The 279,601-nt window shown below is 57.7% G+C and overlaps 2 protein-coding genes, 1 long non-coding RNA gene and 1 other non-coding gene across 4 annotated transcripts; 3 read left to right on the top strand and 1 right to left on the bottom strand.

The window, feature by feature from the left end:
* Positions 1 to 10,090: 10,090 nt before the first annotated feature.
* On the top strand, positions 10,091 to 10,678 carry LOC131279536 (uncharacterized). The gene is made up of 2 exons (XR_009186961.2): positions 10,091 to 10,317; positions 10,443 to 10,678. It is a non-coding gene; the product is annotated as an uncharacterized lncRNA (long non-coding RNA).
* A 75,961-nt stretch (positions 10,679 to 86,639) lies between these two features.
* On the top strand, positions 86,640 to 240,220 carry COL5A1 (collagen type V alpha 1 chain). Its single transcript, XM_058302640.2, is given in 67 exon segments — positions 86,640 to 87,122; positions 125,664 to 125,831; positions 131,824 to 132,037; positions 132,900 to 133,062; positions 147,534 to 147,665; positions 148,880 to 149,017; positions 149,404 to 149,643; positions 150,503 to 150,523; positions 150,525 to 150,671; positions 151,099 to 151,155; positions 155,219 to 155,260; positions 155,415 to 155,477; positions 159,395 to 159,469; positions 161,021 to 161,113; positions 162,449 to 162,505; positions 163,408 to 163,461; positions 163,809 to 163,862; positions 166,223 to 166,276; positions 166,813 to 166,866; positions 168,107 to 168,160; positions 170,482 to 170,526; positions 172,636 to 172,689; positions 173,388 to 173,432; positions 174,026 to 174,079; positions 174,293 to 174,337; positions 175,240 to 175,293; positions 178,936 to 178,980; positions 181,018 to 181,071; positions 183,718 to 183,762; positions 186,312 to 186,365; positions 188,459 to 188,566; positions 189,680 to 189,733; positions 192,039 to 192,092; positions 197,654 to 197,698; positions 197,807 to 197,860; positions 198,677 to 198,721; positions 199,125 to 199,178; positions 200,454 to 200,507; positions 203,069 to 203,122; positions 204,021 to 204,128; positions 205,443 to 205,532; positions 205,610 to 205,663; positions 206,862 to 206,969; positions 209,867 to 209,974; positions 210,721 to 210,774; positions 211,119 to 211,172; positions 211,268 to 211,375; positions 212,356 to 212,409; positions 212,485 to 212,592; positions 213,516 to 213,569; positions 214,314 to 214,421; positions 215,044 to 215,097; positions 215,369 to 215,422; positions 216,238 to 216,291; positions 216,697 to 216,750; positions 218,501 to 218,608; positions 218,727 to 218,780; positions 218,874 to 218,927; positions 219,751 to 219,858; positions 221,332 to 221,385; positions 222,164 to 222,199; positions 222,482 to 222,535; positions 223,752 to 224,007; positions 225,519 to 225,631; positions 228,648 to 228,716; positions 232,240 to 232,473; positions 238,042 to 240,220. Coding segments are annotated over 67 exon segments (5,523 nt in total). The 5' UTR covers positions 86,640 to 87,007; the 3' UTR covers positions 238,189 to 240,220.
* Positions 240,221 to 246,434: 6,214 nt separating this feature from the next.
* On the top strand, positions 246,435 to 252,445 carry LOC101440794 (ficolin-2). Its single transcript, XM_004467335.5, has 9 exons — positions 246,435 to 246,560; positions 246,651 to 246,764; positions 248,030 to 248,083; positions 248,363 to 248,398; positions 249,459 to 249,491; positions 249,866 to 249,993; positions 250,457 to 250,586; positions 251,311 to 251,445; positions 251,956 to 252,445. The coding sequence occupies exons 1-9, from the start codon at positions 246,494 to 246,496 to the stop codon at positions 252,201 to 252,203; spliced, it is 945 nt and encodes a 314-aa protein (XP_004467392.4). The 5' UTR covers positions 246,435 to 246,493; the 3' UTR covers positions 252,204 to 252,445.
* Positions 252,446 to 256,709: 4,264 nt separating this feature from the next.
* Positions 256,710 to 256,871, bottom strand: LOC111766286 (U1 spliceosomal RNA). Its single transcript, XR_002798371.1, has one exon. It is a non-coding gene; the product is annotated as a U1 spliceosomal RNA (small nuclear RNA).
* Positions 256,872 to 279,601: the final 22,730 nt, after the last annotated feature.

Genomic DNA, 279,601 nt, shown 5'->3' with positions numbered 1-279,601 from the left:
ACGCACAGTGTGGCCACGGTGGACTGGGACCCTGCTGGCAGCGGTCTCCTCATCCGTGGCCTGGTGGGTACACGTCTGCTCCTCCTTTCCCAGAGGGGCCCCCAGGGCTGGGGTGGGCCTTCCTCTGGGTGAGGGTCCTCGATGCAGTGCCTCTCTGGGCGCGCGGACACGGCGGGGAGGACGGCCCCGTCGTCAGGGGAGCGAGTCTGGCTTCGGTGGACGCCCCGACCAGACCCTGAGGTCGGGGATGGCCGGGTGACGTGCTCCAGGAGAAGGGTGCCCAGGAAAGGGCCCAGCGACCCCAGCGTCCCGCTCGGGGCCGAGGCCATCACTTCCCAGGCTCTGCCCCTTGCCCGGGTGAGCTCCAGGCCGCCCTCGAGGAGCCGCTGCTTCGGTGGAGACCCCCCAGCTCAGCTGCGGGACAAGCCCCTGTTGACCTTCTGGTTCAGCTGGAGGGAAAATCATCCTTGAGTCTCAGCCAAGGGTGTGGGGGACGTGGCGGCCGGGAGCGGCTCCAGAGCAGCGGAGAGGCGCGGACCCCTCCCAGCCCGCAGGACTTGCTGCGATCGCTTCCCGGAAGTGGCTGAGTGGGGCCGGTCGCCTCGGGGAGCCGAGCTCTGTGCAGGCAACAAGGGTCCAGGGGCGCCCCTGGTCGTGGGCTGCCTGGTCCGCAGCCGGAGGGCCCGCGGTCCAGGGGGGCCGTCCACGGACAGGCTCAGCAGCGCCCCAGGAGCTCGGGCACGAAGGCGCCAGGCCAGGACCCCGCGGCCCCGGGACAGCGCCCGTGGGCTGTGGACACGCTCGCCCCGAGTCTGCCCGCCGGTGCCGGCCGCCCCCGCTTGCTGAGTGTGCACTGAGAGCCGCCCACCCCTCAGCCTGCTGCACCTCGTCCAGATGAACCGTGAACCAGGGCACGTGCCCGCCAGGACGGTAAAAGTGCCGGTGGCCGCTCGCGGCCATTGCCACGGGCCGGACACTGGGCCACTCGCCCCTCGGTGACCCATGCGAAGGTGAGCCGGCCCCTGCTTGCGGCCGGGGTACGTCTGGTGTACGCCAGCCTCTGTGTTGAGGAGCGGGAATTCCTCCCAGGTCGATGGCCCTGGCCTCGAGGGCAGCCTGTACCCCACGCCTGGAGCAACGTTGAAGACGGCAGAGTTTTCCCCTTTCCGAGTGACCGGGCGCTAAGCATTCCCCTGAGGGCATCTTGGCCACTTCTGTAAAAACAAGAGAATGCACGCTGGCGGAATCCCTCGTTTTGACTTTGAAGGGCGTGTGCATCGTAACCGTGGGCCGATGTGATAAACCTCCACGAGACACAGGCTGGCTCCCACCTTAGCAACCCAGATGGCCTTTGCTTTCACACCCTGGCAATGCCAGGACTGGAAAGGTTTTCCAGTTTTGTCTGAATAGTAGGTAAAAAAACAATTCGAGTCGGGTTGTGCATCTTTTTATATAATTGCAGTCTACTTGTTTTCTTTCCTTGCGATGGTCTGCCTTTTTCGTCTTATTGATTTGTACAAGCTCTTGGTATATTAAGGAATTAAAGTCTTGGTCTATCCTGTAGCAATTTTTTTTTCAGATCACATACACATACACACACATAATTCATATATGCACTCAAACATTGCATATGTTGATATATGTATATTTATATACACACACATACGTTTGTGTGCATGTATGTGCTACACAGAACCTTCACATTTATGTAATCCAATCTATCATAAGAGGTTCCCATAGAACCCACTCCCCACCCCATCATTTTGGTAAATTGTATTTTTTTGAAGATATATACATCAAACACACAAAAATATTACATTAAAAACATAAGAGGTTCCCGTATACCCCCACTCCTCCCACATCAACAGCCTCCCTCATCACTGTGGCACATGCATCACACTCGCTGAACACATTTTGGGGCACTGCTGCCCCATATAGATAATAGTTTACCCTGTAGTTCACACTCTCCCCCAGTTCATTCAGTGGGTTATGGCAGGATATGTAATGTTCAGCATCTGTCCCTGCAATATCATTTAGGACAACTCCAAGTCCTGAAAATGCCCCCACATCACATCTCTTCTTCCCTCTGCCTGCCCTCAGCAACTACTGAGGCCACTTTCTCCACCTCAATGCTACAGTTTCTTCCATTACTAGTCACAGTAGTTTTATAGTAGAATATCAGTAAGTCCACTCTAATCCATATTCTGTTCTTTCATTCTGTGGACCCTTTCTTTTCTGTACTGCCCACAGAGCTCACCCGACTCCAAGGCTGCACTGTAAAGCCACAATTCTTCCCTCCTTTTTAAAGGCTCCTTTCATCACACTTAAAACTCTCCTGGAATTTGCTTTGGTGCAAAGAGGGAGTATGACTTCCGTTACCCCTTAAGCTTCCCCTCCCCCAAATTACTAGCCACGTGTCCGGCCAGTTTGTAGGGACCCCTGGCTTCTCCCCCCACCTTGTCCCTCCGAAGCCCCTGCGCGTCCTGGGTGTGGGCAGGTAGCTCTGGCCAGTCCCCTCCGCGTGCTGGAAGCTCCGCCGCTGTAGGAAGCTGTGTGAAGTGCTACTCAGTCCACTTCACTGTCGTAACAGGGTTTTCCAGACTATCTCACGAATTAATTCTTCAGTTTGAACTAAATCATTTTGTCAAGACTCCACCCCTCCACCGCAGTGAGCACTACTGGTATTTTAATCAGTGGGACTGAATCGAATCAGCAGATCATTTTAGGAAGAAATGACACTTGCATTAATGAACATCTTTGTTCCCATGTGGTAGAGTTTTAGAGTTGTCTTCATGTAGCTCCTGCACGTTTCTTCTTAAATATACCCGGTTATTTTAAGCTTTTTATCATTTTGTAAGTGGGGTCCACCTCTCTCTTTCTGGGTTCTTGCTGGCTTTTGCCTCTTCCTGGGAGAGCTGGACATTCATTTTGCAAGCGGGGCCCTGGGCACCTCTTCCGGCTTGGTCCTTCACGGTTTTCAAAGCGCCCCCTGCATTTGCACCTGGATTTCCCACCCTCCTGCAAAGGGTGGTACTTGGGGTTGGGGGAGGGGTGGGACGCCAGTGCCCTGGATGACTCAGCTGAGCGGGGAGCACAGCGGGGGTCCCTCATCTTTGAACCCGAGACCAGTGTTCCCATGTCACATTAATAAAGGAACAGGGAAAGTGGACGGAAGGAAAGGCACGCACTGCCCCGGCAGCTGCAGGGAGGCCGGGCGTGTAATCAGCACAGCCCTCTAATACCCAAGACTCGCCCCCAGCTCGCTGCAGTCAGCCTGAAAATACCAGGGGCGTGAGTCACGGATGGGCGCTGCTCGTCCCTGACGGTGGGGGGCGGGGCTGGGAGAGCAAAGGGACGGCACTGTGCCCCCCCAGCCCCCAGCACGGGCCTCGTGGGGGGGCGCAGGACCTTCCACCCCTGGGCTTCTCGGATGGGGAGCTCCTGGGAGCACCCCGCCTGACGCGGTGGGGCTGGCCGGCCCCAGCGTCCAGTGATGGGCCTCTCCCCCGTGCACGCCCCCCAGCGCTGCCTCCTGCTCTCTGGCCCCCTCGTCCCCAGGAGGACACCCCCAGGCTGCTTCCCACGGTTCTCAGAACGGGCTCTCCTGGCAGATGTTCTCAGCTGGACGAGGCAGGCTTTCACCTGGGAACAGCTCCGAGCCAGTTCTCGTCTTGTAGGAGAAGGCTTTGGTGTGACTGCGGGGCTGAGGATGCGTGAGCCACTGCCACGCCCCGCGACCTGGACGGCTCGCATTCAGCAAGAGAAACCAGGCACGAAATTCGGGGAGCGAGGGTGCAAAGGCTGACTCCCAGAGGGCCGGAAGGCTGGGGAGGAGAGAAGAGAGTGATGAATGGTGGAGGGCATTTGGGCAGCCAGTCCCACTTGGTGTCTTGCCTGAGTGCTGGCTGCTGTGTGTGTACTTGGAGATAATTCCCTGAGGGGGCTGCTCTGGCAGTTTGGGCCGCTTTCTGTAAGGGTGCGATGCAGCCTGTTTTCGAAAGTTTCAAAAAAATGTCAATGTGCATTTTACTTAAATCCCTTTTTCCAAGTCATAAATTCTAAGCTGGAGAACATCTGGATTTCCAGGGCTCAGGAAATTGCAGGCCACGTTTGGAATAACAACGACCCGACTGTCATGTCCATCAGAGATGGAAACCAAGAGAGAAAACCGTTCTCCAATGGTTGGCCCAACGGCAGGGCCATTTCTGTTCCTTGAAAAGCCCCAAAAGATTATTTTTAGCATCTGAAACTCATCGTTCCCCTCCTGAATGTGAACTTCATGTTGCAGGGAAACGAGCATGAGTGTTTTTCCTGCAGGGAGCCAAAGCTTAGCTGAAGTCGTAAAGAAATGCATGCAGCCTCACCCGGAGAGAAGAAACGCTCATCATTCAGTCTGGGCTGAAATTTCGTTCTGACCATCGAGTGGCATGGTGGTTTGGCCTGATTACAGAGCCGGGACCACAGCTGGCCCAGGCGAATGTCCCTCCCGACTCAGGGAGGCTTTCAGGTGGGCAGGCCCCACGGCCGGAGCCCTGGGGACCCTCCTCCGGACAGTGGCCCCTCTGCTGGGCAACCTGGGCCGTCTCCGGTTGCAGGGAGAGCAGTGGAGCCTCATTCATCATATCCCCCAACTACGGGGAAGAGATTTGGTTGACAGGGAAAACTGCAACGTGTGCGCCTTCTGGTGGGTTCTGCATTCTTTCCCAGTGAAGTATAGTGTCTGGAAAACCAGAATATATGGTCAGCATTCTTCCTATAAACAGAGCAATTGTACATTGTGAAAGGGGGTTGCCGTGGTTACCCTTCCCCCATCCATACGGCTCCAGCGTGCTGCCTACGTGGCACTGGGCGGTTCAGTGACGGGCCTGACATGTGGCTTCCTTCTCCATTTCCATCCCAGGCCAAGTAGGACTGCGGCTGCTTCTGATGTGACAGCAGGCCTTGGCATTTCCTTAGCCACATGAAATCGTATGTGTGAGTGCAGGATACGAAAGAGGCTGAAATGGGGGTGTTCAAGTGGTGCCTGGGGGCATGGGACCAGGAGCCTGGCTGCATGCCCCCCGCCTCTCAACCTACACCCCCAGTGAAGCTCCTGAGGTTCTTGGTGGACCCCTTAGGGCTTCAGAGAGTACAGTTTGGAAACTACCAAATTGTTCAGTTCTTCGTGGAGGATCTCTTTCTCCCTTCCTTGGTGTGACAATGTAGAAAATTCATCTCCAGCCTGTGTAAATCCAGGCTTACCTGACTTTGCATTTGAGATTCATTCCAGCATGCAAGTCACCCAAAGTGTGTACACAGGATTCTTTCCTTATTGCTTTTCAGTAGAATCTCAGATGTTTTCCTAAAGGAGCAGAAGTTTGGCTCCAAGCCATCTGGAAAATCCCAGGCAAGAATTTCGTTCTCACTCCGAGAAGCAGTTTGCCTTCTTCCAACGCAAGTTTATGTGCAGGTAATTCTTCCTTCAAATGGAGTCAATGAACAGTCAATCCCCATGACTTTTCTGTGCAACTAATTAAAAACATACTCACTGCTGATCAAAATATGTTACACAGACAAGCCTTCCATTCACTGGGAATGAGCTATGACTGTGGAACTTTAGAAGGGTAGAAGTCCTACACTTGGGCCATGCTCTTGGTACTCGACTGGCCCCAATCATTGGACAAAGGGCCCTGCGAACTTGCAGAGAGAGGCCTAATCAAATGTCCCAGGGTCCCTCTGGATATAGCACCGCTAATGTGGGATTGGGTTCTTGCTACTGAGGTGTGTTAAAACAGGATCTCTGGAAGCAGAAGTGGAGGTGGAGATTTATATACTGATGGCTTAACGGGAAGTACTTTGGGGAAGAGCTAAAAGGGGGCAAAGGGAGAAGCTGAGCTGAGACGCCGTCATAACAGGGAGCTTAGTCCATCCCGTGGGGAGATCTAGTGTTGGGATGGCCTTTGGGTGTCCCACATCCAGGTAAAGGTGTCGAGTCTGAATTCCCATGCAATTTGTCATCCATGTGGGCTGGCCCTGGGTGGAGGCATGGCCTTGAACAGTGCCAGAGAGAAACTCAGCTGTGAGCCATCGGTAGACCATGCTCCAGGCAGGGGGCAAGAGAACCTTGATCTTGAAAGGTGCTCTGAGTAGCACACCACCGCCTCCACTACAGTCCACCCCTCATGTCGCTCATGTGCACTTACTTCCTCAGGTGTGCCCACCCTATCTGAGAAAACGGCTCCTCTAGGATTTGTTGCCTGGGGAAACTTCAAAGAATAGCTTATGCCGCCCCACTGCAGCTGGTCTCACGTCTCTCCCCTCTTTAGGTTCCTTCCACCCTTCCACCCTTGGCCGCTGGACTAGGCTCAAGTCTGGCGAGTGGCCCAGACCCTCACTCCTGAAGGGCCAGCACTGCTGAGTGCTCTTTCTGCTCACTGTACCATCAAGGGTCATTAAGGGAGTCAGCAGGTGGATTCCTACCTGCCCCATCTTGTAAGAGAAGCCCTCCTCTTGCTGGAGCTTGGGGCCAACGGCCAGTAGTCACCCCTGCTAGAACGGCCATGTGGTTTTAGCCTCTGGGCATGAGGAGTGGTGGGAGGCAGTCACAGAGGGAAGTTCAATGGGACTCTTATTGGGACCTGGTGAAAGCACTTCTCTCTGGAACCTTGACTTGTAGGATCACAGGGCCTAGAGTTATGGGGAAAGGAGGGACAGCTCCCCTGGCCAGCCTTTAGGAATGATAGAAGTGGTACTGGCCTGTCTTCTGCCCCTGGTTCCTGGGCCCATGTGGTCAACCTGTTGTGGACACAGCCCCTTCTACTGTCATTGATCTAGGGTGTATGCTGTCCTGGAGGAGGGCCCATTCTCCCAAGGTCTCATTTCCAAGCTGGTGCCTCAGCTGTACCTTCAGAAGGTCCAGTCATCGCTCCATCAGGTCAGAAGCTTCTGGGTGTGTGGCACATGGAGGGACCAGGGAATCCAGTGGTGGATGGAGCCGGCACATCCTGGTTTGTGGGAGCTGATTGAACACACATCTCCTCATCTCCATACCCAGTGATGTCATGTTTGGGGCTTAAAATCTGCCAAGGTGGAAGTTATTTACACTGGAAATTGGCAAATGCTACAAAGTAGGGTCCTGGCCTCACTCTCAGGGACATCTTATTGGTTGCTTGACATTGGCCAAGGGTGTATTTACAACATTTCCATATACAAAGCAGGGAAGTTGTTTGCCCCCTTGCCCCCACCCACCAGAATGCCGGTTGTAAAGCATTTACCAGCACAGTGCTGGATGAATGTCATGGTCATGTGCCCATAGCAGCTCTTCCTGTGCTGAGCAGGAGTGTGTGTGTGTATTGTGCATACATGTATGTGTATGTGTGAATGTATGCGTATGTGTCTGTTCACATATGCACCTGTGTCTACCTGTGTGTGCATGTTTGCGTGTGTGAGAATGTGTGTTTGTGCATACACGTACATCACTGCATTCACCCTCAACACAACCCCGTACTCTAGTCATGTCCACTTTACTCATGAGACACTCAGGTGTTAAAAGGGCAGTTAATTTCTCAAAGTAATGCGGTAAGGGTGTGGTGGAGTCAAGAATCGAACCCAGGCATTCCTGCTCGAGCACCCACCTTCTCAAATCCTCACTGATTCTGCGTGTGCCCTGTTGTCTCCCTCTGGCGTAATCAGGTTCTGTTGCTTGAACCCCAACCCCCTGACTACAGGTGTCCACAGAAGCTACTCTCCACAATCCCTCATCTTCTGGCAATTTGTTTTTGGCCTCTTAGGGAGTATTTGGGAAATACGAAGCATTAGACCTTCTTCTTGGTTCTGCCTTGCTCAGGTGACCGGAAGTCAGGAAACCCCCGTTTCTGCTTGGGATTTCCTCCAGGCCAGGGGTTGCCGTTCCACGCCAGCCCAGGGCTGGGGGTGGCGCAGGGACCTGTGCAGGGAACGGGGTCCCCATCTAGAACCATTCCCTTTGGGGAAAGTTTCCCTCCAGAGACCTTGAGGGTGGTTTGGGGGGAGGAAATCAGCTCCGCTTTGGACGGAAGCTACAGGAAATGGGCAGCATACACTTGGAGAGCCGGGACCATGGAAATAATTTTCAAAATGTCATCTGACTTTTGATAGTTTTTTTCAAAAGCACTGGGTGGCGGGGGGAGATTTTATTGAACTTCCTTACCCCTATTTCAGTGCACAAATTGTTTGGTTTGGAACTCCACACTGGATGGCAGGGGTCGGTGGGCACTGCCAGTCGGGGGCCTCTGCACGTGTGTGGGCTTCTCCTGGTCTTCGGGAACCCTCTGGCTCTCCCTTGGGGGCTCACGGAGGACCCCCCCGAGCTGGCCTTCAGAGGCGTGTCCCACTGCATTTCTGGCTGAGAGATTTCTTTTGCATCTCGCTGCTTACCAGGCGTTTGGAATATTCATTAAACTGCCAGGCCAAGTTGTTAATTCTTTTCCCACCATTATGAAAGAAGGTTTCTGTCTGATGACAATGATTCTCCTTGTGAGTCATGGGCCCTCCTCTCTTGGGGGCAGAATGCTGTCCTGGCCAAGGGACCCCCTCCTCCTCTGCTTCTGCAACCCGCCTGCTCTCCTGCATCTGCTCGACCCTCGGAGCTGCCCCTTGCGTCCCACATTTGTCTTTACTTTCTCTTCCGGGCCAGGCTCCATGCAGAAGTGGGCTTTTGGAGATGGCCTTGCTCTAGCCCCTGCTGTAGGGGTCAAAGGGCGGAGGGCAAGGAGCTGGGCATGGACGCACCCCATACCTCAAAGCAAAAGCCAGAGGCAGTCCCTGTCAGCGGGGGGCCCCTCTCCCATCCCTGGGGATCTCCTCTGCACACCCTATCCCCCAGATGTGTCGGGTGCAGCGATCCGAGGGGTGAGTGTCTCCTCGGAACTAGCCTGGCTTCTTGCCCTGCCACTTGCTGGTTGCACACGTCTTGGGATCTCCACCCCCAAATGATGGGTGCCTTCAGTCCCTTCCTCCATAGCACTGGCACCCACATCGTCACAGCAACGCTGGCACCTGGACTGTCTCCCTGGCTGTGTTTCGAGTCATCGTCAAGAGCAGATGTCCCTGGCACTGCCCAGGGCTGGAGCTCCGAGCCTGCAGGAGGGGAATGGGGTCTAGCCCCACCCAGCGAGGCACAAGGGAGGAGGGGGGCAGGACTTGGGAGGTGGCAGTGACCTGGGGGTGGCCCAGGGCAGCCCTCTCTGTCCAGACTGGCTCTGCCTTGTTAAGATGCCTCCCGCTGTCCCCTGGAACTCAGCCTTCCGTCTCTTAGCCTTGCTGGCGTTCTGGACCACTGTGGCTATCTGAGGCAAGTCCCGCCCCTCCTGTGCTCCAGCTTCAGCTAAATCGTAGAGAGTTGGACCAAATCAGGGATGGCAAAGAGAATTTGTTCCTTGTCGATCCTGATCCATTACTACTGGTGGCCTTAGGGCTACATTGAGAAGGATTCTGAGGCAGAGTCTCAATTCCACAAAGGAGAACAAGATTGATTAGCAATGTCTGTCATGGGACCGAGAAGGGAGAGGGCGAGATACATGCCTGTTTTGGGCCGTGCTTGGACTAATGATGCTTAATCACCACCGTCTGTGGACATTTCCACTTTCACTCCAATTTCCTTACCCTAACAGCTCTATTACGAAGACACATTGATGGTCTTCATTTGAGAGTTGAGGAAACCAAGATTTAGAGGAGTGACATGACTTTCTCCAGGCCTCAGCCTTCAGTGGCAGAATTGGTTTTCAAATGGCGCATGAGGTTAGTTAGAACTGGGAGTCCCATGCTCAGCGGCTCCATCCATCTGGGGGAAACAGAAGGTTGAGTCACTGAACTTTTGGGTCTTAGCTCCTCCTCAACCCCGTCACCCCAAGCGGAGATTCCAGGGGTCCCAGGAGCCCATCTGCAGAAGCTGCCATGGGGAGGTAAGGCATCCTATCGGGAGAGCGTGTTTGACTTCTGCCTGGAAGGAGACAAGGGATGAAGGCTCCAGAATGCCTGCCACTGCTCGGCCACCAACCCCCAAAGCCTCTCTCTGTTGCATCAGCCTTCCTAGGTCCCGCCCGGCAACTGCTGCCAGCAAGCCAGGATCACATCTGGGGCAAATGCGTACATCCCTAGCAGTCCTTTGAAATGAAAATGTAAACAGCCTCTGGTCTGACAGGATCACTCTCTTGTGGAGTTACCACTCTATCGACACAGATTCATCAAGCCGAGACACCTTCAAGTGGATCTGGAGCTTTCTTTTTCGTACATGCTGTCCTTTACTGCACAGAAGTTTTGTCTGATTCATTCCTCAATCCTCACAAATCTTGGCACGGGGTAGGTATGCAGAAAAATGATTCTGATGGTTGATTTATTTTCCCTCGTAGTAGGAGCCGAAGCCATGGTAAAACAACCTAACAACAAAGCTGATAAAGGATGTAATTTAGTCTCTTAATTGACAGGGTGGTGAATCCTGTCTTGTTCTTCATTCTGGGGAGTCCAGTCTCCCATGGAAAATGGACCAAAGATGGGCCATTCAACCAGCAGCCCCTGCCAGGCTGGGGTCTCCCTGCCCCCTACCCTCTACACCAAACCTGCTGGAGACCCGACCTCTCCTCCTGACTCTGCCCCAGCAGAGAAGGGCTCTAAATCAGCCGGCCTTCGGGGATGATTAAATAAAGCACTTTATTAACATTGAGTCACAGTCTAAAAATGTGCTCACAGCGTAGTTGTGGCCACTGAGCCTGGCCCGGCGGGACCAGCCCCGAGACTCAGCCGGGCCTCTCCACGTGGGGCTTCCCTTTCCACGCACTGCCGCCGGTGCCTTCCTGCCGACCTGCGCAGTGGCCCTCCTGACGGAGGCTCAGCGTCTCCCCCTCCGTCTGATTTTCCTTCCCAGCCTTTAGCCTGGGGGCTTTGGCCCGAGATACTGGAGTAGAGGGGGACCAAAGGAGGACACATCTGGAGAGGAATCAGTGTTCAGAGGAGAAAGGAAATTGCTCTTAGATGAATGAAATGGCAAGAGAAGGCGGAGGGCTGGATGCCCAAGGTCAATGAAGGAGGCGAGGCCTGCTTGCCCATGGTCAATGGAGGGAGGAGGCCTGGACGTCCAAGGTCAATGGAGGGGTCGAGGCCTGGATGCCCAAGGTCAATGGAGGGAGGAGGCCTGGATGTCCAAGGTCAATGGAGGGAGGAGGCCTGGATGTCCAAGGTCAATGGAAGGGCCGAGGCCTGGATGCCCAAGGTCAATGGGGGGGTCGAGACTTGCTGTCCAAAGTCAATGAAGGGGTCGAGGCCTGGGTGCCCAGGGTCAATGGAGGGAAGAGACTTGGATGTTCAAGGTCAGTGGAGGGGAGAGGACTCGCTGTTCAAGGTCAATGGAGGGGTCAAGGCCTCGATGCCAAGGTCAATGGAGGGAGGAGGCCTGGATGCCCAAGGTCAATGGAAGGGCCAAGGCCTGGATGCCCAAGGTCAATGGGGGAGAAGGCCTGGATGCCCAAGGTCAATGGAGAGGTCAAGGTCTGGATATCCAAAGTAATGGAGGGAGGAGGCCTGGATGTCCAAGGTCAATGGAGGGGAGAACTGGGGTAGGGCTGGAAGCTCTACCCCAAAACTCCCCACTCAGCCACGCAGTGCCTTGATCCTCAAACATGGGGGAAACAAATGCCCATTTGCTGGGAGGGGTGTCCCTCCTTCCCCCCTCCCTGGGAATCAGCTTCGTCCTCCAGGGGTTGGCCAAGGTGGACGCCATCAGCAAGTCTCCCCACGGGCTGTGCAGCATGGACCCATCCTCCCAGGTCACATCAGCCCCTTGCGATGACCTATAAGCAGCCCCGTTTGCCCGACTGAGTCCCGGCTGCACACCCAGCCCCACTGCGAGCCTCCCTGTGGTCTTTAGCTCCCTGATGCTATCCCATGAGCTGATGGGCAACTGAGGGCCTGCTCCCGCCTGCCCCCGTGTCCATCTGTCTGCCCGTGGAGCCCGCTCTTCCTCAGGGCCGGTGGCACCGCAAGCTCAAGGTCACCGTTGGAAAGGTGGGTCTGTGCTTCAGAAGTGCAGTTCCATGGCCTAACTTTGCCAAGCACCCTGACCAAGGACATGTCCCCCTCAGTTGGGCCAGCCTCCTGGAGCTTTTCTTTCAGGCAAGCAGGCCGGCCAATGGCTGGGAGTGGCCGAGAGGTATCCCTGAGGCCGCTGGGACATGTTGGCGGAGAGGAGGGCAGGGAGAGCTCTGCGGTCAGTGGTCGTACACCCAGTAGTTGGCCGGGGCCCCCAGCTTGGCCTGCGGGCAGGGCGTGGCCACAGAAGGACTAGTGGCCAGCTGCACGTGCAAGAGGCGTTTCTTGAGTGCCCGCCGCACTCCGGCCCGTGCTGGCCGCTGACCCAGGACGAGGGTCGGGCCTGGCAAGGGCTGGCTCCCCTCCACCCTTTCCTTCCTGTCCACAAACTCACGGCGAGCCGGGGCAGTGGAGGAAGGAGCGTGCGTGGGTTCTCAGCCAGTGCCCGGACAGCCACGGCAGCCCGGGGGGCGCGAGGGACGAGTGGACAGCCAGGTCTGTGTGTCGCACTTCCCTACCCTTGACCCAGAGACTCTGGGCCCCTTTAAGACCTTGGCGCAACCCGCAGAGTCCCAGCTCCGCCAGATGCAGTCAAGTCCTTGAGGGAATTTCCTATGCCGCTCTCGGAAGGTTCTAGGTCTTCACTGAGAAATGTGCCTGCAGCAAACACATCTCACGACATTGACCGTGACGAGGATGTCCCTGCGGGCACTCGCTCCACAAGTTAGCCTGCTGACCAGGTCTCTCTCTTTACACCTCCTTACCCGAGGGGAGGGGCTGTGGAAAGGAGGCCATGGACCTGCTCAGGGGTTCGGCGAAGCTGGGGGCACGGGGCGCCTGAGCCTGACCCTGAGCGGGGACACAGAGCCAGGTGAGCCCCGCAGGCCCTGCAGAGCTGCGGGAAGGTGGCGAGGCCGCGCTGACCGGGGCCCCAGGGGGCGAATGCAGCGCGGGAGGGGGTGGGTGCGGGACGCGGGCTTTTGGGAGTGGCTGGGGCACAAAGAGAGGGAGGGTCAGTGGTGGAGATGCTCGTCTAGGGTGCGAGATGAGTTCTGAGAAGGGATGGGGGGTCCAAGCCCAGCCCCTGCCCTGGGCCCAGAGGAGGCGGTGGGGGAGGACGGGGGCTTGGAGGGGTGCTCAAGCCTTCCTTGCCTCCTCTGCAGGCGCCGGGACCTAGAGGAGACCGGGTTCCCTGGCCGCCTGCCCCCTAGCTGCAGGCTCGGGCAGGCCCCCGCCCCTGGTTTCTGGGCCAGCCGTGGGGACCCTCCCTGGGCTGAGCCGGCTGGACACCCCCATGCCCAGCCTCCTGCACCTGTGTCTCCAGGCTCTGGCCTTGGGGACCCGCGGGATGGGGTCCCAGCCCACCGTGGGCCCAGTGGACCTTCCTGGGCTCTGCCAGGACAGCAGAAGAGAGCTCGGCTCGGCCAGAAGCCAGGTGACCTCTGTCTTCCGAGGACAGGCTGCAGCTGCGGAAAGTGCCCTCTGGGGTCTGGATCAAAAGCTCGCCTGCGAAGGGCGCGCGCTCGGGCTCGGGGCATCTGGAAACCAGACGGGGAGCGGGCTGAGCTCATCCTCGCACAGGGCCAGCAGCCCTCCCCGAGGCGGCCCGGGCCAGCTGGGCCGGGCTGGAGCCCAGGGCGGGGCCCCGTCACCCAGAGGAGCCCCCCGGGGAGGGTGGTCCATAGGGGCCTGAGTGGGTCAGAGCAGCCCTGACGACAGGGTGGGGGTCCAGCGGCCACGACAGGGTCCTTCACCAGGACTCGGGGTCGTGGCTGCTTTGAATGCAAGAAAACTCAGAGACGCCAGGGCAGGTGCCCGGGCAGGTTGGAGGGAGAGCTGGGCGAGGCCAGAGGGAGGCCGGAGCTGGAAGTCCGGAGGCCTTGCAACCCGGCTCACCGCCACTAGGCTGTGCTGCCATGGGCAGCTCGCCTGCCCTCTCCGGGCCCTGTTTTCCGTACTGATGAATCCGCGGTGCCGCTTGGTGGCCATTGTCTGTGCAGAGGCTTCTTTCTAGGCCAGCATCTGTGACTGCACAGAAGAAGGGCCGGGTGAGGGACGTGGCTTGTCGGTGGGTAAATGCTTTGGAAGGCTTTGAAGGAAATAGTTGGAGCATCCCAAGAATTTTCTCTCTTAACCGCAGAACCAGTCGGGATGGGCAGGACATTCTGAAACCCTTTGATTCCTCACTCACCACGTTCTAGAAGGAAGGCGCTCGGAGCCAGCTAGGGCTGCAGCTGAAACCTGACCCTTTTGCTCTCAGATGGGGATACTGAGGTCCACAGGGGCGGGGACTGGCCCGGGGTCCCCGAGCGCCATTGGGCGGCTCCGATATCACGGCGCGAGTGGCCCGGTCCTGGCCGAACCCGGCCGCCCTCTCTGCGCACCCCGGGGGTGTGCTCCTCCCCCAAAGGGCTCGCGGCCTCTTAGGGCGACGTGGAAGTCCGCGCAGACTGCGGCCAGCCGGGAGCCCGGTGGGAGCGTGGACCGTGTTCCCAGCCCGTGCCGGGAGCTTGTGGGGCTCAGGAGCAGGCCCGGCCGGGTCCTACCCCCCACCTGCAAGAGTAGGTGGCCTCACGCAGTTGGGGGCCACGGGCAGAGGTGGGGCAGGGGCTCCAGGGCGCCCAGCCTGGGAGGGGCAGGGGCATGGCCGAGCAGCAGCCGCCACCCGCCGGAGCACTGGCCGCCCCAGGGCCACTCTGAGTCCCGCCGAGGCTGGGCAGCTCTCACCATCCCATTTTATAGACACGGAGACCCAGGAGGGGCCGGCACTGCCGTCCCGAGGTTTGCCCGGCCGGGCAGGGGCAGAGCAGCTTGGAGTCTCCGTCTGTCGGCTGAGCTCCACGCCCCGGGGTGGGGAGCGGACTCCTGCCTCCCATTCGGGGCGCTGGCCGGCTGACGTGCCAAGGAGCCGGCTGGGAGATCAGGGCCATGAGTCAGGAGCCGGGAGCAGTCGGGCAAGCGGAGCTGGGGCTCGGGCTCGGCACCCACCAGAAAGCATGGGCTGGGGGCAGGGCGCCCACCGACGAGGCCTGGGGCGCACATTGCGAGGGGAGATCCATCGGCGAGGTTGGGTGGGAGCCGGGTGCGCGGCCGAGGCGCCTGACCGTGACTTCTTTGCGTGCTGCATCCCCCGCCCAGATGGCCCAGCTGTGTCTATACATCGTGTGCAACGGGGCCTGCAAGGACGCAGAGCCTTCCAAGAATTCGGGGGCTCGGGAGCCCCCCAGGGTGAGAATGTTCTAATAGGGCAGGAAGCGAGCGGGAGGGGCTGCTCACGCACTTGATTAAGAGGTCCCCGCGGCCCAGCCGTCTGCTTTCTGGAAGAAGCGCTCAGCTTGCAGATGTGTGCTGCAGAGCGGCCAGGGCCGACGGCCTGGGGCAGCCCGGAGGCCCACGGGTAGACTCTTCCCCGCCTCCTAATGCCCGAGGCCAGGCTGGCCCCCAGCTCAGCCGCCGTATGCAGTCGGGCCCCTGGCGCCTGAGGTCTGTTTCGCCCCGGCGAGCGAGTTGCCGTTTTCCCGGGTGTGGGAGATTCAGGTCTCCATGTGCTGCATGAGGTCATGCGAGAGAAGGCCGGAGACACTTGGCTCAAGCCCTTGCAACGTGGCTTCTTGGCCCGAGCCGGCATGTCCTCCCGGCCTGGCCTCGCGGGCGGTGGGAAGTTAGCAAAACCCGCGCAGGGAGGCTTGGGGCCCGGGGGTGATGTCAGAGTGCGGGGCCTACGACCGCGGGCAGCCCTGCAGTCCCTCAGCTCTATGAGGAGGGGTGACGACTGTTCCCGCAGGGGCTGACCACCCTGGGAAGGAGCTGCTGTCCCGCTGATGTCCACGCTCGCCGGCTGCAGTGAGGGTGCTGGAGGGAGCAGCCTCCCACGTCTGCCCGGAGCCCAGCGTGGCCGCAGGGAGGCCCGAGGCATGGGGCTGCAGTCTGGGGTCAGGTCCTCAGTGACGGAGGGGCAGGCTGAGCTCAAAGAGAAAAAGCCTCCGGCGAGCACGTCCCCAAGCGCCTGGACTTGACCTGGTGATGGAGCAGAGCCGTGGGGGCTGGCGGCCAGTGCAGGCGGCATTGGCACGGCTGTGACCTCGGTAATAAGAGCAGGTGCTTATTTCGCAGGAATGGCCCAGCAGGCACTGTTGTAAGTGCATGTTCTGTTTTACCTCGGGGACTCCTCACACAGACCTACTACCAGGGACTTCTGTTGTCTTCGTTTTGCATCTGGAGAAACTGAGGCACAGCTACCAAATGGCAGAGACAGGTTGAACCCAGGCGCTGCCTTCGTGGGCTCTTACCCTCCCTACCCCACGGGCTCACCTCCCTGGGCTGCGGCGGCCCTCGGGATTTGGTCCACGAGGAAGATCAGATACTATGTTTGTTTGTTTTGCTTCAGGTACATTTTAGAAGTTTCTTTTCTTTCCTTTTTTTTTTTTTTTTTTTGCATATAGATGTCCAAATGTTCCAGGACCAATTGTTGAAAAGACATTGCATTCTCTGTGGAATTGTCTTAGTCATGTCAAAATTCAGTTCCAAGAGCACACACACTCACGAAATATAAATCTAACAAAATACACGCAGGGTCTATACGAAGAACATGTTCAAAACATTGGTGAAGGAGGGAAGCGGATTTGGTTCAACTGATGGAGCATCTGCCTACCACACGGGAGGTCCAGGGTTCAAACCCAGGGCCTCCTGACCCATGTGGTGAGCTGGCCCATGCACAGTGCTGATGCAGGCAAGGAGTGCTGTGTCACACAAGGGTGTCCCCCACGTAAGTGAGCCTCATGCCCCATAAGGAGAGCTGCCCCACGTGAAGAAAAGTGCAGCCTGCCCAGGAGTGGCGCCGCACACATGGAGAGCTCACGCAGCAAGATGATGCAACAAAAAGAGACACAGATTCCTGGTGCTGCCAACAAGAATACAAGCGGACAGAGAAGAACACACAGAGAATGGACACAGAGAGCAGACAACTGGTGGGGGAGAAGGGGAGAGAAGTAAATAAAAAATAAGTCTTTAAAAAACAAACACTGGTGAAGGAAATCAAAGAAAATCTAAATATATGAAAAGGAAAGATGAGTCACAAACTGAAAATCTGCAAATTGCATATTTGAAAAAGGACTTGTATCTAGAGTATATTAAGAACTCATAAAACTCAACAATAAGAAAACATACAACCGAATAAAAAATGGGCAAAACATCTGAATAGACATTTCACCGAGAAGATAGAGGGATGGCAAATGAGCGCGTGAAATGACGCTCAGCGTCACTTGCCACTAGGGAATTGCAAATCGAAACAATCATGAGGCACCAGTATGTACCTATGAGAATGACTAAAGCTAAAACTAAAAGGAAAACAAAAGACACGTCCAAACCTGGTGAGGAAATGGTGCAGCAGGGACTCTCACTGCTGGGGAGAATGTAAAATGGAACAGCCACTTTGGAAGACAGTCTGGAGGCTTCTTATAAAGTTAAACCAAGACTTACCATGCAAGCCAGAATCATAATCTTAGGAAGCTAAACTTGGAAGCTTACGTTCACACCAAAAAACTGTGCCTGAATTCCTATAGTACCAAAAGCTGGCAGCCATCGTGATGCCCTCCAATAGGTCAACACACCAGCCATGCGCCACCCATTCAATGAAATTTCATTCAATGATAAAAAAGAAATGAGCTCTTGATGCACACGGGCGAATCTCAAATGCGTTTTTCTAAGTGAAAGAAGCCAAACCAAAGAGGTTGCACATAGTATGACTCCATTTCTGTGACATTCTGGAAAATCTAAGCTATAGGGATGGAAAAGAGATCAGTGACCGTCAGGATTTGGGGCCAGGAGCGTGTTTGACCAGAGGAAGCACGGGGGACTTTGACAGTGGTGAAATGCACCTGCAGGGCACTGTCACGGGCACGATGTCCTTGTGCACTTGGCAAGGCCCTTAGAACTTCACAGCACAGAGCGGGAACCTGAATGATGCAAACTTAGAAACATCAACCAGGAGGTCAAGGGGTCCCTGGGGGAAGGCCAGCTGTGACAGGGGAATCCGACTGTATCACACAGGGATGACAACTTCTCTGAAAAGGGGTGGGGGAGGGCACCCATCTAAGTACCTCCAGAACACCTCGTTTTGCCTGGAGGCGGTTCGAGTGATGGCTAAGGCGCTGTGTGTGAATGCTGGACTAGTTGGCATGCATGTACGCCGTGCGAGTAGGGCCTGACGGTTCTGAAACTGCCGTACGCAGATGCTGGGATTGAACGTGTCGATCAGGCGCAGAACCGTGGTGGCTAGTGGAACCAGGGCTCCCGCCGTTGGAGAGGGAGGTACAGAGAAGCAAGGGCAGGTGGCCAGGGGGAGCCACGCAGCCACGGAGTCAAGCTGCAGACGTGGGGGAGCCCATGTTCAGCTAATGGACAGATAAATAATTACAGATACACGCGTCCGCGTGGGTTAGAAGACCGGCCTTTGTCTCCTGTTCCATCAGCTGAGAGGACCTAGAAGCAGCAGGCAGTGCCAGCAGCCCGTTCTTGGTTTCCCACACGGTGCTCCAGTAAAAGGAGTCAGGGTTCCTTGCAGAAATGGGTGTTTCTAGAACTGGGGAAGGAACTACGCAGGATGAGCCTGGGGCATCTCGTAGCACCCGGAAGTAAGGAGGTGATAAGAGACAAGAGGATGGAGGCCCACCAAAGAGACACAGGAGCCACACCGAAAAACGCCGAGGCCAAAGGTGGGACGAGTTGAGCAACAAAATACGTAGCGCAGTTTTGGATTATAACCCAGAGGGTAAAATAAATAGCCGAGTCCATACTGACAAAAATAAAAATGATCGAATGAATTAACAAATTGGGAGAAGAGGTAAATTGTCCCATGCAGAAGAATACCAAATAATTAGCTGCTCCCCCCCCCGCCCCCGCCCCGCCTCGTCAGTGCGGCTGTGCTTAGTGACGTCCAAAGAGGAGAGCATGCGGTATGGAAAGGGGACAAGAATTACTCTACCGTGGAGAAGCCTGGAAAATACCCCCTCGGCCAGGCGAGCGAGGCCAGCACGTGAGTGATAAGTCCTGTGCTAGCAGGAGCTGGACGGGGCGTGATGAGAAGGGCGCTGTCCCTCTGCAGCCCACCTCCCCAAAGCCGACATCCCAGTCTAACCACGGGAAAGCAATCAGACAGATCCCTAAGGGGGATGCCCCACAAAATCCCTGGCCTGTGCTCTTCAAAATTGCCAAGGTCATCACAAAAAGGAAACCTGCGAGACCGTCGCTGCCCAGAGCCGGTTAAGGAGATTTAGCGACTGCGTATGACGCGCTGTCCTGGGTGAGATTCTGAAACAGAAACAACATGCAAAGTCCAAACAAGGAGCGGAGTTTAGTTAATACCACCACGACCCTGTCTCTTCTGTACCAGGGTCGGCTGCTTGCATGGTGCCTCCCGGGAGCAGGCTCCAGAGCCACCACTTATTATTAGCTCTGTGACCTTGGGTAATTACTTACCTCTAAAGTGCTTCCTAGGGAAGCGGACATGGTCCAAATGATAGAGCGTCTGCCATATGGAGGGTCCAGGGTTCGATACCCAGGGCCTCCTGACCCGTGTGGTGAGCTGGCCCACGCGCAGTGTTGCTGCACGCAAGGAGTGCCGTGCCATGCAGGGGTGCCCCCTTGTAGGGGTGCCCCACGTGCAAGGAGAGTACCCTGCAAGGAGAGCCACCCTGCATGAAAAAAGCTCAGTGTGCCCAGGAGCGGTGCCGCATGCATGGAGAGCTGACGCAGCAAGATGACAGCAGAAAGGAGGTGCAGTTTCCAGGTGCCACCTGACAATGCAAGCGGACACAGAAGAACACACGGTGAATGGACACAGAAAGCAGACAACTGGGGCGGGGAGAGAGGAGAGAAATAAATAAATAAATAAAATAAATTTTAAAAATAAAGTGCTTCCTAGATGGGGGGTGGGGTGTTACTGAGCATGTTTAGCCATTAACTGCGCCGCTGGACATAGAGCACAATGAGATGTCAACATCTCTCTCCAATTGGGTGAAAACGCAATATGAGCTGTGGTCAAGGATGCAAAGCAACAGGGGCCCTTGAACTCTGCTGGCAGGAGTGGAAATTTGAAAGTGGCCCCACCTCCTCCAGGAAAGCTGAAGGTACACCTGCCTGGAGACCCAGCGTCCACACCTGGGAGCACACCTGTGTTCAGGTGTATCAGGAGTACTTTAGGAGGGGCTCATCCCAGCTCCTCCAGACCTAAATGTCCATCTAGAAAAAATACTTAAGCAAGGTGTGGTGTGTTCATGCAATGAAATGCTGAAGAGGAAAAAAGCAATCCTCGAATAAACTTAATTCCATGAAACAACATGGACAAACCTAAAAACATAATTTGGAGGTGGAAAAAACAGCCAGACATGAGAGACTACTTACTGTGTGATTCCATTTATATAACATTTAAAGGCAGCCAAACTCAACTATGTCGTTAGGGTGGCATAATTAGATAGTAAAGCTAGAAAGACAAAGAAGGAAGCAATTTTCATGGAAGTCAGAGTGGTGGTTATCTCTAGAGGGAAGGAGTGGGTGGAGCGTGGGGTCCCCCGGGAGGTATCTGGGGTGTGGGCAGTGGTCTGCTTCCAGTCCTGGGTGACATATATATGGACGTTTGCTTTAAAATAACTTATATATACTCTTTTTTCCATGGTGTTTGGTAATTAAAATGATCCTTAAAATTAAGATACAGGGGAGAGATGACCCAATCTAAGCACTTTTTCCATAGAAAAAAATGTCCCAGAAAATAAATTAAAGGAGGTCCCTGGTGTCTTTTTTCAGGAAAAAAAACATGTGGTAGAAAGAGCATGATCTGGGAAGCAGATATGGCTCAAGTGATGGGACCTCCGCCTACCATATGGGAGGACTCGGGTTTGATCCCTGGGGCCTCCTGGTGAAAAAGAAGAGAAAGCATGCCTGCAAAGCAAGCCAGTGCCTGCATGGTAAGCCAAGTGCCCGCGCGGCGAGCCAAGTGCCCGCGCGGCGAGCCAAGTGCCCGCGCGGCGAGCCAAGTGCCCGTGTGGCGAGGCAAGTGCCCGCGCGGCGAGCCAAGTGCCCGCGCGGCGTGCCAAGTGCCCATGTGGCGAGGCAAGTGCCCATGTGAGTGCCCGCGTGGCAAGCCGAGTGCTCCCATGATGAGCCAAGTGCCCATGTGAGTGCCTGCGTGGTGAGCCAAGTGCCCGCGTGGCAAGCCGAGCGCCTGTGTGGTGAGCTGAGCAACTGCACAAGTGCCCGCGTGGTGAGTCGAGTGCTCACGTTGTGAGCCAAGTGCTTGCATGGTGAGCCAGTGCCCACATGGCAGGCTGAGTGCCCGCACAGCAAGCCAAGTGCCCGCGCCGTGAGCCAGCACTCATACAAGCGAGTCATGCGCTAGACGATGATGCAACAAAAGAGAGATGAAGTCAAGGGGAAATGCAGCAGAGACCAGGAACTGAGGCGGTGCAATTGCCAGGGACCCTCTCTCCACATCAGAGGTGCCCAGGATTAAATCCCGGTGAGTCCTAGAGGAAAAAGATGAGAAGACAAGACAGAAAGAGAAATAGATACTGAAGATTACACAGCGAATGGACACAGACAGCAAAAACAGAGGGGTGGGGGAGGGGGAGGGGAAGAAAAAAAAAAAGAAAGAGCATGATCTTTGGAACCTGACAGAAGTGGGTTTAAGCCCTGATGCTGCTACTTGCTAGATGTAAGGCTTTAGGCAAGGCATTGAATTCCCCAAATCTCAGTTTACTGATCCATAAAATGGAACAACGGTATGTGTTTTGTAAGGTAACTGAAGTATTGCACCTTATACAATGCCTGGCACAGATACCTTAATAAATGGCACCGATCATCTCTGTTGACAGTGTGACAAATGGATGTGATAGCTGGTCTCCAAGACATCCACCCTCTGTTCTTCCTTCTTGTACACTGATGCCACTGCCCTTTGGAGAGGTGGGTTGATCTCCTTGCCCTTGAGCCTGGGCTGGCCCTGGAATATGTGGACTCATGAAACATGGCAGAGTGATACCCAGGAGCTTCTGAGCACAGGCCTTCCCAGAACCGGAAGCTTCCTCTTACTTTCCTGGAGAACGACCCCTCTGGAACCCAGCAGCCATGCCGCGAGGAAGCCCAAGCAGCCGTGTGGCTAGAGGTCTCCATCCGAGCACCCCAGCTGGGCTCTGGGGGTTGACTGGCACCCACTGCCTTCTGGTGGTCCCAGTACCTCGGCTGTCCCCTCATGAAGCGGGAGCAGCACCCGGCCAGCCCACCACATCCTGAGAACTCCCCCATGGCTGTTGCTTTAAGCCTCTGTGCGTTGGGGTGTTTTGTTGTGTTTTACTGCACAGCAATAGAAAACTGAAGCAGTGTCCATGAGACCCCTGTTTCAGATCTGTGTCCATCCAGATGGCTTGAAGTGGGATCCACTTATAAACGTGTTAGCATTATCAGGACGTGCAACATATCAACTCCAGCAGCTGTTCAAAAACACTGCTTGGCCAACTCCTTTGGGTCTTGCTCCCTGCCTGGGGGGCTTTTCCTGGATTATGGGTTCTGAGAGCAGAACTGTGTTTTCCAGCCTCTCCACCAGGGAGGTTGGTGGCCTCCTCTCTTCACTTTTTCCTCCTCCTGGGAAGAGCAGCTCTGCTCTTGAGCAGCCTGGAGATGCGAGCCTCTGGCTCCTTGTCGAGTCTTCATTTTATCTGTTCTTCTAAGATGGGTCTTTGCTGAAGGTAAGATCAGAAAGATTCCCAGGGCGTCAGCACCTGCCCTCGGCTTCCGTGACTCTGAAGCCAGGCCACAGGGAAGAAGGGGTGCCTGAGTGCCCCAAGTGCAAGAGTTCCACAATCAGGGGCCTCTGCGTGGCTGGAGAAGGGGCACTGAGGACCAAAGCGGGGGGACCAAAGCAGGAAATGTGCTGCCAAGAATGGCGTGCTCTCATTGAACTGTGAGTTTAATAAGGATCTGCTGGGCATGGGCTCTCGGCTGGGCCCTGAAGCAGCCCTGGGGGCAGCTTGGAAGTCCAGCCCCACAGCTCCCTGCAGAGTGTGCCCTCCCTGGAGGAGCTCAGACGAGCCCCGGAGTCGTAGGTTGAGGAAGCGCTTGCTCCAGGTCTAGGAAGGTTGGAGGAGGAACCCACCCCTGCCCCAGAGCCTCTCCTTAGGGCCATGACCAACTAGGGTGTTCCTTCTACCAGCCCTTGGCAGCCTACGACTGGGGCCACCACCAGCCAAATTCCACTTCACATGTGAAGTCTGGCCCAATGTCATGAAAATTGGGACCGTCTTTCCAGAAAGAATTTGTTGTATCTTCCAAAACTTACTGTTCTTATCCAATGGTGGTTTGGAGCTTCAGGTACCCCAGGAAAGCACGTTCTTAAACCGAATCCATTCCTGCAGGTGTGACCCGCTCTAAGGAGAGCCTTGAGATGAGGCCGCTGCAGGTACATCGTGGCCCGCCTCCAGCAGGAACAGGTCTTGGTCCTGTTGTTGGAGTCCTGAGAGAAGGAATGACATTCCAGCAGAGAGAGTGAAAGTCACAGGAAGCAAGAAGCTACATCAACTGGAACTTGGAAGAGAAGGGAAAGACCAGGACACACGGCCACGTGCTTTGCTCCGTGACAGAGGAGCCAAGGATTTCTGTCAGCCCGCCCCAAAGCTACAGTCTTTGGGGAGAAAGTGTCACCTTGATGTTGTCTCGATTTGGACATTTTCCTAGCCTCAAAACCATGAGCAAATAAAAACCTATTGTTAAGCCAAACCATTTCATGGTATATGCTTGAGCAGCCTAGGAAACAAAAACATCCCATATGACCTGGCAAGGCCACTGCTAGGGCATCATCTATCTATATCCTCATACTTGTAGGCCAAAGTCCATGCATGGAAATGTCCATTGCATCATCCTTTATAATGGAAAACTTGAAATCTATCTGAGCACTGACTAACAGGGAACTGCATAAATGATTTTTGATGTGTCTCCAGAATGTAATTGTAAGTGGCTGGAAAAACTAATGAAGTGGGACCCTAGGTCCATGGGTAGGGTTGTTCATTAACCCAAAGATGGCCAATGTCCTCACTTAATCTCTCCATTAAGTCCAATCAAATCTCAATAAGGTTTGTGTGTGTTTTTAAGATACTTAAGAAGCTGATTCTACTGAGCCTCCTCTTGACATAGAGGTGCAATGGACACAACCAATCCAATGTCCACATAGAAAAGGTGGCATTGGATTGGGAAAAGTGGACATGGTGGCTGATGGGTATGGGGAAAGGCAGGAAGAGATGAGAGATGGAGGCGTCTTTGGGACATGGAGCTGCCCTGGATGGTGCTTCAGGGGCAATCACCGGACATTGTAAATCCTCACAGGGCCCACTAGATGGAATGGGGGAGAGTATGGGCCATGATGTGGACCATTGACCATGAGGTGCAGAGGTGCCCAAAGAGGTACTTATCAAATGCAATGGATGTGTCATGATGATGGGAATGAGTGTTGCTGGGGGGGAGAGGTGGGGTGGGGGTGTTGGGGTTGAATGGGACCTCATATATATATTTTTTTAATGTAATATTATTACAAAGTCAATTAAAAAAAAAGTGAAAAAAAAAAAGAAGCTGATTCTAAAATGTGTGTTGTTGAGCAAGAGCCAGAGGATAACCAAAATGATGTTGAAGAAGACTAAGGTGGCATGACTTGCACTTTAAATAATCAATTCTCACAAGGCCACAACCTAGAAGATACAGTGCAGTGGTGAGAGGGGAGGGGGTCAATGGACCAGAGCAACCCCATCACGCCGGGAGACTCGCTATGTGAGGGGAGCATGGCGACCCTAGGAGAACACAGAGGAACAAATGGAGTGAGGGCACTTGATTAGCAGTATGGAACAAAAGCAAGGTTTGGTTTCTCCATCACGTCATTCACAAAAGGTTTATTCCAGGTGGATTAGCAACCTAGAGGTGATGAGCTTAACCTTAACATTTCTAGAAGAGAAGAAAAAAGATTATCTTTACAACCTCAAGGTAAGGAAAACTTTCTTAAACAAGGGACAGAAAGGACACACTAACAAAGAGAAGGTTGATCAATTCATTTATATTAAAATTAAAAACCTCTGAATCAAAAAAAAACCAAACCATAAGCAACAAGGAAAGGCAAGCATACAACTATAGTAGAGATTTTCAACATATATATAATAATGGATCAATATCCAGAATGCTTCAATAATTTTAATAAATCAATAAGATAAATACCCTTCCTAAAAAAAAAGCATTAAAAATGGACAAAAGATATAACCAGGAAATTCATAGTGGAGGAAATAAAAATGGATAAAATAATCCCCTGAGAAGGAGCTCAGTGAGCTTTGGTTGTATGAGGTTGTAGCAGTTTGGTATTGCTTATGAATTCTAAAAATAGATATAGGATTATGTTAGTAAATTGGTCTGTTCATCTGGGCATGTTATATGGTATTGGATTCAAAGGTTTAGCTCTTACTTGATTAAATTATGACTAGGACTTTGATTGGGCCATGTTAGTAGGATTTCTCATTTCTCATAGAGAAAATGACATGGCAGTGGAGACAGTTGGAGTTCTAATGCTGGAGCCCTGGGAAGTAAAATCACAGAGAAGCAGATACATGAGAAAAGAGAGAAAGCTCCATTAAACACCGCAGAGGCCCTGGGAAGAGAGACGAGCCATTCGCATGATAGTTTACAGATGGCTTTGTGGGCCCTGGGAAAGAGATGAGACTTATTCCAGCCTACAGCTGATATTGGAAGAAGCTGGGACCATGGGGCCTTAAGAGGAAGAGGAAGGCTGAACCCTTGTCTGATGTTGGCAGCCATCTTGATCCAACACATGGCAACAGACTTTGGTGAGGGAAATAACTTAGGCTTTATGGCCTGGTAGCTGTAAGCTTCTACCCCAAATAAATACCCTTTATAAAAGCCAGCCCATTTCTGGTATTTTGCATCAGCACCCCTTTGACTGACTAATACAGAATTTAGTACTGGAGAATTGGGTTGTGCTTTTGCAAACCAAAATGTTGGAAGAGTTTTATAAACAGGTAAGGGGTATTTTTTGGAGGAATTGTGAGATGCTTGGTAGAAAAGACCTACAGTTCTTTGAAGAAACTGTTGAGAGGAATATGAACTCTAAAAAGACTTCTTATGAGACTTTAGAAGTAAATGATGAAACAATTATTGGAATATGGATGAAAGGCAATCCATGTTTTAAAATTGCAGATAATTTAGCAAGAATAACTCCTGGTGTTTTATGGAAGGCAGAATTTGAAATTGGTGAGCCTAGGCATTTAGCTGAATAACTTTCCAAAGTAAACTCAGAGAATATGCCTTGGCTTCTCCTTACAGTTTATAGTAAAATGTTAGATTAGAGAAAAGCTGAGGACTGAACTGTCAGGAACAAAGAAAACAGAAACTGGTTCTGGAAATTCTAAGCCTCTGGAAATCAAGCTTCCAGATGATAGTGCTCCATTTGAGGACTTAACTAAACTTGGAACTTGTAAATCAGGGTTGAGGATGCAGTTATCTCAGAAAGACTTGTGAAAAGTCTTATTGTCTGATGGCTTGGACCCCTGCTTCTTGCATGCTAAACCAACAAGCTTTTTGAGAAACTGTATGAACAAAACAGCTATCAGCTTGGACTAAAAGGGACATGGAAAGGAGAGATTGAAGAAGAAACAGCTTTAAGAGGAAAACCATGGAAGCTGAGATCTGGAATTAAGACATAGCCTTGGGCCAAGAGATGAACTCCACCCATGTGAACACAGAGGGTGAGTTTGCCCTGGCAGTTGAAGAGGGTGGATGTTCCTACCCAATGTTCAGGGAGAGTTTTGCCACCTCAGGATACAGAGAGGGTGGAGCACATTCCTCAATGATCAGGGAGGTAAAGGCCACCACTCCACAGGTCTGAGAGGGGTGGACCTGTCCCCCATGGATTAGGAAAGGCCAGGTGGTCAACTTGTTGCTCTGTGAGAGTTGAGCCTGCATGCCAAAGGTTAGGGAGGATGTTGTCTTCACGTCACTGTACTAAGGGGTTTAAGACTCTAACCCAAGGATTGGGTAAAGTGAAGCAATCACCCCAATGCTCTTGGAGGGTGAGGTCTAGAGCTTAGTCGACACCCAGATGCTTGATGAGGGTGAAACCAAGTAAATGGCCATTGGGCAAGCCTGTGAAAAAGGTGGGTTCTCATGGGGCCCCAGGGAGAAGAAACCATCATCTTAAGAATGACTCTCAGAGTTTGATATCTAATGAAATATGTCCTGCAAGTTTAATGAACTGTAGAGGACCCCTAACTCATGTTTCCCTCCCAATTTCTCCGTATGGTAATGAAAATGTTTATTCTTTGTCTGTCCATATGTGTAATGGAAGCAGATAAATGGTTTTGTAATTTCAGAGGTCTATAGCCAGACGGGCTTTGCCTCAAGACAACTATTCCTTTAAACTGATTGTGATATGATTCTGTATTTAGCATTATACTAATTTAAGGGTTTTTTTTTTTTTTACTATTGTAATGTCTTCTTGAATTCAGAGGGTGGAGTCTAGCACTTTGATTTTGTTTATGAATTCCAAAAATAGATACTGGAATATGTTTGTAAACTTGCCTGCCCCTCTGCGCTTATTAGATTATATTGGATTCAGAGGTTCCACTTTTACTTGATTAAACAATGATTCAGGCTTTGATTGGACTATGTCAGTAGGATGTTGCATCCCTACCCCCTTGGTGGGTGGGGACTCACAGAGAAAAGACATGGAAAAGGACAGCATTGGGAGTTTTGATGCTGAAGCCCAGGAAGCAAGCACACAGAGGAGCAGAGAGAAAGCTTGATTAGACAAGGCAGAGGGCCCGGGAAGAGAGAAGAGCCATTTGACTGATAGTCTACAGCTAGAGGTAGCAGAGCAGCTGAGCCTGGAAAGAGGAAAGCCCAGGGAAGAGAAGAACCCAGGAAGCCTGAACCCTTGGCAGACATCAGCAGCCATCTTCCTCCAACATGTGGCAACAGTCTTTGGTGAGGGAAGAAACTTACGCTTCATGGCCTGATAACTGTAAGCTTCTGCCCTGAAGAGATCACCTTTATAAAAGCCAACAGAATTCTGGTGTTTTGCACCAGCACCCCTTTGGCTGAAGTATTGTCCAATCCTCCTATGCTGTGGTAGGGAAAGGAAATGGTGCAACTCCCTTGGAAAACAGTTGAGCAGTTCCTCAAACGAGACAGAGAGCTACCATGTGGCCCAGCCATTCCACTTCTGTCTATCTCCAAGAGAAGTGAAAAAGTGTCCACACAAAAAGTGGTACAAGTGTGTTTATAGCCACTTTTTTCCTAATAGCCCCAAAACGGAAAGAACCCAAGTCCATCAATGGATGAATGGATAAAGAAAATGTGGTCAATCTGTACAAAGGAATGAAGTCTTGATACATGCCTTGAAAACATGATGCTCTGTGAAAAAGCTGGTCACAAAGTCCACATATTATATGACTCCATATATGCAAGTCCAGAACAGGGAAACCTAAAAAGACAGAAAGTAACTAGTGGTTGGTGAGGGTTTTGGAGGGGGTAGTGGTGCGGAGAGAGGGGGTGATTGCTAGTTTTAGAATCAACTGTGGTTGCACAATTCTGCGAATGTTCTAGAAATCACTGAACTGTATACTTTAAAAGCGTGAATTATATCTCAATGAAGCTGTTTTTTTGGGAAAACAACTAAACAATAAAAACTAAAAGTACATAGCCTACCTGCTGCTGTATAGCCTGCTCCCAGTTCCACAACTAAGCATACACCTAGAGAAACTCTCTCACATGTAAACAGGAAGACATGCAGGAGAATACTTGTGGTGCAGTGTCCGTGATCATGAAGAACCAGAATCAACCTCCAGGCAGATCGCCAAGAAAGGGAATAAATGCAGCATGCTGGCCACCTGATGGGATACTCTAGCAGTGACCCTCAAAGAGCCAGAGCTCTGCATATCCATGTGAATGGGTAACACTAAGGATTGGGTTTTAAAAAGCTTCAGACAATACATAGGTATACTTGTAAACTTCAAAAGCCGTGGACGACTGTGGGTAGATCCTGCCTCAGTGGGTCCCATGGTCCATTCTTTTTTTTTAAATTCTTTTTCTTAAATCAAATTTTTTTTTTAAAGATTTATTTATTTATTTAATTCCCCCCCCCTCCCCTGGTTGTCTGTTCTTGGTGTCCATTTGCTGCGTCTTGTTTCTTTGTCCGCTTCTGTTGTCGTCAGCGGCACGGGAAGTGTGGGCAGCGCCATTCCTGGGCAGGCTGCTCTTTCTTTTCACGCTGGGCGGCTTTCCTCACGGGCGCACTCCTTGCGTGTGGGGCTCCCCCACGCGGGGGACACCCCTGCGTGGCAGGGCACTCCTTGCGCGCATCAGCACTGCGCATGGGCCAGCTCCACACGGGTCAAGGAGGCCCGGGGTTTGAACCGCGGACCTCCCATATGGTAGACGGACGCCCTAACCACTGGGCCAAAGTCCGTTTCCCTCATGGTCCATTCTTGGTTTCCTCCTCGTCTTCATGGAAAGGGGAGCTCTGGAGCATGGCACAGCCTGGGAGGCTTTGAGCCCCTCATCAGCCGTGTCAGGCCAGCTCTAGCTTCTCCTGCCTTTCTTCTAGGCTTTGCCCAATCTGTGTGTGTATTCTGGCCCTTTCTCACTTGGAAGCCATTGGAAATTAAAGAGAGGTCTGATCAGGGCCAGGGAAGTGCCAAGTGTTGCCTGCCAGCCCAGAGAACATGTATTTTCTTTACAGTGATAATCACTTTGTCTGAAAAGAAAATTACAAGCCTGTCAGATTTTTAAATTCTGAATTAATTTAAAAGAGAAGTTAGAGAAAATAGACTTTAAGCCCCATGTGTTTCAGTTATTATTTCTGTGAAACACCAGCCAAGACTTGGTGGTATAAAGCATCAGCATCGTGTGCTCATGGATTCCGAGTCTGGATTTGGACAGGGCACAGAGGGCCTGGCTGGTCTCTGCCTCACTGTATCTGGAACCACAGACGGGACAACTAGACACTGGGGGGTGGCTGAACAGTGGGAGCTGGAATAATTTGGAGACATCTTCACTCAGATATTGGGAGGTTGGTGCTGGCTGAAAATTGGATCTCAGGTGGGGCTGCTGACCAAAGTTTCATGAACTAGGAACAACGTACATTAGGATTGCAAAGTGTTAACAGGATGGTATATGGGGAAAATGCACCTAATGCAAACTGTGGGCAGCTGAAAGGGCAGTGAAATGCACTTAATGCATTTAACTGTGGTTAAAAGTAGTATCTTAATATTCTTTCATCAGTTGTAAAGAAGGTGCTAGCCCAATTCTGTGTCAATAATGGGGCGGTATAAGGTGTCCAAGGCAGCCTTATTCTAGCCCTGGGGGAGGGCAAGCCAGCCGGAGAGAGAGACCAACAGCCTCTGCCCGCTGAGTCACGGCCCCAGGGGTTCTGCGACGTGTGGAGTGGCAGGAGCTGGCCATGTCCTTGGAGCCAGGGTGGGCCACCGTCCCCCGCAGGTCCATGAAGGAATGAAAGAAGCGAGGCCAACGCCCCACCTTGTCCATAAATCTCCCTGCCCCAGGACTGGCCCTTATTCTGAGATGATGTCCTTTCTAATGTTAGGAGGGTGATGTCTTTTATTAAAAGCTTTACATTTTTCATGTATATATTCAGCTAAATTGTAATTAAAATTATTCATCAAATACAATGTAAATTTCATCTAAATATTATTACGAAATGGTTATAAAAAGTTGGCAATTCTCGGTCGCTGCCTGAATGTTTGTTTTTTTTTTTAATTATTTTACCGACGGCTACAGGCCCCAAACCCTGCAGGCCCTGAGCAGCCCCGTGGTGCCGACACCTGCCGTGTGTTGCAGAAGTGAGGGCCATGAGGCTGGAGAGGGGCAGGAGCTCCGCCAAGGCCGCGCAGGATGGTGGGCGTCTGCCTGCCCGGCCTCGTTCGCCCCTACTCCCGCCTGCACCCTCCGAGCTGGTGGGGCCACGAGCTCCCAGGGGGTGAGGGGCAGCCCCCTGGGTGGCTCTCGGGCTGGCTGCACCTGGTCCGTCAGGAGAGGGACGCCGGGCAGTGCGTGCAGCACTGAAGCCTCACCACGGCCCTGCTCCCACCGCGCCCCCCGGGTTCTGCGGGCTCACGTCCTTGAGCCGTCGCCACCGAGGGGCACGCGGAGGGGCTGGCTGGGCAGGGTGGGGGTGGGCCCCTGCCGACCTGCATAACGAGGAGAGGGCCCGCCCGAATTGCCCGGGGTTCTGAACAAGTGGATGCGTCAAGCACAGTTTTGGGGTGCACGTTGGTCACTGGGAAAAGTTGTCTCCTGAGGCTGTTTAAAGGACCAGATGTACTGCAGGGGATGAATTTGTTTTCTGCTTCCCCTTAAAGAGCCAGGAGAGCATTTTGAGAGCTTGTCAAACGTTTTCTCAGACTTTTCAAAACCACGATGATGGAAGAGGTTGCTGATGTGCGAGGAGTGGGGTGAGGGGGGCGGGGGTTATATGGGGACCTCATATTTTTTAAATGTAACATTTAAAAGAAAATAAAGAAAAAGAAAAAAAAACTGGCCTGGCAGCAGGGCTGGTGGTGCCAGTTTGCACTGCTGATGCCGGAATGGATTGTCAAGAAAGGGCCTCCAGGTCTGCAAAATCAGAGTTAGTGTGGCCCAGATGAGAGCGTGCCTGCGGTTTTTTGTGCTGTTTTGCTCTAAAGAATGGGGACCCTGGGGCATGAAAATTGCAGGCAGGCTCTGGGGTGAGGATCCTTCCTCTGCCCGGCTTGGACCATGGGAGAATCACTTCAGTGCCCCAAACCCGCGTCCTCTCCTGCGGCCTGGGGGGCTGGCCTGCGGTACAGCTGCCGTGGATGAGTGTGGCACTCCTGCAGCGCAGCAGGATGCCCAGCTTGTACCAGGCACTCAGGAAGTGGCTGCCGCCGCCGCCGCGCTGACCTGTCTTGCTCGCCTGGCACGCCCGGCTGGTTGGGAGGCGCTAATGCGCGGATCTCCAGCTCCTCGGAGGCTCCCGTGCGCCCCCCGCCACACCTGCGCAGGTGGAGCTGCTTCAGGTGCTCTGCTCCCAGGCCCGTGCTCGAGGCCTGCCCCACGAGGCCGCAAGGCCGCCCTCTGCTCGCCGTCTCCAGCCTCCTTCGCATGTTTCGTGGCCCAGCCTGGGGGTCAGGCTCGGTCTCCCCTCCGACAGCTCCTGGGTCAGTCTCACTGCGCTGCCACCGAGGGGTCAGCAGGGCCGGTCCTTCCGGAGCATTCCGCGCTGGTGGCCTCCCTCCTTCCTCGCAGCGCTGCGTTCCCCCCTTCCCTTCTTCAGAGCAGTCTCCCTGCCTCCCACTCACCTGGATGGTCCAGGAGACGCTCCAGACCCTGAACTGAGTCCCCGCCCGGCCTGGGGATGGGCTGTCCCTCAGCTGGCCACCCCCCCTTCCCGCCTGCAGGATGCTGCCAGGCGCAGTGGGTCCCTCAGGCACCCTACCCCTGTGCTCTGGGTGAGGGCGTGGGCCTCGGGGCGGCCCCCGGGAAGCCCAGCTCCCCTCCCGCTCGCCTGGTCCATGGGTGCACCCTGTGAACTCCTCTCGGCTCAGGTGCAGCGCGCACAAGGCGCCCCTCGGCCACGCAGCAGCGCCCCCTCCCCTGCTCCTGCTCCCCCAGTGCCGTTGTGCTGGTGGGGACACATGTAGAGACATGCCTTGCCCGCTGCACTCCATGCTCCCTGGACCGGTGGCCTCAGGGTGGACCTCCAGGCGTGAGATGGGGTGGACGGTGGATAAGGATGTGTGGGTGGCATGGAACTGGCAGGGTTCCCTAGCAGTGGGCTTGGGTGTCTGTGTTGAGGCAGCTGCCAGAAGCTGAAGAGATGAACCCTACAGCCACCCCCTGGGAGTGAGACAAACTCCAGAGACTCTGCATAAACTTGAGGGGCCGGGAGGGGTTCGGGGGTTGACCAGCAGCCCCGCTGTCTGCTCCGGGCCTGAGCAGCCAGTGCTGCAGGGCTGTGGCCCTGGAGCTCCTGCTGCTGATCAGAGGGAGCTGTCCCTGTGCCCCGAGCCTTCCACAAGGGTCCTTTTCTATTCATACAGTGGGGGGACCAGTGAGCACCCATTGGGTGAGGTAGGAGTCTGGGGGCACCAGTGAGCACCACTGGGTAAGGGTTCTGGGCTGGAGCCCCAGGGGCCCCAGTGGGCACCTAGTGGATGAGGGTCCCAGGCTGGGGACCCCAGTTAGCACCACTGGGTGAGGGTCCTGGGCTGGGGACACCAGTGAGCACCCACTGGGTGAGGGTCCCAGATTAGATGCTGGGGGCACTGTGAGCACTACTGGGTGAGGGTCCTATGCTGGGAGCCCCAGTGAGCACCCACTGGGTGAGGGTACTAGGCTGGAGGCTGGGGGCACTGTGAGCACCACTGGGTGAGGGTCCAGGACTGGGGGCATCCATGAGCATGACTGGGTGAGGGTCTGGGGCTGAGACCTGGGGTACCAGTGAGCACCCACAGGGTGCTGGTGCCCCCAGCAGGCCCAGCCGCTTCTCCCTCATCAGGGCGCATTCTCTCTCCTGGGGTTGCTAATCTTGCCTTTGCCACCAGCGGGCTCAGCCAGTCCCCCCTCTGCTTCCTCACTGCTCAGCTGGCCCTGGGCCCTGCCCTCGTGTTGTCACGTGAGATGAGCGACGCACTGGGGCCGTCGTGCTGGGGCCTTGCAGCCCTTGTGGTCTCTGCCAGCCATGGATCCTTTGGCGTTCTCCTCTTCCCTCCCTTAGGCTCTGGACCTCTCTTCCCGCCTCATCTCCCCTCTCCTCTCCCTCTTCCCCTCCTCTCCCAAGGTGGTTCCCTGGCGTGGCAGACCCTCCCACCAAAGCAGGGAACGTATGAGGGACGGGGCTGCCCCAGCCTGGCTCCCCTCGCCCTGGAGTCGCTCTCGCCGTCAGTCCGTCAAGCCATTGAATCACTTCTGGTGCTGTTTGCCTTGGCCTGTGCAGGGCCTGCAGCTTCAGCGCCTTGGCCAACATAAACCTGCCCTGGCCACAGGAATTCCAGATGCAGCCTGCCCTGAGGGGCCACACGGGGATGCAGGCAGCACTCTCTGAAATGCCAAAGCAGCAATTAACCAGATGTTTCCACCAGCACCACGCCCCCACCTCGTGGAGGGCTGAGGTCTCCCAGGAGAGCCCTGATGGGGTAGCTGACCCCACCGTGCACAGTGGGCTCTGCTCATTGCTTCAACACAGGTGGACAGAGCTTGTCCCAGGCCTTGGGGAGACAATGGTGAGTGAGGCTAGGCCCGAGCTCATAGTTCTGAGGTTGCAAAAACGTTCAATTCAAGGCATCCTCAGAGACGGTGTCTCTGCCAAAGTTGACTTCTGGCAGGCCTGGACTCCTGCCACGAGGCAAGACACAGTGGCAGCACCTTCTGGTCTCGGTCTCTGCCTTCTCCTACAGGCCCACCTTCTTAGTACTACGGAGGCCTCTATCTGTGCCTCTGTGTTCTGCTGCTTTCAGCCTGCAGGACTCTCTCAGCCTCTCTGGGTTTCTCTGTTTCTGCCTCTTTTTCTGTCTGTGGCTTTTTCTCTCCCATTTATAAAGGGCTCCAGCAAGAGGACCAAGACCCACCCTGGGTCATACCTCACTGAAGCCATCCAATCAAAGGCTCCCAACTGAATCTAGTCCAAAGGGCCCCACACCCACAGGAATGGATTTTCTTTAAGAATATGTTCTTTTCTGGGATCTGAAAAAAGCTTCAAACTGTCACAGAACTCAACAGAAATCCAGCTATCAATGAAGAGAGGGAAAGACAGTTTGCAGAGTCCCAGTCCTAGCATCACAGAACAAAATATAGGAAAATGAAAGAACAGAAGAATAACAGGCAAATAATTAAATGCATATAGAAAAATAATCCAAATAAAAGTAAAACATTTTCAGGCTGGATAAAAGAACCAAACTCAATTCTATGTTGCTAATAAGAGATATATCTATGTATAAAGGATATGCAAGGTTGAAAGTAAAACAATTAAAAAAGATATACCATGCAAACGCTAACTATAAGAAAGCTACTGTAGCTGCACTAATATCAGATAAAGTAAGCTTAAAATAAAGAAGCATTGTCAGATAGTAAGCGGATTATTACGTGGTGATAAAAGGATCAATCCCTACTAGGAAGACATAATAATTCTAAGCTTGAATGTACCTACTAAGATGCCTTCAAAAACATATAGCAAAAATCGACAAAATGAAAATGAAAAATAGAAAAATTGGTGATCCATAGTGGGAGATTTGAATACATCCCTCCCAGTAACTTATTCAGAACAGTAGACAAAAAATCAGTATGGACAGAGATGCTTTGAAAAACAGTTTATAAGTATGACTTTATTGACATATATAGCACTACACTCAACAACTGCAAAATCACACCCTTTTGTACTTGCATCATTTAACAAAATTGGCAGTAGGCTGGGTCATAAACCATTTTTCAACAAAATTGTAAGTTTTGAAGTAACACAGAATATATCCCTCATCTAGTGGAATTAAGCTAGAAATGAATAAAAGGTATCTAGAGAATCTGCAAATAATTAGAAATTAATCAAAACACTTCTAAAAATCCTGGGCAAAAGAAGAAATTAAAATGGACATTGAAAAACATCTTGAATGGAATATGAATGATAATATGACATATTATCAATTCTGGGGTGCAGCTAAAGCTGTGAATAGAGGAAAATTTATAGTCTTAAAATGTACATTTGAGAAAAAGAAAAAAAGTTGAAAATCAATGATTTACATGTCTATCTCAAGAAGCTGGAGAAGTAGCTTCATTTAAACCCAAGGAAAAAAGAAGAAAGGAAATAAGAAAAACAACAGCAGAAATCAATGGAAAAAAATGTATACTATAACAAAGAATGAGAAAGTTAAATATTGATCCTTTGAAAAGACTATTAAAAATGATAAACTTATGACTGGACTGATCAAGAAAAAAAGAGAGAATGCACAAATTTCCAATATCAGAAAGGAAAAAGGGGACATCACTACAGGTCCTACAGGCTTCAAAAATAAGATGAAAGAATATTATGAATAATTTAATGCCAATAATTTAAAAAATTTAGGTGAAATGCACAAATTCTTAAAAATATACCACTTACTAAAAGACATACAAAAAACAACGGAAGAACCCAAATTCAGCATAACTAGTAAATAAAGTAAATCCTTAATTAAAATCCTTCAAAAAAGAAAAGTTGAAACCTACAGCTTAACTAGTTAATCCTACCAAATATTTTTGGAAGGGGAATGCCAAACAAACTCTTCCCAAGAATAGAAAGGAGAGAATATCCTCAACATCATTTATGAGACCAAAATTAACTTGCTACCAAATCTGATAGAGACATTATATGAAAGGAAAAAGATGTAAGTATTCTAAGCAAAATATTAACAACTTTAATCTGGTGAAATAGCACAAGGATAATACATCTCTAACCAGGAGAAGTATTACAAGAGCACAAGTGGGTTTATCTTTCAAACATCAAGAAGTCAGATTCACTGCATTTAACAGGATAAAGGAGAAAAAAAAATCTAGAAATAGAAGGGGACTTCCTTAACCTGAAAAGAGGATTTACAAAAACAAAATCTGACAAAACAACAGCAATGGCAAAAACCTGCAGCACATATCTCATTTGGCGGTGAAGACTGAAATTCTCCTAAGATTGAGACTGTCACTACATCTTTCTATCTTGTTCTGGGAGTCCTAGAGGTGATAAGTGCAAAACAAATGACCTGAGGATAAGAAAGGAAGAATTAAATATATTGCTTCACAGACTATGTGATCGTGTACATAGAAAGGTCAAAAGTATAGATAGTTAAACTATGAGGATGAGTTACTGAATTCAGCATGGTCACTGAATATAATGTCAAGATTAAAATATCTGTTGTGTTTCTATACACCATACAGACATTTAAAACTACAAAATTTAAAAGGTGACATTTATAATAGTATCAAAGAAATCAAGTTTTCTAAGAATGTATCTTAGGTGTCTTCAAAGTAAAATAGAAAATATTATTGAGAAATTAAAGACCCAAATAAATGGAAGGATATATCGTGTTCATGAATGGAAGACTCAATTATATGAAGATGTCAATTCATTCCCAACATGATCTAGTTAGAATGGACTTGGAATAAAAATCCCAGCATATGTTTTTGTGGAATTTTACAAGCCAATTCTAAAATTTATTTGGAAATGCGAAGGGCCAAGAATAGCCAAGACAATCTTGAAGAAAAAGAAGCAAAATATTACTCTACCATATGCCTTATCAGAGAGCTAAAGTAAGACCATGTGATATTTTTTCAAGAATAGTAAATGGGCCAGTAGGGTGAAATAGAGTACAGAAACAGACCCACACAGATGTGATCGTTTGACTTATGATACGGTAATTCTGAAGAGCAGTGGGGAAAGGACTTTTTCTTCTTTTTTTAGTAAATGGTGTTGAATCCTGTTGGCACACATATGGAAAAAGGAAAAGGGAAAGGAACTTAAACTCTAAATCACACCCTACCCCAAACATCGTTTCAGGTGGTTTGTGGCATTAGCTGTGAAAAGGAAAACAATGAGAGCACAGAGGGGTAGAAGGTTCTAGACCTCGTTGAATACCCGTCAATGGCTCCCATTGCTTGCACATCCCACAGGTCCCTCTGGGCAGATAGTACTGGCATGCTCTTGGAGAGGAGAGGAGTGGGCACCGGGGAGGGCCATTCCATGGCCATCAGGGTTCCAGAGTGGCAGGGGGGGCGGGCTGCCAGGCCAGGGGCAGTGCCTCCACTGCTCGGTGCTCTTGGGCAGGTGCTCAGCTGTCCTCACGGCTCTTCCGGCCCAGGGCTGCCTGGATTGTCCTGCACGCGGGAACCCCATGTCCACGCGGGACCCCCCTTCAAGGTTTGTGTGTGAGCTGGCCGTGGAGCAGTGGAGTGGAGCAGTGGAGGCCAGCAGGATGCCTGATATGGAGGAAGAGGGCCACGGGTGGGGCAGGCGGGCAGTGCCTCTCCCCCAGTGCACCCAGTGCACTGTGCCCCACTTTCTGCTGAAGGAAAACGGGGACCCTGGAGCCTCATGCCCTGAGGTCCAGGGACTGTGGCCCTGCTCCCAGCATGGCCTGCCCGGAATGCAGGAGCCCCTCCAAGAGGTGAGGGGTGAGGTGGTCCAGACACAGTTACACGCCATGTGCAGGGCCCTTGAGGTCTGGGAAGGGTCTCCCCTGGAGGGACCTGAAGGTGACTGTGGAGCAAGGGCGGCACTTGGCATCTCAGAGCCGCAGGTGCCCAAGCCTGCATGTGTGTGTCTGTACCTTCGGCATCTTCTGGGAAAGCGGGCCACGGTGTGCATCATTTCCTCCAAGGGCCCCCCGTCCTAGCTCAGGCCAAGTACCCCAGTTTGAGAGTCAAGCTCTCCCTTTCCCAGATGAGCTGAGCTGCAGGCTGTCCCCCGAGGCATTGCCATGCAGTCAGGGATTCCTGGAGACAAGGAGGGGCCAGATGGAAGGTAGACTTGGCAAGGGGACTGCGTGGAGGCTTCTGGAAGTCCCTCCTGCTTTACAGTGGCTGCACTTCCTCCCCTCTGCTTGTAACATACCAACCTGCCTGAAAACAGAATTCCCAGCCCAAAGCACCCCGAGCCTCCCAGTTTCCTCGCAGGGCTTCAGCAAGGGAGGTCAGCCGTTGTCTCGTTCCGGGGGATGTTTTCCTTGCTGAAAATAAATCGTGCGAATGTTCTTAAGCATGCGTCTTGGACACGGAGGTGGTGGGCCCAGAGCCCAGCCCTTTCCAAGAAAAGCAGATGGCTGGAACGGGAGCTGCCCATGGGGGCTGGGGAGGGGGACCCCAGGACCTTCCCCGCTGGCCTCTCTCTGAGCTGGATCTGGTTTGGAGAATGAATTTGCAGCTGGCTGCCTGGTCCTCGGTGCAGTTTCTGTGAAAAGGCAGAGCGACAAAGCCTCACTTTGCTGGTGGGCCCAAGGTCGAGTCAGTGGCACCTGAGTTAAACTTCGCAGGGAGGCCCCTGCTCTCCATCGCCGCTGTCATTAGCAGGTGGCATCAGCTATTGGTTGCCACAGCAGATCGCCTGAAACTCAGTGGCTCAGAACCCTGCGCATTTATTTAACTTCCATCTCCACAGGTCTCCGGGGCTGCTCTCCGCAAGCCCCGAGCCCCTCACCTTCCGTCCTGCCTCCCATCCATGGTGGTGACGTCCGTCCCTTTCTGTCCAGGTTCCCTCTGACTTCTGCTCCTCCTGCAGCCTGCTCTGCTGTCTTTCTTTTGCTTATCAAGGACTCTAGTCATCCAGGTTAAGCACACCCTGATTCGGTGGGGCCATGTCTGACCAAGATAGCATCTTCAAGAGACTCTACAACGTGGCTCAAGTCCAAGAACAGCCTACGCTGGGGCTTGCAATTCGCTCTGCCGCAGACAGAAGGGGTAGGTGTGAGTGTGTAGGAGGAGCCCGGAGGGCTCCCCAAGGACCCGGATGCCGGACACCCGGCCGCGCTCAGCCCCTCCCCGTGAGAGCCAGGGCTTCGCGCCTCTCCTCCCACGCCCACAGGGCTACCCGCCTGCCCTGTGCCTTCCTGGGCATCCTGAAGGCCTCAGCTGAGATGTCACCCACCCCTACGACCACCATCCTGCCAGGTGTGACCAGGCTCCCACTAGGGACTCCCTGGGTCCCCCGAGACCCATCCTCTCCCCCGTATACTGTGAGCATCTTGAAGCTGGCGCCCTGTCTACTGGGGACCTCGAACACCTGGCCAAGGGCTCAGAAATATCCCTTATGGGAAGGATCAAAGGACCGAGTGAGGCTGGGGTAGAGCACGCCCATCGTGTTGGGTTTCTCTCCAAGAGGGCACGTGCTGACAAGCAGCTCCCCTGCGCGGCAATGGAAAAGGTGAGGGGTGGGTGGGGAGACTGCTGGAAGGGTCAGGAGGAGAAACGAAGCCTTGCCCAGGATGGAGGGCCGCAGCATTGAAACAGCCAAATCGAACGGAAAGGCAAGGCTCAAGGTCACCGCAAGGACATGTGTGGGATGGGGCCCCAATGCCGTGTGGCTCCGGGAGCACGTGGAAACCAACCCTGGTATTCTGACAGCACTGCCCCCCTCTCCCCATGCTGCTGGTGGGAAACCGAAGTCAGGGAGTGTCCCCCTAGATGTGTGCACCCTGATGCTCATCGTGGAAGCACCCCAAATATCCACCAGCAAAATGTGGTCTATACGTGCGATGGGATAATCTTCACCCATAGGAAGAAATGACGCTCTGACCCGACCCGCCACCTGGAGGGCCTTGACGACATCGTGGGAGTGAAAGAAGCCAGACCCAAGGGACAGTGTTGCGGGGTCCCGCTTACGTGGAATAACTAAAACATGCACCCTTCGGTGTATCCCAAGGGGTTGTATTGGTGTCCCAGAGACAAAGACGAGTACAGTTGCCACGCGTGGTGGTGGAGAATGGGGAGTTAATGCAGGATGGGTGCAGGGGTGCTCCTTGGGCTGGTGGAGAAGTTAGGCCACAGATGGTGGAGAGGATAGCGCACCACTGTGAGTGCGATCACGGCCGTTCCACTGCGCGCTTGGGAGTGGCAGAGAAGGGAAACTTTATGTTAAGCATACGTTAGCACAATTTAAGAGAGAGAGAGGCTCTAAAGAGACGAGAACAATCAAACGCACAAGATCCTGGCTTTGACAATGGAGGGGAAAAATGTGCAAAAGAGCATTATTGGAACAACTGGAAGAAAAAATTGACTTATGGACAGTAATCTTCATATCCAAGTTACAGTTCTTGAACCTGATAACTGCACTTAAGGCAGCTGCAAAAGGGAACATCCTTGTTCTAAGGAAATGCATGTGGGAGTATTCAGTGTCCAGGGAGCATAATGTACACAAAAGGGAGAGAGAGGGAGAGGAAGGGAGGGAGGGAGGGAGGGAGAAGGAGAGAGAGAATCTAACAAATGTGCTAATTTGTTGGTACTAGTTGGTAAATCTGGGTGTTTGGGTGGGGGATGTTGGAGTTTTCAGTAATGTCTTATAACTCTCCTCTAAGTTTGAAATTATTTCAAAAGGAAAAAAAAGTCTTGGCACCGACTTCCGAGAGGACCCCAGCGTGCCTTATGTAAAGTGGCGGGCGGGGGGGACGCTTCGTGCCTCTGTGAGACTTGGCCCCGTGACCTGTTGGCAAGACCACAGCTGGCTGGGCCGCCCCGATCAAAGCCAGCCTCTGCGAAATTTCTTCTCTGACTGTCAGAGTTGAGCTCTCTCTAAAGCGGGGGCTTTGGAAAGAATTTCGTTTTATTAGCATCATATGCAAAATATCAGTTTCAGGGTGTGTCTCCCAGGGACCAGAGGAGCCGAAGGTCTGGAGATGTTTATGGCCTCGCTCTGCGTTCCTGAACTGGGGGTGTCGGGGTCGGAGGGCGGGGGCGGGGGGGGGGGGAGTGATAAGAAAGCAGCCTGCGCTTTCTTAGATGAGGCAGCCTCTGGGAGACTTTCCACGGACTGGACACCCAGGCTGGAAGGGCCAGCCTTCCCGGTGCTACGGAGGAGGAAACTGAGGCTGCGCAGGGCGAGGGCCGACAGGGTACCTCCTGGACGGGAGCCCACGTTGGGGGTGGGAGGGGAGGGCAGGTCTGTCCCCCCAGGGGACACGGGGCCAGGTCTGGACATTTTCAGTTGTCACAACTCGGGGGCGGGGTTGCTACTGGCCCTGGCGGGTGGAGGCCAGGGTTGCAGCTACACACCCCGCAATGCCCAGGGCGGGCTGGCCATGGAGAAGGGCCCCGCATGGAGGCAGGGCTGCGGTGGAGAAGCCCTTTGCAGTGCTACAGGCTCGGTGGCCTTCACCTTTCCATGTCCCCACAAGCCATCAGAATAAACAACTGTTAAGGGTGCAGCTCAGAGGCACAATGCAAATACTTTACCTAATACTTTCTGCCTCATGGAGTCCCTGCGACGATTGCGTGACGTCACCCCAGTTTAGAGCCAGGTCAGGGGGTCGAGTCTCGTTGAGGTGGTGGAACCAGGTCTGCCTGACTTCGGCCTCTGCTCTCAGCCTTCTGGAAAATCTGCAGGTGGGATGGAGCTCAATGGGAAGAATTCATTTCCCACGACCCACGGCGGCAAACAAGGCTGGGCAGGGGGCAGCGCGGTGGCCACGGGTTTCGCGGCGCTGTTTCTGAGCTGGATGCGCCACCTGCTCTTCAGGTGCGGGAGGCTCAGTGACCCTGGGTGGTGACATGAGCCAGCGTGCTGTGCTGTCTCATGGACCCCACTTGGTTGACACTCCTAACACAGGGTGATTGGGGGCCCCGTGTTTCCAGCTGCCCTGACCTCCCTAATTCTGCAGCCGGTCCTGCCAGGTGGGCGAGTTTCCTCCTGTACTTGGCACTTGCACAGCAGAGAGGGCACCTCCTCATCAGCTTTGCTCGAGGCCAGAGTGCTGAGCAGATTATAGGGTCACAGGCTGAGCCAGGCAGGGAGTCCGATGGTGGTGTCCCCTACAGAGACCCCAGACGCTCACCTGGCTCCTTGGAGACCTTTTGCCCTCGAGGGACAGCTGGGGGCAGGTTGGGCATCAGGACCTCAGGCCCCAGGTCTGCCCCTGGGCACCCCTCCTGGGTTTCCACCTGCTGCCACCCCAAGCCTGGGTGGGCGCTCAGCCTCAGAGCTGGTGTCCCCCATGCTGCACAGGCCAGACTGCAGACATTTGGGGCACCGGGGCCCCTGGGTGGCTGCTGCATGCTGACACTGCCCTCACGGCCCATTTCCTCCCCTGGGCATGGATGTTGGTTTCTGGAGGCTCCAGTGGGTAAAGCTCAATAAAGGGGCTTCTCCCACACTTGGGGAGGAAGCCCCAGGACCGGCCTCCAAGTTGGCATGGGTCCCCTTGTTTGGGCATGGTCCTTCCCCTCTGAGCAATCACCATCTAAAACGCTCCAACCTCAGTTCCTCTTCTCTTCTTTTCTTGTTGCAGAAGCTGTAGTTTATGCCCTGTTGCTAACACCTGGCATTGGTTCTGTTCCTTCACCATGTGAAAGAATGGTTTCCTGAAGGTGCTCAAGGCAATGGTTTCCACCAGGTTTCCCTGTTTGGGATGTACAGTCCTGAGTTTGGGGCTTTTTGTGTGTGTGTGTTTTGAATAATTTTATTTTTTAAAATATATTTGTTATATATTTTTAAAGGTACATAGATCTTACAAAACATGTTCAAAATATAAGAGGATCCCATATACCCTTACTCCCCAATCCCCCCCACTCCTCCCACATCGCCAAATTCTTTCCTCATCGTGGCACATTCATTGCATTTGATGAGTGCATCTTGGAGCACTGCTGCACAGCATGGACCATAGTTTACATTATTGTTCACACTCTCCCCCGGTCCATTCAGTGGGTTATGGCAGCATATATGATGTCCTGCATCTGTCCCTGCAATATCATTCAGGACAACTCCAAGTCCCGAAAATGCCCTCATATCACACCTCTTCTTCCCTCTCCCTGCCCTCAGCAACTCCCATGGCCACTGTCTCCATATCAGTGATACAATTTCTTCCTTTACTAGTCACAATAGTTCTATAGTAGAATACCAGTAAGTCCACTCTAATCCATATTTTATTCCTCCATCCTGAGGACCCTGGGATGGTGATGCCTACTCCACTTCTTAATTTGAGAGGGGGCTTAGATCCCACATGGCTGATAGATAGAATTCTCCTGCTTGTAATTGTAGACTATCTCAGTTCCCTGGTGTGGTGGTTGACCATCCCCACCTCCCTGATAGCTGACATGGGCATGTCCAACAAACCAGAGAGTAAGTGCTGCAACTCTGCTGAGACTCAGGGCCTAGTCAGCACACAGTCAGTCCAGAGATTCAAGTCTCCTGAGCCTTCACCAACCCCAGCACCAACCACAGGTTCAGTAAAAGTGACAGAAGAGGCCTGTGTAGAGAGGTCACATCTGAGTCCAACTCTATCACACTTAAGAGGACAAATTCCAAAGTAGGGCCTACTGGGAAGGCACTGAACTCCAGAGCCACTGTCATGACCATAGGACCTAGGTGTCTCTGCAGCCCTCAAGAGCACCAGTACTTGAGATTATATCTACTTTGGCTGTCTCTGAGGTTCTGCTGAGATGTGCATAAGTGAGACCCCTCTGATGACCTCCTGACTCACTTTGAAGTCTCTTAGCCATATAAACTCATTTGTCTTTACTTTTTATCCCTTTTATTCAAGGTCTTTTTCTAGTTGCATCACCAGCTGGTGCCTGGTAGAAATCCCTCGGCACCAGGGAGGCTCATCCCTGGGAGTCATGTCCCACACTGGGGGGAAGGTAATGATTTACATGCTGAGTTTGGCTTAGAGAGTGGTCACATTTAAGCAACATGGAGGCTCTCAGGAGGTAACTCTTAGGCACCCTGCAGCTCTAGGCCTAGTTGAAATTTCCAGCACATAGGCTCCTAAGCATAGTCATCAGTATCAAGGACCCATCATTGGACCATCCTTCTTCACTGGCCTTTGTCCTTGCACGTGGGGAATTGTTGCTATTTCATTGGGTGATGTGACAGAGTTCCCCTGGCTAGGAACTCAGCACTCCCTCAGTTGTCATGTGAAACTCTGCCCCTTATGTCAATACCAACAAACATATGAACATATCTACATACCCTATATGCAGGCCCTGGAGAACTCTCTCCCACCCATGCATCTGCCATCAATGACACCCCCATCAGTGCTCCTCCCCTACCATAGTTGAACCCCTCTGTGATTCAAAACTTCTTAAAAAATGAAGTCTAATATATTGCTGAATTCAATTAATAGGAAAATGAAATAGTAATGATAGGTTTAAAGAATAGAAATAGAATACATAATAATTTAGAAAAATTAAAATAAAGTAAAAAATAAATTGATGTCTTAAAAAATTGAAAAATATCATAAAAATTTTTTTGATGGTTTGCCATTCATCACTGTAATAGGTGTTGCCCTGTATGTACAGTGACTAGGTGATCTCTTCCATTTCTTCCTCAGCGTCTACATTCCTTTCTTTTTTCATTTGTCTTCAAAAAAGTTTTAGATCACAGTAAAGTCACATATACAATATAGGGGACTCCCATACACCCAACATCAAACCTTTTTCCACCTTCCCCAGTGATGATCTTTTCACATGTGAATGTTACATTTGCTGCAACTGATATACAGAAATTGAAACAGCACTACCAACCATGGTTCCATTATGGCTTACATTATGGTTTACATTTTAGACTGTATACTTTCATAAATTTTTGGTTACATTATGGTTTACATTTTAGGCTATACATATTTTTGAGTTTCTGATGTAGTTTAACATGGCCTGTAGCCATCATTGAAGGATCATGTAGAACACCTCCATTGCCCCCCTGTTGCCCTCTCTTCCAACTATTCTATTCCTCTCACCCCGTCCCCTCAGGTCACACAGTGACAACCATGCTTCACTGCTTGAAGGACAAGACTGCTAGATACTTGCAACAATGCTGAGGGCTTAACACACTAGTTTGTCCTCCCCAATTGTGAGCCACCCATGTTCTTTACAGACATGCTCCTCTCTGTTTGAGAATATCAGACCTCCCCAGGATGGGGGTATAACACCTTCCTGCTCATTGTACGGGTCTCCACCCACTGATATAACACACTGTGACATGATGAGCACTCACACACTCCCTAGGAGTCTACCCCATGTGCACCCTTTGCCAGATGTCCCCCATCAAACACTTTAAACCAGTAACCCTTTCTTATTATATTTTCTAAAGAGTTTTCTCAACATTACAGTTTCTCAACATTATAGTTTCAACCACATACCAAACAATCTCTCATGTTCACCTGACCCCCCCCAACCATCCCCCCAATTCCATGGACCATCTGACCCATCCTCCCAACCCTAGCCCCCCTCAAACCTGCAAAGCCCAACCCAATAGTATCCCTATGCCCCTATCTTCTCTCTTCACTGCACAACTACTTATGCCCACTTTATCATAGATTCCACCCATGTAGGCATCAGCTCAAAACTTTCCTCTAATCGGGAACACATGGCCCAGTCCAATGAACAAATTAAAAACTAGGAAGTGGAACAGAACATTGAACAACTTATCAAAGCTCTCCAAAAAATATCATGGACCAACTTAATGAAGTGAAGGAAGAGATTGAGAATATTAAGAAAACAGTTGGAGAGCATACTGAAGAAACTGTAAACATACACAAAAAGATAACAGATATGATGGGGATGAATGGCACAATTCAAGAAATCAAAGATACACTCTCAGCAAATAACAGCAGATTTGAAGAAGCAGAGGAAAGAATTAGTGATGTGGAAGACAGTACATCTGAAATCAAACAGATTGTAGAATTGATAGATAAAAAGATAGAAAAAACCCAGCAGAGACTGAGGGATTTGAATGACAACACAAAATCCACAAGCATACACGTTATAGGCATCCAAAAAGGAGAAGAGAAGGGAAAGGGGGCAGAAGGGGTATTGGAGGGAATAATGACTGAAAACTTCCCAAACCTGTTGAAGGAGATGGACGTACATGTCCAGGAAGTGCAATGCACCCCAAACAGTATAAAACCCAACAGGCCTACCCCTAGACATATACTCATCAAATTATCCAATCCTCAAGGCAAAGAGAAAATACTGAAGGCAGCAAGAAAAAAGAGAACCATACACATACAAGGGAAGCTCAATAAGATTAAGTGCTGATTTCTCATCTGAAACCATGGAGGCAAGAAGGCAGTGGTATGACATAGTCAAGGTACTAAAAGAAAAAAATTTCCAGCCAAGAATACTCTATCCAGTAAAGTTGGCATTCAAAAATGATGGAGAGTTCAAAATATTCTTGCCCTTCAAGAAATATTCTGTAGGAGGAAAGAAGAAAACAGGAGCAACAGAGTTGGAGGAGAGTTGAGAAAATACAAAAAGAGAAATAAAAAGACAAAAAGGGAAATAAAAACATGAAATACACAACCAAAGAAAATATGGCTAATGTAAATAATTCCTTGGGAATAATAGTACTGAATGTTAATGGATTAAACTCACCTGTCAAGAGACACAGACTGGCAGAATGGAGAAGGAAATATGCCCCATCTGTAGGCTGTCTACAAGAAACTCACTTTAGACCCAGGGATTCAAAGAAGTTGAAAGTGAGCAGCTGGAAAACAATCTTACAAGCAAACAATAATCAAAAAAAGGGGCAGGGGTAACTATACTGTTATTGGACAAAATAGACTTTAAATGCAAAACTATTTTGAGAGACACAGATGGACACTACATATTAGTAAAAGGGGTCATCTTTCAAGAAGAAAAAACAATCATAAACATTTATGCACTGCAAAATACATGAGGCAAACACTGGAAAAACTCAGTGGAAGAAGAGATGCCTCTTCAATTATAGTGGGAGACTTTAAGATGCCATTATCACCATGAGACAGAACATCTCGATGGAGGATCAATAAAGAAACAGAGATTTTGAATAATATGTTAGAGGATCCGGACCTAATAGACACATATAGAAACCATACCCAAATACAGCAGGATATACGTTCTTCTCAAGCACACATGGATCATTCTCCAAGATAGACCACATGCTAAGCCACAGAGAAAGTCTCAATGGATTCAGAAAGATTGAAATCATACAAAATGATTTCTCTGACCACAGTGGAATGAAGCTGGAACTCTGCAAGGAAGGGCCAGAGACCCAGATGAGTTTTGGGTTTTGATTTTTATTCTGGTAACACAGACAACCTGAAATGTCCCCTTTTAGCCACATTGGAATATTAATTCAGTGGGGCTGGTTCTGCACACACAGCTGAGCTGCTATGACCACTGTCCTTTCTTGCTCTTCTTGGCTTCTTGGGGGACCCCAAGCCTCGGTTCTCAGGGTGGAACCCCAGTCTCAACCCCTTTGCCGGTCGATCTCTTTTCATGAACGGCTCCCGCTTTCTGGGCCTCGGTTTCCAATTCTGCACAACAGGGCCAAAGGCAAAATGCTCCCCCAGCTGCCCCCTCCTACGACTGCTCTTGGGGCGTTCAGGGAGCCGAGCTTGCCGGCCAGGGCACACCCGAGCCGCGGAAAGTTCCTGCATGGCATTGCATCGAGGCTCCCTCTCTCTGCTGCCAGGTATCCTTTGCCCACTCTTGGGGTACCAGGTGACAGGGTAGGGGTGACCAATGGGGAGACAGAGAAGCAGTCGACGATTCTGCACAGAGAGAAAGCGTTGGGAACAGGGAGCCTGCGCTGTGCTGGGAGGCAGGGGCCAGCGGGAGGGAGCAGTGGGAGAGAGCAGGCCAGTGGGCAGGGCAGGGGAAGGAGCCTCTGGGCAGGTTTCAGGAACGCAGAGGGTCAGCCGAGCCGGAGCAGGCAGCGCCACCACCCTGCTCGTCCTGGGAGCCATGGAAAGCCACTGAAGAGGACTTGCAGGGCCCAGGCCTGGGTGTAGGAGGTATCCAGGGTGCAAACTTCAAGGGGGCGGTCACTCTCTGGTCGGGCAAGTGCCCAAGCTTGGGGCGGGGACTCCAGGAAGGTGGCTCTGGGTGTTGGGACAAGGGGGGCCGCGCGGTAGCCACATCTAGAGCGGGGGGGCCAGACAGCGCTGGATGCTGGAAGCCTGGGCCCAGAGCTAACAAGGCAGCAGAGCAGGTGGCCGTGAGTGCGCGGGCTGGGAGCTCTGGAGGGGAAGGAGTGGGTTCGGGGTGGAGTCGACGAGGGGGACGGTAGAGGCAAGGATGGCCCTGGACGCTGGCTTGGCAGTGGAGGGTGCTTCACGGAGACAGAGAACATGAAAGAAGTCGACAGACGTGGACTATGGGGTGCAGTGATGCTCAGAGATGAACTTACCAGGTGCAATGGATGTGTCATGATGATGGGAGAGAGTGTTGCTGTGGGGGGAGTGGGGGGCGGGGGCGGTGGGGTTGAATGGGACCTCATATTTTTCATAATGTAATTAAAAAAAAATTTTTTTTTTAAATAAAATAAAGTAGAATTAACACCAAAAAAAAAAAAAAAAAGTTGGGGCGCCGATCAGGCCGGCAGGGGCGTCTGAGTGGAGGGCCGGGGCGGCCTCCCCTGCTCAGGAGTGGGGGAGCTGGGGGCCGCAGCGGGTACAGCCCGGGGGGCTGCACTGGGGAAAGCAGAAGATGGCCCCAGACCGGGCCTGAGGGACACACACGTCTGGGTGCTGGGGAGGATGACCTCACAGGGAGATCGCAGGGAGGGGAGACACGCCCCCTGGGGCCCAGAGAGGGAGGTTTCAGGGCAGGGAGTGGCCAGCTGTCTGAGCAGGCGGCCAGAGAAGCGGATGTGGTCCTCCTTGGCCCCTCCCTCCCCCGGCTCCCCCGACCTGGCTCTAGCTCCTTAATAAGCTGGACGACCCCCCACGTCCACGGCCGGGACACGCTGCCCTTTCCTGCACCCCCATCTCCTCCCAGCTCCTCCCACCTCCTGCCTAAAACCTGCCGGGAGCCCAGACAGTTACCAGCTCTTTCCTATTTTTTCACTTCGTCTTTTGGCCAAAAAATGCCCCAGGCTAATGAAGAAATCTATTTACAGTAGCCAGGCTCAGTCTGGGGCTTTCTGGAAGGGATTAGCCCCAGGAGCCTTTCTGAGCCTCCTTCTCCCCCCGTGGAGTGCGCGGGCCACGGGCAACGCGCTGGCCTGGGTCCCCGGGGGGCTCTGGACGCCCGGCCCGCTTGCCTCGAGCCTCCCCCGTCCCGGGCCGCGGGCCACCGACAGGCCGCAGGGCTGGGCCACGGGCTCCAGATTGCAGGGTGCCCGCCTGGCACGGCCTGGCCCTTTAATTGTGCCCCGCGGCCCGGCCACCACTGCGCTCTGAGAGCAAGTTATTTTTATCCGTTCCTCTGGGCAGGCGCGTCTGGCGCTGCTCCTGGGTCCTAGGCCGCCTGCCCTAGAAGGTTCTTAACTAAAGCAGGACTTGCTCCTTCAGAAGCTCATTCATCCCGGGGCCGTGGGCACAAGTTTCCCGGCCTCTGTCGTGACGGGCCTCCCCGCCCCCACCCCCAGGTTTCTGGAGGTTTGACCGCCGGCCGAGGCCTGCCCGGCCCCTCCGGCCCCCGTGGACGTGGGTGCCGAGCGGGAGCCACGTCTGCTGTGACTCACCGGGCGGACATCCGCCGAGCCTCGCGGCCCCCTCTGGAGGCCCCCCTGGGCTCCCGGGCTCGGCCTCTCCTGTGCAAGGCCAGGTCCAGGCTCAGCCTCTCCCAGGGGACCAGCTCCGGGTGCCACGTGTGCAGGGCATGGCCCCTCCTGAACAGTGGGGAGCACACCCAGGCCCACCTCAACAGCCTGCCGGGGTCTCAGGGGTTCCCGGGAAGGGAGGCGGTTTCTGGGGGTCCGGGCATGTTCTGGGGGCTGTCCGTTCTCTAACGAGGTCGCACCCCGACCATCGCCCTCTACTTTTATCCTCTGGAGACACCCCCTGGAGAGGCTGCCCACCCAGCTGCAGGGAGAAGGACCATCGACAGAGAGCAGGTGGGCAGGGAGGAGCTGGGAGCCCCAGAGAAGGTCCTTGTCCCCCCACCTCGGAGGTCCCCAGGGCGTGCAAACCCTTGGTCCCCTCCACCCTGCAGGCCGCCCTGCTCTCCTCACCGACTCGTGCACGGCGTCCTTAGCCTGCAGCCTGAGTGGAGGCGGCCCCCGCGTCTCCCCGTCGAAGCTCCTTGGCTCAGTCAGGCCGAGCTCGTCTGGACCTGCCTCCCCCCACACCCAGGCCTCCCCCACCCCTGCCTCGACCTCCACCCCCTTAGCTCCCCGGAGGGTCTCCGGAAGTTGCCTTCATACCTGGAGGGCCTCCCCCTATCCCCACCAGCAAGGCGAACGCCTTCTCCCACCCAAGCATCTCCGTTAGGGGCCCTCGCTGACCCCGGCCCTGGCGAGGCGGGGGCTCCTCTGCAGCTCTGCGGATCTGCCCGTGACCAGCTGCTCCTCTCGGCCCCGTCCTGGCCTCCCAGCACAGCCGCAGCCCCGGGGCCCTCGGCTTGCGCCTTCCCCGCCCCTAGGCCCTGTGTCCCGACCATCGGGGGATGGGCGCCCCTTCTCCCCATGCCCCCACACCCGCGCCTGCAGCCCTGTATCTGCTCTGTGCCAACCTTCTCCACCCCTCGTCGTCGCCCATGGAACTTTCTGCTAGACTGTCGGCTGGTTCACGGCGGAGCTGAAGCCCCACTTCCCCCCACCCATGCCCAGAGACGAGTGGGCACGCAGAGGGCTGGGAGCAGCACAGCCAAACGGTGTCACCACCCTCCTGTCCCCCCCCACGGGGCCGGAGGTGTCCCCAAGGCAGGCCTGGGACCCGTCTTCCTGCCCCTCTCCTTCCCTCCCCCTTCCTCCTTCCCCTCTCCCTCCTTCTCTCTCTTCCCCTCTCTCCCCCTTTCTCCCCCGCTTGCTCTCCCCTTCCTGCCTTCCAGAACTTACCACAGAGCTTAGCATGTGAAGTAAGCCCATAAATACTTGTGGAATGAATGACTCCTTAAGGCAGCCTGAAGGAGGGGCTTGGGCACACGTTCAGCAAACGGAGAAGCAGCTCAGCACCCCCCACCCCCCGACGAGGTCCCAGGGTCTGCCTGAGAAGGGTGGGCAAGGCGAGGGTCCTGCAGCTCCCCCGCGGGAGCCGCCCGCGCCCGGCGGCTAAGGGATGATTTCCCGGGGGGTTTCAGGTGCCGGTGGCCCCCTGGCTGCCTGGGTGCCTGCGTGGGGGCTGCCGGGGCAGACCGCACCTTGCTGGGTCCTCCCACTGAGGAGCGGCTGGTGCAGAGTGCGGGCTCCTTCCAGAGGAGGTGGGCAGGGGGCCCCGAGCCCAGGAGAGGCCCCAGCCGCCGTTTACCTCCAATGGCCCAGAGACAGGGCACCAGGAAGATGCGGGAGAGGTGTCAGGCTGCCTGGGGACTTGGCTGCACAGCAGGGACGGGAGGACCACCCAGGAGCCACCACCTGCTTCCCTGCGAGGGTGTCGACGCCCCAGACCGCACCTGCCCTGCAAATGCTCCCCTGGGAAGAGCTCCGCCCCCTGGCACCGCGCTCTGCTGAGGAGCCAGGGTGAGCGTCGCCGCTGCCCAGGCCCCCCAGCCGTGCCCCCCCCGCCCTGCTCCAGCAGCTCCGCCCTCTCGGGCTGCCCTGGCTCTGGCCCCCGCTCTCAGCAGACGGGGTGGGGGCCTGGGCGAGCACGGGGCATTGGAGCCAGATGCGGCTGGAGTTTTGAATTCTGGTGTCCTGCATGTGGCCTTGACGCAGACCCCCAGTCCTGCCCGCCTGTGACATGAGGACGGCCAGCCCCACCAATGGCTTGGGGTGAGGACGCCATGGGGCAGGGGCCTGAGCGCAGGTCCGCAGGCAGGGGCGTGCTCCGAGGCTCCGGCGCCCTGCTGCAGCCTCTCCACAGGTTTAACAGTCCACCTCATACCTTGGCTAGGGGTCCCACCGGCAGACGGAAAACCCCAAATGCAGGACCCAGAGTGACAGTGCTGGCGACCGAGGATTGCTGGGTACAGCTGCCCAGGTTGTGCACTGCACAACTCCAGGGCATCTGTCCAAGCTCCACGATGGGACCGTGGCCCCCAGAGGTGTGCAGTGGCAGCGTGGCCCTGCTGAGTCTTGCCTCATTCCCACCTGGGAGGTCCTGGCAGCCATGGGTGGGTATGAGCCACCCCCCAAGCTCCCCCCAGAGGGCTTGTGCATCTCGGCCCCAGCGTCTGCAAGAAAACCACACACTTGCTTGGCGGCTCTTTTCCCTTTATCCATGAATGTATGTCCAAGTGGCTACTATTTCAAGGAAAAGTTCTAGACTGGGAATCTGGAAACCGGATGGAATCTGAGGTTCGGGTAAGTTGCTCCCCACGTGTGCCTCAGTTTCCCCATCTGTGACAGTTGGGGTAGGCTGGATACTTTCCTGTGTTCTGTGGCTTTGGGGCAGCCGAGGTCAATCATCCCGCTGTGCAGCGCCACGTGCGCTGCACTGTTCTCCGCCGTAGCCGCAGGCCTTTGAGCCTCCCAGGAGACGACCCCTTCCTGCCCACCCTCCTGAGGGGTCTCCATCTGACTTCGGATACGTGAGCCCCCCTCTTTCCCTGTCCTCATTTTGCTAGGAGGAGAGGAGTTCTGCGACTTATTCGCACCTTCGCGCGAAATCTGCGGCGCCCTTCCGTCCCTCTTCCCTCCTATTAAAATGTTTCTGCCTTGAAAACCTACTCCAAAAACTGCGATGGAAGGGAAGATCTGCTCTTCTAGTGTGCGGTCTCCCCTACCCCGGCCTCCCCGTACCCCCCAACGAGGACCCCCCACACCTACCCTTGCAGCCCCCGATGCTGCATAGCAGTGAGGATGTGGGGAGGTCGCTGGCCAGAGAAAGCCCCGTTCTGCTCGGCCGCGGCAGGACGCACGTGGGCTCTGCTTCTGGCCCCACTAGGCCCCCGCCGAGACGGAGCTGCCGGCGCGTTTGGCGTGGGGAGCCCCGCGGAGGGAGCGCTCCGTCAGAGCCACTGCGTCTCAGGAAGCCGGTGACCCACCGCGGCGCCAGCTGGCAGACGCGGGAGGAAAGCAGCCCAAACATGCAGACCTGGACGCGGGAGCCATCCTGTCCGTGCCCAGACGGTGGCTCGGGCAGTCTGCAATTGCCATCAGCCCCGGTGTCCAGCCAGCCTGGCCAGCCTGTTCTCCAGAGCGTCTGGGCAAGGCGGCTCTGGCCGCTGCTGCCAGGCCCGCCTTCTGGGAGCAGGAGTTCTCGGGAACTCCAGTTCCAAGGGCTGGGAGTTTTGGGGTTTGGGGTGGCCTATCTTAGGGTACAGGGTAAAACCTCCAGAGGCTCCTTTGCTCACAGTTCTCATGTGAAAGAGGGTGTCATTCTTTTCTAAACCCGGGGAGCTCTCCGGACGTCATCCAAGCTGGCCGCTGGGATTCCAGGTCACGCGTGCTGACCTGAGAGGTCCGTCTCCCGGCGCCACGGATTCCCCAGCTCCCGCCGAAGTGGACCATCTGCCCGCGGGGACCCCGGCGGCCGGGGAACGGAACCTGGAGTGGCACGGGCTTCCCTGGGCCTCGCTGCTGGGTGTCGGGGTGCCTGTGTCCCCTCCGTGACTCTGGGGTCGAGTGTGGTGGACCTGCGCGCCCCGCACTGCTGTCCGTCTCCCTCGGCGCCTGGGCATGGGCGGTACAACTTCCTCCTCCCTGGAAGCCAAGCGTGGCTGCATGACTCGCTCAAGCAAAGGAAACACGAGTGGAAACGACACATCTCGCCTATGAGCAGAAGCCATCATTCCCCGGCCAGGGCAGAGGACGGCGCCTCCACAGCCTGGGTCATTACGTGGAGGGTCGTGGAGCCTCCCATGTCCTCACCGACCCACCAAGTTCATGGAGCAGGAGTGAGAAATACTGCTTTGTTGGTTTGAGCCTGCTGAGAAGTCGAGGGCTGTTTGTTTCTCAGTCAAACTGAACCTGCGCTGACAGATACAGAAAGGAAATAGCCTCTTAGTAAATGAGAGAAGGGAGGCTTAGAAAGGTGAAGTGACCCCTCAAGGTCACAGACCTGTTTGATGGCAGAACAAAGTCAGAGTCTAGGTCTGACCCGGCCCTGGGATTTGACACATTGCATGTCCCTGGGAGCCAAGGAAGAGCTGTAGGATTTGCTAGACATTACTTGTGGGAAACACTAGAGCCCCCCCGCTTTTTATGGTTCCTGTCTTTAAGGGATTAAACAATACATAAATAAATCCGGTCTCAAGGCTTCTCTGTAATAGGAAGTGGAACAACATCCAAGAGACTTTGAAGGGCAAAGGTTGTGACCCCGAAATCCCGTCCCCAGGCGAGCGTCACCCTAGCGAGGGCAGCGGGAGAGACTTCTCGCATGGGCAGCACGTCCTTCTAGAGCACTGCCCTCCTTGTGCAAGACGCGAGACGCTCACCCAGGGGAGGTCACGGTGGGAGAGGGCGGAGGGAGTGGCAAATTGGTTCCATGTGAATTCTTATCTTTTTGGTCATAAAAGTGAAACATTGTATAGATAGCTTTAGAAGGCCCCTGGGGAGGAAACCCTAGAGATGCAAATGTCTAGAGTAAGTGCAGTGGCAGTGGAGAGCGTTTGTGTGGTTTACTGTTACGTGGCCCAGGGGGTCCTTTTTCCTATTTGGGCCTCAGTTTCTCTGTTTATAAATCTCATCTCACGGGGGCTACCTTAGCCCCCAGCATCACTGGGACACCCTCGGGCTCTGATAACGAGACCCCGGTCCGGGCATCCCCCCAACATTCTGAAAGTGTGTTGGGGCGGGGCTCGCGGCGGGGCTTGGGGGTGCTTGCTTGGGCAGGAGTTTTATTCTGGGAATGATAGGTTGAGGCTCCTTAGAGAATTGTCCAGCCGCGGGCTGACGGCTTTATCTGCAGTTGGAGGGGGTTAAAGGCTGAATCCAGATTTCCGGGAATGCTGGCTGGTGACTAAGCCAGATCCTTAGCTCACACCCCACCCCCTTGCACAGGGGTGCCCCAGATGGGGAAGCTCCAAAGAGCAGCCCCCGCCGCATCGCCGGCAGGCTCTGGTCGGCCCCGCCACCACAACCCGGGAGGCCCCAGGCCTCAGTCTGCTTTGATTCTGCAACTTTTTCCAAACCCTAAGCATGATTCACACCCCAAAGCAACGAGCGGAATTTCTGCAAAGGAGAGCCCGGCCCCTCTGTGCTTCTGAGAGCTCCCCGCTTCCTACCTTGGGGGCAGCCTGGAAAGGAAACCGCGAGCACCCTCACCACGCTCTTCCCGGAGGAAGCGGGGCCGTTTCGAGGAGGAAGAAATGACAAATTGCCTGCATAACACTCAGCATTTAATCTGGCTCCTTTTATGTCGGACTGATTTTATTTGACAAGCCCAGGAATTATCTGAAACCACAGGACAAGTCACAGTCCATAATTTTGCCATTTACTGACAAAGGCCATGGACAGTCTCTTCTTCCCATCGGTGCCCTTTTCTTCTTAAGAAAGCAAACGCAGGCTCAGAGTGTCGGTGAGATGGATCCTTCCCTTACCCTGTGCCATTGATGCCATCGCCGCGTCTCCCAAACAAGGCAGCCCCTTGTCAGCGCTCAGAGGTAGCGCCGCGTCCCAGCAAGGCTGGTGAAGAATGAATAACTCTCGTATGGCTGATAGCGCTTTCTCTTCTCCAGGATGATGAAAACATGTCGCTCTCCTCCCCTGCCTTTTATCTGGCTTTCAGGACGATCGTGGGGTGCAGGACGATCGTGGGGTGCATTGCCACTGCCCGAGAACATGATGGGAGACAAAGGCCATGGACAGGCTGTCCAGGGGAGCGACAGGGCAGCCCTTGCGCGGCCACAGTGAGCCTTGCTTTCTGCTGCTGACTGTGGCGAGCCACGGGGAGAGGGGCCAGTGGGCATCGTCACCAGGGGGGACGTGATGGGGGACTCATGCCCGTGCGAACGCAGCGTGGCTGGGACTCGCCATGTGTGGAGGCAGAGAGAAGAGAGTAGTAGCTTCACCCTGGCAGGTGTGGGTGGGTGCCACTGGGTGATAAAGGTGGTTGCCCCCAAGCTAAACCCCTTCAGGTTAGACTCTGAGCCAGGTTTGTTTTTATACCCCTAGCCTGGTCTTGAGATGCAGTAGACACTAAATAGGTCTTTAGATGAATGAACAGATGAAGGAGAAAGAGGAAGGGGGGAGGGGAGGAAGGAGGGAGGGGTGGAAGAAAGGAAGGGAGGAGAAGAGAGGAAGAGGGAGAAAGGAAAGAAATTTTTCAATGGAAATGTAATTTCTCTCTCTCTCTCTCCATAGCTCCTTTGCCTCATAACTTCTCTTCTTAGCTTTTCCAAGCTCTCATTCCAGGTCCTGGTCCCCTTGGATCATCTTGATACCAGTTCTGGGTCTGGGCTGAGGCAACGGGACTCTCACGTGCAATTAGCAAGGGCAGGTGCACAGCACTTCACAGTTGCAGAGCACTTGCAAATGCCAGCATCTTCTTTGGACCTCGTGGTAGCCCTATGAAGCAGGGCTTTTCATAACCTATTTCATCAGACATCCTGTTATAGAAAAAGTTTAGCTCAATTGTCCAAGAGCTCAACTCTAAGAGCTAGAGGTTGGATTAGGTTTGTCTTGGAATTCAAATTCCATTCATTCATCTCAATCTCAATTTCATTCACTAGCTCAATCTTTCTCTCTCTCTCTCTCTTTCTGTTACACTCATACAAAAACCTAAATTGGGATTCTTTGTTGGCACATGGTATAATACCCAACAAATACTGGTTGACTGGATCATCATATCACACCTGCAGATGAAACACCATTTTTATCAGTTTGCCTTTCATTGCTGGCATTTTCCATACCTCTAAATAGTCCTCAAGGCCTGAGTTCTCATGTTTGTTTCACCACTTGTTATATTCTTTGGATACACCATAATCTATTTAACCACTTTCTATTATTGATTTCATGGCTGTTTACATTTTGCTAATAATCAATGTTATAATACCATTACATGGCCTGGGGTATTCTTGAGATATAGTTCTACAAGGGGAATTGCTAGGTCAATGTGATGGAATATTTTTTATAGCTCTTGATACATAATGCCAAAATGTCCTCCAGAAATCTCAATTCAATTTCTGCTCTTTCCTCAGAACAAGAGATATCCATTCACCCCATCCTCACTAATACTGAGTATTAGGATTTAAAAAATCTGGGTGAGTTTGGAAGTATTCTTTTTACTGTGCATTTCCTTCATTACTAGAGGACTTGAACATTTATTTAGAAAGTTTCCACAGATTTCCTATTTATCCTTTCTAACTTTTGGTTTATTGATTTATACCAGTTCTTTAAAGGTGAGAAATACACATTTTTGTCTCTCATATAGTCTCTACATATTGATCCCAGTTTCCCTTTTTCTTTTTACCTTTGTTCTCCATGTTCTTTCACTAATAAAATTTTAAATACATTTTAACCTTAGGTTATGCCACAAATTTACACTACTTGGTGGTTAAAAAAGCCTCAACCCACGGATTTAGTTTAGAGTGCTCATGGGTCGGTAGCGCCTCAAGGCTCTTACTGAGTGGAAATCCTCTCTGGAGAAACTCACTTTTAAATTGGGGCTCCAATTTTAACCCCAAAGTAAACCCACTTCAAGGAACTTAAGTTTTCCTTCAAAATGTGGGGTGCATGGGAACCTCTTATATTTTTTTAATGTAATATTTTTTTGTGATCTATGTATCATTTTAAAAAAGGCTATTAATTTTTTTAAATAAAAAAATAGCATTACACACATGAAAGTGGTCCTATAAGCAAGACCCAAATGGAAAACAACAAATAGCACCTAGAAGAATCCGACCTGTAGGCTTCAAATATTGGAAGCATTAGGCGAGAATATATATGGAAAATAATATGGGGTGGGGTGAGGGGGGTGGGGGTATATAGGGACCTCATATTTTTTTAATGTAATATTTAAAAAAATGAATTTAAAAAAATGACCAAGTAGACTTGAAAAAAACCCAAAATATGAAAGCCAAAAATGAAAAACATTAAGAGGAAATTAAAAATTCAATGGATGGGTTTAATCACAGATTAGACACAACTAAGGAAAAAAGCAATGAAATGGGAAACAGAACTGTACAAATTACACTGAATGAGGCACAGAGAAGAAAAGAACAGAGAATATAAAAGATAGATAAAGAACTGTAGTAATAGAATGATAAGGTTTAACTTACACCTAATCAGATGGAGAAGAGGTAAAATTTGATGAAATAATGACCAAGAATTTCCAAGAACTGGTAAGCTACCTTAATATTCATATTCATAAACCCTATAAATTCTAAAGCACAAGAAATAAAAATGACTCCTTATCTAGTGGCATAAGAATGAAACTGCAGAACCCCAAGGATGAAGGCTTATTAAAAGCAGCCAGAGAGAAAACTCAATTTTTCTTCAAAGGAATGGCAACTAGACTGACACCTGACTTCTCAACATCAGCACTAGAACTGGGAGGGAATGGGATCTCATCTTAATTTTGTTGGAAGACAATAATCTCCTACCTAAAATTACTGTACCCAAAAGAAATATCTTTCAAGAATAATGACAAAATTAACACATTTTTAGACAAATAAAAATGTGTTCCTATCAACAAATTTTCCCTAAGGACAATTCTAAAGGATGTATGGCAGGCAGAATGAAAGAAATCTCAGATGGCATATCTGAAATGAAAGAAGAAACAATGACCAAAGAAAGTGGTAAAGATGTGTGCAAGCATAAATGATAAAAAGACCTATAGAATTTGACACATTTTACAAATGACAATAATATGAAAGTTGTGGGGAGTGGTTGGTTAGAGTGATTTAAACCTCTGTTGCTGGGGGAGTATAGCAAATATACAGATTAACTTTGATTTTTCTTAAGTTCAGTGTATAATTTAAATCTCTTCTAAGGTGATCACTAAAAAAGAAGAAATACTGTGCATAAATTTCAAATTAGCGATGGTAAAAATTGGAATGAGAAAACACAATCAATCCAAAGGATGAAGAAAAGAGAAGGAAAAGAAAGAAAAGAGGCAAGAAAAATAACAGTTCAAAAATAAATGATAGAAACAAATCCTTATATCAGTGACTAAAATGAATGTACACAGACCAAAAACTCCATTAGAAGAGAAAAATTTCCAAATTATATGTTTTAAAACTCCAGTGATAAGCTGTCTAAAAGTGATTTATCTAAAACATAAGAATATAGAGAGATTAAAGGTAAAAGTATGACTTTGGATGGATTGTGCAAGGCACGAAACTATGTAACACAGTGAGCCATGTGGTGGTGATGGACTGTGAGTAACAGAACAAAAATGGGAGTGTTTTCTCATGAACTGTAACAAAGGTACAATACTAATACATGGTGTTATTAATACTAATAGGGAGGGTATAGAAAAATATACCAAATGTAAGCTATGGACCATAGCTAGCAGTAATATTTGGATGATGAGTTTTCTTAATCTGTAACAAATGTTCCACAACAATGGAATGTGATGATGGAGGCATGATGAATGGGAATTCTGTACATTATACATAATTGTTTTATAAACTCACTTCTCTGATAAAAAAAGTAAAAGTATGAAAGTTAATAGATGAAATGCATACTAATGAAAAAGTGTCATAGATAGAATAGTATCAGATAAGCAGACTTTAAGTTGAAAAACTCTACTAGAATCATTTCTCCCAAAATTTAGAACTTCAAATCAGTTTAACTCCATTTATCTACTTCACACCCTTTGTGCTATTTTTGTCAAATATTTTGGTTTACCTGCATTATAACACCAAGAAGATGCTATTATTGTAGTTGTCTTAAATAATCAACGTTTATTGCTATTTACCAAAACTTTGACCTTTTGGAGCCCTGCTTATGGCTTCCTGAAGCTTCGTGATTCCATTTGGGATTACTTTCCTTCACCCTGAAGAACTCTCTTTAATATTTCTTGTGCATGTATGCTAATGAAATGAGAGAATTCTTTTTATTCTTTGGAAACATCTTTATTTCATTTTAATTTTGTGAAAGCTATTTTCACTCAGTATGGCGTTCTATAGTGACACTTTTTCTCTCCTGTAAGCACTTTAAAGAAGTCAATCCATTGTTTTTTGATTTATATAGTTTTGTGGAAAAGTCAGTCATCAGTCTTACTTTTGCTTCTTTGAAGAGAATGTATCTTTTCTTCCTCCACCCCCACCACTGTTTTGTTAAAGATTTTACCTTTGATTTTCAGCGTTCTGACTGGAATGTGCTTAATAGACTGTAATACATCAGGGATACATATCTCAGACCTAAAGTATCCATTATATTGTCAAGCTGGTAAGGAAAGAAAAATAGACTAATAACAAGATTTTTATAGAAATTTATAAGTTGGTTCTAAAATTTATATGGAAATCCAAAGGAATTAGACTAAAGAGGCAAAATAATTTTAAAGAAGAAGAAAATATTAGAGAATTTACACTACCAGATTTCAAGACTTATTATAAAGCTATAATCCTTAGGATGGTATGATTCCAGTGTAAGAATAGACAAAGAGGTAAGTGAAACAAAATATAAGAGTCCAGAGGAAGACCCACGCAAAGGCACCAATTTAACTCAGTGGGGAAAATGAAAGTCATTTCAATAAGTGGAGTTGAAGCAAATGGCTATTGGTATAAAAAACAAAACAAAACAAAACAAAAACTTCTTGACTCCTATTTCACTCCATGAGCAAAAATTAATTTGAGATGGATCGTAAACCTAACTGTGAAAGCTAAACTATGCAACTTCAAAAAGTAATGATTTTTGACAAGTGTGCTAACTACATGCATTGGGGGAAGAAGAGTATCTTCAGCAAATGGTGTTAGAAAAACTGTATATCCACCAGCAGAAGAATGAAGTTAGACTCCCACCTCACACTAGATATGAAAACCAACTCAAAATTGAACAAGGACCTACAAGTAAGAGTTAAAACTCTAAAACTCTTGGAAGACCACATAGGGACAAATCTTTATGACCTGGGATTAGGCAATGGATTCTTAGATATGACCCCCAAAACCCAAGCAAACAAGAAACAATAGTTAAATTTGATTTCATAAAAATTAAAAACATTTGTACATTGAAGGAAATTTTCAAGAAAACGAAAAAACAATCTACAGAACTGGAGAAAATAATTTCAAACCATATATCAGAGAAAGGTTTAACATCCAGAGTACCTAAAGAACTCCTACAATTCAACAACAAAAGTCCCAACAACCTCATTTTTTAAATGAACAAAGGACTTGCATAGAATTTCTCCAAAGAAAAATGGCCAATAAATACGTGAAAAGAGGCTCAACATCATTAGCCTTTAGGGAAACGCAAATTAAAACCTCGATGAGACACCACTTCACACTCACAAGGTTGGCTAGTATTAAAAGAACGGCAAATAAATGTTGGAGAGCATGCAGAGAAATTAGTACTCTAGTGCATTGCTGGTGGGAATGTAAAATGTGCAGCCACTGCTGAAAGCAATATGGCAGTTCCTCACAAAGTTAAATGCAGAATTACAACTTGTCCTGGCAATCCTACCTCTAGGTATATGCTCAAAGAGAGTGAAAAAGGGTTGCAAACAGATACTCTATTCCAGCATTTGCAGTGGCATTATTCACAGTAGTCAAGGGGTGGAAACAACCAAACTGACAATAAATAAAGGAATGGATAAACAAAATGTGGTACATACACACAGTGGACTATGACTTGACCATAAGAAAGAGGTTCTGAGCCCTGCTGCAACAGGGAAGAACTTGGAAGCATTATGCCCAGTGCAATAAGCAAGGCACATAATGATTAAAAACTGTAGGTATCACTTACAAGAGATGACTCGAAATAACAAATTCACAGAGATGGGAAGCACATTAGAAGTTAATGGGGGAAGCAGGCATGGGGTATGGAAGGAAAGGTAAGTGTTTCTTTGAAAAAATTTAAAAAACGAAAGTAATGTTGGAGAATATCTTCATGAATTTGGAGTAAGCAAAGATACTTAAGCAAGATACAATATGTACTACTGTAAAAGGAATGATTGGATTTAGTAAAAAATGTAAGCTCTGGCTATTAAAAAATAATATAATAAAGTGTAAAAGCAATTGACATTAGGAGAAAAATATTTGCAATGTATATATCTGCAAAGAATATATAAAGAACGCCTACAACTTACTACTAAAATGACTAGGAGCCCAATTTTTAAAAATGGACAAAAGACATAACAAAACTTCATTATAATAGATACCTGAATGGTCAATAAGTACATGGAAAGAAGCTCAACATCACAAGTTATCAGGGAAAGACATTTTTCAACCTTAACAAGATTCAGGCACACACATCCAGAATGGCTAAACTTACAAAGACCCAGCAATTATTCCTAGGTGACTATCCAAAAGAAAAAAAACATAAATCCCCAAAAGGACATGTGCAAAATCTTTATGGAAATTTTATTCACAGCATTCCCAAACTGGAAGCAAACTCAAAATTCATCAAAGGAGAAGCAAATTGTGGTATGTTCATACAAGGTAATAATTTTCAGCAATGAAAAGGGCAAATTACTGATACAAGGGCAGTGTGGATGAATCGCAAACATTTTTCTGACCAAAAGATGTCAGGCACAAAAGTCCATTTATCTAAGTCCATTTATCTAAATTTCAAGAACAGTTAAAACTAATGCACAGTGATGAAATTCAGAATAGTGGTTACCCCTGGGTGTGGCTAGTGCCTGGACTGGGTGTGACAGAACCATCTGCCCTTTGCAGATTTGATCTAGATGTGTTATGAGGGTGCAAAAGCAGAAAATGCACTGATAGGTACACTCAGGTTTGTGCATTTTACCTTATTTTAATACACATTACTAAAATGCTGTTAAATGTTACCACTAATAACAACACTTAAAATAGAAAATACTTAGAAATAGATCTAATAAATTATGTATAAGATCTTCTGTAGAGAAAATTGTGAAGTTTGTTAAGAGTCTTTAAAGAAAATCTAAATAAATGAAGGGGTACCATTTTTGAGAATGGTAAATTCTCATAAGATATCAATTCTTCCCAAATTCATCTTTAAGTCAATGCAGTTTCAAAACACTCCAAAGTGTGTGTGTGCAACTTGAAAAGCTGCATATTTAAATATTATATAGAAGATCAAAGGATCACAGATAAAGACTCTCCAGTAAAAGAGCAACATTGTGGTAGAATGTGACTTTCTAGATACCAAGGATTATTATAAAAAGGAAGTAATTAAGTGCTGCAATGTTGCCGGCATAAACAATAGAACAGAGTAGAGACCTCACAACCTGTGGGTGTCTGGAAAGTGGATTTATGATGGACAGAGCATTGTGGGGAGAGAGGAAAGAAGGAACTTCTAAATACATTGTTCAAGAGAGATTGGTCGTCCTCACCAACAAATGAAATCAATTGACTCCCCCACCTCACACTATTTAGAAAAATTAATTATAGGTTGGCTAAAGGCCTAAATTGAAAGATGCGATTGCACAACTCTTAAGAAGATCATCTACAACAATATGATTATAACTTAGAGATTGTTTTCCTTGTGAGTACCACAAGGGACAAGACAGATTTAATGGACTGCATTCAAATGAAGAACTTGCATTCATTAAGCAGAAGACAGAGCGAGATGACAAGCCTCAAACTAGAAAATAATAATGGCAACCCAAGTAGCCGCCCCCCCAAAATATTAGTGTCCAGTATTTAAAAACAGCTTCTATAAATCCATAAAAAGGCAAAGATGTATAGAAAAAATGGTTAGAAGTACTCCACAAAAGAGGAAAAGTGAATGGTCAATAAATAGATAAAAAAGGAAACACAACTCGAAACGTTATTTCACACACACCATACTGCTAAAATGTATTCCTTTTTAAAATTCCACATGGCAAGGATGTGAAACAACAGGCATTTTTCCAATGGCTGTTTGGGATAAAAATGGGTTCCACCACTTTGGAAAACAGTCGGCACTATCAGGTATCTGCCAAAGCCACTTTCAGGCGTGGGCCAAAAGAAAGGCTTGCCGATTGGCTCGAGCACGCGCGCTCAAGAGCTCGCGGCAGGGCCGTTGGCAGCGACAGGAGACGCCAAACCACTCAGAGTCCGTGAGGAGTGGCGTGCACACAAAGACTCTAGGGTCTTCCGGTAATGGAACGGCACAAGAGTCAACGTAAATGGCCCAAGTGACAGTCAGCCAACTAGGGGACTCTCAGAAATAAAATGCTGAGCAAGAAATGCCAGTGGACGAGAAACACCCAGAGTGCAATTCCATTCATATACACTTTCAAACACGTCCCACTCCAGGCAGACAGAGACAGCAACGTGGGGTGCAGCTGTCCGAGCCCTCAGGCCACGATGGCCCAAGAATCCAGGGGCGGGAGTGGGCAGGGCCACACAGGCCCACGTTTGTTTGTTGTAGCTCTTTGTTGTACTTTACAATTTTTTAATCGACTATTTGATGACAACATTTTATTTTTTTAATTTACAGAGATAAACCAATCTCCTCCCTTTCCTGGTTGGATAAGCATGCTGCTGATTTGATTGCCTAGCCCCCCCCCCCTTTTTTTTTTTGCCTCTTTTTTTTTTTGTCTTTATTTTTTTAATATTACATTAAAAAAATATGAGGTCCCCATATACCCCCCACTGCCCTCACCCCACTCCTCCCCCCATAGCAACAATCTCGTCCATCATCATGAGACATTCATTGCATTGCCTACCCTTTTAATTCAGGATTTTTCTAAGTTATAAGCGAGGGACGTTGCAGAGCTCATGAGGCAGTGCTGGTAGAAATGATGGTGCTACTTCCTAGCCGTGGGAATTCAGGCACGTAATTGGGCTTCTCTGCACCTCAGTTACCCCTCTGTAGAGTGGGGATCATTATCCAGTACAGTGCTTAAACCGTGTCTGGCTCTGAGAAGCACGCCTATCTTAATTTTTATTTTGAATTTGTTGGTTTTTTATATTACTACACTTTTTGGCTTGTTTTGCTCTGCTTCTTTCCCCTGATGAATAGATTTATGCTTTAGAACAGTTTTAGACTGACAGAAAAATTGAATAGATGGGCCAGAGGTTCCATTCCCCCTTCTGTGAACAGTTTTCTGTTCTTAGCATCTTGCCTCAGTGTGGCATTTGTTATAATCCGTGGGCCGATATGGATACAGTGTTACTAACCAAAATCCACAGCTTTCCTTCAAGTTCACTCTTTGTGTTGCACAGTTTTAAGGGTTCTGAAAAGCGCACCATGTCTTGTATCTATCGACTCTTACAAGGTCACACAGAAGAGTCTCCTGCCCTAAAACTCCCCTGCGTGCACCTGCTTGCCTCTGTGCCCTGAGGCCTGGACTCCACTGATCTTCTCACTCTGAGAGTTTCACCTTCTCCACAGATTCATATAGTTGGAATTGTACAGTTTGTAGCCTTTTCAGACTGGCTGCTTTCACGTGGCAACAGGTATTTAGGTTTCCTCCATGTCTTTTTTGTGGCTTGATAGCTCATTCTTTTTTATTGCTGAATAATATGTCACTCAGTTTCATCCTTCTAGCCTCAGAAGGCCATCCCGCTTGCTTCTAGTTTTCGCAGGTTGCGGTGCAGACATAAGGTTTCCCCTCATTTGGGTAAATACCTGAAAGACTGCTGGAACCCACAGTAGTATTTTCTTCAGCTTTGTAAGAAGCTGCCAAACTGCCCTCCAAAGTGGCTGCTGCCCCATTTTATATTTTCAGCGGCGATGATGAGAGTTCCAGCTGCTCCTCGTCCTCACCTGCATTTGGTGTTGTCCGTTTCGCTGTATTTCAGCCACTCTAACAGGCATGCACCAGTCCCTCGTCATTGCTTTAATTTGTAATTCCCTCGTGACGCATGTTGTGGCACATCTTTTCATAGGCTTATTTGCCATCGCTACAGCTTTCTCGGTGAGGTGTCCGTGCAGCTCTTTTGCTCAGTTTTAGACGGGGTTGCATGTTTCCTTCTTGCAGAGCTGTAAGAAGTCTTTGTTTATTTTGGATACAAGTTCTTTATCAGATATTTTGCAAATGTTATTGGATATTTTGCAGATGTTTTGCAAATATTTCTCTCACTCTGTGGGGTTTTTTTTTCATTCCCTTAATGGGTTTTGACATAAGGATTACATGATCACATAAAATGAATTGGAAAACTTTCACTCCTTTTCTGGTCTGGGAACACTTATATAGCTTGGGAGCAAATAATTTTGGAATAATGTAATAGAATTCTAACTAATCCTAGGACATTTGACAGAACTCTGCCGTGACTCTGGCCTGGCTGGGAGCTCTCTTTCCCCCCTCCCTCCCTCCCGCCCTCCTTCCTTCCTTCCAGGTGTCGCTCACACGCATTCTCGCCCTTCACTTTCTTCCTATTTCTTAGACTCCAAGCTTTTCAAACCACCCCGTTTTAGCAGGCACTGTTACTTGCCTCCCCAAATTCTCTTTCTCCTCGGCCACTCTTCTTGGGAGTTCACCCTCTTGCAGTCCGGCCAGGGGCTCCCGGAGCTGCCGCTGAGCAGGAGACCTCCAGGAGCGAGCTCTGTGGCAAAGCCCAGGAGGGCACCTCCATCAGGCACGAGGACCCTGGGGGACGTGAGACCCCACGAGACGGGCTCCAGAAAGCCTCGCCCTTAGGGCGGTCAGTCCAGGCATGGAAAGAAAGAGGAACTGGCTGGCCCACCAGCAGCTGCCCCCATTGGCCAAAATGTCCCCGGGCAGGGAAGCAGATCTGGCTCAATTGACAGAGTGTCCACCTACCACACGGGAAGTCCAGGGTTCAAATCCAGGGCCTCCTTGACCCGTGTGGAGCTGGCCCATGCGCAGTGCTGATGCGCACAAGGAGTGCCATGCCATGCAGGGGTGTCCTCCGCATAGGGGAGCCCCATGTGCAAGGAGTGTGCCCCGTAAGGAGAGCCACCCAGTGCAAAAGAAAGTGCAGCCTGCCCAGGAATGGCGCCGCACACACGGAGAGCTGACACAGCAAGATGAGACACAGATTCCCAGTGCCACTGACAAGAATACAAGCGGACGCTAAAAAACACACAGTGCATGGACACAGAGAGCAGGCAACTGGGGGGAGAGGGGCAGAGAAATAAATGAAAAATAAATCTTAAAAAAAAAAGTCCCCGGCAGCACCTACTCTGTTTTCTTGCAGGTGGCACGTGTGGGCACCGGGCAGGATCTGGCAGCATCCCCCGGGGTGGCACCGACAGGGAAGGGAGGTGGGAGGTGGGAGGGACACGGCATGCACATGACGGTCCAGGGCCGAGCCCACCTGGGTGAGCCCCCCAGTGTCCACAGACAGCTGGCTCCTCCGCGGGCTCTGCCCCCGCAGCGCCTCCCCCCGTGCCTGTGACAGTGTGGGCAGGGCCGTGAGGGAGCTGTGCAGGCGCGGGGTGCGGGGAGACATTGTCCTCTTCAGCCTGGGACGCTGGAGCTCAGGCCCGGAGGCCAGGGACTGTCATCTCCCAACCCTGCGGAACCCAGGCGCAGAGGTGCCAGCGTGCTGCCGAGTCAACCAGCCCGGGGGCCTCTTGACCGTAGCACCCCCTTGTCCCGTTAACTCCCCTGATCGGGGCTATGAGCTGGCATTCGGTGACCTACAGACAAAGCCCACTATTTGGCCAAACAGTGCTCCTTTTCCTGCAGCCCCCCGACAGAGTGCCCCCCGGTACCCGGCCGCTTCCTTCCGCCGACTTCCTCAGCACCCGAAGCCCAGGCCTGGCCTGACCTGCCGTCCAGGCTCCTTCCCCGCCGAGAGCTCCTCTCCAGGTCCCGGCTGCTGGATCTGGGTGCGGGGACGTGGAAGGGGACAGATCCCCCGCCCCCACCTCCGTGGAGTCCCCAGGAACGGCTGAGCTCGGGGTGGGGCGTCGGCAAAGCCCCTCTCCCCTCTCCCCGCATGCCTCAAGCCGTTGCCTGCTCTCCTGGCCAACTTGCAACCCTGCGCTTTTATGACTTCCTGCGCCCTGCACAAGTGGATTTCCTTGAAGAGGGACGCCAAGGCTCGCTCCCCTCGCTGATGCTGAAACCATCTGCTGGAAGTCTGATTGCCAGCGCGGAACCCTCCCTGGCCTCGCTCAGCCATCCTCGCGGTCTCCTGCCAGGGAAAGGATTTGATGTGTCCGTTTCCTGGCGGCCGTCGGCACTTGTTCTCCTCGGGCTCGTTCATTTCCCTTCCGTGGAACTCTTGGACGTGCCTCTTCTGCTGACCCTCCCGGTGACCCAGGGGGGACTCAGGGGCTGCGTGAACTCCCACGGGGACCAGGCCTCCTCAGGCGCCTCGTTCAGCTCGGGGCAAGAGAGGCCACTCTCGAGTTCCCTGTGCGGTCAGGAGGGCCTGGGAGTGTGTCCTGGGCCTGGAAGGGTGCCTGGGTCCCTAGAGAAGGTGCAAAACGATGACCTGGAGGAGGCAGAGATCCCGGAGGAGGTGAGGCCAGCCCGGAACAGCCGTCTCTGTCTTCTGGGGCTGCTGGGACAGAGGCCAGCAGCAGGGACTGATCGACTCTGGAACTGACGGGGGCTCAAGCTCCAGCATCACGGTGTCGGCAAGGCCGCGCTTTCTCCAAAGCCTTCCGCTGCTGGCCGGAACCCCGGGGGGCCATCCGTCACAGCCATCTGCCTCCTTGGCTTCTCCTTCTGTGTCCAACCTCCTTTGTTTGTTTTTTAAAGACTTATTTACTTATTTATCGCCCCCCCACCCCAGTCCGCTTTCTGTGTCCATTCGCCGTGTGTTCTCCTGTGTCCGCTTGTCTTCTCTTTAGGCGGCACCAGGAACCGGCCCTGGGACCCTCTGGAGTGGGAGAGAGGTGCTCAGTCTCTTGCACCACCTCAGCTCCCTGGTCTGCTGCGTCTCATGTTATCTCTCTTCCGTGTCTCTTTTCATTGCGTCATCTTGCTGCGCCAGCTCGCTGCGCCGGCCAGCTCGCCTTCACCAGGAGGCCCTGGGACTCGAACCCTGGACCTCCCATATGGTAGACGGGAGCCCAATTGCTTGAGCCACATCCGCTTCCCAATTTCCTTTGTTTGTAAGGACTTTGGCCACGGTGGAGTTGGGTTGGCCTCTAACTGACAGCATGCCCTTCCCTAGGTCCTGGTCGCCCCAGGTGCCCGCCCTCGAGACCCAGCCGAGGGCTTGAACAGGTCTTGTTAGGGGTCAGAGGTCGGCGTCCTGCAGCTCCTCCTTCCTCCGTGCCCCTGCCCCGCGGCGCGGCCGTACCTTCCATTGGCTGGAACCCCAGCCTGCCTGAGCCCTGGTCTTGGCAGGGATGCCCCGGGGGCACCCCGCTCACCCCTTGGCCGTGTGGCTTTAACGACAGCTGACCGTGGGTGTCTCCTCAGCCAGGTGGGGCGCTCCTCACAGGTGCAGCTGGGAATTCCCAGGCTCTGGGACAGGCTGGGTCGAGGTCAGAGAGGACGTGGGTGCTCCCATCCTACAAAGACGGGGACCGCCGAGAGGGAGGAGGCGACGGCTTGCTGGCTCCCTTGCCGCCTGGGATTCCTTGCCGCTTCCATTCACCGCCAAAGCCCGGGGCCAGCGCATGAGGGGATGTGGCGGCCTCCGAATCCCCCCAGGCCACAGAGGGCTGGGCTGGAGAGAGTCTGCCCAGGTGAGGCCCCACCTGCCCACCACTGCTCCTGGTAAGGGGATGACTATCCACCATGCCCGGCCTCATCAAGGACTTGCCCTTGACTGCATCGGCCGGCGACGTTGTCTTTGAAGCACAGTTCATCTAGTCCAATCCCCGCTTAGTGGAGGGAACCAGGAACCAGGGCAGCTGGCCAACGTGCAGGAGACTGGATGACAGCAGGCCCGACTTCCAGTTCCGGAAAATGGTGCCCCCCCCTGCTGCCTTCCCACAGCGCCCCCGTGCTCGCTGGGACACTGCGTCTCCGTGAGCTCAGCGCCTTGAGGGTGCACGGCCAGCACCTCAGACACCGGGGAGGGGCTCTGTGGCCAGGCGGATGCCGGCGGGACTGATGGACAGATGGGCTGGCTCTCTCGGCCCCTGGGCCCTGGTGGCGGCCTGCTTGCCGGCACACCCGCCTCTCCCGGCAAAGCCAGGCAGCGCGGGGACGCAGAGCCTGCGCCTTGTCCTGAGCAGGGCACGCCGCCAGAACGGGGTCTGGCCGTGTGGCCTCGGCGCGAGCCTCTGGGCCGGGTCTCCAGCAGCTGAGCTCTCCGCGGCGGCCGTTCCGCCCTCTCCGGAGCTGCCGGGCCCTGCCGCCCACACGCCGAGCCCCGCCCGGCCCTCAGCCTACGTGTCCTGCCCTCTGACGGCGCGCGGGACAGCTGCTTCCCGGAGACCCTGACGGCCATGCCACCTCAGCAAGCCCAGACGGAGAGTCCGGCAATTTTGGTTCTTGGCTCTCTCTCCACTGACCTCCAAGTACGGGTTTGGAAGGCGAGATTTATGGATGGGAGTGGAGTTGCCATCCTGGGAAGCTACGGGCGGAGCTCTACACGGGGGGGCGGGGGAGCAATCCCTTCTGGGCTAAGGGCGACTCAGGGCAGTGCTGTGCTCGAAGGCAGAGCGTGCGGCTGCTGGGACCGCCCCGGCCCTCCCCCGAGCCCCTGACGCTGGAACCACCTTTCCTCTCTCCTGCTAAGCCACCTGCTTGTGCCTGACGAGCTGCCCTTGTGGAGTGGGACTGACCCACCCATTGATCCAGCTCTTTCTGGCGAATGTCAGCCCCTTCCCACCCCTTGCCAGACCCGCAGCGTGCTCTCTCCTGCTTCAAGTGGGTCCTGGGATAGAAGCAGATGGGTCTGAACCCCCTTTCCAGGACTGGGGCATGTGACCTGGGAGAGGCGGCGGCAGGGCCAGGTGCATCGGGGACAGCTGTGCAGGGTGCCACTTTCTGGTTCGTGGCTCTGGACATACCTGCTGCCTCGGTGGTAAACGGAGGGGCCTGGGCTCAAGTGGGGGTGAGCAAATGCTGGCTGCCAGGTCAAACCCAGCCTGCCACCAGTTTTTGTGCCGCCCTTGTGCTAAGAAAGGTTTTCCCACGTTTAGATGGTTAAAAAAGAAGAATATCTCATGACATATAAAAACACATAAAACTCAAATCTCGGTGTCCTCCAATAAAATTTTACTGGAACACAGCTGTGCCCGTTCATTTACTTACCCACGGCTGTTTTCAAGCTGCCAGGGCAGGGGGACTGGTGACGACAGAGCCTGCTGGGACTGCAGAGCTGAAAAGATTTCCTAGCTGGCCCTTTAAGAGAGGTTTCCGACTCTTCTAGATCCAGGGTGCCCACTGTTCTAGACCAAGCCACGATCTCATGGGCATCTCAGAGATGGCCGTTCAGCCCAGACAAGACTCGGGGGCCGGGCATGCACCTCCTGTGCCAGGCTTCAGGGGCTGGGGCCTGCCAGAAAGTCCAGCCAAGGAGCCCCCCAAAATCCACGGGTGCCTGCCTGGTAACTTCTGGGCCCTTTGGCTCCAGAACAGGGGCTCTCGACGGGGACATTTGGCAGTGTCTGCAGACATTTCTGTTACAACAACATGGAGGAGGCTCCCTTGGCACCTACCAGGCAGAGGCAGGGAGGCCGCTTATACCTGGCACTGCACAGGGCGGCCTCATCTTAGTGTCCTGCAGAAGCCGTGATGAAGAGCCACAGACCTGGCAGCTTGAAGCAGCAGAAAGGGTTGCCTCACGGTCCTGGAGGCCAGAGGTGGGAAACCAGGCGCGGGCAGGGCCCGCGGGGAGACTGCGCTCCTCTGTCTCTGCCGCCTCCCTCGTCAGGGGCCTGCTCCCCGGGGCGCTCTCTGTGTCCACATTTCTCCTTCTGCGAAGGACGTGGGTCAGCCTGGACCAGCGCCCACCCCCTCCAGGTCGGCTCGTCCTCACTCATCATGCCTTCCACCATCCTACGTCCAACTAAGGCCGCGGGCACGGAGCAGGGTGAGGACCGGGCACCTTCCAGCCCAGAACGCCCTCCAGGGCAACAGATCACCCAGCCCCAGATGTCCACAGCCCGACCCTAAGGGACATGGGCCCTGTGTGTGACCATCGGCCCAGATCCCAGCCTGCCTCGGAAGCAGCTCCTGCCACGCTGACCCCTCGTGGGTCCCTGGGCTCACCACACACTCTTGTGCCAAGAAGACCCTTGACTTGGCAATTTGAATTCCTCTGCGCCCTGAAGACTCAGCTTGGGCCTCCCTTCCTCTGTAAAGCCTCCCCCTTCCCGCCCTCCCTTCCTCCCGCCTCCTCCCCTCCTTGTTTCTTCCCAGAGAATCCATCTCAGCCTCCTCTGGGCACACACCACCTTGCACGCACTCCTAAAACGGGGCTCCTCAACCCACGCTAGAGTGAGAGTTGACACGTGTCGTGGCTGCCACACTTAGCTCTGCAAAGGCGGGGGCTCGCCTTGCTGCACCCTGAGGCTCCAGAGCTCGGCGTCGGAGCTGGCCCGGAGCTGCTCCGCAGATATCCGATGACTGAATGGAAACACAGAGCAAGCTGAGATCATATGGAATAAGCATATGATTGTGTGAAAGAGGCTGGCGCTGGGCGGGAGACCGCCGAGGGCTCGAGTCAATTAGGGAAAGTTCCTTGGGTGCAGCTGGCCAGACTTGGAGGGGAGGGCAGGGCAGCCCCGGGCAGCGGGCAGGCTTTCCAGGCTGGAGAGCGGCGGTGGCAGCCCACACAGCTGACCGGCTTTCGGAGCCCTCTTCTGGGTCCCACTGATGAATTTTCCAGAATTCAGTGCAAACACTGAGCGGACAGAAACAAGCGTCGGTTACATAGAGACCAAGGGCTTGGCTGGGGCCAACTGTGCAAGATTCATTTTCAAGAACCTGAGTCCTTGGTTCCCTTGCCAGTTCTCTTTCCATGTGAAAGTCATTTCCATTACAACTTTTTAGAGGGCTGAGGATATTTTTCGGTGGACAGGGCTCACCCATGGGCTCTGGGATGTTCTGTGTTTCTAAGCCACTGGTTTTAATGATGACATATCAGCTTCCAGCATGCCAGGTTCCCAGAGCTCAGCAAACTGTAGTTTGGGGAGGCCAAAGGAGCCAAAGCTGTGTGCCCCTTTCCCACCCAGCAAGCCCTGGCATTTTAGAGTTACAACTGTTGATGGGAAGGAGAGTGGTCTTGGGGCAAAAGGCCCCTAAGCAGGCAAGTTGTTCACTAGCTAGAGGGTCTTGGCATATTTTTAGGCCTCGGTTTCCTCATCTATAAAGAATGTGCCTGTTAGTTCAATATTCCTCATCAGAATCATCTGGCAGCTTCTTCTTTGTTCAGGTCCTGGGCTCTGGGCTCTGGGCTCCTCTGAAGTAGAAGGGCCAGGGCTGCAGCCCAGGAGGCTGACTGGGTCCTGCTGAGGTCCGAGACAAGCACTGACCACTGGAAGCCCGTGTGGATGGGAACATGCTTTGCGGGGCCTGTCCAGTTGGTACTCACCAGCCACGGGTGGCCAGTGGGCACTTGAGATGTAGCTAGTGCACAGAGGAGCTCAACTTCCAACTTGATTAACTATAACAAATGTGGAATGGCTATTTAAATAGACATGTGGGGCTAGTGGTACCATATCAGGTTGCAGGATCCTTGCTCTGGTTAAGCCCATGTCTCAGGCAGCTGAAGAAGTTTCTGGAATAAAGTTTACCTCTTAGACAAAGCTACAACTATTAAAAGGAGAGCGGCTGAGACTTGCTGCGCACACTCTCCACCTGGCACGGGAGAAGCACACGGTGAGGGGTCCCATTTCAGCCTCACCAGAACCCAGGGAAGAGAAACCTGGAGCTGCGAGGGCTAAGTCGGTTGTTCAAAGTCACACAAATGGCCAGAACTGGCACGCAGTTGTCTGTCCGTCTCTCTGACCATTCGAGCAGATTTCCCCTGCAATATAGGGAGAGAGCAGTCAGCTCTAACTTATGTCTGGGTCTCCATGTTCTATCAGAGAGATTCTTTCTTCAAAATGTTAAAAAAAAAAAAAAGTCTTCAAGCTCTGTAAAAAAAAACAAAAAATGGGACCTCAAAATCCATTGGCCATCTGGTCTACCTCCACCAGCATCAATGCATACAGGGGCAGTGCAGAAGCCGGGCCCACAGAGGCCACCACACTGCCTGAGAAAGGCCTGCACTGTGCAAGTTTTCTCTCATCAGAGGCCTGACCTTCTGGCATGCTACTCCAGCGTGGCTGCCTTGACCCCATCCCTGGGGGCGGCGCTGACCTGAGCCAGCAGCCGGGGGCAGGGGTCCACCCACTCACCAGCTGGCCCCCAGGGAGCTGGGCTGAGGTATGTCCGGGGACTGCCCCATGCCCCAGCCATTGAGAACAGTCTTTCCCTGGGGGGGTGGGGAGCTGTCTCGGTCCCTCCAGCCACCCCCAGCCTGCACTATTGCTCATCGGCCGAGGGTGATTGAGACTTTCCTGTTGACTGACTCACTGGCTGGAAGGCTCCGGTGGACGAGGCCGTAGCTTTCCCAGAGCAGAACGTCTCATGTCAAAAGTAGGCTAGCCCCATGGAATGGCAATGAATGGCCCCACTGGCCCTGCCCTGCGGCCTACACCCTCCCATAGACCGAGCTGCCTCGCAAACTCAGCTACGTGAGCATCTGAACGTCAACCTACACTTGTCTTCTCAACCAGCCACCTGGTTTTCCCCAACTCCAACCCAACTGGGTAGCCTGACCTCGGCAATGAAGGTGCTGGAGTGCAATGGGTGGAAAGGAAAGTGTGGACAGGGGCTGGGAAGACTCGGTTCAGTCTCCAGCTTGGATGATTCCCTGTGCTCTCGAAGCTTCAGTGTTTCATCTGGGAACAGCGATGTGGGCACCCATGCACCAGAATTGTTGCAAGAATCAAATACGATTTGAGGGGGATCCACTTTATAATAGCACCATGTCCAGCAGGGACCAGGCGCTCGAGTCACGCGAGTTTACAATTTGTAGGGTAAGAATCATTTTTGAACTTGGAAAGTAGTCATTCTATGTGGGGAAAAAAAAAGCCTGGACCAGTGGCCGGGAGCCTGGTGTCCTCATCTCGGCTGCGCTGCAAATGAGCGCTTCAGTTAGGGGCCAGCCTTGGCCGCCGTGCGCCTTCTGGATGCTCCTCGTGAATTTCTCGTGAAGTACAAAAGAAGGCTGTGCCAAAAGTGTTGTACAAACTGTGCACAGCAGGCAAACCCAAGGAAATATTTATAGTCCTTGGCTAGTACCCATCCTTGTTGGTGAAAGGAACTCGAGATGGATTTTCAGGCAAATGCAATCACTGTTCCCCCCCCAAAAAACTTAGCCAATCTGGTTTTTAATTAATTATTAAGTTTTAAACTTGTTTAAGAAGTAAACAAAACGAAACAAAGCAGCAAGTTTTGTATCCAGGAAATCAAGTTGCTGGTCTGAATGAAAGCCGCTAGCTGGACTGCCGGTGTGTGCAGCCCAGACCGCCGTGGGCAGGAGATGTGCCGCCTGCTTGGAAAGGCTCGCTCTCACGTGAAGTCGCAGTCAGGGGGCTGGGATGAAGCCTTCCCTCTCGGTGCTTCCTGAGAGTGGACGCGGCTGTGCTCACGTGGGACACAGCTCACCTCTGCGAGCCCGTCTGGCTTGGCGGCTCCCGGATCAGATGCAGTGAGGAGCCTGCCGGTGGTGACCACGTATTGAACCCTTGCTGCAGGCTGACGAGCCATGCATGCTCGCATTCCGTGTGTCCCTGGCAGGGTGACAAACGCCGGAGGAGTTGGGCACAGTGGGCGCTGGCCATGAAGGGGCTTTGCTCACAGTGAAGGGGCGCCCGGTGCTCGGACAGTGAGCCGAGTTTTGAGGGTCCCCGTGACAGCAGAACCACGCTCAGGCCTGGGAAGAGCCTTGGGGCTCTAGGGCACAACTGTTTCCCAAGCATCCACCAGCGGTGCGTCGCTCCTCTGGGCCCCTGTGGAAGAATTCCTTTCCCATATGCCAGTGCTTCAGATATCTGAAGACAGCTGTTGAGGAAAGCCAGCTTCTTGGGAAAGCAGATGCCTGCCCGGCGGGAAATCCGGGCCTTAAAAGTGGATGACAGGAAGATGCTGCTCCACGTCCTGTCCCGAGGGCTGACACATGGCTGAAAAATGTCAGGGAGGGATGAAGGCTCCCACCTGGCCTCCAGAAGGCTAGAACAAGGCCGGAGGCAGGGCTAGGCTGAAACCGGGGGTGCTGGGAAATGTCCAACAGCCTTTGCCAATTGCCGGGGTGTCAATCTCCCGCCGTGGCTGATTTTGAGTTAGAGCTGGGAAGTCACTGAAGTGGAGCCGGGAGAAGGGGCTCAGGGTCCCCTGTGGCCCCCTGCCCTGGACATCTCTTAACGCCGGGCAGGTGGACAGGCCTCCGGTGAAGCAGCGGGTCAGGGTCAAGATCAGGGCTCCGGGGTCCCCTGGGCTAAAGGAGGTGGGAGGAGCCGAGGGGCCTGGTGCCTGGGAGGGGACAAGGGACTCCCACCGGTTCTGGGCCTGTGAGAGCTCCGAGTGTCTGCGGCTGGCCGGCCAGGTCAGAAAGGAGCACCCAGCCCGGAGCCGCCTGGCCTTCTTCACCCATGTTAGCGAACGCGATCCGGTGCTTTCCGTATGCGGGCGCTGGTGGGAGGGTGGGCCGTGCCTCATTTGCTCCTCAGTACAACCCTATGGGGCCCCCCACTTCACAGATGAGGAAACCGAGGCCTCGAGAGGCCAAGGAGCTTGCCCAGGTGTGCGACCAGCTCGCAGGAAGCACGTCTGCTGTTTGCATGCTGGGGAAAGGGTCCCTGGGTCTGTGCCCAGAGAAGTAAGGCGATGGGGACGGTGGCGGTGTTGGGGGCACAGGCAAGTCATGGTGGCCTGTGGGGAGGGGCGAATGGCCCGGAGAGAGGAGGAATCGGCCCTGCCTTCTCCCTGGCATACTCTCCCTCCTTCCCTCCCTCTCCCTCTCTCCTCCCTCCTCTGTCTTCCTCCCTCCTTCCTCCCTCCATCCCTCTGCCCCTCCCTCCAGCCGTCCCTCCACCCTCTCCATCCCTCCTCCCTCCTTCCCTCCTTCTTTCATCCCCTCCCTCCTTCCATTCCTTCCTCTGTCCTCCCTCCCTCCATCCCTCCCTCCTTCCGTCCCTCCACCCCTCCACCCTCCCTCCCTCCCTCCATCCCTCCGCTCTCCTTCCCTCCATCCCTCCCTCCCTTCCTCTTTCCCTCCCTCCCCCCTCCTCCCTCCCTCCCTCTATCCCTCTGCTCTCCCTCCATCCCTCCCTCCCCCCTCCTCCCTCCCTCCCTCTATCCCTCTGCTCTCCCTCCATCCCTCCCTCCCCCCTCCTCCCTCCCTCCCTCTATCCCTCTGCTCTCCCTCCATCCCTCCCTCCCCCCTTCATCCCTCCCTCCCTCTTTCCCTCTGCTCTCCCTCCATCCCTCCCTCCCCCCTCCATCCCTCCCTCCCCTCTTTCCCTCTGCTCTCCCTCCATCCCTCCCTCCCTCTTTCCCTCTGCTCTCCCTCCATCCCTCCCTCCCCCCTCCATCCCTCCCTCCCTCTTTCCCTCTGCTCTCCCTCCATCCCTCCACCCCTCCTGTCCAGAACCTCCCCAGCTGCCCTGTGGGTGGGAAGCCCGGCCTGCTGCTGCTGAGACCTGCAGGAGTGGAAAATCTGCAACCGCGGTTCTGCTGGTTCCCATTAAAACAAATCTCCTTGTTGACAAAAATGAAGGGAACCGAGCCTCCTCGAGCATTTACTGCCTGTGAGTCGCTTTCCTTCTCTGACCAGGAGCTGGATCCTTGTATTCCAGACTGGCACCGGCCCACAGGCTTCCAAGGGGCAGGATTCCTAATTGGGAAGGGGCTTCGCGTGGGCACCGGGGCGGGGGGGAGCTGCGGGGTGGGGGGGGAGCTGCCGGGGCGGGGGGGGGAGCTGCCGGGGTGGGGGGGGAGCTGCCGGGGCGGGGGGCCGGGTAGCTGCCGGGCTCGGGTCTCACTGATGCTGCGCCGTGTTCTGTTCCATTCGCCTTGGCACGGGGCTTGGATTTTCCTCGGCAGAGAGGTAGGCCGTGGACGCCATGCGGGTGGTCACAGCAGGCGCTGGCAAGCTCGGGCAGCACAGCCGGCCCTGCCTGTGCCCCGGCCGGTTGGCAGGGCTGAGGTCCAGCAGGTGGGCCGTCACGCCCGGAGCCACACCTGGGACGGCCATGCAGGGAGCAGAGCAGGCGGCCACAGCTAATGGGGAGAGGGCCTGGGGAAGTGGGGAGCTGGGGCGCCCTAACAACAAGGGGAAATCTGGCCGCCTCTCGCATCTTTGTGCTTTGGGCCTCTAGATGGGGAAGGAGGGACCCACCTTGCATGGTGGAGGCATTTCCTGGGCGGCTTAAAATAACCAAAAGGTATCTTGCAGTTCTGGCAGGCAGAAGTCCCAAATCCAGGGGTCAGCAGGGTCCTCGGTTGACGGAGGCTCTGGGGAGACTCTGCCTGGCCTCTTGGGGTGTTCGGGGGCCCCGTGGACTCCTTGGCTGGGGTTGCATCGCCGCAATCTCTCCCTGTCTTCAAAGCTCACCTTCTCCTTCCTGCCCCCTATAAAGACACTTGCCCTTGGATTTAGGGGCCACACAGGCAATCCCAGATGTTCTGAACGTCTGTGAATTAATCACATCTACAAAGGCTATTTTCCCAAATAGGGCACCATCCCCAGGTTCCAGGGATGAGGACATGGACTTGCCTTTGGGGACCCACCACTGAACCCCCAAACATGGTACACGGTAGGGCATCTATCCCACTTACAGGAGCTTCCCTTCATAGGACTTTGCACAACTTTGGGTAAAAAGTCATTTCTTGAAGCTGTTTCATGGGAAGGGCTGGCACTGGTGACAATACTGCTAGCACCTGGTGACAGGTGAACTTGCCCTTGGAGCATGACGATGTGGGCTGCTGCTCTCACCCTAAGATGGAGAAATTTGCCACACCCATCTCGACTCTGCCCTGACTGAATCCCGCCCTGAGCCCCCTCAGCGCGGCCTCACGTGGTCGCCCGCGCCTGGAGACGCACAGTCGTGTGGCGGGCTCCCCCTATGCTGATGGGCTCGGTCAGGTGGCCCAGCAGCCATGCCCCCCGGTCCCAGCACGTCGACTCTCCTGAAAGACCACGGCTCACCTCCAACCCCTCCCCACCGGCCCCAGGTCCCAGCGGAATATCCGGATTCTCATTTCATTGAGAGTGAAAGCAGCTGGACCCCTGTATGATTTTATGCATGTTTGTTTTGTAAGTTCACAACTTTTACTATACACTTATTGTTTATGTACGTTCATGTATGAATGATATACTTAATAAAGTTTTTTTAAAAAATAAAAATTAAATTAAATTAAAAAAAGAAAGCAGCCGGAAGAGAGTTTCCACACCGCCCCTTGCCCACGCCCACCCCCCGTGTCCCTGCCCTAAGTACCCGCCTTGCTGTTGTCAGCGATGAGCCGGCCGTGCATGCTTCCTGCAGGGAGGGTAGCTGGCCCGCTGGCTTTCCTGCACCTTGGGGATCCCAGGGGCAGCACCCACCCCGCTGCAGGGGTCCCCCTGAACTCCATGGCTGGAGTTGCTTCTGCAGCTGAGAATGCTCCAGCCTGCCAGCCGCTGCCCCAGACGGCAAACATTGGCCAGAGCTCCTGGCACCGTGCCAGGCCCCCCTGTGGATGGGGTGCAGTCTGGGGCTTGGCTGGCAGGCATGCCGCCTCCCCAGGGGGCCTGTGTCCCCAGCTGCGAGGGTGGTTTCCCTCCCCCGTATCTTCTTCTGGGTGCACCCCATTGGTCAAGCAAGGGGAGGGGTGCCCTGTTACAGGGACAGGCCAGCTATGGGTCAGGGCTCAGGTGGCCAGCCCTGCCCACCCCAGGCCTGACCCTCAGGGGACATTAGGGCTGCACCTGGACCTCCCCAAGGGAGACGGAACCCTGAGGAGCTTGAAATAATGGAACTTCACTCTGCAGCTCTGGAGGCCAGAGCCGGAGACCCCGGGGCCGGCAGAGCCGTGCTCCCTCCACAGGTCCCGGGGCTCTCTCCTGGCCCCTTGGGTCCTGGCTGCCCCTCTCCAAGCCTGTGCTGCCCCATGCGGCCTTCTCCCCTGCTTCTAAACCACCTCCTCCCTCCCTCCCAGGAGGTTTCTGTGGGTTGTTCACAGTGCCCCCAGTACTCCAGCTCCTCCTCAACTCAGGAGCCTCAACTCGATCCCAGCAGTGTAGACCCTTTTAACAGATATGGTCACAGGTGCCAGTTCTGGGGCCTCTGGGGGTTGTGGCCTGCCCTCCACAGCCCGGCCCCAGCCTCAGCGCCTCACCCCACACCCCAGCACCCCAGCAGGCCCTGACCACCAGAGGCTGCTCTTTCTGAAAGGCAAGGGAAAGTGCTGGAGTCCCAGGATGGACGAGCTTGGGCTGGAGCCCAGAGCCCCTGCTTGGGAACTTGAGGGCCACGGGACCCCCTTGCCGCTGCTGAGCTCGGATGCTTGCTCGCCTGTGGAACGGGGACGGGCTTGGTGTCTCCGGCGTTCGAGCCTGCAAGAAGGCTGCGTGTGCCACATGCTGAAGCTGCTGCCCTCCCCTCGGGTCGCATGTGTGGCGGCTCCGTGCAGGGAATGGGCTCAGAGGCTCCGAGCAACCCTGGAATTCATCTTCCAAGTTGGACTCCAGTTTGGGAGATGCACGTTTAATTCTCTATTCCTTTCTACTTCCTCTGATGGGAGAAATCTAATCTGGGAGAGATTTCCACTGAAAACATTAGTTTAATGCTATAAATGAAAACAAACACAACCAGAGGCTACTGGAAAAAACAGCCATCTCCGGACGGTGCTGGGCACACCCGGGCAGTGCTCTGGCCTGCGGGGTGAAGCTGGGCTCCCCTCTCCTCATCCTGGCTGTGGACTTGCTGGGGGGGCGGCACTCCAGGATGCGGGGAGCTGTGCCTTTGGCACCCTGCTCCCAGCTGTGTGGCCGCTACGCTTTGCCCCCTGGTCCAAACCAGGGCAGTCCTGGCCCGCAGCGTCTCCTCCGTGAGGTGGGAGGGGAGGCCTGCTTCGTATGCCCAGGCCTGCGGGGCTTAACTGGGACCCCCAAGACGTGCCCAGCCCTGACTCCTGTCTCACTTGGAAAGAGGATCTTTGCAGGTGGGATAAGGAGCTTGGGATGAGCTCATCTCATCTAATTTGGGATTAGTCAAATCTAATCTAATCAAGGCGTCCTTAGGAGAGACTGGGGGGAAAGACATGCCGAGAAGAGGAGTGGCCACGTGGAGGCAGGGGCAGGGCTTGGAAGGACGAGCCACGGGGCGCCTGGGGCCTCTGGGGCTGGAGGAGGCTCCCCGAGCCTGTCCTCCCCCATTTGATGGCCTGTGACGTGCCCATTGGCTCAACCTTGGTGTGGAGGCCAGGTCGTGCCGCTGTCACGAAGGGGTGAGGGCGAGTAGCTGTGGGTGGGAAGACGGGAGAGAAGACCCCGGCGGGCTCGGGGCCCGGGGGGCGGGGCCGTGCTCTCCGCTGGCCTTGGGCACCCTGCGCGCTGCCCTCCACTCTTCTCCCGTGTGGATTGGAGGCTTGTCAGCATCTGAGGAGGATCTGGTGGCAGCGCTGGGCAAGCGGCCAGGTGGGGATGCCCAGCAGCTGCAGTCCCCCGAGGACCCCAAGCCCGCCCCTCCAGGGGTGTCGGCACACCAGGGCACAGAATGCCGGGGGCGGATAAAAGCCCCTATTGTTCCCGAAGACAGAGCGCCTCCATCCCTGGGTTTTTCCAAAGGGCCCCCGGGCTGCGGTGGCCTGGGGAAGCCCGGTGCCCCAGGAGCTGCCCATGGCCCGCTGGCCGGCCCACCACCCCACGTAGCCCTCCTCTGTTTTGGCTGCCACAGTCTGCAGAACGCTTTGAAGTCAGGTGACTCAGGACACGTTTATCCCTAGGCCGTGAAAGTGGAGGCTTTCCCGGGTGGCTGTATACGGATGACCCTGGGGTTGAAAGGGTGCCCCCCGCCCCTAGTTTGGAGGGACCCTTCCGCTGGCTCTGCAGAGGAGCAGTGGCCCCGAGGTGCTGAGAGAGGCTCAGCCCGTGGGGGGCGGTGGCCAAGCCCACTGGTCCAACGCAAGGCCTGCAGGCAGCGTGGGGGCAGCGGGGCTCCCGGAGAGGAGCAGTGGAATGGGTGCTGACGTCCGCTCCTGCTCGCGGAAGGCAGGGTGGCCAGGTCTTCCGGAAGGTCAGGGCTCCAGGCTGGCTCTGGGCATCCTCGCTCTTTAACCTTGAGCAGGTAGCTTCTCCTCTCCACCTCACCCCTCCTACGTCAAAGGGCTGTTGCTGGGACTGAGTGAAACAATGCATGGAAAGGGGGTGACGTCCTGCAGGGGGGTCCCAGGCCTGGGGGGCCCCGAGGGAGGAAGGACGTGGGGCTCCAGGGAGCCCAAACGGGCCCGTCTGCTCGTCTAGCTGCACAAAGACCCCGAGGGCAGTGTCCTTACCCCCACTTGCCTGAGAGCAAAACTGAGCCTTGGAGAGGAGAGCCCTCTTGCCCAAGGTTACAGGGCTGGTGGCTGGTGCTCCTGGGATCCTGGCGGAAGCCTGGGTGACCCCGGGTTTGGCCCCGTCCTGGGTGCCAGGTGTGGGATGCAAGTGTGCGGCCTCCTTGTCGGGTGGCTTAGGGAGCTCAGCCCCTGCCGGCAGTTCAGTGCTCTGCTGAGCGCAGCTCACCATCCCTCCTGGGCCCATCCACGGCCACGAGCTCTCTGAGAGCAGATGGACCCCTGTCCTCAGGGGCCCCTGGAAGAGGGGCCAAGTGGGTCCCGGCGCTTCCACCATGGGGCTGAGCGCTCCTGCCTAGCAGGAAGGGAAGGAGAGAACACGGTGGCCCCTCAAGGACGTCACCATCATTTATTCAGCTGGACACTGACTCTGGGGGCTGGCGTGACCCCACAGGATGAGTGTTGAGTCATCAACTCGACAAGAGGGGCAGTACTTGCTTGTCATGGGTACTCTTTCAAGGACCCCAAGTTAGCAGCTTAAAAAAAACCCTAGGAAGTCACATGGAGCCTTGGGAGAAGGCAGGCAACTGGATCGCAGGTGCACAGCATGGGGTGCACCTGGCCGGGGCCACCCTGCCGCGCACCCTGGGAGACACAGCGAGGGTGGTGGCGTTTGCGGTTGGATGGGGTGGGGCAGAGCACAGTTCACAGGCAGCCCCTTCTGGGACCAAGTGTCACGAAGCATCGAAGCATCGTTGTCCCTGCAGAGGTGGTTGGCTGGGAGCCAGGATCCGCTGCCAGAGACGACGAAAGCCACCTGCAGACAAGCGGCCCTGCCCTCTGAGGCGGGGGAGATGCGGCTGAAGGTGAGACCTTCGTGAGGGACCCTGGTGTGTCTGCCTGGCCGCAGACCCCCTGTGCTTCATGTGGGGCTGGGTGGAAGGCTGTTGTGCGATCCCGGCCAGGTGGGCCACATGCTTCCCAGCAGAAGTCACGTGTTCCGTCCATATGACAGAGACGCAAGCTGCGGGTGTGTGGGCAACCGAGACACTGGGTTCAAAGTCGATACTTTGGGCAAGTCCCTGACCCTCCATGCTCCCCAAGTTCCTCATCCATAAAGGGGACACAGGATTGTCACCTGCCCTGCTGCCATGAGAACCAATGTCTGTGCGAAGGGGCAGTGTGAGGTCAAGGCAAGCCGCTTGCAGCACCTCCAGGGCCAGTTGGAATCCCACAGTCCTCGTCGTTCCGTGGTTCTCCAACAACCCTGGGCTGACGGTTCTGGCTGCCCGGTTCTAGGGCTTTCCCCGCCTGGCTGTCTCGCCTTAGCAATGAGCCCTGAGCCTCTGCCTTCCCAGGTTGCTGAGCAGTCTATGCTGGGTGACCTTGGAAAGGCCACTTGACTTTCACCTCTCAAAGGACCAGCTGTCCACTCAGGCAAAGCTGGGCTGCGAGTTACACGTGTTCCAAGCCAGCTCCTGAAGGGCACGGGCTGGGGCGGCTGCAAGACCAAAGACCATGCCTGGCACAGTGTCAGACCTAAGCTTTATTTACGGGGACTCACGGGCAGGTGAGTGTCTCCAAAGGCTGCGGTTCAGAGAGTGAGGATAGGCAAGAGGGGCAACATAAAAGGTCTCAGAGCAAAGACATTCACGACAGTTCCTCCCAGGGTACATGAAGCACCCAATGGGCTGGCGCAGTCACTGCAGGAAGGAACTGTACAGCTTGGAGAAAAGGACAGTCCACGACACCATCAATACATTGTTTCCTGTGCGGAGCTCTGCTGCACTTGAACTTGTGTCCTGGGGCAGCAGGCTGCGTGCTGCCGGCTGCATTTCCCTTAGGGAGGGGGAGCCAGGCTCTGACCCTCACTGGACCCCCACACGGGTGCCCCCAAGGGCTGGCTGACAGCAGCAATGCACACAGGTAAGGGCAGGAAAAGGGAAGGACAGAAGTCCCAAATCTGGGACTGGACAGCCGGCTCTGTCTCCTGATAACCATATCTCCTGAGCACGGCGAGTCTGGGTAGGACAGGGAGAGGACCCAGCGGAGAAGCGGGGTCCCAGGGCGTGGGGGTGGGGTGGGGGTGAGGGTGGTGGGCAGGTGGAGGTCACACTGCAGGGCTAAACGGGACAGGGGCAGGGGGCTCAGGGGCAGTCACGTGGCGCTTGTCTCCCATTAAGGTGGGAGGGAGAGTAGAAGCGCAGCAGCTCCAAACGTCTGGCGGCGCTGGCTGAACCAACGCACCCATACCTGCACACGTACATGGAACACATGCACACGTATGTCCTTTTCCTGATCACACGTGATTTATCCTCACTGTAAAACAATTCAAAATCAAACAAATATTTAAAAAACCCAGGAATTGCATTTGTTTTACTTAACATGTCTCAAGTCCCCCCTGTGTCCGGCTTTGGAGCCCCTTCTCTTTCTGTGCAATAGCTGAGCTCAGGCAGAGGCTCCGCGCCAGGGCTGTGAGCTCACACAATCAGGCCCCATCATCATCGGATGAGCACTCGTGACCCACCACCCAACCCAGCCCGGGAGGACCCCAGCCTGGGACTTCCCTGGAGGGCTGCCTGCCTGTCCCACACCTCCGGTGCCAGAATGACAGTGAGTTAGAGCTAGAGCGCACTCGGGGAATTTCACAGGCAGGCTGGAGATGTAACTGGAGAAGGGGAGCGAGCTGGAGTCCTGGCCAGATGGTTCAAAGGGGCTGGTCTGGAAAGCCATCTTCCTTCACTTTGATTCTTTCTCTTTCTACCCACAAGCCCTGCTAGAAAGGACGAGAGTGCCTGCTCCAGCAGGCTGGGAAGGCCCCCGCCCACCCGAACCCAGAGCCTCAGGGCTTGAAGAAAAGAAGGTGGAAAAAGCAGGGCCTGCCAGCTCTTCGCCAGGGGAGGGAATTCCTCACTCCCTCCTCACCCCTGTCACTTCCTAAGGGGAACTGCTTTGCCTTCCTTTTGGCTATGGAGGGGAGGTGAAGATGGGGACCCAAACTCTGCCCCATCAGTACCCAGATGTGCCAACTTCCAGCACCTTTTGGGGCCTCTGGGAAGGTCAGAGCCTAACTCGGACCCACTCCCCCTCCCCCTCTGGCCTTAGCGGGAAGGTGGAGGGGGTCTCCTCCTCCTGCCTAGTCTGTCCTCCAGCCTGGGGGGTCCGGATCCAGCCGTACTCAAAGTTCAGTCCCCGCCCAGCCAACAGCTGCCGACTTCTCCACGTTGGAGAAAGTTAGGCGAGTGTCTTTTCTGAAGCCAAAGCGCCGAGGCTTCGGGGCCTCCACCCCGGAGCTCGAGGAGGTGTGGGCACCTGGGGTGGGCGCGGGGCCGGGTGGGCCGCGAAGCCCCGGGGCCGCGCTCCTCACCCGCCCGCGCGCCGGGAGGAAGGAGCTGGGCGCCACCCCCGCGCGCCCGCGTCCCGCCCCGGGCCGGCCCCTTCCTCGCCGCGCCTCGCTCGCTCGCCCCACCCCCGCGGCCCGCGGCGCCCAGTGGGAGGCGGGGGCCGGCCTGGCCGAGCGCGGAGCCGGGCTCTGATTCGCTGCGGGCGCCGGGGAGCGACGGGCGCTCGGGGTGCCTTCCAGGGAAGAGGGAGGGAGGAGAAGGGGGAAAAGTGCACGGCGCCCCGGGCCAGCCCCGCACTCCCCGTCCCCGCGGCTGGCGCAGGACCTCACCCGAGCGCAGCGCCCACGAGCAGCGGGTCGCGGGGCGGCGGCGGCCAGGAGGCGGCCAGGAGGGGCTGGCGGCGGCGGAGGCGGCGAGGGCAGGCGAGCCGATCGGGGGTCCCGGCCGCCCCGCGGGCCAAGCGCGAGCCCACCCCCCCACCCCCCGCCCGAGGGCGAGCGCGCCACCCGACCCCTGGCGAATAGCCCCGCCACAAAGGAGAGGGCCGGCGACGGGCCGCCCATGACTTCCTAAAGTTGTGCGGTCGCCGCTGAGTCCGCTGCCCCGGCCGTGCCCCGCGCCCGCCTGCGTCCTCCCCGCGTCCCCGTGCGCCCCGACCCGCGTCCCGCCAGCATGGACGTCCACACCCGCTGGAAAGCGCGCCCGCTGCGCCCCGGCGCCCCGCTGCCGCCCCCACCGCTGCTGCTGCTGCTGCTGCTGCTGTGGGCGCCGCCTCCGAGCCGCGCAGGTAAGGGCGCCCTGGGCGCGGGGGGCGCGGAGCCGGGCGCGGGCGGCGGGCCGGGGGTCGCGCGGCTGTCATGTCCCGGGCGCCTCGGCCGCGCCTGCGGGCTTTCCTCCCGTGGCTTCTGGAATGCACGGGCACGGCTCCGAAGGCCATTTGTTGGGGGCTCCTGAGGGGGAGACCCTCCGGCACTGTCCCCGCTGTCGCGCCACCGCCCCTCCCCAAACGGACCGGCCCGTGGGACTGTCGAGCGAGCCGGGGGCTGCGGGTGGGATCAGCCCGAGAGGTCGCCAACGAGGCGGGCAAACTTTTGTCCCCAAGCCTCTGCGTCCTGCCTGCACATCACCGGCGCCCAGCTCGGCGCCCACAGCCCCCCCGGGAGAACTTCCTCTCCCGAAAACCGGGGAGGGACGCCCCCTAGAGTCGCAGGCGGCCAGTTCCGGCTGCGACTCCTCTGGGGCGCTGGGGCGAGCCACCGAGCTCGAGCCCCCCGCCCTGGGCTTCCCCTGCCCTCCCCCTGCAGGCTGGAGCCTGGCCTGGCTCCCGGCTGTCCCCGGGGCCCGTTCTGGCCTGCCTGGCCACCTAAGTGTCCCGTGGCAGTGGGGACTAGTCCTGCTCCCCATCCCACCCCCAAAACCTCCTGACTGCCCCTGGAAGGCAGTTTTCCTAGGGTTTCCCTCCCAGAGGTGGGATTTGTAGAGCAAAGCTGGGGGGTCCTGGAGTCTGTCTGGGGGGGGGGGCTACGGCACAGCTGTGGGGTTCCGCTGTAGGCGCCCTGCCCTAAGGGGAGCCCTGCTTCCGGGGCGGTCCCTGCGGCCCCGGGACTGAGCCTATCCCTGACGAGGTCCTTTCGGGTCCTGCTTCCCGACAAGGCTTCGTGCCGGGAAGCATCGCCTACCAGGGCTAGCTGTGGGAGGGGTCCCCGGCGGGTCCTCTGGCTCCCCACCCCACTGACGGGGAGTCCATGGAGACCCAGAGCAGGCTGGCCAAGGTCGCAGAGAGGGACGGGCAGAAGGCTGGGTGGGGGGCTCAGTCGGCCACCCCCGGTGAGAAGAGATGGGGTCCCGTCCCCCCGCTCCTCTCCTTGCACTTCTGTGGTCCGAAGACACTTGGGAAGAGTCGCCTCCCATGTCCCCCTTGCCGATTAAGCGTCTGCCTCTTTCTTCCTGGGGCAGTCAGCGCTCAGGGGCTGAGGAGGGCCAGCAGCGGCAGGGTGGGGGGCTGCAGGGGCTCTGGGGACCCGTGACCCGGGACACATTGGCTTTCTGTTTCTCTGGGCAGGGCTAAGGGTCCCTTGAAGGCGCTGGGCAAGACAGGCCCCCAGACGGGCCATGGTGGGGGGAGGTGATCAGGGGACCCTGCCGTCACCCGGGGACTCAGGTCAGCCCCAGGAACTCAGGATGGGGGTCTCGCTCCCACTCCACCGCCCACCCATGCCCCCCACCCCATGACCATCTTCCTCTCTTGCTGATTCCCTGTACTTGTTCGCTTTGGGGTGCACCTGGAAGCAGAAGAGCAGGGGTGGCCCGAGGGGTTGTCAGGGTGGCGGCTGTAGGCATGGACATTTTGCTTTTGTCCCAGCAGACTTTTAGAAGTACATGAAGCAGCTGCCTCTCTGGGTGGGCTTTACAAACCCACCCCCCTCCCAGGGTGGGTCCCCATTTGGAGTCATCTTCTGTGCGAGGCCGGAGGAGGTGGCCGTCCACTCCGTGGGGGGAGGGGGGAGTGTCCAGCAAGTGCCTTTTCTTTTCTCCATCTTGGGCTTTGCCCGATGTTTGCCGAATGTTCTCGGAGTTTCTCTCTTTCCTACCTTCTTCTTGGCCAACTGTGTGAAGGAATGAAAAGTAAGATTTCATTTGGGGCCCTTTAACCTTGTACCCGGGAAGGGGGGGGGTATGCGAAATGAAACATGACCCCAATATTTGGAAATTGAGGTCATCTCCTTGTGGTGCCATTGGTGGATACCAGTCATGTGACCGCTTTTTGCAATAATTTGTGGGAAGAGTCGGCCAAGTTTTGTAGGATCTGACAAGTATCAAATGGTTAAATTTCCTCTGACTCAGTGAGGTTGGCTGGAAACACGTCCTTTCCAGCCGCCTTCGCCCGCTCCCCCCACCCCCAATAAAAGAACAGACAGTGGGAGGAGGCCAAGTTCATTCCCAAAGGAAGCGCGAGACTCTCTCCTCTGGTCCAGGATTCAGCGGCTGCAGGGGTCGGAGCTGCGACCTGCCCGGGCCTGCGACCCTCGGCAGTGACCGACTCAGGGTCTCTCCCTGGGGCCGAAGCTCCCCGTTCCTTCTCTGTTGCTCGCTTCGGGGCTGCTCCCGGGGTGCTGGCAGAGGCAGCCCCCTTACCCCACCCTGCAGATGTTTCTGGACTCTGTCCACGGCCACGCCCTGGCCGGAGCCCCTGACGCCTGAAGCCGCAGCCAGCCCGCTCCCGCCAGCCTCCTCCCCGGCATCCAGGCGGGCCCTTGGATGCCCGTGCAGGGTCTGGGGCCGGGGCGTCCCCAGTCGCAGGGCTGTGGGGACGGTCGGTGGCACACGGTAACCGTCATTCCCTTGCTGGCCCTGGCCAGCCCCCGAGCCCAGTGCTGCGTCCACCCCGTCGCCCGGGACCCCTCCCCACAGGCCAGCCCGGGGAGGGGGGCTGGCGGGGAGGCCAGGGAACGGGGAGCTTCTGCCCCCTGCCTGGCAGGGCCCCTTCCGGCCCCCTTCAACTTGAGCTTGGCCTTCTCCCTTCACATCTGTCTCAGCCCTCCCCGGGAGAGGCCCCGGCCCACAGCGGCCCTCGGAGGGAGGGAGGTGTGCCACTGGGCCAAGCCCGGGCTTGAACTCCTCTCCCCTCGTCCCCTTCCTCCTTTCTCTGCCTTCCCTTTTCTGAGATGGGAATGTCTTCCAGAAGGACCTGCAGTTGCCAACAGGCCTCCTCCTCAGGCTTGGCTTCTTTTTATTATTTATTTATTTATTTATTTTTGTCTTTATTTTTTTAATATTACATTAAAAAAATATGAGGTCCCCCTATACCCCCCCACCCCCCTCACCCCACTCCTTCCCCCATAACAACAACCTCCTCCATCATCATGAGACATTCACTGCACTTGGTGAATACATCTCTGAGCACCGCTGCACCTCATGGTCAATGGTCCACACCATAGCCCACACTCTCCCCCAGTCCACCCAGTGGGCCATGGGAGGACACACAATGTCCGGTAACTGTCCCTGCAGCACCACCCAGGACAACTCCAAGTCCCGAAAACGCCTCCACATCTCATCTCTTCCTCCCACTCCCTACCCCCAGCAGCCACCATGGCCACTTTCTCCACACCAAGGCCACATTTTCTTCGATTACTCATCACAGTACTTCATGAATAGAATATCAGTAAGTCCACTCTCATCCATACTCTATTCCTCCACCCTGTGGACCCTGGGATGGTTGTGTCCACTCCACAGCTATGTCAAGAGGGGGCTTAGATTGCACGTGGATGCTGGGTACAATCCTCCTGCTTTCAGCTGTAGGCGCTCTTGTCTCCCTGGGGTGGTGGTTGACACACTGCTTTACCCTCGTGACCAGGTGACCAGTCTGCACCCTGAGGCTTTTGCATCTGTGGCCCCCCCTCCCCGGCCTGCCTGGAGATCCTAGAAGACAGAGGGGAAGGAGACCTCGTGATGGGGCAGCAGATGGGTCATTTTACCATGGGCCGGAGGGAGATGCTGAGCATCCCTTAAAACAAGCCGGGGGGTTAACTCCACGGGGGCCAACCCGGGAAGCTTCCGGCAGGAGGCGGCTTCACCCCGGCCTTTTCCTACTTCTCTTCCCCTTTGCTGATTATAGAAGTGCTGCTGGGCTGCAGGCTCTGCCCTCCTCCGCCTCTGGCTTTAATCTTTCCCTTGGGTCCTGGCGGAAGCTCCCAAGTCTGCTGCCCCGTCCCCCGAGGCCGCCGCCCCGGGCTGGAAAGCCCCTCCCGCCCGTGGCTGGCAGCCCCCCAGCTTCACGCTCACCCCTGGAGGCCCTGCGGCAGAGGTGCCTGAGCACCGGGAGGTGCAGGGAGCTCTGCCCAGGGCGGGGCGCCTCCGGACCTGCCTGCTGCCTGCCCTGGCCCCCTCCCGCTCTGGTTCCGGAGGGAAGAGGAGTGCCTTTAACCGTTTTTCCAGCCCCTGCACCCCCGTGGGCTCCTTTGCACACTCATACCTGTCACCCAGTCCTCGGGACCTGTCCTTGGTCCAAAGGGAGGCTGGGGGTGGGCGTGGGGGGAGCAGGGGGCCTGCAGCCTGCCCAGCCCTGTAGGCGATTGACAGAGGGGGCCAGTGCTGGCTCGGGATGTGGGGTCCCCTGCTGATGGTTTCGGGGGCCAGTGCTGGCTCGGGATGTGGGGTCCCCTGCTGATGGTTTCGGGGGACAGTGCTGGCTCGGGATGTGGGGTCCCCTGCTGATGGTTTCGGGGGACAGTGCTGGCTCGGGATGTGGGGTCCCCTGCTGATGGTTTTGGGGGACAGTGCTGGCTCGGGATGTGGGGTCCCCTGCTGATGGTTTCGGGGGACAGTGCTGGCTCAGGATGTGGGGTCCCCTGGTGATGGTTTCGGGGGATAGTGCTGGCTTGGGGTGTGGGGTCCCCTGGTGATGGTTTTGGGGGACAGTGCTGGCTCGGGGTGTGGGGTCCCCTGCTGATGGTTTTGGGAGACAGTGCTGGCTCGGGGTGTGGGGTCCCCTGCTGATAGTTTTGGGTACTTGCGCTGGGTGATGGCAGTGATGGTGGAGTCGACGGGGCCACATTGGACCTTCCTCGGCAATCAGATGGTCACATCCCGGGCCGCGTGGGCTGTTGAGGGGCCCGTGGGAACTGAGCTCTTGCCTCTAAGAGGCGCCTGGGGTTGGAGGTTTGGCATGGCTGGGACAAGTCCTCGTGCCTCAGTTTCCCCCTCCAGAAAACAGGGAGCGTCGCCTTACTTGCTCTGAGGGGCACAGAGTCTGAGACAGGGCCTGCCAACGGCTTCGAGCAGCCCAGCACGCCGTGAGCTCCCAGGAAACGGGGCCGCGCTTCCAGCCCCTGTGGAGGGTGGTTCCGCGAAGGCCCAGGCCTCTGTGGTTGTATTTCAGGGGAAGCGAAGCGTCCTGAGTGCCGGCGTCTCCTTCTCGAGCCACAGACGTGGAGGAGGGTGCGTGATGCTGGGCTGGCGCGCAGGGGCGTGCGCATGTGTGTGTCACACCCAGGAGTGGGTGCGGGGGGGGGGGGGGCTTCTGGGGCCCGCTGGTTGGTTGGTGCTGGTGGACTGCGCCGGAGGGGGCGGGTCTCGGCTGCATGAGGAGGCACGGTCGCTGGCCGAGCAGTGCCGCCCCCAGCGGCCCCCAGCGGCCCCCAGTCCAGGCCGGCCGTCCTCTTCCTCGGCTCAGATCCTTGCTGGCGTGGTGGCTGTTCTTTTATAAGCGCCTCCGGGTTGTGGCCTGGGGGACAGAGGCCACGCGTGTGCAGAGGTCTTAAAGCTCTGTCGAAGGGTTGTGTACGAGTGTGTGCAGGCTTGTGTGTGTGTGTGTGCTGGGCCATGTGCACGGGATGCAGGTGCCCAGGTGTGCACTGCGGCAGTGTGCGTGTGACGTGTGCGTGTTTCTGTGTGTCCATGTGTCAGTGTGTTCGATGTAACTGTGTGTGTGGGTGTATGTATGTGCATGCGTGTTCCTGTGATATATGTGCATGTTTTTGTGTGTGTACCTGCCGGTGTGTGTGCGCTGTATTTGTGGGTGGATAAGCGTATGAGTGTGCGCGTGATATAACACATGTTTGGAGTGTCTCTATGTGTACCTGTGTGCAGGTGATATGTCTGTTTTTGTGTCAGTGTGTGTGATGCGTCTGTAGGGTCTGTGCATGCAAGTGCGTGTGATGTGTGTGTGTCAGTGTGTGTGAAGCATTGTGTGTCTGTGGGGTCTCTGTGTGCGAGTGTGTGTCAATGTGCATGATGTATGTGTGTGTCTGTAGGGCCTGTGTGTGTGTGATGTGTGTGTGTGTCAATGTGTGTGATGCATGTGTGTGTGTGTCTGTAGGGTCTGTGTGTGTGAGTGTGATGTGTGTGTGTCAGTGTGCGTGACACACGTGTGTGTGTGTGCTGGGTGGCAGAGGAGGGAGTGAATTGGCCCTGGAGCCCACAGAGCTGCAGTCCTGATGAACACACACACCACACACACACTCACACACAGACCCTACACACACACGTGTGCGTTGCACGCACTGAGCCTGTGGGCCCTGCCGGGGGCAGCTGTCCGATGACGGGGGGAGGCTTTCTCCTCGCGGGAGGGCGAGGCCGCGTGGAAGCTTCCGCCTCCTGTGCTTCCAGCCCCCGTCCACAGCTCACCTGGTGGCCGCCCTTTGCCAGATGCTGATTTTAACCCCTCTGGCCTGGCTCCCGGGGCTCTCGAAGCCTGAAGGCAGAGTGCCTTGGCCCTTCTCAGAGACGGGGTGTGGCTGATGGGGAAGGGAAGGTGGCCCGGGCTGGGTAGCCTGGGTTCAAATCCTGGCCCCGGCTCTTGCCAGCTGTGCCTGTAACCTCCCCGTGCCTCAGTTTCCCCATCTATCACCTGGGACGAAGGTTGTGACTACCAGTGGTTTTTGTGCAGACTTGATGTGCCACCTCCGCTGTCACTCTTCCGGGCTGCAGTCTTGGGCTGGGGTGCCGTACGAGTCACCCCCTCTCTCACCTGTAAACGCTGGCGCCTGCCTCACAGGGTCAGCTAAGCCAAAGAGGTTCCACAGGCGACCCGTGAGCTGATCAGATCACTCGCTGCCCTTCCGAGATTCCTAGGGCAGGGCAGGTTCAGCCACCCCCCCTTTTACGAGAAAGAATTGGGGTGCAGAGACGTGCAAAGACCCGCCCTTGTCCCCCCTCAAGGTCTCGGACCCACCCATCCGCAGCATGACCCCGGTTGGGTGGGTGATGGGGGAAGGGGCAGTGCCTGGAGGCGCCAGGTCAGGGTGGGCACAGCCGTTTCCGGTGCCACTGGAGGAAAGAGTGCAGGCCGAGTGAACGCAGGTGGGCTGCCGGGGTGGGCTGCCTGGGGTCAGAGGCCCTGGTGTCCTCGGCTGTGACGGAAGTGGTCCTTTTCTGGGGACGTTTCCAACCGAGGCTCTAGTGTCCCCTTAGCAGCAAGGGCAACACCCCCCGCTGACACAGACTGCAGAGGCGCAACCACTGTCTGACCCACTTTGCTCAAATTTAATTCAGTGGAGCCCCGGGGGCGGCGCCCCGCCTGCTTGCCCAGAAGTCTCTGTCCAGGACACCTTCGTTTTCCATCTCCTAGATCCATGCTCTTTGAGGGAAAGTGGTTCTTTCGTCTTTTTCTTTCCTACCAGCGCCGCGGCAAGTAGGGACGCTCGCGTCCCAAAAGGGCGTCACGGCCCGCGGATGGAGCGGGGGCGTTTGGAAAGAAAAACTCTGCCCCTTCGCTCGGAAATACAGATGTCCCAGTGAGAAGGAAGAGCAGGCATTTTAACCTAAGTGGGCAATAGGAAGTGGTTGTTGTCCACGCCACCCACGGGCTAGCTGGAAGGTGACACGGGGCAGGGACAGAGAGCCTGACTTCAGAGGCACCTCGCTTCCTGGGCTGGGGTGCCGTGCGAGTCACCCCCTCTCTCACCTGCAAACGCTGGCACCTGCCTCACAGGGTCAGCTAAGCTGCCTGGGTATGGGCAGGCCGATGTGTGCAGAGACCCTGGGTGGGAGTGGTTTTGTGTGAGCAGCATTGACGGACCCCTAGCTCGAGTCAGACCAGGGCCTGGGATGGAGGGTGCACAGGTGAGCACAGGTGAGTTGTACCTGCCCTGCAGGAGCTTCCGTGCAGTGGGAGAGTTGAGCATGTGCGATTTACCTAGCGAGGGGTTCTTTGGTCAAGCGAGTAGGAGGTGGTTAAACATTCTGCAGCCCATGTGGCCTGGTGCCTGGCCAGCCCGAATGGGGCACCTGCCAACCAGAGCCTGGCCAGTGGTCCCTGGGCGCACACTTGGTGGCCTGCCGGTTGGCACGTTGACGGATGCAGATGGCCCTCTCGGGCCTGTGCTCTCCTGCAGCTCCTGTTCACGTATGTGCCAGGTCCTGCCAACACGTCTTCTCCGTGGAGCATGTGTGACCCTCCCACCTGCCCACCACGCCAGGTGGCCCTGTTCTGTAGATGTGCGCTGGAGGCCCAAGAAGCACCAGTGGCACAAGGGAATGAAGGCCAGCCTCCCGCCTCCCGGTGGTAGCACCCTACCCCCATTTTTTTAATTTGCAAACTCAGGTGCGGTCGGGGTGTGAGCGTGCGCAGGAGCTGTTGCCTGCTCTGGACGATGCCCACAGCAGCCAGGGTGGCTGAGCTTCATTCAGCAGGAGATCCTTGACCCCAAATGAGGGTGAAGCCCGTGCTGGCTCTGACCTGTAAAGAGACCCACCAGGGAGTCCGGTGGGCTCACCTTTCCTGGTCATAGTTCTGTCTTGTGAAGTGTCACAGTCTCCGTCTTGGGAGGACAGTGGCATGACGTCTGCTGACTGGGCACGTGGGCCCCTGTCCCATGGGGTCTGTTCCCAGAGCCCGTTGTGGCCATGTGCCCAAGAATCCTGCACGATGGGAGGTGGCCGTCGGCAGGTGAGATGGACAGGGCTGGGGGAGGGTCTCCTCGGCCCCTCCAGGGCAGTGGTCTGGTCTGAGGCTGCTGAAGCAGTGTTTGCGAGGGGCCCTTTGCCCGGGGGGTGTTTTTATTGTGGTGAAATACGTATAACACGACAATCATTTTGCCCACTTGTAAGTGGACAGTGAATGACATTGAGTGTGATGATTTTAAAAGTGATTTTCTCTAGGGCACTATTGCTAATGTCATTTAGGTTTATAGTGTAACGTGCCTGGAAGCTGGTGAGCTCTCAGGTGGCACCTGAGAACATAGTTAAGTGTCCTTGGCGCGGTGGTGGCAGCATTCAGGCATGGCGGGCTAGCCACGGAGCACGTGCAGAGCCCCTGCTGGGTGGGGTGACATGGTGCTGTGGGCGGGACCTTGGCAGCGGGCGGATGTGGGTGGGAGGGTGACAGCCCCCTGCAGGCCCGTGTTTCTCAGTCTCAGGACACTTCTCCTTCACTTACTGCCGGGCGTCTCAAACTCCAGCGCTTTTGCCACGGGACATTTCATTTCTCAACTGGTGGGGTGGACGGGTCCTCCTGGCAGCTGTAGTGGGCACCAGGTGGTTTGGTTTGCTCACGCTGCTCAGGCAGACCCCATGGGATGGGTTGGCTTTTAGAAGCAGGGGGTTATTGCTTCACAAGCTTACAGTTTCCAGGCATCGTCAGGTGAGGCTTTCTCCCCAGAGGCTGGCTGCCTGCCACCCTGGGCTCCTCTGCCCCGTGGGAAGGCCCGGGACGGCACCTGCTGGTCTCTCCTGTGTCTTCCGGGTTTCCTTGCTTTCAGCTTCCTGCTTCCATGGCTTTCTCTCTCTCTCTCTCTCCATATTCCTCCCTTTATAAAGCACTCCAGCAAGAGGATTCAGACCCACCTGGGCCACGCCTTAGCTGAAGCAGCCTCATCTAAAGGTCCTGGTGGTTATCGGCTCACACCCTCAGGATTGGATTAGCTTTAAGAGCTGATTTTGTGGGGTCTATCCAGCTTCAAGCCACACCGGGGAGGCTGCTGAACACCCCACAATGCTCAGACAGCCCCCCACGACAAAGGATGCTCTGGTCCCAAAAGGCAATGGTGCCAGTTTTTAGGGCCCCCGGGGCAGAGGAAGAAGGGATCAGGATTTGTGGCAGCCTTCCCCCCTCCACCCGTGGCCTTGGAATAACAATCGCTGAGCTCCTCGGGGGTCTCTTCAGACTCTCTTAGTTAATACACCTCCTGGAGGGGTTTCTGCCTCGGCTGGGTCTCGGGTTCCCGTGACAACTCCGTGCTGGGTGCCTGTCTGTGCGCTGGGTGTGACGCCCAGGGCTGCCCCACGCGGGCGCGTGCATTCACAGTGAGTGGGGGGCTCTCACTGCCTGGGGGTGCGTCACCTTTCCTAGGGAGTGGTCCAGACTCTTGGGGAAGGGGTTTGGGGGCCTCGCCGGGGGCTCTCAAAGCCGGCTCCCTGGCCGCTGGCCTTGGAGGAACCGAGGAGGAAACTGAGGCACAGGCTGGTGAGGAGGGGGTCCCGATCCCAGGGTCTGGCGTGGCCGTGTTGGCCTGTGAGGGGTGGACGAGGAGACGTCCTGCCATGGTCCCAGGCCTTGAAGCCCCTCCTCGGGGGGCAGTCCCCAACCTGCAAGGGTTTTCTCCTCCACCGTCCCTCCTGTCCAGGGTGGGCTGTGATGACTGTCACCTGTCAGAGCCGCTGGCGACAGGGAGCTCACCCCTTTTGGGCGGTGGGTGCCTGAGTGGGAAAGAGTGGTGTGCAGGGGTGGAAACTGGGCCACCAGCCGCCACGCCACGGCAAGGAGGGACGCAGCCCCAGAGGACACACCCTCTTCTCTCCCTTCCACGCCCTCCCCCGACTCTTTAGCACTGCTCTCTAGAACCTTCCACGATGGGGAGGAGGAGCGAGATGGAGGCAGTGCACGCCGGGCCTGCGCAGGGCCTCTGGGCCCGGGGGATCGGCCTGTCCTCACGCGCCCTGCAGCTCCAGGCCCCCCCGCCCCGTGTGGACAGCCTCTCTCCGCCCTCTCCCTGGCCAGGCCCCTGGATTACAAACAGCTGCCTGGCCCTGGAGTGGGCTCCATGGGCACTGGGGAGGGCTCTTGTCCAGGCCCTCGCCGGTGGGCGCCAGAACACACATGGGGGGCGCGAGTGGGAGCCCGCGTTCCTCCTCCTCCCTGGCCGGTGCCTGCACCCTAGAGACAGGGCGGTCTCTGGGCCTGGAGGCTGGGGGGACAGCCGTAGCCAAACTCTGGGGTCTAGGCGCTCCCCAAAGCCCTGCCCGAGGCTGATAACTGAAATGGATTAAAGAGGAAAGCGATGAGGGTTTGCCTGAAGATTTCTCTGGTTCTTTTTTCTTCCCTTCCCTCCGTTCCCTTCTCCTCCCCTCCCCTCCCCTCCCCTCCCCTCCCCTCCCTTCCCCTCCCAGCCTTTCTGCTCTTCGCCCCTCCCCTCCCCTCCCCTCCCCTCCCCTCCCCTCTCTTTCCCTTCCCTCCCCGCCTTTCTGCTCTTCTCCACTCCCCTCCTTTCCTATTTAACCTTATTCTAAGAGCCTCATACGTCATTTTGTTCTCTGGGCATCTTTCTGAGGTGAGGGGTACCACCCCCATTTTGCAGGTGAGAAAACAGAGGCCCACAGGCACCTCTGCTGGGATGGTGGCAGCCCCTCGGGAACATGCCGCTGCTTAGAGCACGGACCCTGGGGCAGAGGCAGCCTCAAAGCCGGGGGGCTCGGTCCCACGCGGCCACGGCCGCGCCCCCCTTTCCTCTGGGATCTTCCTCCTGGCAGTGGGGCTTCGTCCCCCACCTCCCTCCCGTCCATCTGTGTCTCTGGCCCGGGTGGGTGCTGGGTGCTGGGTGCCTGGATTTCAGGAGGCAGCCGTGCCCTTTGGCTCCTGTCCTTGGGCTCCCACTTTCCCATGCCCCTGCAGCCCCGGGCTCCACAGTGTCCTCCTCGGACGTCTGAGATGAAATCTGGGGGATTAGATCAGAGCCCTGCATTCGGCCGCGTCGGGTGTTTGTTTAAGGGGCCGGCGGCCCCAGGTCTGAGTCATGTTTTCCATTTTAGTGGGAAGGAAGGAGCGATAGGAGAGGATTATAGCAGGTAGGTCCTGCCTGCTTAGTATCAGTGGACACGCAATGAGAGGGGCACCCCTCTCTTTGGAACCCCTGCCGGCAAGCCAAATGTGAGAGATAAGGGTGGGAAGCGACTATGGTCATGGCAGAAGGGGTTCACTGCCATGACAGATGGCCCTTCTTTGGAGCTGGTGTTTCTGCATGATGGAAATGGACTCAGAGGGGATCTCTTTTCACAAGACTTGCATGCTACTTTATTGGAATTGCAGTTGGTGCTGAGTTTAAGATATATGTAGGGGATTTGAATCTCTGGACTGATAATATGACACCCAGGCCCAGAGCCTCAACAGACTTCAGCTCCTACACTTTGACTTATTGGACTTACTCCACTCAGCTAACATGGAGTTGAAGAAGGTCAACCACCACAACATGGAGCCTAGAGTGTCTACAACTGGAAGCGGGAGGAGTGCATCCAGTACCCATGTGGAATCTAAGCCCTCACTTGACATAGGTGTGCAATGGACACAACCAATCCAATGTCCACAGAGGAAATGTGGAATGGGTGTGGGAACGGTAGCCATGGGGGCTGCTGGGTGTGGGGAACGGGAGGAAGAGATGAGATGTGGAGGCGTTTTCGGGACGTGGAGTTGTCCTGGATAGTGCTTCACGGACAATTACGGGACACTGTAGATCCCCCCAGGGCCCACTGGATGGAACGTGAGAGAGTCTGGGCTATGATGTGGACCATTGACTATGGGGTGCAGTGATGCTCAGAGATGAACTTACCAGGTGCAATGGATGTATCACGATGATGGGAGAGAGTGTTGCTGTGGGGGGAGTGGGGGGCGGGGGCGGTGGGGTTGAATGGGACCTCATATATATTTTTTAATGTAATTAAAAAATAATAATAATAAATAAATATTAAAAAAAAGGGTGGGAAGCGGGAAGCGGCTCCCCCTCCGCGGGCAGGATGGGGGTGGACAGTCCATCAGCTGTTAAAGCGTCAAGCCGGTGCAGCCCAGCCCTGACCTCAGCTGGACCACACCACGGAGCACATCTTTAAACCATCAGGATGTCAGAACAGAAAAATAAACGCCCGAGAGAAGCAGGGCCTGGAGGCTTGATTCCTGAGCCTGCCCTTTGTCTTACTAGCAAGAGGCCTGTGATGTGTCCAAGAGGCCAGCGAGAGCCCTCGGGCGTGCCAAGGGCACGGCCCAAGGAGGTTTCCCCTTGGTTTCCCCTCAAAATGAAGCGCGTGTTTTAGAGAATTGCCAAATTTCTCAGAAATATTGCACGCCCCGTACAGATGCTGTTGGGCCATGGGAGAGTTAGAAAATTTCAGTATGTTTGAAACCAAGGGAATGGAGCTCGACCTGCCTATGTGGCCCGAGTCCTTGTCTGCGGGTCACCTCAGAAGGCAGAATTCACGGTAATCACTGGGAAAGCAAGACCCTAGTTTGCTGTAAGGTCCTGAAGCCTCAAATTTAAGTCAGGTGTGTGACCAGAGACCAAATGTGCCAGTGTGGTTCTCCTAGAGGCCAAGGCCGGTATTGCAACCCAGCTCTACTAGACCATGTGAAAAGCTGGGCTTCCCTGGGGCTGCTGGACGACAACAGTCGCATGGCGCAACCTCGGCTAAGTCATCCTCTGTCTGTGCCTCGGTTTCTTCCCCAGTGAAATGGAGCTGATAGTGTCTCCCTCACAGCTCTGTGGCGAGAGTCAATTGAGGCTCAATTCAGAGCTCCTCAAAAGCACCGCAGGTGCCTGCAGTGGAGAGGAGCTCGGTTTGCAGTGGCTGGTGGAGTGGAGTGCTCTGAAATTGTGGGGCTGTTGTGGCCCCGGCTGTGCCCGTTCTGAGCTGGCTTTCCAAAGCAGGGTGAGCAGAGATGAGGAGGCTCTGGGCTTTTCTGGGGACAGTGGAGGACACTGGGAGGAGGTCTCCATTCCTCATGCGTGCATCTCACCATCTGGCAGTGTTGGGCGGTGCTGCGTTTGATGCCCACAGAGAGGCTGGAGGAAGGAAGAAGCTGAAGATTTTCCCAGTGTCCCTTGGGGCGTTTGGTCAGGGTGGTGAGGAGGGAACGCCTTCCCTTGGTGTTGGCCCAAGGAAACTGGGCTCAGGGAGCCACTGGCTTTTCCCATGTCACCGGGCTCAGTGATGGGCAGCCATGCTTCACGGAGCAATTTTAACCATCCCAGATCTCTCAGGGCACCCCGAGGCTCACTGCCAGTTTGAGGCAGGGTGTGTGTGTGTGTGTGTGTGTGTGGTAGATGTGTATACAAGCAGGCATGAGCACTGTCTCCCTGGAGATCCCAGTCCCAAGGGCACATGGCTGACACCAACCTTTTGAGCACCTCTGACTTTTTGGGCCATGACAACCCCACGAGGTTGGCACTGTTCTCGCCCCTGTGGGCAAGGACCTGAGGGTTTGCCCCGGTGCCTCAGCCAGCAGGAGCAGCCCTGAGATTTGAGCGGGGTTCTCTGCAGCTCCAGCACCTTCTTTTGCAGATCTTCGCCCCCCGCCCCCCCTCCATCATCTTTATAGTTTCCCTAGTTGTCATCCTGCTCCTTCTTAGCTGTCATCTTTCTAGGTGAATCTTCCTAGGTCCTTTTAATTCTAGGATCAATCATCTTCCCTTTAAATACTTCCCCAAACCTTTCGGGCTTTCAGCCATGTTTTGGGAATTCTTTAAGTCCTGTCAGCTCCTGCCCATTCTTCTTCCAAATACTTCCCCATTATTGAGCTTTTCCCTTGGGCTGCTGCTTTTCTCCAAGACTTCCAGTTGGGTGATGGGGTCACTCGTGATGCCCCAACGATGCCCACTTTCAGTTTTCCTTCCTGGGTGGCGGCTCTTCCACGCCCGCCTCTTGGTTTCCACGATCCAGCCCTCGCTCTGCTGACTCGAAGCCCAGGGGAAAGCAGTGGGCTCCAGGCACTTCTCTGTAAACTTCGATGCCTGATCAATATCTTGGCAAAAAAAAAAAAAAAGAAAAATCCCTGGAAGAGGGGTAGTCTGTCTCTTCCAGTCACTTATTATTTTTCTGCTCTGATTTCTCCAGTGGTGTAAGCAACTCTGCACAGTTGCACCCCAGAGTCGTGCTGGCATCTGTGTTGCCCCGAGCCATCGTCTCTGGGATGTGTCAGGCTGAATGTTTGGCACATTTTTCTCTGATGACTCAGCTGGTTTCTCTCCAGCTTTGCTCCTCCTTTCTTTCCACCCTCACTTTCCAGACGCCCAAAAGGGCTGCAAAGCGGGGTTCTCGGGCCTGCAGGGCTAGCTTGGCAGGCGAACTCCTCTCCGAGAGCCCTGCCTGACACCTAACTGGGGTGCGGTGCTCGCTGCCCCAGGACTTTTGAACCTTTCCAACTGGGGCATTTCTTGGAGCTGGGAGGCTGCAGGCCAGAAGCGGGGGCGGAGCGAGAGAGCAGCTCAGCTGGAAGAGCTGCTTGGTAGAATTCCTCCGCCCTGGCGTCGGCGCAGCCCGGGCCCCCTCCTCTGCTGGTCTTGTTGCTTTCACAGCTTTGAAATGGGGGAACGGGGTGGGGGCTGCCAAGTCGGCTGGGGTGAGCTAACTCCCAGGAACCGCTCTGGTTTGGGAAACGGCGCCCCGAATCTATCGCTAATCATCTTTGTTGGGCCCCCAATTTTGCACCAAAGTCTCTAACTCTAAAACCTGGAGCTGTTCCCGTTCGAAGAACCTCGGTCTGTCTCGTGAAGTGAACCTCGTAAAGGTTTTCAGTGCACCTACTGTGTGCCCTGTTAGGCTCAGTTGTTGGAAATGTAATAAAAATGCAGCGTTGAAATGAAACACGACAGCTGTCTTTGTGGAACGGGCGGTGTTTCAAGCAGTGTACGCGGCTTGGCTCCTAGAATCTCGTTCCACGTTTACTGGGCGCCCACGCTCCGCCCGCCGCTCTGCTCCCAGCTGGATCCAGCCCCTGCCTCGGAAGGCCCGTTTCTGGCCCCGCGGAGGGCCCTGCCCCGCCAGGATCAGTGTGAGGCCTTGGAACTACGGGTTCCCCCTCCTGCAGCCCCAGTGGGCCCCGGATTGTCCCAAACCTCAGCTCCCTGTGGGTGAGCGAGAGCAGGCCATCCGAGGGTCCTGGACGCCAAGGTCAATCGGTTGGGGGCTGTGGCAATGTCCATGCAGGCCCCTGCCCGGTGCTGGGGTCCTCTCCACGAAGACTCTGGATGGGGCACGGCGGATTCGGGGAGGCGGTGCGCAGCTGGGCTGTGGAGCCCGAGGGGCCGGGGAGGCCTGCCTGGAGTTGGGGGGTGAGCTCCGGCTCCCCCGGTGTCCGGGGAAACTTGTGTAGACGCTCAGTTGAGGCGAGATGCTCGGCCCAGGGGGCGTGCGAGGAGGCGGCCCCCAGCCAGGGCCCTATTGGGGTGTGACTCTGCAGCAGTACCTGCTGAGCCCCCAGGGAGGCCACGGCCCCATGGGGGGCGGGAGGGACAGACACATCCTTTGAAAGGGAGGCTGGGGGGAACCCCCCAGGGGTAGGGGACATAGCAGTTGCTCCCTGGCTTTGAAAGCATGGCCCATGTAGGAATTTCAGGTTTGCTAAAGGCGGCCGTTCGTCTTGACTGGGAAAGGATGGATTAGCCATTGAGTTGGCTGCAACAACGAAGAAGCCATCTGGGAAAAAGAAGTTGGACCCCTGCCTTGCTCTTGCCCCAAAATGGATTGCAGATGGACCAAGTATTTGAACTTTAAAAATGAAACCATAAAACGACTAGAAGAAAACACGGAGGCTGGGTTTTAAAATCTCGGGCTGAGAAGGCCATTTAAAGCATGACACAATCCCCGGAAATAATAAAACAAAACCTTTGACTCCATAAAGTCAAGATTTTCTGTCAGGCTAACATGAAACCCTAAAGCCAACCAGTCACCGTAAGAAAAGCATCCGCAAAACATACGACAGAAAAGGGGCCGAGCTGCTTGTAATATGCAAGAATCCGTACCAGCCGATGACAAAGGCCTGCGACGAGACAGAAAAATGGACAGAGGCCACAAATAGCTCTCAGGGAGAATAATGCAAATAATGGTTACTTAACCTGGGAGAAGATGCGGCACCTGGCAGGATGGAATGCAGATGGCACACCTGGGGTCACCATTTCTCACCTGGCCAGAGGGGCCAAGGACACGCGTGTGGGAGCCATGCAGCTGGCAAGCGTGCCTGGGCAGGTGTTCTCTTCTGCCCTGCTGGGGGAGGCACCTGGCAGGGCCGGCCAGGAGGTTATAACGCATGTGCTCTTTGACCTGGGTTCTCCTTCCAGGATTGTGTACTGCGGATACACTCAGCCGTGTGCAGAGATGATACACGGGGCCGTTGGGGAGCCCCGGTTAGGACACTGGATGGAACGTGGGAGAGTGTGGGCTATGATGTGGACCATTGACTATGGGGTGCAGTGATGCTCAGAGATGTACTTACCAGGTGCAATGGATGTATCACGATGATGGGAGAGAGTGTTGCTGTGGGGGGAGTGGGGGGTGGGGGGGTGGGGTTGAATGGGACCTCATATTTTTTGAATGTAATATTTAAAAACAAACAAACAAAAAAGATCGAGCAACAAATATCCCTCCAGAGGGCTCCATTTGGCTGCATTCTTGAGCGTCCGTGGAATAGAAGAGAGTCCAGCAGGTCCAAAGAGGTGGCTTTACACTTCCTGAAATAGATCAATCTCCAAGATATAATAGGAACAGAAAAGACATGTGCGGGATGCTCCTCAGAGACTGGAGTCAGCTCTATGAAAAGAAGCGCGACACACAAACCTGGGCTTGAGTGATCCCAGGTCGTGCGGCAGGATGCACAAGAAGCGGGGCTAGGGGCCGTCGCTGGAGCGGGCGGCAGCGTGCGTGGGGACGCGATGCTCCCTTGCAGCTCTTGACTTGTGTCCTTGCCTTGTCCAAACGGGTGGGTGGCTGGGCGGTAGGCCGGCGTGCAGGTGGTGAGAGGGCAGAGGCTGAAGGAAGTACACCCGGGCTGGGCCGGGCTGGGTGCCTTCCTGGCTGGCAGGCAGCTGCCTTTGCTTGTCAATTAACAATCTGTGGTCCTAAATGACAAGCAGGGGACGGGGCTGGCCGTGCCCAGGTCCCCCGCTGATTGCCCATGTGCTTTGAAAGCAGGAGCACAGAGATTTTCAGAACTGATATTGTCCTCAGCACCCGAATGCACTCATTTACAGGTGGGAGAACCGAGGCCGGGACGTCCCTCACCTCACGTCATGGAGCAGGTTGGGGGCGGGGAAACTGGAACCCGGTGCCCTGGAGGATGGACTCCGGCCTCGGGAGAGCCCATCTGGGGAAGACCTCTCTTCCGGTGGGACTCCAGGTGCTGTGGGTGCCTGGCAGGGTTCCGGGGGTTTTGCCCTTGGGGGCACACAGGTCAAGCTGGCCAGGGCCAGTGGCAGCCCGAGGCTCCCTGTACCCCCCTCCCCCCGAGATGGCCAAGGGCCCTTGGCCTCTCCTGCTCTGTCTACGGGCATGTTTGTCCTTTCTCTCCTGTGGTCTCCCCTCCTTTGGGGTACCTGGAGGGAGGGGGTGGCCAGCCTCTCACCTCCTGCTCTGGTGGTGGGCATGGAGGTGTGGGCTGGGCTGGAGGCGACTTTGGGTGGCTTTGTAGCCTCCCTTGGACTCAGTTGCCCCATCTGTGCCGTGGGCTAAGATTCTGTTTGTTTTTTTTTAATTAATTAATTTTTTAAAATGTTACATTCAAAAAATATGAGGTCCCCATATACCCCCCACCCCCCTCACCCCACTCCTCCCATAACCACAACCTCCTCCATCATCATGGGACATTCTTGCACTTGGTGAATACATCTCTGAGCACCGCTGCACCTCATGGTCAATGGTCCACATTACAGTTTACACTCTCCCTCAGTCCACCCAGTGGGCCATGGGAGGACGTCAGTTCATTTTTATTCTCCTTTCATGGTGTATGTGTCAATTACCTTCGCAAGACACCCCGAAACTGCCGGAGGGCACCGGTGGCAGTGAAGCGAGGGGAGATAATGCGGTTGTGCCGGGACCCAGCTCCGAGGGCGTTCTCTGCTCTAGCCCTTGAAGGAGGTGCTGCCGACAGGGTCAGTTTAGGACGGAAGAGCAGAGGCTGAGGGAGGTGGGGGGTGCCAGAGCCACGTGGCTGAGCACCGAGCGTCCTGAACGCTCGTTGGGGCGATGAATGCGCTCCTTTAGCAGCATCATGCCTCTGCCGGCTCTGGACGCAGACTGTTAGCCAGCTAAAGGGGCGCTGATGCAGAATTCCAGAAACTGGTTGGTTTTCATAAAGGGTATTTATTGGGGTAGGAGCTTACCGATACCAGGCTGTAAGCATAAGTTACTTCCCTCCCCAAAGTCTATTTCCACGTGTTGGAGCAAGATGGCTGCAGACGGTTGCGAGGGTTCAGGCTTCCTGGGTCCTGCTTCTTCCTGGGCTCAGGGTTCCTCTCTTCCTGGGGCTGGCTTCCCTTTCCTCTGTGAGCTTACTTCCCCAGGCTCCAGCTTAAGGCTTCAGCATCAAACTCCACTATCAAAAACCCTCCAGTCTGTCCTTTGCCAAGCCTTTTATCTGTGAGTCTCCCCCAGCAAGGGGCGGGGACCGGGTGGGGACTCCACGCCCTAATGATAACTCAGTCACGCCCAGGTACAGATCAGATTACAAACATAATCCAATGTTTCTTTTTGGAGTTCATCAATTATATCAAACTGCTACACAGACCATGCTGGGAGGCTGCTCGGCTGGCCCTGGGCATTGGGAACAGGGGCTCTGCAAACGTATGGGAATAGGAGCTCTGCAAATGTTTGCACCAGGACCTTCCCTGGGCACTGTGAGAGGGAATGAACAGGCCACGCATGAGATGGCTTTTACGTGGGAAGCTTCCAGCACCCGAGCTGGTGCCCAGAGATCAGTGGTGGTGGTGGGGGGTGGCCCCGTGACCTCCAAACGAGCGAGCATGCGCCAGCTGACGGCGCTGCGGCACCCCTGACCCTGCTTCGGCTCCTTGGGCTCCCTCACCACACCCCGGGGCTGCTGACCGTCCTGATGCAGTAGCTGGGTCGGCCTAGCCTTTATTTCTAGGCGCCATCGTGGGACCTGTCCCTTTGCATCGTCTCCGGCGACAGGGACCTTCTCAGCCTCCCTTGCCGGCTGATTCTCTGCACAGAGGTGCCCCACCTCCTGAAAATCCAGCCCAGATGCCATGCTTTGAGGTCCCTCACCTGGGGGAGCCCAGGTGTTGACAGCCAGGGAACGAGGTGGTGAGACTGCCTGGCCCCAGGGGAGGGGCCTGTGGGGCCTAGGAACGAGAGTGGCAGATGCTTCTGTCCTAGAGAAGAAGTGGAAGTCCCTGCCCTATCCCTCTGTGCCTCCTTTCTAGAAGTTCCCAGCTGGAATGTTAATTTTCCCCTTTAACTGCAGCCACTTTCCTTCCTACCAGAGGAACACAAGCTGGTCTGCTCTGTTGGGACACGGAGCTGGGAGGGGGTGGGGGGAAGTTGAGGGCCATCCATTCATTTCTTTATTTATTGAACAGCATGTGGATGGACTCAGTACGTTCAGTTCACCATAGAACCAGATGCTGGAAACAAAAGGATGGATGGGGTCCCTGCCTGCCACGTGCTGCAGCCCGGTGGGATCGGACCATCCCAGGCACATGTGACGGGTCAGTTGGGTTGCACCATGTGAAATGGCTGTTTTGTGGGCCAAAAACGGTCAGATGTTTTCCATGTCACATGGTTCATTCTGATACCCTAAGAGTCAGCATGGATGGGGGTCACTGATCCAGCATGGGGGTTCAGGAAATCTCTCTCAGAGGTAGCTTTGTCTGAGTTGAGATCTGGATGGTAAGTAAGGGTCTGCCAGCTTGGGAGTTCGGAGAATGGGGATTTCTGGCAGAGGGAACAGAATGCCCTAAGCTCTGGCTGGACATGACCTTGACCTTTCAGAGAGGGGTGTGGTGTGGCAGAAGAGCCAGAGGGGCCAGGGCTGAAGCCTTGGGCACCTTTAATTCAGTTTAAATTGGGAAAGGTGTATTGTCATTTTCATTCAGACAGCCATCCATCCGGGCACCCACCCATTCACCCATACCATCAATTCATTCATCCACCTCTCTATCCATCTGTCCATCCATCCTCCATCCGTGACACCCACCCATTCATCTACCCATGTATTCATCTACACATTCACCCAACCATCTACCACCCACCCATTCAACTCTCCATCCTATCCACCCCCACCCACCTACTCATCCACGTCCACTATTCATCTATCCATCGTCCATCCTCTATCCCACAACACATACACCCATTCCTTTACCAGTCCATCCATCCATTCGTTTACCCATCCACCCATCCATCTATCCACCTATCCATCTATCTTCCATCCACCTACTAATCCATCCACCTGCCCCTCCATCCAACTCTCTACCCACCTCCCATCCTTTCTTCTTTCACAGGACTGGGCTGCCCCCTCTGCCACACCAGTTTGCATTATTGCTTTGCGTTAGGATGGTATTTGATTGCCCAGACTTCTGCTTTCTACACCAGAGCTCCTGAGGGCAAGAGATGACTGATTCACTTCAGTTTCCGCAATGCTTGGCATCGTGCCAGACACAACTAGATTCTCAAATACGTTTGTTGGTTTCAACTGAGGAGGAAATATAAATCTAATTGCAACAGCAGTAGATGTAAAATCTGAAAAGTAAGAGGGGCTGACTGCTTGGGAGCCGGAGAGAAGGGAGCCACTGGGGTAGCAGGGGAAATGAGAGGCAAACTGGGGCTTTCAGGAGAACTAGGACGTGGGCACTGGGGAGAAGCACGGAAAGCACTGCAGCTGGCAGTAATACACGAGAGGAATGCCGCCTTTGGAACTGGAGGTGGGGGGTCCACATGTTCTCCAATATTTGGTTGTAGATTCAGAGATTTTACTAATTCTCCGAATACCTTTGGTAGATTTTCCTTTTTTTTTTTTCACTAGAAAAATGAAGCATACTCATTATAGAACATTTGGAAAGTATCACAATGCTTTTTTCTTTTCCTTTTCCTTCACCTTTTTTTTTTTTCCTTTATGTGGTTGAGCTCATGCGTGAGTTGTGTCCTTCCTTGAGGCCCAGACATTTCCCCAAGTCACCAAAAACTCTTTGTAAATATTGTAATGGTTGTCTTACATTCCATTGTTTTGCTTGTATTGTAATTTGCTTAACTGTTTCTCTCATATTGGATTTGGGTTGTTTCCAGTTGTTTGCTGTTATAAATAACACTTGGATGAACATCTTCCTGATAAATCCTTTCTGCCTCTCTAATGATTTCCTTAGAGCAGATTCTTAGACGGTGACTCACTGAGTCAAATCATAGGAACATGTAATTCCAGCAGAATTACATCCCAGCCAATAATGAGCAAGCATTGCCCTACCTGCCTGGCAGCGTCATCAGGTGCTGGGCCCAGGAGGGCCCTGTGCCCTAGACCTGGCTCTCTCTACCCCATTATCAGCCAGCTCCTTCCCCCTTTCTGCTCTGAAGGAGGCCACAGGGAGCTGTTATTTAATGCTTACGACCTGGTTCAGCCATTTACTGGGCCTGTGATACCTTCCTGGTCCCTTGGGCTTAGGTGAGGTCCACTTTCCTCCCCTGAAGGATGGGGCAGGAATTCTTATTTTGTAGGGTTTTTAACAGCAATGGTACCTCACATGGATTCAGAACGGTACATGCCTCCTTCCATTTGGTCAGAAAACATAAGGGAACGCTCTAGAACCTATTAACATTCATTAGATGCTAGTGACCACCTCTGTACTTCCTGTCCTTTCCTTGGCAACCTGTGCATTTGCTGCGTCCCTGGGTGGACAAGGCAGCTCCTATGAGCAGGTGCCAAGGAGTGGACTGATCCCAGGTTCCCGCTGATGCCAGGGTCTTCTCCCCACCAACGTGGTCACGTAGAATGCATGTGCTTAGGGTCTACCTTGGAGCAGTAGTGGGAGAGGGGTGGAGGGAGGTAGGGTCTGGAGGGCTACAGAGGTAGGTGGGTGAGAGCGCTGGCCTGGTCTGGGGGTGGAGGTGGGGATTTGGAAGCCTGCCTGATTCGTCTGGCAGTAGGATGGATTCTTGTTGATGAATTTTCCAGTAGTAATGATGGGCTCCATTTAAGGCCACATACTCTTGGTCTCCATCCACGTCCAGGAGGTGGGCCGAAGTTGCTGAGCCTACAGATGTGAAACCTAAAGAGCCTGTAGCTACTCCACCCTGGGATAGCCCTTGTGCCTTTGTTAGTCCTGGGCTCTAGAGACTGAGCTAACCCACTGTGTGTGGGGTCCAGGGAATTCAGCAGGGTTTAGTGGTGTAGACTCATGGGCGATGACTCTGGAATTTGGTTTTGAGTCCTGCCACCAATTTGTGCTGGGCTAATTCCTATGGTCCTTGGACAATTATGTGTTCGCTTAGTGTCCACGTAGCCAGTTTTGAGTCATAGTGTAGAGTATTTTGCAAACTTGCATAGCTCTAGTAATTGAAAAATGCCTTCTGGTCCTGGGGGACATCTTGTAAAATATTCCTCCAAAGGTCAGAGTGACTCAGGACAGAGTTCTTGTACTTGAATCACATAACTGAACGGAATGATTTCAGAACTGAATAAATAGAACTGACAGAACGCCGTTAGGATCCTTTCATAGTCTGTGTTCTAAAAGCAGCTCTCTTTGCGTCTGGAGGAGGAACCAGTCATTTTGGAGGGTGGGGTGGGAAGGGGTTGATTGTACAGAGGCTTTGATTTTGTGAAAGCAGATTTATTCCTCTTAACTTCCTCTCTCGGATTGTTTGCTTTGAAACATTTAATAAGTGTCAAAACCATCCCCAGTGGTCAAGTTCTTTTGGTTTCTAAAGCTGTCTTTTCTAACGTGAATGTAAGGGCAAATTCCAGCCAACGCCAGTGCTGGGGCAGGAATGATGGGCCGACAGAGACGTTTGCCTTTTGTCCGCATTTCAGCCCAAAAGGGCAAGGGTGAGCTGGACTCTGGCCTTACCAAGGGCCTGGGGAGGACTGGTGGGGCTGGTGACCCCTGCAGATATCAGGCTCCTGGGAGATGCAGACATTCCTGAGGAAATGCAAACACGGTGTTGCTTTATCAAGGCCAGTTAAAAATGGCCCTTCAGCAAGGCAGAGAGCAAAAGGGCTGTGTCTGTCTTGCACTGGACTTCCATAGGTAAACACAGAGAGGATGGTTATTTAATTGTCTAATGTCATTTCCTGCTGGACATTCACTGGCATTTATTCTTCCATTAATTTTTTATAATAAAGTCAATCTATGAACAGCATAGAAATATCATGAAAAGGAAAAAAAATCAACCATAATCCTTACTTGTTTAAACTATGACGATGATGATGATGATGATGAAGAAGAAGAAGAGAAGATGATGATGATGATGGATGTTGGTTTCTATTAAGGGTAGCCAAATAAATTACTAAATGACCATTTTGATGTATTTATTTTCTGGTATTTGCTCTACATCTGTCTTTATAAAATTGGGATTGCATGTTGATTTTTAACAGTTTTAAACTTAAAATATGATGAGCAAATCTCAGTGTTTACCTAGGAGTAAAAGGGAACTTCCTAAGTTTGGTGAAGGGTATCTAGGTAAAACCACAGCTGGCAGCGTACCTAATGGTGAGTGGCTGAAACCTTTCCCATACAATCAAGAACAAGACAAGGATGTCGGCTTTCATGATGACATTGCACTGGAGGTCCTAGCCTGTGTAATAAGGTAAGAAAAAGAAATAAAAACCATCTTGATTGGAAAGGAAGATGTATAACTGCCTTTATTTGCATAGCACTTGATTATCTTTGTAGAAAATTCTAAGGGATCTACAAAAAGCTTTTAGAACTAACATGTAAGTTTGTAATAAACATGGGATACAGAGTCAATATGGAAAACTTAGTTGTGTTTCTATACAGTAGCAGTGAACACTTGGAAATTGAAATTTGAAAAAATAGTACAATACCACAAAATCAGGAAATAGTTAGGGATGTATTTAAAAATAATTGTATAATATCTGTTCAATGAAAACTACCAAAGATGCTTGGAGAAATTAAAGAAATCCCAAGAATGGAGAGGTATATCATTTTCATGGAGCAGAAGACTCACTAACATATCATTTTCCCTCAACTTTATCTATAGATTCAATGCAAAGCCCATTAAAACCCCAGCAGGATTTTTTTGTTGTTGTTGTTCAAAACTGACAAATCAATTCTAAAATTTTTATGGAAACACAAAGGACTTAAAATAACCAAAACAATTTGGAAAAAGAACATTGTAGAGCTCACATTATATGACTTCAGGACTTACTCTAATGCTGCAGTAATTAAGGCATTATAGCATTGATAAAAAGAGAGACATGGAACAGAATGGAGACTCTAGAAATAGACTTAAATATGTAGAATCATTTGATCTTCAATAAAAGTGCTAAGTTACTTCAATGGTGAAAGAATAGTCTTTATCAACACATGAGGCTGGAACCACTGGAAATACATTTGCAAATAAATGAATCTTGGACCTTATCTCAAATGATATACAGAAATTAGTGTAGGATGGATCCTGGACCCAAATATAAGATTTAAAACCTTAAATGATAAAAAAGAAAAAAAAAAATTTGACCTTAGGTTAGGGAAAGATTTCTTGGTATGATAAAATTAAAAAGTGGGTAAATCAGATTTCATCACATTAAAACCTTCTGCTCTTCAAAAGACATTGGGATACAATATTTGCAAAACATACCTGAGAAGGGACTTATATTTAGGATACATAAAGGGCTATTACAACTCAACAATAAGAAGGCAAACAATGCAATTTGGAAATGGGCAAAAGATTTGAATGGGCGTTTCACCAAGGAATATATAGGAACGGCCAATATGCACATGAAAAACTTCAGTCATCCGGGAAATATGAATTCAAGCCACACCCACGCACACAGGTGTGGGTGAGGATGTGGAGACTTTCTCACACGTTTTGGTGGTGATGCAGAATGGCTCAGCAGCCACTTGGGAAAAGCCTGGCGGGTCCTTAGAAAAGTAACTGTCTACTTCCCAGAGACCTCGTCAAATCCACTCCTAGATATTCATTGTGGTACATCCATATGATGGAATAACACTGAGCAATGAAAAGGTACCAACTAGGAATACGTGATGCAAAGGCATGATGCTGAGCGAAAGGAGCAGCTGTGACATTCAAGATAAGGCAAAACTACTGGACAGAAAAGAGCTGTCGTTGCTGGGCAGGGGCTGGGACGAGGGGCTCGGGGGAGCTTGCTGAGACGCTGGAAATGCTCTGTGTCTTGATGGCAGCGGTGGTGCCAGGACTTTACATTGGCCGAAATGCATCCAATTGCGTCCTTAAAAAGAGTGAGTTTTATTGTATGTAAATCATACCCTGATAACGGAATAAGCAAACAAAAAAATGCCACAAACATTTCCCACCTGATTAGCTCTTTTTAAAGGCTATGGATTAGCAACTTCCTAGGCTATGGATGGACTAGGTTGGAACATTTCGCTTCTGTCCAGGCGGTGGCTCGAGTCTTGGCTTGAGGATGTGTGCTTTTCTCTGATTTCCTTGTTGGGGGCAGATTCCCACCTGTGGGTGACGGGTAGCGATGTTTCCCAGACATGTGGTACCAAGTGCCAAGTTGGTCCCTAGAAAAGTATCAGTTTAAGCTCCCATCTGTCCTGCATGAGGATAGCTTTTTGTTTACATCCTTGCAAAACTTTGTTGCTTTAGAAAAGATCTTTTGCCAACCTTGTAGGAGACACTAGACTCTTGCTTTAATTTGCCTTTTTTTAAAAACTACAAGTGATGGTGGACATTATTTGTCTGCTCTGCTCCCTCCTTTTAGTTGTTTTTTTTGTTTTTTGTTTTATATCCTGTGGTATTTCCATTACAAATACCTTCCCAGTTTACTGTTTTCTTTTAGTTGCAGTTACTTATTGCTGCGTAGTAACCACCCCCAAACAGTAGCAGTCTTTGAAGTTGCCTGTGAATCTGCATTTGGCACAGGGCTTGGTGGGGGCCAGCAGGTAGGTTCAGGTCAGGCGGCTTGACAGGAGCTGCAGAATCCACTTCTAAGATGGTTCCCACGTGGCTGGCAGGGTGGTCCTGGCTGTCGATCGGGGCCTGGAGCCCCTCTGGGCGCAGCTTGGGCTTCCTTGCAGATGGGGTCTGGGGTGAAGAGGGGGTGCTCCAGGAGAACAGGGAGCAGGGCCCCTGTGCTCCCCAAGTCCTGGCTCGCAGACTGGCGCAGTGTCGCGTCTTTCCTCTTCTTGTGGGTCAGTCGTCATCGAGACCACCTTGACGTGAGTGGAGAGTTCATGGCCACTACCCCTCGATGGCAGGTCATATTAAGGAATTTGGGACCATTTTCAAACTGTCTCATTTTCAAATTTTGTCTCGGTCTTTTTCTTTTCTCATTAATAATATTGGGCAAGTTTTATGTGGCAGTGCCCTGATGGATTTGTTAGGAAGTAAAGGCATATGGGGGGCTAAGCAGACGCCCCCCTTCACCAGCCCACCAGATCCACCCCCTCCCCGGAAGTCGGCTTCTGAGCTATGCCATTGGGAGAAGTGCGGGCTTCTCTGTGCGTGCACCTGCATCCTGTGTGTGCAGTGGAGTGACGTCTTCTACTTACGCTAACGTACGTATGGCCTTTCTGATGGCGCGGTTTCACCGAGTGCTGGGTCTTGGCCATCTCTGCCCACCAGGCCACCTGCTCAGCCCCGTCCTTTCCAACCTCCACAGCGTGTTCCATGGACGCAGCCGTAGTTGGGTGGAGGGCAGCGGCCTTGCCCACCCACCAGCATCCCGCAGGCTCCTGCCCAGCGGCGGAGCTGCCGGGCACACGCGTACCCTCCGGTCGAGACACCGCACAGCTGTCCTGAAAAAGTCCTCTTCCCGACCTTTGTCTCCGACCTGCAGAGCGCAGGATTTCCTTTGTCAGCTCATTTGTTCATACATTCATTCCTTCACCTTTCTGAGCATCTCCTGGCCCCTCTGCTAGCGTGGCCCTGGCTGGCCTGCGGGCTCTTCTGGAAGCGGGCAGGGGGCTAGGAGTGTGCCTTGGCCAGGTGTGCCGGTCCCAGCCCGGGAGCAAACTGGCTCCATGCCCCGCCTCCAGAATCAGGGCTGCGGTTACCTTTGAGGGAAGGAGATGAGCCCGTGGGCTCCCTGCCACCTGGCCGGCTGCCCGCCCTCAGTGCGCACCATCTTTGGCCGTTGGCTGGAGGCCAGTTCGGGTGCTGCTCTGCTGACAGTCCTTTAGGGACGCCGGGCTGGGTGGACCGGGGGGTTAGCGAGAGCTGTTGGAAAGCAGCCATGACCAAGAAAGGAAAGTGGGCTCCGTAGACGCCACGTGGAGCTGGCCACGGGCCTCTGGTCTTGGGCATGGGCAGGAGGCCCCTCCTGACTGGGAGCGCTCCCCCCATTCTCCGTGGAGGCTTTGCCCTGGCCCGGGGTTCCCTGCTGTGTGGGCGACCCTGGGCCCAGAGTTCGCCTCGGTGACGGGAGACACCCCTGCTGCTCCTTCAGTCCCTCGGTGTCCACGTCTTCCTCTCCCATCTCTAAGGCTCGGCCCAAGTCCCCCTCTCCCGGAATCCTTCCCCTGTGGCCCTGCCTCATGAACCTGACTCTCTAGCCAATCCTTGCTGCCGCCGTGACTTCCTTCCGAGTAACGATAGGTGTGTGTCGAGCGGTATCTTTTCATCTGGGGTGCTGGGCCTTCAGGTGGGCGGTGGTGGCCAGTGCACCTGTCTGAGCCTCTGGAGGGTGCCTGGCCAGTGCCTGGCCACAGCGTGTGAAGGGAAATGGAGGTGCCAGGTTCCTGGACCTGCAGGTCAGCCTCAACGAGGGATGGAAGGTGGCGGGCACAGCCTGGAAGCCAGGGTCGGGCCAGGCCTGCTGCTGCACCTGGGGTATGGGGAGAACGCCCCGCTGCCCCTCCCACGGTCATGACCTGTTCAGGTGTAGAGTGGCCACCTGCCCCCACCCCCAGGCTGAAATGTCCCCCTAAGCCTCCACCAAGGTGCCAGGCCAGGGCTCCTCAGAGCTCTGGACCTTCCAGCCAGGAAAGAAGGGAGACCAGCAGCCAGGGCGGGGAGGAGAGCACGCCGTCCAGCAGTGCTTCCCAGCAGCACTGCCCAGCCCCGGCCTAGGAGTTAGGATGCAGCCTGCTGGCACCTGTCCCCGGACCTCGGTGGTACTGGGTGCTGGGCGTCCCCCTCTGGGGCCTGCCCTGAGCTGCCTCGCTTTCCAGCAGGGCTTGGGGTACGCCCAGACGTGGTGCGCACGCTGTGGGTTAGTCCTTCCTCATGGGCCTTCCCGGAAGGTGCCGGCCCAGCGGTGGCTTTGCCTTCTCGGGGTGTGGGTGCCATGGGAATATGACTTACCGCCTCTCCCACGCCTTTCCCTCTGGTCTGAGAGGAAGAGCGAGGCCCCCAGGGTGGGGAAGTGGTCACCCAAATCTTTGAGAAATTGGCCTATCTACTGAGTTTTTAAGATAACAGCATTCACTCACTCATTCATTTACTCATCAACCCATCCAACCTTTCAAGCATCCACAAGATTATTCTTCAGCCAGCAGTCCTTTCTTTCACCCTTCTACTGATGAGCAGTCCTGCTATCCGTCCTTCTTTCCTCCCTCCCTCTCTCCCTCCCTCCCTCCCACTTTCTCCCTTTCTCCATTCCACCCATCTAGCCACCCATCCACCCACCCACCAGTCCTCCTTCCATCCTTCCATCCCACTCTCCTTTCTTCCATTCCTTCCAAGCACGTGTCTGTGTGTTTATACGTGGACCGGCCTCTGTGGTCATTACTCAACGAGGGTTTACTCGGCGCCCACGTGGCAGTTTGCAGAGGCAGGAGGACTTCTCCAGGACGCTCTCTCGGCTGAGGCTCGGAAGGCTCTTGGGGCTCTGGAACGCAAGACAAGGGAGCCCCCTTCTGTCCACTTGCTCCTCCGGGAGTCTGGGTGTTGAGATTTCCCGAAGTCCCTGCACCTTAGGTGTTGGAGATCTTCCCCCAAGGCCGCTGGCGTCTCATGAGAGGATCCCGCTGTGCCCCGGAGCGTCCTTCCCTCGGGCCGCGTCACTGCTTCGGCACACTGCGCTAGTCGCGCCCTGAAAAGAGGACGTTCCGGCAGCAGTGTGGTGGCCTTGTAGGGACAATCCCAGCGTCTCCTTTGCTTCTTGGTGTAGAGGACAGAGCCAAGACTTCGGGGCCCAACAGACAGTGGATGGACTGGCAGTGGGACTTTGGACCTCGGGGAGTTCCCTAGCGCTCTCCAGCCCAGTGTCCCCTTCCAGAGTGAAGGTGCCACTCTGTGGTCTGTCCTGACAAATGTGGCAGGTGGGATTGTCTGGCCTAGAGGTGGAGACGGCCACGTGGGGGTCCACGGGCTTGGAGGGGCAGGGCGGTGGCAGAAGACACAGACTGAGCCGCACAACCCCAGGGGGCGCTGCTCTCCTGGGCCGTGCTGGAGCCCTGCCATTATCATGGGTGAGCCGGGGCCTCCCGGGACATCCGACGGGGGCAAAGGGAGTGGGGCGTGGGGGTGGGCTTTGGGTGTCAGGAGAAGGAGTTGGCAGTGGATGGCCGATGAAGCCGTTGAAGATGTGAAGGGATGAGGGGGCGTGCTAGGGACCCAGGGCACCTTGACTTTCCCACGTGCCAGTGAACCTGGTGGCCTGCCCCGAGCTCGGATGCACCCGGGCTCTGGTCTCTGCCCCGCAGGCGGCTTTGGGGATGGGCGCAGGGTGGAGGGACGGGGTGGTCGCAGCCCCTGAGGACAGGTGGGAGGCAGGTGGGGCCCTTGGGCCATGTCCCCCCTCCCCCATCCTGCGGCTTTGTGTCTAGAGTTTGGTCACTGAAGAGGAGTTTCCAGTGGAGAATCCAAAGTGGCCTTTGTGCTTTTCAACCCGTGAGTCGGCCTGCGGAGCAGGCTGCACGCTTCGAGGGTGGACGGTGGGGCGCCCTCGGCCCTAGGGAGGCCCCTCCATGGCCCCCCACCCCCATTGCATCGGCCCGGCCCTTAGGAGCTTCCAGGAGGCGCGTGCAGGGCGCTGTGGAGGACGGTGGTCACGGCAGGGCCTTGCCGGAGGTGGAGGAAAGCTCGGGCTTCTGGAGCAAGGACTTGGGGGTGTCCCCAGTCGCCGGGTGCTGGGCAGGCCCTGAAGTGCCCGGCGCGGTGGCAGTGGCCGATGCTGCACAGGTAATGTGCACAGACAACTCTGTGTCTGTGATTCTAGAACAGCAATTTTTTTTTCTCGCTATTGTTTTTTTAAATGTTACATTTAAAAAATATATGAGGTCCCCATATACCCTCCACTCCCCTCACCCCACTCTTCCCACATCAACAACTTCTTTCATCATTGTGGCACATTCATTACATTTGGTGAATACATTTTGGAGCCCTGCTGCACCACATGGATAGTGGTTTACACTGTAGTTTACACTCTCCCCCAGGCCACCCAGTGGGACATGGCAGGACATACAATGTCCAGCCTCTCCAAGTCCTGAAAATGTCCCACATCACATCTCCTCTTCCCTCTCCCTCTGCCCTCAGCAGCCACCATGGCCACTTTCTCCACATCAATGTACAGTTTCTTCCATTACTAGTCACAGTAGTTCCATAGTAGAATATCAGTAAGTCCACTTTAATCCATACTCTGTTCCTCCATCCTGTGGACCTGGGATGGTGATGTCCCCTCCACCTCTGTATCGAGAGGGGGCTTAGATCCCCATGGACGACGGATTTGACGAGCAGCACAGGTGCAGTGTCTTGGGGAGGGAATGATGCACACTTGGGTTTAGGGGCCCCTTCGTTAGCTTGATCGCTCGAGCCGAGCGGAATGACGCTTGGGAATGTCGGGGGGCTGAACCAGAGGCTGAGGATGGCTCAGTCCCAGCCCTGACCACCCCACCTGGCTGGGGGTCTTGGGGCCCCCCTCAATTTCATGTTCTCTCTCCGAGTAAAAGGTGTTAATCTCCGTGCTTTTTACAGCCCCCCCTCGCGCTGACTTTCGACAGCTCTATCCCGGGAGCTCTGAAGGGGCCCAGAGCTCCGTGGTTATTTAGGGAGCTCTTAAATTTTCTCTTGGAGATAAAGATGTTGATTCTGGAGTGTGCAGAGACTCCTCTCAGTCCATCTGTCTGTCCCTCCACTCCCACCCCAGCTGGCTCATTCGAGCGCGTCTGTCTTGCGGCTTTGCCTGGCAGTGCGTGGACCTCGCAGGGTCCAGTCCTGCCTCGGCCTGCAGAGCCCGGTGCTGCCCGTCTGGGGCCCTGGCCTGTGGGCGGCCGGGCCATGGGGTTCCTGCGGGAACTGGAACGCCGTTGCGTTTTGGCTGGGCGTCCCGGGACTCCCAGGGGTGCCAAGGCTCCCCCGAGGGGCGCGGCCTCGTACCTGCAGGGGACAGGTCGGGACCCGCGGCTCACCCCAGGGGCGCTGCCTGGAGCGCAGGATCTTGAGCACTTGGCGCCTGTGTTCCAAGAAGCCCAGGGCCGACCCCGGGCAGGCGGAGGCCGCACCTTCGCACCGTCTCAGAGGGCAGAGGAGATATCCTTAGACCCCCCCATCCTTCTCAAAGGCCCTCGTGGAGAAAGAAGGCCCCGGAACCTTGGACATCTGGCAGCTCGGCCAAATGGCCCCAGCAGCCCTCCTGGTCAGAACGAGGCAGTGGACGGCTCTGGTCGCGGGGGACCCCAGGACTGGTGGGTGTGGGATGGGGGAATGGAGAACCTGGGTGCACTGTGGATTCCGAGGCCCGGCCGGCTCCCCTTCACCTTTGCTGGCAGGACAGGGCGGGCTCTGGTCGATCACGGTTTCCTAACCTGAGCCTGCAGGACGGGAGGGAAATAGCCAAACGCCTCAGGTAGGACCTTCGAGGCCATCGTCACTGCTGAGCAAGCGTTCACAAGGAGATGTGGCCTATTTAGGGAAAAAAGGAGAATCTTGTGAGTGAGAGACCCCGGGCGAGCCCCAGCAGTGCCTCTTGCAGGAGGTGTGCCCATCTCGGTCCTGAAACCTCACGTTCTCCACCCGCACGGAGATGGCAGCGCCTGCCTGGCTCGTGGCTTGGTGTGGCTGCGGGCGCCAAGCCCATTGCTTCCCCTGCAGCCACGCAGCCTTCCAAAGGGAACAGGGGCTGTTCTTATGAGCAGAAGTGCCAACACGAGTCAAGCTGCTCTTATTCGCCCTGTCCGCCCTAGGTGAGAGCTGTGGTTCGGTCGTTCTGTCACTCAGCAAACGCGGCTGAGCACCTACTACGTGCCTGCTACCGTGCCGGCCTGGGGCTCTGGGCGTGCCCGGGGGTCGAAGCCCCAGCCTGGCTCCTGTGAGGGCAGCCTGGGTCCAGCAGGCCGGCCTTGCTTTCTGGCGGCCCGTCCTCCTCGGAGGCCTCCTTCCCACCCCGACCCCCACCCCAGGCCCCGGAGGGGAGGGGGCACAAGGAGGAACGCTGAGGTCAGCACTTGGCACGGGGCCGCGCAAGTGTTTCCACTCCCCGGGGCTGGCAGGATGGTGGTGGCGCTGAGCGCGAGGTGGGGGCAGCACCGGGCTGGAAGCTTCCAGACTCCAATCCGTCGCCGTCCCCTTTGTAGCTCAAGATGATGGCCCCAGGCTCCTCTGCGCTCCCCGCGCCCCGCCCCGTGCTGAGAGCAGGCTGTCGTCTGTTTGAGCCCTGACCGGGAGAAGCGCGCCCTCCCGAGGGTTCCAACCCAGAGCAGAGGGCTGCTGAGCCCGGGACGCACCCTCAAGCCGGGGTGCAGCCCCCCGCCCTCGCTGCAAACCCCCTCTTTTGCCTCTGGTGCCAGCTGATGAGCAGGAAGCAGTTTAAATCCCTGTTGCCAGCAGCTGTGTCATTCCATCTGTGCGCCCCAGTGCTGGGGACACGGGCCCACCCCCAAGAGCGCTCCTTGTCGTGGGGGAGAGAGGGGCGTGCTGTGCTGGGTGGTGGGCGCAGAGAAGCTGCTGGTCCTTCCGGCTGCTCCGTCGTGCTCAGGCCCTGGGTGGAGCTGGGTGCCACGTCCTCGCGGCTCGTCGACTTGGCTCTAGGCCCGCCCTCTCTGGTTGCATGTGCTAGGTCACTCCCACAGCTGGTGGCCTGGGTCGCAAGTGCTCTGGGCCTTCTGGATGGACGCTTCAGCAGCTGGTGACCTGCCAGCTGTGAAACGAGGAGGCCGGGCCGGCCGGGCGTGCTGCGGAGCTCAGCCGTTCCGGCCGTGGCTCTGGAGGGGCGCGGGGCAGTTGACTTTAAAAGGAGACTGAAGCTCCTGATGGGGGCGGGGCCACCCTTGTGGAGAGTGGAGACACTGCCATTGTAAATTCTGTCTCTGGCGCTTCTGCCTCCTGATTTGTGCCATTTACCTACTTTTGCTCATCCAGCCATCCATCCATCCATCCATCCACCCACCCATCCACCTATTCATTCATTTGTCTATCCAGCCATCCAGCCATTCACCCACTCACCTACCCACCCATCCATCCACCTATCCATTGTCCACCCATCTACTCATCCATCATCCATCCATCTACCCACTCATCCATTCACCCACTTACCCACCCATCCATCATCCATCTACCTATCTATCCAACCATCTCTCCATTACCTATCATCTAGCATCCATCTATCCATCCATCATCCATCTACCCATCTATCCATCCATCCATTCATCCATCCATCCACCTATTCATTTATCATTTGTCCATCTGCCCATCCATCCATCCTATTCTTTTCTCTGTGACCTCTGCTGGCACACTTGTATTTCTCTTCAGGGTCTTTGTGCTGCCCCTTGTGATGCATGGCACCCAGAGCTTCCAACCACATGTCTCCAGATTCTTCCTCAGTCGCCTCCATTCTTCCTTAAGCTGACGTCTCCTGCACCCCTCTCCTTTAGGGGTCTGCAAACGTAACACCTGTTTACACGTGCATTAAACGGGCCTCGAGGCTGTTGGGGCTTTGACCAGTGTTTCCACCGGCGGCACAAGTGGGTAGAGGCAGAGTCAGCTTTTCCAGCTCCGGCCAGGGTCCCTCCTGGGTGCGTTTAAGGACAAGGTCTTTTCGAAGCTGTGCTCGGGGTTCTGACTTGTGGGAGATGGAGCAAAGCCTCCCTATCCTGTCCAGGCGGGAATGGGAGGGGCCGTGTGCTGGGACTTCCCCTTCTCGGGAATTGGTCAGGAGGCTCAGTGGGCATGGCAGCCAGCAAGCTGTGCTCTGGCTAGTGGAGGAGAGAGGGGTTTAAGGCAGGGGATTACCCAGAAAGGGCTGGGGTCATGAGGCCCACACCCCGTTACTGCTTTTGGGGTCACACCACCACTGTGGGTGCAGCCAGCTCTCCATATGGGCCGCGGCAGATGCCGCCAGGTCCCCACATGTGGCTGCACGTGCGGGCGTGGGCAGCGCGGGAAGGGCACGCCACCTCCCTTCCCGTGCCCGGTTCCAGGCTGATGGTCTGACCTGCCTGTGGAGCCCACGAGGGCCTGGGGAGGTCGTCCTTAGCTCTCCACCCTGTGGAACCAGACGCCGCGTTGGAAGGAGGTGGGCTGCAGGCTGGGGCACCCCTGGGTGCGCTTCAGTTCCCGCACGGCGGCCGTCATGGCTGGTCCAAGTCACATGGGCACTGCACGGGAGCAGCAAAGCCCCTGCCCCCTAGGTTGTGGGAGACGCCTCCCTGGACCAGTGCACAGCTCTCGAGAACCTATGCGCCATCACGGTACATGGAGCGGCCACTCCTGCCAGCGCTGAGGTCACACCTGTCATCGCCACGTGACTGGGGCCCGGGCGTATCCGAGGCAACCGGTGCGAATGTCCTCTCCGCTCAGCCCTGAATGAGGAAGAGACTGGCCTGGGAGCTCAAGTTAGCTGAGCGCCCATCAGTTGCTCCGACTGGTCAGTGCTTGCCCGTCTGTTTCTCCACCTTCTCGTGCTGGCCTCAGAGGAGACGTGCCAGCATCTTCTCCTTAGGAGGTGGTGACGCTGGGTTCCAAACGTGCAGCCGTCTGCCCCAAAGCCAGCGCTGTTTCCACGGCAGCGCTTGCATCAGTGGAGGAACCGTGGCCCTGTGTTCTCTAGACATTTCTGCAAAAGCAGAGGGCTGCAGTGTCCAGGAAGGAGCTCACACGATTCCTGTGCTGCCAGATGCCTCTTGGGCCTGCCTCACACCTACTTTAAACTAAAACATGTTTTTAGCTCTGGCACAGGAGGTCCCTGGCTGTGAGCAGGTGGCACTGGGCCTGGGAAAGGTCTGGTGGCTTTTTCCACTCGTTGCAGCAGAGGCCTGTAAACCTGTCCACAGGCTCCTGGAAAACAGCTCTCCCCTTTAGCAATCGAGAAAACAGCTCCCCGAGCCCGAGTGTGGGAAGAGTGGCGCGGGCCCGTTTGGACGTGCGTCCAGGAACCCCCAGGCGTGGTCCTTGATCCCTTCCCCTGGCCACTGCCAGGCTTGGAACTGAGTCCCAGAGATGAGCCAGAGCTCGGCACTGGGTCCTCCACGGCAGGTGAGCAGTGGCTGGCGTGGGCCGTCCGTTCCTGCCGGTGGCACCCAGGCCCGGGGCTCGGCCCCGCCGGCCTCCTCGGACGCCTGTGCTGACGTTACCCCCGGTGCCAGGTAGAGAAACGTCCGGCAAGGGCTTTGCGGGGGCCGGGGACTGGGGGTGGGAGAGCACTTCGGGAGCCAAGTGCTTCCGAGGTGCCACGGAGGTGGACGGCGTGCGCCACGCCACGGGGTGGCTTGGGCCCTGGGCAGGCCCCGAGAGCCCCTCAGGGAGACCCAGAGAGGCCACAAGAGGCCACGACTTGGCAGGCAGGTGGGGGCGAGCCCCCTGGCCCTGGCGTCCCATATCCCCCGGCTCGCCCTGCCTTCTGCCCTTCCTGGTGCTTTCCACTCCTCGCCCTCCCCCGGTGCCTCTGGCCTCTGATGGAATTGGCAGACGGGCTGCTGCACAGCCCAGCTGGGGAAACAGTTCTGCCGCCGTGGGGAGCCTTGGACCTGGGGGATCGCCCGCCCAGAGAGCTGGACTGGGGGACGTGTGCGGCTAGGGAGAGGAGCCGCTGGCTCTCCCCCTGCCCCAGCAGCCCTGGCCTCCCCGCGCCCCTGCCTGCCCTCCCGCGTCTCGCCTGGGCGGTCCTGTTGTGAACCTTTGCTGAGGTTCCGGGTGGGGCTGCTGGCCGCGGTCCGGCTGCGCGACTCCTCGGGTGCCGGCCAGGGAGACACCAGCCTTGGCAGTTCTTTCGCGTCTCCAGTTTTTCCACCCTTGTCAAAAAAGTGGCATTTTCCTCTTGAGTGAGTCCTGGACATGTAACAGCACCAACCTGAACTGAATATTTAAGGAGGGCCAGTGAGCCACGGGGTAAGCCTGTGTTAGTGCTGCCACTGCACCAGGGCACTGGCGTGGTTAGCAGGGGGTGTCAGAAGGAAACTGGCCCAAGTGTAAAGGTGAATTTGTTACTCATGGAGAAGCCCCTTCAGGCACAGCTTGATCCAGGTGCTCAGTGTGCCCAGAGTCTGTTTCTCTCCATCATGGACTCTCCTTCTCTGTGTGTCGGCCTCACTCACAGACATGTGCTCCTGGCCCTAGCAGAGTCCCAGATCCGCGTCTTTTCCTCCTGGACCCCAGAGCAGAGAAGTTTCCTTATCCAAAGGGAAAAGCCCCAGGATGGAATTGCGTTGGCCTGGCCTGGTCGCATGCCATTTTCGACCGTGCTGTGCTCTGAGTGGCCAGGCAGAGCTCCCGTGCCCGTGGTCCCGTGGCAGGGCGTGGCCAGCCCCACCCGCGCCCACGTGGGCAGGCGGACGCTGGCCGCCAGGCTCCCAAAACCCGCAGGGTGGGCCAGCGACAGCTTGCTCTGTCCCTCCGACACGCAGTGTGGGTTTCTCTTCTGCCCAGCCTTGGCCTCCCGGGGGCCACCTGCTTGTAAGCCGAGCTGAACTTGCCACGTGAAAAACCAACTTGTTTGGGGCAGCCCATGGCTCCCAAATCTTGTGGTCAATGCAACAGGAGGTCTGGGCCATTGGCAGACGCAGCCGTGTTCCGTGCGTTTGTAAATTCCAGGGCTTGGGTCGGTGCCGCCGTCCTCTGAGGAGTCCCCGGCAAAGCCAAGCCCCGATGGTGTTCCAGGAACTTTCCAGGGGGGTGCAGGGCCCTCCTCCGGGGCCCTCGGCTCCACACCTGTGCATTGGTTTTGGGGAAAACTGGAAGGTGCTTATCTGCTGGAAACCTTTGCGGGAAGCTTAGGCTTTGATAGGATAAGGATGAGGGATAAAGCATGCCAGTGGCTTCCCCTTTTGTTCTCCTTCGCCGTGACTCAGGGTGCGCGAATGCCCCAGAAATCACTTAGCGGATTTCACGCGCATCCCCAGCTCGTAAGGTTTATGAAGATGACCCTATCGCCGCGGACTCTTGTAGCCCTTTAGGTTCTGTTTTGGGGCATCTTTTCCCCCAGAAAAGATGGCTAAGGGGAAGAGCTGGTGGGCTGTGGAGCTGGCGCCTCCTCCGGGGCAGTGGTGGAGGGCTTCAGCGTGAACAGGTGAACCAGGTGAGAGCCCGAGGCAGAGCAAGCAGGACTGTTCCGGCGAGGGGCTCCTTCCAGCAGTGGGGCGCTGACGGGGGCTGCTCTGGAGCCTTTGGTTTGGATGTCTCTGCTGTAGGATACGCCTGTCTCCGCTCGGCCCGTGGTGACTGAGCTGTGTCCTCAGCATCTTCTGAGGGTCAGAGGTCCGTGGTGGTGGCCGTGGTGTGGGTGGCAGGCAGTTCCCCGTTCATCTAAGGCCCTCTGGGCTGCTCCTTCCCTCTCCGCGGCTCATCTCACACCTCCCGTTTCTCATTTCAGCTCAGCCAGCAGATCTCCTGAAGGTTCTAGATTTTCACAACTTGCCTGATGGGATAACGAAGACGACAGGTTTCTGTGCCGCTCGACGTTCTTCCAAAGGCCCAGATGTTGCTTACAGAGTCACCAAAGATGCGCAGCTCAGCGCGCCCACCAAGCAGCTGTACCCTGGTAAGGGACGTGTGTCTATCACCTGGGGTGGGGTTGGGTGGGGGCTGCCGCCTCCGGCTGGGGCGCTGGGCCCGAAGCCCGGGCGGTGGGAGCCTCGCTCTCAGTGTGCCGGGCAGCCCTCCTCGGAGCCCCGTTTGATCTCAGCATAGTGCAGACACTTCCCAGCAGCCCCCGCGACACGCCCCGGGGGTGGGTGTGTGGGCCTCGCCCATCCGGTGGCTGATCCGGGAAGGTGCATCTCCAGCTCAGGTGGACCACCAGGATTCTGACGGTGGAAAGGAGATGGATGGCGGGCAGGTGATTCTGAGAAGCTCAGGGGCGTGGGCAAGGAAGCCCTTCCAGACAGAAGCTTAATTGAGGGCAGTGAGAGGAAGAGGCCCATAAATCAAAGATCTCGACTCCCTGCGAGAGGGTGAGAGGCCTTTAATGAGAATCAATAGCCAGGCGCTGGGCGTCCGCTGTTCATTATCCACCCGGAGCGTGCGGGAGGCCGCGGGAGCTGCTCAGACGCACAGCGGAGCTGCCCTGTTACCTGGCCTTGGGTCAGTGCAGGACACCCCCGCCCCTCAAGTCACTTAAACCCCCTGGGCCTATCTGGACATGCGTCAATGAGGCCAGTAAGCCAGCGATCGATGACCCGTCCCCCTTCCTTGGGGGCTTGTGGCTGAAACGAGCTCCTCGTTCTGATTCCTAAGATTAGAAGGGAGCCAGGGGGCCTTGGGCAGGTAAACTCACCTGCTGTTTCTTTATTAGAGGAAGCCTGTGCACCAGCTTTTAGTGAGCAGCCTGTGACCCAGCTAGAGCCCACGGGGTGGCCACTGGACAGGTTGTGGCTACTACCCCCGCGGCCCCACTGGGTCCCCCAAGGACACGCTCTCCTGTCACCTGCGCTCTGCTTCCTCTGACCCTTTTGCCCCTAACTCCGTGCCGGTTTTCTCAGCCTCCCTTTGAGTCAGGCGTGACATTTAAGAGTTGGCGGGGGCGACCGCGTCGGTTTTCTCCCGGGGCCACCTGGCTTGGCGCGCTCGCTCAGGTCCCTTGGTCCCCGCCTCGTGGCTCTGCGAAGATGGGTGAGGCAGCCGAGGGCCCTTTGTGCATCGAGGTCTCTTCAAGAGCCCCCTTGTTGCGGCCTCGTCGCAGGGTGGACTGCGGCCACCCAGCCTGGGGATGTCGCTGTCTCGGTTCTGTGGCACATCGAGAGCCACGTGACAGTCTTTCCTCACACCCCACTGTGGGGAGGTCATTCTCCCTTGCATCTGGTGGCATGCTTCTTGACATTTAGGGGCGACCACACCTTCTAGAACCACCTACTGGGCAGTCGTTTGCATGTTTGCTCAGAGTTGGCCTGCTTTTCTGCCCCGTGGCTCTCAAGAAACTTGAGGGCTGGGGCTTGAGAGGGTCTGCCCGGGATCTCCTTGACTCTGCGCTTACTCTAGAAGGTCCTCTGAGTAACACGTGCATAACATTGTCACACTCGAAGGACGTGTTTGGGGAAAAAGGGGCCCTCCCTCGAGGCGATCCACGGTCAGTTAGTTGACGATGACTGCCCCCGTCATCCAATTCACCAGCACAGCAGATTTACCAGAATTTGTGCTTTATACCTTCTGCCCTCTTGGAGTTTCTTGAGGGGGGAAATGTTGGAGGGTCTCAGGCGTGCAGGCTCATTTCTAGGAAATCTAGTGCGACCCCTTGAAGAGTAAGATAAGGGATTTTTCAAGCATGGGAGTATTTTTTCCCAACCTCTCAAATTAGTGACTGATGAGACGCTCAAAAAAGTAGCTCCTGCTCTTCCAGGGCCTTCTGCTAATTAGCTCAGCCTAGTAGAGTGGGGCTACCTGTAACGAGTGCCTCGCTGGTGACAAGGAAAACTGGAGCAGCTTTGGAAGTATTTGGGAATTTCTGCAGGTTCCAAAGTGTTGACTCAGGAAAAACTATTAAAGGAACGTTCTCCTAGAGGCATGTCACAGGGTGCCGCATTCCTCAGAGCTGATGGAACGGCACGGCTTCCCTGCCCCTCTGTCTCGTCACCTCTCTTTAGTGCTTTGCTTCTCCTCTGGACCCCTCTCAGGGGTGGCCTTAAAGGTCCACTCTAAGTTTTCCGAGAGGAGAGCACTCGGGGCGTGCAGCTTGAACCACGCAAGGGGCCACGGGGTGCTTCTGCAGAAGCGAGATGGCCCGAGAGCAGCCGCTGTGCAGGATCAGCTGAGTGCAGGGGGAGGGGTGTCCTGTGTGTGGTGTGAGCCCAGAAGCCCGGCCTGCTTGAGTGCTGCAGGGGAGAGGGCTGTGGTCAGCGTGGCCGGAGCCCAGCCTGGGCCGTGGTGACATGAGCTGGTCAGGGACACCTGTGCCCATCTCTTGGGGGGCTGCCCAAGCCCAGGGGGCCGAGTCTTTCCCTAGGGGCCACCTGGAGATGGCCTTGCAGACCAAGGACGTCTGGGTCACTGTTGAGTGCCCAGTGGCCTAATGTGCGCAGGGGCACGAGGTCATGGCCTGGACGTGGCCCTCTTCCTCCCAGGCCAAGCTGACCCACGTCCCTCAGCAGCTGCACGGGGGGCACCTGCGATCTAGGGGGGAAATAGCCGACGCACGTTCCAGCCTCCTCTACGGGGCAGATGCTGCTCCAGGGCTGGAGGTGCGTCGCTGAGCCACCCCCTCCTCCCCCGAGGAGGTGCAGGTGAGCCGCGCTGCTGTCTCCACCACCGTCAGGCGGGACCTCACCTGCGCTCCACCTGAGACCACGAGACTGTTCAACCCCGCTCAGGCCCCAAGACTCGGGGTCCTGAGCGCGAGCTGTGGACTCGAAGCCACGGCTCTCCGGATGGCCTTGGGGGGCGCGATCGGCGCACGGGGGGCCGGAAGGCTTGGAGGGGGCTGTGCGGGCCAGAGCAGGCCTGTGAGACGGGGCGTGCTGGGTGCAGCCCGGGGAGGCGGGGGCTGGCTTGCCGCGGGGGTCCCTGCTCTTTGCCTGCTGTGGGGAAGTCGTGTCTAGGTTGGACTGGCCTGAGAACCCCTGAGTAGCACAGGGGCCACCGTTTCCCAGGATGCAGCTGGCACGTCCCGCGGACCCCGTGCCTGCCCCGAAGGTCCTGAGGGCGCCAGGCTGACTCAGACAGCTCAGGCTGGAGGAGGCGAGGGCCGCCTGGAGCGTGGCGGCCCGAGCGTGGCGACATCCCCGCTGGGTCTCTCCGGGGACCCCTGCAGCTGGCATGCAGGCCCACCCCGAGTCTCTGCTCCTTCCCCTCTTCTCCCCACCGAGGCCCTTTCTGCTCGAGCTCCCTCCGGTAGTCTGCTTCTCAACGCCCCCATCCCCTTGCCAGCACCTCCTTTTATTGCCCCAGGCTTGCCCGTCCCAGCGGCATCCAGGAATCAGCCTCGAGCTGGCCCTTCATGGCTGTGTCCAGAGCCCGACAAGCCTTTGCCTGGGACATCCCAGGCCTCGTGACCGTCTATCACACGGACGAGTCGAATGATCCGTCGGGCTGCCCGGCACCTGAGCCCTTGACTTCGTAGGATTCCGTTTGAACACAAGTGCATTTATTAAGCTCCTACTGTATACCTAACACGCTCTAGGGCTTTGGGCCTCAGCCTAAGCCAAAAGGAGATGATCTAAGGAAGCAACCGGGCCCCTTGCCGAGCCCACCCACAGTTGTGGCTTTTCTCCGAGAAATAAACTATGAAGTGTTCAACACAGACTGCCCTCCCCGACTGCCCAGACAGAGCTGTGTCAGCGCCCCTCTTCCTGTCGGTGACAAGAACGGGCCATCTCTACAGTGACAGTAAATCCATTGTTGTTTTGCCAGGAGATAGATTAATGTTTAGCATAATTTATCCTTTTAGGTTATCTGAGCTGAGAAAATTTGTTGCCATAGAGATTTTAAAAATTGAGAAACAGCCTTTTAATGAGCTGCTGGCAAGAGCTGACGGTTATCGGCCCCAAGCCGCGCATCACGGGAAGGCGAATGCTCTCGTTGCCCGTTTTTTTCATTATTTGGGGCAGAGTGATGACTGGAAGTGACGCGTTGTCTTGGGGTGGGGCGGGCGACGGGTGACCCTGAGCTCGGGACCACTGAGTCAGCGACTCGAACCCAAGCTGCACTGTCCACCCTGGCGTGGACGGTGGCCTTGGAGATGCTAGAGGTCAGAGGCACCCCCGCCCGAGGCCACCAGTGTCCGCTCCCTCGCAGGGACCCCGTGGGACCACTGAGAGCTGCTGGCCTTGCCAGCCGGGGTGTACCCCTGCAGGCTGCCACAGGGGTCCCCACGGAGGCCGTGACCTCTGACATTCCCTCCCTCGTCCCTGCACTTGAGGGACAGTGTGAAGCTGGGTGAGAATGGTGCCTCGGTTCATCCTTTCCCAAACGGCTCCCGTCCGGGGGTGCACGGGCAGCCCGAGAGGTTCTCCCTGTCAAACCAGCCTTTCCTCCCCCGGCTGCCGTCACCCGCCATTGGAGCGGCCCCCCAGGGGTGGAGTGCGGGGGCTTTGGGCCAGGGACCCCTGTGGCCCAGGGTGCAGAGCACATCAGACGCCCCAGATGCCCGGGCGCCGGCCCCCGGGCCGGGAACCCCTGCTTTGCCAGCCAGCACGCTGCGGGAGGGCTTTGGGACCCCCGGCTGGGTTTCCCAGCCTGCCCATGTCATGGCCTCGGGACCACATGCTTGCTTTGGGCTGGCGGGCTTGGCTGTCGGAAGCAGGGGTCCCTCTCTTTCCTCGGGCCCTGGGACCTCTCCCCTTGCTGGTCCTGCAGGGGACGGAAGGTGGCCACGAGAATTTCCCCTCTCCCCATCGGCAGTCTCAGCCCGCCCACGGGTCTGATGGCCTTTGACGTCCCCTTCACCCCGACGTGGCGCCTCCCAACTGTCCCTGCTCCAACAGTTGCCAGCAGGAGAGGCTGCTCTGTGGTTCCATCAGCAGAGGGCACTCACGGACAGCGTCCTCAGTGGAAGCCAGCCCCAGAACCTAGCTCTGCACCCACGAAGGGCGAGCGGCTCCTTGGGTCCATCTGGTTGACCTTGATACAATCTAATGGAGGGGACTGTCCGATGAGGGCTGGTTTTCTGACTCGTGCCCCTGAGCCCGATGGCGGCCCCTGCCACTAGCCAGCCGAGGCGGCCGGGGCAGCAGCGCTGTGGCTCTGGCTTGCAGTCAGTCTGTCCTTATCGACCCCGCTCTGGGCTGCCGCTCCTGGCTGGTTCTGAGAAACACATTGGCTTGGCCTGAGCGCTTCTGGCTGACTCAACTGCGCATCGATTAGCTGCGTGCTCTCAGCAGCGCCCGGCTCTCGGCAGAATTGCAAATTGCAGGTGGCGGAGAATTGCTGACTTCACCCTCAAGATCGATACAGGAGGAGGGGTCCAGTCCCCCTGTCACGGCCGTGGACCAGGGGCCAGCATGTTGAGAAGGCTGGGGCAGCTTAGGGCGGGCTTGGCGCGCTGGGTGGGGCCGGCTCGGGACTGGCCTGTGCTGTAAGAGACGTTCTCTCCCACCCACATAACAGAACTGGTGGCACTGAAACCTTTTGGTGTCCTACTTCTTCTTTTCTGCATGTAACCAAGGAAATGTCAAAAATATATAGTTCTGGTAATGGTCCCACACCTGTTCCAACCCCACTTCCCACCCTTTATCCCCTCAGTGCATGTTGAATGAGACACATTGTGCTAGATTTAGGCACTATGGGAGATGCAATGATGCATCGATAGCAGGTAGCTCACATTCCGGAAGGTTCTACTTGGGATTTGTACACAGCTGTGTGGAGGAGAGGAACTGAGAAGAGGGTGCTGGGGTGCCCAGACAGAAGGATCAGTCGGGTTTCCTAGAGCCAAGCCTTGAAGGAGCAGGCGGGGCGCGAGGCAGCAGGGAAGGGCAGATGTGCAGCAGTGCCCCGTGCCCATCGTGTGCCGCGAACGCCGCCAGGCCCGGGTTGGCTCTCGGCAGAGCCGAGGGCCGGGCCCGTCGGAGGCGCCGGGGCCCGCTCACCTCCGTCCTCTGTTGCAGCGTCGGCGTTCCCCGAGGACTTCTCCATTCTCACCACCGTGAAGGCCAAGAAAGGCAGCCAGGCTTTTCTGGTCTCCATCTACAACGAGCAGGGCATCCAGCAGGTCGGCCTGGAGATGGGCCGCTCGCCCGTCTTCCTCTACGAGGACCACACGGGCAAGCCCGGCCCCGAGGACTACCCCCTGTTCAGGGGCATCAACCTGTCGGATGGCAAGTAAGTGGCACTGATCGTGGCCCAGCCCTCCGAGCTGACAGCAGGACCCGCGGTGGACGGTGTCGGGATGCGCCCTGGGGCCGCGCCGAGTGGGGAGCGCTGGGCTGGGAGTCCTGAGGCCTCAGCTCATCCCCTGTGGCTTCAGGCAGTGCCGTCTCCCCAGGCCCCCATTTCTCCCTCTGTAAAATGCACTCGGCTACGTTGAATGTATCAGAAGGGACGTAGGAGGTTGTGTAGATTTTCTCAGCCTGTTCCAGAAAGGATTTAAGGACATGGCTATGATAAAAAAATTTAAAAAAAGACAGGGCTTTCTAGAATTCTCTGTTGGGTGCAGAGCTAAACGCTGGCGGTGCAAGAGTCGCCTCTTCCGTGGCTAACGCTCCTGGGGTCAAGTGCGATGTTTTGGAAGGCCTCCAAGACTTGATCCTTGTGTTCCTCACTAATTAAGGGTTTCAGACAGATTCATCGATTCTGACTTTTCCCTTGAAAACTCAGCTTGTCATTGGTGGCCCAGATGGTGCGTGGGAGAGAGCACCGTCTTGCTAATGACCCATCAGGACGGCCACCTCCATCCTTCCACAACGGCTGTGACAGCCGCCGTTGATGAGCCCGCGCAGGCGCCCATGGGAGCCTTCCCACGAGCCGACGGGGTTCTGACAGCTGTCCCCACGTCAGCGATGAGAACCCTGAGGTTTAGAGACCACACGATGACATGGAGCATAACTGGGGCGCCCCACCACGTGGGTGCAGGAGATGGGAATTCCTTCTTGTGTCTTGAGTACTTTGGAGCAAAACCGCTCGTGCCGGCCTTTGGGGCCGCCAGCGCCCCCTTCACCCTCCTGGGCTGTCTGTTCCTTTGCAGGTGGCACAGGATCGCTCTCAGTGTCCACAAGAAAAATGTCACCTTGGTCCTGGACTGTGCAAAGAAGATCACGAAATTCCTGGACCGCAGCAGCCACCCCATCGTCGACGTCAACGGCATCATTGTGTTTGGCACCAGGATCCTGGATGAGGAAGTGTTTGAGGTGAGCGGGAGAGGGCAGGAGGCCCCGGTGCCCCCCTGGGGTAGATGTACCATGGGGGTCGCTGCCTTGTTCAGAGACCCCCACGCATGGGGACCAGACACCCACGCCGATGCCGCGTCCGTCGTGAGCCGTTGCTGCCGTCAGCAGGGATGTGTGGGGCCCGTGGCGGGGGCACGTGTGGAGAGCGGGGCACCCCTGTCCCGGGGCTCCACCCGGAGGGAAGGGTGGGCGCCCGGGGGGGCGTGTAGAAATGTGACCTGGGGGGACGGGGCGGGCGCAACTTCCCAGCTGATGGAGGCTGCAGGAAGGCACCCGCGGACTCGGTCAGGCGGGGTTCTAGCTCAGCGGCGTCTGGGCTGTATCTGCCCGGGAACCCTGCTCTCTGGGAAATGCCCCAGTGATTGGAGCGGGATGCTGAGCAATGTGGACCTGGGGCACCCCATTGGGACCTGCAGAGTCCTGCTTTCTCTCTTTGATAGTCAGGGGTGCAGCTTAAGCTGGTGTTGGAAAGCGCCGTCCCAATGCCCATAGTTTGAGAAGGTCTGCGGTTGGTTAGGGAGCTACGGTGGCCCCTTAGTGGAAGGTGCTGGAATCACCAGGGAACAGTTAAAAATTCAGATTCCGAGGCCCGGCTCCAGGAGTGCGGGGGCCCCGGGCCTGTGGCAGGCCCCGGAATCTGTATTTCTGGAAGGTGTTCAGGAGCTGTGCTCCCTCCAGGACCTTCTGCGGGTTTCCTTTTCTTTCACGTAATTGGGCTTTCTGGAAGATTTTGTTGGATCCAAGGGCTCCGTTGCTGAAGCGTGAAACCACTAGGCTCAATGACTTCGGCGGGCTGGCCCAACTCTAGATTTTAGTTGTGGGGTCCCCAGGGATAGCGGGAGGGCGGCACTTCCTCCAAGGGAGTCCCCCACAGCCAGCGTGAGCTGCCAGGAATGCCTGGCCCAGCCGTGCTCGGCTCCGGATGACTCCTGACGGATTCCCGCCCCTGGCCGACCCGAGGTGGGTTCCCGGGGTCCGTGCACCCCTGCGGTGCTCGGGGTGCCCCCCAAGAAGGACCCCTGGCTTCACGTCCACCCCGACCCGAGGGACAAATACCTCGCGCTTATTCCATTTCTGTTTAACGGTAGCGGCACCTCCTGGGGGGAGAAGAGCAAGCTCTAAGCAGTGAGAAGAGAGATTCCGGGGCCTCCCCGCTCTGTAAAGAGTTTTGGGAGCAGGAAATGGACCCATGAGAAACGGGTGCAGCTGTGGCTGACCGTGGCGCTGGCCGCCCGGTGCTGAATGCTCGGCTCTTTCGTGCACAAGCTGGACTGGAGACAGGTTGCGCTACCACTTCTACGCCTCGACTGCTCTTCCTGTAAAATGGGATAATGCGTGTACCTACCTCTGGGCTGGGGCCCCGTGACGGCAGGTTCGACGCAGCTCATCGCCGGCAGGCTGCCTCCCGCGAGCGTCACAGGGACCTTGCGTCGCGCTGCATGGCCGTCCCACATCCGAGCCGCGCAAGTGGGACACGCTTGGGTGGCCCGACGTGGACGGGGAGGAGAGACCCGCAGCCACCTGCACGGGGCCTGCTGGGGGGGGCCGGGGGCGAGTGTGTATGGGTCCTGCAGGGCCCCTCTGCTCAGGGGCCCGTGAAGCTGCAGCCCCGGGGCGCGACGGGCTGGCACGAGCGCTCGACGCCGGCGGCGCTGCCCAGGGCTGCGGAAGCTGCTGAGATGCACCCTCTGAGCGCGCGTCTGCCCAGACTGGCCCCGAGACCGGCATGGGCGCTGGGTGGCCAGGTTGTCCCTGCCGAGCGGGAGCAGCTTTGGGCTCTCCTGGGGAGCTGGGTTCAGGAACTTGGGGCGTGCACAGACGGATGGGGGGGCTGGGTGAAGCCCAGGAGCTTGGTGGGCTGCTCGGTGGGCTGCCGGAATCGCACGCGCCAGCTGTGGGGGGGCACGGTGCTGGCCCCGCCGGGGCGGTTGGGGCCGCGCTGGGCTTGTCCGCGAGCGCCCGGCTGGGGGAGCCATGTGGCCGCTGGCGCCAGGGCTGGCCCTCTGCCCTCCCTCTTCCCTTCCGTCGAGGGCGCTGAAAGCAGCGTTAGAAGGCGGTGGCAGGTTCGTTTATTGTGCCCAGCTTCTCTGTGCTGAGCCCAACCTCCGTGACAGCGTCTTTTGTGTGATCACCGTGTGCCTTCGGTTGTAAAGATTTGGGAAAATTGCCTTATCTGTCTGGAAAAAAATGAGGATCCTGAAACAAATACTGCCTCCTGATTTTCTAACTGAGCAGAAAGGCGATTTTCCCATCACTGAGTTGTAACAAGAACCACCTGCCATGGGCAGTTTTAGCAATCAGTGGTCAGGAGGACTGGGTGTGAATCTCTCTGCCCCACCTTTTACTAGCTGTGTGATCTTGTGTGAGTTGCCTAACCTGTCTGAGACTCAGTTTCCCCCTCTGAAAAATGGGCAATGTAGTAGTCCCTATCCCGTTTTTGTGTGTGCGAAGCTCTGTGAGAATGAACCCATGGGGCATGCCCTGGGCGTACTGTAACTTATTTTGAAGAATGAGACCCCCTTTGATTTTCAAAATGAAAAGCACCTCGACTTCGACAGCCCCGGTCTTCCTTCTCGGGCCTGACCCCCCCCACGGCCATGCGAGTTTCGCTCTGCAGCTGAGGCGGCAGGCTTCTGATGCAATCGCAGGCCACAGCATTCAGGACGCGACGTCCTGGTGAGCCGCGGGCCCCTCTCCTGGAATTCCACGTGCACGAGGGAGTCTCGGCCGTGGTTGCTGCAGCGCCTGTTGGGAGCGAGGAGTTTTGTAACCCGCAGGTTAACAGGAGGCGCTGAAGGCGTTGTCCTCCCAGCCCTGGGGTTCCCTGGCTGTCACACGCATTCCCGTTCGAAACGGGAATTTCTCAGTGTGCCCAGCAGGTCAGCGGTGCCGCCAGCAGCCTCGAGCATCTTCCCCTGTAACCGTGTGATGAATGAGTAGAGTGGGACGGGCCCCCCCTTCCCAGCCTCCCTTTGTCTTGTTGTAGGGGACACAGAACTTTTAGAAAATAAAAGTGATTTAATGCTTTACCTTGCAACGTTCTAGATGGTGAGTCTTCCCTTTCTAGCCCCTGGAAGGCTCCTCAGAAGGAAGTGCCGGCGCCCCCGTGAAGTGTTTCTGCAGGTGCTGCCCCCCTGGAAGGAGGTTTCCCTGGGCAGGGGCTCTCCGGAGGCCGGGCATCTGGGTAACTCGGGGAGGGCCCAGGCCCCGCGGGCCCCTTCCGGAGGAGCTTTGGGCCGCAGTGGGTTCACTCGGCTCTGGAAGGTGTGTTGGGGGCACCGAGGCTTTTCCTGGAGTGTATGATGCCCCAGAGAGGTCCCCGCTGCCCACAGTGAAGGGCTGTTGAGGCGTCACGGTGGCGACGGAGCCCGGCAGGGGCAAGGGGCACGCTCCTGCTGCACCCCACTGCCCACCCAACGGGCCGCGCCAGGCTCTGGGCGCCGACCCTGCGCCTGTGCCCGGCCCCCTCTGCTCCCGCCCTGGCCTGAGCTAGCTCGACGCGGCCGCCTGAGTGGACAGGGCAGGTCGTGCTCGTCCCTTCCAAACCAGCCAGGGAGAAAGTGGAAGGAGTGTCAGCCCTGGGTCCCGCGAACCTTGGGGACGCGGTCTGACCGGCCTCTTCCCAGCCGGTGACCCTGAGCCCGCTGCTGGAGTTCCCTGGGCCCGGCATCCGGGCCTGCAAGTGACGGACGTGCTGCACACGTGGCCCTGAGCCAGGCGTGGCGCTCCCTCCCTCCTGGTCCCAGAGCCGATGGGTGACCCCGGGGATGGGGTGGCGGGAGCGGGTGGGGGCTCGGGCTGGCGCTGCTCGGGCTGCTCCAGCCTGCTGCCAGGTGACTTGGCCGGCCTCTGCGTGTCTGGCTTGTTCTTGGTGCAGCGCCGAGGCTGCCCGGGCGTGTGGGCCACGGCGCCCCTGCAGTCTGCAGCTCCTCTTGGAGCGCGGCTGGAGCACCTGGGGGCTGGCCAGTCCTGAGAAGAGGGGCCCGTGGCCCCAGGAAAGCACCTTGTGCTCCTCCGCAGCCCGGCAGGGAAGGCGCCCTGTGGGCCTGGTGTTTTCAGAAATGCCAAAGCAAATGCCCCGGACAGCGAGTGGCCCCCGGCTGGGGGAGGGAGGCTGATGGGGGTGGGGTGCCCGGCGAGGACGCGCCTGCTGCGCGCTGGGCAGTGGGCCTCCACGGCGCCTGGGCGGAGGAGACGCATGTGGCCATCTCACGGCTCGGGACAGCAGCACAGAGGGGCCCAGGGTCACCCAGCAGGGTCGCAGCTGGACGGGGTCCAACGGGGCCAAAGCCCCTGCTCTGCTCCTTTCCTCCTGGCGCGCGTGCCGAGAACCGCGACCCCGGGGCGGCTGCAGGTGCCGGCTCCCTCCCTGCTTACCTGTGCCGAGGTCAGGGGACGCAGGCCTGCAGAAAGGGCAGGCGGCCTTCCCCGGCCAGGGCAGGCTTCTAGGACAGGGCAGGAGTTGACCCGGCGGCCCAGAGGGCGGGCAGGCCCCTGGTCTTGCCGTCAGGCCCCTGCTGCTCTGTTCCTGGAGCACTGCGTGGGCTGCAAGTTAGCATTCATGCGGCGGTGGGTGAGGCTGGGCCTCGGGCTCCTCATCTAGCAAGTGGGGCCCCAGCGCCTCCACCTGGGTGCGGCGAGGATGAAAGCTGGAAGCGCCCGGCGGGTCCTCGGCACAGGGTCCGCCCACGGTCAGGGGTGCTGGTGGCGGTCCTCAAAGGGCACTGGCCGCTGCACGAGGCCTTCCCTGTCTGCCGTGGTTGTGGCCCCTTGTCCCGTCGGGCAGGGAGGAGAGAGGCGCGGGGAACGGCCCAGGCAGCGCAGCCGGTAGGAGCCCTGCGGGGCGGCAGGCAGGGAGGCCCGCAGCTGGCCGCTGGCCTGCGCGTGGGCGGGCGCCGGGGCTGCGTCCCCTGGGAGCCCTGCGATTTCCTTTCGCGTCGGCTCGGGCGCAGGTTCTCCCGGGCGATTGTGCGGGCGAGGCTGGGGGCGCCCCTCCAGCTCTTCTGGGACGCCCCGGTGGCAGGACAGGTGGACTCCGGGCCCGCTGGCCGGGCGTGGGCGCACCCCTGCCAAGCATGTGTCGGGGCGCCGGACTGGGGGCATCTCGCCAACGCGCTGGGCAGTTCCTTGGAGGTCGTGGCTGTTTCACTCTGAGTCTTGCTCTCTGAGAACATGGAAAATCCAGCGCGGCCTCGTTTTCCGGCCCGCGCCCACGCCCCGGATCGGATTTGCAGGCGACACAGCAGCTGCAAGGACAGGCGCCGCGTCGGGGCTGCTCCACGCGGGCCCCACGCCCCAGGGAGGGGCTGGGGGCTGGGGCGTAGGTCGCGGGTGGTGGAGGCTGCGCTGGGGGACTCCGTCCGTTCTGTTTGGACAAGGCAAGTCCTGGCGGGGCCCTCTCCTCACCCCCTTCCAGGACGCCGTCCCGCGCTACCTGCCGCTCCCCCTGCGGTGGCTCCTCCACAGTGGGGACGCCAGCCCTGACTGGCCCCTGCATGGGGGCGGGGGGCTCGGCGCCGCAGGCTGGCGGGGCAGTGACGCACTGGAGCCCAGGTCTGGAGCTGTCCCCGCCGGCCCCAGGTCTCCTTCCACTGAGGCCTGCATCTCCTGAGGAAGTTGGCCCCTGCCCGGACCACCTGACCCGGCCCTCCGACCCCTCCACCTGCATCTCTGTGGGCAACCTCCTGGCTCTGGCCCTCAGCCCTGTGGTTCCCATGGGGGCCCAGCCGAGGAGGCCCTTCCTCCCGGCTCCCGCTCGCCCCGGGGCCCTGAGGAGTGTCCCTTTTGCCCTGTACTTGAGCTTCTTTTCTGCCTCCTCCCCTGGCATTCCTTGCATTGGGGTTCCCCGGTCTGGCTGTCCGGCAGCTTCTGGTACCTGCAAGGCTGCTGTGATGCTCGAGCGCTGCAGTGGCTCTGAGACTCACGGGGCCCAGCGTTCCACAAGTCGGACTCCACATCCCCTCTGTCTATGCTGCTTTCTCTCCAGTTAAATGCTTTCTAGGAGGCCGTGTGTTTGGAGCTCCTTTTCCGGAATTGAAAAGTGCAGGCTTTCCCCTTGAGGTAGCCACGCTGTCTGGCCCTCTGCCTTGTTCCCGGTATTGGGAGTTGACAGTGGAGGTGTCTGGGTTGGGGACCCAGCCATGACCTTGGCAGTGATGTTGGTGAGTGTGTCAGTGGAGATGAAGGTGATGAGTGTGGTGGTGATGGATGTATCGGTGGAGATGATGGTGATGGTGGTGATGGTGTTGGATGTGTTGGCGGTGGAGATGATGGTGGTGGTGTGTGTGTTGGTGGAGGTGATGGTGATGGTGGTGGAGAAGATGGTGATGGTGATGATGGTGACGGAAGTGTTGGTGGAGGTGATGGTGATAGTGGTGGTGGTGGTGGAGGTGATGGGGATGATGGTGATGGAAGTGTTGGTGGAGGTGATGGTGATAGTGGTGGTGGTGGTTGTGCAGGTGATAATAATGGTGATGGTAATGGATGTGTCCCCAGTGGAGATGATGTTGATGGTGGTGATGGTGGTGGATGTGTTGGTGGAAGTGATGATGAGGATGGCGATGGTGATAGATGTGTTGGCATTGGAGGTGCTAGTGGTGATGGTGCTGGAGGGGTTGGTGGAGGTGATGACGATGATGTTATGGTGGATGTGCTGGCAGTGGAGGTGCTGGTGGTGATGGTGGTGGATGGGTTGGTGGAGGCAGTGGTGGTGGAGGTGATGATGATGGTGATCGTGATGAATGTATTGCTGGAGGTGATGAAGACGGTGGTGGTGATGGATGTGTCGGCAGTGGAGGTGCTGGTGGCAGTGGTGGACGTGTGGGTGGAGGTGGAGAAGATGGTGATGGTGATGATGGTGACGGAAGTGTTGGTGGAGGTGATGGTGATAGTGGTGGTGGTGGTGGAGGTGATGGGGATGATGGTGATGGAAGTGTTGGTGGAGGTGATGGTGATAGTGGTGGTGGTGGTTGTGCAGGTGATAATAATGGTGATGGTAATGGATGTGTCCCCAGTGGAGATGATGTTGATGGTGGTGATGGTGGTGGATGTGTTGGTGGAAGTGATGATGAGGATGGCGATGGTGATAGATGTGTTGGCATTGGAGGTGCTAGTGGTGATGGTGCTGGAGGGGTTGGTGGAGGTGATGACGATGATGTTATGGTGGATGTGCTGGCAGTGGAGGTGCTGGTGGTGATGGTGGTGGATGGGTTGGTGGAGGCAGTGGTGGTGGAGGTGATGATGATGGTGATCGTGATGAATGTATTGCTGGAGGTGATGAAGACGGTGGTGGTGATGGATGTGTCGGCAGTGGAGGTGCTGGTGGCAGTGGTGGACGTGTGGGTGGAGGTGATGGTGAGGATGGTGCCAGCTGCACTTACTTAGCCCTCACTGTGTGCCAGGCACCCTGCTAAGCGTTCTGCAGGGGTGACCACCTTTAGTCCCCAGGACTCTTCTGGGAGGTCAGTCACGTTATCCTCATTTTAGAAATAAGCAGAGTCCTACAGACACCATGATGTGCAGAATGTGTCAGAGCTGACGAGGGCAGGGTCCAGTGCTCAGGCCACTTGAGCCTGACATCTCTGCTGCACCTGCTTCCCGGTGAGGCTGTGGCCAGGGCGTGCCCCTGGGGTAATGGTGCCGTGCTCCACTGTCAATATGGTCTACGCTCCTGGAAGTTCAGGTGGGGGCACAGGGGAGCCGGCTTTGCTCATGGGCTGACCAGCTGGCCTGTGGGCCTTTGTGACTGGCCAGATGCCCCTCTTGGCCGCCTCCATGTCCGCAGCAAAATATCCAGGGCTGTGAAGCTGACACAGTAAGGCCTTTTGTGTCCAGCGAGCTTTCTGAGGAGGTGGGTGTGTCTCTCTGGCCACTGTCACCAGCATGGTCCTGCCCTGTCCTCAGTCCCCACTCCCCCACACTGACCTCCTCAGTGGCTGAGCTGGCTCTTTAGTCACCGCACCCAGTTACATCATCCTAGAGGGGTTGTGACTCGATTGTCCCCTGTAGCAGGCTTGCAGGGGGACATTTTGCAGACATGCACCCAGTGCTCTTGTCCGCTGACTCAACCCTGGATGTTCCAAAAGCCGCACCTGGCTGGGGGCCGCAGGAGAGAATTTGCCTGGGACTGGAGGTGCTGCGTCCTGAGCAAGGAAAGCCCGCGTGCGTATGTGTTGGGGAGCGTCAGAGCCACGGGCCACGGAGGGACCTGCGGGGGAGGGCGGGCCGCGGCTCCCACGCACGGGTGTATTTCTTTAACACTCCGGTTAACAGTGTTGAACTCGTTCTCAGACTCCACAGGCAACTTTGAAAATTACACACAGAAAAATGATTTCAACCTTCTCTGGCATGGCGAGCTTTGTTTTTCCATTCTGTGTGACTCATGGGTGCAAAATACCAAAACAAGAGTTTAGATGTTGTTTTAGTTTGTTAAAGCTGCCGGGAGAAAAATGCCAGAAGTGGGCGGCTTTTATAAAGGGGGTTTTTAGGACCAAAGCTCGCAGTTCTGAGGCTGTGAGAATGTGCAAATCAAGGCATCCTCGGAGGGGCTTTCTCGCCAAGGTCACCTGCTGGCAGATGCCGGACGCCTGCCCCGTGGTGAGGCAAGATGGTGGCTCTCCGTCTGGGCCGCTGCCTTTCCCAGGCTGCTGTCCCTGTCGGCTTCGAGCTGCTGCGCTCGTTCCAGCCCCGTGCTGTTCGTCAGCGTCTCTGGGCCTTTTTGTCTTTCTGCACCCGCAGGCCATCAGGGGCCCTCTTTGCTCTCTTGCTCTCAGTGTGTTTCTGCTTTTGAGTCTCATTTTATGTAAGATCTGGCAAGAAGCTGGAGACCCGCCCCGGGTCTGCCCCACTGACGTAGCCCAGTCAAATTTTCAAGTGCTCTAACAGAGGGTGATCTAATCAAAAGGGCCTTGCCGGAATCTAAAGGAGTCAAAGGGCCCCACGCCCACAGGAAGGGATTAGTTCAAAGAACATGATCTTTTTTGGGATTCATAAAGCTTCAAACTCTCACGGATGTTAAATGACTTATTTGGGCCTGGGGAGCTTGAAAAGGGAGACTTGGTGCCTTTTACCTGCGAAACCTCCAAGGAAAATGAGCCCAGTCCAGGAATTGGCTCTCGGCTGTGTCCCAGCCAGCCCACACTTGTCCTGTCCATCTTGGAAATCTGCCCGGTCTCCCCAGCGAGGCAAACGCCCTGCAGGACGGGTGTGGGGGCTCAGACCCTCTTGAATCCCTGGTGCTCTGTGTGGAGTCGGTCCCCCACCAGCTCTACCTCCTCTTCCCGTGATGACTGAGCAGGGAGGCCTGGCTGAGCTCTGCCAGCTGCAGGAAGGCCTGCGTCCCCGTGGGCTCCACTGCTCTGACCTGGCCACGCTCTGCCCTCTCCACCTGCCGGCCCCGGGGAAATGGAAGTAGATGGCAGCAGGGCAGGGGTGGAGGCCCGTGGTTCCCTCCCGTCATCACTGCCTGGACAACAGTCTTGCCAACCACCCCTCCTACAGCCTCGACCAAGAAGATTTGCTTCTCAAATGCCGTGTCTCTCCCTTGATGCAAAGCAGGGCTCCGGCTACAGTTGGATTATGGAACCCCCAGGCAGAGCGCAGGCCCCGGCTGCCCACAGGGCTGGCTTGCACTGGCCGAGGAGAGTGCCAGGCATCAGCAGTCAGGGCAGGGCTGGCTCGCCAGGGGCCCGGGGGGATACCGAGGCACGCCAGTTTCAATGTGGGGACAGGAAGTGTAGAAGCGGGCAAGGGGTCAGAGGGCACGGCATCCTTGAAGACAGGCCAGGCCGGAGTCCCCGCCCTGCGTCTCTCAGTGAGTCGACCTTTTCGCCCGCCCCGGGCCCGAGGCTGCCCGGCTCTTCAAGGACAGCTTTGCCATTTCCCTGCTGGTAACAGAACCGTTTATGAACCCGGGTCAAAGCTCATTATTGGAAAAGGCCCAACCGATGCCCTCAGCAAGAGCTGCGAGAGCCAAGGACGTCCACCTGCCGCGTCAAGGGCCGATGGAGTTGCGAGTGCCACGGGTGGTGACCTGTGTGGCGGAGGGGCGTGGCCGTGGACCAGCAGGCGCGGCGGGGGGTCTCTCAACAGCCGGGCAGAGCTCTGCAGGGCAGGCGGGGCACGTGGAGCAGAGAGCTGTGGTCAGTTACGCAGCCAGTGGTGGGATGCAAATAGCAGGCAGGTGGTTGGGGCACCCGGGGGGGCCTGGGGCTCGGTGTGGAAGTGAAATTGTGATTCAAACGCTTGGCCTGGGAATCAGATGCAGCCCAAGCTCTCCAGGCAAACTGGCTCGTGCCCACCCGTGTGAGCAGGACTCTGCGGATACGGCGGAAGGGCGGATGGGCGCCTGAAGCCTGACACTGAAGCATGCGTATGATGGGACCCCGAGGCCTCCAACCTAAAGGGGCACCAGGCCGCTCCAGGGGGGGCCCAGAGGCTGCGGGGGATGGCATGGCCTCGGGGAGCCCTCGCGCCGCTGCCCCGTGCTGGGGTCCTCGGGAGAGTGACGCCGCTCCCCGCCTCGCTCACTCTCCTGTGAAATGGGGGTTAGAGGGTGGCAGTGAGGCTCTGCGCATCTCGGGGGGCTGTGAGGGGGAAGGTGGCCTCCGTGGGGGCGCCCCAGGACCGTCAGCCCAGGAAAGAGCCAAGAAAAAGCCTCTGTGGACAAGGGATGCGACTTGCCAACGGGGTCCAGGCTGGGCTGCCCGGGCTGCGGGGGTGCCGACGTTCACGCTAAGGAACCCAGCGTGTGACCACGGGGTGTTGTCCTGGGCTGGAAGGGGGCACGAGGGCCACGTGATGCTGGGTGGCCCCACCCCTCCTCGCCTCTGCCCGGGAGCCTGCCTGGGTTGACGTGTTGGATGGGACTGCAGCCGTGCGGGCTCCTCTGCCAGCCCCCCTCTGTGCCCTGACCTCTTGGAGCCCTAACCTGCAAAGCGGGATGGTGGTGTTCCTCCAGGGATTTCTTTTCTTCCTTAAATCACCTCTTGGGTGGAGTCCCCAAGTGTCACCAGCTGAAGGCAGAGGTGCTGGGGAGCAGAGAGGGCAGGGCTTGCCCTCCTCCCCGGGGACCCCGGGGCTCCCCATGGAACCGTTCTGGGCGCGCCGGCTGGCTGAGCCGCAGTCCCGGCGGGCCCTGGCGTCCTGCGATTCTGTGAGCCTGGGGGGGCAGGGGGCGCCCAGAGGCAGGGGGCACGGGGCCATGGCAGGGTGGCAGGGAGCACTCGCGAAGCAAAGGGCCTGTTTTCCGGTGGGAAAGTTCACCCACTGGGGGCTTGCTGGGGGCCGGCTTTAAGGCGTTCTCAGAGGAAGGAGGGGCTTCCGTGCTTGTGGGGCCGCCCCGGGCCTGCCTGCACCCCTGGCCCCCCCGTCCAGCTGAGCTGCCATTTGGGGAAGCCGTTGCAGTGGTCAGAGGACCCAGCTCCCGGGGTCCGCAGGAACGTTCTTGGATTCCGCAGGGTTGGGGGGGCTGCACCTGTGACCTGTAAAATCGGGGGCGTCCAGGTGTGCGGGCACGGCGTGGGCCTGGGCTCGCGGAGGCTGCACAAACCCCTTCGGGGAGCCTGGCGGCTGCTGTGCTGGGACCAGGACATGCGGAGAATGTGCTGGAGACGCCACCACCCCGGAAACTGGGTGCCGTGGCACAGGCAGGCCCCTTCACAGGCAGCCGCGCTAAGTGCCGTGCCCAGGGTTCCCCCAGGGCCAGCGGGCCCGCACCCCTCCTCCCGTGACACACGCTGTGAAATGACAAGCTGCCGAGCAAAAGGAGGACAGATTTGATTTGAACGGATGAAATTTGAACCGGGGGGTGTTTGCATAATAAACACTCATGGCTGCCTCGCTGGTTCCGCACGGTTCCCAGAGGCCTGAGCGTTTCGGGGGGCAGGAGCCCCTGATGGCCAAGCCAGGCCGGCAGGGCACAGCCTTGAAGGGGGAGGAAGAGTGCAGTTACGGGGGAGGGCAGGACCCGCCGCTCGCCTGGGCTTGGTGTGGGGGGAGGGAAAGGGGCCTGCTGGCTTCCTCGCCCCCCTCGTCCAGGGAACCGGCTAGACCCTCGTGATGCCCCCAGGGCCACGGCAGCCAGCCCGTCTGTTGTCCTCCGTCCTCTGTCTCCTGCGTGTGCACTTTCCGCCCTGCCCGGGAGGGAGCTGGCGTGGTGGATGGGCCCAGCGAGGGGCGGGGGAGCTGGGCTCCCCTTGACCACCCCCAGCTGCCTCTGGACACACTGCGGGGAGGGTCCCCTCTGGTGGCATGTGCTGGCGGCTGGCGTCGGGGGTGTGGCCGGCTGTGCAGACAGCCTGGGGCTCAAGAGAGGGCAAGGGCGTGCGTTCCCCGGCTGCCGGTGAGCCTGGAGGGGCATTTTCCAGGCTGGACGACCAGGGGCCATGCGGGGTCTCGGTGCCCCTGGCTTGCGAGTGGGGCTGCGGCTTCTTCTCACTGATGCCCGCCTCCCTGTGGGTCTAACAGGGAGCCAAAGGCACCCCTCACTGGGTGGGAACGAGTGGGCGAAGAGCCGTCCACCTAGAGATGAGTGGGGTGGGGGACGGCAGGGGGCTGCCCCCGCGTTAGGAGGAGCCGCCTGCGCGCTGCCCGGGCGGGGCCTGGTCCTGGGGCTGCGGTCGCCCAGCGCCCCAGCTGCCTGCGTGCGAAGGGCCGGCGGGGGCGGGGGCGCCAGAGCAGCCCCCTTCCCGTTTTCCTAGCCCTTTCACCTGGCCTGGAAGGTGGGCAGAAGGGGTGGGCTCCCAGCGAGGCTCTGTGAAAGCTGCTGCCCCTAAGAGAGGACCCGCAGAAGGGCACCGTTTAGCCAAGGGTTTCCCAAGGGGAAGACGAGCAAACTCGGGACCCGGGCCAGCTTTCCACGGGATGAGTGGGGTGGATCCGGGTTACGGCTTCTTACCGTGTCCGGGAGAAGCTTTTGGGTTTCTAAGAGCCGCCCACTCCCCACTCACCCCCACCCTAGGGCTGCAGGCACGGGGGCCACAGAGAGCCTCCCTGCTCCCCTCCAGGCCTGGGTGCCCCTGAGAAGAGTGCAGGACCCTGTCCAAGGAGCCCCAAGCTGTGGGTGCTTGGAGGCCGGTAGCCCCAGAGCCGCCCTTATTGTAACCCTGGCGACGTTTGAGGGGCCTGGGAAGGGGCTTCCTTCAGGAGAGGCCAGCCTTGCCGCGCTCTCCTCTCAGTTGAGGTGAATACCCCTTAACACAAAACGCATTTTAGAGGGGGCGCTCAGTGGCATCTCATGCATTCGCAATGTCGTGCAACCGCCTCCTCTGTCAAGTTCCAAATCATCTTCGCCCAAAAAGGAAACCCTGCGCCCATTCCACGTGCCTGCGCCCTCCCCCAGGGCGCTGGCGGCCGCTCATCTGCTTTCTGGCTCAGTGGATTTGCCTTTTCTGGACATGGCATAGAAACGGAGTTGTTCAGCGTGTGGCCCTTTGTGTGTGGCTTCTTAACTTAGCATGATGCTCTCAAGGTCACCCGTGTCATAGCATGTGTCGTACTTCACTCCTTTTTTGTCTGGGTAACATCCCATTGTGTGGCTAGGCTACGCCTTGTTGAGCTATTTGTTGGACATTTGAGCTGTGTCCCCCTCTGGCCAAGGTGAAGAAAGCTGCTGGGAACATCCGTGGTCACGTATTTATTTGAGTCTCTGTTCTCAATTCTTTGGGGTAGTACCTAGCAGCGGAAGTGCTTGATGGTATGGTACATCTATGCTTGGGAGAGATGGAATGAAGAATTGCGGTCTCTTTAAAAGGAAAATCCCCAGGGGTTGGGGCGCAAGGGGGGAGGAGACAGAATGCCTCTGAGCCTCAGAATTCAGGATGAATGAGTTTCCAGGCTTCACCCCTCACCCACAGTTGAAAAAAGTTTTGAGCCCCAGGCCTGGCAGCTGGCAGGTGCTCAGCACGTGTTGGATGAGTGAGTGGATGGGTGGATGGGTGGATGGATGGATGAGTGGAAGGGTGGTTGGAAGGATGGATGTTTTGATAGGTGGGGGAGGATGATTTGATGGGTGGGGGGAGGAAGGTTTGATGGGTGGGTGGATGGTTTGGTGGGTGGGGGGTGGGTGGTTTGATGGGGCGGGGGAGGGTGGTTTGATGGTGGGTGGATGGTTTGGTGGGTGGGGGTGGCGGGTTTGATGGGGCGGGGGAGGGTGGTTTGATGGTGGGTAGATGGTTTGGTGGGTGGGGGAGGGGGGTTTGATGGGGCGGGGGAGGAAGGTTTGATGGTGGGTAGATGGTTTGGTGGGTGGGGGTGAAGGGTTTGATGGGGCGGGGGAGTTCGGCCTGCCTGGAGAAGCTCCCAGAGGCAGCAGTTCCCACGCTCACCCTTGAGCCTGGGCTGCTCTCCGCTCGGCGGGGCCAGGCTGGCTCTCCCGGGCCCCCGCCGGAGCCCCTGGTGTGCCTGTGCCCTCACGGGCTTGTGTCCTTTCTCAGGGTGACATCCAGCAGCTGCTCATCGTCTCGGACCACCGGGCGGCTTACGATTACTGCGAACACTACAGCCCTGACTGCGACACAGCGGTCCCCGACACCCCCCAGTCTCAGGACCCCAACCCCGATGAATATGTGAGTCACTTCTGGTCGGCACGTGGGGGGCGTGGGCAGGCTGCCTGGGAGGGGGCGGGGCAGGGCAGGCGCAGCTCCAGCCCTGGGACCCCCGTTTTAAATAAATCCACTGGACAAGAATATGAATTGACAACAGAAAAGCTGCAGCATGCCCGACTTACTTTCAGGAAACAATTCTTAGCTTCCCGCAGTGCTTGATCTATAAGGAGGTCTTTAAATACTGCTGTCCTTTAACCTTGCCAAAATGCTCCTGGGCGAATAAAGCTAAGGCTACTCTCACTCCCCGGCTATGACCAGGCAGGATATTTGTGAGCAGAGACGTCAAAAATGCCCTCTGTGGACTCGGGACCCTGGAGGATCCTTGTTGCAGAATGATCGGGTCCTCTGCTCCCCAAAGTGGCAGCTGCTCCCCAAAGTGGCAGCTGCTCCCCAAAGTGGCAGCTGCTCCCCAGCGCGGCAGCGGCTCTGAAGGGCAGCGTGCGCTGAGTGCTTCCGGGCCACCCTGGAGCCTCCATCCTCACTGCGCCCGTCCGTGGCCCATGGGTCGGCCTTCCTCACCCAGCAGGGCCTGCGTAGATTTTATCTGCTAGTTTTTCTGCCGCCCCAAAATGAAGACTCCCCACCACCCCAGTCCCTTGTGCCTCTCCTTTCTCTAAAGAAGGGTTAAGGCTCACCATTTATGTCTCCTCTGGCCCTGCCTCTTTCGCCACCATCAGAACAGGGCAGGGGGTGATGGAGGCTGGGACAGCCCATGGGGGGCCTATGCCCGGACCCTGAGAGCAGGGCCAAGACGGGGGTCCCAGCTGTGCCCCTCAGCTGCGCCCTCCTGGCCCGCCGCGCCCGGGTTCCCGAGGGGAACATTGTTCTGCAGCAGCAGCCTTCTCTCCCTTGTCAAGTCCCTCCCTTTGGGGTCCCCGGGTCTGTGGTTTGGGGGTGAAGGCCAGGGAGGACCTACTGGTGGCTGCCTCGCCCCGCGGAGCCCCCAGCTGGGCTGGTCATCCTGGCCCTTGGGTTCTAAAGGGTCAAAAGGCCGGAACTTACAGGGCTGCTGCCCGAGGGGACTCGGGGTGCCCCCCAGTTTCTACCCTGGGCTTCTCGGGAGCTGGAGAAGGGAGGGTCCGTGCCTGGAGCTGGGCGCGGCACGGCGTGAGGTGGAGAAGGGGAGCAGGGGCCCCTGGAGGGGTCTCCCTCCCGACGAGCACGTGTGCTTTCAGTACACGGAAGGAGAGGGCGACAACGAGCCCTATTACTACGAGTACCCCTACTACGAAGACTCCGAGGGCCTGGAGAAAGAACCCGCCTCCACCAAGAAGCCTGTGGAAGCCGCCAGAGAAGCCACGGAAAAGCCTGAGGTCAGGGCCGACCGCTGCCAGGGCTGGGCCGAGTCCAGTCCCCTGGGGTGTGGGGATACAGCGTGTGTTCTGTGGGTGCGCGAGTGTGTGTGAATGAGCACACGTGTGTGCAAGTGTGTCTCCTCCAGGGAAGCGCAGCCTGGCCCCGTATTGCTCTGAGTGTCCAAGCTCCCCTCCCCTGTTGTCTGTGGGATGTTTGTTACGCGGCAGTAGAGTGCCCGCAGTGGGCTGGGCTGTGGACCGAGTGGGTTCCCAGAATCCTGGAGGGCTGCGGCCCCCCCGGCCAGGATGTCTTCCTCCCCACTGCCCCGCCCGCCTGCCGGGTGGCCTCGGCACCCCCCCTGCTGCTGCCTTTTTGACTCTGCCCCTCTGCCCCTGGCTCCCAGGAGCTGACCCTGCCCCCGACGGCCGCTCCTCCCACACCCGATGCCAGCGAGGGGTTCGGCAAGGAGCAGGACCCTGGGCTCGGCGAGTACGACTACCTGCCCAGCGAGGATTACTACACACCACCCCCTGACGAGGACCTCGGCTACGGCGAGGGCATTGAGAGCCCCGAGCAGCCCACCGACCACGGGGCAGAGGCCAACCTCCCCACCAGCACCGTCCTCACCTCCAACGCCTCCAACGTAATGCCTGCCTCCCCAGCCGGCGCGTGCGGGCGAAGGGGAGGGGGCCGCCCCTGGGGGCCCGGGCGCCATGCACGTCTCCAGGCACCACTCCCCACTCCTGGGTGCCCATGGTGCCATGGTGCCCAGTTCCCAGCGCTTTGCTTGAGTCCCCCAACGGTGCCCGAGTCTCCACTGCTGGGCATGGCTGCCCGCGTCTCCGTGGTGTCCACTTCCAGTTTGCAGGGCGGGTAGAGCGGCCTCTGCCCTGCAGGCTTCTCGGGGGGTGCGGCTGGAGAGGGGATGGCATTGACGGACAAGTCCACTTGGTCTGGAGTGGACAGGCTGGACAGAGTCCAAGCCGGGGATGCTGGCCGGGCAGCATCGGTCAGGCTGATGGCCCCATGGCCAGGCGGCTGCGGCTTTGACGGCTCTCTCCCGGGGGAGTTCCGGCAGCTCTCCCCGTCTCGGCCTTCTCATTTGCCACCCGGCACGAGTGAGGCCAGTTCTCAGGGTGGCCGTGAAGTTTCAGGTCCAGAGGGATCTTAGCACAGTGACCAGCACGGGGCGAGGTGCAGAATTTGCAGCTGGGGTCAGGAAGGTTCGACCCGAGGCCCAGGGCGTGTGGCAGTGGGGTGCAGCGGGGCCCAGCGTGCCGGGGGAAGGTCTGGGGGCACGACGTCCCCGTCGAGGAAGGTGACCTGACCGCCCCGCGCCCCGTGCTCGTGGCCCTGGGAGCCTGGGCAGGGAGGGCTGGGCAGCGGCCCCTGGGGGCCTGGGCGCCAAGCCCGGCCTGGGCAGAGGGTCTGTGCCCGTGTGCTGGGTTGCCGCGGCGGGGCTGCCGCCGCCCGGAGACGTGACGCGCTCCTGCCCTCCTCAGCCGGCTCCGCCTCCGGAAGAAGGGGGGGGACGACTTCGAGGGCGAGTTCACGGAGGAGACCATCAAGAACCTGGACGAGCAGTACTACGACCCCTACTTCGACCCCACCGCCTCGCCATCTGAGGTCGGCCCGGGAATGCCGGCGAACCAGGACACCATCTACGAAGGGGTGAGGGGCGCGGCAGGGGCTGGGGCAGCTCTCGCGGGCTCGGGGGCCCCGTGGCAGGCGAGCTCCGTGGCGGGCGGGCTCCGTGGCGGGCGAGCTCCGTGGCGGGCGAGCTTCCGTGGCGGGCGAGCTCCGTGGCGGGCGAGCTCCGTGGCGGGCGAGCTCCGTGGCGCAAGCTTCTGTGGCGGGCGAGCATCTGCGCCGGCTGGCAAACCCCATTGCTTTACGGGTCTGAGTGTGACGCTGGCCAGGCACCCTGCCCAGGCCCTCCTGGGGAGCTGCTCACTGCGCGAGGAGCCCCCGGGCTCCCCCGCCCTGCTCCCCCGGGCCTCGGTAGCCCCTCGCTCTGCCCAGGGACGGGCATTTCGTGTGATCTGGACTTTCCTCTTCCTCTCTCTCATTCTTGCTCCACCTGCCGCCAACGGACCAGGTTGGAGGACCGCGGGGCGAGAAAGGTCAGAAGGGAGAACCGGCCATCATCGAGCCGGTAAGGACCCTTTCCTCTGCCCTCCGACTCTGGGGCGGGCTGGTTGCTCGGGGGACGTGTTGCGTCATGGGGGCCCGGCCAGATCCGCGCGGCCCCTGCTCCTCTGCTCCCTGGGCCGCCGGGACAAGCCACGCAACCTCGTGACCTGCGAGCACTGCTGGCTTCTGAGGCGTTTTAAAAGCCGCGTAGGTGGTGGAAACGTCCCGGACCCTGGGTCGAGGAGAGGGTACGAGGGTACGTGTTGATCAGAATGCTGTGCATTGCACACTTAGGAATGCTGTGCGTTGCACACTTAGGAATGCCTTGTGTTGCACACTTAGGAACGCCATGCGTTGCACACTTAGGATGCGTGCATTTCCCCGTGTAAACTTTACTTTGATGAAAGAGAAATTCACACTTCTGAGAGGGAGGGTCGGGTCCCTCTGGAAGAGGGTCAGAGAGGACGTGCACATGGACGATCAGTTTGGCACTAAGGAGCCGGATGCCCCGTGCCGTCCCGCGGCGGGCAGGGAGCGGCCACCTCTTCTGCCCATCTGCCACCACTGGAGGAAGTGTGAGGAGAGTGTGGACACACAGAGAATGATGGAACCCTGCCAAGGCGGTGGAACGGAACGGTGCACTGCCGCAGTCCCGCGAGGCGCACTCACCTCTGGCAGGAATGGGACCACGTACCCAAACGCCGCACCGTCATCACAAGGGCCAAGGGCGCTGAGCAGGCGTGGCTCTCCCTCAGGACCCGTCCGTTCCCAGGCAGCCCGGAGCTCTGAGGACTGGGCGCACAGGACGCGCTCGAGTGGGGCTCCTGGGCTCCAGGTTGGGGCTAGCAGAGCCCTCCGGGCTGGACGGCCCCTCTCCTGGCCCGAGGCGGCCATGCCAGGCGCCCGTCAGGGGGAGCTCCGTGCTCTCCCAGACCCTGACACGGGCCGGCGGCCGAGGGGCCGGAGCCGGGGCCCGACCTCGCAGAGCAGGGGGCCCCTGGCCCGCGCCCGTGCCTGCCGGCACCTCCTCTTGTTGGGCCCGCCTTCCACACTTGGCCCTGTCCCGGGGGAGGGACCCCCGCCAGGCTGGAGCCACCAGGCGAGACAGGGCAGGTCTGGGGCCCGAGGTATAGGGGGACCCAGGGAAAGGGTGCACAGGGGCCGATGGGAGAGCCAGGGGGCTGCTGGCCCGGTGATGCGAAGACTCACGAGGTCAAAGCCAGTTGCGGGGAGAAGGAGACCCCGTGGGAAAGTGACCTCGTGGCCGTGGCCTGGCAGGATCATCCTGAACAGGCGGCTGGCGGGTGTGGTGGTGCAGGCATTTGCCAGAAGGAAAACGACGCAGAGGCCAACCCGGGCCGTCTCGCGGGGACGTTGGGACGGGCTGCGATAGCTCCCCGGATGGTGGCCAGGTCCCTGCGTGGACCAACTCTCTACTTGGGGTTCCTTCCATGTGTCCCCCTTGCTTCCATGGGCGAGGCCTCCTGCCTGGGGATGACGTGGCGCCGGGCTGGGGTCTCCCTCCCTCCGGGCAGGGCCTGCTGCGCCCCCGGCTGGGAAGCTGCACATTCCCTCACGCTCCCTGGCATTGGCTGAATCTAAACGCAGCCTGGAGCCCACGCTCAGGAGTGCAGTGGGCGTGCAAGGACATGGGCATGGGAGGATGTGGACGTGAGAGGTTCCCGCCGAAGTGGGCGGTGGGCGAGGGTGGGCAGGAGGAGAAATCTAAGGAAATACAGGCAGTCCAACAAAGACTCATCTCCAGAAATCCACACGGACGTCCCTGGGGGTGCGAGGAGCCCCCAGATGTGCTTAGGGCAGGCCACTGCCCCTCTGGCCCGCATGTGCCCCCAGACCCCAGTCCCCAGCACCCGGCACGCTCCGAGCACCCATGGGGCCTCCAGCCGGTCCCCGGGAGAGACTGTGGAACAGCTGGAATTTCTCAGCCTGGAGCAGCGCCAGATGTCCTCAAAATCCTCCCTTTGCACAAACAGATGGCCATGCCCAGGAGTGTGCGGGCCTGGCCTCGCCGGCTGACCTCGTGGGCGCTCTGCGCTGCTGTCGTCTCAGTCCCCACCGCCTGTCCCACTCTCCTCTCCGCCGCTCCGGGGACTTAGGCGGCTCATCCCCACACTCTTCCGGAACCTTCTGTAATTTGTCAGCAGCACCAGAGTTGCCTGAGGCCACTGAGTCGAGAGGAGCAGGCTCATCAGGGTGACAGAGATGCAGGGAGTCCTGGGTCGAGTGGCCTTTGTCAGCTGGCCGGTGTCCACCGGAGCGTCCACGCGGGGCTGCCCCGTCCTTTGATGATGGGCCTTGAGTTTTGCAGTGCAGGAGACGGCAAGCTTTTCATGCCTCCAGCTGGATGAACTGTGCAGTGGGCAGTGGTCTTGGGGGAGAATGGCGCTGGCACCTGCGCAGCCTGTGGCCCTCAGTCAAAGGAGACGGAACAGGGTAGAAGCTTTTGTTGGGGGCTGGGTGTGTGCTGTGTTCGCCCCTCCGCCGGGCTGGCTCTGTGGCTACGTCCAGCTGCCGCCCGAGCCAGCTTGGAGCGGTGCATGCTGGCCGTCCCGCGAGCCCCCAGCCCGGCGTCGCCCCGCTCCCCGGAGCGGTCTGCGTGCTTGGGACGACGGTGCTGCCCGCGGGCCCCGTGACGGCTGGTGCTTCTCCCTGGGTCCCAGCTCGCCGTCGAGCCTCTTGGCTGCCTGTGTCAGCAGAGGAGCAGGGCAGCCGGCCTGGGACCACCTCTGCCCACGCACGTCACGGACACGGCCTTCTGTGTGCGCTCTGGGGGCCCTGCAGGGAGGATGGGCTCGGGGGGCTCTGAAGCCCCGGCAGGGACGTCTGCCCCCTCGGGCCGACCCTGGGGCTGGGCCAGCATCCCCCTCCTCGGGGCGAGTCCAGGCTTTCCCACGAGGAACCCACGCTGGGGTGGCAGGTGGCGTCCTTCTGCGGTCTGGGTGCCCAGGGCAGGGCGACCACCTCTCTCTGCCCCAGGCCGGGTGGGGGCCTCTCGATGCCTCTGCTCTCGGTCCCATTGTCCCATCACAGCTGGTCTGATGGGCCGGACGGAACATGCCCCGGGTCCCCAGAAGCCTCCCGGCTGCTCTCTCGGCCTGCAGCCTGTGCAGGGCAAGGGGCCCTTTCCCCCTCTAGAAGGGACGCGCTGCTTCCGACGCCCCTGAAGGGGTGCTGGAAACAGGATGGGGGGGGGGCGTGTGACCCGGGCGTTGCCAGGACGGGGGTGATGGGAGTGAAGCCCTGGACTGAGAAGGGGGCTCCGGAGAGGGAGGCCCGAGGACAGGGGGTGACCCCTGGGCCCCGGAGCTCTGGAGCCCACCCTCCTGCCCCCCGGTCCTCAGTGCCTTTTTCTGTGGCTCAGCCGGCCGGAGGGGGTCCAGAGGTCTAGAGGCCGGGTGGCTCCGGGCAGGGGAGGGGAGGAGCCAGCCGGGTGAGCTCGGTAGCATTTCCCCTTGTCCGGGGCCACTGCTGGACACACAGGGGGAGCCTTGCCCTAGTCGGGGGAGAGGGACAGAAAGCCCAGCGCGGCCTGTCTGGAAAGTTCTCGAGGCCGTGGCAGAAGCTGGGCTAGGGCTGAGGCCCGTGGTGCCTGTTCCTCCCCAAGTTCACCGGGCAGCCCTGCCCCCTGCCCTGGGCCCCTCGCCCGGGGTCAGCTACTCTCCCCTGGACCGCGGCTGCCCTCGCCCAGCGGCCAGCCTGGGAGCGCCCGCTCGGCAGCCGGGGGGCCTGGGGCACAGAGGTGGCCTGGTGGTCAGGGTCCCCTTTCTCTCCTCTCGGTGTCCGAAGGTGCTTCTCTTGAAACTGCCCCTGTGGGAAGCCTGGCGGGCACTGGGGGGCTCGGCGTCATGCCGGATGCACCAGGGGGCAGCCATCGCGGCCCCCATGCCCCTTCCTTCCAGACACTGCCCTGACCCCCGGGAGGCAGCGGCCTCTGAACCCGCCCTCCACTCTGCCAGGGTCTGCCCGCGACCCAGGGGCCCCATTGGGGGCCGGGGCGGGCCGGGGCCTGGAGGGGGAGCCCGGGGCTGGGTCCCAGCCTCAGCGCACTCTCTTGGCTCTTCCAGGGCATGCTCATCGAGGGACCGCCCGGCCCCGAAGGCCCCGCTGTGAGTACCGGGTGTCATCTCCCCAGAACCTGCGGAGGCTCGTGCACCAGCCTCGCCCGCCGCACTCCCGAGGCCCTGGTCCCGGTGGGTGGGGTGGGGGGAGGTGCCTGGAGCCAGTACCTTGACCCCTGTCCTGGTTTGTTTCTAACTCTAGGGTCTTCCGGGACCTCCAGGGACCTCGGGCCCCACGGGCCAATCCGGTGACCCTGGAGAAAGGGTAAGGCCTTGCCTCCGTGCCCGGGGCCAGTGCCTGTGGGTGCGTCTGTGCATCCTCCCTGCTGGGTGTGTCCGTGTGTCTCCCCTGCTGGTCGTGTCCATACGTCCTCCCTGTGGCTGTGTCCATGCGTCCTCCCTGCCAGTTGTGTTTGTGTGTCCTCTCTGCTGGCTGTGTCTGTGTGTCCTCTCTGCTGGCTGTGTCTGTATGTCCTTCCTGCCAGGTGTGTTTGTGTCCTCCCTGCTGGTTGTGTCCGTGCGTCCTCCTTGCCACGCGGGTCCGTGCATCCTTCCTGCCGGCGCGTCCCTGTGTCCTCCCGCTCTGAGACCCATGCTTTTCCCCAGCCGTGGCTCTGCCCACGGCCACGCGTGCATTTCCTGCTTGTCCTGCGCCCCGTTGCGCCTGGCCTAGCCCTTCCCTGAGCTGGTCTCTTGGGGGCTTGTGCTGCTCTGCTCTGTGCCCGGCCCCATGGGCAGGCAGGACTGCTAAGCTTGCAGCCAGCCGGGCGCACCCAGGGTTTCCAGGGGCCACCAGCAGGGCATCCCTGTGGCTGCCACTCCACCAAGCAGCAGCGCTCTGACGCGGCAGCGGCTCCGTGGCCTGACGTCAGCGCCACAGACAGCCTCAGTGGAGACAGCCCAGAAGCCACGCACGCTTTTCCACGCGGGGCCGTGTGCAGCCACGTGGCAGGGAATCTGGCTCTGGCCTCCTTGGGGTGCAGGGCCCCGCGGGCCTCGAGCCCCTCCTCCACCCTCCTTGCTGGACATGACTGCCGTTGACATGAGGACGGTGGGATTAGGAGCTAAGGACTTGATGGCTAGGCTGTTGGTGAGAGAGGCGAGGAGAGGGCGCGCGTCTCGGGGGCCATTTTCACCCAAGGCCCAGGGCAGAGCGGGCCCTGAGGGGTATTTCAGTGGCTGGGTGGGCAGAGGCAGATGGACGGACGGCTCTGGTCAAGTGGAAAGTCCTCCTTGAGGTCGGAACCCTCATGGCGATGACGGCTGCCGAGGCCGGCCTTGGGGCGGTGGCTTTGGAGGGGTGTCTGTCTACTGCTGGTCTGGAGCTGGTGCTCGGGGTGGCAAAGTGGGGTCCCTGTAGACCCAGGGACCCCTGGCAGGGTCCCTGGAGAGTCAGCCGTGGCCTTGGACCTCGTGGCATTCCAGAGTGACTCCGTTCTCTTAGAAGGAACAGGATAAACCGGAGGAGGGAGTGGAAAGCAGATGCGTCGTCAGCCTTCAGTGGACGTCCTTGCCCTGTGGGTTGGGGCGTCTTGGGGGGTCTTTCTGGAGAAGGGAGAGCTAGAGGAATGAATGGGATTTGGGTGAGGAGCTGCGTCTCTGGATAATCTGACCGTGGTCTCCATCAGACCGGGCCACCAAGTAAGGTTTTGCGCCACGTTGCTTCTCGACGGCCCGTGGTGTGGGGGCCCAGCACAGACAGCCCCACCGGGTGGCGGGGAGGTGGGGGAGGAGGGGGCCGGCCGGCCTCTGCATACCTCGCTTCCCCCCCTTGGCAGCGGCTGCAGCCCACCTGCCCCGAGGCCGACATTCCAGGCAGGCAGCAGTGCAGCAGTGCAGGGGGCCTGGCCGGGTCTTCCCAGCCCCTGAGACCACCGCAACTCCAGCTCAGCAGGGTTCGGTGCTGCAGCCTTCCCCCCCCCCACCTCGGAGACCCTTTTCCTTCAGACCTGGGTCAGATGGGGGGACGGCCGATGTCCCCTCCCCAGACAGACCCAGGAGCTTGGCCCGGGCTTGGGGACACTTGCCGGTCTTACTGTGAGGCTCAGAAGAAAACCTGATTCCATGAGAAAAAACTGAAGCTTATTTAGCTTCCTGTTGGCTCCCAGAAGTTGCAGCCAGTTTGGCTGGCCTCTGCCATCCGCTGCGCTGGAGAGAGCCTTGGCGCACAGTTTCCATTTGTGGTGTGCTTAGTTTTAGGTAAAGCGATAACTGGTTTCCTTGGGCCTCCCCCCAGCCTCTCCGATAGCCCTGGGGTGCTGTAGGCCGGCTTCCTCCCCCAGTGAGAACGAGACCCTCCCCCCGGGGCTCCAGGCGCCTCAGGGGGCTCACATAGGGCAGCCTCCTGCCCGCCTCAAGATCGGGGTGCGTTTCCTTCCCTCTGGGGTGACAGCAGAACAGGAGGGCCACACTTTTAAATCGTGGGTTTGGTTTGGGACCAACTGGGAGGCAGAAAGCACAGCTGGGAGCAGCATCGGCTTTCCAAGGGGAACCCTGAGCGGCAGAGCGAATTTGGATTTTTCGTTTTTAAACGAGATATTAGTCTTCCGAAAATTTCTCCCAGCGTGGCAGGCGGGGGTGACTTGGCAGATCCATTAGCAAGAAAAATCTGTAAATCCTTTGACCCAGCAGTCCTGCCTTTAGGGACCTACCTAACAGGCGTATGTCTGAATCTTCACCCCAGCGACTGCTGGAGACTGCCCCGATGTGCACCAACAGGGCAGGTGGAGAAGCCACGAGCCCGCCGCACGTGAGAAACTACGGCTCTTACCAGGAATGGGGCTGGGTGCGCTGTGTAGAGAAAAGCCAAGTGGAGAACAGTGTGTGTAGGATGAGTCCATTAAAGAAGGAAGGAGGCCACCTCCTGAGGCCACACGCTCATAGGGAAACAAACACGTTACACACCGCGGTGTCGCTGTGTGTGCTTCCAGCCCTTCCTCTGCTTATGCAGGATTTTAGTCCTGGTTACTTCTGGGGAGGAGAGCGGGGACTTTTACTTTTTCACTTTATTGTTTTGTTTTCCTTTTTTAAATTATCTTTTTTTTTTTTAAAGATACCTAAATCACACAAAATACTTTTTCACTTTAAATAAATCTATGTTATAGAGAGTTTTATAAAAACGGAGATTACTTCTGTAAAAAAATTTACAAAAACTCAGAAGGCACGGCAGGCACGTTTTACCTCCGGCTCAGATGATTCCACCCCCCCTGGACAGCTCCAGAAGCACCGCCAGGGGCTTGCTCTCGGCTGGGAACTGGGAATCCGCCCCGTGCTTCCGGGCTGGGAGCACTGTGTTCCAGGGTTAGCCTGGCTTCTAGAACCTTCACCTATCAGTTCTGGGAAAGTGGACAGTGGGAGGCTTTTCCCTGGGGAGACGGGGCTCCCAATTCAGTCTCTCTGCAAGACAAACCTCATTCCTTTGCTTCAACCAGCCGGGCGACTGCCTGAGTTCGTGAGAGAGCTGGGTGGGGGAACGAGAACATTTTTTGGAAAATAAGCTATCCCACTGGTATTACGTCCACGTGGTCCTGAAACTGCCTGGCACTCGCCGGTGGCTTGTCCTGCCACTGACCAGTCCCGCATTAGCAACTGGGTTAGGCAGATCTGTGGAGGCCCAGCTGGGGCCTTCGTGCAGATGGTTCTGGAAGTGGCGTGTGGTGTTGTTGTCCCCGTGTGGTCCTTCTGTGTGCACCGTTCACCTTGGCTGGCAGGTGGGCGCCTCGGCCGGCAAATGGGCACCTTGGCCAGCAGATGGGTGCCTTGGTCAGCAAATGGGTGCCTCGGCCAGCAGATGGGTGCCTCAGCCAGCAAATGGGTATCTCAGCCCGCGGATGGGCACTTTGATCAGCGGATGGGCGCCTTGGCCCGCCTTCCAGCTGAGACCCTGCACACATCTGCTGGACTGCAAGCCCCTCCTTCCCATCTCTTCCAGCTCCTCCAGCTCCAGCTTGGACCCCTCCTTCCCTCCTCAACCCCTCCTCGGAAAGACTTCCCTGCCCCCAGCCCCCAGGGATGCCCTGCCCTTCTCTGGGCTTGGTCTCTGGAACCTTCCCTGCCACGGGCTGGCATGGCTTTGTGCCCAGCGTGTGAGGGTCCCCGCCCGAGCAGCCCTGCCCTCCAGCCCCTCGCGCTCCCGGCAGCGCGACCCTCTCTGATGAACGCTCTCCGCCTCTTCGTCCACAGGGCCCCCCCGGACGCCCGGGCCTCCCCGGGGCCGACGGCCTGCCCGGCCCCCCTGGGACCATGCTCATGCTGCCGGTGAGTACCCTAGCGTGGGGGTGGGCTTGGGGGGGTGGGCTTGGGGGGGTGGGCTCGGGGCTCAAGCCGCGCTGCAGGGCGGGCCGTCCGCGGTGCCACAGCCTCACCCCAACCTGGTCCCCCACTTCAAGAGGACCCAGGACGCACCGTGGTCCTGGGGACAGCCCTTCCAAGGGAGGGGAGAGGCCTGACCTCCTGGTGGGGGGTCCGCGGTGCCGTGTCACCAAGCACGGACGTGCCGCCACGAGCTGGGACCCCGTCCCTTGGACTTAGCTAATGTCCGCCAGGCCCCGAGACTGGGAAGCACACGCCGACGCGCTCTTCGGCCTGGGCCTGCGTTTGTCACTCCACACGAGGACCCAGCGGTGGTCCTTGGCAGGTGGAAGCTCCCTCAGGGGCCATCTGTCCCCTGTCCCCTATCCGGCCACATGGGGCTTTATTCCAGAGCGATCTGTGATCCTCTTCCTCGCCAGCGTTGGTTTTTAAAGCTAAGTGGTGTGCCAGGATGGAACCCAGCGCCCACTCTGGGTGGGTGAGCCCCCTTCGTCCACCCCAGAGGGCAGGTGGGAGGCCCCGTGCCCTCGCTCACAGGCCGCGCCGCGGCACTCAGAAGCCCCTCTGGCTCCTGACCGAGCGGCTATTTGGCGCCCTCGGCTGCTGCAGGTGCTGGGTCCGCTCTGCAGGGGGGCTCAGGCTGCTAAAGAGAGGCAGGGGAGGGGCAGGTAACCCCGTTTGCTGCTGTTGAACCTGAGGCCGCGCAGCCCCGGAGAGCAGGTGCCGGGGCCCAGCGAGATGCGCTTGGGGACGACCGGGTGAAGGTACCGGTCAGGGCGCTTCCTCAGGCGGCGGTGAGCGGGGAGGGGGCTCCACGCCTGACTGCCCCCTGCCCTTAAGACCCCTGTGCGGGCTGTGCTCGCTCGCTCTCAGGGCCATGCAAGGGAGCTGGCAGTGCGTGCCAACTGCACCCCTGTGAGAGACTTGGAGTGGCCGGGCAGGCATTTGGCCATCAGGCTTTCTCCTGTGGCCCCGGAGCGAGGTGCCATGTCTGTGGGCAGCCCTAAGGGTCGCTGTACCAAGGCTGGACTTGGGCTGTTCACAAGCTGGTCCAGCTCTAAATAGCTTGTTCTAGAAGCAGGGCAAGGTAGCCTGGTGGGGGGTGGGGCGTGGCCAGCTTGGAGATAGCCTCGAGGAATGGGGAGGCCTTTTCCAGGCCCCCCATGTTCAGGCATTTCCGTGGGGCCCCTTGATCTCCCTCGTGGTACCTGGGGACAGTGGGGTCTCAGTCAGATGCTGTGGGTACTGGAAAGGGCCCCCGATGCAGGGGTGGGGGCGGTCAGCCCTCTGTGTCCCTGTGGCCGGGGGGCAGTGTGGAGCAGCTCTGCCGGCACTGGGGTACAGCGTTTGCAGGGAGAGGGCTCGGAGCCACTGGACAGGCCCATGAGGCCGGCTCCGCTGTCCCCCAAGGGACCAGCCGGCCTTACCCCACCTGGTTGGCCAGCGTGCCTGCCCACGTGGGCGCACTCTTGGTGACCCCCCGTCTTGCTTCTACAGTTCCGGTTTGGAGGGGGCGGCGATGCCGGCTCCAAAGGCCCCATGGTGTCGGCCCAGGAGTCCCAAGCCCAGGCCATCCTGCAGCAGGCCCGGGTACGTAGAGACGGGGCCCTGGGGCAGGGCGGGGGCACGAGCGACCCCGACACCACGCAGAGCCCAGCGCGGGGGCAAGCGCCCCTCCCCGCCTTCAGGGTGCGCCCCTGTCCCGGGCGATAGGAGACTGGGTTTCTCAGGGTTCCTTGTCCATTCTGGGACCCAAATTCTGGGGATACAAGTCCCGGGCAAAGAAACAGCAGCCAGACCTGGAGGGGCGCTGGGCTCCGCGGCACCTGCCGACAGCCAGGCACACAGGCTGTGCGTGCCACCTGCCTCTTCCGGGCTGGGCCCACCGCTAGCTTCTGGGGGTGCAGAGAGAAGATGCCAAGTAAACCCCCTGTGCACAATATTTACGGGGTCCCGGCACAGCCCGGGGTGCATGTCGGTGATCAGAGCGCACCGGGGGTTGTGGGGCGGCGTCGGTATCCAGCACGTTGCCCAGCTAATGCCATCAGGGCACAGCAAAGCCCCCGCCCTGCCCCGGGGTGTGCTGACGCGGGCCTGCCCGGTGGCCTTTCAGTCTGCGTGTTTTAGTGGAAGCCGATGGGCGACGTGCTCAGCAGAATATGAAAGAAATCTTTCAAAATCAAAACGGCATTGTGGGGTGGGGGTGAAGTTGCTGGATGGAAAGAGAGTGGTGCTCTGAGATGGTAGACCGACCCCCTGCACTGGCTGGTGGCAGCCCCTCCAGATGGGCCCAGGCGGGCCGGGGAGCACCAAGGGCTGAGGGTGGCTGCCGGGCTGTCGTCTGGGCTGGGCCTTGGGCAGCTGGGTCTGCAGCCGCTGCCCCTTCCGTGGACCTGTGCACCTCGCCAGGCCCCGCTACGCCCCCCAGTCCCTCCAGTGGCAGCCGAGGGCTGGAAGGGCCTCCCGTGGGAAAGAAAACACGTTGTCATTTGGCGTGAGCTCAAGTGTAAAATGCATGCCCACGCCCCGCTCAGGGAGAGAAAGGTGCACTCAAGTTCAGCCACAGGGGTGAAGGGCTGAGAGCAGAGCCCGTTCCCCGTGAGGGTGGGGCTCGGGGAGGAGGGAAGGAGGACGGGGAGGGGCTCCCCGCTTCCGGGGTGGGTGGAGGGCCCTGTCCAGGGGGGTGGCAGAGGGCCCTGTCCAGGGGCGGGTGGGCACAGGCCTGGACCACTTCTGCCTTCTCCATCCCGTGCTTGGAGCCCACCGCCCAGGGGCATCAGGGGGTCTCTGGAGGTGTTGGCCACTCCGTCCCCTCCCAGTGCTCATGTCCTCTCCCTCCCGGCCATGGCTCATGGGGCTGGAGCTGGCCAACCCGGGCACGGGGGCCGATGGCCACTTCACGGGGTGGGTCCTTTTCTCTTGCAGCTGGCACTGCGGGGACCGGCCGGCCCGATGGGTCTTACTGGGAGACCCGGCCCCATGGTAAGTTCGGGCACGTCTGTGTCCCCGTGGAGGGCGGTGGTCTGCGCTGTGGCTGCGTGGACACGGGTGGCACTCGGGCCCGAGCGGGCAGTGGGAACGAGCTCCTTCCTCGTGGCTCTGTGGCCCTCGGGCAATGGCCGCCCTCTCTGGGTGGCTCCCGTGCCGTGGGCTCGCGGGGGGTCGGGGGGTCGAGCTGGCGGCCGTGGCCCCCGGAAGGGCGAGGAGCGCATGGCAGGGGGCGGGCCACACGCTCACAAGGGAGAGAACACTCCTGAAGCTGTCCCCAGCCCACGTGGATCCCACTGACCCTCGGCAGGGGACGCGGTGGCCCTGGTGCACGACGGGGCCTGAGGCAGCCAGGGCTGTGGCAGGGTCCGCTCCCCGCGGGCAGCGCCGTCGGGGCGTGTACTGGCCGCCATCCTGCCTCGCGCTCCACGTCTCCCATGCGTGCCCGCGCGTTTCCCAAAGCTGACGAGTGCGTCGTGGGGGGCCCGAATGCAGGAGCCCGTCCCCTCAGCCCCTCCCAGCCGCGTCTGCGGCTGCGGCTGCCCCCTGCCCTGGCCCCAAGCCCTTGCTCTCCCCTGGGCTTCGAGCCGCCTGGAGCTGGGCAGTGGGTGCCCGGGGGTGCTCGGTGCCGGCCGAGCCGGTGTATGGGGTCTCCAGGCGGTGGAGCCGCCCTTGCGGTTTGCAAGGAGGCCTAAACGCCGCGGTGCCCTCGAGCCGCCCGCCCTTGTCACCCAGGAGATGGTGCTGGCTCCAGGCCGGGCTCCCGCCTTCAGGGAGCTCCTGCCTTGAATCGGGCCCGTCGCGGCCACAGCAGGTCACGGGCATGTCCCCCTGGAGGGAGAAACGCTCCTCAGCCCCTCACCTGAGTATATGCTGACCACGACGTGTTTCCACAGGGTCCTCCTGGAAGCGGAGGTCTGAAGGGCGAGCCTGGAGACTTGGGGCCTCAGGTGGGTAGGGACGCGTGCCCTGGGCCCCCGGAGGCCGCGGTTGCCGGGAGGTGGTGATGGTAGAACTGCAGAGCCCTCGTCGCTGCACTTCTTTAAGAAAGTTAGTGAAGGCTGCTGTGGCTTTGTGCATGGCGACGTGGAACAGAAGAGAGCCGGGCTTCCGCTGCGGTGAGGCTGGCTGGTGCTGCCAGCTCTCAGCACAGCAAACCCGTGCCCGGGCAGTGCTGCCTCTGGGCTGGACGCTGAGGCCATGGGCCTGGCCCCGGTGACGAGCATGGGGCAGGCTCCGCTCTTTTCTCTGAAGGAGGCAGACACCCGCTTGACCTTTGTCCTCTGATTCCTGGCAGGGTCCCCGAGGCGTGCAGGGCCCGCCTGGCCCCACAGGAAAGCCTGGAAGGAGGGTGAGTGTTTCAACGCGGGCGAACGGGCGTGGGGAGAGCGGGGCGATGCACGGAAGCTGCACCCTGGCTTCAGCTGGTTTGCACCACCCCAGCGTGGCGGCGGGCAGGCAGCCCCCCCGCAGGCAGCTGGGGCACCGCCCCTCCGCGTGACGGGTGCTCCCAGCCCCAGGGCCGCTTCCACTTCCACGGCGTGTCCGTGTCTGCGGCAGCTGCTAGGAGGTGCCCCAATGTCCAGGAGGCGGATACGGCTCACTGCTCTGACACCTCGGCCTCTGGCCCCAGCGTGGTCAGTTAGTTCTATAAACATTTTTTAATTAAAGCCGTTTCCCAGGCCCTCTGGGAGCAAGTTGAGAAGCCAGGTTTATCTGGCAGCCTTTCTCCTTGGGGGCTGTCTCGTTTCTCCCAAATGGCCCTGCGCTGGGTTTCCCGGACCACCCAGGCTTTTGTTTGGGATGCATTTCCAGGGGATGGAATGCGCTGGTTTCCATAGGACCATGGCTACTGCGAGAGCGTTTATGAAACAACACAGCCCACCCAAGCAAGCCTAGGTGAGCCGCAGGCGCGCCAGCAAAGGGCCTTTTTCAACCAGCGAACGCTTCCAGCGGAGGAAAAGCCACGGCTGGGTCGTTTTGGCTTGGCTGTGAACCTTCCACAGGGCCGTGGCCCAGCTGAGCTACCTGCCCCTGCGTTAGTTCCAGAACACACAAGCCAAAAATGAGTAATTCCCTACTGTTTACCTGCCCGCCCTCCCATCTTGGGGAGTTTAGGGTAAGGATCATTCAAGAATGTCTGGGACTAGAAGATTCTGAAAGGGTCACCAACTCTGAAACCCCCAGACTCAGGTAGACACCTGGGAGGTGTATCGGACACCAGGGCCTGTGACGAGCCTCATTTCACTAAGGTTTTCTTGTCTGTGAACACATCTTGCCAACTTTCATTAGAAATAATCCGTTTCATCTGGTGACGACAAAGGTTAAAAATTGCAGAGGGAAAAGAGGGGAATGTAGGAGAAAGGGTTGACGGTGTGACGAGCTGTAGAGTGAAGTCGAGGCAGGGTTGAGCGTAGGCCTATGTTTTAAGGAAACAAGCGTCCCCAGAGATTCGCGGAAGGAGAACGATGGCGGAGGGCGAGGGGCGCCGAGCCGGGCGGCCACTCCTGGAGCGTTCTCGACGGCCTGCGGTTTTCGGCCAGAGCAGCCTACAAGGAGCGAGTCATTACAGGGCTGTGAAGCATCCGGGCATTTTGCAGGGCAGCGTCACGCTGGGGAATCGTGGGAGCTTTTGTGATCAACAGACCTTGATTCCCGAGCATTTTCAGGCCTTTGAGAAGAGGCTCCCGACCGGCCCTGCAGAGCCGCATCGCGCAGGGGCCTTTTCGGAAATGACTCTTCATCTTCGGCGGCTCCTCGTAACCTTTAACCAGAGAGCCCGAACGTCTCCCAGTTTTCTATTTTGATCCGCCTCGCCTTTCTTCTCGGCTCTCCAGTGCGCTGCCTTCGCTGTCTTTGTTGTACTTTGAGAGACCGCAAGCCCGCCTTACCCAGAGGCTCTTGCCGCCCGGGGGCGAGTGAGTGGGTTCACGATCCTCATTTGATAGGGGGAGCGCTGCAGGGCCCAGGCGCAGGCACGCGGAAAATGGAAACGAGAGAGAGGCTGCTGGGCCGGCCGGCCCTTTGTGCCCAGCTGGGCCCTCTCTCATCGGGTCTCAGATGCGTTCTGCAGATGCTGCTCATTAGTGTGTCAAGGTCTGGCTGAATTTAATGAAGACGGACAGAGCCGCTGTCCCCCTCTAGGCAGAGCTCTCCCCTGGTGACCGTGAGGCCCTTGTGGTGGGCCCTGGAAGGTCCACGCCCTGCTCTTCAGCCTCATGGTTGATCAGTGTGGCCATGGGAGCAGCCACCAGCAGTGAGGTGACCTATAGAGCAGAGCTGCCTCCTGCCTCTGGCTGGCTGTGTGGTCTCAGTGAGACGCATCTCCCTTCTGGGCCTCGGTTTCTCCGTTAGTCAAAGGGACTGCCTAGATGCTTGCTTGCTTTTCCCCTGAGAGTCTCTGCTCTGCAGAAGGAAACGTGCTATGTAGGTTATGCCAGCGGCATGAACTCACAGCCTCCAGGTTGCCGTGGCTCCTCGATTCGCTTTTTCTCCCAGCATGGTCTCACCTGGCAGGGCAGACGGTGGTGTCTCACTCGGCAGCTCAGGCTGGTGAGGCCCCGTGGGATTTCCTCGGGCACCAGGCGTCAGGCCGCCACTGGACGAGCCTGACCGCAGGGCTGCGTGTCTGCAGGGACTGCCAACCGCTCCGTGGAAGGCTTGGTGAGCCGGCTCCGTTCTGGCTTTGACAATTCACCTTTTCCGTTCCAGGGGCGAGCTGGGAGCGATGGAGCGAGAGGAATGCCAGGACAGACCGGCCCCAAGGTAGGGCGGCCCCTCACCGCCGAGTGCCGTGGTCCCGTGGTCACCGTCGCGGTTCGGGTGACAAGTAGTGGCTGTCCTCGGGGTGGAGCCTCGGGGCTGCGGACAGTGGCGTGCACCTGAGCCGCTCTGCGGGCAGCTGGCCCGAGGACAGGCCTTGGGCGGGTGGAGGCATGGCCAAGTACGAGGGGTGCAGTTAGTTTTCCTTAGGGGGGAATTTGCTCTTTGCAAATGGGTGGCAAGAGCAGGGCACGGGATCCCGACCGAAAACCGTCGTGGATGTGCAGCCGCGCAAGTCTCGATCCACAGCCAGGGGCCGGCGCCGCGAGTGCCGCCGCCTTCACGCTGCTGCGGGCCCTGACGCTGCGACAAGCCACCTGTCCCTCCGCCCACCTGTGTTGGTGTGGGGGGCAGAGGCTGGGGTCACGGAGGAAGTGAAATGAGGGGGCTGGGGGCCGGCGGCGAGGTTCCCGGGGCCCCCGGGCGCGTGGACGCGGTGTGCGCCGATGGCCCCTGAGCCGCCCTCGTTGTCCTCGCAGGGTGACCGCGGTTTCGATGGCTTGGCCGGCTTGCCGGGTGAGAAGGGCCAGAGGGTAAGTGTCACCCCAGAGAATTCCCAGAACAAGGGGGCCCTTCCAGACAGCCCGGAGGGGTCACCAGGGCGGGCTTCATGGGAGGGGTGGGAACGAAGGCGGGGAGGGGGCGCGAAGGGGGCGGGAGCCCGGCTTGCAGAATCGACACAGTCCTTGCCGATCTTAGGGAAGGTTGAAAGGCCGCCATGTGGGAGCGGCCGAGGAAACCACCCTGAAAACGGCGGCCGTGGGAGCGGGGGGCCTGCGGGGGGGCTGCGGCTGTCGAAGAGGGTGGGGGGGGTCCAGGGAGCGCACAAGGGAGCCCATCTCCCTTTAGACTGGGGGGCCTCGGGTCTGGCAGGGAGTCCCACCCCTGGGGGCTCCTGCGAGCCGCGCAGCAGGAGTTGGTGGGTGGGCTCGGCCTGTTGGAAACGCCTGGAGCGGCTCAGAGCCGCCCCGCTGAGCACCCCGGAGGGCCGGGCCCGCGCTGGTCCATCCGGGTGGGAGAGGGCTGCGGTGAGCTGGTGCTGCGTTCTGAGGCGCAAAGGCCGAGGGGCTCCCCATGCTCTCTCCGCTCCGATGTCCACGTGGGGCCCCCAGGCGGCCCCCACCGGCCGCACCTTGTGGGCTGCGTACCCCAAGCACCCCGTCTGAGATGGGGCTAGCGGGGCGCCTCCTCGGGTGGCTTCTCCTGGCATCTTGGGAGCAGACGGTGCAGCTTCCGTACGGGCACGCGCTGGGCCCGCCGCGCAAGTGTGTACACGCACGCGTGCTTCTCAGTGCTGTCCGCAAGGGTTATTTATTCACAGCATGTTTTGTCATGTCTTGGGAAGCAGCCGCTGCACCTTAGCCAGAGCTGGGCGCACAGCTCCCAGTGCATGGCCAGGTCAGCTCCCGTCCAAGGAGCACCCGCTGCCCACCGGGGCCGTCAGGGGTCAGAGGTCAGCCTGGGCAACGTGCGGGCCGAGCCCCAGCTTTGGTATGCCCCTGCTTCATGCAGAGAACTCAGGAGCATGGCTGAGGCTCGCCTCGGCGCCCCAGGGCCGCCCACGTCGCAGGGCTGCACGCCCTCCTGCCTTAAGGTGGCCGGCTGCGTCCGGTCCATCTTTGTAGCTGGCCGCCAGCCACTGTGCCCCAGGGATATGGTTCCCTGAAACCGGAAGCATCTTCTAGCAGTTACAATTTCAGTATCAGAGTCAGAGAAACCTACACAGGGTCATGCAGGACTCGGGGGCGCCTAACGTTGACCTTGGCTTCCCAGGGGGACCCTGGTCCTTCCGGCCCGCCGGGACTTCCTGGAGATGACGGCGAAAGGGTACGTATCCCCTTCTAGCCCTGGCTGCCCCAGCCTGCTCATGCTTCACTGAGTTTGGGGAGGAGAATTGGAGCTGAAAGGCCAGGTGGCTGTCACGGGCGCCGCGCCTTCGCCCCCTGTGAGCTGCAGGTGGGCGGGGAAGAGGGAGGGGCGACTGGGAGTGAGAGCCGGAGGAGCAGAGCAAATGGCAAACGGACGCCATGTGCATGTGCTGCGGGCCGGTGGAATTCAGGAGCGGCTGTCACAGGTCTCAGAAAGAAACTTCTAACTCTTGGGGCAGGTGGCCCCGAGGGCGCCGGGGGGAGAGATTTCAGGGTGGGCAGTGGGCTCAGCACCTGTCAGATGGGGGTGGCCATCCAGAGCGGCACTGTTCTCAGGCTTGCGGGGAGGAGGGTGGTGGGAAGACCACGTGACCGTTGGTTCTGGCAGAGGAGAGGGGCGAGTCACCCGTGACCCCAGACAGCGCGAGGCGGGGGCAGCTGCCGTGTGCCATGTGTGCCCCGTGTGCCGGGGGTGGCAGCTGCGCATCCTTTGACTGAGGCACGTGCTTGCACCAAAGGCACCTTGCTGTGGGTTTTGAGCCCTGAGCCCCCAGCCCCACTACTCAGACAATTTTGGGGGATTGAAGGGTATTTTAGGGAAAAGGTTTAAGAAGCTTTGACACATGAGAAAGAAGAACTGCAGGGCACTAGAAGCCTGGCTGTGGCTGCATTTCTGTCCCAGCCAGCTGTCTGCTGACACTGTCAGTCGCCTTCAGCTGCTGGGCCTCAGCACTGCCACCTGTGAGATGGGGGGTCTTCTAGGTGCCCCCCCAAATTCTGGGCTTTTGGGGTCAGAGAAAGTGTGTATTATGTGTGCATGTTTGAGCAGGTATGCACACATGTGTGAGTACATATACATGCTAGTGTGAGGGTGTGCTTGTGTGTATGTGTGCATGTGAGCATGTTTGCATGCAGGTGTGAGCATTGCAGTTTGTGTATTTGTGCATGAACACATGTGTGAGTGTAAGTGTGTGAACATGTATGTTAGCATGCACATGCATATATGAGCATGCGCGTGTGTGAGTATGCATGCACATGGGGGAAGATGTGCCTGTGAGTGGGCATGCACTTGAGAGTGTATGCATGCACGTGAGTATGAGCATGCATGTGTGCATGTGTGAGCGCGCATGTATACATGTGACTGCATGCACACACATGCGGGCATGCATGTGTGAACATGTAGGTTAGTGTTCACAAGCACGTGAGTGTATGCACACATGTGTGCACGCATGTGGGCTTGTGTGTCTGTGTGTATGCTTAGGAGCATGTATGTGCATGCATGCCTGTGAGTGTGCATATATGCAAATGCATGTGTGTTTGTGTGAGCGTGTGAATGTGCATGCATATACCCTCGGGTGAGCATGGACACATGCAGGCGTGAATGTGTGCACGTGTGAGCGCTGTGCCTGCTGGTGTGCATGTGTGTGGTGAGGCGAGGAGCGGGGAGCAGTGCCTCGGCCCAGAGAAGTGACCGCTGACGGTCACCCGCTGGGAACCCCTGCAGCCGAGGGGGCACGTCCCTCCCGAGCCACAAGGAAGGGGCTCCTCTTGCTTTGCTCTGGTCTGGCTGTGCGTAGGACCCTGGCAAAGACCTCAGTCTCCCAGGAGTTGACCTCCCATCCCCTACCCCATCCCAGATTCTATAATTCACAAAAATATCCAAATGGTTTGAAATAAATTAGTTTTTGTCCAGATTTTCCCTCACTGTCACCTGTGGTTTGTGAGCTCCTGAGCTGGTGCTTCCGAGCCCTGGCCTCACTTCTCACCTGCAGCATGCATACACCTGGGCTCACCTTTCACCTGCAGCATCTGTGCACTGGGCTCCCTGCTCATCTGTGGCTCCGTGCACCTGGTCTCACTTCTCACCTGCAGCATCTATGCACTAGGCTCACCTCTTACCTGCAGCATGCATACACCTGGGCTCACCTCTCACCTGCAGCATCCATGCACTGGGCTCACCTCTCATCTGTGGCTCCGTGCACCTAGGCTCACCTCTCACCTGCAGCATCCACGCACTGGGCTCACCTCTCATCTGTGGCTCTGTGCACCTAGGCTCACCTCTCACCTGCAGCATGCATACACCTGGGCTCACCTTTCACCTGCAGCACCGTGCACCCGGCAGTTCCTGGGAATGAAGGCATTCTAGGCTCTCCTAGTGAACCTGGCCTGCGCAGAGTCCCTTCTCCACCTGGCCGCACTGGTGTCATCACAGAACAGATTGCCCCCGGGGCACCTGTGCTTCACAGCCGCCCTGAAGTCCTGACTCTTTTCTCCCCACAGGGAGACGATGGCGAAGTCGGGCCCAGAGGGCTGCCTGGGGAGCCGGTAAGTCCACTGGCCTCTGGGCTCGGTGCCTCCTCTGCAGGGCGACGGCCCCAGCAGGGCTCCCTGAGGAGACCGCCTGCCATCGACTGGGAGGGCGGATGGAAGTCGGGGCTCAGCCTCGGGAACAGCCACGGGCCTGGGGACTCCCTGGGGATGTGAGGAACGAGCTCTTGGGGGTGGTGGGCCACGCAGGAGGAAATCCAGCGCCTTCTCGGGGGAGGAAGCACAGGCCCTCAAGAGGGTGTGGTCGGGTCTCCAGACCACAGCCAAGGTGGATCTCCGGGTGCACTGCTGGGGGGGCACCCAGGTACACTGAGCGGGTCCAGGTGCACCATGGTGGGGGGTCCCGGTGCGCTGTGGGGGGCTGTCCAGGTGCACCGAGGGAGGGGGACACCCAGGTACACTGGGTCCAGGCACACCATGGGGGGTGTTCAGGTATATTGTGGAGGTGTCCAGGTGCACTGTAGGGGCGTCCAGGTGCACATGGAGGGGTCCAGGCACACAATTGGGGGTAATTGGGGGGTCCAGGTACACTTGGAGGTGTCCAGGTGCACTGTAGGGGGCATCCAGGTATACCAGGAGGGGGCCCAGGTGCACTTGGAGGTGCCCGGTGCACTGTAGGGGGTGTCCAGGTGCACTTGGAGGTGCCCAGGTGCACTGTAGGGGGCATCCAGGTATACCAGGAGGGGGCCCAGGTGCACTGTAGGGGGCATCCAGGTACACTTGGAGGTGTCCAGGTGCACTGTAGGGGGCACCCAGGTGGACTTGGAGGGGTCCAGGTACACTGTAGGGGCATCCAGGTGCACTTGGAGGTGTCCAGGTACACAACTGGGGGGTCCAGGTGTACCAGGAAGGGGTGCAGGTGCACTGTGCCCGTGTCGGGGCGACAGTGACAAGTGGCAGAATCGGGCAGCTCCAGCTGCGATGGCCGAACACAGCCAAAGTGGAGCCCTCCAGGCCTGCCTCTGATCTGGACCCCAAAAACCCTGTGCCCTGGAGCGCAGCTGTTTCTTGAGGCTGAAGCAAGCCTTCTCAGCCGTAACTTTTCACGTATTGTTGCTTTTACATTTCTCCTTTCTCGTTACCGACGCCAGCGAGGCAGTAGGCGCCTGGCGAGGTTAACTGACGAGCACTAGCGCACGGCCTGCAGCGCGGGGAGCGCGGGCGACACCCGCAGGCTCACTAGAGGCTGAAGAGCACCCTAGCCGCCTGACTGGCCACGAAGGGGGAGTCGTCACCCAGCTCTCTCTTTAACTTACATCTAAGCAATACCTGCTGGTTATTAACTTCTAAAACACACGTACACACTTAGGTATTAAAGTAACGAAGGAAACACTTAAGTGGCAATGAACGTGGGGAAGACTTCCCTTCCACTGACTCAGAGAAGGTTCTTTCAAAATTCAGGGCCCTTGGAATCTTGGTTAAAGGCGCCATCGTGCCCAGCCGGGCAGGGCGGGGGTGGGTGGCGCAGGGGGCGACGCCCTCACCTTCTCTCTTGGAACCCGTGCCGGGTGACGGTGGCGCGTGGGGCCGCGCCCCCTCTGTGTCCCGGGACGGCTCAGACGCCGCCGCGCCGGGAGGGCGTAGAGGAGCTCGGGTCCAGAAAAGACCCGAGCGGCGGTCTCCTCCGCCTGCTTTAGCTCACGAGGCCTGGCCCGCCCCTCCCTGCGCCCCAGACTCTCCATATCAGAACCACCTGATGGGGAGGGGCTCGAGAGGGAGCCGTGACCAGCGGCTGGACAAAGGCGCCCCGCGCAGCGGAGCTGTGCCAATTGTGTGGCCTTGCTCAGGGCGGGCTTTTGTGCTCACCTGCCCTGAGAGGACACCTGCCGGCTCTACAGCCCCCTCTCCCGAGGACGGCTCTCACGCCACTGCTGGGCCCTCATCCGTTTCAGGTCCCTCCTGGTCCCTGGCTCCCACCACGGGGCCGGGGGGGGGGGGAGGCAAGGGGATGCAGCAGGGAAGGGAGGGGGTGTCAGCTCTGCCCGCTGGAGACCTGGGGAACTGAGTTGCCAGGAACGGCTCTGGGAGGACGGGGCTGAGCGGGACAGCAGGGGAGGCAGGACAGGATGCCCGGCTGACTGGGAATCTGCATCTTTGCTCTTGCAGGGGCCTCGTGGGCTGCTTGGACCGAAGGGGCCCCCAGGACCCCCAGGCCCTCCTGTAAGTGCTGGGATCTCTTTGCACATCTCCTCCCATCAATGCCCCTGAGATACCCGGCACCACCTGGTGGTCCACTGGGGCCTTCAGGTGCTTCATTGGAGCTGACTGTTGTGCACATCTGTGTGTGCAGATGCCAGCTGTTTGCAGACTCTAAAGTGCTAACAATGAAACGGGTCCAGGAGTGTGGGCTTGCTTGGGAGGGCCCAGGGCCGGCTGGCTCCCTCCCTTTTTCCCCTTTCTGCATTAGCCATGTCCTTTCCCAGCCCATAGCAGATGTGACCTCTCTTAGAGCAGTAACTCAGGACATCACACATCCTCCCAGCTTGCAGGACTTCCGCTGCTTCTGGGAAAGCCCTTGTGTCCAGCTGGGCTCTGCCCCAGTGAGCAGCTTCCTGGCCCCCAGGGCCCGGCCAACCCCCGCCATCCTTTCTCAACCTCTCTGCCCCCCTTTTATGTAGGACTCAGCCCCAGATGCTGCTTGGGGCGTGCTGCTGCTAAGCCACGGCTGGGGGCTACCACGGCCATCACGGAGTCCTGGGGGAAGAGTTTGGGGTCGAGCCTTGCCCCTGCACAAAGGGTGTTCATCATCCGATACATTTTGGGGCTGGGGTCTGAGCCACACTGAGTGGGATTTTCCTGTCCAATGTGGTTTATTCTTCTGCATTCGGCCTTAATTTTTCTTTTTAAATCTCACCCAGGGCGTGACTGGTATGGACGGACAGCCAGGCCCGAAAGGAAATGTGGTAAGTCCCGGGGTCCCGCGGCCTGGGGTCCCCACAGGGGTTGGGGGGAACATGGAGGGGGAGACTCCCAGCCCCCTCGCCCCGCCTTGGGGCTCCCCCTTCCTTGGGCCAGCGGCTCTCGCCACCCCCTGGAGCCCGGCCTTGGCTCTGTCCACAGCCAGGCCAGCGTGGAGGGAAGTCTCGCGCCCTCTGAGCAGCGCACGCTGGCGTGCGCCTGTGCGGAGCAGGATGCCCAGGAGAGTGGACTCGGGGCCCCCTGTCTAGTTCACGGGCATCTGGGAGGCTGTGGCAGGACAGATCACCCGGGAAACTTCTGCCAATTGAAGTGTTCTCCGGAGAGATCTTTTTCCCGTGGTCTTTCCTGGATGTCTTGGGGAGGGGGGGTATTTGCAAAGCAAATGTGTGTCCTGCCAAGTGCCTTGTTCTCCACTCTTTGGGGATCCTGAGCCCCTTCCTTCCCCTGGTACTTGCTTTGGGCCGTTGCCAGCCGATGAGGGGGTGAGTGGTCAGGAGCGGGGAGAAAGGCCGAGTTCCCCAAGGAGAGGCTCCCGACATCTGCCAGAGCCCCCCACCTTTGCTTTTGTTTCCTGTAGGGTCCCCAAGGAGAGCCCGGCCCCCCAGGGCAGCAGGGTAACCCCGGTGCCCAGGTAAGAGGCTGGGAGGAGCCCAGGGGCCCCCGTCGTGGTGGTGGTGGGGGTCCGGCACGGGGCTGGGGTATGCCACCGCGGAGCTCTGCCCCCAGGACCGCTGTGTTGGCCACGGAGGTGCCCACAGCGGGGGGAGGGCAGGCCACCGGGAGGGAGGGCTTCGGGAGGTGGGGGGTTCAGCGCCTGAGCTTTCCGTCCTGCTCCCCCCTCCAGGGTCTTCCAGGCCCCCAGGGTGCTATCGGGCCTCCAGGAGAAAAGGTAGGTGGGCCTGCCCCATGGTGGGGGGGGGGGGCTGCGCAGCCGCTCCCCGCCTCCTGTCCAGGCGGGAGGGGCCCTGTCACCCAGCTGAAGAGGTGTGCCTGTGCCCCCCCAGCCCAGTCCAAGCTGTGAGGCAGAGAAACCTGCATCCTCGTAGCGTCCATGTGCTCGTAAATTCACTCATTCGCTCATTCATTCATTCATTCACTAGGGACACACAGCCTGCCAGGTTTAGCCCCAAATAAATAACAGAACGCCCGGTTCGGTCTGAACTATTGGAGGCCCCCCTGAAATAGCGAGGGTCCTGTGTGCTTGTTTTGGTTTATGCTTTTCCTTCATCTGGCAGGACCCCGTCCTAGGGTCCCTGTGGGAGCTGCGGGCACTGGCAATTTCAGCTCGTTCTGACCACCTGGGTGGGCCGGGGCGTCTCTCAGGGGTCCGGGCCATAGGGAGGGTTTGAGGAAACCGTGGTTACAGGCCCCCACCCCGGGGCCAGCTCAGCAGGTCTAGAGGGGCCCCACAAACCAGAAGGCGCTGTCCCACTGTGTGCGGGAGCCCCCCGAGAGAAGGGGTGACGCTTCCCACCATGCACCATCGCACTCGAGGCCGTGGCTCCCGCAGTGGCTCTGCAGGACGCCAGGTGCTTGGATGACAGACCAGGTGGCCTTGGCCTTGGGGGAAACGGGGACGGCGCAGACGAGCCCCTGCAGGGGTGCAGAGAGGGCCCGGGGGCGGGGGTGGGGAGGGGAGGGAGGAACACTGGGGAAGACGTTGTCCTCTAGCAAAGCCGGAAGGCTTGGGCACAGCCGGGGGCGCTGCAAGGAGCTGGGGTGGCCAAGCCTGGGGGAGAGGCCAGAAGAGGGGACCCCGAGGCGGGGCCTGACGTCTCTCGTGTGTCCTAGGGCCCTCTGGGGAAGCCGGGGCTCCCAGGAATGCCTGGCGCCGACGGACCCCCGGTGAGTACCCGCTGCCGGCTGCCCTCCATGCCCTCTGCGCTCACCCCTGGGACCGGGCGGTGGACTCCGGCCAAGGGCCGCCTCCCTCGCGCAGGGCCGGCCGCCTCCCTCGCACAGGACAGCAGCCGGCAGCCCTCCTTCGCTCTGGCTCTGTCGGGGGAGACGCTCCTGGGAGCGAGCACTGATTGCTCGGTGACCGTCGGGTTAAGGATGCGCTTTGCGTGACGCGTTTCAGTCCAACGGTCATTACTTCCTAGTGTTGCTGGTTCATTCCCTGAACTGGACCTTGTATTTTTAACTGCAAAAGGGGTGGGCCAGGCTCCCAGGGGTCGTGTGTCCAGGCTCGAAGGGACAGCGTGGGGTGCACTGTGGGTGCTTTTAGTGTCGAGATGCTGAGAAGGACAGCGATTAGCAAATGCTGTGTGCTCACACCGTTGTGCAGCCAAATTCAAGTGCACCTAGAAATAGCAACTTAGTGACAAATCCAATCTGCTGCCAAGTCCTGTGAAGGGTGAGGAGTGGGAGGTGACAGTGCTGAGAGAGAGAGAGATGGGGGCAGGGAGAGGGAGCAAACTGGTCTGCCCTCGTCACCCTGTGTGTAAATTGCTGCAGGAAATTCTTATTTTTTATTTTTTTTAGAATATTCAGTTAATGCCGAATAGAGAACCTGTTTCAGAGAACAAGGTTCACTGAATTAATTATTTAAGACACAGCGTGTTTTATTGCTTTAATAGCTCCATTAAAAGCTAAATAAGTTTGCTCAGTACGTTGACAGCTGTTTGGTGGCTGTTGAACATACGACTGTTGATTTCCATTTTGGGGGCAAATCTTCAGACGTTGCCGGCATGAAAGAATCATTTGGTTCAGAGATTACAAATCAGACCCGGTGGATTCCCAGCAGATTCCTGCCCTCGGGACCTGCTGGGGGTGCCCCCCGTGACCCAGCCGTGTGAGAGGTGGGACGCTCAGGGCTTAGTGTTTTGAGATGTGTCTTTATATCCTTTAATTTGCCTTCACAATGAACTGCACCCCTTAGTTACAAAGTAACACGTGGTTATAGACACTTGGAAACGGACAGCAAAGGGGCAACCCCTCACCTGGCCTCCAAGACCCAGCCACGCTGACGGCTTGACCTTGGCCGGAGCCTCCTGCCCTTTCGTTCCGATTCCTTTCCTGCAACTTCACTGTCAGAGGAGCGGAGGCCGGCCCGGAGCCCCGCGCCCGAACCCCTGAAGGGGGACCCCGCCTTCTGGGGGCAGAGACGCCTTTAAACCACCGCCTGACCTTGAGCCAAGGGCTGCCCTTCCCGACGCTGGGTTTATCTTTCCCCAACAACATTTAAGTTTTAAGATACGGAAGTACGGTCGTGCCCGTGGATGTGGCTGCACGAGCTCCTCGACACTGAGGGTGCTTCCACAAGACGTAAAGGGGCCAGATGGAAAGTAGACACCCAAAGAAACAGGCCCAGCGGCCTTGTGGGAATCTGGGGGAAAAAAGATTAGAAACAGTCTCTGTTACAGCCTTTAAGGTTGAAAAAACTTAAGGAGAACTCCCTTCCTTCCTTCCTTCCTTCCTTCCTCCCTCCCTTCCTTCCTTCCTTCCTCCCTTCCTCCCTCCCTCCCTCCCTCCCTCCCTCCCTTCCTCCCTTTCTCCTTCAGTTTTGTTCTAAGTTTGGTTTCAGAAAGAAAGATGGATTCAAAACCCATTAAGAAGTATGGGCTGTTTCAAAGCAGACTCAATGCACTTAAATCCATTGTTAAGCCATTCTCAGAGTCCCCAGAGGGACACAGTTAAGTCAGTTACAGAGCCAGTAAAATTCAAATTTCAGTGAGTATTCAGTGACACGAGGAGGTGCTTGTGATGTAATATGCAATTAAAAATAAATCATACAACGCCAAGCCTGCATTGCATGCTGAGAAAGTAGGTTAACAGGACCAGATCCCACAGCTAGCTGTGCTTGCCTCGGCGTGGGGCGGTGGGAAGGGTTCTCATCTTCTATTCCACTGGCCTAATTGTCATCAATGAACATATATTACTTTTTTAATCAGAAAAAGATCAAATGCAAATAATTTAAGCTTTATTCGTTTTCCATCACAAAAGAAACACTCATGATAGAATATCAGGAAAATGCAAGCAAGGAGGAGGAAGGGAAACCATCTGGCCGTCCATCGTGGGCGGCTCAATCCCACCCCCTGGCTTGCTTTCCTTCCTTCCCATCTTTCTCGGTTGAAATATTTTTAATAAGTGGGTTTCTTGTTTTTCATCTCGCCTTCCCCCCACGCACAGTCCCCTTGTCCAATAAATCCAACCGAAAAGCCGTGGCCTCGAAGTGTGGCCTCAGTTCAAGCAGCAGCCCTGGGGGTGAGACCCGCCGACGCTCCTGAGCTGGGCGCTCGCCCACGTCCTCTTTTTAGTCTCTGGCCGCTCGTGCGCAGGTACATCTGACCGCCAGCCTGAGTGAAGAACTGGCCACGCGCAGAGGCCAGCTGAGGCCCAGAGTGGCCCGAGGCGGCCTCTGCCCCCGTGTGTGTGGCCCCCTGGAGCCAGGGCTTGACCCCCCAGGGCCACCCCCACCGGCCCCACTGCCCACCCTTAGCAGAAAACTGTCTCTCGCGGCTGGAAACGGCCACCCAAGGCGGGCCACTTTCTCCCAGCGCTTTCCGGGTCCAACTGGGCCACCAAGCCAGACCCAAGGCCCCAGTGCCCTGTGCCCCGTTTTCGGGGTGGCGGCCAGGTGTGTTGCAGGAGCAGGTGGGTGACACCGCTGCTTCCCCCTGCCCAGCCCCCTCCAGGCCCAGCGGCTGGCCTGCTGCCCCCGAGGTGCCTCTAGGCTGGTCCCACTGTGCTCCCCGGCCCGGGGGCTCCTCGTGGCCCCCTGCCAGGTCGAGACGCCCAGGCCCCTCTGGCTTGCTTACCGCTGTGAGAGGTTCTTTGCAAAGCCTCAAACCCGATCACACAACTGAAAAAATAAATAAAGGGACCCACGCATGTCATTGTTTGAGCTGCTGAGACCTGGCACTCCGTCACTGCCATGCGCCCGAGACAGGGCCTGGCCATTAGGACTTGCAGGGACACCCGGGCTTATTTTGCATCTGAGGCCGTAGAGGCCCAGAAAGGGCAAGTGACTTCCCCGAGGTCACACAGCAGGGGCGAGTCGGGGCCTGCGGACTGCTGTGCCTCAGTCCCCATGGCACTCACAGCCCCTTCTTGCTAGAAACCCCGGCGAGAGCAGTTTCCAGATGCTGAGCGGCTCCCGCTTGCCTCATCGCCTTCTGCTCATGGCCTAGAACCTAGCGACCGGCCCGGGTTGGGAAGTAGAGGAACTCGCGCTCCTGGGAGAGGAATCCGACGGGGCAGGTGGACGGGGAGGCGACCGCAGGGCCGCGCTGTGCCGGCCGGGCCTCGGCGCTGGGCTGGCCCCGGGCTCCCCTCTGAGTCTGTGGGCTGGGCGGGGCCCGGTCATTGTTCCCATGTTACAGATGGGACGGCTGGGGCTCGGGGGCCGAACACCGAGCTCGGAACTGCACGTGCCTGGGGGGAAAGGCGGTCACGGCTGGAGAGGGCCGCCGAGGAGGGTGGAGCGGGCGGAGGCTGGCTTTGGATGTGACAACCGGCTAACGAGAACCTTCTCTTCCGTGACAGGGGCACCCTGGCAAAGAAGGCCCTCCAGGAGAAAAAGGAGGCCAGGTGGGTCCCCGTGCTCCGCAGCCCCCGGCGTCCCACAGAGCAGCTCTGGGCTCCGGCGCCTTCCGGTCTGGGACTCCTGGGTTGGAAGGGACGGGCCAGATGCGCCGAGGGCAGCCTCAGCCTTCCCCGTGCCTCTGCCGGGGCACCCAGCCTGGGGGGCTGCGGGGCTCTTCCCACCCCATCCGGCAGAAGGCTCGGCCCCAGCGTTGTGTCCCCTGGGCCATCTGCCACCTGCCGTTATGCCTGCGGGTGGCAGGTTCAGGTGGCGTCAGCGTTCTGCAGTGTCTCGGTGGTCAGCCCTCAACTTGACCACGAGAAAAACTGGACCAGCTTGCAGTTTCTGGGTCAGAGGTGAAAGCAATGCCGGGCTGCTGGCCCCAAGCAGGGGGCGGGCATGGGGGGACCCTGGCACGAAGGAGGATGTGCATGGGGTCTCGGCACCAGGGACAGGGTCTCGTCCTGGTTTGACGGTGGCCTTCTCTCTGCCCGGATGTGCAGTACATTGAGGGAGGAGAAGTGGGACTGAAGCGAACAGCAACACTGGGGCGCTGCCGAGGGGCCCCCAAGCCCTCTCCCCTAAACCGCTTCGTCCTTGCGAGATGCAGGCGGGGTCCCTGGGGCCTGTGGGTGGCCTCCTCTGGGGTGTGTGCCATCATCCCAGGCTCTGGTCTAAGGGTGGCCCAGGGAACACAGCTCCCGAAGCAGGTGCAAGGGAGACGACCCCTGTGGGCTGCCTCAGTGCTTGCTGCTTTTAAAACTGGGGGGCAGTCGGGAGCCCTCCCGCCCTCTGTCCCCAGCCCCTGGAAATGACGGCCACCGCTGGATGGATCTTTCCGTGGCTTCACTTCCATGCTGGGGGCGGGGTCCCTGGTTGCCTGCAGTGGGGGATTTCTCCTGGCCCCTAGGGGCACCTCCGGCTCTCCCCTGAGCAGCCGCACCCTCATTTTTCTGCCCACCTTGACCTTGGGGCTCCTGGGGAGCCACGAGATAGCTCGTCCTCGCCCGAGGCAGGCCGGCTGTAAAGCAGGGTCGGGGTCTCCAGGCGGCCGGCCCGGGGGGCTCGCCGGCTGCGCTGCTCACCAGCCCCCTGCCCATTCCCAGGCCCTGCCGCCCCCACACCGCCAAACCTCCACCTCCTCCCCAAATTGCGTTCCTTCTCCAGGCGTGGCGGGGCTGTGCCCCTGCCCTCCCTCCTGGGCCCACTGTCCCCTCCGCAGGTGGGCAGGTGCCATTAGGAAGCTCAACCTGGGGTTGGCTGACACCCCCAGACACAGCGGTAGATCCTGTTCCCCACCCTCAGAAGGGGGCTGCAGGGGACCCTGCTGGGGGGAGGGGGAGGGTAGAGCAGGCACCCGCCTCTGCCTGGGCGGAAAAGATATGCAGCCAGAGGCGGGGGCCTTGGGCAGGGGAACGGGCAGTCAGCCTGTGCCACCTGGCGGGCCCTGGCTGAGTCGGGTTCTCCGTCAGCGTCGTCCTTGGCCCCCAGCCCAGGCAGCCCGCCTGAGTCCCTAGGGGCTGCTGACATGAGCTGCTTTGGCCAGGCCTCGTTCCTGCGGGTGGAAGAGGCATGTGGTGTCTGGTACCACCGCAGCTGCCTCCCCGGGGCCCTCTTCCCTCTGCACCTGGACGCAGCGTCCCCAGGCCTTTGGCGTGGAGTCGGCCATTGGGGCCACTGGGGCTTCTGTGGTTCGGTGTCCAGTGCCAGCCGGGTCCAGCGCCCAGGCTGGAGCTCATTTCCCCAGGGTGCCTTGGTGCTTCCACCAGCCCCTTCCACCCTCATCCATGCCTGGTAACGCCCTGCAATGCCGGGGCAGACTCGCGAGGGACTGGCGCCCGCAGGCCCCCTCTGGCTCCCCATCAGCTCCCACCGCCCCCTCCCTCGGGAGCCTCCTCTGAGGGTCCCACCTGGTCCTCGGCTCTGCCCCCAGCCGGAGCCACACGGCATGGGAGGTAAACTCCGGCAGGGACCCAGACAGGCCGGAGCTGACCGTGCCCTGTCCCGAGGCAGAGCTGACGGCCTTCCCTCTTTGATTTTAGGGTCCACCCGGCCCCCAGGGTCCGATCGGCTATCCAGGCCCTCGAGGAGTGAAGGTGAGAGAGACCCTGCGGCTCGGCTCTTCCGGAAGCATCTGGGCTCTGGGCCTGGCAGGGCTGGGTCCAGGAATTCCTCGGTGGTCTAGCATCCCTCCGGTCCCAGAGGGGTCACCCTGGTCACGTGGGCACTGTGGGGGCCACCCAGGACAGGGGCCGAGGCTGGGTAGGGGCGTCCCCACCCTGTATGTGTGGGGGCTGTATGTGACGGGGACGGCCACGGGGCTGGACGGGACGGCGCCCCTCCCGCCGCAGCTCCCCGCCCTGCCGCCCCTCGCCCTGCTTCCTGCCCTCCGCGACATCACGCAGCCCGGGATGGCCGTGCAGGGAGGCACTGGGAGCTCCTCCAGAGAAGCGCAGACACCTTTCCTCGGGCCGTGTCCCGAGCGTGAGACAGAGCGCGTCCCCGTCGACAGCGTCTCAGCAGACGTTGAGAGACGGCACTCGTGGGAGACGCCCGTTCACTCGCGGTCGTCTTCCTGCCCTTCTAAAGTCTCCGGAACCTTGTTAAACGGGGCTCAGAGCTCCAGCGCAGTGTCGGGGACAGGGCCCGTTCCATCTCGTCAAAGTTAACTGCGTTTGCCCCGAGCTGTGCTGTCCCGTCTCAGTTAGGCTCTCTCTGGACACGCTTCCCGGCCTGTGCGGAGCGCTGGGACCCTGTGTGGCAAAGCATGCTTCCTTCTCCAAGAACGGGGCCGGCGCACCGCAGCGCCTTTAGTTCCAGGCTTCCTGTCCACAGAAACCCAAAAATGATTCACCAGCCTGAAGGCCGCGTCCTTGAGCTTGACGGAGCTGGAGAAACCCGTCGACGCGCCTCCCCGTCTCGTCACAGCGAGGCTCGTCTGCACGTGCCCTCCCCAAACGTGCCACCACCCGGGGCTGGGGTCTGGCAGCGCAGCCCCTGAGACCTGAGTTTTTGGTGGCTTGCCCAGAATTGTACTAAAATGGCTGCCGCAGTCAGGCCCAAACCCAGCTGGGCAGCTGCGGGTCAAGCGCCCGCGGGGCCCCGACCCCGTTCCCGGGAGGCGGCATCTCCCGTGTGGGGAGGCCCCGGGGGAGACTTCCGTGCTTGGGCGGTCTCCGGCGACTTCTCTCTGAAGTCCAGTTACAGGCATGCCCTGTGAGCTTTCTAGGGGTGATAATTTGGCAGAAACACTGATTATGGGAGCTCTATGCTTATTTATTTTACAATTTCTTGTCACTTGGCAAAGCCTTTGCCGGTCGCCGTACATGGCTTATGGCATAACGCTGTTCTGAGAGCGAGGAAGGGGTCGGCTTCCAGCGGGTCATTAAGATGCACTCACCTTGTCTGATTAAAATCACTCCTGACACGAGCGAGCAGGTAGCCTCGCAGCAGAGGGTGGAGGAAGAGCAAGGCTTAGAACAATTTTCACTGGCGCTTCCCAGCTCCTGTGGCCTCCCCTCCGCCCATGGATCCTGGGGGCGGCCTCTGCCTGCAAGGCGCCGGCTCCAGCCCCGCTCTGCCTCCCTCCCCAGGTCTCCCCACCCCTCCCTGGCTTTTCTCCAAGCCCTCCCTGGCCCCAGGAGGAAAGGCTCAGAGGTGGGGGTGTCCCCTGACTGAGGAAGGCTCTGGCCACAACAGGGCAGCCGGGGGCCCTGGGCCTGGAGGAGGCAGCTGGGCCCCTAGGCTGCCAGTCCTGGCCTGGAGCCTCTGGGGAGGGTGTGGCCTCCTCCAGGTCCCATTGGAGAGGCCCCAGAAAGGCCCTGGAGAGACTGAGAAAGCCCCGGGGCTCAGGGGTGGGCAGATTCCAGCGGAAGGACCACTCACCTGGAACAGGGGCGCTGGGTTTTAAAGTGAGAGCATGGCCCCTCGAGCGCCAGATTCCACCTGCCCCCCCGATGTGGCACTGGGCGCTGGGCACAGGGAGCAGGGAGCATGCCCGAGGGCCACACGCATGGGCCCTGCCTCCAAACGCCCGTCCTGTAGCGGGATGTGCAGTGACATGCCTTGAGTGAATCCAGCCATAATAGCTGTCACTGCTAAAATCCAAGGCTCTTAATAACCATAATGCCTCACTTAGCGTTGTTACCCCACAAAAGAATTTAAATAGCCAGGTGGCACCTAACTACAGTTTATTGAGCACCTGCTGTGCGCCAGATGCCACCTGAGGGCTTTGCAGGTGCTCTCCTCCCACCAGCCGTAGCGAGGAACCAGGGAGTTTCCAGACGAGGAAACTGAGGCACAGAAGCTTGCGATGTCTCGGGCCCCAGAGTTGGGCCAGGATGTGGACCTGACCCCTTAGCCTGTGCCCTCAACCCCAAACCTCCCAGAGATGGAAATGCTGCTAGAAGAGGGCAGGATGTCAGCTTAGGGGGCGGGAAGGGCCCCCTGGAGGGGCGTGTGGACGTGGGCTGTGGGCAGGGGTGGGCCTGGGCAGGTTGGCCTTCTTCGTGGAGGGCTTGAGGATGGTGGCTGCACAGGCCACAGACCGTGGCCACAGGCAGGGGCACGGCCTCCCCGAGGCTGCAGGGGCCCCTCGCTAGAGGGAGCCCTTGCCCGAGAGTGGAGCACGCGTGGGTGGGTGGGGCGCCCCCGTCGGGGTGGTGGTCCTTACCGTGGGGCCCGCTTCCTCGTCAACTAGACGGATTTATCATCTCACGTTTCCCCCCGTCCTGTCTCCCTAGGGGGCCGATGGCATCCGTGGCCTGAAGGGCACAAAGGGTGAGAAGGTGAGTGTTGGACAGGTCAGCCTCGGGCCAACCCGGGGCAGGGTCCCAGCCGCCGGGCTCTCGTGACGGCGGGTCTTTGAGGACTTAGGCTGCGTGGCTGCCTTTCTGCATGGTAGGGGCGGTGGCCCCACTCCACGCGAGAGCGTTTGCATAAGGAGGGAAACAAGTGGTGGAGGGCTCCACGTGGCGCCCCAGAGGACGTGGCTCGGGCCCGGTCAGCCTTCGTCGAGGTGGTACAACTAGAGGCCTCTGCTGCATCAGAAGGACTGACCCGGAAGCTAACATCGTGGCATTTTGCGTGGCACCGTACCACGGTCCCCGAGCTCCATGGGCTGCCCCGAGGAAGGAGAGGTGTGAGAGGCAAACAGCGCCCAGCACCTCCGAAAGCTCTAGAACCGGGCAAAACTCTGAGCGTCCGCTCAGGGGCAGCCTCTGAGCAGCCCACCCAGCACCCAGAGGCCACGCCCATTGGGGCGCACTTTTTAAATTGAGCCCAGTCCTTGCCCTTCCGGAGCAAATGCCGCCCCGCATGACGGGTGGCGAGCAGGGCCCAATACCCCTGAATTTATCCCTTCCAGTTGGGCCCGGGCTGGCTCCATCCCTGTGAGACTTTCGCCCTTTACGAGGCGTGTCTCCAAGCCCCAGCCAGGCCATGTTTGTCTTTTCTTTTTTTCTTTTTTTTTAAAGATTTATTTATTTATTTCTCTCCCCTTCCCCCCCAACCCTGGTTGTCTGTTCTCTGTGTCTATTTGCTGCGTCGTCTTTGTCTGCTTCTGTTGTTATCAGCGGCACAGGAATCTGTGTTTCTTTTTGTTGCGTTATCTTGTGTCAGCTCTCCGTGTGTGCAGCACCATTCTTGGGCAGGCTGCACTGCACTTTCACACTGGATGACTCTCCTTACGGGGTGCACTCCTTGCACGTGGGGTTTCCCTACACGGGGGACACCCCTGTGTGGCATGGCACATCAGCACTCTGCATGGGCCAGCTCCACACGGGTCAAGGAGGTCCGGGGTTTGAACCGCGGACCTCCCATGTGGTAGACGGACGCCCTCACCACTGGGCCAAGTCCACCGCCTCCACGTTTGTCTTTTCAGCTCTGTCCCTTAGCCAGTGTCGGGGCTCTTGAGATGATACTGATTGGGTTGCGGGGGGGGGGTTGGCGCCTGGCCGGGAGTGACCCCCCTGCCCCCGAGGGCCCATGGCAGGTGGTCCCAGGCAGGCCGAGGGAGGGCCTGCCCGGACCCTCAGCCTTCCCTGGCTGCTGCCGCTACGTCGCCAGCGCTTTATCAAACGCCGTGGACAAGGACGTTGGCGACTGTTGGCCGCTTGGAAACGACGGCATTCTCGTCGGGCCACGGAAAATCGCCTCCCTCGGAGGGGGGCTCCCTGTTCGCCACCCGCTGACCCCTCCATCCCCCCTTCTCTGAGTCGATACACAAGCTCCAGGTGCAGGCATGGGGTGAAAAGGCGGGGTGTGCCCCGAGGACCTGTTCCCGGGGAGCCCCGTGTGCAGGTGGACCAGGCCGAGGGGTTTCGCCCTCTGGTTTCCTGGTTGAGTGGACAACAGACCATCGGCACTTGGGCGTGCCCCAAATTTACAGACGGCACTAGTAAGCCCTGCGCCCCTGGGGAATGCAGATGCCACGGGCCAGGCAGGGCTGCGCCTTCTCCATGGGGGGTTTGGTGGTGACCCTTCCTTTCTCAGCATTCGTGCCTCTATTTGTGATGATGCCAGCACCAGGGGTTCCATTTCTTTTTTCTTTTTTTTTTAAAGATTTATTATTTTTTTCTCTCCCCTCCCCTCCCCCGCCCCCGTTGTCTGCTCTGTGTCCATTAGCTGTGTTTTCTTCTGTGACCGCTTCTATCCTTAGCAGCAGCACCGGGAATCTGCGTTTCTTTCTGTTGCATCATCTTGCTGTGTCAGCTCTCCGTATGTGCGGCCCCACTCCTGGGCAGCTGCACTTTTTTCGCTCTGGGCGGCTCTCCTTACGGGGCGCTCTCCTTGCGCGTGGGGCTCCCCTATGCAGGAGACACCCCTGCGTGGCAGGGCACTCCTTGCGCACAGCAGCACTGCACGTGGGCCAGATCCACATGGGTCAGGAGGCCCAGGATTTGAACCCTGGACCTCCCATGTGGTAGGCGGATGCCCTATCCGTTGCGGCAAATCCACTTCCCAGTTCGGTTTCTTTGTTGGGGAGCTTTTCCTCCCACTCCCCTGGAAATTTGTATCCCTCCCCCCATTAAGGGGTGGGCAGGGCCAAGTAGACCAGACGGAGCTGCTTGGGAAGCGGAAGCCGAGTGGCCTTTCCGGCTGTGCCGGCCAGAGGGCCAGGGCGGCACGGCCCACACCAGCCAGGGCCACGATGCCCAAGATGGCTCCGTCAGCGGCCTCGGGCTTCTTGAGGGATGGGCCGCATGGCCCCCTCCCGGCCCGGTGTCTGCCGTGTCTGCTGGGCCGCGGTGCCCGCTCAGGGGCGTCGGGCTGGCGGTTCCGAAGGTGCTGGCGCTGGGGCGGGTCCCCGCTGACTGAGGCGCTCTCTCTCGTGCAGGGTGAAGACGGCTTTCCCGGATTTAAAGGGGACATGGGCATCAAGGGCGATCGGGTGAGTAGGGGGCTTTGAGATCGGGGCCGGGTAAAGGCGGGCAGTGGTCTGTGGCAGGGGCTGGGAGGGCCTGGGTGCAGCTTCTCAGAATGGGGTGACGGCTCTGTGGAGGTGCCTGGGTGGGGGCAGAGGTGCCTGGGAACCCCAGGGCCCCCATCTGAGCTGCCACGCTTGTGGCCGGGCGGCCGTCACCCGGTACCGGCCCCCTGGGGACGGGCAGCTCCTCTGCCCAGCTTCCTCACCCACGTAGGCGGGCTGGGGGCCTCTTCTCTGCTGGCACCCTGGGTTGCACAGCAGAGCATTTACTCAAGAACTGTGGATGGAGAGGGCCTGGGAAAAGTGGAAGAGCCTGCAGGTGACGAGTCTAACTAGCGAGGGTGGCAGCCCGTCAAGGCCATGTGGCCGCCCCCCGGCAAGGCCGCTCCAAGACGGGCTCTGGGGCTCCCTGCTCGTCCCGTAGAATGTCCTGGTCTCTGAAACATCTCTGCAGATCTTTTTAGGACCCAAAACAGCCCCTGGGTTCCCCTGCTGGGCTCTCAGAAGCTGCCCCTGCCCGCCTTGGTTTTTAGAGAATAATTTCTCCCCGCTCCCGCGAGAGCGGTCAGCCCTGGGCGAGGCAGGGCCGGCAGAAAGCCACCGGCTGCTTTTTCATATAGACGAGGAGAGGGTGGTGCAGGTGACGCCAAAGGAACTTTCCGGGACCTGTCGAGCAGCGCAGGGCAGCCGAGTTGCCCCAGGGTGAAGGCTTCCAAGTTCCCGGAATGGCTTCAGGATGAACAGACACCCAGGGAAAAGAAAGGAGACGGCTCGGCGACCCGCGGGGGCCCAGGCAGCAGCAGCCACGCACACACCTGCATGTGTGTCCGTCAGCCGGGGCGGGTGTCATCAGCCATTGGAATTATCCCCTGCAAAGCGGGGTCTGCTGGCACTTTCTCAAAGCTACCAGAACGAGAGCTCGTCACCTCAGGTGCTTTGTCCCGGCCTGAGAGGCAAACGGCAAACGGCCAGCACGAGAGAGAATAAAAGACGGATGCGTGTCACACCAACGGCGCCCGAGTTACGGTGCTGCAAAGGGCAGCTGTCCTCGCACTTCCTCCACGGGGCACGGGTCCTAAGCCCCCACTTCTGCGGGGCCGTGCTCAGCTCGACTTGAGACGGTCCCTGTATCCCCCCTCCCTGGCCGCTTAATGCAGACATTTGGGCCCCAGATTACAGGGCACAGCTTCAAAAGAGACTGGGCAAAAGCCGCTCCCCCTTCCCGCCTGCACAGCCGCGTTCCTGTGGGCCCCGGGGGAGAAGGGGCCCGCGGCCAGGACAAACGTCATCGAGCTCGATTTCTCCCAGAGTGCATGGCCCGGTTCTTGGCACTCGCGGGGCCTGGGACGTGCAGGCGTCTTAGGGACAGAGTCAGAGGCCCGCGGGCCTGGCGGAGCTCGGGGACGAGGGCGGCGTTCATCTCGCCGTCTTCCGCCGTGCCGTTTCTGCCGTGGGCTTGCTCAGCTGCTCTTGGGGACACGTCATCACGGGGCGTCCGCAGCAGGCAGAGAAGGCCCACACGGGCACCGGGGCACTCGGGGCTCTGCCGTCGGCCTCGGCAAGCCCCTCCTCCTTGTCCGCGCCAAGCCCCCCGCCTGCGATGGGGCAGTTGGACAACGCAGTGTTTCAGCCCCTCCCGTCTCTCTGTTGGTGTTCTGTGGCCCCCGTGTGCCTGTTGCGCCAGGTCACTGCGCAGTTTAGGAGCAGCGCTCGGTTTCGGCGCCTGCCGGGGTTTCAGGCTAAGCAGGCAGCTCCCTGGCAGTTCTCTGGGAGGTGGCACTGGAGAGCTACGTGGTTAGCCCGGGTCCTTTTAGCCGAGAGGTGCTCGATGGAGAGGTGGTAACGGGAGGCAGGGTGCCCGGCCTGGAGAAGACAGCGGGCTCTGTGCAGGGGGACAGCGCGGCCGGCTCAGCCGAGCCTGGAAACTACCGCACGGGGTCCTCGTCGTGTGGGTGACGCGGCGCCGGCTTCCTCTGCCTGAGCGAGGCGGGGTCTGCCCAGGGGCCGAGGGGCTGGAGATGACGGGGTCTCCTCACCTCCTCTTTTCTGGCTTGCAGGGGGAGATCGGCCCTCCTGGCCCCAGAGGGGAAGATGGCCCTGAGGGCCCCAAGGGCCGCGGAGGCCCCAATGGCGACCCTGGCCCCCTGGGCCCCGCTGGGGAGAAGGTGAGCGGTACGGGGTATGTGGGGTGCCCGACCGCCCCGGGGAGAGGGTGCTGAGCTCCAGGGAGGCCCGGAGCACGCCGGGTGGGGCAGACCCTTCCCCACGGCCTGGGTTCTCGGGGCCTCTGAGCTGACCGGGCTGATGCGTCCTGGCTTGGGGGGACGTCACTTCTGGCACGAGTCCTGCTGCGTCTGGCTGCCGCCCGGCGGGCCTGCTTGTTGGGGGTCGGATTGAGGCTTTTCTGGCCCCGGGAAGGGCCCCTTCCCCACATCCTCGCGAGCTTGAGTGTGGCAGCCATGTCACCCCAGGCATCATTTTGTGCATGGGCGACTCCTCCTTGTCACCTTCCCCATCTCGACAGTGCCCTCCCCAGCGGCCGCGCTGGCGCGGGGTGGGTGAGGGGAAAGGCGGCCGGAGCGCATCGGCGCTCTCCGTCCCTAGGCCTGCCGTTCCCGGGGCTCCCCGGCCTCACCTGGTCCCCAGGCCTGGCACAGGCGCGGCCACGACAGCCGCCCCAACTTCCCTCCCCATCTTTCCCTAAGGTTTAACGAGAATCTCCTCAAGAATCCTTTCCTGAGTGCATGCGCCTTTATAAAGATTTATTTATCCCCCCTTGCAGCTTGTTCCATTCTTTGCTCTCTCTTCTCTGTGTCCATTCGATGAGCATCTTTTCTGTATCTGTCTCCCTTTGCTGCGTCATCTTGCTGCACCAGCTCTCTGTGGTGCATGGGCCGCCAGCTCTCTGCAGCATACAGGCGAGCCTGCCTTCACAAGGAGGCACTGGGACGCGAACCCAGGGCCTCCCATGTGGGAGGCGGGAGCCCAGCTGACTGAGCCACAGCCGCTTCCCTCCCTTAACTGCTTTTGTGCCTGCACAGGCGTCCACCGCTCCACGCAGGCCGGGCTCTCAGGTCAGGCTGGGCTTTTGGGAGCCGTCATGGCACGTGCTTACGGCCCCACCCAGCAGGGCAGGCCTCTCCTGGTGACCGCCTACTTCGGCTCCAGGAACTGAGCCCCTTGACCCTCCCTTGCCGCTGCCGGTTGCTTTCTCTCTGCACTGAGAAAGTGGGTCTGAAGCCCTGCCTCCGGGGAATACAGCTCTTGTTTTTCCCCAGGGCAAGCTCGGAGTCCCAGGATTACCAGGCTACCCGGGAAGGCAAGGACCAAAGGTAACGTGCAGCCGCGTCGCGCGCTCAGCCCGGCGCCGCGAGACTGCCCGCTGGTCCCCGCCCGCCCTGCCTGCCCCCACCCGTTTCTGTCCGGGGTGACTTCTGTGCCAGCAACACTGCAGCCGTCACCGCGGCTCCCGGTCTGGCCTTACCCATAGCCCTTTGCGTTGATTTAGCATCACTGAGAGGAGGCGCTTGGACGCTCACTTGAGCTTTCAGGGAGGGGATTGGGGGCAGCAGGTGCGCTCTGGTGCCCGCACAGCCTGTGGCCCTGCCGCTGGCTCTCCCCACGATTTCCCCCACACCGGGGACTCGGGAAGCTGCTTCCTTGTGGCGCCGATTCACCCTGGAGGCTCGAGGGCCATTTGCTCGTAACGGCAAATGAAAGACGAAAACCTTACCTGGAATCGTGGTCTGCCCTAAGTGAACAGCTCCTTGAGGCTTTGACGTCATTTAAAACATTAGTTTTTTCTCAGTTCCCACATTTTATTATGCACGGTTCTTCCTGAGAAATAACTGGCTGCCGGCCCTGGAGACGTAACTAACAGCAAGAGGGAAGTTCCCGTTTGCAGAGTGCCCACTGCTGCGTACGTTTAGCCCCAGAGCTTTTTAGGGCTCACCCCGCAGTGTTACAAAGTGGAGGAAGGGCCCCGTGGGCCGGGGTCCCGCCTCCAGGTATTTCTGTTGCGGTTAAGAAAATGTGGGGAGAAGTCCTTCCTGTGGAAAGTTCACCGTCCGCAGGCGAGGAGGCAGATTCGGGTGGAAGCAGTCTTTTGCAAAGCTCTGCCAGTATCCCCAGCGTAGCGCCAACCACCTCCTTGCAGTGTCTGCTGGGCGTTTTCACTTTCAGTCCGTGACCCTGTAGGGAGGCGAGGAGTCGTGTGGAGATGAAGGATCAGAAGAAACCCAGTTCAGGCAGCCGTTGGGAAAGGCGAGGGCAGGCTTGCACCCACACGCACGGCCTCTGGCAGTGGGTGAACCCAGGGCCCAAATGGGCCCCAGCGCCACCTGTGCCCAGGGCGCCCCGCTTCAGGCTCCTGCCTGGATTGGTGGGGTGGCCCCAGAGTGGCTTGAGCCCACTCAGCCCCCCAGGAGAAACACGGACTCTGGAAGTTCGGCAGCTCTTCACGGCTCTCAGGGCAGGCTTGTGCCGGCCTGTGAGGTCAGAGGCCAGCCCAGACGTCTGAGGGCAGGTGGGCGACGAGCGAGTGTGCAGGGAGCTTCTCAAGAAGCTCCGAGAAAGTCCTTAAGTCCGTCTTGGGTCCGTTTGCACCTTGTACATCTCTAGAACTCAGGAGGTGCTCGAGACCTCGGGAGATGCAGGGCTCTGCATTTGTTGTCAACGTTGCAACAGCCGTGCTTTTTGAATCACGGCCACAAGGCACCTAAAGCCAAATGTTGCAAATGTGACACACACACCTCGTCTCCAGTTAGGTCCTCAGAGCATGTGTTCCCTTTTCTTCGCGTACCCCTGTCATCGCATGGGTGCGTGGGACAGGAGGGTAGAGAGGGAGGGCGAGGGGAAGCACGCTGAAGAGAGTTTGGGCTTTTAAACTTGGAGTTTATGAGCTGCTCGGAAAAGGTTTGTTGGCTGGGTCGGTGGGTAGGTACATGGGTAGATGGATGGATGGAGGGGTAGATGGATGGGTGCATGGATGGTGGGTGTGTGAGTGGGTAGGTAGCTGTGGATGGATAGATGGGGGGTGGGTGGATGGATCAATGGATGGGTGGGTGGGTGCCTGAGTGGGTGCATGAGTGGGTAGGTAGCTGTGTGAATGGATAGATGGGTGAGTGGGTGGAAGAGTGGGTAAGTAGATGTGTGGATGGATGGGTAGATGGGTGGGTAGAGGTCTGGTGGATGGATGAATGGATGGGTGGGTGGGTGCCTGAGTGGGTGCATGAGTGGGTAGGTTGCTGTGTGGATGGATAGATGGGTGGGTGGGTGGAAGAGTGGGTAGGTAGCTGTGTGGATGGATGAGTAGATGGGTGGGTAGAAGGGTGGGTGGATGGATGAATGGATAGGTAGGTGGGTGCATGAGTGGGTAGGTAGCTGTGTGGATGAGTGTGTAGATGGATAGATGGACAGGTGGATGGAGGGATGGATAGATGGATGGGTGGGTGGGAGGGTGGTAGAGCAGGTAAGTAGATGTGTGAATGGATGGGTAGATGGGTGGGTGAGGTGGCGGATGGATGAATGGACGGGTGGGTGGGCGGGTGGGGTCTGTCAGAGCACTCACTGGAGCACAGGCGGCGTGGCGCGTCCTGGCCAGTGCTCACGCTCCTCTCCTCCTTTCCTCTCTTTCAGGGCTCTATTGGATTTCCTGGATTTCCTGGAGCCAATGGAGAGAAAGGCGGCCGGGTAAGGAGAGCGGTTGCTGTGGGGCTTCTCCCTGTGATTTAGCAGGAATGTTCTCAGGTTGATGGTCTGCTTGTTTCTCACCCACTTCGCCTCCCGACCTGCTTTTCGGGCAGCGCCCTTCAGCTCACAGCCTTCGGCGCCGCGCACTTGCTCTTCCCGGCCCTGGGGGTGGCGTGCTGGGAAGGGCAGTCCACCGAGGCGGCCGCACGCCCAGGGGTCGGCAGGGCGCCCCGCCCAACCAGAGCCCACCGGCGTGGCTTTTCCTCCAGGGCTGACTTTAAAAGGGATCCGGCGATTACCAAACTGCCAGTGTCACCGGCCACCTGCCATTGGAGCTGGACGCGGGCATGGGCGGGGCTGGCCAGGCTTCCACGCTGGGCTGGAACCCGCACCCTCAGCCACGGCCCGTGAGCCGACCCACACGAGCAGCCAGGCGAGGGGAGGGGCCTGCCAGGCGGCCAGCCCCGCCCGGGCTTGTGGCTCTGGGGGAGGTCTCCCGGGCCCCCGGCCGAGCCCTCAGCTCTTTAGAAATGTCAGAGGGAGAGGGATTTCCCCGCTGCCTGGCTTTAGAAGGTCCTTTGCTTTGTCTGGTGCATCAGATGCTATCACCTTGGTCTATGCAGACACGTACAGGCCCTTCCGCTTACATAGTAAGTAGAGCGTCTGCTTTCCGTCTTGGGGAAAGGTCATAGGTGTCATTTGTGAAAAGCACTCCAGGGTCAAGAGGCTTGGGACATGCTGGGGTGACAAAGGTCCAGACCTGCTGCAGTGGGACTCCCCCGGAGAGGGACACGGAGTTCAGCACGTGTCCGTGGCGGAAGGCGCAGGACCCGGGACCTAGAGGCACTCGGGCCGCGCCCTGCCCCCCTCCCCGTGATCCCGGCTGAGCCTCCTGCCCTCACAGCATCTCCGCCTCCCCACCTCTGCTGCCCTGGTGCCCCCTGGGCAGAAGGGGCCACGGCCACAGGCCCCCCAGGCCCGGCGCCGCTGAGGGTGGGGAGCGTTGGACGGGCGGCGTTTTCCCGCAGTGAGAGTTGGCTGTGGTTCTGGGGTCTGAACCCTGACACCCGGACTGGAAATGAATGACCCTGGGGACCGGCCACCACTCCATGATTGGGGTGCCGGGCTGGCATTTGGAAAGAGGGGGCAGGGAGAGGTCAACTTCTACAGAAGGAGGGTGGTCCGGGCAGGGGCTGTGGGTGCTAGGACGTACACCTGCTCGCTCTTGGAGGATGCGTGCCCGGCCAGGGGCTGGGGTGAGCGCGGGAGCAAGCAGCAGAGGCACTGCCACCTGCGGGAACGAGGTTACAATGTAACAGCGCAGGGCCCAGATGGCCCGGCTTGTGAGCCTCAAGTTGGCCTCCCAGGGGCAGACCCGCGCCCGCCCCGCTCCAGCTGGCATCGGCCCCCTGCACCCTTTCCCACAGGGCGGCATGGGTGGGACCGGGCGTCATCTGCACCCCGGGAGAGGAACCCCGAAATGAGGAGGCTCTAGGCTTTCGGCATACCCGCCTGCCTCCCCCTCCAGAGAGAGCGAGAGAGACACCTGTGTTCTGGAATGTTCACAGGGCTGCCCCGAGAGGGGAGGAGGTCTCGGCCGTGCCTTCACTGCCCTGGAGCACCAGCCCATCTGCGGAATGCAGGAGGACGGGGTTTAGGCCCCAGTGCCCCCACGGCCCTCTCTAGAGGCCGCTGCTCCACGGCTGCTGGTTCCAGGCACCCTGGCCGTGCCTTTGCTTGGCGTGCCCAGCCGGGTGCATGCGCTGTCCAGCGAGGGTTTTCTCCCGATGGACCTGACCTTCCCAAGTTGTGCCCCGACGTCGCGTGACCCTTCCCGAGCTGAGCCACGACCGTTGTCTGGACCAGGTCACGGCGTCCCTTCATTTGCTCGTTTGGAAGCAAACCTTTTCTGGGCCTCCTCTGCTCCTGCGAGCCAGGCGGAGCTTGCCTTCTAGAAGCAGAGGCAGGGAACAAGTCAGGAAGCGAAGCTGACGGTGGTCAGGTGGCCGTCCCTGTGCTGATGGAAAAGAAAGTGGGAGCATTGGCGGGGGCAGCCGTTTCAGGGGCACGGTTGGGGTGCCGCGGTGAAGAGGTGGCAAGGTGGTGGGGGCCCGAAGAGGGGGGGGTGGGGGTGAGCCAGCCTCTCTGGGAGGAGCTGGGCAGGGGCCTGAAGGGGGCCGGGCAGAGCAGGGAGGCTCGTGGCGCAGGGGGCAGAGCTGACAGCCGTCTGGCCCCTGTGGACACTTGTTCTGCTCTGAGGAGGTGAGAGGCTGCTGGAAAATATCTGAGGACGAGCCATAGCAGGGCAGGGCAAGGGGACAAGGGGGGGGAGCCGGGAGGGGCCCTGGCAGCAGGCATGGGCGCAGCCCGGCCGGAGGGGCAAGCTTGGTGTATTTGAAGATCGAGTGCCCAGGATTTAAAGCGGGCCCTGGGGAGCACGGTGAAGTCTTGCCACTTGGCAGAGGCTTTGGCTGCATTAAAAAAAAAATCATTGCCAAGGGAGATGATTGATGTTCGGACGGGGCAAGACCCCAAGGAGAGGGTGACAAGAAGCAGAAGTGTCGTACCCACAGCCAGGGCCGAGAGCGTGCGTCTCGTGGGTCCTGCTTGGCTGGCAGCAGAAGGGCTGGGGGCTGGGGGCCTGGGTGGGGGGAGTGAGGAGAGACAAGCTGTCCACCCAGGCATCCCAGGCTGCACTGCGCCCCACAGCCGGGGCTCCCCTCAGGGCACTGGACAAAGGCCGGAGAGGAAATGCACAGCTCGGGTGGCGCCAAGGCCTGCCGGGCCCCCAGCACCCCGAATGCCTGTCACAGCTCGCCTTGGCCGCTCGGCGGTGTCTGTCGCGGTCAGGGCACTTGGACATGGGGGCCGGTTCTGGGAGCCTCAGCCCGCTGCTGCGTCGTGCTCTTGATGCAAGTCACAATCCAGAGGTCAGGGGAGAACGTGGGCCACGCCCACTCTCCGTTGCGTTCGCGGCAAAGGCGTTGAACACACGACACGGAGCCCCCGGCCACCTTCCTCTCTGCCGGGAGGGTCAGTCACGGCTGCCCTTGGGGAGACGGCGCGCCGCTCTCACTGCATGAGGCGACTCTTGAGTCATGGCTACAGGATGTTGTTTAAGTCCGGGCCTGTGGTCTGCGGGCAGGCACGCCAGGCATCCCCTTACAGCCCAGAGGCGATGAGCGTAGCGAAGAAAGACGGGGTGTCACGGGGGCCTGTCCACAGGGGCCGGAGCCTAGTCCGCAGGTCAGGGGAGGCTTCCTGGAGGCAGCGACCTTTGCATTGAGATGAAGGGTGGGCAAGGAGGTGGGGAGAGCAGCAGAGCTGCATTGCCCCCCCCAGGGGCTCTTTGTAATGTCCCTCTTTGGGTGATCTGGTCACACGGATGCTTCTGGAAGCTAGGATGCCCGACTTGACCGGTTACATCTGCGTGTACTGGCACGAGCATGTCTGCTCCCACCTGCCGGCTCCCCCGCTGCCTTCCCACTGGGCAGCTCCGGACAGCAGGCCATTCCCATCCCAGCTCTGGAGGCCAGAACGCTGACTCTCTCCGAAGCCCTGGGCCTGGCGGGGGCCGGCGGACATGGCGTGGTTTGGCTTGCGGTGGGCCCCGTTCTCTGCGCCGTCATGTGGCCGCCGTCCCTCTGTCCGGCTGTGTCCGTGACTCCCCTCCTTAAAGGGCACCAGTTGTATGGGGACCGGGGCCGCCCCACTCCAGTTTGGCCTCCTCTCGACAATCGTCTCTTCAGAGACCCTCTTTCCAAGTGAGGGTCACGGGGCTTTGAACGGGCCTTGCTGGGAACCCAGCTCCACCCACGGCCCTGCCCCGTCCCGGCTTGTTCCTGTGAACCGTGAACTGCTGGTTAAACCCGAAAAACATACGAAGGGAAGCAGGATTCTTCGAAATCCTGCAAAAAGCTGCCTCTGGCCAAAGGAAGATGCTGGCATGAGCAGGGATGGCTGCCCTGGCTGCGCCTGGCCGGGGCAGAGCCTGGGGGTGCTGGGCGGGAAGAGCTAACCCTCAGACGCTTAGGGATGCCCGCCAGGAGTCCGGAGGCTTCCCTGCCTGGGCACTGGGCATCTCGGCCCGAGGGGAGAGCGCCGGCAAGGCCGCTTCTGAGCGCCTGGCCGGAAGGCGCTCGCTGGCAGTTTGCCGAGGCCGAAGGCTGGGGGCTGGGGGAGCCTCGGGCAGCAGGACCCACACTCCTCGGTTTAAGTTCCTTGACTAGGAAAGCTGGCGATGCTGCATGGGGGCCACACGGAATCTGTGGCCGAGCCCGTTTTGCTTCCCAGCAAGGCCTTAGGGCAGGGGCTCTTAATCTTTTTTTGTGCCAGGGACCCCTTACCAAGTGCACACTGGACAGTGTGTTATTTAATAACTAGATCACACCCACACCCACGTCCCCACAAGAAGAATGTCTTCTTGAATTTCACTTCAAGCTCACAGCCCCCTGTTAAGAGCCCCAGCTTGGAGCTGCTGCCGGCGCTTCCTGCAGCCCGGAACGGCGTCGGTGCCGCGGTGGAGCTGGTTTTGGTAGAGAGCCTTGCTCTCGGTTTCGGTGCCAGGGTTGGGGGTGAGAAAACCCAACAGCCATGGCTCGCCCGTGCTGGCCAGGAGCTAACCAGGTTTGTCCCCGCATGTTGACACCGGCCAAAAGTTTATCATTTGAAGAAAGCAGATGTTCCCTTGATTTCCATATGCAAATACTTATTTGAAGCCAAAGATATTGCCATATAATTAAAGTACTGGAACCGGAGGGCATTGCTAAAAAGCAACATAATTAACTCATCATTATAAATGGCTTTATTAAATTCTTTTCAAAACGGGAGATGCCAGAAGCAGTTTTGATTCTGGCAGCAAATGAATGAATGGTGGTGAGAGGAAGCTTTGAGCTGTGCAGAGCTATGATATCGTTAGAAACCAGAATAACATTCAGGAAAATGGATTGAGACACTTTGGAGGTATGGGGGCTGCCTGCAACCGTGGTTCCATATGCTCTAGGAAAACTGCGTTTTCCAGCTATTGTATCTTTGCTTCCGGAGAAAAAAATGTACCGCAATTTTTTCCCTGTGGTTTGGAAAATGCAAAACAATAACAACAGAGAGAGAAGTCTAAATTCTATTAGGAGAGAAGAAAATGACTCTTGGATGTAGGACTTATATATTAAATTGCAAGTTTGCTTGTCTGCAAAGGCTGTTGAAAATTTAATGGCTAATATTCTTAACTGCAGGAAAGTAAATTATATATGAAAGGGGTTCACTTTCTTCTCATTTTTTGCAATAATGATTTCCGCCCTGCGAGACAGCAATGGTGGGGGATGGGGGAGAAGGAGCGCATCGGGCTTTGAGGAAAGAAAACCAGATAGTAGTAAACTCCACATGCGTCAGCTGCCGGGTAGAAGGTTGGGTTTCAGCGGCGCTTGTGCAGGGGATTGGGGACTCGGGGAGTTTTCCCTGACGAATCTGCTGTTAAAGCGGCGACAAGGCCGCATGGGGGAGGCAGGGCCTCTGTGGCCCGGGAGACGGCCAGTGACTGACCGAGCCCTCTTCTCTGCTTCTAGGGGACCCCTGGAAAGCCTGGACCACGAGGGCAGCGAGGGCCCACGGTACTGTCTTTTTGGCTTGCGGGCTGGACATCAGAAATGGTGTGTGGGGCGGGGGTCTGGCGTTGGGGCAGTTGGAGGCTGACCACCCTTCTCTCTCTGTCTGCCCAGGGCCCGCGAGGAGAGAGAGGCCCACGGGGCATCACCGGGAAGCCGGGTCCTAAGGTAGGTTTCTGGCCCTTCCGTGGTGGCTGGCATGCAGAGGGGCTGTCACCCAAGGCTGCCGCCACGCCGAGACGCCAAGCACCTGGGCCCACGCGGGGTCTTTTGCACTTAGAAAAAATAAACGAAAAGCAAGAGTTATGGGGTATTTAGGGAGCAGCGCCTCCTCTCCAGAGCTGAATGGCTCAGGCGGTTGAGTGGTGCAGAGACCTTTGTCAGAAATCCGGAGGAAGTTCTAAGAGCCAAGCCTGACTGTCACGTGGAGGCCGCGCCTCGGATGGCGAATCTGGAAGTGTGCACCTCGGCCCTTCTGCCTGTAATGTAATTCCAAGGACATCCCACTAACGAGAAGAGCCTTTTGATTGGCTGAGGTCCAAAAGAGCCCAGTCCTCTCAGCCAACCAGAACGTGCCTAACTGATGGGTACAATGAATTCTTCCACGGGAGCTGCGTGGCCAAGTCATGCTCTTCCCCATAAGCTTAATACTCGTCCACCGAGATGCTGTCACCACGTGTTAAAATAGCTGACTCTGTGTGCTGGTGCTGCCTGGGTTTTGTTGCATTTCTTGGCTGGAGTACAGTGCATGGTGGAGACTGTTCTCCCTGAAATGTCTCGGCCCTGTTAGCATTAGTTCATTGTCCAACTTCAGGAGAAGGTGGGCAACCCTTGGGGGCCATTGACTGGCAGCTAGAGAATCAGGGTGACCTGCAGAAGCCGCATGCATGTGGGGTTCGACTCTGGAATTTTGAGAGTGTCATGGGCCACACTTTTAATAAGAAGGTCATTATCACCGTCACAACACCTTTTCTTTCTCCCAAGGGCAACTCTGGAGGCGATGGCCCGGCCGGCCCTCCGGGAGAACGGGTGAGCATCTCAAGCCGTCAGGGCCTCCTCCGTCTCTGTGGGTGGGGGCACGGTCAGGCCCTGCTGGCGAGGAAGCTGCTTTCCCGAAGGTCTAAAGTGGGGCCGGCTGCCGCCTTGGCAGGGAGGAGTCTCAGGTGCACCCACGAGGCCTGGTCTCGGGGTCCTGGAGGTGGCTGTGACCACAGGAACCTGGCCCCTTGCCCCAGAGGGACCTGTGGTCTAGCTCGGTGGCCTGGCCACCTCCTCCTTAGCATCTGTGAGGGGGACAGAAGGAACACGTGGAGATAAGCTCCCCGGAGCACTGAGAAATAAGGCCACGCTTGGAGGGTGAATGCCTCCGCGTCGGCGCAGTGGGTGCCCCAGGCGGACGGCTCCCCTCAGTCTGGCCATTGTCTTTCCCCAGGGACCCAACGGGCCTCAAGGACCCACAGGATTCCCTGGACCCAAGGGCCCCCCGGTAAGTAGCTTTTCCTTGCTGGCTGGCCTGGCTCTTCTGACCTCAGTATTTCCCAGAGACTTGTCTTTCCAGGACACATGGCCTCGTCATGGAGGGACAGTGGGAGGAGGGGGCGTCATGGATCTCTGTGGGGTCAGGGTGGAGGAGCACAGCCGGAGCCCCCATGGGGAGGCACGGGTCCCATTTTGATTCTGAGCATCATGACTTTCTGGTTGGGCTAAAGGAGACCTGGAGGGGGCGGGGCTAGAGGAGATATGCAGGTGAGGGCGGGGCTAGAGGAGATGATGCAGGCGAGGGCGGGGCTAAAGGAGATGATGCAGGTGAGGGCGGGGTTAAAGGAGACCTGGAGGGGGTGGGGCTAGAGGAGATATGCAGGTGAGGGTGGGGCTAAAGGAGACCTGTGGGGGTGGTGCTAGAGGAGATGATGCAGGTGAGGGCGGGGCTAGAGGAGATATGCAGGTGAGGGCGGGGCTAAAGGAGACCTGTGGGGGTGGGGCTAGAGGAGATGATGCAGGTGAGGGCGGGGCTAAAGGAGATGATGCAGGTGAGGGTGGGGCTAGAGGAGATGCTGCAGGTGAGGGCGGGGCTAAAGGAGATGATGCAGGTGAGGGCAGGGCTAGAGGAGATGCTGCAGGTGAGGGCGGGGCTAAAGGAGACCTGTGGGGGTGGGGCTAGAGGAGATGATGCAGGTGAGGGTGGGGCTAGAGGAGATGCTGCAGGTGAGGGCGGGGCTAAAGGAGACCTGTGGGGGTGGTGCTAGAGGAGATATGCAGGTGAGGGCGGGGCTAAAGGAGACCTGTGGGGGTGGGGCTAGAGGAGATGATGCAGGTGAGGGCGGGGCTAAAGGAGATGATGCAGGTGAGGGTGGGGCTAGAGGAGATGCTGCAGGTGAGGGCGGGGCTAAAGGAGACCTGTGGGGGTGGTGCTAGAGGAGATGCTGCAGGTGAGGGCTGGGCTAAAGGAGACCTGTGGGGGCGGGGCTAGAGGAGATATGCAGGTGAGGGCGGGGCTAAAGGAGACCTGTGGGGGTGGTGCTAGAGGAGATGCTGCAGGTGAGGGCGGGGCTAGTAGGACAGGGCTCAAGAGCTGGGCAGGAGGGAGGGGCCCGGCCATGCAGGTGAAGGGGCTCCAGGCGGCACTTAGTTTTAGCTTCAGGGCAGAGCCCTGTGGGGGTGGGCTCTGGACGGGCAACAGCCGCCTTTGTTGCTCAGGTGGCATTTGGTCCCGGAAGTGTGTCCTTCTCGGAACTGAATGAAACTTCTCTCTTTTCATCAGGGCCCCCCAGGCAAGGACGGGCTCCCTGGACACCCTGGACAGAGAGGCGAGACCGTGAGTACTGGGAGGGTGGGGCGCGCTGGCTGCGCCTCCCGCAGGCTCTCCTGCCGGCAGGACCAGGGCTGTCCCCTGCAAAGGTTCCCGACGGCCAGGCCATTCTCGGTTGACCTGGGGTCAGGCCTGGTGTGCTGATAATGGCCTGCAGCTCTTAGCTCGCTTGGCCAAAATCACACTCAAAGCCATCATGACTTAAACAAAATGTTGCCAACCTACTGTGACCTTGACCATCCAGCCTTGTTTTTGCTTTTTCCTCTGGAATAATTCAGAGGGCAACTACCCAGAGCGACATGTATTTGATTGTAAAAATGGTGGAAAAGGTTCTACGTTTTCATCATGCCCTTTAGCTACCGATGGCTGTAAGACTGCGAGAGAGAAGGGACAGGCCTCTCCCCATCCCCAGCCATGTTTCTCTGGGTGGTCCTGGCTGCGGGTGGCGGGGCAAGCTCAACATCGCCTTGTGCCGCGAGGACAGAGGATGGTCAGGTGGGAGTGGGGGCTCCGGCTGTGCCCGTGACTGGTGTCTTTAGAATCACAGCTTCACTCCGACCTTGCCCTGACCGTTAGAAATGGATGTTTTGGCCATGTCACCTAGACTTCCAAGGATGCCCCATTTTCCAGTTGGGGAAAATGCATTTATCTGGATCATTTGGGATGTGGTCCAGCTTCGAGCTGTGTTCAAGGACGTGTGCCCTGGGATGTACGGGCACACGTGTGGCCTCTAGGCTCCCAAAGCGGGTACCCCTTCTCTGGCTGCACACCCCTCCCCGTGTCCAGGACTAAAGGGCTACTTGCACAGACATGAGCTTTTCCCACCGATGGGTGGGGGTGGCAGAGTGGCCCTCTTTGGCTCTGCAGCCAGTGACTCGTGGCACGTGGGGTCTTTGAAAGAGCTCACGGTCAAGGCAGCTCCCCTCAGGAGATGGGTTTCTGAACGCTGTGTTTTCATGTATTCTTGGTGCCTGCTTTAAAAAACCCCTCTTTGTGTCGCTCTGGTTTTCCTCTTCTTTGAATGCTCTCTCTCTGGTGTTTGGCTGCACGGAGCCGGGCGGCTGGCAAATGGAGATTGCTCTGCTCTTTTGTTTATAGAGAAAAATGGAAACACTTCTTCTGAGCTTTGCATATTTTTCTCTTAATGCCTTTCCAAGAAGACAAGATAGAAGGCTTTGCATATTGTGCACTTTTTTTTCTAATCTCTGACATATTCTCGAAAGAGGCTGGGTAAAATAATTAGGCTGCTTGTCATTGCACGGGAAGGAATATGGGCGCTTTGCATCTACCTTCTGCCAAGCCCACCAGGGCCAGCTGTCTTGGAGACAGGAGGGGCTGCAGTGAGTCTGCTGGACGCCCGCCCCTCCTGCACCCCACCCAGGCCGTCCCGTCTCCTCCCCGGGCTGCCCAGGACCCATCCCTGGGGAGACTCTCGCCTGGGTGTTGACTTTGTCCTTTCTTCTGAAAATGAAAACCCAAAGCGCCGTTATTTCTCCTAAATGTGAGCCAAAAGCAAAAGGCTGGAGGTGAATTCCATCCTCAGTAGCCAGGGGTGGTCCCCAGCCACGGGTCCAGGTGGGGAGAGCTTTCTCGCCATCCTGGTTAACATTGATGTTAGCAGAACCTAATCGCGGTGCCCGCGTCCCCTTGCACTGTCCCCAGGGAGGGGAAGCCCCAGCCCCTGCCCCTTGCGGCTGACCTTGGAAGCGCTCTTTGCAGAGAGCACTGCATCACCAGCGAGCACGCTAGCCAGGGCACCGTGAGCACGTTAACCAGGGCGTGCAGCTCGGCTGGGGTGCAAGGGGGGAGCCTCCCCAAATCGGCAGAGGCGTGGAATCCCTCCTGGGTGCCCGTGGCCCAGCATCTGATGTGGATGCTCAATGCCCACGAGCTAGCAGTGGGGGGCTGTCCATCCTCCAATTCTAGCGGTGGCCTTAAAGCAAGAAACGCCCCTCCCCAGACCCTAGAGTTTCCTGCCCCCAGTGAGTGTGGCATCTGGCGTCCCAGCCAGTGCCACGTGTGTGCAGATGGCACCTCAGCAGCTCATGCCGTGTCCCTTCTCTGTGCCCAGAAATTAATCTTGCCTCCCCTACCTCACGTTCCCCTTTGAAGGAGAGCAACACTACCCAGAGTTTAGCCAGGTTGTTCCTTACCGGGAGTGTACGAGCAGGAATGAGACATTTCCCCTGATCGAGTCGATACACCTTAGAGCCCCTAGATGTAAATAAATGCAGAGGGCAGAGGCACTGGGGGGGAAATCCCCACAAATCACCGAGGCGGCTCCCCAGCCTAGATGCCAGCAGCTGAGAACACAGTGTTCCGTCTGCTAAGAAAAATGAGACAGTAATAAAGATGAACCGTTTCCAAGCACAAAATCACGGCAGCGGACAGGCAGGTAGGGACACTAACTCGTCCGGCTTCATTACCTTCATGGAACCAATATGGAAATGAGACGGGAAACAGACCCTCTGCCCTCGGGGGCGCAGGTGCAAGGCTTTCAGCGAGGACGGCGGCGCGCCCCGCGTGGTCCACGGCAGGCGTCTTACCGTGGCCACTGTCTCTTCCAGGGTTTCCAAGGCAAGACCGGCCCTCCAGGTCCCCCAGGTGTGGTTGGCCCTCAGGTAAGATCCTGGGTTTTGGCAGAAATCCAGCACCAACTAGGATCACGGCTCGGGGTGTCGGGTCCCCTAAGAGAGCAGCATAGGTCTCATGGGAAGACTGGCCCCCACTGGTCAGGAAGCTGTACAGAGGGGAAGGAAGGCGTGAGCTACTGTGGGCTCAGTGAGAGCCAATGGGGGGGACAAAGATGGTGGCTGGAGGCGCGCAGGCCTTTGGGGCCAGACCAGGGCCAAGCTTAGGAATTTGGCTTCTGTGTCCTGGGCAGGACCAGCTGTGTCCCTCTTTCCTTATTGTCGGTGGCAGTGGCAGCCCGGTTCTCTTTCCCCTTGATCTTGTCAGGGCCCCTGGGCCTTCTGCTCTAACGTCTGGCAGATCAGCGAGAGGGATAGCTTAGAACCTTCCTTGATGGCTTAGAGCAACAGAGCGGGGCAGCAGGCACAGTGGTTTCTTAGAAGCACCCCTAAGCACCCTAACCTAATAGAACAGTAATTTAGATATCGGCCCACTGCAGCCACAGAACTAACATCAAACAGGCCCTGTGTCCTTGCAGCAGCTCTCCTCTGCCGATCTGGCAATCCACCGCCATGCTGCCTTCTGATTTTTTCTGGGTGGTGCATGCATCTTGCCTAATGAACGATTCAGGGGTAGGGCAGGAACAGAGGGGGGGCCAGTTGGTGGGCCTGGCCGCTGGTGGCCACTCAGTTGGTGGGGCTGGTCACCAGTGTCCACTCACTTGGCTTGCTTTCTTCTGTCCGGATTTTTGCTGGAAAGAGGAGATGTGCAAAGGAAAATGGCTTGGGTGGGTGTGGACGGGCCCTTGGGCTGATCTTGGCTGTAGGAGAAGCTCCCTCACTTGTGTGCCTTGGGGAGCTTTCCTGTGGCTGACTGTCCTTCCCCTAGGGTCCCACGGGAGAAACGGGTCCGATGGGCGAGCGTGGCCACCCTGGGCCCCCAGGGCCACCCGGTGAGCAGGGGCTCCCCGGCCTTGCTGGAAAAGAAGGGACGAAGGTGAGTCACCGCGGTCGTCCCCGCCAGGCAGACTTCTCCAGAGGAACCATTCCGGGACTTGGTCTCTGTTTAAAACTTGCTCTTTTCTGAAAAAGGGTCGTTTCTAGAACAAATGCTCTTTGTGCCCCTTCACTCCAAACCACGTAGACTGGACTCGCTGGGGCTTGGATTGCACCAGGCCTTGAGCCGCCCTGCCGCGGGGGTGGGGTGGCACAGGGTCCCGGGGTCCAGAAGCGCCCTCGGCCCCTCCTCTCGGGGCTGAGTCGAGCTGACAGCTCTTCCTCCAGCGGCCACTGCTGGTCCCAGAGGTGGACAGACCCCTTTCCACTCCTTAGGTCTAGAAGGAATTGAGCAGGAAAAGAATTTAAAACTCCCCACTAGAAGCCTTTGGAAAATAAATTAGAAAAAGAGAAAACAAAAGTTTTTATATCCTGCTCTTGGCGCTTGTCTTAAACGTATCTCGGGAAGCCTCTTCCTGTCTGGTTTGGGCACCCCAAGTTGGGTCCCCTTAGCATCCTCTGTATTAATGTGAAAATAAAGAGCCCTTCCTTTTTCAGCAAGGGACTTGGGAAAATAGAGGCCACCCAGCCTCTTGTACTACACACACCCACACACACCACACATACTCTTGTGCTCTGTGGAGCCCCAGAATCCCCACCCCTTCCAGAAGTGTGGACACGTGTGTGTCCTGGTCCCAAAGAGAGCCCCTGGGCTTGCAGGAATGATGGATAAGACGGTGGGGGATTCTTTGTCGGGGGACCACCGTCCTTGGTGAGGAGGTCAAGTGCATTTGACCTGCTGGTTCAGCTAGAACCCTGGGCTGTCCTATTGGGCCCCAAAGGAAATTCCAGGAGATATTGAAACTCTAGCATACTGAGGGACGTTAAAACTTAGGTGTTGCATCATTTCAGAAAATTTGGTTTCAGGCTTGGAGCCGGCACCCTGAGCTGTGAGACCGTCGAGGGCAATGCATGTAAACGTTTTGTTTTAACCTAAAATCCCCTTCCTTAGGCAAAGTCTTAGGAGGAGCCTCCAATACAGAAGAACGGTAGGTGTGGGCTGGAGCAGCTCTGCCGGGGCAGTCCTGCTGCCCGCTGGCGACGGAGGTGCCTCTCGACCATGAGCTTGGACTTGAGCGTGCGCAGCTGCCGGGGGGTCCGGTCAAGACTCGGAGGCTCCTCTCAATGCCCAGCAGCCGTGGCAAGCCCCACCCCAACCTCGGCCAGGAGGACCCTGGGCTGAGGGTGCCCCCTTTCCTCCCAGCTGGCAAGAGAGGGGGGCTCTGGGAAAAGCTAACCGGCCACTGTGTTTCAGGGTGACCCAGGCCCTGCCGGCCTCCCTGGCAAAGACGGACCTCCGGGATTACGCGGCTTCCCGGGGGATCGAGGGCTTCCCGGCCCAGTGGTGAGTGGGGGCCGGGGGGGGGCCCCAGGGAGGGCGTCTCCCACGGCGCCCCTGACTGCCCTCCTGTCACCTTGCAGGGAGCTCTTGGACTGAAAGGCAGCGAAGGTCCCCCCGGCCCCCCGGGGCCCGCGGTGAGTGGTGCTGGCCGGCGCGGAGCCCTTCCCCCTTCCGCGTGCCGCCCCCCCCACTCCGTGGGCAGATGCGGCAGCCCCGTGGGCCGGGAGGAGCGCAGGGATGCCCCGTCCTGCCGTGCGCCCGGGCGCAAGGGCCGGTGGGGAAGGTGGAGTGAGAAGGAGGCGGACGGCGTGTCCAGGCAGAGCTGGGGAGCCCAGGGCACCCTGCGCGGGGAAGGTGGAGGGAGGGAGACCCAGGCAGTCCCAAGAGAGGGTGACGGGCTGTGCTGTGGAAGCCCCCTCCTGTGCACAGAAGGCTGACCAGCGAGGAAGGGAAAGCGGGAGGCAGGTGTGCTCAGGGTCCACCTGAGCTGGGACCGGTGTAGGAAGGGAAGGCACAGCTGGCCACTCCCCCGGGGCCCAGGTGAGCCTCCGTCCCAGTTGAGCGCCATCAGGTGGGGTCGGGCCCAGAGCCGATGGTTGAGGGGTTCTCCCGGGCCGTCTGTGAGCTCAAGGCTCCCTCCCAAGCTCACGGTTCAGCGTGGGGGCTAAGGAGCCAGCGTCCCCCCGGCTGGGCTGGTGAGCCGGGCAGCTGACAAGGGCGCCCTCCCCCGAGTGAGCAGCAAGCCCATTGCCCTCTCCATGCCTGGTGGAGACGCAGCCCGCGTCACCTTGCCTGCCCCCTCGGCCCCACTCAGAGGCCCGGAGGGAGCCTGCCCCCTGCCCCCGATGCCCCCACCCGCCCCAGGAGAGTCGCCGCCCACCAGGGAGAGGTGGTGACGGGAAGTCAGATGCAAGTGGGGAGCACTGTGTTCCCCTAAAGGGGGCAGAGGGCTGAGCCCCAGATGAGGCTGGGCCGGGCAGACCCTCCTTCCTCGGGCCACAGCCTCCCCTGGAGCGCTCCAGCACCCTGCAGCAGGCAGACCCAAAGGGAGAGAGGATGCTGGGAGCCTAGAAGGGAAAGGGGGCAGTGGGAGGCAAGGGGGGAAGGCAGGTGGGCTCTCGGGTCCCGAGGGGAGGCAGACATGCCCTTGGAGTGGGGGGGGGGGATGACAGCCCCAAATGCTGGGCCTAGAGCTGGTGCCTGCACAGGGCAATAGGGAGCCATTGTGGGCTCCAGGGCAAGCAGGCGCATGGCGAGATACGGGCTGCTTTAGGAGGTCTCCTCCTCGCCATTTGAGACCCTTTGAAATGTGCTGTTTTCTTGTCCCAACAGGGGTCTCCAGGGGAGAGAGGTCCAGCGGGCGCCGCAGGACCCATCGGAATTCCAGGGAGACCCGGGCCCCAGGGACCTCCAGGGCCAGCTGGAGAGAAAGGGGCTCCTGTAAGTACCATCCCGGGTTCCAGGGTGCCGTGCGGGAGCCCCCTCCCCTTCTGCAGCTCGTCCCCCTGCCCGTGGTGTTCCCGGGGGTTTGCCTCCTGAGGTGTGAAACTTGGCATCGTCTTCTGAGGAAAGTTTGGCCATTCCAAGGAGCCCTGACTGGGGGACAAGGGGCAGGGGGTGGGGTGCCCCCATTTCCACGTTCTTTCCGCAGGGCCTGCCCGGCACCTGGGGGAGGGGCTGCAGACGCTTGGTCCTCCGGGGCTCGGGTCCAGCCTTGGGGCACCAAGTGTCGCCACGTGCACGGGCAGGCCCTGCACCTGCCGTGCCGGCGCCCTGCCCCCCCATGGCCTAAGCCATCATCTCTGTGAGAAAGATGAACATTGGGAATGGGGTAGACAAGGGCAGAAGATGGTCTAGTCAGGAAGGGAAGGGAGAGAGGAAAGATGGGGGGCTTCTCCCTGCACGCCGTGACAAACTGGCCCCTTGGGGAGTCCAGAATTTGGCAGACGTGGCATCTCCCGGTGTGGGAGGGGCCAGTCTGTTAAACCAAACGAGACCCAAGCTTCCCCGGGGAGTTACCTTCCTGGCCTCAGATACTTCCTGCGAAGAAAAAATGCAGCCCCTTTGCCAAGCTCCTTTCCCTGAATAACGCAAGAAACGCCGTGTCCCGTCCTGAAGCAGCTCACCCCGAGCCATATTTGATTTCACCCTCCAGAATTCTGCAGCCTCTGTCTGTCCCCGCATTAGCCAGCGGCAGGGACAAACCCCAGCGGAGCCTTCCCTTCTGAATTCAGTGTCGGGGAAGCTGCGCTCTGGGGAAGGGGCACGTGCCAACACAAGCGGTCTCTGACAGCACGACCGCGAGATGTCATTTTCCTTACGCATTCGCTCTCGGTGGTTCGTGGGAGGAGAAATGGCCTGAATGCGATCCTTGGACGCGAACTCCCTGTCGCAACCGCTTCGGGAACATCTGCGCCCTTGAATAATTCAATGTGTAATCAGGGAGATAAAGAGGCCACTCTGATGGCATCTAATCACGTGCAATGAGGCACCCAGGACTTTGATCCAGCTGAGCGATGTGCTAGAGAACTGCCACCTCACAAGCACTCTGCGCAAAGGAAGCACGTGCAGAGTCCGCTGGAAACGGCGTGGTTCATGGTTTCAAGAAAGTAAAGGTTTAAGCGGAAGACTAGGCAGACTTGCAATATCGAGTGAAATGCTTATCATTCCCCAGAGGGCGCTGGAGGAGGAGAGGAGGAGGAGGAGAAGGTCCAGCGTGTCCCAGAACCCCAGGCCAGGCCGTGGGGAGGGACAGCACGGCTGCCCGCAGGCCCTGGCTCCTGCCTCCCCACGGCCTGGCGGGTGGAGAAAGTCATGTTGCTCAGAACTGAGCAAGGAAAGGGGGAGACGTGGCGGGAACCCCGGCAGCGTCTCCCCCTCCTGCGTGATGTGCGCCGCGCCCTGGCCGCGTTTAGGCTCAGGCCCTGCGTGTACGTTTTCTCCCTCCTTCCCGCCTCCCCAGCATCCACACCCCCTTAATCGGGGACTGTTGGAAGAGAGGGACTCCTGGCGGGTGTGGGAAATGCAAGCTGCCCCAGGGCAATACGTTGGCCCGCAAAGCCGAGCACAGCGAAGGGGCAGCGATGAAGAAAACGGACCGAAGTTAGGAGGAAAGGAAAGATAGTACGTGTGTGCATCTATGTGTGCGTGTGTGGGAGTGTGCATGCTTGTGTGCATGTGTGTGTATCTGTGAGGTGTGCAGGTGTGTGCGCGCACAAGTGTGTGAGTGTATGCATGTCTTGGTGTGCCTGTGTGCAGGTGTGCACATGTGAGCGTGTGTGTGTGCATCTCTGTGTGCATGTACTTAAGTATGTGTGTGTATGCAGCTATATTTGTGCATGTGCCTGTCTGTGTGCATGGGAATGCGCGGGCATATGTCTGTGTGTGCATGTGTTTGAGCATGTGTATGAATGTGCACTTGTGTGTACGTGCGTACATCTGTGTGTGCAATCGTATGCATGCGTGCACATGTGTGCATGTGTTTGTGTGGTGTGTACTGCACGCGTGTGCACATGTGTGCATGTGCATACGCTTGTGTGTAGGTGTGTGCCTGTGCATCAGGGGTGCATGTGCGTGAGTGTGCATTCATGTGTGTGAGAGCATGGGACATGTGAGTACATGTGTGCATGTGTGCATCCACGTATATGCATGTGCGTTTGCCTGTGCATGTGTGAGTGTGCATCCGTGTGTGTGTGAGTATGGCACATGAGAGTACATATGTGCATGTTAGTGTGTAAGTGTTGTATCGTGTGTGCCTGTGTGTTTGCCTGTGCATCAGGGATGTGTGTGCATGTGTGTGAGTGTGCATCCAAGTGTGTTTATGTGTGAGCGTGGCACATGTGAGTACACGTGTGCATGTTAGTGTGTGTGCATCCATGTATGTGCACGTGTGTGCCTGTGCATCAGGGGTGCGTGTGTGCATGTGTGTATAGAGAACTGGAGGAGGAAGCACGCTCTGGGCTGGGGCTGCAGCTCAGACGCTCCCTGTCGCTGGCCTTGGCGGTCCATGATGGCGCCTCCTGTAGGCTCAGGAATTTGGGGCTGGGTTTGGATCCTGGCTCTTCTCCTGCTCACTGACTGCCTCAGTTTCCCCATCCGTAGAGGGAGCACTTCCCAGGATGAATGTGGATAACTGCGGCGATGCCTGGGAGGTGTGTGTTCAGGCCTGGCTCTGAATCAGCCTCCGTGTCGCTGGCTAAACTGCGTCACCCTTGTGGGGACCACCCTCCCCCAGGCCCCCCACTTGTTTCCACGGGTGCCTCTCTGGGGTGCTGAGCTGGCGGCAGGATGTTCGAACTGTGGAGCTGTGCTTGACCAGGCATCTTTGTCCCCTGTAGGGCGAGAAAGGTCCACAAGGCCCAGCTGGCCGGGACGGTCTCCAGGGTCCCGTGGGGCTCCCTGGCCCGGCTGGCCCCGTGGGCCCCCCCGGAGAAGATGGCGACAAGGTAAGGAGAGCGCAGAGGGGCACCCGCGCACAGGGGCTCAGCTGACAGAGAGCAGCCGGTGCCCACCCTGCAGCTCGGCTCTAGAGTAATAAACGAGACTGCTGACATGCTGGACAAACCGAGAGACCCGTGTCCCCGCGTGTGGTTTCACGGTTGCCCACGGCCTTTGCTATCAGTAGTCGGAACACAGCAGACTGCTCCCCATCCCCCCACCCCCTCCCCAAATCATTCCAGACTGGGACCCTGGGGAGCCCGGTTTAGACGTCATTTAGAGAGGATGGTGGCATTCAGCTCCTTGGTTTGACTTTGCATTTATGACAACTTTCTGGGGACGTTCCTTACTCAGCCGATGCCTCCCGTCTCGGGGTGGAAAGAAGCCCCGGGCCAGTCGAGACGGGGCACGTGCCACACTTTCCCTGGAAACACAGCAATCGTTTTGCCTGCTCTTCTGCCGCCGTGTGTGCGGCCCAGTTTGAAAAACAGGAACTATTTTCCAGATGGTTTTCCGCACATTTTAAAATCTGCTAAGATTCTGCTGAGCATAAGATGCAGACGCTGTCCCTTCCAGCCCTTGTATTGAAAGGGGAGCCAGAGTAGTATACGCAGAGGTTTCTTCTTAGCAAACTTCCCAAGGCACCTGGGGAGGGAATGCTTCTCCACCTCCAAGGAAAAGCCATTCCGAGGCCCGGCGGATGTCCAGATGGCTGTGGGGCTGTCTGACGGCGCCTCCCTCCCTCTTCCTCCAGGGAGAGATCGGGGAACCGGGACAAAAAGGAAGCAAGGGGGACAAGGGCGAGCAGGTAAGGAGCCCCTCGGGTGAGTGGGGCAAGGGTGGGGCTCCGGGGCCCTGTGAGCACCCACCGCCTGGCTCGCCTCTCCCGTCTGACTCCATGTCTGTGCGTGCATTCAGCGTGCCCGTATGCGAGAGAACGCCCCGGGGAGCCCCCGGGCTTTGTGACGCCCGCGACAGAGCGCGCGCTGCTGCAGCCACGTTTCCCCTCTGTGTGCTGTTGCGTGGGGGGCGAACCCCGGCCCGGGTCCCGGCCCCGGGGCTGAGCAGCGCCCGCTCGGACCTGCCTCCCCACCTCCCCGGCCTCGCTGCCTTTCCGGAAGCAACCCCACATCTCTGTCTTCTTCCCCGCAGGGTCCCCCCGGGCCGACGGGTCCTCAAGGGCCCATTGGACAGCCAGGCCCTGCCGTGAGTATCCCGTGTGGGTGACCCGGAGACCGGCCCCGCCAGCCGCTGCCACCGCAACGCGCATCCTCACCCACGGCTCTGCTCTCTCCCTGCAGGGGGCTGACGGCGAGCCCGGACCCCGAGGCCAGCAGGGCCTTTTCGGGCAGAAGGGGGACGAAGGTCCGAGAGGATTTCCTGGCCCCCCCGGGCCAGTGGGGCTGCAGGTACCTGCCCGGGGTTCACACTGGCCCGTGGTCTCCCCCCGAGTTCCTGCGTCTTTGCTGCGCCCTCCCCGCCTGTCTCTTTAAGGACAGGCCAGCTGGTCTGGGCTGCAGAGCTCCCCAAAGGGAGGGGGTGCGAATCCGCACCTACGCCGTGTGGGCTTCTGTAGATCAGCGGCATTTATTTCCATGCTGGCTGTATAAAATCGGGAAAATACTGGAAGGAAAGAGAAATCGCTGCTAAGCGTGCCCCCTGGAACATTTGGGCACATTTCGTCGCCGTGTCTGTTCCCTGTACGTACAAACCTGCACATATGCACGTGTGACCTTTGGAAAAGTCAAATCCCACTATTTGCCTAGAAAGTTTTGCACCCAGCTTTGGCCCTCCCGTCTTGCTTCGTGAGTGTGGTCGAAGGTCCCTAAACATTCCTTGAACACATGACACTGTATTTGCTTTGGAAAGCACGACTTGGAGTTGCGACAGCTTCCGGGTGTGATGTCATTTCTTCGGACACCACCGACAGCCGGCTCGCTGGCTTTTACTGTGCCGTGGAGCGCATGGCAGGCCCCTTTTCCGTAAATCTTTCCTGCTTCTCTCGGTACTTCCCGGGGCTAAGTTCTGGGAACCCAAGTCTTGGGGTTGTTCTTGTGTCTAGCTGTGCATAGAAGCACGTTCCAGTGGCGGCTTCCAGATGCCCGGCGCTGTGCCAAGGGACACGGGCCGTTGGCGTGGGCCTGGCGGGTTGGTGGGCCACACTGTGCCGGGGGACGCTGACAATCAATGTGGGCCTGGCAGGGCAGTGGGCCACGCCGTGCCGGGGGACACTGACCATCGGCGTGGGCCTGGCAGGGCGGTGGGCCGCACCGCAATGGGGGACACTGACCATCGACGTGGTCCTGGCGGGTTGGTGGGCCGTGCCGTGCTGGGGGACGTGGGCCTGTCGGGCCATGCCAGCGTCCCTGACCGCCCCTCTCTCCCCCAGGGCTTGCCAGGGCCTCCTGGGGAGAAGGGCGAGACAGGAGACGTGGGCCAGATGGTGAGTGCGGGGCGTGCAGGGCGGGGTGCTGGCCGGTGGGCGTGACCGCGTGTGCTCAGCGCTCTCCTTTCCCAGGGCCCACCTGGCCCCCCCGGCCCCCGAGGACCCTCCGGATCCCCAGGCGCAGATGGGCCACAAGGTCCCCCGGGCGGCATCGGAAATCCTGGCGCTGTGGGCGAGAAGGTGACGCTGGCGGCCGGTTGGGGCACCAGAGGCCTGGTGGAGGGGGGCGGGGCCTGCATATCGGGGCGCATTTGAGACTTAGAGAAAGATTCATGACGCAGAAGCGGGGTGCTCGGCACGGTGCTCTGTGGCCACCTTGCACAGCCTTTCCATTCGGCGCACCCACCCACGCAGCCCCTGCCACCTTCCCCGAGGCGGCTCTGAGGGGCGGAGGTGCCCCGGGAGAGCTGTGCCACGGTGCAGCCAGTCCCTGTTCCACGCGCGTTCCTGTTTTCCCATCGCACTGGGCTTTCCAGTGACTCGGCACGAGGGCGCAGTGTGTGTAAGCGCCGCACGCGCAGGTGTGTGCAAGCGCCGCACGCGCAGGTTTGTGTAGGTGCGTGCCTGCTGCGTGGAACCGCGCCCAACCCGGCCCCCGGAGCAGCCTGAGTTCCCGCTCCGTTCAAAGCACTTACATGTGTCCCTTTGGCTAAATGGGAAGACGTGCGTGCGCATCGTCTCCCTGCGTCCTCTGCCCACATTTCCAGGGATTTCAGGCTGTTAGGTGGAAAGGAGGAAATTCCCATCCCTGCTCTTTGTCACGAGGCAATGACAGACCACAGGTGGAGGACGAGCAGCTCCGCTCAGCGGCTCACCCCGAGCCAGCCTCCATCTGCATTGCCCCGTGTCCCTGAGGCCTCGGCCGCGCCCCACCCCTTTGCCCAGCTTCCTGCCGTCACCCCACTCGCACACCCGCCCCGGCCAAGCCCCCTCCCACTCTCCTGTGTGCACGGGAGCCCCTCTCTCTGTGCACCAGCCACGCGCCTGCACGTACCGTGCAGTGGACGAGGGGGGCTGAGGACCGCGAGCACTGGTCCCCGGGACCCCAGCGCAGGGAGCCGGCGCCTGCCTGCCCCTCACTCCCGTGTCCTGTTTGCTCTCAGGGGGAGCCTGGAGAAGCCGGCGAGCCTGGCCTTCCTGGAGAAGGGGGCCCTCTGGTGAGTGGGTGTGCCTTCAGGGCAGGGCGGCCGTGGCCCAGCAGGACAGGGAGCCCCAGTCTGCCTCAGTTTCCATCCGTGTGAGGGGCCGGGGACGCCATGTGTTCTGACCTCGTGGAAGTACTGCAAAAAAGAGAGAGTGTGCACATGCGTGTGCACTCAGGTGACACTCAGCACCCACGACCGCGGCTGACGGTCACTCAGCCAGGTGCGGTGTCCAAGGCCCTCCCCAGGCTGTCACAGATGTGTGGGGTGGTTGCCTGGAGGCCACAGGACGCCCCGGCCCCCTGGGCAGTGGGAACCCTGAGGGTGTCGGCGGTTAAATATCCCATTGTGAACAGCAGCGAATCACCCTCCCTGCAGCGCGTTACTTCTCATCTGCCGTCCTGATGGGCTCACAGTCAACACCAAGTTTCAAAACTCCCTCCACCTGCTGGGAGATGATTCCTCCCGGAATCAGAGAATTTGCCCGAAGAATATTTGTTCAGGGTGGGGGTGGGGGTGGGGCTTCTAGCTGCTCCCTCTGCCACTCAGAGGGTGGGTCCAGGTGCCCCAGCCCCTGGTGGTCCCCGCTGACCACTGGTCTCAGCGGCCAGCCTCACCCCTGCGCGAGCCAAGCCTTGATGACGGGTGGCCAGCGGGGCCTCTGGTCAGGGCCGCGCAGGGGCCATCGGGCTGGATGAGACGTGGCGGGATGTGGCGTGGGGGGTCTGCAGCACACGGAGACTCGCCTTCCCCCCGCAGGGACCTAAAGGAGAAAGGGGAGAGAAGGGCGAGTCGGGCCCCTCGGGTGCTGCTGGACCGCCCGGACCCAAAGGCCCTCCTGGAGATGACGGCCCCAAGGGCAGCCCGGTGAGTGGCCCTGGCATGCTCGGGTGTCCCGGGGCAGGGGGCAGGGTCTACCTCCTGGGTCATTCTGGCCCTTCAGTGGTGCCCTCTGCTTGGCGGAGAGCTGCACAAGCAGAGTATGTCCTGGGCTGCCATCCCCACGTCCAGCGTTTTCAGAGCAGCCACCGAACCCCAACGGCCCAGAAGGAGCCGGGCTGCAGGAGCTCCAGGGCTTCTGTTGTCGGGGCGCCCGGTCCCCGCAGCCTGGGCCTCTTGCCGCACCAGGGCTCTGGACCCCCTTGGGATTGCCCTGATGGCTCCCCTGGGGGGTCTCTGAGCAATACGTTCTAGAAGCAGGGCGGTCCAAGCTCTAGAGCCGGCCTGGAGCCTGTGCACGACGTGAGGGTGGTGCCCCCGGCCCCCGCGCATCTCTGAAAGCCAGCGAGGCCTCACCAGCTCGTGGCTCGTTGCCTGGCTCGGTGGGGATGGCGCTCGAGAAGGGCGCCCTGCGTTGTGCAGCGCGCTGTACGTGATCGGGAGAAGGTTCTAGCAGCCGGGTGCGGCAGGAAGGCCTCTGTGTGCAGAGACAGGCTGGCGGTGCGCGGTCCAGGTCTCTGGCTAACGACCTTGTCCGTCTGTCCGTCAGGGCCCCGTTGGTTTTCCTGGAGATCCTGGTCCCCCTGGAGAGCCCGGCCCCGCGGTAGGTGTCCGGGGGTAGGACCCCAGTGCCCGCCTCTCGTCAGCCCCCTTTTTGCCTTTCTGGTTTCTTTTCCGCTAGCCTTGTGGTGTTCCTCCTTGGGGCACAGCCCTCTCCCAGGAGAAAATGCATTTCCCGTGTCTGAGTAAAGCCTGGGCCCAGCTCCAGGGGACTTGGGTTTCCCAAAAGGCGCTGAGGATGGGTTGGGGGTCAGCGGGTGAACTTGGGGTGCCGTCTGGTCTGGACAGGAGGTGACTGGCTTTTGTCCCCACAGGGTCAAGACGGGCCACCCGGTGACAAAGGCGACGATGGCGAACCTGGGCAAACGGTGTGTCCGCCCCGTCCGCGCCCTCAGGGTTCTGACTGTGCTCTGTGGCGGGGGACCCCCACCCCTGCATGTCCAGCGGGCCTTGTCCATTGCTGGGAGAGCCCCCAGACCCTGCTGCTTCCCAGTCCTGACGCTTCACCGGGACAGGGTCGCGAGCCCCCTCTGCGGGTCTCGCGAAAGCTCTGGACCCTCTTCCCAAGAGGAGCCTGCAGGTGCCAGCCGCGCCAGCGGTTTCCTGACGGTTGCAGGGGTCTCGGCCCCAGGCAAAACCCTTGGGACCGGCCGGGCACTCTGCTTCGCAGGCCCGCCGCCTGCCCGCTGCCGGCCCTCACGCAGCGCGTCCCCGCTGGCCCGCTGAGCGGGACGCTGCCTCGCTCGAGTCCTCGTGGCTGGCGCGCGCCGTAGAGCTCCAGCGGCTCCGCTTCATTGGAGCTGCCGGACAGTCCCTCCCGCCCTCGCCCACCCCCACCAGTGACGGCAAAGTGCTGGGGTGGGGGCGATGGACCCACGTGCAGAAGGCCACCCCGGAGGGGGCCACCTGTACCGCCGCCCGGCCCAGGGACGAGCTCATGTCCTGCTGGGATGGGGTCCTCCTTGGTGGGAGGGAGGGGACACCGGCAACGGCCACCAGCGGTCACCCTTGGAGTGGGGACGTTTCTCCAAAGGCAGCCGTTGTAGCGGAGAATTCCGGCACGAGTGCGCGTGGGGAGGGCGCCGCAGGGCCGGGCAAGGGGAGAGCGGCTGGGAGGGCCGTGGGCGCACGGGACCCCCTGCCCGGCCACGCGGCCCCTAAGCACGCCCCGTTCTCTCCACAGGGCTCCCCGGGCCCCACTGGAGAGCCGGGCCCCTCCGGGCCGCCGGGGAAAAGGGTAACTACGCCCGGATCCCCCCTCCCCCGTTCCCCCCCCCCTGCGCCCCCGCCCGGCCCCAGGGTTCCACGCCACGCCGTGGGCAGGGCTCCTGCCCCGAGCGCGTCCCCCTCAGCTTCCGCCCACCGGGGGGAAAGCACCCACAGCGCTGGGCGACGCCTCTCCCTGCGCCAGGCCCGCCCGCGCTTTACTTGGCGCGTTGAGCAGCCGCCGTCCAGGATACCGAGGGGCGGAGGTGGGGCCGGGGGAGCGGACGCCTGTGGGAATGGGGTCCTCGGGGTGCTCTAGGGGCCCAGTGCCTGCGGGCAGGGGGCTCGCCCGCCCCGCCCCAGCCCTCCTCCCTCCAGGCGCTGAGCCCCTGCTCCCGGAGCCTGCGCCCTCGTGACATGCTCTCGTGTCTTCCAGGGTCCCCCCGGTCCCGCCGGCCCTGAAGGCCGACAGGGCGAGAAAGGAGCCAAGGTAACGGGGGCCAGGCGGGGTGAGGCCTCCCGGGTGGGAGGGGCTGGAGGGACACCAGGAGGGCCGAAGGGAAGTGTGTGGCACAGCCAAGCCCGGAGGGGCGGGAAGGGCGGAGCGCTGGAAGCGCCGGCAGAGGGGGGAGGGACAGGTGTGAGGCCCCAGGAGAGGGATGGGGGCAGGTGTGAGGCCCCAGGAGAAGATGCGGGGCAGGTGTGAGGCCCCAGGAGAGGGATGGGGACAGGTGTGAGGCCCCAGAGATGGAGGGACAGGTGTGAGACCCCAGGAGAGGATGGGAGGCAGGTGTGAGACTCCAGCAGTGAAGGGGGCAGGTGTGAGGCCCAGGAGAGGATGGGGGGCAGGTGTGAGGTCCAGGAGAGGATGGGGGATAGGTGTGAGGCCCCAGAGATGGAGGGGCAGGTGTGAGGCCCAGGAGAGGATGAAAGGGCAGGTGTGAGGCCCCAGGAGACGATGGGGGTGGGGGTGGGTGGGGGGAGGGGACAGGTGTGAGGCCCCAGGGATAGAGGGGCAGGTGTGAGACCTCAGGAGAGTATGGGAGGCAGGTGTGAGACTCCAGTAGTGAAGGGGGCAGGTGGGGGGCCCAGGAGAGGAATGGGGGCAGGTGTGACGCCCCAGGGATGGAGGGGCAGGTGTGAGACCCCAGGAGAGGATGGGGGGCAGGCAGGTGTGAGGCCCAGGAGAGGATGAGGGGCAGGTGTGAGGCCCCAGAGATGGAGGGGCCGGTGTGAGACTCCAGGAGAGGATGGGGGGCAGGTGTGAGGCCCAGGAGAGGATGAGGGGCAGGTATGAGGCCCCCGCGGTGGGGGGGGGGCAGGTTCCAGCACTGGGGCCGCTGCAGAGACCTGGCTCTCCCTGTGAGAGAATCAACCTCCCCTCAAGGAAAGCCGCCCTGGCAGGGCCCCAGGCCACCGCGTCCGTGTTTCCGGACGTCACAGGTCCATCTGCCCACCGGCCTGAGGAGGGTGGTGTGGCGGGCCCTCCCATGAGCCCGGGCTGGGTGCAGACGGGCTGCGCACTCAGGCCAGGCGTTCAGGAGGCCGCGCCTCAGCCTCTCGCCCCAGAGGGGAGACGGAGCCAGGGCTGAGCTCGGGGCCCGAGCACCCACGGGCGTCGCTGCCTGCGCTGTGGCAGCCCGGAGCCGGCCCAGGGCCCACACGGCGCCTTCTCACTGGCCAAGGTGGGGCCGTCAGCTCTCCCCTGGGGGCCCCGTGTCCCCAATGAGATGGTGGTGGACGGCGTCCAGCCCCAGCCTGCTCGGGCCATGGTGCTGGGACCGCGCGGGGGCCGTGTCTGCGCCATCCCCCGTGTCCGCTGGGACCTCCTTGTCGCCCCTGGTGCTGATTGCCCTGTCCATCTGACCACACTGGCCTCTGTCCACTCATACTACCCCATCCCCCGTCCACTCTGACCGTTCTGTCCCCAATACACTCTGAGCACCCCGTCCACCATGGCCACCCCGTCCCCCATCCACTTGGACTCCTGCCCTCATCCACTCTGACCGCCCCGTCCTTATCTTCTGTGACCCCCCCGTCCACTGTAACTGCCCTGTCCCTCCGTCCACTACGACTGCCCATCCCCCTTGGTGGTTGTGTCCACTCGGTGGCAGTTGGCCTCATCGACGGGCACCTGAGAGCTGGTGACAGGATGTGAGCTGGGGTTCCCTGGGCTCCCGGGTACCCTGAGCGGCGGGGCCGGCCCCTGGAGCCCACCCGTCCCTCCTCTTGCCCTGCAGGGAGAAGCCGGCTTGGAAGGCCCTCCTGGGAAGACTGGCCCCATCGGCCCCCAGGGGGCCCCCGGGAAGCCCGGGCCCGACGGCCTGCGCGGGATTCCCGGCCCCGTGGTGCGCAGAGGCAGGCGGGCTGGGGGCCGGGGGGCGGTGGGCGGCAGGGGGGCTGCGGCGGGGCCGTGGGGGGCGGGGGACGGGCCTCCGGCCACTCACTCTGGACCGGCTGTTTCAGGGCGAGCAAGGCCTTCCGGGATCCCCAGGCCCCGACGGGCCGCCCGGCCCCATGGTGAGTTGCGCACCCTCTTGTGGGGTTTGGAGGGGGGCGCGGCTTTGCCCCCAAAGCCCGAGTGGTGGGCCTGACCCTCACCTTCCCCCCCAGGGCCCCCCGGGACTCCCCGGCCTCAAAGGAGACTCCGGCCCCAAAGGTGAAAAGGTGAGACGGGCTCGTCGCCACCCCTGCCCCCGCGCGGCGGTCGGCACCGTGCTAGCTCCGCCCTGGGGGGCGGTGGGACCGGACCCGGAGACGGGAGACTTGGCCCTGCCTCGGGGGAGCCTCGGGCCAGCTGGCAGGCCCCGCGGACCTGACAGGGAGCTTGGGGTGCCCGCGGATGGGCGTCCAGCGTCCAAGGAGCCACCGCCGCCACCCGGCCATGGGGCCGCGCTGCTTCCTGGGGGAACTTGGAAGCAGCGGCCTTTTATGTTTTAATTGGTGCTGTTGTTTTTCTGCTTTGATTTATTTTCAAACGTAAAACATATAAATGCAACCATTAAGGAAAGAAGATGACGAGGAGGGTTTTTTCTAATCTATCGCTCATTCATCATCACCCACCTGAACCCCCGAAGGAAGGAAAGGTGGAGGACCTTCCAGCACCTTCTACAGGTGCAACATAAAAGAAACCGACACATGAGCATATGCAGAGAACTTTTTACAAAACATAGAAAAATAGCATGATTGCCTCCGTACCAGAATGTTTTTTCCTTATAACAAAGGCTTATGTGGGTACCGTAGAAAAATTGGAAAATGCATATAAGTTAAAAAAAAAAACATCCAAATGACCGTCCAGGGCAAACCGCCTTTGTCGTTTTGCTCTGCACCTGTGTCCCCGCCTGCCTCCTCAGGTACATTTTTACCTCGGCCCAGGCGCACATTTCCCTCTCGCGGGATGTCGCTCGCGGCGCACGCCTGCCCCGGACACAGCCACGGTTGGACCTGGGCCGCTCCCCCGCCAACGCCCCCGCGCCTTCCTTCCCAACAGGGCCATCCCGGCTTGATCGGGCTCATCGGGCCTCCCGGCGAGCAGGGCGAGAAGGGCGACCGCGGCCTCCCCGGCCCCCAGGGCTCGTCTGGACCCAAGGGAGAACAGGTGCGTGAGGCGGCGCTCCTGGCCACCTGGCAGGAGGCACCCTGGGGTACCCCAGAACCCCGGCTCGAGACCCCAGAGGCACCGAGGCACCCAGAAGGATGCTCCAGCGTCTGCTGAAACCAACGGGGGTCAGCAGAAGTGCCGGGCAGCACGGCCCCAGCCCCAGGCCCCAATGGGCAAGCGGACGCACCTTCCTCGGGCCGCAGTGGCCGGGAGCGCGAGGGAGGCCCACGTCACGGGCCCCTCACCCCGTCTACCACCAAATAGATGGCCCGGGCGGTCCCTGGCGATGCCCGCGCGGTGCCGCTGGTGGGGGTGGACGGACTGGCCGCTCGCGTCCCGCTCCACGTGGCCCCCAGGCACTGCACCTGACCCCTCATCCCTCAGACACCGCCGCTCCCTCGGCCCTGCAGCCCCTGTGCTCCCCAGCAGGGGCCTCGGTCAGCGACGTCCTCCCAGCTGCAGCTGCGACCCCCTAGGTGCTGCCGGGGCGCAGGGCCGAGGGGTCTGTGGCCGGGAGGGGCCGAGTCACCCTTTGCCCAGCCCACAGGGGACGGCTGCGTGGATACCACTGCTGCCCGAGCTGGCCACTGCGGTTCTTACAAAGGCAGAGGGTGCCGTGCTGGCCTGAGCCCAGGCTCGGCCCGGGAGGGGAGGGGGCGGGAGAGGCAGGGTGGGCGGCGGGCTGGGAACGAAAGAGACCCCTCGCTGTTGGGATGGGGCCAAAAGAGGAGCTCGGGGACCCGGCCTCCCCTAGCCCTGGCCTCTGGGGGCTGTGCCCACTTCCCACCTCCCGGAGCCCCCTGCTGTGACAGCGTTCCCACGTGAGGGTCCCCCAGGTGGGACCTGGCCACCTCGAAAATCAGAGCTGCCCAGTCCCCTGCGCCCACAGCCAGCGCCCCTCAGTCCCCCGGTCCTTCCCTTGACCTCGCCCCAGGGGTGCTTGTTGCCCACGGGAAGCTGTAAGATGTTGAGAATCTGGGGGAGTCCTAGAATGACCCAAGGGCCAAGTTTCTGCCTGGTAGAGGGGCGGGGGACGGCGGCGGCCCTCAGAGCTAATGTGGTTCTCGGCCTCCCCCTGCCCACAGCTGAACACTGGGGAGACCCTGCCCCCTCCTCCCCAGGGGGCCTGCTGTGCAGGGGCCGAGCGAGGGGGAGGCGGCACGGGCAGGCTGCAGGGGGGACGTGGCCAGGCCCGATTCCAGCTACTTCCAGTGCTGCTGTCCTCCACGGCACCTCCCGGGCCCTGGGGAGGGCGGGTCCTTCCAGCCTGGCCGGGCAGTGGGGCCCCGACTGGCCCGGCTGGTGGCAGGAGGCTCGGCAAGGAGAGAAGCCTATGGGGCAGCTGCCGACAGGACAGACGGGACCGAGAGAGAAGCAGCGGGGAGGAGGCGAATGGGTGAGCCGAGAGGGTCCGGAAATTCCTCGCTGAGTAACATGTTGGTTTTCTGCCCCCTTTCTGCTCCTTTTCAGGGTATCACTGGTCCTTCTGGCCCGATCGGGCCCCCCGGGCCCCCTGGCTTGCCGGTGCGTATCTGGGGGGGGGCAGTGCCTGGGGGTCCCGGGGGAGGCAGGGGGCAGGACTGAGCCCAGGGCGTGGGCCCGGCATGTGGCCAGAGGACTGCAGGACTGTCATGGGATGCAGCGGCAGGGCCCTTGTGCTGACATCAAGACCGGATCCCCAGGCCCTTTGCTAAGTAACCCCAGATGGGGTCTTTGTGCGACCAAAGCAAGGCAGGGGGGTTTCCAGGCACGACTTTTGGAGGGGCAGAGACGGCAGGGGGGCCTCTGCATCTGGACCCTTGGGGAAATGCCCTTCACCCGCAGGCATCTGGGGCTGAGGCAGGTAGCGGTGGGCGCCCGGCCCTGCCCGCCAGCAGGGAGCTGGCACCTGCCGTGCCCGGACTGGCCCAGGCGGGAGGGTTGGGGAGGCCCCTCTTTGCGCCCCATGTTGCTGTGAGCCCCAGGCCTCCTGAGAGCCCCCCGCCTCGAGTGGTGCCCCAGCCCGGGCCTGCACCACGGTGGCCTCAGGCCATTGGCTGGCTGGGCCTGCCGGGTGCTACGTCAGGGCCTGCGCAGCCAGGCCCCGTCCCCGCTAACTCGGCAGTGGTCTGACTCGTGACCCCCAGCTCGGGAGGGCGGGGAGGGCGGCCTGGGGCAGGTGGGGCCCCTCTGCCCACCTGTGGGGCGAGCAGCCCCTGCACGCGTGCCTCTCGGCGCCTGCCCAGGCTAGCGCGCGCGCAGACCGCTTCCTGGAGGGCCGGCGTGTGGAGGGTGAGCGCTGACCCCCCGCTTTGTTCCGCAGGGCCCTCCCGGTCCTAAAGGTGCTAAGGGCTCCTCGGTGAGTGCCACGTCCCGGGGGGAGGGGCGCGTGTGGGCGCCGCCGCAGCCCCCACCCTGGCCTCCATCCGCACATGGTGGCCTCGCCTTGGGCGGGCCGCCCTCCTCCAGAGCTGTCCCTTCCCCCGCGGGAGAAGGGCTTCCATCCGGGCTGTGGGTGTGGCCCCCAGACCTCTTCCTGTTCCTCCAGCCCCGTCCCCTGTGTCCCTCCACGGTGTGAATTCTGGAGGCTTCCGGCTGGCTCATCCCATAACCAGGCTCATGCTCTTGTCCCTCTCCGCAGGGTCCGACTGGCCCGAAGGGTGAGGCAGGCCACCCCGGACCCCCCGGCCCGCCCGTGAGTAGCCTGGAAGCCTCGGGGGCGGGTGGGGTTCCCGGCAACGCTGAGGGGACACGGGAGGCTCCGTCTAGGGGCCAGTGCGTGCAACACGCAGCCAGCCGAGCCCACGGCGCGTGTGCCCTGGAGGCCCGTGTTTGTGTGTGCACGAGCGTGAGGGTGTGTCAGGGCACGTGTGTGGCTGTGAGTGAATGTGTGTGAGTGTGCGAATGTGTGCGTGAGGGTGTGAGTGAACAAGGGTGAGGGTGTGAGAATGTGTACAAGTGTGAGAATGTGAGGGTGTGAGTGAACGCACGTGCGAGCGCTGCGAACGTGGGTGAGTGACTTGTGCAGGTGTGAGAATGTGAGGGTGCGAGTGTTTAAGGGTGTGAGAATCACGTGCTAGTGTGTGAGTGAGTGGATATGGGCATGTCTGAGTGTGAACGTGAGTGAATGCGTGTGTTGAGTGTGGGTGAATGTGTGCAAATGAGTGTGTGAGGGTGAGTGAATGCGTGTGAGTGTGGATGCGTGAGGTTACGAGTGTTGGTGTGAGGAATCGTGTGAGTGTGTAAATGTACATGTGTGAGTGTGGGGGGATGTGCGTGTGAATTGTGAGCGAGGGTGTGAGTGAATGCACGTGCAAGCATTGTGAGTGTGTGTGTGTGAGCGTGTCTGAGTGTGAATGTGAGTGCAGGCAGGTGTTTTCTGACTGGGGGTGAATGTGTGTGCATGAGTGTGCCTGTGAGGGTGTGTGAACGCGTGTGAGCGTGAGCGTGCGTGTGCACATCAGGGCAGTGCTTGGGGTGGGGAGGGAGCTCGGCTCTCACAGGCTGGAGCCCCCCACGCCCCCAGCCCCCTTGCCTGTGACCCCACGGCGCCAGGCCACCGACTGCCCTGAGCGGCGCAGGCTCCTCGCCTTGGCGCGCAGTGTCCTGGCCGCATGCCCGGCCTCCCGTCCAGCTGCAGAGGTCGGCGCGCCCGAGGCTGGGAGCTGCCGACGCTGGGCCCTGAGGGAAGAGGCCTGGTGGGCAGGGCCGCAGCGTGGAGAGCCAGCCGCCAGCACAGGCAGCGCGTGGCCACGGGACACTCACATGGGGCGGCGGGGAGGGGCACTGCATGTGGGCAGCCCGGGGTCCGCACAGCCCAGCACGCCGGCGCCGAGGGGCCCTGCGGGTGCGGCCCCCGCCTCGGTACCATCCGCCTCCCCCACCCACCGCCCCCCACTCCCACACCCCAGGGCCCCCCGGGCGAGGTCATCCAGCCCCTGCCGATCCAGGCGTCCCGAACCCGGCGGAACATCGACGCGAGCCAGCTGCTGGACGACGGCAACGGCGACAACTACATGGACTACGCCGACGGCATGGAGGAGATCTTCGGCTCGCTCAACTCCCTAAAGCTGGAGATCGAGCAGATGAAGCGGCCGCTGGGCACGCAGCAGAACCCCGCCCGCACCTGCAAGGACCTGCAGCTCTGCCACCCCGACTTCCCCGACGGTAGGCGCGGGCGCCGCCGCCCCACGCTCGACCAGGGTGGGCAGCCGGCGCGGAGCGGGGCCCGGGGCAGTCCCTCGCCGCTCAGCCCCGGCCTCCCCATCTGTGGATTGGAGGCGCACAAAGCACTCCCCTTCTCGCCTCCTGGGGTCGTCGGAGTAGAGGAAGGGGTCAGAGGTCAAGGCCCTGGGGTCTGGCCGATGGGCCTCTGGGCTTGTCTGAGCCGTTTTCCAGCAGGGCGACCTGCGTCACCCTGAGCTGCTTGTTCCCCCCCATGACGTGGAGTCAAATGATCTCCCTCTCAGAGGACAGAGTTTAACGAGGGAACGCAGAGAGGCCCCTCGGCCTGGCACGGGGCCCGCCCTAAAGCCGCCGTTGTCATAACCGTGTCACCACTGAGGGCGCACGGCGGCTCGCGGGTGGTGTCAAGGGCGGACGCACAGCGGCGCGAAGAATGCTGTGGAGACGGAGAGTGGTGGCAACGCGTCTGCTTTATTGAGGAAGACAAGCGTTTATATAGGCTAGGGCGCTGGCGGTAGCAAGGCTAAGCCAAATAAGGCAGTGTATGTGAGGGGAGGCCGCTAATTGGCTGGGGGACGGTTGGGGGTGAGGTGCGAGGGTAAGGGGCGACGTGTGGGGTGCAGATTGCTTAAGCTGAAGGCGACCTCCGATTGGTTGTTGGAGGCTGTTGCTAGGTAAAGGGGCAGAGGTGAGGTTATCATTCTGGCGGGGGGTATATGGGGGCTGGGGCAGAAGATAAGGGGAAGTTGTGGGTTGGGTTCTGGTGAGGCGCGGGAGAGGCAGGCCGATTGCCCTAGGGCGGCCCCTATGGAGACCGGATGCTGGGTGGAGATAGAGGAGGCAGCTGTTACGGGCAAGAGTAGCAGGGGGGCGACAATCTACCCGCGCCAAGCACTCACCCAGCAGGAGACGAGGCCTCATCTCAACGTGCTGGGCCTGCCCAACGATGGTAGCATGCTTGTTACCTCAACCGCTGCGGCTAGGTGGTGTGTGTGGGAGAGCGTTTCAAACCCCGGGTGTCCTAAAACCACGGCTCACTCTCACATCACACCATGACACCGAGCACTGCCCATCTGGTGAAAACTAAAATCACGTCAGCTTCTCGTCTCCCCGCTGGAAAGTACGAAATTTTAAAACTTCTGCATGATTCGAGGGCTGTCGTGATTCCAGGAGACCCTGAGCCCACCCGTGCACGTTTCAGAGCTCATGCCGGAACATTCTCCGCCTTTCTGTCCCCCCGTCACGCGGGCAGCGTCCAGCTTCCTTGTGTGCCTCACGCCCAGCTCTGCTCTCCCGGGACGTCTTTTCACATCCACTTATGGGTCTGGCAGTAAACACAGACTCCGATGTCACATACCCCAGAGAGGCTCGCCGTGGCGGCATACGGCCCCGGCTGAGCATTTTAGCTGCGGAGCGAAAGGCGGCCTGGGCGTTCTAGAACCTTCCGCAGAATTGCCCCCCTGAACCATCCTGCCCCTGTGTTTGAAATCCAGGCGAATACTGGGTAGACCCCAACCAAGGCTGCTCCGGAGATTCTTTCAAAGTCTACTGCAACTTCACGGCCGGCGGGGCGACGTGCGTCTTCCCTGACAAGAAGTCTGAGGGGGTAAGTGCCCACCCCTCGAGGCTTAGAGCGTGTTTCTGACAGTGAAGTAGGTTGAGGGGAAGGCTGGGGGCGGGGGGCCCGGATGGCGTCTCCCACGGCAGCCCCCACGGAGTTTTTATCTGAACGTCGGTTGGCAAAATCCGCTCTAAACGACCCCGAGGCTTTGCTGCCCTCTGTCGCGTGACCTCCGGGGTGGGCATAAGGTACGCAGGCGTCTTCGGAGGCTGCCGGCGGCCTGGGCCCTCGGCACCAGCTCATGGCCTGCTGACGCGCCGCGCGCGCCTCTGAGTTCAGCGTGTAATTTTAAAGCCTGTTGAACTGCGGATTTTTGACAAGTAGTTTCGGATTCCCTGAGATTTTGGAGACTGTCACTTCACAGGTCACCCCTTCCGTGGTGGGAGTTTGTGTGCATGGGGGGGGGCAGGTGCGAGGCTGCTGTGCGTGCAAGACCGCCGCGTGGGGGTGTGGGGGGCACGTGGGCGTATGTATAGGCATGTGGGAGTGTGTGGCAAACCGTGTGGATGGCGTGTGTGGCCGTGAGTGTGAAACTCCCCTCCCACGGTCCCAGAGCGTCCAGCGCGTGAGGAGGGCGGCAGCCAGCCTGGCCCTCAGGCGCAGCCTCGCCCGGCGGGCTTGGGGGCGGCCCTCGAGCGCGAGGGCCAGTGTGTCGAGAGCGGCCTGACCGCGGCCTCCTGCGCCTGGCTGGCCCGTGCAGAGCACAGCGCCGTGGCGCCGTGGATGGGCCCCGGCTCATCCCCCGGCCCAACAGCCCGACTTGGGGAGGGTCCCAGAACCCGGGCTTTGCAGACCGGGCTGAGGGGGCAGCGCCTCACTCCTGAGGGTCCAGACACCAGGGACAAATTCCAGAGAGTGGGGGGCTTTGCCAGGACCCCGCCGGGGAGCCCTCAGCGAGCGAGGTGGGGCCCGGGAGCCCTGCGCCGTGACCTTGACAGCCGCCCCTCTGCCGCTGCAGCCCCTCCTCCGGCCGCGGGCCGCGGCAGACCTGGCCCTGGAGGAGAGGCTTGGGAAGCTTGGCCTGCTGCCCAGCCGACAAGGTTCAGGATCCTGGATTGATTCTGCCCTTGAACCCGATGGCAAAGGGGCGGCGGTGAGCGGAAGGGGTCCAGGACCCTGGCATTGCCCCCCTGCTCCTTCTCCCCCTGAAAGTTGTGTTTCCTCAAACAAGCGTCCCAGGCAGGAGCCACTTCTGCCCGGGAGGAGGGGTCTCGTCCTGGTGATGCTCGAGCCCCAGGCCCTGAGGCTGGGGTGTGGCCCCTAACGGGTGGCCTGGGCAGACTTCCCCGCCCGCCATCCTGTTCTGGTCACGGGTCCCAAACGAAGGTGGCAGGGGCCGCAGGTCCAGGATCAGCCAGAACATTCCACAGCCGCCTTTTCAATGGCCTCAGCGCCGAGAAACCGTTTCTGCTTTGCGGAGAGCCATTTGCTTCTCCTGGGGCCCACTGTCCCGCTGCTCCCTAAATCACATTTTAAATGCGGACCCCGGAAACAGCAGTGTCTCCGGCTGGGAAGACTTGCTCCCCTGTTTTCCACCGTCCCCCGAGTGGAAACTGAATCCTCAATAGCCTGCTTTGTGGGCACCTCCTCCCTGCAGCTGGAAAAGGGCCGAGAGGGCCTCTCCCGCCCCCTTCTCCTTCCCTTCGGGCTGGCTGGCCCAGGCCCAGAAAGAAATTCACGTAGAAAGTAGGTCCTGCCGCCCCCCCTCCCGGCTGGCTGTCCTCTCCGAAGGCCCTGCTGCCGGAGGACAAGCAGGCCAGGGCCCCTGGCACAGGGCTTTCCTGGGGAGCGCTGGCTGAGCCCACAGCCCGGCGGGCTCACTGCAAACTGGTCCCATGTTCCCACGTGGGGCCTACGAGGCGGGGAGCCTCAGGCTCAAGTCGCGGCCATCCACCTGGGCTGCATGTCCCCGGGCTGGCACGCCCACAGCGGGGCAGCGGAAGGGGCTGGGGCCGAGGCGGCCCGCTGCGTCAGCTTCTGACAGAGGCCAGGTGTGCAGGCAAGGGGGAGCACGCTCAGCAGCCGGACAGGGAGGGAGGTGGCCCGGGGGCCCCTTGTCCAGACCTCCTGGCCCAGGAGGATTGGGGTGCCCTTGCCGAGAGTGCCGGGGGGCCCAGATCCCAAGCAGGGGTCCCTGTGGCCTCAGGCTGCACCAGGTTTCTGCATCTGGGCTCGGCAGGTGGGCCTTCCTCCTAAAGGGAGGGGACTGTCCCTCTGTCCAGCCCACCGCATTTGGGGAGGCCTGTGCTGGGCCCCTGCTGCCTCGGGCTTTACAGAAACCAGACCCCTGTGGGAAGGCCTCCCATGTGAAGGGGGTCACCAGACGAAGCAGTGCCCGAACCCCCGTCCACAGGTCCTCAGCCCCCAAAACCACATTCTTATGCCAAGTTGGTCCAGCCACGTCGCAGCAGCCTGTGAGCCCCGGTGACTGCCCACCCCGTCCCCAGAGGCTGTGATGGGGGCGCGACCAATCTCGAGCCCACCCGCGAGTGCCAGTTCACACCGCAGGCTGCCTTCGTCTGGCCTTGGGGAGCCGCTCCCCAGCCCTGACTCCACAAGCCTCTCGAGTGCTTGCCAAGGGCCACGCACCTGCCAGACGCAGGATGCACAGAAACGGAGAAGGTGGCCAATGCGATCCCTTAGAACGCAATGCCCGGCGCCCGGGCAGCCCCCAACGCTGCCGTCGCCACGGCCTCTGCCCACGGGGCCTCGGCTCCCACGGGCACGCACTGGAGAATGGCTGGAGGGCCCCGCTCCCGCGGCGGCGGAGGCCACGCAGACACACAGCCCGGGGCTGGCGGAGGCGGGGAATTAACGCTTTCATTCTCTCTGTTTCTCTCCCTCTCCACCTGCCCGCTCGACGTTTAGGCCAGAATCACTTCTTGGCCCAAAGAAAACCCGGGTTCCTGGTTCAGTGAGTTCAAGCGCGGTAAACTGGTAAGGCGGCACCTCTCTTCTCGGTGGCCGTGGCTTTAAACCCGCCCCGTCTCGTATCTTGCAGAGTAAAATGGCCCGCTGGCCCAAAGAGCGGCCCTCTACCTGGTATAGTCAGTTCAAGCGGGGCTCCCTGGTAAGTGGCCGCCGGACGCTGCCTGCTTGCGGCCCGGCCCGGCTCACGGCTCTGCATGGCCGCGCGCCGCCGCGCTCCGCGCCTGCTCTCGCCCGTTCGGCCGCACCCTCCACGCCACGCGACCGCGGGGCCCGGAATAGGTGCCAAGTCCTACGCTGCCCGCCGCCCCGGGGGCATTCATTTTAGCCCGGGAGTAGGTGAAGTTTTCCGTTAGGCTGGGGACGGCGCTTGGCGTTCGGGGAAGCCGGCGCCACGGCGGGAGTAGGCGCCGCGCCAGTGTCGGGCTGCACCCAGGAACAGAAACCAAAGGCGCCCGGCGCGGGAGGGCTTCGTTTTGCCAAGTCCGGGTGGGCAGAGCCTGGACCGCTTAAAACGCGGCCCTTGCCAGGACAGGGGGGCGTCCGTGGCCCCCTCGCGGGGCCTGAGGAGGGCCGTGGCTCCCACCCTGGCGTTCTCCCTTGGCACGTGCGCGGCCTGGTAGCCTTGTTTCCACCCGGTGAGGCAGGCTTCCATAATCCAAATCAAAAGTGAAAAGAAGTCGGCATCCCCCGAAACCACCTCCCGTGCTGCCCCTCCGGGCAGTCCAGAGATGGGGGGCCGGGGGGATTCACTTGTGTGAGGCCCGCGCTGCTGCCGGGCCCCGGGGTGCATTCCTGGAGCACCCCAGGAATTGGAGCCGGGCCCTTTTCTAGAATTATGCACGAGGGTCTGTGTCTCCTCCGAGCTCTGTAAAGGCAGAATGTCAGGGTAGGGGCTGGGGTAGGGGCTGGGTGGGATGCTATAAAGCCCGGAACTGCCCTCTTCTGATCGGGGGGGGGGGGGGGAGCCGCCCTGCGTGGCCCCGGAAGGTTCTTTCTCGAGCTGATGGGCTCTGATTGGCAACCTCACCGTCAGCCGCTGGTCCTGCATCCCACCCCCCGCCCCGGCCCCTCTGCGTGGGCACAGACGCCACATTTCCAGCACAGCCGTGGCTTTCTCTCTTCCCCCAAGTTCAAAGGCAGCAGCCTCCCACCAGCCCTTGGTCCGCCCGCATCTCCGAAGGGCCTCATGCCCTTAACCTTGAAACTCTTCCAGGCTGGGGATTAATCTCACACCCTCATCCTCTCTGACCCCCAAGTCCGACGGCTCTTCCCCGACACCTGCCTTGGCCACGCTCCTCGGCGGCTGTCTCCTTGGCCGTCCACGGCCGGCGCGCTTGTTCTCCTTTTCTTGGGCTGGTTTCCTCCTCTCCGCCTTTCGTGCGCTCTCCTGGCACACAGAAGGACCTGACGTGGATGCGCACCCAGACTAGGGGACGCTGGAGCTGGGTGGGCGCGGGGGACCGGCTGGGGGAAGGAACCACACGGGGGGCTGCAGGCGGCCCCCCGCCAGGGGAGGCGGGGCCTTGCTGCGGTCTTGGTGGTACCGGCCCCGCCTCCCCCGGGCAGCGCCCGCTCACCCCTGAGGAGGCGGCTGTGGACGCCCCTTTCCCGCCAGCCGCCCAAGTAGCCCGTCTCCTCCTTTCGGCCCATTTTGTACGGCAGTTGGCAAAGGATGGAGGCAAAGGGCCAGTCCAGGGAAAAATGCCAGTTTGTCTTAAGGGACTCACCACTGCTCTGTTTCCCGCTCTCTGAATATCCTTTGTGGTAGAAGAGAGAGGTGAGGTCCTGTCCCCAGAGAAATAGATGCCCCGTCTGAGCCGGGCTGCCCAGAGGTCCCGAGATGAGAACAGGGGCTCGCCCGGGGGTTCTGGGGTGCAGGGCCTGGGGCCCGGCCATGCCGCCCAGGGCTCAGGTCCTTCTGTGCCCAGCGCTCTGCCGGCCTCTCCGGGGCATGCGCGCTTTCTGGAGTCAGTCGGATTTAATCTCCGAAGGAGCGCCCGATGGCACCTGGACTTCCGGTCAGTATGTAATTGTTTTCCTCCTCGAGGTCGGCGCGGGAGGCTCGCCATCGCGGCCACCCAGGGCTTGGCGTTTGCTGGAAGGCTCTGGGGCCACACTCTTCCCACGGCCCTGGTGGGTCAAGAGCAGGACCCCCAGGCCCACCAACGTCTAGGGAAAGAGCCAGAAAACGTGCCCACCCCACTGCCTCCTCCCCACCCACGCCCAACGCTCAGGCTGAAGCGGATTTAGAGCCTCAGTTTCGTTGTTTTGGGTGGGCTGGGTGCAGGGTCAGAGGCAGGCCAGAGGGTGGGCCTCCCGCCCCAGTCCCTGCCATCTGCCTGGTTTATCCCCTGATGCCAGAACCCGACGGCCCCCCCCCCCCCCCGGCTCCCCTCTACCCCAGCTAGGGACTTCCAAGCTCACAAAGGAAGGCGAGCCCCGTTCCAGGGAAATGTGGAGCCACCCACGTCCCCAGGCCGCGTCTAGCTTTTTCAAAGAGCTTGACTTTGCAAAAGAAAGGAGGAGTCTGGGATTCCCCTGTGTGCTCCCTGTCCCAGCCCTGGCACCTGGTTGTGCTGCATTAGCCCAGCCTTGGAATGGGCCGCTTACCCCGCGGAAGCTGCTGGTAGCTTCTCTGGCTTCGCTGCCAGAGGGACCACGTCATCTGGCCATGGGTGCCCTGTGCTGCCCCCCACCCAGCAGTGGGCCACGCCAGGTGCCGACTCGCGGCTGGGGAGGCCTCGGGCCCCACCTGCTGCCTGCCAGCTGTGCTCCCTGGTCACCCCTGCCCCTGCCCCCATCGGCAGGGCCTAGTACATCCCGGGTGCTCGGCAGGTGGCTTGGCATTTGTCGACAGCACTGAGTGGGCTCCTCCAGCGCAGGGCTGGAGCGGACAGCGGGCCCCCGGGCACCTGCGCAGACGCAGGAAGGCCAGGACTGGGGCAGGGCGCTCGGGGGGGGCCGGGGGCATAGAGGAGGGGCCTGAGCCCACGAGACTGGGTCCCCCTTGGGGAGACTGTTCTGGGCTGCGACCCAAAGAACGAGCCGGCCTAGCGCCTGCAGCGGGGGGTGCCAGGCTGCGGGAGCCGAGGGGCCGAGCCGGAGCGCAGAGTTGTCCATGGAGAGAAGGAAGTGCGGCCCTGTGGGAGGGGCCTGCGGGAGCAGAGGGGCGAGGTCAGAGGCAGCTGCGGGTGGCCCCTATGAGTGGGTGCTGCCTCCAGGAGACCCCCGGCCTGTGCCTTTGGGGGCAGCAGTCCCTCCATGACACAAACCTTCACCAGCTCCACTGTGCCAGGCACAGGGGCAGGAGCAGGATCCAGCAGCCGGCACAGACACCCTGCCTAGGCCTCCCGGGGCACCGAGGCTTGTAGGGGGGCAGCTCCCAGGGGCCAGGGCAGAAGCACCTCACCCAGGCGGGGCTAATCAGGGCAGGCTTCCTGGAAGAGGTGACCAGCTGAACCCTGGGGAGGACGAGGGGCCAGCCAGATGCAGGGGTGGGCATCTAGGTGCAGGGGAGATGATGCCTGGGCACCCCCGTGAGCCGGGCACTCTGGCCTCTGGCTACCAGGGTGGTGGGTTTCTGGGCAGCTCCTCCTGGCGCAGCCCGGGTGACGCGGACGTGGGCGGCGCGCTGAGCCCCCGCCCCCTGTCCCCGCCCGCAGCTCTCCTACGTGGATGCCGACGCCAACCCCGTGGGCGTGGTCCAGATGACCTTCCTGCGGCTGCTCAGCGCCTCTGCCCACCAGAACATCACCTACACCTGCTACCAGTCGGTGGCCTGGCAGGACGCCGCCACGGGCAGCTACGACAAGGCCATCCGCCTCCTGGGCTCCAATGACGAGGAGATGTCCTACGACAACAGCCCCCACATCCGCGCCCTGGTGGACGGCTGCGCCGTGAGTGTCCACGCGCCCCGGGGGCCAGGGCGCCCGTTAGGCCTCCCCGGGCTCAGCCCACTGCCAGCCCCACTTCCTGGGCGCTGCCCGCCCCGGCCCCGAGCTGTGAGCCGGAGGGCACGGCCAGAGCGCCACGGGCTGGCTGGTCTCGGGGATACGGCAGACCCAGGTCACCGGCCACTGCCGATGGACACGGTACCCCCAAGCCCGGCCAGAGCTTCCGCAACCTGCCCCCGTGCCAGGGGCTTAGGAAGGAGAGTGGAGGCCTGGCGCGAAGAGCCAGGGGCCTGGGTCCCTTGTCCCGTCCTGGGTGTGGCGTGGCGCAGAACCAGGGCCCTGTTGGCGGCTGGTCCGATTTGGAACGTCCTCAGTTTCCCCTGGAGCGGCCGGCTCCAGGCTTTCGGCGCTTTGCATACCCTTAGCGTGGGTGAGGGCGCCCCATGCCCGCAGCAGGGCCTGCTCGGCCTTCTCCCACAGGCCCACGCGGCCTCCGCGAGCTGGAGTTGGCCTTTGGACCCTCCCCGCGTGCCTGCGTAGGCGCAGAGGGAGGCCCGGGCGCCAGGTGGGGGGCAGCTGCTTGGGCCCACCCCGAGGGAGCCCCGTGTGCACGCGTTTGGGGGTGTTAGAGTGTGGACGTGCCGTGGGGCCCCCGCATCCCTCCTGTGGCCTTCTGAGCTGGGGAGACCTCTCTGTGGCACCCTGACGGCAGACCCCGCGCTCTCCTGCTGGGGCTGGAGCGGCCCTGCCGGGAGCCCCCATTGGGGACGGCCGACGTGCCGCTCACGCTGACCCCAGCGCCGCCTTCCGCTTGCCCCGTCCTCCGGGCTCGGGGCCGCCCCCGCGCGGTGCCTGCCGTGGGTGCGCCGTGGCCGGGGCACCGTGGTGGGCCCTCACTGCTCAGCAAGGCCCTTGCTCCCCCCAGGGCTTTCAGGGGTATGTGACTGCCGGGGGTGGCCCTGAGCTCAGAGAGCCCGGTGCCGGCCTTTGGTGGCTCTTCTCCATTTCTGAACAGAGATGGTGAGCCGTCAGAAGCACAGCACAGCGTGTCCGCGGTCTCTGAGACTGAGCAGCCCTGTGCACGGGTGGGCGCCTGCGCTCCCTGCCGTGGGGCGCCGAGCCCGGCTTGGCGTCTGCTGAGGGGACCCGGGGCGGTGTCGCCAGGCGGGGCGTGGCCAGGCAGGCAGGCTGGGGGCAGCGGGGGGCTCCCCTGGGACTCTGGTTTCCTTTTCCTGAAACAAAAAGTCGTGACACCTGGAGAGGAAGGAGCCGTCCTCGCCCGGGCCTCGGCCGCACACCTGCGCCCGCACCGCCCCCGGGGTTCGCTCGGTCAACGCTGAAGCGCTGACCCCGGAACGCGGGCAGGGGCCCCTACTCGAGACTGAACGGGTGCTTTTCTCTGGGCCCAGGGACTCTCAGGACACCAGGGGACTGCACCCCACTGCCCTATGCCCGCGCTCCTGCCCAGGCACCCTCCTGCCCCAGGATGTCCCGAGGCAGCTGGTGCCGCCCCTGGCAGGTCACAGGTGAAAGTGACAATAGCTCCCTTCTTTGCAAGGTTGTATATTAGGCATGAAAAGAGCTGGGAACCATGTCTGGCCCCAGATGCCCCGTTCCTCTTCCAGACAGCGCAGGCCCACGGGCAGACGGCAGGGAAGGGGGCAGCAAGGAGAATGGCCTGGACACGGAGCCTCGAGTGTGGCTTTGAGTTTCCCAGCCGCCAGGGCAAAAAGGGCAGCCCTCAAGTTGACACAGCACGTGTCTTCTGGTAGATCATGGGGACCACTGATCATGGGAAGGGGCAGGCGGCCAGGACCCCTGACCCCCTCAACTAGGCTCTCACCCCCTGGGTCATCCCAGTCCTCTTCCTCTCAGAGCTCCCTCACCTCTCATTCCAACAGCAGAGCTAGGTTTGAAACCATTCCCAGTTCTGCCTGCGCCCCAGAATTTTAATTTCCACAACCCCAAGCCCTCGTCCTTGGCCCGGTGTCTCCTGCTGAAGGGGGAGAGCTGTCGGCCTCTGGGGCAGGACGGCCCACGGCCGTGCGGGACTGTCGGGCATTTCAGGACATTTCTGGCATCTCCAGCCTCCACCCCACTTGCAGGTGGGAACCAGTGAGCTAGAAGCTTCCCGTCACTTTCCAGAGGCGGGACCCGAGGCCCAGAGGGGCGTGTGGACTTGCCCACGGCCCCCCCAGGCATGGCAGAGCCGAGTCTCCTAGTTCCTGCTCTAGCATTCTCCCCACCATAGCCCCTACCTGGGAGAGCTGTGCCTTGAATACCTCCCCCGACAGGGAGCTCACTACCTCCGAGGCAGCCCGCCATGGTTGTGGAAGTCAGGAAGGTCTTCCGTAGCTTCGCCTGCAGTGCCCACCCATCCTTCCTAGCCGTGCTGAGCCCCACGGAGGAGGTCTGGTTCTGGACCCGTTTCCCGGCCTCAGCTAGTTAGCCACCTGGGGCTGGACAGCTCCGTGTCACGGGACCGTGATGTGCGTCGTAAGGTCCTGCTCCACCCATGCGGTGCCAGGACACCCCCTTGCCCAAGTGTGGCAGCCAAAAATATTGGGCACAAAGGGCAGTCACAGATTTGAAGAGACTCAAAGAGCCTCACCTGGCACGAGGGCTGGCGGACCTGCGCCCCCTCCGCTGTGTAAGCGCACCCCCCGAGGAGCCCCTCACCTGGGGCCCCAGAGGGGACATCCACACACAGTTGCACCCCACAGTGTGCCCTGGTCTGTTAGGAAATCGACGAAGGCCACGTCCCCTCCCTCCCTGCAGGGTAGCCCGTTCTCTTGTCCTGCCCACGGAGCACTTGCTTCTGAGCCTGCACTGCTTGCCCTCTGCGCCTGTCCAGGTGCAGTCGCCGGAGCAGCCACAGAGGCGGGGGCTTCCCAGGGCCGCCTGCACTCTGCTCACCCCAAGCCCCCGCCAAGTTCAGCCGCCGTTTTTGAAAAGCCACATCCCTCCCTCTCAGTTCTGGGGCCCCAGGAGGCCCGCTTGATTCATACCGTAATAACGGCCGGAGAAATCGGGGTTCCGGCGCGGGGCGTCGTTTGGATGCGGGGCCACGGTCCTCACTCCTGATGGACGGGGCCGCTGAGTGGGCCGGGCCTGCGGAGAGGCACAAATCACCGGGCGGGCGGGCCTGCAGCTCCCGCCGCATAAATCCCGTGGTTTGTGCAGCTTTGTGGGCGCCTGGGGGGCCGTTGCTCCCAGTAATGGTGATTTATGCCTCTGGAACCCCGGGGCGAGGGGAGCGGCAGGCCGGCGCGGGCTTTAACGCCCCCCTCTAAGCGCCCGGGGAATTGGAGCTGCGGGCCCTGTAAACGCAGGCGCGGTCACCACCTCCCCTGGGTGGCCCGCCCGCCCTCCCGGGGGCCGCTCGGCTTTCCGGCTGGGAAGGCTTCGGGGCGCCGGTGGCCGAGGCCCCCCGGCTGCAGGGACGGCACTGCCTTGCCGTGGCCCCTGCTGGCCCAGGTCCAGTCTACTCTGCGGTCCTGTGGGTCGGGCCAGGTGAGGAGGCCGAGGCCCTGGACACAGAGGGCAGAGGAGGTCCCCAGGGGCCCCTTGCTGGCCTGGTGGCGGACAGGTGAGGAGGTCGGCCTCCTCCCAGGGTGGCCGCAGGGACGCTGCCCGCCTGCTGCCTGCCCTGCAGTCACAGGGTCCCGTGCCCCCCACCTTCCTCCCTGGAAATGGAGGGCGTGGCCACCCCTGTTAGGTGCACCTGAGGTGAGGCGCTGGCCTGTGCTCAGCTGTGCGGCCACAGGCATCGGCTGCCCGTGAGGGTTGGCACGACCTGGCGCCACCAGCATCCACACTGCCCTGGGCTGCTGGTCCCAGCCCCCATGGCCACCTGCAACCGGGACCCAGGACAGCCTTTTTCAAAGGACAGCTGTGAGCCAACCGCGTCTCCTGAGGAGCCCAGGGCTCAAGCCAGCAACGCAGCCATCGCCGCCCAGGAGCATTTACGTGGCAGGTCCACAAGTGCTTGGCCGATAAAATTACACTCCGTTCTCCCCTCTAGGAAGCTGGCCTATCCAGTGTACAGTTGAGAAAACGGAGTGGCAGAGCGCGTGTTAGTTAGCTATTGCTGTGTAACAAAGCACCCCCAAAGGTCGCAGCTCGAAACCACGAGTACTTCTTACCTCACTTGGTCCCTGAGGCTCGGGAAGCTGGGGGTGGCTCAGCTGGACACTTCTGGCTCAGGGCCACCCAGGAATGGCTGGAGCTGAGACACCTGAAGGTGGGGCTACCTGGGGGCACGGGCGCAGGGGGCCGGCTGCTTCCGCAGAGGGTGCCGTGTCTGACCACGCACTCTGTGTGCTCCTCCTGTGCCACGCGCGGTCCAGGAGCCTTATGGGCCGGCTCAGTGCTCTGCCCAGCTCCCCCTCCTGGAGGACGCTCTGCCACTGACCCCGGCCTGCAGATGGCCACGAGGCCGCGAGGGGTCACGCCTTCCTCCCAGTCATGGTGCTGGACGACGACAGGGGCAGGGCTGGACGGCGGGTCTGTGGTCCTAGGGCCTGGGCTGGGTGCTGTGGTCTCTGCTCCTGGAGGCAGGATGGGGCGTCGCGTCCCTGGTCCTAAGGTCTGGGCTGGTGACCCCTTGCTGCTCCTCCAGGCGGTGCTGCCCCCCGAGGGCCCCTGGAGGCCCCCCTCTGCTCTGCCTTGGACAGTTTCTGCAGTGGGTCGAGCTGGGGGTGGGGGTGACCCGTCCGGGCAGGGCTAGTGAGAGAGCAGCCGTGGTCTCCCCGGGAGGCTGCAGAAGCCGCAGCCAGGATGGGGGGGCAGGGAGGGCCCTCGTCCCAGGGGGTGGGGCAGGGAGGGTCAGGCCCACCTCCCTGGCGGGTGTCCTGAACGCTCAGGCTTGGGTCTGGGGGCTTTTCTAGCCCAGAGCTCACGTGCGCCTTGGCTCCCTCCATCCTCAGGGCACGTGGTCCTGCAGAAGGGAGGCGAGGACTCCAGAAAGTTCTGATCTCCTCCCGGGGGGCGCGGAGGGTTTACATGGGACGTTCCTGGGGATTAAGCAGACGGTCAGGCAGGGTCATCCCTGACACCCCCAGAGAGGCAGTGCGCCCCCCGGCACTCGCCCGCCCTGTGCCTCAGTTTACCCAGTTCTTCCCTGCGCCGGGCGGTTTGGATGTTTCTCTCCCCTTCCGTGGGTGAATGTGGAGTCCTCTGGCTTCTGGGTGCGCGCCGGGCGGCCGATGCCAAGGGCAGGGCCAGCGCCAGGGCGGGCGGCTGGACGGTCGTCCAAAGGGCCCGCCACCCCGAAGCACGGCACGAGGTTTGTGCGCGGGCGCCGTCTTTTCCTGCGCGCCGGGCCCCGCTCCGTGGGTCTGGTCCTGGCCCAGGGGTCAGGTCGGAGGAGAGGGGCCAGCACGCCGCCCCCCCACCGCTGCTCCCTCTCGGCAGCCCCCTACCCCCCTGCCAACCCCGGGGGTCATGCCGTGGGGGAGGGGGACCGCGGCGCCTCGAGGCGGGACACGGCTCCGGTTCTCCGGGGCCAGGCGGGGGGTCTCGGGGGCCAGCTTCCGCTGACCGCTGTCTGTCCCTCTGTCCCCACCCTAGACCAAGAAGGGCTACCAGAAGACGGTCCTGGCGCTCGACACGCCCAAGGTGGAGCAGGTGCCCATCGTGGACATCATGTTCAACGACTTCGGCGAGGCCTCCCAGAAATTCGGGTTTGAGGTGGGGCCGGCGTGCTTCCTGGGCTAGGAGCGGCCGGGAGCCCGCCCGCCGCGCAACCTCGTGACCTCAGGGCGCGCCCCTGCGTGTCCGCGCACGTCCTGACCCCGGACAGTGAAGGCTCCCCGCTCCCCTCCGGCCCGACTCCAGCCGCGCCCGGCGCCCCCACACCGCGGGGAGCCCGAGGGAAAGAGCCGCGCCCCCCGACGGGAGCCGAATCACATGACCTAGACGCCCACGCTCGGGGGCCGCCCGGCCCACGCCCGCCGCCGCCCCGCGCCCGCCGTCGCATCTGTGGACCGCCGGCCAGGGGGGGGGGGCAGGATTGGGACCTACTTTTTTTTTTTTTAATTCAACTTGAAGATTCGCATTCTCCCCCTGACCTTCAAAACCTGTTCCGAGGCAAGCCTTGCAAAGGTCACCCCGCCGGAGCCAGAGCCTCCGTTTTTAACCACCCCCAACTCAAGCCACGCAGAGGCCAAATGCTGCCCGCGTGTGCCTTTCCGATGGATTAAAGGTGCTTATGTTTTTGTGAGTTTTAAGTAAGTATTTGTATTGTATTGTTGTACATGTTAAGTGTCCCTGACTTTTCAGTCGTGCACGTAAACCCAGCAGCTCCCCGGACACGGTGGGGGGCGGCCGGGCTTGGCGTCGCGGTCCAATTCCCTTACATGTGGGGAAGCTCCCACCCCACCTGCCCGAGAACTTGCAGTAAATTGAGACCCCCGGGGCAGCGGGAGTTCAGGCTGCCGTTTAAAAGGCCGATGCCTGAGTGCCTTGTCAACTTTTGATTCGCTCTGGAATTTTTCTTTTAAATGGGGAGAAACCCACAAAACGGACACTTGGCCTTTCCGACACGCACAGAGATGGAAACACGGGCTTCGGTTCCTTTTCACTGCTGCCTTTTCCTTCCCACGGAGGCTGACGGGAGAATGTCCAGGGCAGGGAAACCACATTTCCTGCGGGCGAGAACTCAGTGAGAATCGGTGCTTCTTCTACAATTCTCTGGTGGTGCTATCTGTTGTAAAACCTCCTGGACGGCAGTGCCGGGGGACCTGGCCACTCGGTCCCTCGTTCTCCCAGCTCCTTTCGGCCTGACTCCTGCCTCCTCCAGCTGAGATTCTGAGCAGGCCTGTCAGATGGGTGCGTGGCCCCTTCCCACCCGCACTAGGCTCTTCCCGGGGCCCCTCCTGTTCTCTGTGTGACCTTGACGTGCAAAGCGAACGGACTCTCCTTGCGTCGCCTCTGGTGTCACGAGCGGATTGTGTCCAGCCGCCCATTGTCTGTGGTGCTAATTTCTTGTGTGTTCCGAGAAGTGAATCGAGACGGTTGCACTGTCCCCCAAGCCTCCCCCGGGGGCAGACAGAAACGTGCAATGAGCCCGAGCCCCGCCGGGGCCGCTGGGCACCCTTCCCTCCTGTGGAAGCCAGTGGGATTTCCATCGGCAGGTGTCGGGGCAGTGGGGTCCAGCAGTGGGGAGCTCCGGGCCGGCGAGGCTCCCTGCTCCTCAGTCCCAGGGGGAGTGTGGGGGACCCTCCAGGAAAGGCGGCCCTCGCCATGCAAAGTTACCTCCTTCCGAGCTGGGAGATGCATGCTGCGCCTGGGTGCTGGCTGTGGCGCAGTCAGGGCTCTGGCGCTGACCTGGGTCCACCGCGCCCTCCTCGGAGAGCAGTCCCAGCTCTGGGAAGCACAGGAATCCCCAGAGGCCACCGCCACCCGGCCCCCGGAGGCCCCAAGGGCGCAAGCCTTGCTCTTGCCAAAGCGAATTCCGGCTTGGAGATCGCTTGGAACGCAGGGTGCCGGCAGGGCCCAGCTCCGCTGGCGTTGCTCTCTCAGACAGCAAAGCCATAGCGGCGGGTCGTGATGCCCCGTGCGTCTCGTCTAGGTCATGTGATTCTGTTTTGAGGTCTCACCCCACCTCACTTGTCCCTTATTCCGTCATCTCCCTCTGTTGGCCCCTTCGAAGTTGTGATTTGTTTTGATGTTCAAAACTTGTCCTGTTGTCCCCAGACTGCCTTAGCTACGGTATATTGCAATAAAATTACTTCTTATATTTGCAGAACTTCTTTTGGTGGCATTTTATTTTTTTCTCCTAGTAGAGATAACTGGATGAATGTTAGAAAAAAATAATAAAAGCGATAAAAACCTAGGATCAAGATTCTAGGACATTGGGCCCTTGGAAATACAGTGCCAAATGACATTTTGTGCAGCTCCTAAAATCCCAATAGACATGTCGTCGATTTTAACTGTAATTGCCCAGGAACGAAGGGGTATTTTAAAATATTTTAAACCTGTGTAACAAAGGAATGACTGTCGGAGTTTTGTTCAATAAATCAAGTTGATTGTTTCCACCTTTAACACATGTGATTGCGATACCTTCTTGAGTGTGGCCAGGCCCTTGTGGCCCTAAGCCTGTGTGGGCAGAGTTCAGGGTGTGAATGAGTTACCCAGTGGGTGCAGCAGCAGGGGAGGAAAAGCCGAGGTCCCCCCAAATGGAGCCCCTTCCTTGGACAATAGGCATACGGGCCTGGCCAAGGGCACAGAGCTGCCCCCTTGGGACAAGGGCTTGACTGCCCCCAGGTGATTTAAGACGACTCCTGGTGTCCCCACCTCGAGCCCCTGGCCCCACCTCTCCCCCTGGGCAGCTGGGCCCCCAAACCCCTGCAGCTCCACACTTGCAGGGGCGAAGCTGGCCCTGAGGCTGCTGGGCCCGCCTGGCTCTCCTCCAGCCTGGACGAGTGGCCCCCCCTTATGGCCCAACCGGCCCTGTCCCCCGAGCCCCTGCGGCCTGCGTGAACTTGTCGCTCAAGCGAGACACCCATTTTTGCTGTTTGAAGCCCCCGACCCTCGGGGAAACTCTCCAAGCGGGGTCCGGGGCCAGCGGCGACAGCACCCCCTGGGTAGGAATGCGAGTTCTCGGGCTCCCCGCCTGCTTAGACCCTCGGGGGAAGCGCCCATCAGCCCGTGTTTCAGCAGAGTCTCCAGGGCTCCCGCAGGCCCAGGTTTAAGGGCCCTGGTCTAGCCTCTCCTGAGTTAGAACTGGCCTCCGAGAGTGGGGGCTGCGTGCCAACAACAGACTGCAGCTGGCAGCAGTACCCCGCCGGCCAGGGGGGCCACCCACTCAGCCCAGGATGGGGGCGGTGGTCGAGCAGCGGGGAGAGCCGCCAACGTGCACACCCGAAGGCCGAGCGTGAGCCGGTCACGGGGTGCTCCAGGGGCAGAGGGTGGGACAGAGTGACCACGATGCGGCTGGTGGCCACTGGCTGCGGTCAGCGGGTGCCCTGCAGGAGAGAAGCTAGATGCGAAAAGCTGGGAGCCAGAGCCACACATCGAGGATTTTCAGGGTTGGGAGAGGCAGCGGCGTCTCAGGATCAACAACGAGAGGGAAAATCGAGACCGCTGTCACGGGCAGAGGCCAGCTGAGACGTCAGCCTGACGTGAGGGTCACATCTGGAAGCCTCCGAATGGGTTGAGGGGGCGCCCGGTAAGGCCTTAGAATTGGACGGGATGGCCCAGGAGAGGCACACGAGGGCCAAGGTTGGAGGTCGGGAGGCACTTGTGTAAAACGCAGGGGAGGCCCCCCTGTGCCGGGGGTGTGGGCGCGTGGAGCTGAATCCGGCGGGGGGGAGCCCTGCGGGGGGAGCCGCCAGCCCAGTCTGACGAGCCGTGGGCAGCCGGGGGCCCACCAGGACCGGGGGTTCCAGAACCCGTGGTGGGCAGCGCGTCCAAACCGCACTCTCCAGGCGAGCACCGCGGTGTGCGCAGGACGGGCGGGGCCAGGAAGAGCCCCCACCCACACCCAGACACAAACGCTGGGGCCGGAGCGCATTCCCGGGGGCTGCCCCATGCACATCCTCGGGGGTCCCCTCTCTACCTGGCCCCCCCACCTGGGCTAACGGATTCCTAATGACAAATAGAACCTTCTTTTACGACAGTCCCCGTGGGTCACCCCATCGTGGCAGCCTCAGGGGAGGCGGCAGCTGGGGGGCCTGACTCGGCCCTGCCAGGCCAGCGGCCCCTCCCCGGTGGGGAGCCCTGACCTGGGGGGTCATGCTCCAGGACAGGCCCGGGGGAGCTGCTGTCCTGCTCTGCTGGGAGCTCCCAGGGCATGGCCAGCCCCTGCCCGCCCCTCCCAGGCTGAGCCCTCCCCCTGCCCAGTGCCTGTGGTCTGGAAGTGCACCCAACTCGTGCCCACCTCGTCGGGTCCATGTGAAAACTTTGGGAGGCACCGAGAGGCCTGTGGTGCAGGGCAGGGGCGGCGATGGGGAGCGCGGGCTGGGGCTGGAGCCCTGCGGGGTGAGCCCACCTCCCCTCTCACCCCCAAACGGGGCCCACGAGGACCCTGCCTCTCCCCGTCAGCCTGTCACCCAGAGGCCACCTGCACGTCTGCGCCCGGCCTTGCAGGGAGGTGGTCCTGCTGGCGGTCTTGGAATTGAGGAGAGCCCCCCGAGAAAGCAGCGGGAGAGGGCCAAGGGGCCGCACTCAGGGCGTCCGGGCAGCCTCGGGGGGGATTCGGAGGGGGCACCCGTCCCGGGGCTCGATCACACCTGCGCTCTCGTCACGCGCCTTCCCCAGGGGCTCGGCCTTGCTGGTGGGGACAGCGTCTGTCCACCAAGAGCCGGCGGGCCACTGTTCACCGCCAGGCACGGGGCAGGATGCCACTGCGGGCCCTTCTCCCTCCTCTGGACAGGCCACCCTTGGCGCGAGAGCCTCCTGCTCAGGGCACGTCCTGGGAGAGGCCGAGAGGCCGGGGGGCATTGAGGGCACGCCAGCGGGGGTGGGGGCAGGGGCTCTGCCAGGCAGCCCCATCCCCGCAAAGCAGGGGCTCCTGGGACCCCGGTGTCCAGGGGCAGGTCCCCATCCCTGCGCCTCTCAGGGCCCGTGGGGTGGAGGCAGCTGCGCGAGGCTGTGGGCCAGGGAGGGAGGGGTGGCCCCCACTGGGGGGCCCTGGGGAGCTGCGTCCCTTGCCCTACCCCAGCCCCAGAGCTGCCCACCAGGTGTGCCTTCATTCACTATTATTTTTTTTAAGATTTATTTATTTTTTCTATGTGCTATATTTAATTATTTTCTTCTTTATTTTCTTTTAAATGTTACATTAAAAACATATGAGGTCCCCATATATCCCCCACTCCCCTCGCCCCACTCCTCCCACATCAACACCCTCTTCCATCATCGTGGCACGTTCGCTGCACCTGGTGACTACATTCTGGAGCACTGCTGCACCACATGGACAGTGGTCCACATTGTAGACTACACTCTCCCCCAGTCCACCCAGGGGGCCATGGCAGGACACACAATGTCCAGCATCTGTCCCTGCTGCACCACCCAGGACAACTCCAAGTCCTGAAAATGCCCCCACATCACAGCTCTTCTTCTTTCCGCCCCCCGCCCCAATTGTCTGCTCTCTCGTGTCCATTCGCTGTGTATTGTTCTGTGCCAGTTTACATTCTCGGTGGCACCGGGATCTGTGTCTCTTTTTGTTGCGTCATCTTGCTGTGTCAGCTCTCAGTGTGTGCAGCACCCCTCCTGGGTGGGCTGTGCTTTCCTCACACGGGGCGCACACCTTGCGCGTGGGGCTCCCCTATGCGGGGGACACCCCTGCGTGACACGGCACTCCTTGCGCACATCAGCACTGCCCGTGGTCCGGCGCATCCCATAGGCCAGGAGGCCCTGGGTTTGAACCCTGGACCTCCTAGATGGTAGGCGGGCGCTCTATCAGTTGAGCCACATCCTTTTCCCTCATTCACTATTGAACAAAAACCCGTGGTCCGCCTGTGTCAGGCACCGCGGAGCAGCCAGCGCCCCCACCCGCATGGGGGGAGCGGCCTTGAGCCAGCCCTGTACGTGCGTCCAAGGCTGGAGGGGGGGGTCAGGGTTGAGGCCAAGGGTGAGGCTGCACCGAGGGGAGCAAAACACATGTGCATCTGTGTGCACACTACAAGGGTGTGGTACGTGCATGCACACGTGTGTGTGTGGGGGTAGAATGTGCAGATACTTGCACAGAGACCTGCAGGAGAGAGGGACAAGCCTGCGGCCGCTGGAAGAAAAAACCCCCAGGCTGAGAGCGCGGCAGGGGCGCAGGGCCAAGCTGGCAGCGCCAGGAGGGGACGCAGGCACGTCCTGAGCGGAGGGCAGGTGGAGGGAGCCACGGGACAGAGTTGCAGCCGGCCAGCAGGTGCAGTGGACGCAGCACGCTGAGCCGGCGGCCAGGCTCGAGCGGCGTGACCTGCACAGGCCCCCTCGGGGGCGGGTGGGAGGAGGAGGCCAGCGGGCAGGCGTTGGCAGCCGCCAGGGGTGGGCAGGAGGCGGCAGGGGCCCCGGTGGGCGTGGCTGTGGTTCTGGACACCGAGGGTGAGTGGACAGGAGAGGCTGGGAGAGGAGGGCAGGAACGAGAGGGACGGTGTCCCGCGAGCCGGCCCCGCCCCGCAGCACCACGCACGCCGCTTACACGGGCCCATGTGTGTGCGCACACGTGCACAGAGGTGCAGAGACGTGGGGTGGAGAGGACAAGTGAGGACCCGGTCAGACGCCACCGACGCCCACACGCTGGGGCCTCGTGACTGGCCCCACGGGCTGGCCCGAGCTGGCCCGAGCCGGCCTGGGAAGGCCTTGCGCATCTGCCTGGCACTTTGGCCAACCCGGCAGGAAGATGAAATCTGGTTTGGGGCCTGGAGGGTGGAGCACGGACGAGGGCAGAGAAGGATTTCCTCACTAAGACAGGGCGCGTGGGGGCGCTTTGCTGGTGACCGGAGCTTCCCTGCGGCCGCTGCCCGCACGTGGCCCCCGTCTGGGGCCCAGGTCCCAGGAGGGGGAACGAGCTCATCCGTCCAGGGAGACGTGCGGAGCGCAGCCGAACGCTCCTCCGGGGTTGTAGCCGGATGGCCGTGTCCGAGGGCCGGAGAGCGGTTCGTTCCCTGATGCAGGACCCCCTAGTGGCAGCAGGAGCAGGGGCCTGGCACCCGGGCGGCACCGTGTCCCTGGCGCAGAGCGGCTTGTCCAGGTGATGGCCCCTAACCTGACTGCCCATCGGGAACCCCCTGGACCTTCCGGAAGTACTGACCCTGCGTCCACGCCGAGACCACCTGGGGGTGGGGGTGGCTGGAGGCCGCAGTGCCCGAGGGCTCCCGCCGCCTCCAGGGGATTCCATGGGGAGCTGCTTGCGAGCCCCCTCCCCGGCAGCTCTTCAGACACTCAGACCCGCTGCCCCCACCGCCCCGCAGAGTGACCAAGAGCTCAAACGCCACAAACCGCCAGGAAGGGATCCGAGGGGTCACGGGGAAGGAAGTGGCATGTAGGGACATTGACCAAAAGGTAGATACAGTTTTATATACATACGAAATAATATATATCAAGCTGAATGAATGGGGCCCTGGCAATAAGATTGCAGTATTTCTCATAAAACCTATCCAGTGCATTGAACAGGGACCGTCCACCTCGATCCCACAATCTCCCAAATGAGACAAATTTCAACTGAAGAAAAAAACCCAAGGATCAAACCAAACGGGAACGCCGCGGGCCTTAGAGGCGCACAGCCCGGTTCTTCAGAAGCGACGAGTTCTCGGAGGGCAGCGGCGTGGAACGTGCGACGTGGACGAAGCCCGCCCTAACACGGACGGTGCTTCGGGACTCGGGTCCCACAGCTGCCCGACAGCCCTGGGGGTGGCGCCCCAAGCGCACCTGGCACAGGTGAGAGTGGGGGCTTCGGTCTGGATTCCTTTCCCGCAGCGGGCCAGGGAGAAGGGGCGGCAGGGTGCCCTTCCTTCAAGAGGGACCCTCTTCGCCACACCCCAGCAGCCTCGCAGCCCCGGGAGGCCCCTCTCCACCGCCCACAGGTGAGAGCTGACCCGCTCTGTCAGTGGACTTGCGCTGGACAAACAGGGCCGCCCAGGGACGGCCAGAGACCCCCACGTGGCCTGGGCTCCACGGACCCTGAGGCCTAGAAGCCCCCCGCGGCCCAGGGCGGCAGGCCGTTCTCCAAGAAGCCGGCAGGTGCGACGGGAGCTGTCCCCCTCCTCCCTGCTCCCTGGCACCTGCTGCAGAGGCTTTGCAGGGCTACCCTTGCTCCACCTAAGTTGGGTGGAGACCCAGTAAACTCTGTTGCATCAGGCCCTGTTTAGTATCAAGCCAGGGAAATATCATTTTCCAGTAATTGCCCAGAAGTAAACATTTCCACAGAATTTCTGAGGCCATCCCCTGCTCCAGTGGGGAGGAAGTGGCTGTCCCCGTGGGACCTGAGAAACCGAGCCAGAGGTTACGGAGGGCCCCGCTGCCCTATAAGAGGGAGCTGCTTCCGCGGGGAAGGCTAGAGCCGAGGAGCCCACGGAACGCCTCCACCATGGGGCCCGCCATCCTGCTCGTCGCCTTCCTGTGTGTCAAGGCCTTGGCAGGTGACACCTGTCCAGGTGAGTAGTGCCAAGGTGGGACAGCCCTGGGCTTCTTCGGGTCCCTGATGGGTGGGGCTTCCCCCGACCGGCCACTCTGTTTCTCTGCAGAGGTGAAGGTGATGGGCCTGGGAAGCTCCGACAAGCTCTCCATTCTCCAGGGCTGCCCGGGGCTGCCCGGGGCCCTGGGGCCCAAGGGCGAGGAGGGGGCCATCGGACAGAAAGGTACGTGCTCTGCGGGAGGTTGGGGGCACACGGGGGGCGGGGTGCAGGGCCCCACGCGTCTCACTCTTCGGAAGTTAGACCCCACCTTGGGCGACGCCCGATGCCACCCTCAGTTCAGCTTTGGCCTTGACCTCTTGCAGCCAGAGTCAGCAGGCGGCTTTTGAAAAGCCTTCGGGGGGAGCCAGTCCTTAGCTGCTCACGAGCCCACCTTCGGGATGGTTGGTCTATAGCAGGTTTCCCTGGTTTTTGGCAAGACCCTTGAGATGAAGAACCTCTCTATTCTTACCTAGAAACAGGCTATATCGTCTCTGCCTTCCTCAGAGGAGGAAACAGAGGGTCAGAGAGGCCAGCGGCTGCCCCAGAGGAGTTGCACATGGGGCCAGCTCCGTGTCAGGCCCCACGGACGGGGTGGCCAGGTGGGCCCCACCACAGTGGGCCTCCACGGGGGCTTTCTGACCCCTGTGCCTTTTGGGGGAACACTGGCGTGAAACCTTCTCCCCAGAACAGAAGTGAGTCTGGGTCCCACCTGCTTGGACGAGTTTCTACCAGTGGGTCGGTTGCTCTGTCCCAGGCAGGGGCCAGGCCCCACCCGTTCGGCCCCCATTGGCCAGGGGACAGTGGGAACGTGGGGGGCGGCCCGGCAGCCTTCACAGAGCTGGGGGCTGCCTCTCCTGACCCCCGAGCTGCCTCTCCCCACAGCGGGCCTGGGGCGGGGGCATTTCAGGGAGAGGAGGGTCTGCTCTGGCCCCCCACCCAGGTAGGGGTGGAACCCAGGAGCTGGGCAGCCCTCGGGCCCCTTTCCTTTCATAATGCCAATTTGGGGGGCCACCTGCATCCTGGCACCCCTCTCCTTGTAAGCCACGTGGAGGGCTGCGTAGTCACAGCCCAGACTCTGGGGGGCCCGGGGCTGGCTGCTCCCCTGCTGGCCCCCTGTGCCAAGACGCTCCCCCGTCCTGTGGGGACCAGGACCCCAGGTGCCTGGGGCGGCGCCTTCGTTCCAGAGCCCGGCCCCTAAACGGACCTCGGAGCGGGGTGAGGCAGGGGCCTGGTCTGGAACCGTCCGACTCCTGAGCGTCAAACCTGGGCCGGAGCCCTGGGGGGGACCTCTGGAGTCGGGGCGGCCGCCTAGTGCGCAGGCTAGCGGCGCGCAGGCGTCCAGGAAGCCGCGGGGCAGAGCGGGCGGGAGCATGCCTGCGCCCGAGCGGGGGTTCCGGGTTCCCCGCGCCTGCCTTTCCCGCTAAATAATGTGTCTCTGGAGTCTGCAGGAGACCGGGGTGCCCCTGGAAGCCCTGGGGCGGCAGGACCACCCGGACAAAAAGGTAACGCCTGGGCCCCCGGGGCGCGGGGCTGGCAGGGCGTTGGTCATTTGGGCAGACAACCTCTGTCCCCCTTGGGACGCTGATCCGGGGTCTGGTCCTGCAGGCGCCCATCTATCCAGGGCAGGCCTGCCCGGAGCAGCCCCGGGGGGTGCTGGCCTGGGCCATCTGGCACCCGAGCTCGGGGGTCTCCTCCCTGCTAGCCTGTAGCCCCTCAGCCTGCTCTCAGGAACGGGTGGGCGGGGAAGGCTCAGGGGTCGCATCTCCCATTTCTTTCTCTAGGGGACCGAGGAGAGAAGGGGCCGCGTGGAGAGACAGGTGAGAGCAGCCCACCGGCCAGCGGCCCCTCGGACACCTCTGCCCCTTGAGGGGTCTCAGATTTGGGGTGCCCAGGGGCATCAGGCAGGAGCCCACATGCTAGCCTCTAGGGGGACGGGGCCTGAGCAGGTGGGATGGGGCCCTCTGCCCACCTCCGAGGCCCTGTGCTGGCCTCGACCCCAGGCGGGGCCATCCGCAAGTGCGGCCCCAGAGGAGGTGGAAACACTCGGTTTGAAAAAGCATATTTTTCTGATACTTTCTTGCAGAGTAGCTGGAAAAGCAGAAAATGTGCAGTAGAAAATGCGCACTCACCGTCATCACTTCCCTTGGTCCTCCCTCGGCTAAAACTGGCTTGAGGGCCCCAGAGAGCATTGCCTGCACCAGAGACCCAGCTGCATGTTGGGTCTAAACGGGTTCCTAACCCTTTTTGTTCCACAGACCCCTTTGCTGGTCAGGGGGAAAGCCTGGGCCCCTTCTCAGAAAGGAGCGGCAGATGGTTTTATGACCCGCAATTAGTGTCGGGTCTAACAGCTACCGTAATTCTCAGTATGGATGAGCCTAGGCGGTTTTTTGGACATGCAACAACTGTGACGTGACGTGAAATGAATACTACTCTCATTTACTGCACACATTCATAAGTGAAGGAAACGCTAGATTTCAGGTAGAGGTCAGAGAAAACAAGGATAAGAAGTAGACTTTTTTTTCAATTCAAGCTCGCAGACCTCGTGGAATCTGGGGGTCCATGGACCCTTGGTTAAGAACCCCTGCATTTACTGGAAAGAATGCCAGACCCCCAATCTTCCTGCCCTAATGCCCTGCTCAGACGCAAAGCCACTCTCCCCTGGTGGCGTCAGGGCCTTGCAGGGCTTCTGTAGAGCCAGGGACCCTCCAATTGTGCCCATCAGCTCTGCTTGTCCTGGTCGCACAGGAAGCCCAAGGCCAGCGCCAGCTCTTGCAGAGGGTGGGAACAGTTTTCATCTGGGAAAGACCTGGCTGAGGGTCCAGGAGGGTGAAGATGCCAGACTTGTGCTAAGGGTTTTCCTTCCGTCCCCAACTTCAGGAAAATCGTGGCAGGCTGAGAACTGTGACACAGGTGAGTGTGGACACGTCCGCCGGGCAGGCTGCCCAGCACAGCCCAGGACCCCCGTGGCGCGCAGACGGCCCTGCCCGAGCCTTCCTCCAGCCGTCAGCTGGCCAGGGAGGACAGGCCTTGGGTGGACACTGGAGTGGCCTTCAGAAGCACCGGGGCTGACAGCCTGGTCTCACACCTGCAGGACGTTAGCATGCACCTGAAGTCCAGGTGTCCGGGGAGGAGGGAGGCGGCGGCTCTGGGAGGGGCGGATCCAGCCCACACCGCCCTCCCCTCGCAGCCGGGGGGCTCTGGGGGGCCACGTCCCCGTCCCGGGCACCCTCCCCCGGCCCCGCCCCGGCCTTCCGCCTGCAGCCTTCTCTGGGGTTCCGTCCCAGGACCTCGGAACTGCAAGGAGCTGCTGAGCAGGGGCCACATCCTGAGCGGCTGGCACACCATCTACCTGCCCGACTGCCGGCCCCTGACCGTGCTGTGTGACATGGACACTGACGGCGGGGGCTGGACCGTGAGTGCAGGGCCACGGGGGCGGCTGGGGTCCGGCACAGCTGGGCCTGCCCAGGGGTCTTCAGAGACCAGCCCACACCCCTGCCCGCCTTTGTGCGATTCCTTTCCTCCGTGGGCCTCAGTTTCCCCGTCTGTCATGTGGGACACACAGACCCCTCCCCTTCTCTGAGGACAGGGCAATCACCAACAGTGGGTCTGGGGGTGACCCCGCGTGGGAAAGAGGCCAGGATGTGGTGCCAGGCCGCGAGGCAGCCCCTCCCTCCCAGCTGTGTGGCTCTGGGCCGGTCACCTGCCCTTTCTGAGCCTCCATCTCCTCTTCAGAAACTCGGGTGCCCCTGACCCCCTGGGATCTGCAAAGAGGCCCACGTGGGTGGCCTGCGATGCTCTGGGCACTGTGGAGCGCAGCCCCCGCGGGAGGTCGAGACCCGCCCTGTACTGAGAGCCGGGCCCCCGCCGCCCCCCAGGTTTTCCAGCGAAGGATCGACGGCTCCGTGGACTTTTTCCGGGACTGGGCGGCGTACAAGCAGGGCTTCGGCAGCCAGCTGGGCGAGTTCTGGCTCGGCAACGACAACCTGCACGCCCTGACCTCCCAGGGTAAGGCCGGCGCGGCCGCGGGGGGCCTGAGCCCGGCCGCTCTGCCCTTGGCCTGGCCCGCGGGAGCCCGGGGCCCCGACCGCCTCGGCCCTCGGAGCAGCAGGATCGGGGAGGGCTGGCCTCTCGGGGTGCAGCCACCTTCTGATAGGGGCGCCCCAGGCCTCTGAACCTGAGAGGAGGAAGACGCCCAGAGGCAGCGGGAGCTTTGTCTGAACCCCACTTCCACGTCCACCATTTCCCCGTCACTAAGGCGGGGTCTCAGAGCAAGAGAAAGCCTGCCCCTCACCCACCCTTCCCACCCTTTTCTTACCCACCTCCCACCCCACCCTGCCCCTCACCGCCCTCGCCCCAAGCAGGAAACCCGGGGTGCCCCTGGGCTGAGGGCAGCGTCCCTTGTGCCTCCCAGCGGTGTGTCAGCTCAGCCTGGCCTGGGGACCTGGCCAGCCTCGAGTCCAGCTCCTGCAGCCTCCACTGCCCTTCCCAGATGCAGGAAGCTGGAAGGCAGCAGGGAGAAAGATTTTAAAAATAAAGTGACCTTTACTTCCACGGAATCAGTCCATGTATCGGAGCCAGGGGCAGCAGACGAACCAGCGGGAAACAGATTCCGCGGCGCCCTTACGTGACAGAGCACCCCCTCCACGCACCCAAGGTGCTCACGAGGGCCGACAGCAAAGCATCCGACAGCCTACTCTAACTGCCCCCCCTTCCACTCTTCCTCCCACAGACACTTACGAGCTCCGCGTGGACCTCGTGGACTTCCAGGGCAACCACCAAGTGGCCCGGTACGCCTCCTTCAAGGTGGAGGACGAGAAAGAGAAGTACAAGCTGGTGCTGGGCGGATTCGTGGATGGGAATGCAGGTGGGTGCATGCGCTCCGGAGAGCCGCTTGGGCTCCCGCCCCTGCCTGTCCCGCGTGCCCCCGGGGAATTGACCGGGCCACCCTGACCCGCGGTCTCTTCATCTGTAAGATGAAGATAACGTTGCCTACCTCTGACGGTAATCACACAGATTACGTGAGCCATTTGTTAAAAAGCCCGATATCATGTACCACCAGTGACTGATGAAATAATCGGCAGGGATGCCAAACGGCACATTTCTGTAGTCTGAATTTGCAGTCGATGTTTCCTGGAGCCCGGGCCTTACGGGGTGCTGGAATTTTAGGGAAGGGCGTGGCCTCTCCTCTAAGAGGGAGGACCCCTGCTCACAGGTCAGGGGATAAGACGAGGGGAGGCCAAGGCCACTGTGTCACCAGAGCGAGTGCTTCTTGGGGTCCTGCAAATGGCACCCCTTGCAGTGCAGGGCACAAGCGCCTGGAGGGGGCCGCCCCGGCCCGGGGATGTTTCTAGCCCCGCGTGCTCCTTCTGCGCAGGTGACTCGCTGACGGCGCACAACAACTCCAAGTTCTCCACGAAAGACCAGGACAACGACGCGTATTCGGAGAGCTGTGCCAAGCAGTACCGGGGGGCCTGGTGGTACAATAGCTGCCACTCGTCGAACCTCAACGGGCGCTACCTGGGCGGGTCGCACGGGAGCTTCGCCGACGGCATCAACTGGAATTCGGGCAAGGGCTACAACTTCAGCTACAAGATGTCGGAGATGAAGCTGCGGCCCGTGTAGCCCACGGCGGGAGGGGGTGCCCCCGAGGCCTTCCGAGGAAGGAAATATTGGGGTCTCGGTCTCTATCCTCGTGCCGTGAGCAGGGCGTCCTCCCCTCGCCCATCTGCGGTGACCTCCGGCTCGGCTCCCCTCACCCGTTTCCAGCCCCTTCCCTCCCACCAGCAAGGGGAGGGAGAACTGTTTCGCCAGCCCCTCACCAGCAGGAGATATTATCAATAAAGCTCTGTGTTCACTGGACAGCACAGGTGGGGCCGCGCTGCCATTTGCTTTCTTTCTTTTTTTTTTTAATTAAAGTTAATAGATCACAAAGAACATTACATTAAAAAACACTAAAAGAGGTTCCCATATACACCACTCCCCACCAGCCCACCCCATCATTTTGGTAAATTGTATTTTTTTGAAGATATATACATCACCAAAAAAAGGTTACGTTAAAAAACATAAGAGGTTCCCGTATACCCCCCAACACCCCACTCCTCCCACGCCGACAACCTCCCCCGTCATTGGGGCACACTCGTCGTGCTCGGTGAACGTGCTAGCTTTCTTTGGCCACCAGTCAGGTTCAGCGTGTCCCCATTTCTCCCCGCCCACCAGGGCTTCCTCTGGGACTTGGCGGTGAGAGGGGCCTTTCTGAGGTATTAAGACAGGAATCGGCAACCAAATGCCTGCTGTCATCCCTCCCACCCCGGCCCCAGGCCTCCCGGGCATCTGTCTCCATCACAGATTGGGAATTCCATACAAATGGAAACTTACAACATGGGGTCCTGTGTCACGGCCTTCTTGCGCAGAGCATAACCTTTCTGAGGTGCAGATGCAGAATTCATCAGCAGTCGATCGCTGTGCACAGTCTATGGCAGCCCTTCGTACCGCCACATCACCGTGGGTTCACCATTCTACTGCAGACGAACATTCGGTTTGGGGCTGCCTGAGTGACGCTACAGTGAAAGTTTGCATGCAGTTCTTTGCAGGCATGTCTTTTCTTTTTTTTTTTTTAAGATTTATTTTTATTTATTTATCTCCTCTTCCCCCCTGCCCAGGTGTCTGTTCTCTGTGTCCATTTGCTGCGTGTTCTTTGTCTGCTTCTGTTGTTGTCAGCAGCATGGGAATCTGTGTTTCTTTTTGTTGTGTCATCTTGTTGTGTAGCTCTGTGTGTGTGTGGGCGCCATTCTTGGGCAGGCTGCACTTTCTTTCACACTGGGCGGCTCTCCTTACGGGGTGCACTCGTTGCACGTGGGGCTCCCCTACGCGGGGACACCTCTGTGTGGCAGGGCACTCCTTGCACGCATCAGCACTGCGCGTGGGCCAGCTCCACACGGGTCAAGGAGGCCCGGGGTTTGAACCATGGACCTCCCATGTGGTAGACGGATGCCCTAACCACTGGGCCAAGTCCGCTTCCTGCAGGCATGTATTTTCATTTTCAATGGGTGGAGGCACAGAAATGGGTCCACTTGGTAGATAATTGTATATATAACTTTTTAAGAATCTGCCAAAATGTTTCCTAAGTGGCTGAACCATTTTACATTTCCATGCGCAAGCTCTGTGGTTCCGGTTTCTCCCGTAATCCTCTGACGATCTTCTCCCAGCAAGAGGAGTGTGAACTGACACTGCACTGGGGTCCTCGTGCGTTTCCCTAACGACTAAGGACGTCGAGCACCTTTCCTTGGGCTTGCTGTTTACAGATCTTTTCTGAAATGCATACTCAAATCTTGTCCACTTCTTAAGAAGATGGGCTGTCTAAATATTGAGTTGTAAGACAGTTTTAGATATTCTGGGAACAAGTCGTTTATCAGATATATGATTTGCAGTATTTTCTCTAGGCCTGTGGCTTGTCTTTTTTTAAGATTTATTCATTTACCACGACCACCCCCATTGTTTGTGCTCGCTGTCTTCTCTCTGTGTCCATTCACTGTGTGCTCTCTGCGTCTGCTCATCTTCTCTTTAGGAGGCACCAGGAACTGAACCTGGGACCTCCCATGTGGAAGAGAGGCGCTCAGTCACTTGAGCTACCTCGACTCCCTGCTTTGTTGTATGTCTCATTGTTTCCTCTTTGTGTCTCCTTGTTGCATCATCTTGTTGCGCCAACTCACTGTCTTGCTTGTCTTCTCCAGGAGGCACTGGGAAGCAAACCCAGCACCTCCCATGTGATAGGCAGGAGCCACGTCCACTTCCTGGCTTTTCACTCCTTTGCCAGTATCTATTAAAGAGCAGAAGTTAGACATTTTGGTATAGTCTTATATATCTTTTTTTTTCTTTTATGGATAGTGTTTTGCCATTATATCTAAGAAATCTTTACTTAAGTCACAAGTTTCCTTTTATATTTTCTTCTATTTTATTGTTTTATTTCTGACGTTTAGGCCCTATAGGATCCGTTTTGAGTTAATTTTTGTGTGTAGAGGGAGGGAAGGTTCTAAGGTCATTTTTGACCACACTCCCATTTTCCTAGTACCATTTGTTGAATAGAATATTCTCTCCACAATAATTTGCTCTGACACTTTTGTTGAAAATCAATTGACCATGACTGTGAGGCTTTATTTCTAAATTGCTGTGCTGTTCTGTTGATGTATATGCCTATTCTTACACTGAGAGCACACGATAGCTTTAGAATAAGTTTTGAAATTGGATGGTTTCAATTTTCAACTTTCTTCTTCTGTAAATTATTTAGGCTGTTTTAGGGCATTTGCCTTGTTCTCTCTGTATTAGGATAAGCTTTTTAATTTTATAAAACTTTTTTTATCATATCAATTTACTCCTCTGTTGATTTGTTAAACTATGTATTTGAGTTATTTTCTCATTAGTTTTTCTAGGAATTACGATCTGCATCTTTACTTTTCTCAGTCTTCTTCAAGGTTAACCATGATTTCATTCAGCAGAGTACGGCAGTGCTAAGTCAGTATAGCTGTATTTCCTCCCTCCTTCCTTGCAATATTATTGCCATTTATGTGACATCCATATATGTCAGAATCCCAGTAATCCAATAACTATTGCTTCATACACAGTTGTCTTTTTTCAAAACTTTTTCTATTGTGGTAAAATACACGTAAAAGTCATTTCACCATTTTTAAATAAACATTTTGTGACATTAAGCACATTTACAGCATTGTGTAACTTCCACCACTAGCAGCTTCCAGAGCTTTCTCAACATCTCAAACAGTAACCCAGACTCGTTACGCAACAGTGCCCGTTCCTTCCTCCCCCCCCTGTAATGACTCTCCTGCTCTCTGTGTGGGAATTTGCTCCTTCTAAGTATTTCGTTTAAGAGAAACCACACAGTGTGTGTCCTTCTGGTTTGCCTTATTTCACTGAACACGCTGCCTTCTGGGTTCACGCCTGTCGTTGCCTGTATCAGAACTTCACTCCTTTATATGATGAATAAAATTCCATTGTGTGCAGGAACCACATTTTCTTTATCCATTCATCCTTGGGTGGTCACGTGGGTCGCTTCCACCTTTTAGCAATTGTAAATAATGCTGCTATGAACATAGATGCATAAATATCCATTTGAGTCCCTGCTTTCAACTCCTTTGGGTATGTACCTAGAAGTGAGGTTGCTGGGTTATATAGTAATTCTATACTTAACTTTCTGAGGAACTGCCAAACTTTTCACAGTGCCTGCCACAAACAATGAATGAGGTTTCCTGTTCCTCCATTTCCTCACTTATTATTTTTCTTCTTTTTTCTTTTTTTAAATAGGAGCCATTCTTTTGGGTGTGAAATGGTATCTCATTCTGGTTTTGACTTGCATTTTCCTAATGGCTAATGATAATGAGCATCTTTTCATGTGCTTGTTGGCCATTTGTATGTCTGGAGAAATATCTATTCAAGTCTTTTGCCCATTTTTCAATTGGATTGTTTGTCTCTTTTGCTATTAAGTTGTAGGACTTCTTTCTATATTCTGAATATTAAACCTTTGTCAGATATGTGGTTTGCAAATATTTTCTCCAATTCTGTAGATTCTCTTTTTACTATCATGATGAAGTCTTGGTTTGCACAAAAGTTCTTATTTTTGATGAAGTCCCATTCATCCATTTTTTTTCATTGTCCATGTTTTTGGTGCAAAATCAAAGAAACCATTGCCTAACACAAGGTCTTAAAGATACATTCCCATGCTTTTTTCCAGAAGTTTTATAGTCCTAGTTCTTTTAATTAGGTCTTTGATCCATTTTGAATTAATCTTTTGTGTATCATATGAGGCAGGTCCTCCAATCTTATGCGAATGGATATCCAGTTTTCCTGGCACCATTTTATGAAGAGACTATTCTTTCCCAGTTGAGGAGACTTGAGAGTTTTTCAAAAATCAATTGACCATAGATGTGAGGTCTATTACTGAAATTTCAGTTTGATTCCAGTGGTCTATATATCTAGTCTTATGCCTATGCCATGCTGTTTTGACCACTGTGGCTTTGTAATAAACTTGAAAATTGGGAAAGAGAGTCCTCCAACTTCATTCTTCTTTTTCAGGGTGGTTTTGGCTATTTGGGGTCTCTATCTTCAATATATATATAAAGTCAGGGGAGAGTGCAAATACTGTCCCCCACTACCACAAATTCTGCACTCGAGTTTCCCACTTTTGGGCACATCGCAGGGATCAGCACATCAGAGTGCGATGGACCAGCTCACCCTGGGAAGACCATCTTGGCCATCGTGGTATCTCCCCTGCCAGCTGGGTGTCCCCTTCCGTATAAATTCAATATCGGCTTTTCTATTTCCATGTATTCTCTTGGTCTGGCTCCTAGAGGGACGCAGTCAGTCTGTCACTGGAAACCTGATGTGAGCTGCACTATCTCTGCAGACACCCTCCATCAGGGTGGCCCAGTCGCCTTTGGTGGCAGGCAGACCCTTGGGTGGTCGTCATGATCCCCGCCCCCAGAATAGGGGTGGGACCTGCAGATTGCTTCTAACCATCAGAAAATGGGGGAGCGATGGGCACGTGATTATATGCATGGCATCACTTCACGTAAAATGGCAGCGCCCTTCATTCTGGAGCCTCTCTCCCCCTTGCTGGCACCGAGGAAGCAAGCGGCCACATTGGGGTCCCCCATGTGGCAGGAATGCCAGGCAGCCTCTAGGTTCCGAGAGCCAGCAAGGAAATGAATCCCTCAGCAGGTCATTCCCCAGCAAGCTTCAGATGAGAGCGCAGCCCTGGCTGACCGCTGCTGGGCCCCAGGGCAGAGAAGCCTGAGCTCCGACCCACTGAAACTGTGCCATAATCAAGGTGCCTTCTTTCAAGTCACTAGGAAGTGGCAATTTGTTACACAGCCAAAGATAACTAATACACCTCCTATTCCTCATTGCAGTTTTAATGTGGAATGGCTGTTGGAGATTGCCAAACGTTTGTTTGCTTTTTGTTGGTTTTTTGGTTTTTTTTTTTACTTCTATGGAAATGATCATATGGTTTTTCTTTTTGATTTGGTGAATTATTAATACATGGATTTTCATCAAAGGTTAAACTTTGCATTCCTGGGCTAAACCTCACTTTGTCATGATGTAGTATGCCTTTTTTAATATCGATCGTTGGGTTTGATTGACTAAAACTCGACTTACATTTTTTTTTGTTTCTAAATGCATGAGTGATATTGGTCTATAGTTAGTGTTTTTTTTCCTCATAATGATTTCTGTCTAGTTTTATTGTCTAGGAGATGATCTCCTTATAAAATGAATTGGGGAGCAATACCATCTTTTTCATTTTCTCAAAGTGTTTGGGAAAATTTGTCTTACTTCTTCCTTTAAGGCAGGGTAGAATCCATTATTGAAGTCACCTGAACCTGGAGTTTTCTTTGTGGGAAAATTTTACTTATTATTTCAATTTCTTTTAGACGCATAGGGTTTTTCAGGTTGTTTATTTCTTGAGTGAATTTGGCCATTCAAGGGAGTTGTCCATTTCATCTATGCCCTTGGACAAATAAGCATAAACCTGCTCATCATATCCCCTGATATTCTTTTTAATATCTGTCATACATATTGTGATATCATCTATCTCTTTCCTGACAGTGATAATTTGTGATTTCTCTCTCTCTCTATCTTTCTGTCTCTCACTCTCTCTCCATTTCTTTATCAATCTAGCAAGAGGTTTATTGATTTTATTGATCTTCTCCAAGAATCAGCCTTTCTTCTCATTGGTTTTCTCTATTATTCCTGTTTTCTATTTGATGAATTCCTGGTTCTTTCATTATTATTTCTTTTATTCTTAACTTGGGTTTAATTCCCTTTTATTTTTCTATGTTTCTTAGGGTAGAAGCGGAGGTCGCTGCTTTGAGATGTTTCTTCTGTTCTAATATAGGCATTTAGGGCTATAATTTTACCCCAGAATACTGCTTTAGGGGATTTCACAAATTTTGCTTTATGTTTTCATTTCCATGCTGTTCAAAATTCTTTCTAATGTCCCTTTTGGTTTCCTTCGTGTCTTATGTGTCATTTAGAAGAGTGTTATTTAGCATCCAAATATCTGAGGGGAGATGGTTTCTAGAGATCTTTCTTTTCTTGATTTCTAGCAAATTCCATTGTTGTCAGAGAACAAACTTTATAAGATAGAATCTATTTAAAGCTATTATTTTAGGATTTTTAGCAAACATCTTTAAATCTTTACCATTTACTTTACAGTGATAGTTCACGTCACACATGGTGGAAAAGTGCCCCCAGCAGTCCTTTCCATCTCTCTTTCTGACCTTGAGCTGTCGCCATTGACCTTGAGCTGCTGCCTCAGACGTTCTACTCCCATGTTAGCTGTCAGCTCCACAACAGAGTGGGGCCTGTTCTGCTTTCTTCCGTGTGGCATCTCCGGGCCCAGCACAGAGCCATCACCTTGAGGCCAGAGGTCTGAGCCCTGGCAGATGGAGGGGACACAGAGGAGGAGGCAGGGGGTGGGCCACGGACCTCCTGGGGCCTGAGGAGCTGAGGTGGAGCCCGTGTGCCCTGTGCAGCCCCCGGTCCCCTCTGAGCCTCAGCTCTTCGTCCATAGCGAGGGGGTGGACACCCTGGCAGGCCACAGCAGAACCTCTCATCGCCTGTGCAAAGCGAGCCTGGTGTTGGCTTTTGTTATGTTTCTGCGGACGATTTGTGCTCACTAAAGACTCTTCAGATCTTCCTTTTTCCAAAGTTAACTCAAATTTAATTATTCCTGCTTATTAAAGATAATGCTTCAAAAACTGAGTTCTGTCTTAATTTTAAAAGTTTGCCTCTCAATCTTATAACTGTATCTTGAAATCTAGCAAAATTTAATAACCACCTATAAGGGACCTGTGAATAATTCTGGTCCATTCCCTAACTTAATTAAATATCTCTGAACATTTTAATTGCTTTTACAATTTTAATGTACTCACATTCTTCCTTAGTACTTTAATTGTCCAAATTTAACAAAAATCTTCTGCATATGAAATAATTGTTAGAGATTTAATCATTTGAATTGACAATGTGAGAAATCCAGAGGTCATGTAAACATCCCAGTTGTTTATATTAACTCAGCAGGTTTGCCACCTAAAATCACTAACCTAAATCAATTACTCCGTTGCTCCTTCTCTATTGAATTTATCCTGCTGTCCCTCCAATAAGACAGATTCTCTTTAAGGTCAAAGACTTTAAATGCCGTATTTTTCTCAGATTTCTCCATATTAAAATATTAATACAGTCTTTGAGCTTTTAAGCCCTGCTGGACTCCTTTCTAAGTCTCCCTGGTTTGAAAGATGCTTACACCGAGAACGGTGCAGTCACAAAGGTCACCAACGGCAGGGGCTGGGCGGTGCCACTGGCAGGTCAGGGCGGCTCTCTGAGGCATCCTGGTGATGCTTTGGCCTCAAGGAAGGCACGGCCACGCCTTGTCCCCGGGTTCCGTGTCTATGCACCCCCCAAGCTTGCACCTCCAGCCAGCGTCATCTCTTCACTAGACCTTGCACTTGCTTGGTTCTCAAGAAACCTGGGTGTATTTTTTATCTAACCCGAAATTGCATAACCCTGATATGATCTTGAACACGGTGCTACTGACTGGACCACACATTCCAAAGGACACTGAAATGATGTCAGATGCAGATTGGATTCTCAGTGGTCTGACTGGTTTGGGGTCACAGTTAAAATGCTTCCACTGACACTGCCAAGAACAGAGGCACCACCTCATCCAGACGTTGGCTTCTGGGTGGATGGGGCTGGGGACATGGACTTGCCACCTATGTCTTTTGGGGGTCTTGGTGGCTGGGGCTAGGGGCCTAGAGCTGCCACTTCTCTTACCTTGTTCAAGCCAAGGTGAGAGTGTGCTCCCTTTTTTTTCTCTCTCTCACTCTTCATTTTCTTTAAAATGTTACATTATAAAACTATAAGAGGTCCCCATATACCACCGACCCCCCTCGCCCCACTCCTCCCACACCAACAACCTCTTTCTTTCATCATCATGGGACATTCCTTGCACTTGGTTTGGAGCACTGCTACACCACATGGATAGTGGTTTACATTGTAGCTTACACTCTCCCCCAGTCCACACAGTGGGACATGGCAGGACATACAATGTCCAGCATCTGTCCCTGCAGTACCACCCAGGACAACTCCAAGTCCTGAAAATGTCCCACATCACATCTCTTCTTCCCCCTCCCCACCCTCAGCAGCTACGGTGGCCACTTTCTCCACAACAGTTTCTTCCACTACTAATCACAATAGTTCCATAGTAGAATATCAGTAAGTCCACTCTAATCCATACTCTATTCCTCCATCCTGTGGACTCTTGGATGGTTATGTACACTCCACCTCTATATCGAGAGGGGTATTAGATTCCATGTGGATGATGGATACAATTCTCCTGCTTGCAGTTGTAGGCACTCATGGATCCCTGGTGTGGTGGTTGACCTTCATCTCCCTGTCAGCTGGCCAGGGTAAGTCCAACAAACCAGAAGGTAGGAGCTGCAAGTCTGCTGAGGCTTAGGACCTGGCTGACACATGGACAGTCCAGAGATTCAGATCACCTGAGTATACACCAACCCCAGTGCCAACCACAGGTTCAGTAAAAGTGACAGAAGAAGCATGTGTGGCAAGTTCACATCTGAGTCTAACTCCATCATACTTAGGAGCACAAATTCCAAGTAGGGCCCACAACAAGGCAGTGAACTCAAGTGTGCTCCTGAGTTACCTCTTCCCAGGGGGAGGAGCCACTGGGGGACCTCCAGCCCCTTCCGGGGTCACAGCTGAGAAGGGTTGACTGATGTCCCGAGGCAGTGGCTGGTTTGATCTCTCTCCCCACAGGTGAAAGTCTCTGCATGCATGAAAATTCAGTTTCACACCTTCACAGCAAACCAAATTCCCTGACTATGGCACATACCTTAACTGCCACCTGGCATTGGACCTATGTCCCCCAGGCCACGCCCCCGCTCCCTCTTCTCTGCCTTTGGGTGGTTGGAACCTGCACCTCCACATGTGGACTCAGGAAACTCTCAGACCAGAGAAGAATGTTCCTCTCTATGCCCCTACTCTTGCAGCCTTCCTAGATCCCACAAAAGCAGTTTCCAGACCACTACAGAAAGCACCCAAGTTCCACCCATTACCCAGTGTGATGGTGAATGTCATGTGTCACATTGGCTAGGCAATGGTGTCCAGCCATTTGGCCAAGCACTGGATTCCTTGCTACTGTGAGGCATTTTGTGGATGAGATTTGCATCAGCAATCAGCTAATTGCATCTACAGTCAACAAAAGAGATTGCCCACAGCAATGTGGGGCATCTCCTCATCCAATCAGCTGGAGATCTTAAAAGCCAGAACTGAGACTTTCAGAGGTCAGGAGAATTTCTCCTCATCTTCAGCTTGCAGAGAGCCAGCTTCCCTCGGGGAATTTGGACAAAGCACTTCAGCCTCGCCTTTGTCAGTGTGGTCTGCCTTAGGGAGTTTGGACTTGCCAGCCCCATGGTCTAGTTAGTCAATCCCCTGTAATAAATACAGGGATAATATATATCCAGCATCCTTACTGATATCCATACCTTCTAGCTCGTGTTTCTCTGGAGAACACTGGCTACTGCCCGTGGTAAAGGATCACCGCATAAGATGCCCTCAGCCCATGACCTCACTGACCTCAAGAGATCTGGAATTTGGAGAAGGCAGAGGACACCACATGGAAACTTCCTCAGCAGACCCTTCCTCCTTGCCCACCTAGCCCATCGGCCAGACAAGCCCAGGGGCTGGGCAAGCGCCTCTTCCCTGAGGAGGGTCCCCTCTCCACAGGGCAGGGGTCTCCGTGGGAGCACTGTGGGTCTGGTGAAGGGAGTACCTGTGCCTGCTGTTGGTGCCTCTGAGCTGGCAGTGGCTGTCCCTTGAGGAATGAAAACTGGGGCCCATGCGGGAAGCTCTTTGAAGTGGGGTGCTTCACTATCGACCGCCCCTGAATGCCGAACCCCTGCCGTGAACTTCGTTCATCTTGTGTGAAGAAAAGCAGGGGTCCCCAGCAGGAAGCCCGAGCCCTCAACACCGCCGTCCGCTCACCCACCCTGACCTGTGGGGCCAAAGGCTGCTCTGTAACCCCTGAGCCGTGAAGAGTGCGGTCCTGGGGCTGTGCCCAGAGATGCCGCGGAAGGGCCCGGAACTGTGCCTGCCGCCGGTCGGTTCATAAGCTGAACCAAGCCTCTCACGTGCACGTCCCTGTGAGGCTGGCCGGGCAGTAATCCCCTCGGCCCCTGAGGGGACAGTGCTCAGAGCGGCCGGGGTACCCCTGGGCACACAGCCCTGGGGCCAGGACTCTCCCTGCACCCCACCTGCACGTGTCCCAGCCCACCTGCCCCACTGGCCAGCACCCAGGGGAGCGCCCAGAGCTGCCCGCTGCAGCCGCCTCCCTCCAGCGGACCCTCGACCGAGACAGGGGCGTGGGGCGGCCATCTTGGCAGTGGCCTCCGCCCAACGGCACCTGAGGAGGCAGGTCCCCTGAGCGGGGACCCAGGGAAGGACCGCCCTGACCGGCCACTCTGTTTCTCTGGAGAGGTGAAGGTGGTGGGCCTGGAAGGCACCGACAAGCTCTCCGGTCTCCATGGTGTCCACACACCGTGACGGGCCCCACTGGGGGATCTTCTGCCCCCCACTGCCTTTTGGGGGTACGCTGGTGAGGAAGCTCCTCCCAGGGAGGAGCAGAAGCGAGTCTGGGTGCCCCGTGCTTGTGGGAAGCAGGCAGTGGCCTCCAGGGCTGGGCGCGTGGGGCCAGCGCTCACGGCACCTTAGCTTCTCACCTCCGCAGCTGGGATGTCTGAGGTCACGGGAGGGTGCGTGGGTCGAGCTTGGGGTACCCCGGCTGGTGGGAGGCCCCTGCTCTTAGGGGGCAGCAGGCCTGCCCTGCACGTCTGCTCGAAGGTCCGGCAGTGCACACCGGAATCCCGTCTACACCGGGAGGGCTGGGGAGCAGCCCGGGGCCGACGGGGCCCCCACCTCTGCGGTGGTCAGAAGTTCTTGGGGACGGGGCTCGCCTTGCCCTGGAGGGGCCCATGCCCTCCTGGTGGCTTCGCTCCTGAGGCCGCCCCTCCCACACCTGTTCTCTCTCACTCCCCTTTATTCTTTGCAAGTCCAGTTGGACCTGCTTCTGGCACCCCTGGGCTCCTCGCCCCCAGAGGAAGGCCCCCTAATGGGCCTCCTTAGAACCGGCCACCCCTGCACCCAGGGGCTCAGGCCCCCCACTCAGAACGGTGCCTCCCGCCCCTGGGCTGGACCTGGCTGACCTCTGACCTGGGTGCAGATGGCCCCTGCCTGGGACCTTTTGTCCTGAGCCCGTGCGCCATCTGGGAGCACTGGGGTCTGAGACCCCCAAGGGGAGGGTCCTGCTAGACGTTGTCTCCTTCAAGAACAGGCCAGTCTCTTCGTTTCAGCAAGTGAGGGGCAGGGCTTGGCACCCACAGAGCCCCGCTTCTCTCCACGCTCCTCTCCCCGTGTGCTGGCTGTGTGACCTTGGGCAGAGCACTTGACCTCTCTGCATCTTCTTTCTCCTCCAACAGGGTAGGGTATGGAGAGTGTACACCAAGCATGAGTCTGCCATGTTTAGAGAATTAGGAAATGCCAGCTGTGCACCGCCCGCCTGTCCCCAGCCCACCCAGCCTCCTCCGGGCCCCTCTCTGCAGACTTGAGGAGCCGCCTTCCCTGGGCCTGGCTGGTACCTGCAAATGCACCGCCATGCCCGTGCCCCTCGCATCCCCCCGGTTTCACAGTCCTGCAGGAGGAGCCGCCTGAGACCAGCTGCGGTCCAGCCCGGGCCTCACCCTGGCCGCCCACCCCACAGCCACCCTCCCCTCCATCAGCCGGGCTGCGTCACGGCTGTTCCCTGGAGCTGTGCCTATGGGCGAGGGGGGGGGGGGTGTCCAGCTCCGCTGTGTGCAGAGACTCAGGCGCAGGGGGCTACACCCCACCCTTGGGGGGGCCCAGCTTTGGGGGCCACACTGCCCTTCCCATCACTTGCTGCTCAGGGAGCTCAGTCAGGACCAGCTCTTGGCCCTCACTGCCATCAGAGCTCGGTGGAAGGCCTTGTGTTGTCCCTCTCCTGGCCTAGGCACACTGAGCTGCCACCGACAAAGTCAACTGGACCCCCCCCCCCCAACTGAGTTGACCTTCATGAGCTGGGACTGGCAAGAGCCTTGTGCTGGGGTGAACAGGCCCCACAAAGCACGCCCACTTGATCCTCCAAACGGGCCCTTACCTGAAACAGGGCCCTGGCAGCTGTGAAGAGTTCCATCAGGTGCGGGCATGCTGGAGGAGGCGCGCTCCAAGGCCAGCGCCTGGTGTCCGTATAAGAAGAGAGGACAGAAGCACGGACACAGGGAGGAGACCACGTGGCGATGGCGGCAGAGCCTGGGCCGGTGTGGCCACGAGCCGAGGGCCGCGTGGCCAGCAGGCACCAGCAGCTGGACGGCGTCTCTCGTCCAGCCCCGGGGGAGCACGGCCCTGCCGTCGCCTTGAGGGGGGCTTCGGGAAGAGTCAGAAAGGAATTTCTATTGTTTCAAGGCCCCGTTTGTGGTCATTTGTCAGGGCAGCCCTAGGAAAGGAAGGTTACCCCTAGCCCTGAAGCCAGCGTGGCTCCCTGCCCCACCCACCTGAACCCACGATCTCGTGCTGCTTCTTCTGCTTGGCACCACGGGTTTGCAAGCTCTTCCGATGGCCAGATGCTGCAAGAGCAATTTACAAGGACTGGGAAGGGGCCACCTAGGGTAATGTCAACCTCAGGTGGGCTTAGGTGGGGGTGCTGTCACTCACCAGAGCCAGGGTGCGTTCCTCAAGGCAGCTCATCTAGAACAAGGAAGGAGGAGCCGTGCCCATCTCTGTGCAGCTCAGCCCACCCCTGAGTCTTGGGTTCTGAGTTTTGCATTTTAAAGAAGCCATGGAGAGAGCATGGTGTGGAAACGGGAAAGAAGAGAGCTGGAAATGGTTGAAAGCAGAAGATGGGCAAAGCGGTGGCCTGGCCAGAGGAGAGCTGGGCTTCTCGGGAGGACGGCTTGTTCTCTAGAACCCTGCCCTAGACCCCATCCCATAACTACGCGCTTGTGTGGGGGGCAGGGGGTGTTACATGGGCCTTCCTGTTCCAGCCCGTCCGAAGCCCCACCCCTGCAGGCTTCTCTTCCTCCCCAGGGCCTTTCATCAGGAAGGCAGGGAGACCAGCTGGTTCCCGCTGGCCCAGAACGGGGTTTAGCTTGGCAAGTCTTGCACCCTGGGAAATGCCTCCGTCCTGGGCAAACCAGGATGGCGGTCACCTGAGGAAGACACCCAGTGACCACTGAGCCCATTGTCCCAATCATTCTCATCAAAAGAAGAAAAAAGCACAACCCGATCCCCTTTCTCAAGGTCCAGCCTGACCCAAAGCTTCAGGATGCCCAGATGACTCGTGTTTCCCTTCTCCCTTCTTCGCCAGAAAGGTACAGATTACTTTGTTAACAAAGAAAGATGAAACCAAGCTCAAATCCCACTCCCCCTCCTGGAGCATCACCTAGGTGCCAAGCCCTCCTTGGACTATAGGTGACTCCATTTCCACTCTGAACGAGCTCACGGTCTAGTTGGAACACAGGACGTTTTCAAATAGCCACAGAACAAAGCTCATAGAAGGAAGGCACAGAGCCAAGGAATGAATTCTCTCCTGTTTTCTGCCTCCAGGCTCAGCAAGTAGCGCCCCTGGATCCTGAAGGAAGCAGGGTTCCCTCCTTCACTTCCTTATTTTTGCCCTGCCTGGGTGGGCTTCCAAATTCAAAGTACAAAAATAGGTGGCTCTTGTCCAGCTAAGGTTGTAGTCCACATGGACACACTGAGGACAGAGCCCGTGGAAGGACAGTGCTTCCCCAGAGGTGCCCTCGTCACTCTGGAGGATTTCTCCTGGTCACTGTTGTTGTGGCTGTTTTTAAAGGTGATCCTTGTGGCACTGGGAGGGAGAAAATGCTGTGTGTTTACCAAGCTTCTTTTCTCCCTCTGGAGGACAGGAAAAGTTCACCTTTCTAAACCTCTTTTATTAGATGGGGTTGAGTTTTAGCTAATGAATTGTTGACCAAGGCTATGTGCGTCCCTTCCACGACAGGCCCCTGAAAGCTTCTGCACAATCTTCCAGTGGAGATCCCCTTGGGCCTTTCTTCCAACCTGCACTGCACTGTGAAATTACGACGTTGAGGTGCTGGGGTTGTTTGTCATAGCGGCTAGCAATGCTTCTGTCTAATACAGAAATTGGCATCAGAAATGCCACACTACTGCAACAAACAGCTAAAATCTGAGATAAATTTCTGCTTTCAATAACTCAGGAGGTGTTTTCATGGAGGAGCATCCTCTGCAGCGCCCAGGGAAGAGATGGAGAGACGATTTTAATGGGGTGTTTGAATATCATTGGCTATCTTACTAGTTTACAAGAAGAATAAGGGATTAAGGAAGAATTCAGCAATTTGCAAGCAGGAATAAAATGGATAGAGTCCAGGAATTTGGGGTCTTGCCATGTTGGAAAACATCTGAGCTTCTCCAAACCTCAGAGAATAAGAGACATGATTTAAAAATGCTTGAGCAACAAGGACCCATGGAATTTGCTTTGAACAGAGGGCCTCAGCCTTGCAATGAAGATGTCCTTCCTTCCCAGCCACGTCCAGTCTTCTGCGGGCCTCATGACCCTCAGAAGTTCCCTCAGCCATTCCTCAGAGCACAAAACAAGGGTGATCCAAGTCAAAAATAAAACAAGGGTCAAACTAATTACACTGAATATTTATATGGCTTAAATAAATTGCCTTATGGTGATGTGGTAGCACGACTTAAGCCTTTCTCATACAGCATCAACTATTTAAAGAAAAGCTCATGCCCTTTGAATCAGTAAGTTCCCCGAGGGAACTTATTCTTCAACAAAATTCAGTAGAAGAGAAAAAGCTATGAACATAAGTGTGTTGATTTCAAAATCATTGATGTGAAATATTAGAAACAATGTAAGTACCCAACAACAAAGAGATGGCCACTTCTTCAAATGAACACTACGCAACCATCTGAGAAATGGCAAATTTCTAAATTTAGAAACCTGGGAAAATAACCACAAAATCAGGATATAAAACTGAACAGTCAGGCTCTCACTTCCAGTAATAATGAATTAGGTAACAAGGACCAGATTTCCCCTTAAAAACAAATTAAAAAGCCGGACAAAATTCAGAGAAGTTCTTCTTAAGCATTAAGGATTATCAGAATAGTAAGGAATTGCCAGGATGAGATCCAGTGGAATTAGAAATCCGGACAGGTGAATGCAACATTTGGGGGTCTCTTTGCCAGCCAGGATTCTTGACAGTAGAAGGGACCAGAGTCAGAGATCAGGGCCTGCCAGGGGTAGGGGCTCAGGTAAGACCCCTGTGCTTTAGGGCAGCTTATGAAAATGTCACCCTAGATGTAAGGTGACAAGCAAATCACCTCTCCCCTAAATTGCAATCTGGTTACAAGTCATCTGGGTGGTACAATCTTAAGGAATGAAATTAGATTTCAAGTGTCAGAAAGTGCTTGCAGAAGCAAATAAACACCCTCCCTGAGGAAGATAAAATACTGCAAGATTTCAAGGTACTTTTAAAATAAATCTTTTTAAAAACAAAATCCATGGCTTCTGGACGTTTTCTGCTCTTGCACAAAAATGAACACAAGCAGCACCCCTTCCTGACTCGGCTCAGCATGTGGGCAGCCTGGGTGGGCTCCGTGGGGTTCTGCGTCTAGGGCCTGACAAGGCTGAAATCAAGGTGCCATCTGAGTTGTGTTCTGCGCTCGAGGAGCTGGGGAAGAACCAGCGTCCAGGCTCTTTTGGGCGTTGGCAGAATTCAGTTCCTTCTAGCCATTGGACTGAGGTCCCGTTTTCTTGCTGGGAGGAACCCTCAGTTTCTTTCCATGGCACCCCTGATCTTCAGAGCCAGTGAGTGTGTGGAATCCTTCTTGTGCTGGGAAGCTCTCTGATGTCCACTTTTGTTACCATCCAGAGAAAACTCCCATTTTCAGATGGGTTGTGATCAAATTAGGCCTGTCCAAATCATGTCCCTTTTGATTAACTCAGTGTCAACTGATTAGCAACCATAATTACATCCTCAAAATCCCCTGTGCCATGCAGCTCTGGGATGATATCTCATGCTAGCCAATGATTATCAATGGAATTTCACTGAAAATGATATCTCATATTCACAGTCCTGGAGCTTAGGGCAGGAAATCTTGTGGGGTCATTTTGTAATTCTTCCTACCACAGTGAAGTCAGCCCACTGCAGCTCATCTCTTCTACTGATAAAGGCTAAAACCTCTGGACAAAATACAAAAAGAACTTACCCGAAGATTCTGAAAAGTAAAAAACAAAAACAAACAAACAGATGGAGTGGGTAGAGTGTGAGAGAGTCTGATCTTGTGGTATAAACCTAACTGGATGAATTTCCTGCTGATACCATAAAACAAAAACTCCAATATTCTCCAGAATATTTGAAAGAATCCCATAATATAATATTTAAAATGTCCAGGATAGAAGAACAAATTATTCAAGATGCAAACATGCAGGAAAACAAACAACTCTGAAGTAAAAGGCAATCAACATATACCAACACCAAGATGACTAAATGTTAGAACTAAGAAAGGCTTTATTTATTTATTTTTATTATCTTTTTTTAAAGAGATATACAGATTACACAAAACCTGACATTAAAAAATATAAGAGGTTCCCATATACCCCACTCCCCACCCCACCTCCTCTCCTCCCACATCGACAACCTCTTTCATCAGTGTGGCACATTCATTGCATTTGGTGAACACATTCTGGAGCACTGCAGCACTGCATGGATTATAGTTTACATTGTAGTTTACACTCTCTGCCAGTCCATTCAGTGGGTTATGGCAGGATATATAATGTCCAGCATCTGTCCCTGCAATATCATTCAGGAGAACTCCAAGTCCTGAAAATGCCCCCACATCACACCTCCTTTTCCCTCTCCCTACCCTCAACAACTCCTGTGGCCACCGTCTCCACATCAATAATAGTTTCTTCCATTGCTAGAGTCACAATAGTTCTATAGTAGAATACCAGTAAGTCCACTCTAATCCATATTTTATTCCTCCATTTAAAGTGGGTACTATGATCATACTCCATGAGGAAGGGCAACCACTCTTCATATGAATGGAAAGACATTCTCAGCAAAGAACCAGAAGCTAAAAAGCAGAACCAGAGGGAAACTTGAGAACTGAAAAATACAACAACCAAAATAAAATTGCCCCGGAGGTGCTCAACAGCAGAATGGAGATGACAGAGGAAATAGTCAGTGAACTTAAAGACAGATCAATGGAAGTTATCCAAATTGAGAAACTAAGAGAAAAGAAAAGATTGAAAAAGAAAAAAAAAAAAAGAGAAGCTTCTACTTCCAAGAAGATGGAGTACATATATTTTTCTCTATTTCTCTCCCTAAGTACAACTAAAACTCCTGGGCATTATATACAAAGCAAGATTAAGAGGTGTAGAGAAGAAGGCAGACCAGATAGAGACCTGGGAGCCCAAGAAATGAAATGGTAGTGAGTTGTCTGGGTTTTCTTTTTGCTTTACAAATCACAGACTTGGAACTGAAGAATATGGGCAGCCTGGAAATGCCAAAAAAAGCAGACCAAAAATTCCAAAAAAAAAGATTGCTTTTTTTTAAAGCTAAATTACAAGGAAAGGAACAATCTAGCAAGACAGAAAACTTTTAGATAGTAATCACTTTATTTCAGTCAAAAACCAGAGAAAATCTATAGAGCCATCCTTCCCTATACCAGCAAAGGCCAAGTGGGGAGGCTAGATTTTCATGCTCATCAGACTGTAATGAGACACCCCACCTGTCCTGCTAGGGTGATGTCAAAGAAGGCCCAGCACTTTCATTCCCACCAAGTCATAACACATCCTCCCTACCCTTGCAGTATCAGGAGAGCATACATGGGAAGACTGGACTTCCATCTGCACAGCAGTAATGAGTCACCGATCCTTTTTCCCTCCCCTGAGATGGTGTCAGAGAAGCCTGGGCTCATATGTTGATGAGCCTGAATCTTAGCAGATGTTCTGCCAATTCCTACTCTCCAGTTTTTCGGGCTTGCCCTGGTCATCCAACAAAATGATGTTGATGGCAAAGTCCCACCCAAAAAACAATGAGTATCTATGACTGCAAATAAAACAATTCCTTCCATCTGCTACATAATATCTAAGGCACCCCTCAGCCTGAAGTCGTCAGAGCAGACATCCTCCCAATCCCCTCAAGATTAAGGAATGAACAAACATAAGGGGAGAGTGTAACCTTGGAACAAAGTAGATTTATTGTTGTTGAACAAAGTAGATTTATTGTTGTTGGAGCTATCTTGTGTTAACAGAAGAACTTGCTATGAAGATAGTGATTGCTAGCGGTTTGGAATGGAGGGGGAGAGATAAATAGGTGGAAAACAGGGCATTTTTAGAGCAGTGACATTGTTCACTATGATGGACACATGACATTATATATTTGTTGAAGCCAATTGAACTGTACAGCACAAAATATAAACCATAATGTAAACTATATTTACAATATAGAAGCACTGCTACTAAACTTTACAGACCGGTTAGTAGCAATGCTTCTATATTGGCTTATCAATCGTAGCAAATGTACCACACTGATGTAAGATGTTAATTGGGAAAACTATGTGTTTGTATATGTGTGTGTGGGGGTAGGGTGTTATATGGGAATTCCCTATACTTTAGGTGTAATTTTTCTGTAAATCTAAAATGTCTCTAAAAATAAAGCTTACTGTTACTAAAAAAAAAAAGAGAGAGCTTACGGGAGACTCAAGACTTTCACTACTGCCCAGCAGTAACGAGACCCTCCTCAGGCTCCCTTTCCCTTGGGGAGTCTTGGGAGGCCATCTAGAGGGCAGTAATGAGGTGCTCAATGCCTCCCATCCAGGAAGGTACCCGTGGAGGCCCTTCAGGGTGTTGCCCTCCCAGCCGCAAAAAGGAGGCGTTGCTCAGATGTCAGTGGAGCCCCATGGAGAACCTGGACTTCTTTCCCACCTGGTAATAATGAGGTGGGACAAACTCCCTATGTCACTGATACAACAGTGTCAGAAGAAGCCAGCTAAAACACAACGTTTAAATAAAACCCAGGGCCTATAATATAGACACAAAGTATCCAGGTTTCCATTGAAATTCACACATCATACCAAGAACCAGGAAGACCTCAAACCGAATAATTTTTTTAAAAATCAACAAATATCAACACTAAAATGACAGACAACTTGGAATTATTTGACAAAGATGTCAAAGCAATTATTGTAAAAATCCTTCTGTGAGTGGTTAGGGGCACACTTGAAACAAATGGAAAAATAGAAGTCTCAGCAAAGAAACAGAATATATAAAGAGAAACAATAAGAAATTTTAGAATTAAAAATGCAATAAGCAAAATGAAAAACTCAGTGGATGGGCTTTCTAGCAGAAATGAGGGGCAGAGGAAAGAATGAGTGAATTGGAAGAAAGAAAAATAAAAACTACCTATTCTAAACAACAGAAAATAAATAGAAAAAAAGGAGCAGAGTCTCAGGAACTTGTGGAACAATGACATTTGTGTTATCAGAGTCCCAGAATGAGAAGAGAAAGAGGATCAGAGTCCCAGAATGAGAAGAGAAAGAGGAAGGGTCTGAAAAGGTACTTAAAATAGTAATGGCTGAAAACTTTCCAAATTTGGCAAAATACATAAAACTTCGGATTCAAGAAGATGAGTAAACCCTAAGCAAGATAAAATCAAAGAAATCTCCACCAAGAAGCATCATAGTCAAATTCCTGAAAACTAAAGACTTGAAAGCAGTGAAAAAGAACAAGATTTTAACTACAGAGGAAAAACAAATCTGAATGGAAGCATATTTCTTACCAGAAATCCTAGAGCTCTGAAAGAAGTGGAGAGACAACCAGCAGCATGGCAGCAGAGTAAGGCGCTCCTAGAGTCAGCTCCTGCTACAGGGCGGTTAGCAAACACCAAGAGCTCTCTGGAGCTAGCTGAAGCACCTGTTTGGGGCTCCAGGAGACCAGAAAAGCATCCTGCCTCATCCTTGAAGGAGTGATAGGAGGAGATTGCCCATCTGCAGAGAAGACTTGTGAGTAGAGCGCTCCATGCCCCAGAGGCCAGTGCTCATCCTCCACTGGAGGCACAAGCTGCCTCGGGAGCTGTTCCATGGCTGGAATTGAAAGCTCCACTCTCGAAAACGGGGAAGGAAGAGATGGTTGGGCACCAAGTTCAGCTACTGATGAATCAATTCAGCGAGATACAGAATGATCCTGAGAACTGCTAAAGTTTGAGCCGGGAAGCAGACATGGCCCAGTGGTTAGGGCGTCTGTCTACCGCATGGGAGGTTCGTGGTTCAAACCCCGGGCCTCCTTGACCCATGTGGAGCTGGCCCATGCGCAGTCCTGATGCGCACAAGGAGTGCCGTGCCACGCAGGAGTGTCCCCCGCGTAGGGGAGCCCCACGAGCAAGGAGTGTGTCCCGTAAGAAGAGCCGCCCAGCGCGAAAGAAAGTGCAGCCTGCCCAGGAATGGCGCCGCACACATGGAGAGCTGACGCAGCAAGATGACGCAACAAAAAGAAACAGATTCCCGGTGCCGCTGATAAGGATAGAAGCAGTCACAGAAGAACACACAGCGAATGGACACAGGGGGTGGGGAGAGAAATAAACGAAAAACAAATCTTTAAAAAAAAAAAAAAAGTTTGAGCCTATCCAAGTCAGAAAGAGCCAGTAATGGCCATCTGAACTCCACGCTGGCACGAGGGGAAGTGGGGCGGACTGAGGATCCCAGTGCTGGTGGGGACCGGCTTCTTTCCATCCAGATCAGATTGCAGCTCTAGCCTAGGCCCCAGTGCCACCTCTAGCAGAGAGGAAGCTGCAGGGACTGCGCCAGCCTCTCCAGGAAATTACCGGCCAAGCCACGGAGACTGGTGATTGTCCTACTCTGGCAGCACAAGCTGCCCCAGGAGCTATTCTGTGGCTGGAATTTGAATCTCCATTTCCCAAAAACAGGGAAGGAGGAGACAGTTGGCCACTGATTTCAGCTATTGATTGGTAGATTTGTCTGGCTAAGGTACAACCCTGAGAACAGCTCAAGTTCAAATCTGTCTAGGTCAGAAAGAGGCTGGTGGCCACCATTTTGACACTGCGCTCAGCATGAGGGGAAGCCCGGCTGACCAAAAACCACAGTGATGGTAGGAACTGGTTTCTTTCACCCAGATCAGCCTGCCACCCTAGACTAGGCTTCAGCCCCGCCTCTGGCAGGGAGGAGGCTGGAGGGCCCTGCGCCAGTTTGTATAGGTAACTGCAGGTACATTTGACTGGCCCAGACTGAATAATCGGGAGTCCATCAGGGCAACCGCGGTCATCTTGGACCCACACTGCACAGACTGCTGCCCACACCTGCAGCTCCATCCACACCCCAGGCAGGGGAGGAAGGGGCACGAAGCTTCATCAGTCTCTCTGGGCAACTACAGCCTAGGCCTGCACGATTTGGATTTTTCCACACAACTATGACTCTGTCCCTACCACCAGCAAAGGAGAAAGTTGGGAGAAGCTTCACTGATCCCTGGGATAATGAGGGCAGCTTGAGCCTCCACAGCTTACAGCACCAACTACATCTTTGGCTCCTACTGCATAACCAGCAAGAGAGAAAGGGCAGGAAGCCCTAAACTAAAGAGAAACACTGCACTCAGAATAAATACTCTAGTAAGCCAGATGCTAAGACATCAACAAAAAATTACAATCCACACCGAGAAATAAGAACATATGGCCTAGTTAAAGGAACAAGATTAGCCTCCAGGTGACATAAAGAGTTGAGACAACTAATCATAGATGTTCAAACAAATCTCAATAAATTCAATGAGATGGCTAAAGAGATTAAGGATATTAAGAAGACATTGGATGAGCACAAAGAAGAATTTGAAAGCATACATAGAGAAATAGCAGATCTTATGGGAATGAAAGGCACAATAAATGAAATTTTAACAACATTGGAATTATATAATAGCAGATTTGAAGAGGCAGAAGAAAGCTTGAGCTTGAAAAAATGGCCTCTGAAAGTGAACAAACAAAAGAACAGATAAAGAAAAGAATGGAAAAAATTGAACAAGGTTTCAGGAAGCTAAATGACAGCAAAAATTGTGCAAATATATGTGTCATAGGTGTCCCAGAAGAGAAAGGAAAAGGGGCAGAAGGAATATTTGAAGAAATAATGGTAGAAAATTTCCCCACCCTAGTGAATTACATAGATATCCATGTCCAAGAAGCACAACGTACTCCCATCTGAAAAAATTTGAATAGACCAACTCTGAGATACATACTAATCAGTATGTCAAATGCCAAAGCAAAGAGAATTCTGAGAAAAGCAAGGCATAATATACAAGGGATACCCAATAAGATTAAGTGCTGACTTCTCACCAGAAACCATGAATGCAAGAAGACGGTGGTATGATATATTCTAGATACCACAAGAGAAAAATTTCCAGCCAAGAATATTATATCCAGCAAGATTGCCTTTCAAAAATGAGGGCATGTTTAGAATATTCACAGATAAACAGAAATTGAGAGAATTTCTAACCAAGCGACCAGATTTTCAGGAAATTCTAAAGGGTGTGCTAGAGCCTGAAAAGAAAAGACAGGAGAGAGAGGCCTAGAAGAGAGTCTAGAAATGAAGAGTATATCAGTAAAAGTAACCAAAAGTGTCAAAAGAGTGGTGAAAATAAAATATGACAGATAAAACTCAAATAGGAATAAACTTAAGCAATGATGTAAAGCACTTGTATTCAGAAAACTGCACCACAATGTTAAGAGAAATAAAAAAGGCCTAAATAATTGGAAGAACATTCCATGCTCACGGATTGGAAGACTAAATAACATAAAGATGTCCATTCTACTCAAATTGATATACAGATTCAGTGCAATCCCAATAAAGAGTCAACCAGCATATTTTTTTAAATTGAAAACAAGATTATCAAATTTATTTGGAAGGGTAAGTGGTCCTGAATTGCCAGAAACATCTTAAAAAGGAAAAGCAAACTCTCCTCTCTAGACTTTAAATTATATTACCTAGCTATAATGGTAAAAATAGCATAGTACTGGCATAAAGACAGACACATAGACCAATGGAACCAAACTGATGGTTCAGAAACAGACCCTCACATGTATGGTCAAGTGATTTTTGACTAGCCTGTCAAACACACAGTTCAGGCAGAACAGTCCATTCAACAAATGGTGCTGAAAGAACTGGATATCCATAGCCAAAAGAAGGAACGAGGACCCCTATCTCACACCTTATCCAAAAATTAACTCAAAATGGATCAAAAACCTAAAAATAAAAGCAATAACCATAAAGCTTCTAGAAGAAACTGTAGGAAAATAACTTCAAGACCTGGTGGTAGGTGGTGGATTCTTAAAGGAGATAGGAGGAGGACTGAGATGGACTACTGATGTTTAATGTATGTAGCAGTTTTCATTAGCTTTACTTTAAAAGCGTGGAAATGAATAGAGTGGATGGTAACAGGTAGTAACAGTTAGTTTATAAATGGGGACGTGGCTGAAAATGGTAGTATAGGTATGTAAGTACCAATTAACAGAATGCTAGAGGATATTCTAGGAACAGAATAGCACAGCAAACCAAGAGGTGGATGAGAATTGTTGTTGATGGTACAGATGCAAGAGTGTCCTTTTTTATTAGCTAGAGTAAATGCACATCACTATTGCAGGATGGTGGGAATGTGGAGAAGCATGGGAAAGATACAACTGGAGATGACTTATGGACTGTGTTTAGCAGTAATAATATAATATTCTTACATCTATGCCAAAGATGCACTGTGTTGATAATGGAGCAGTATGGAAAATGTGAGCCAAATATATGCTATGGACATTGGTAACAATCAGATGATATTATCTTATCTGTAACAAATGTTCCACCACAGTGTGGTGTTTTGATAGAGGGGTGTTGTTTGGGAATTCTGCACATGTGCATGATGTCTTTATAAGTTTACGACTTCTGTCATAAAAAAATATATTTAAAAAATAATAACAGGGTGGGTTCGGGAAAAATACACCAAATATAAGATAAAGACTCTAATTAGTAGTAATATTTTGACAATGTTCTTTCATAATTTGTAAGAAACATCTCACAACAATGCAAGGTGTTGGTGGAAGGTTGATGTACGGGGCCCCTGTATGAGATTATGCATGTTTGCTTTTAAGTTCACAACTTTTATTATACACTTATTGTTTATGTGTGTTCATTTATAAAATATATAAGATAATAATAATAGGGGAGATTTGGGGAAAAATACTTTGGTTAGTAGTAATATTTTGACAATGCTCTTTAATCATTAGTTAAAAGGGTTGAACAAGGAAGGTATTTGTGGTAGGGTGAGGTATAAGAGTCCTGTATGATGTTATGTATGTTTGTTTGTAAGTTCACAATTATTACTGCACTCTTATTGTTTATGTATGAGTGATATACTTCAATAAATTTTTTAAAAAAAGAAAGAAGTGGAAAAATATTTTTCAAGTACTTAAAGAGGGAAGCAGATGTGGCTCGAGTGATAGGGCCTCTGCCTACTATATGGGAGGACCTGGGTTCGATCCCTGGAGCCTCCTGGTGAAAAAGAAGAAGAGAAAGGATGCCTGTAAAGCAAACCAGTGCCCAGGTGGTGAGCCAAGTGCCTGTGCAAGTGCCACGTGGCAAGCTGAGTGCCCACACAGCAAGCCAAGTGCTTGTACAGTTAGCCAGTGAGTCATGCAGCAAGATGATGATACAACAGAAGAGAGGCAAAGGGGAGAGTCAAGGTGAAGCACAGCAGAGACCAGGAACCGAGGTGGCACAATTGACAGGGAACCTCTCTCCACATCAGCAGTCCCCAGGATCGAATCCCAGTGAATTCTAGAGGAGAGAGGCAAGAAAAGAAGACAAAAAGAGAAATAGATACAGAAGATCACACAGCGAATGGAAACAGCCAGCAAAAACAGCAGGACAGGGAAGGGGAAGGGGTGGAGGAAGGAAGGGCTGGGAGGGGAGGAAAAAATAAACTAATTTTTAAAAGTACTTGAAGAAAAGAACTGTCAATTCAAAATCTTATACTCAGCAAAAATAATCTTTTAGAATGAAGAGGAAATCAAGACATTGTCAAATGAAGCACAATTAAGAGAATTTGTCACTGGCAGATCTACCCTAAAAGAATGGCTAAGGAAATTCTTTAAACAGAAAGGAAACAATAAAAGAATAAATCGTCTCACATCAAGATGGAAGAAAGAACATACTCAGCAAAAATATAGTAAATGAAATATAATTTCTTCTTTTTAGTTTTTAAAATTGTTGGTGGGAGCAAAATTATAATAGCTTGATGTGGTTCTAAGTGTACATAGAGAAATTAAGACAATTATCTTACAAATGGGGGAAGGTAAAGGGATGGAAAAGTAGATAAGCCTTCCATACTTCACTCAAACTGGTTAAATGACAACGTGAGTAGACTATGATTAATTATGTACCTACAATTAAATACCTACAACAATTTTAAATAACATTTAAAAGTATAAAAAATATCAACTAAAACACTGTAGATAAAGCAAAATGAAATTCTAAAAAAAAAAGTTAAGTAATCTATAGGAAGGCAGGGAAAAGAAGACAGGAGTAAAAACAAAGAACAAATGGAAAACAAAAAATAAAACAGTGGATTTAAGCTCTAGCTTTTTAATAATTACATTTAATGTAAATTGTGTAAAGAAACCAATAAAAAGAAATTACTGGCAGTGAACTAAAAAGCATGACCTATCCATATGCTGTATACAAGAAAGCCACTTCAAATATAATGATATACACATGTTAAACATGAGAAGATGGAAAATAAATATTATGCAAATAATCAAAAGGGAGTGGGAGTGCAAAGTTAATCAATAGAGAGCAGGGGTAACTATACTACTATCAGATAAAGTGGACTTCAGAACAAACAAAATTATCAGACTTGAAGAGGAACATTATATAATGATAAAGGGCCAATCTGCTAAGAAGACATAGCAGTCATAAATAGGCATGCACCAAACAACAGAGCTGCAAAAGAGATATCATATATCTATGAGAACAATCATTCCATATTTCCTATAAGAAATCATTGAGGCCAGATGACAAAGGAATAACATTTTTAAAGGGCTAGAAGAAAAGAACTGTTAAACCAGAATTCTATATCCAGTGAAAATATCCTTCACTAATGAATTTGGAATAAAGATATTATCAGATTTTTAAAAAAGTATTAAGAATTCAACATCAGAAGCCTGCTTTGAAAGAAATGATAAAGGACTTTTTTTAGTTGGTAGGAAAATGGGTACACAGGGAAACCTAGAAGGAACGTCAGTAATGAAGGAAGAACAACAGAAATGGTAAATAACTTGGTAAAGATGATGGACTATTTTTTTGCCTCCGAAGTTCTTTAAAATGTGGATGAGTATTGAAAGCAAATATAACCCTTGCTGATGAGTTTTCAAGTATATAGATGTAATACATTTGACAACTACAACATAAAGGGAGAGTGTAATGGGACTTAAGTGCTTGTACAGATTAATATATTTCACTAAAGGTTGTAAAATATCAACTTTCAGTGTACTGAGAAAAATTAGGTATGTATATTTTTATACCCAGAGCAACCACTAAAATCACATCACAAAGAGATAAGTAAAAAAAACCAATAGATGAACTATAATGGAATATTAAAGAATATTCAAATAGAATACAACTAGCAAGGTGGTAGGTTTCAAACCTGCCTCCATGCATTAATAAATGGTATAAACACACCAATTCAAAGACATAGATTTTCAGGTTGGAAAAAAAGCAAGACTCAATTATATGCTGTCTATAAGAAACCCAATTAAAATTTTTTAAAAAGCTGGTGAAAAGTAGAATAATTGGAAAAGATCTACAATGTAAAAATCTAATGAAAAGAAAACTGGAATGGCTCT

Source organism: Dasypus novemcinctus, chromosome 8 (genome assembly GCF_030445035.2).
Source record: "Dasypus novemcinctus isolate mDasNov1 chromosome 8, mDasNov1.1.hap2, whole genome shotgun sequence".
NCBI lineage: Eukaryota > Metazoa > Chordata > Mammalia > Cingulata > Dasypodidae > Dasypus > Dasypus novemcinctus.
The sequence above is the reverse complement of the archived record's forward strand: the minus strand, read 5'-3'. Positions and strand labels throughout refer to the sequence as shown.

Bases quoted from the DNA above. Each gene is read 5' to 3' on its own strand.
- LOC101440794 (XM_004467335.5), top strand. From the start codon at position 246,494: ATGGGGCCCGCCATCCTGCTCGTCGCCTTCCTGTGTGTCAAGGCCTTG. The intron at 248,399-249,458 runs GTGAGAGCAGCC...CCCCAACTTCAG, and splicing joins GGGGCCGCGTGGAGAGACAG to GAAAATCGTGGCAGGCTGAG. The intron at 249,994-250,456 runs GTGAGTGCAGGG...GCCGCCCCCCAG, and splicing joins CTGACGGCGGGGGCTGGACC to GTTTTCCAGCGAAGGATCGA.